Raw genomic sequence first — 288,358 nt, forward strand, 5'->3', positions numbered from 1 at the left:
TTAAGCCTAATGAGCAGCACATATTGTGGTGCCTAAATGTTCTGAATACATACGTCACCTTAGCAGCATAGCATACTTGATTCCACCACCACTCTTTTATGTTGTATGCATTTTCTCCAGGATAAGAGATTAACTTACAATAGCAAATATGTATAAAAAAAACACCCCCGAGTTTCTTTGGTCTTGTGTTCTTTCACACGGCCATGAGGGATGCTGGCAATACATGAATGCCAGGTGAGCATGCGTCGTAAACATTTGGCCAAAGATCTAGTGAAAAACTGGTTCACACTTAACAATCATGTGTTTCAGAGATCCAGGATCCCTCTGGTCCTGGACAACAACTATCCTAACCTTTCCTCCCCATTTCCAGCCCTGATGACAGTGACCAGATACTTATTATACAGCATTACCAAGTTTGGGTAAGCCTACTGACAATGAGCATGTTTCAAATAGGCTGTTCTTAAGCTCACTAACCCTTCACAGAGGAGAAATCTATATTTTCACATCAGTCTCGTCTCACCCACAATGGCAGTCCAGAACGGCCCAGCAAGGCATAGTTCTCCGCTGTGAAAGGTACAGTGAGCTAAAACGTGGTTGTAGCCCATCCTGCGTGTGAACCTAGCCATTGAACAGGTTATTTGGCCGTGTTCTTTCTCAGTAGAGGGGCTCCCAGACCTCAGTATACAGATTTAGGGGTTTCAAGCTAGGCATAGCTCTACCTCACTCATGAGGCCGAACAAGGCCGAAACACATGCCTGCGGTGGCTGTTGGTAGTCTTGTTCAGAGGAGACTTGCCTACAACCTTGGTGCTGGATTGCCCAAGTGGGTGGGATCAGACTGATAAGCAGATGGGCATTTCCTCTACGTGAAAGGTACAGTGAATTCAAACTTGGTTGCAGAGCCTGCAGATTTGGAACCTACCATAGAACAGGTTTTTTGGGCATGTTCGTTCTTGGTAGAGGGGTTGCCAGATATTTGTATAACTATTACACAACACATTTAATGTGCAGTATTAGTCCGATATTCTTAAGTAACCTGAAGGCTACCAGAGACATCAATTCAGCAAACTGGCAAGGATTGTGGAGGTGACATCACACACACACACCTGATATCATAACAGAATGCAGCATTGCATTACCCTTGACCCCAATTTCATTACAGTAATTGATGTCACAGGATCTTTAACCCTGGTGACATTACACAAGTTTAAAAAAAAAACCTTTAAAAAGTGATAGATTTATAAAATAATTAACTGTACTCAACATTGGAAGGATGACAGGGTAAGTCATTCGTGAAAGGATTGAAACCTGAAATGATGATCACAATTACTAGCTCCAGGAAAATGTTTTGTTTCCTAATGTATATATCTATGGATAAAATCTGCACTACTGCATGAACCGCTTGTGGTGGTGGCTTCCACTATACAAGCAGGTCTCATTTTGAAAAATTGAATGGGACTGGTCAAAACCAAATTCATTTATTGAAGGCAAATAGTGTTTTTCTCTGCACAATAAATCTCTTTTTGACATCTAAACGTGAGGGACAAAAGACTAGGGTTGCAGAGGTAGTACCATTGGTACCAAGAGGATTGCCAGGGGTGGCTACTTCTACTCGTGGCTCGCCTGTCTCGGGTGGATAGCTCAGGGGCAACACGCTGCCTTGGAAGCAAGACAACATGGAGCAACGGATGTTCGATCCCCGGTCCATTCTTAGAAAACTCCGGGTATTAAGCGTGTTATAAATAACCAATCATAAACCTAAATTGAGATCCATGTGTGCTAAAGCTAGCTTGCCACTGGTACGAGTATATCTTCTTGCACCTTACAGATATAAGATGCTGATATGTGGTGGCCATTCAAAGCTAATTTGTTTACATGGTTCAGGGTCTAAAGGGTCGTAGCAAAAGGCCTCTCCGAGAAGGCCTCATTGGCATGGATGGTCTTTTGTCCCAGGTCCTCTCTCCCACACCCTCCTCTGCTGCGCAGCCACCCCCGTTACCTGGCGACCACCTGCTGCCTGCCCCCGCACGCACATGTTGCTCTCCAGCGCAACATTCCTTGCGTCTCTTTAGGCCACGCCCCCTACAGACCTGCGTTCCTGAGGTGGCTTTATGAATGCAATCTTTTGAATGTAGGCCTTTAGAGTGTGCAGCCTACAGACCGGAAACAGTATAATAACTCTGTAAGATCCAGGCCTACCCATCCTACCATAAAGCAGAGCTTGCAGGGTGTGAGAAATCTACATTTAACACAATGGGCATCATTACAAGGTTGCTGGTCCGGTAACAACGGTACTGGTAAGCCTGCAAACTACGAGGTCTGCTCGCTGATGCCTGTCAGCCCGGCAGGTCTGACCTGCCAGGCGGAACGACACCCGCAAGCAGTCCTACATGGTAGCACCGTTATCAATGGTGCCGGTGCTACCGGCCTCCCCATTCCCATTGAGCCCTGCGGGGCTCAATGGGAATGGGGAACATTAATTACCAGCATCCAGCAATGGGCAATTACGGGGTCCGGCGGGGCCGGAATGCCCCGGTAATTGCCCATTGCCAGGTGCCGGTAATTTCATGACTCCGGTATTTACTGGCACGGCTACCACCTCAATCATAATGAGGCCCAATAACCTAATATTTAGCATCCCATACAAGATTTGTGTAGGATTAAATGACATTACAAATGCATATAATAAATATGTGGACAAAAGCAATTCCCTTTACCAGATTGTCCTATATACTGGCCTGCTCTTCTCAAATGATACTTCGTTATACCTGATAGAGCTCTTAACAGACTTCAATAGTTTTATCCTTAGGCTCACACATCTCAAGTCATTCTGTGTAGTAATAATTGTGGCTACATAAGTAATTAATACCCTTTCTCAGGACATGGTTGGATGAACTTTGTGAAAAATGACCCAGAGGGCTCCACGAATCTTTGTGGACTGATTCCCTTCTGAGAGACTAGTACTGGTTTTGGGCACCAACGAATGCTGGGATGAACTCACCCTGACCTCCAGTTCTCTCATCGTGATTCATTGTCCAATCCCGAGCCGCGGTCGAATGACAGGTTTATTTGGTGAGTTTTTCGAGACAATCACAGCCCTTCGGGCTGATTCATTGAGTGTGTTTGAGTTGTTCAGCCAATCAGAGCCATGGAATATCCTAAAGGAGGTTTGCCCCCTACAAAAGGTGCAGCTCAATTACTACTCCTTTCTGGGTTTTGTTAGGCTGCCAAGGAAGGAGCACACCAGGAAAACTCACACTTAGAGGGTAGAGCAAGCTTTTGAGGAGTTTGGGAGGATTATAGCTGTTCGGTGTTGGTCTTTTTTTTAATATGTGCCCCTTTGTTTCAATGTTTTTTTGCTGTGTTGATAGTGTCTTGTTAGTTTCCCCATATAATAAAGAGGACAAAATGTTTTTCTTTCCTCTTCTGCCTTTTTTCATTTAGTGTCCCTTTTTAAAATGCAAAAAAAGCTGAAAGAAAAGTTTCCTGCCCCTAATCCATGCCCAAAATAAACACATACCAAGAAAATTAATAGTTTGCCCTTGAATGATAGTTGTTGTCTCATCTCACCTGCTGTTGGCCTGCTAGTTGGTTGTTTAGTGCAATCGTAGGATGTTTCTACTTGTTAATTTGTAGTTGTGCTTTGGTCGTCTCTAATTTGTTATTTCGAATTGTTGGTTTCTTGGGATGCACTTACACATGGTTCTTAGTAATATTTGTCACTTGCCATTTGAGGTTCTTATGGCACAGAGATTGTGATAATGGGAGGGGAAAGGGGAGACGGTTGCAGAGGAGGCAGAGGAAGTCCGTTTATCAATATAGTGGGTGGATACTGCCTTCATGATGGATGAGGAGTGGGACCTTGTGCTGTTTGTGGGCATTGGTTTGTTGGCCCTGACCACAGAGCAATGCCTATCATTCAAGATGACAGGGGAGACTGATGAATTGGGGAGACTCAAGAGAAGGAGTAAGAGGAATGTAGGGCCATCAGTGGGGGCCTGGCTACTAGCACAGTAGTAGGGTGGTGCATGTCCTTACAGTTGCTAGGCCAGTGGAGGAGCAGGAGGGCCTTCAACTCCTGTGGGCGAGGGGCAGCTGCAGCAAGCATTCTAGAAGGGGAGTATGGGGTGTCTCCTCTCTTGGTGGGGAGCTCTAAGGAGTGGTCTCGTCCCAAAAGAGCAATGGTTCTGGTAAGGATGAGGAGAAGGTCCACCAGGGGCCAGATTACAGAACCTTTGCACCGGTGCAAGTGCAAAGTTTGCACGGTATTAGTACTAGAGCAAAGTTTGCCCTATTTTATAAAACACTGGGACATATTAAAAAAAACATTGCAGCTCGATAAGTGCAGTTTGGCATATTAAAAGCACCAGGGCTAAAAGAATGCCCTAGTGCTAAAATATAGAGCGGATGGGCCCCAGAGACGTTATTGGCCAAGGCGGCATGGCAAGGGCTGCCAGGGCTCTCAAAGAACAGACTAGCTAGTTGTGCGGGGATGGCCCTGACCGGGCTGCCCAGCTGTATCCTCAAAGGCCTGTCCCGTGACCAGCGAGGCAGGCCGTCATCACTAAAGTGAAGGTGAGCAGCCCACCCCCTGAGCATTGCAGAGGCCTTGGGAGCGGTGTTAAGTGTGCTATTCCCCTTTAGCAACTGGGACGTCAATGAAAATAAAAATGGCCTCCTGGAATGGCAGTGACAATACTTAAAAGATGCCACAGGCTGCAGTGGTGACATCAGGTTGGACCCCAGCCAAGGGGGCCCACACAGTGAATTTGAAAATGCTGAGGCACGCATCAGTGATTATGGGTGGCCCCCCAGCCAATGGGACCCACCCAGAATATTATTTAGACTGCGGTTGCGGCAGTGACTGTAGGTGTTCCCCATGTGTTTATGAGCCACTCGGGCAATTTGTGAAATGAAGGCTGCATGGTATGTGTGGTGGCCCCACATGGTGAACAGGGCCACCCTGAAGCATGAGGTGGGTCCCGGGCCAATTGTGAATTATCAGGGGCAACCCTGAAGTAGTAAGAAGGTCCAGAATCCGATCAGGAGCCAGCAGGGCACAGGCTGAGCTTGCAGCCAGACGACCATCAAGAACTACCAGACAAAAACCACTCAGGAACAGCTCTGTCCACAGCCACACCTCAGCCAGCCACCTGCACAGGGCCAGCACCCACGGACAGACTCCAAGGTACTCTGAGGGGGAGGCTGTCTGCAGCAGTCACCCCATTGTGACATAGTGTGTTTTGTGTTCATGTAGTATGTAAATATATGTATTTTATGTGTATAGATATCTAATTTTATGTAGGATAAATGCTAAGTAGGGGGAAATAGAGGGCTGGGGTATTAGGGATATGTTAGGTAGGGTGAAAATTAAGTAGGAGTAGGTTTTAAAAATGGCCATGGTTTCATTTAGGAGGTAGAGGGGAGGTACTCTGGCATGAGGTAGTGGGATAGGTTGACGGCCTCTCTGAGGTCACCTAGCCAGAGGGGGATCACCCACAGAGGTCATCCTCCGGCCTCTCACTCCATGTGGGTTGCTACCTGAAGTTAGGAAGGGGAATGATTGCTGCAGACTCACCCTAATGGTCCCTGAGAACCCTTTAAGGTAAGGTGAGGTTATGTGACCAGTCACAGCTTAGATGAGGCTCACACCAGAGGACTCCTAAGGTAAAGTTTTAAGATCTTAAGGTGTTTAATAAAGAGGGGTCCCCATCAGGGATGCCATTTAGGGGTAATCAGGGGTCACAGCTGTGACCACTGAGGTCTCCCTTGCTACCCCTAAAAAAAATATTTTTTTTTGTTTTTAATGAGAGGTCCTGGGCTGTGGCCAGTGCCATGTGGCTCTTTGCTTCTGGTGTGGCTAGTTTTCTTGTTCAGGCCTCTTAAAAAGAAGGAAAGAAACAAAAAAAGAACAGGGGTTTCACAAGTCTAACACTTTCAGCAGTGACCCTAAATAAGAAAGGATAGGAATACCAAATCATTTTTCTTTCTGGAATTCTATACAATAACTGCTAGACTCATTAACGGTTTAGTTCAAGCACACTTCAGGGGGTGTGTAACTGATTTAGTCTGTTCTTACACACCTCAACTCAGCCTTTTATCCTTCTGAGGTTGATAAATGATTACCAACACAGGTTGGCTGATATTGTATGTATAGGTGTTCTATATAAAACGTTTACGTTAACTTCTATATAATAACACATCATTATCATTACGCCATGTACGTCTGCTTGCATTCACAGTAATTTGGTACTATGGGCCTAAACACACTAATCTTAACGATACATATGGCGATCCATTCTTGATTTAAATGTATATCACATTATAGTGATATTGTAACAATTTTTCGTAGTGTACTTAGGAACAATGCTATATGATGCCACTTCCTGTTTTGTTAAGGGGTGAAAGGTCATGTTCCATCACTACCCGTGATATCACTTCGAGGTGGGGTCAAATTACATCACTTCCTGTGATGTCATGAGATGTCAAGGGTCATGTGATGTCACTTCCGCCACTCCTGGCATTTTGGTGAAATGACGTCACCGGTCCCCATTGGGATCCCTATGAAAATTCACTCTTGTGTCTATGTTCATTAGTCATCCAACAACTCTTTATGTATCCCATCTCCCGTTAACAGTGATTTTATTTTAGCAAGGGCAAGCCCCTCCATACCCAACGGGCTAGGGGATGGTGGTATTTGTTAGGTCAAATTTCACTTACTGCTATTTTACCTCTATATTTGTGGACACTGCAATTTTTTGCTTTTATTTCAACCTCCTTTCCTGACTTTCTGACAGTGAGGCACAGCATTCAGCTGCAATCCACTGGGCTTTCGCTCATCGTTATGGAGAAACTGACTTGTCCTTCAGGCAGTCAGTATGGAGAAAATGTGTTTCTCTTAGTCTTATGACTTTGTGTCAAAAATTAAGGTACTCTCCCGATCCCTCTCCTCACCTGAATCTTCTGATTCCCACTTAACCTCTTTGGATACCTTCTTCTTGCGATCCATCCTGGTCTTCTTTGGCTTCTTCTCCTTTTTTGTGTGCAAGTAAGGGCGAGCTCCCTCGGAGGCCACCTTGCCCTGTTAGGTATCAGGTCCAAGATGAACCCCAAGGAGCAAGCTCCCATATACTTCCAGGGAAAAAGCCTAGCAAGGCAGAAAAAACCCTGGGCAAGATGGAGATCAGGTATTTGTAGTAAGATAAATGCTTCTTAAGGTATTTCCTTCTTCTGAGATGAGGAATCGAAGTAGACCACAGAAGATCTTAGAGGTACAGTTGAAAAGTCTTTGTTACCGCTAGACGTACTGTAAATGTCCTTCTTCTTGGAGAAAGATAACTGCTTAGCAAGTGGACTGCCAAGGGTGTGAATACGAGATATGGCCAATAGCGGAGTAAATAAACAGGAATAGACAGAACAAGATACCGGAATTGAACGTATCAAGATAAGGACTGGTAGCAGTGAAAGAAAGGTAAGAGTCAGAGCGGGCAGCAAGAACAGATCGTACCGAGGTATGGACTAGTAGCAGCAAAGAAAGGAAGAAATCGGAATGTACTGAGGTACGGACCGATAGCAGCGAGAGAAAGGTAAGAGTCAGAGCGAGCAGCACGAATGGAACGTACCGAGGTACGGACCTGTAGCAGCAGAAGAAAGGGAGGAGTCGGAACGTACCGAGGTACGGACCGGTAGCAGCGAATGAAAGGTAAGAGTGAGAGCGAGCAGCAGAACGGAGCATGCCAAGATACGAACCAATAAAAGCTATAGAAAGTTAAGAATCAGAGCGAGCAGCAGAATAGAGCGTACCGAGGTACGAACCGGTAACAGCGATAGAAAGGTAAGAATCAGAGTGAGCAGTAGGATCGAAACGTACCGAAGTAAAGATTGGTATGGAAAAGGATACGTAATAGCTGAGGAGAATTATAAAGAGAGAGAGAATGATTGAAGACTAAAGGAATAAAAGCAGATAATCCAGGAACAGTACAAACTGGGAAGGCATTAGTAAGAGCGAGGTCCAAGACGGATACAACGCAAGGACGTATCTGGAAATGACCTCCTATAAACATCTGATGGCTTTCTTGGGAGAACAGTAGACCGCTACATGCGGTTCGAGTGCATAGAATAGCCCAATCTCCATCTGTGTTACCATGGACAGAACGTGACACTTTGTTGCCACTTTTGGCAACTGTACTTCAGTGTGCAAAGTACAATACTGTACCACGCACTGGGGTCCTTGCATTTTTGGGCCCTAGACAATCCTTAAGAACCGTAAGAAGGTATTGGTAACTGAACAATATGCCTCAGAGTAGACTGGTGGCAGCAGAAACCTTTCCATGTGTTTTTACATTTCTTTGCATGTCACATGTGTGGGTACCCAGGAAGTAGACTCGGACTGTCTGGTCACAATCCACACTACTGGTACCAGGATATCTGGTGTGCACAAGAGCATGAGAGCTTGAGGGCCACACTGGTCTCTGGCGTGAATGAGTAGGGCAGATCTCCTGATTGGCCAGCTGGGTGCACCTCAAGCTTTGGAGAAATCCTAGTTCACACTGCAGAGCCATCTCCTTGCCAAATTTCATTGACCCAGCTGCTTTGTGCTGCAAGAAAGTAGTGTATGTCAGAACGTGAGACTTTGGTGCCCGTGCATCACTGTGCGACAGTGGCGGTCGCTGCTGGGGACTTTTCCACCTTTCTTCAAGTGTCCTGAGACGATCTGCATCAGTGCTTTCTTTGTAATGCATTTGTGACGAGAGATCAAGCTCCAGTTGTAAACCGGACCCGTATCTGCACCCTCAGCGCCTGTGCACTTTAAAGCTCAACCAAGGAGGGGATTTCATACTCCAGGCGACCATCTCCAAGCCTGTCAAGTTTGGAATCGGAGTGAGCTAAGGGCGGTGAGTAATCATACCACTTACCGGTGGCTAAAGGTTCATTCAACCCGTTTTTACACACAAAGGATCCCTTGTGGTGCTTACCTTGGCTTGGGTGTCTCTTGCTTCCTAAAGCTGTCCGAAAGTTGGGGACAGCCCTGTTCTCCGAAGCAGATCCTCCTCTGACTCCTGGAACAGAATTTCCTCACTCCATAATCCTCTTGCTAACTTTTCCTTCCCCTTGATTATTGTCCTTTGTAAACTTTACGCATCACTGAGCGTTTTTACGGACAAACTTGACACTTAGCATAGGCTCCAATCTGCTTAGGGCTGGACTTTTTAAGTTAAGGATATTCATCTCTGGAGTTGGCCAATGTATTATATACTGTATTGACCGAAAAGTGATTGTACATATATTTGACATATTGAGTATTTAAGTAGTGATATAACTGAGTTTGGGCCTCATTACGACTCAGGCGGTAAGGGGTTTACGGCGGCGTAAACAGCGCCGACCCTTACCGCCTGATTCCGAGGTCCCTTAGCGCCATGAAGGTTTTAACACCTGCTTTTAGCAGGTGTTAAAATCCATGGCGCTAAGGGACCTTGATGTTAATTACGCCACCGTAATTTACGGTGACGTAATTAACGCCTTCCCCACTCCCATTATGCCCTATGGGGCAAAAATGGGAATGGGGAAGGGTAAATGGGGATTGGGGACTTACCGCCCCGCCAACCTCGGAATGGGGCGGTAAGTCTGCCAACCACCATGGCGTAAACGTAGTTTACGCCATGGTGGTAAAGGTACGACCCAGGCGGTAACTTACCGCCTGGGTCGTAATGAGGCCCTTTGTCATTATTCACTGTTTGTTCCGGCCTAATAAACTGTACTTTTGATATACTACTGTCTAGGGGTAATTCTTCTCGCTCTACTCTGTGTGCTCATCCAAGACATCATATCCCCCCCACAACTCCTGAGCCTTTGCCTTGTCTGAGCCTTTGCCTTGTCTGCTCTCCAAGCTACCTTGAATTGTCCATCTTTTTCTTTTAAAGAGTTTATTTATTTATTTGCAGTTTTAGTTTTATCACAAATGTTTTAGCAACATTTAGAATCTGTACAATACATTCCTTTTTCTTTTCTTTGTGGGGTCAGGACCATATCCTCTCGAATTATGAAGTCAGGTTATGGCCAGTTGCAGAGCACCCTCCAGACAGTTCCTGAAGTAATTAACAGTCGCAATCATCCTGGAGGGTTGTTCTCCTCTCAGCAACTTGCGCCACCAATCATCAGCTGACATCGATCTATAGCCTGCTAAGTGATGCCCAAAGTAGTGAGTCCTTTCCAAGGTATGACCTGAGCATGTGCTGAATAGATGTGGTAGTGTTTCTGTTGAGTTTTCTAAATTACAAAACCTGCAGGTTTTACCTTCCTCCCTTCCTTGAACTTTCGATCTCATTGATAACAGTTCCATTGTTCCGACGAGATTGAGTTGAAGCCTCATAAATACCAATCTTATGTTCGGGTCAGGACATTTCTTTAGGTACAGTTGGATCTCACCTTGTTTTCTCACTTCAGATGCAACAGTGTGGTGCAGCTTAGGTTTGTTGACCTCTTCCGGGGTGGTGATACATTCCTTTTCTCTGAGTTTTTTCTTTGTTTTCCCAGGGTTTGCCAATAGCTCATCGATTGAACTCTCTATTTCAATGAGTACATTCCTACACTCATCTTCCCAATTGGACAGGACTTTATTGTCACCTTTGGTCAGTTTGTATTTGATCCATTCAATCATCGGAGGTGGGTTAGCACTCATACATTTCCCAAATCTATTCAATGTTTTCCATTGGGCTGCCATTTTCAATGAGGACAGCCCCAGCTCTTTCCTAATAGTCTGTATCAGGATCGTTCTGGGGAGACATAGGATCCTCTTCTAAAAGATACCCTCTAGCAATACCCAATATTTTGTTGGTAGTACAAATAGGACATTTGAACAACAAGAAAGCACTGGAATTACCTTAACTTTGTAGAACTCTCTGATTGGAAGTAGCGAGTATCTACAATATTTCCTTTTTAAAATTAAGGCTTGATTCACAAGTGCAGTATCTTTCCTTCTTAATGATTCGATGGAGTGGGTCGCGACTATGCTGTTTGAGATCTAAATCGCTAGATAACTAAAGGATATTACCTTCACTATTTCTTTGTGACTTAGGTACCATTTACATTTCTTTTTCCTTGTTTCATGGACTTTTTTAGGGTAAGAATCTTCATCTTATCTATGTTGATTTCCAGATCGTTGTCCACGGTGTACTCTGCTAGTCTGTTCAGTTGTCTTTGCAGGCTGACCTCTGTGTACTCGAATAGAACCAAATCATCTACACACAGCAGGTACGTGATGTGATCTTCACCTTGCCACCTTTAGGGGGGAAACCTCTGATTTGATCCATGTATTTGACCAGATCTGCAATGTACATGTTGTAGAGAGGTGGTGCCAAGGAACATCCTTGCTTGACACCCCCTCCTTTAGGTATTTCATCACTAGGTAGCCAATTGGCATTGAGGCAGATTCTTATCATTGTATTTGTATGCAGTCCACGTAGTTGTTCTACCATGTCAATAAGGCGGTTCTTGTCAGCATGCTTTCTGCACAGACGATTTCAGTCACTGTCGAAGGCCTTTGAGAAATCTACAAATGTCAAGTTTAGTTTACTGCTGGATTTCATGATTTTTGATTGTAGTAGTGTAATTAAGAGAGCCAGGGGAGAATTCCCTAGTCCCCTAACAAAGCCTGCCTTGAACTTGTCATTTATCCCATTGTTCTGAGACCAATCCATCAATCTTTTGAGTAGTTGTATAAATTCCCCATTATGTCCAGCAAGGCTATTTGTCGGTAGATACTGGGGTCAGACCGGTCCCCCAATTTTGAAAATTGGAATTACATGGCCCGTTCTCCAGGATGACATAATTGTTCTTGTGGCTAGTACATTTGTCAGAACCAGGTCTTGCATTTTTGCCCATTGTTCCAAGTTTTCTTGTAATGTTGCATTGGATAACCCATCCGGTCACGGAGTTCGCAATGAGCTGAGTTTTTTAATCATGATAGCTAAGTCATCCATATCATACAGCAGGACCCAATGATCTGCAGTTTGTAGTGGAAGGTCTCGCAGTGACAGAGGTTCTTTGAACAGACATCCGAAAAATGTTATCCAGTTTGCTTCAGTCACTCCATTTAACTGGTGGAATTTTTGCCTCTGATTTGTTGGTCTAATCAGAGACCAGTTCTTGGCTGTTGATTTTTTAGCCAAGGACAGTAGCATATTTTCTGCATCATGTTGTAACAAGGCGCTTCTATGGTTAATTAGCCAGGTTTTGTAATTTGCCTTTATTCGCTTAGTTTCGCTCTCAGCTGTTCCAGTAGCAAGTTTCCTAGGGGCCTGCAGGGCATGTCTCTTCTCCTTGTACCTTTGGACTAACTCTTTGTCAAAAGTGTGCTGATCTGTTTTCCCTTGGTTGGCATGAGAGGGCCTTCTTTTTATGAGGTACATAGCAATAATGGGCGTATAATCAATAGGGGTTGTGACCCCCATTGTTTGTGCTGCTTTCAGCCTGTCTCCAAACACTGCAACAGTTTTTTCAACTGCCCTCGTATTCATCTTCAGCCTACCACCTTTATCAGTCACTATGACTTGGGTAGGTCGATGCTGCAGTGGCCATATGATGTTATCGAACCTGGTACATTTTAACTGGTTGTGGTCACTTCTGGTGGTAGTAGTAACCTCAAAGGAACTAATGTCTTTGATTAGGTCTCTTGAAGTAAAGACATAGGGCCTCATTACACGGATGGCGGAGCTAATAGCGCCATGGTTCATGCCGGTAAAATATCGGCACCGCCTTGGTGGAAAGGGGAATTACCGCCCCATTCCAAGGTCGGCAGGCGGTAATTCCCCCTTCCACCATTGCCCTTCCCCATTTTTGCCCCATAGGGCATAATGGGAATGAGGAAGGCGCTAATTACGGTACCGCAAATTGCGGTACCGTAATTAGCTCCCTGGGTCCCTTTGCGGGTTGGATTTTAATGCCTGCAAAAAGCAGGCGTTAAATTCCCCAACCCGCAAAGGGACCTCGTAGCAAGGCGGTAAGGATTTACCGGTACCGGTAAAATACCGGTACCGGTAAACCCTTACCGCCATCCGTGTAATGAGGCCCATAGTGCCTGATTTATAGAAGCATCTTATAATGGTGCAATTCCATTGGAAAATGCTCTGAGAATCAAGTGCATTGTCTAAAACAGAGGATTGAGAACCTCTTTTCCATGTTGGCTGGCACTTTTCTTTATCTTCATAGTGAACTTTTATGACATGAAGGTCCCGGCTTCTCATCAGGTCTGACCACAGCTCTACTATTTTAGAGCAGTCGTTGGTAGAATTACAACCCTCTTGTTGCCCATTTCCTTTTGCCGATTTATAAGTCGAGTTAAAATCACCACACAAGCCGACAGACAAAATATCTAGGTTGTATGCTTCATCGATGGAATCCGCCATCCCGATGGAATCTGACATCCCATCCAGCATTTCCATATTATCTAATTCAGTGGTACTCCAGTAGATGTTAATTAGTGTGAGATGGCTCTGGGTAGGTTTTCTTTGGTTGGAGCCAAGCTTCTGCTTTCGCAGGGTCGTTTGCTGAAGAAATGATCCTCTTTTTCTGTGCTCAATTACTTCATAATTGGCCATGCTGTTAATTAATGTTAAGAGGCCTGCGCTAGGTCTGCCTGTTTCCCCCCTGATGGCCGGGTTACATAGTGCAGTAAATCCGTCGAGGCTGGGCTCGGACCCTAGCCAAGTCTCTTGTAAACACAAAAAGTCATAGCGATCCCACTGAATCGCTCCCTCCTCCAGCAGATGGGAAAATCCTCTCATGTTCCAAGACACAAATGAAAGTTGGTTTTGTTGAATAGCCAGTGCGGTCTCTGCTACTGGGATGATCTTGACGCCAGAGCTGTTGGAAGCCAGGCCCAAGAGCCATCGTCTTCCTCGTCCTGTGTGGGGTTCATTTTATAGCTGATATTCCTGTTCTGTTCATTTCCTGACTCACGGATGATGGTCAGAGATAAATTAGGTTTCTGATGTTTTGAGGGCTGGTCAGTTCTGGCTACAGATTTTATGTTTGTTTCGGCTGAACCATTGACTTCTTTGTTTTGTTGAGGCATTTTCACGTCCCTGGTCCCTTGAGATGGATGCCTCTGTGCAATTATGCTTTTGTGGCGATTCCTGATTTTCAATAAGGCATCTGCGGGGCATGCTTCTGCTGCCCTCGGGCTAAGATCTGTCAAATTGAACCCCAGTGTAAGAACGTTTTCCACTGCTTTCAGAAGCAGATTTTTAACCATGATAGATCTCAGATGTAAATGCACTAGTTCCTTTCTATCCTCCCTTCTTAACTCTATGATAGCAAAATCATTTGTGGTGATTTGTCTTAATTGGGGGAAACAATGGCATAGTTGGCCCACAGAGTATCTGTTCAAGATGAAATCATCCCCGTCTTCCACCACTCTTTCCTACCTGAGGCATCGTGCGTAATTCTTTTTGAAATTTAGTTGGCCGGGCTTTGCTGTTAAGAAAAGCGTCTCGTGGGCGCTGAGTACCTGAACTTCCAGTTGATGGTTGTGGTGAAGTAGCCAGGCTGTCCGACTGATGGTTGCTGAATGTGTAACGCGAGGAACCAGCGCAACACCCACCTTGAATTCAAACAAGGTCAGTGGTGAACCAGCTCCCAACGCCACGGATGCGCACTTCCCTGATTAGCGTGACGTTGGGACAGTGCAAGCACTGACAGGGAAGGCGGGTCTTGACTGGATGGAAAATCCACAGCAGGATACAACAGCAAGGCTCCAGAAGTAGCAGTAGACCGATGAAGAGAACTGAAGTTGGCAGGTGCAGTGGAAGGATAAGTAGGCAGAGAAACTCCAGAGAAGGCAGGAGGCAAGGCACTGAACCAACAGGCAAGGAGGCAGGAGGGACTAGGAACCCTGGGGCAGAACAAAGAGAAGAACTGGAAGGCAGGATGGGAGCTGGGAAGATGATGGCCCAGGGAACCTACTGGCAAGAAAGGAATGAGGCAAGAAAACTCCCAGAGGCAGACAAGGAAAGGAAACACCAGCAGGGAAGGACAAGGAACAAGAGGCTGGAAAGGCTGACAAAGTGCTACTCAAGAGTAACACAGGCGAGGACGCGATCAGGAGACAAACCGCGTTGAGACGCGGTTTGTTCAAACAAACTGGCCCTTAATATAGGGCGGGCAGCACCCGGGAGGCTTGGAACGCAATCCGTGCCGTCCCCGGGTGCTGACGCGCCCAAAACGAGGCTAGGAAAGCAAGCTTGCAACTTCCCGAGCGCTCTGTGGACGGCGCATGCGCGGAGGGCGAAACACGGCCTTCCGCGCCTGCGCAAACCACGCGAACGGGAAAACCCGGAAGTGGCATGAGCCGCAGATGACAGAGGTCCCCCCAACCTGTATCGGGGGTAGATGCGCCAGGACGGGAAGCGCCGGGACCTGCAGATGCGCCCCGCACCCCAGGTAAGTGGCATGACACTATGTCCCCTCCCAGAAAGGCCAGGGGCCCCAGGTTTCCAAGGGAATCGGAGGTAGAAATCGCAAACCAGACGGGGAGCGTGCACATAACTGCATGGTTCCCAAGTGCGATCACAGGCAGGGTAACCCTTCCAGTCCACCAAGTACTGAAGTACTCCCCGTCGTATGCGCGAATCACAGATCTCCTGTACTTCAAATTCGGGCACTCCACGGACATCAACAGAGGCAGGACGGGAAAAAGATCGCTGGAATGTGTCAACCACGTAAGGCTTCAGAAGGGAGACATGGAAGATAGGATGAACCCCCCAGGACTGTGGCAACTGTAGGCGATATGCTACAGAGGACAAACGCTTAGTAACCTTGAATGGGCCAAAATAACGGGGAGCTAGTTTGGTAGGTAGATTACGCACTGGCAGATTCTTAGAGGACAACCAGACTAAATCTCCCACATGGAAAATTGGTTCAGGAGTGCACCCTTTATCAGCCTGTTGTTTCATGCGCACCTGTGCCTCTGCAAGAGTTCTGCGTGCCAACGAGTGTTGTTTTTGGATGGTGACGACCAGATGATCAGTAGATGGAACTGCACTGGGTGGTACAGGATGAAAAGGCACCAATATAGGATGTTGACCAAAAGAACAGTAAAACGGACTGAGTCCGGTAGCAGAATGTTCTGCATTGTTATAAGAGGCTTCAGCAAGAACCAGATGTGTTTTCCAATTGGTCTGAGTGGCATTAGCAAAGCACCGAAGGTAGTGCTCCAAAGTTTGGTTAGTTCTCTCAGTCTGGCCGTTAGTGTGTGGATGATAACCCGAACTCAAAGCTCTGTGAATGCCTAGATGATTACACAACTGACGCCAGAAAGAGGACAGAAACTGGGATCCACGATCGGATATGATCTTTTCAGGTAATCCATGTAGCCTGTAAATTTCCTGGAAGAACGCCAAAGCCATCTGGGATGCCGTAGGTATTCTGGGAAATGGGACAAAATGGGCAGTCTTGGTGAAACAGTCTACAACCACCATGATGCAGGTACATCCATCAGATGGAGGAAGGTCAACAATGAAATCTGCGGCAATGTTATGCCATGGGTAGGGAGGTATCTCTGTGGGATGAAGTAACCCCAATGGTCTTTTCCTTGGGGTCTTGGTCTGGGCACACACAGGACAGCTCTTGACATACCGCTCAATTTCTTCGGCCCAACCTGGCCACCAGAATTGCCTGAATATTAGTTCTTGGGTGGCCCTTATGCCACGATGTCCACCAACTCGGGAATCATGGAACCCGTGAAGTACAAGAGTCCGAAGAGAGACAGTGGGTATATATAATCTGTTCCGATAAAAAAGCAACCCATTGCGTTCAGTGATCTGTGGTCATTTCAAGAGGCTTGCCCGAGCTGGATCTGTTATGGTGTCCTGTACAATCGTCTGGAGATGAGGTGAGAGCATAAGTAGAAAATGCTTCGGAGAGATCAGTGGCTTGTCACTACAGTCGCTCTTAAAGTCTCCTTCCAAGGAACGGGATAAGGCATCAGCCTTCAAGTTCTGAACACAGGGAATGTAAGTTATGTGGAAGTCGTAGTGAGAGAAAAAGAAGGCCCATCGAGCTTGGCGAGAGGTACGGCACTGAAGAGAACGTAAATACTGTAAATTATGATGGTCAGTACGAACTTCCACCGAATGCCGTCCCCCGAGGAGATGATGCCTCCATTCTTCAAATGCTGCTTTTATGGCCAACAGCTCCTTCTCAATCACGGCATAGTTCCGTTCACTAGGAGTGAGTTTGTGGGAGAAATAAGCCACAGGATGTTCCATGCCGGATTCGGAATGCTTCTGCAGGAGAACAGCACCGACAGCGAAGTCGGAAGCGTCTGCTTCTACGATGTATGGTATCTCGTCATTGGGGTGACACAGAATGGGTGCTGTGCTGAAGGCTTTTTTCAAGGTGTCAAAGGCCATGGTGGCCTGCGAATCCCAAAGAAAAGGTACTTTGCTGCTGGTTAGTCGAGTTAAAGGAGTCGTTAGCTGTGAGAAATGGGGTATGAACTGCCGATAAAAATTGGCGAACCCTAAAAACCGTTGCAGGGACTTCAGATCGAGAGGTTGGTTCCAGTCCTGAATGGCTTGTACCTTAGCGGGATCTATGAAGATGCCTGATCCACTGATCACATAGCCCAAAAACTCCATGCTTTCCTTGTGAAAAGAGCACTTATCTGCTTTTGCGTACAGTTGATTCTGGGACAACCGTCGAAGGACCTCTCGGACGTGTTCCACATGTTGTTCCTGGGTAACAGAGAAAATGAGGATATCATCCAGATACACTCAAACCGAGATGCAAATCAGGTCACTAAAAATGTAGTCCATAAAGCGCTGGAAGACGGCCGGGGCATTACACAAACCGAATGGCATTACCCGATATTCGTAATGCCAAAATGGAGTCTTGAAGGCCGTCTTCCATTCATCGCCTTCCTTTATCCGGATCAGATGATAGGCTCCACGGAGATCTAACTTGGTGAAGACTTGAGCTGTTCGAAGTGATTCCATGATATTCCGGATCAAGGGCAGTGGGTATCTGTCTTTTCGCGTGATGTCGTTCATTTGGCGGTAATCTATACAAGGACGTAAAGTACCTTCCTTTTTCTTCACAAAGAATAAAGGAAAACCAGCAGGGGATTTCGAAGGTGCTATGTATCCCTTCTTGATGCAGTCATCCAGATATTCCTGTAAGACCTGTTTCTCGGTTAAGGACAAGGCGTACACCTTCCCATGAGGTATTACCGAACCTGGTATCAAATCTATGGAACAATCGAATGTTCTGTGAGGTGGTAAAGGTATATCCCCTGGCTCGGAAAAGACCATCCGAAAATCGTCATACACTTGAGGGATTGGGAACCATGAGCAAAGACCAGGTGGACTATTGCTTCTTGCAAGAGGTGTGGAGATGACGCTGTTCTGAGGCCTGCCAGGCAAGCGACAATTCCGGAGGCAATGAGCGGAAGCAAAAACCAAAGTGCGTGCTTCCCAATCGATAGTGGGATTGTGGCATAGCAGCCACGGTAAACCCAAAACTATCGAATATGAAGGTGATTTGATGACGTCCAGAGCGATTCTTTCACCATGTTCCTTGATCTGGATAAATAGACCCATGGTATGTTGACGTATTGGCCCCGAGGATAAAGGAGTCCCATCAATCACCTCCACGGGCAGAACATTCTTCCGGGAAAACAAAGGTATACCATGCCTTGCTGCGAAGGTTTCATCAATGTAATTACCAGAAGCTCCACAGTCCAATAGGCCGAGAGCTTCCACCTCTTTGTCTAACCATGTCAGTTTGATCTCCAAAACTAACAAGACAGCAGGTTGCATGGGCTGAAACAAGGAGGAGGGGCCGGAAAGGACTGAAAGTGAAGAGAGACCTGTCGTTGCTTATCTTATAGACGACAGGTCTTCTAGTTTTCCGACTTCCTTTGGGGGCGTAAAGGACAGGTACCCAAGTAATGCCCGGCGGCTCCACAGTACAAACATAATCTTAGACTTCTTCGGCATTTCCGTTCTGCTTCTGATAACGGTCCCCTCACAGCACCCAACTGCATGGGTTCTGGACCGGAGTCCGAAGACCCAGGAATCCCGGTAGACGTGTTTGCGGGTCTGGGAAACAACCTCTCAGCTCGACGTCTCTCTCCTCTTCGTTCTGCCAGTCTGTGATCAATCGGCAAAACTTGTTCCACGAGTTGCTGAAGGGTGTCGGGCTCAGGAATGTGTAATAATTCATCCTTGTATTCTTCTCTCAATCCCCGACGAAACAGAGTCTTTTGGGTTACTTCAGGCCACTGGGAATCGGTGGCCAATTGTCGGAAGCGACCAATATAGGCTATTATGTCCATGGCTCCTTGCTTGAGGTCCATCAATTGATTCTGTGCCGCAGAAGCCAGATTGGGTGATTGAAAAACCTCTAGGAACGCTTTTTCGAACGCTGCAAAGTCGTTGAGAATGGGACTATTGGCAGCCACCAAAGGCGCTGGCCAAGCAAGTGCGTTCCCAGTCAAATTACCCAGAATATACCCAATTTTGGCTTTGTCTGAGTTGAAATAGGAGGACCTGAAGAGAAAGTGTATTCTACAATGATCACAAAACTCGACCACACGTCTTGAATCTCCATCGAATTTGATAGGTGCGGTATGAGCCATTGCACCTTCGCCCTGAGATGTAGCCCCGGTACCTTGTGCCACCATCTGTCTTAGACCAATGTTCTCTTGATGGAGCGCAGTCATCTCGGCTCGAAGGGCCAGCATCTCTTCCCGAAGTTCCTGGACTTCATCCATCTCGGAGTCAGAAGGTAGGCGTCTCAATCTGTTAAGAAAAGCGTCTCGTGGGCGCTGAGTACCTGAACTTCCAGTTGATGGTCGTGGTGAAGTAGCCAGGCTGTCCGACTGATGGTTGCTGAATGTGTAACCCGAGGAACCAGCGCAACACCCACCTTGAATTCAAACAAGGTCAGTGGTGAACCAGCTCCCAACGCCACGGATGCGCAGTCGGGACAGTGCAAGCACTGACAGGGAAGGCGGGTCTTGACTGGATGGAAAATCCACAGCAGGATACAACAGCAAGGCTATAGAAGTAGCAGTAGACCGATGAAGAGAACTGAAGTTGGCAGGTGCAGTGGAAGGATAAGTAGGCAGAGAAACTCCAGAGAACGCAGGAGGCAAGGCACTGAACCAACAGGCAAGGAGGCAGGAGGGACTAGGAACCCTGGGGCAGAACAAGGAGAAGAACTGGAAGGCAGGATGGGAGCTGGGAAGATGATGGCCCAGGGAACCTACTGGCAAGAAAGGAATGAGGCAAGAAAACTCCCAGAGGCAGACAAGGAAAGGAAACACCAGCAGGGAAGGACAAGGAACAAGAGGCTGGAAAGGCTGACAAAGTGCTACTCAAGAGTAACACAGGCGAGGACGTGATCAGGAGACAAACCGCGTTGAGACGCGGTTTGTTCAAACAAACTGGCCCTTAATATAGGGCAGGCAGCACCCGGGAGGCTTGGAACGCAATCCGTGCTGTCCCCGGGTGCTGACGCACCCAAAACGAGGCTAGGAAAGCAAGCTTGCAACTTCCCAAGCGCTCTGTGGACGGCGCATGCGCGGAGGGCGAAACACGGCCTTCCGCGCCTACGCGAACCATGCGAACGGGAAAACCTGGAAGCGGCATGAGCCGCAGATGACCGACGCCCCCCAACCTGTATCGGGGGTAGATGCGTCAGGACGGGAAGCGCCGGGACCTGCAGATGCGCCACGCACCCCAGGTAAGTGGCATGACATTTGCTTTATCTTCATTGGTCTCCTTAACCATTGTGGGCAATACTTTTTTACCCTTTACCCTTCGTCCTTACTCTGGGGTCGGGGGGGTTTCAAGGTCTCTTTCCCTGGACCTGGGCAAGGGTGTCAAAGAGGTTTGCCCTTCTTGTTCTCTAAGTGTTGTGATTATGCATTCTCTTCTCTCAGCCTACGTGAGGAAAGGGGATGTCCAGACCCGGGTGCTGTTTGTCTCAGATGTTATAACAAGTGTCTGGTTTTACTTGGAAACCTGGGTCCATAAATGAGGCCATCTGGGACCCAGGTTTACCTTTCAATCCAACCATGCTTGGATCGCCATGCTAGGTTGAACACATTTCCCAAAGCAGCTCTGTCTCAACAGCATCACCTGCCAAGGCATTATCCCCCCCCACATGGATCAGGTTGAACTCAAGGGAGAACGTTACTCAGGAATCCATTGTGATGACTAGCCCACTTGTAGGCCTGCTTGAAGGAGTGGAGCATGGAGCTGACAAGAGACCTCAACAGCGACTCAAAGAGTGTAAGAAATGCCCCGTCTAGTGCTACAGCGTACATTTTGCAGTGGTGTTTAATGGCATTGAACTGTTCACATATTCTGTCCAGTTTTTGCAAAGTAGAGTTCCAATGAGTGTGCCACTAAGGTCTTTAGGTTTTGCAGTGGCAACTTGAGGAGCACCTGTAGTTGGCACAGACCATTATTGTCATGGCATGTCAAATTGAAATGGGATATGATCTTCTGGGCCATATCAACCAATTTGTTTCACATATTCACAATTGCTGAAAAAGCATTTGACCATGAGATGAAGGACATGTGCAAGGCAGCGGTTGTGCATTGTCCTGTAAATTAGTAAGGCAAAAAGGACATGTGTTCAAGTACCTGTTATAACAAACTACATGGCTGTAGGCACTGTACCTTCATCTCTTCCACCTTCGCATAGATATCAACACCTCTGTGGCTTCTGAAATTCTTGCATGCAAAACATTGTCTGGTGCCACACAGCATACACCTGCGGCTCCCTTTATGTACTGTGGGAACCATGTTCACTCTTAGAGTCAGGAAAGGCCACCCAGTTTTCTCTGGCAGCCATGCAGGCAATGCTTTAGCCTCAGGCCCATATTTCCATGGTGAAGTGGACGTTTTGTCCCATGACTACTGTAGTACCTACCCCACTGTAAACAATTCCTGTACTTCTTTGCAAGAGAAAAAAAAACATTATCCATGAACTGTCATGTCATCATTCATGTGATTGGCTTACACATCATCGAGAATACGAATTAGTGTAAAGAAAAGGTCAGCCTGTATGGTTCACAGTGGTCACAAATGGAGCTCCAGGCTCCTCTGTTAGAAGAAAGTTGGTGTGGGAAGGATGAAAAGTTCGATTGTGAAATGATTTCTCTTTATGTTAACCACAGAATGACACACTTTTGGATGGGACAGTAACAAAGACAATCATCAATGAAAACAAGTTGCCATCATTGAGAGAAACACACACTACTGTGAACCAACAAGCCCCTAAAACCTGCTGGATTGGATTGTGCTGAGACACGAGGATGTTCAGTTTTTCACTCTCTATGCCATACCAGAGGAGAAGCAGACATTTACATATCATGTACGTCCCACCTACAGGGATAGCCATTTTCAAAATGTTCCAATGAACAACCATCCTAAACAACCCAACAGACATGTGTATGGCTTGTTGCGCATCATCCGTGTGGTGTGGCACAGAGCAAGGGGTCCGGCTATGGATTACGCTTACTACTATAGCGTGAATGTCCAAGTGGTCCATCATATGCCAAATGTGTAAGCATCCCTTTCACTGAGAATAAACAAGGCTCAATACCCTGTTCTATGGCATGGTGCCCTTTTCAAAGAGTCTACAATCACATGTGTTTGAGCTCTGTTTCATGCTAGATAAGAATTATAATGTTGCATGGCTGGTTGGTTCCACCCACAAAGCCAGCCCAGCACTGAAATACCAGGCAAGTATATGTTGCATAACAGTGCCACCAGCTACACCAGGCTTGTGTTTCAGCCTTGATGGGCAAAATCAGTAAGGTGAAGCTAACGAGCAGCCCATCTATTGGCAGAGGGAGCAAGGAGTCCATGTCTGGAATATCATGTGTTTCAACATTTTCCAAATGGGTGAGAGCTCCTCTTCTATAAACAAGCAAAGCTCAATAATCTAGTTTCGGGATGGTTCCCACTCAAGAGGGCCGTTGACCACGCTTTACTCTCTGTACCATACCAAAGCAGAAATATTCATTTTCAAGTCACTCTATTCCCTAGATCGAGGACAGTGTGGCAATGAAGTGCCAGGTAATTATCCACAGTGGTATCTAATGGAACCCCAGAGATGTGTTTCTGTGTTGTTCAGCATAACACAAGGGGTGATGGCTGGAAGATTTTGAATTAATCTTAACCTCTGGCATTGCTCTGGGCAATACTCCCGGCCATGGTTTATCGCCTGTCAAGCCATTAGAGAAGGGGAAAGACCATATGGAAACCAGGCTTGTTCCCACCCCAAAAGGGGCAGTCCAGCCCGAAATGCTAGGTCACCTCCATTATGCACAAGACCACAAGCATCTCAAACATGATTTGGCCTTTTCGGGCCTCATCAGGAAGGAGTAGCTTGGGTCCCTAGGTCCAGCAGGCATGTGACCCACGCCTTGGCATACCCAAACCACTTGGGGTGACTTTGGCTGTGTTGTTCAGCATCATCAATAAAGTGTGTCTAAGGTGCACCATCTCTCTAGGCGCTAGGCAAAGAGACCAAGAGACCCATGTCTGGATTATCCTTACAAATCTAGGGTGAAACCCCAAGTGCTTCAACATTTACCAGAAGCATGAGAGTCTATCTACTGAGAATGAGCAGGCCCACAAGCCTGTTCTATTGGATAAAACGAATGGTGTTACCCACACCTTTTCTCTCTCTTTGCCATACAGGGCCCCTTCAGTGGAAGGTGCATGAATCCTGATGGTCAGCCATACATTGGAAAATGTCTTGCAAGAGGTACATCTTTTGCCCAGACTAGCTCCATTGCCCTTTTAATGGGAACATGATGGTGGTTGACCTACAGTGGGGGATTGCCATCACAGAAAGATGACTTAGAGCCAGAGTGTCTGTCCGATGTAGTTGGTGGAACATAACTGCTGCAGAAACTGAGAGAACGATGGTGAATGTAAACGTTTTGTGAAATGAGGGGGTTGGGCGTTAATCTTAGTGGTGAGCACGATGTCGTAATTTAAGCCTTTATTGATGACATACTAGCCTCTGTAGACTGACAAATAGATATCTCCATTAGTGAATACATATCTGAACAGGTATTCCTTTCCTTAAATTTCATTGGACTGCCTTTAAGCTTTCTTTGCAATATGTGTCACATATTTATTTGGTGCGCTTAACACACGATTACAATGAGCAGAGACTCTTGTGTTATCTAACTCCAAGAGGAAGGCCACAGAGCCTGCTATTGCCTCATGTGCAACTCATTCTTCTCCTAGTGTTGCAGTAGTGAACACTTCGCATTCTGTATATTTCCCCTGTTGTAATTATTAAAACCAGATATGAAATAATGAAACAAATAAGCAACTGCGACTAAAACACAGTTTGTTATATTGTGATCCATGTACGGGAAGGCTGTCAAGAGACCTCAAATGTTTGTTGGCTCTCATTTTCAAAGAAATTATTTGCACGCATTTGGAGTTTGCTCCACGAAAGGACCATGCAGCTCAGGCAACCAGTGAACCTCTTTCAGATATGACATTTTGTCCTCTCTACTTTCAAACTTCCTCAGGATGGACTAGAAATTGGAAATTGATGTTTGATCTAATGTAAAAAGATTCATGTTCTCTACTGTACTTTCCCAAACTGACAGGGTGCAGTAGCTGCTAAGCATGAGTGTCAACAAAACTGGTAAAATACCATGGAGGTCATTCTGAGTTGGGAGGTAAGGGATACCGGGCACCGGTAAGGAGACCGGTGCCGGTAATCCCTTAGCGCCCAATTCCGAGGTCCCTTAGCGGGAACCGTAAAGGACGTGTGGTCTGACCACACGCCCTTTACGGGTCCTGCTAAGGGACCAGGGAGCTAATAATGGGCCTGCTATTCGCGGGCCCGTTATTAGTGCCTTCCCCATTCCCATTGAGCCCTACAGGGGCTCAATGGGAATGGGGAATGGTTGGTTGAATGGGGATTTACCGGGTCCTCCAGGGTCGGAATGACCCGGTAAATCCCCATTCAACCAGACCGGACCCGGTATGGGAGGCAGCCATGGTGCTAATGGCACCATAGCTACCGCCCTACTCGGAATGACCCCCCCATGTCTCCCAATCCAATGCAATCCATGTATTTGTTAAGCACAAACAGTATGGTTGATATGTGCGTCACGCCCTAGAACATTTTAAATTGCTAAAGCATAATATATACAAAATCAGCTAGAAATTCATGAAATAGGGAGACCAATAACTCAGAAGAGAAAAGAAAATCATGAAACAGTTAATGGCACCATCAGTCAAATGCTAGCACAAACGCAAGGCCAAATTTGTCTCAAGAGCGTCCCAAAGAGGAGAATTGGGGCAAGGGAATGCGTCCAGCAACACCCTTACAGTGCAATCCACTGGGGTTAGAGAAAGTGGCACTCATATAGATGCAGTCTGCCCTGAATACTCCTCAGAGTCCAGAGGTACAGGTCACTGCAATTGAAGAGTGACCATCGGTAGCCTGGCAGTGAAGGAATATTTGGGCAATGCCTGCAGGTGAAAGAAGCCCAACTGCACCGTCAAAATATGACAGTGGTCGCTCTTTAATCCTTGCACATCTCCTGCATGGGGATACATTGACAAAACAAAGCGTTTATTTGCTTAAGTATCTGGAAGAACAATGCTTGGCATACTTTAAACATTTACCTGCCAAATGGTTGCAACAGTGAAGAAAAGCACACAATACCAGCCTATCCCACTGAAACTCCAACAGAGGTTGCTCTAATGAAACACTAACAGCTTTTACGCAAATGTGTTACACTTCTTTAATGCAGGTACCATTCATTAAAATGCATTGCTTCTTTGCAGGTAGTGACAAACTAGTGCGATCACTCATTTACCTCTGCAAACAGCCTGCCCCATCTACTTGTAAAATATAAACTCATCTTAAGATGTGTTCTAGGTCCCTTCTAGACCCCTGTCCGGTGGTCCCCCCCATTCAGTTCAGTGTTTATTATTGTATTCCAGTAGTTGAACATTTTGATTTTCCATTATAAACACGAGACTACAAGTTCCAGGAAGCAAAGGTGGCAACAGGCTCAGATAGTTGTGATTATTTATGAACAAAGAAAGTAGACCTGCAAATGTGGGCTGAGAAGCAGACTCCATCCACACTAGTGCTTGGACCTAACATCTGCATTGCTGCCATCTACTAGCACAACAAGGGAACTGTGGCTCAGGTTGAGAAGGACAACCAAAGCTGTATAATGCAAATTTTCTTCCAGAAGAGAACAGCCAAAGAAGATGCCCGCCTAGCACACAACTTTAACTATGCCCATGATTTCCCAGAGGACTGCAGGAACGTCTATGAGGCCCAGTTCATGGCTTTGCCCCCAGAGTCGCCACAGTTCTAAACCTACCGTCATTTAAAAATCCCTGTATTTCCTCCCAACTTTCCTGGCTTTCGAACCTGACTGCTCATGGCCGTTCGGGACCCAAGGGAATGCACAGAGAAGGGTATAATAGAAATGATTTGCTCTCCTTTCCTTTGCATGGTTTCAACATGTCCAGGCTCACAATGACACACGGGCAGTGCAGAAGGCTTAAAAGCCTGACGATCATTGAACAAAAGATATGCGCATGTCCCTAAACACAATGCACAAAGGTCAAGACTAGGGGCTCTGAGACTACTATGGCAGTGATTTGGCAAAGTATAATATCTTTGTAACATAACATAAAGAAAAAATGAAACTGAAATATTGCCATTCTGAAAACTAGAAACTGTGCTCATTTTCAGGGAGTTGCAAAAAAAGTCAAACTCGAATTCCTGACCTATAACTACACCATCCTGTTGTTATTAAAAGGAATTTCCAGTGAACAAGCTGTCAAGATCTAATTTTTTCTTGCCTGTGACTATGTTTTGGAGCACAATCACGACAGATTCACCCTCATTCTCTCCATTGGCTGCCTGGCTAGCAGAGGGGCCATTTACTGCTGATCTCTGTGTGCACAGACGTTCACGTTCTTGGCTTGCGGCCTGAAAGATTCCCTTCTGGCTCCCCGGTCCTGTGAGATCTCACGGTAAACGTTAATGCATAGTCATGTAAGATAACACAACCAAACAAGATAACATAACATAACCAAACAGAATGGTACCAAACTGCCACTGGATGCGGTAGGGCAGGCAGCTGGGGCTTGCCTCCCTAGCTAGCCTGTTTGTCACACATTCACTTCCACCTTTCAAATAATCTAATGAACACAGCTCACATAGGGAGGTTAGGCTTTATTTTCTCACTATAGATGACTGCCTATTATTATATTTTGATAGCCTACTCGGAAGTAGGGTGCCACTCTGTAGCACCATGAACTAAAATAAAGTCTACCATGCCATGACACAGAACAAACTCTTAATTTGTAACCTTTTTGAAATCAAAGTGGCAGGCTTTTTTTTAAATTTGTACAATACTAGTTTGACAATTTGATTCCATGACCGTCTGTAACCAACAACATTCAGCTTTATTCAAAGCCTATTCTTGACTAGGCCACCCCTGGCTTCAGGTTTGGCAGTCACGGAATTAACATTCTGGAGCTTGACCTGAAGTATAATGTATAAAGATGTCCCAGCAAATAAGCCACCAAACGCCCAGGATTGCTCGTGGACACTCTTGAGCCTATCATGCATGCAACTTTACATCGCCTACTAACTTACCATTCTCCAAATATGCCTCGGCAACACAACGCATTTATAAGAAAAGTACAGAACATATTCACCCCCTGTCTTTTCTTTGACTAAGGCACACCTAACAGGACGTGCACCCATGCTTTCCCCAAACATTCTCCCATCGCTGTATCCCTTCCTCCCCTCCCTGTGGGATGACCCTCATTTCTGGGCATTTACAAGTGCAACCCATTTATGATATACGCAAAGATGTGAAAAGGGATATCCATGTATCATAAATAGGTTGCGCTTATAAATGCGCCGAAATGAGAGCCATCCCCCTATGCCTGTTCGCAGCAGGCACAGGGGAGACGCAAATCATGGGCTTTTTTCTTGAAGTGTGACAGCATCATGTTTAAACCGTGGATGACACACTTTCATTTCCATCCCCCAAACACGGATGGAATTTATTTAAATTTTTCCTCGAGCGTTTAAAGGGGTCATCTCTGTTCAATGCGCTTCCAGCAACAACGTGGTGGCTGGAAGCCTGTCATATGTGAGGGGGCTGGACAGCGAATCTTTGCGCCACCCTCCAGGCCTTCCGGAAAAGTACAGGTCGCCCCTTTTTCTCAGATGCGCTCATTCAGATGCCATTTGAGAAAAGACCTGCTCCTATTTGGGGTGCGAGTGATGAGATGCGCAAAAAAGTTTTCAGAATCTGGCCCATATTAATATGACAATGTTTTCACAGTTGTAGTCATGAAAATACATTGCAGCGTATTGCCTTAGTGGATTGAAGTAAGGGAGAGGGGGACGCGCAGTCACTCACACTAAATGTTACTTCCAGTTGCCTAAGTTTGACTGGCGACATATAGTTATTTTGTTTATTAATTTGCATGGCGCACCGAACCTAAAGGTAACTGGGCACAACAGAGAACAGAATACATGGATACTTTAAGCTTAGTTACAGAGTAAGGCACAAGGGTACATTTTGCATTTTGCATTCTATTCTTTGTATAGAGCATGGGTGCACAACTGATTTTGACAGAGGGCCGAAAGTACCTTACATGATGGCTATAGTGGGCCGAAAAGTAAATGTGGGTGGGGCGGTGGGCGGCGGGCGTTAGGCGGGGCGTGGCAGAAGGCTTTTTCAACCTCCAATTTGTATTAAAGACATGGAAAAATAACACGTTTTTGAGGTGTAACGATTTTTATTTGTATTTCAAACTTACATTTTTTTACTACACATTTTCCATTGTTATAATGTATTTCTATTTAGTTATTTTATATCGTCTGTTTAATTAAATTATATATATTTTATTGACCCTTGATTGGACATTCCGTTATTTTGGACTGCTATAGTTTGCTGTTTGGGTTGCCCAAGAGGAGTATGACCTTCGTTGCGTCAGGTTTCCTCAAAAAGCAACGGATGTACATCTCCTAACTGTGCCTGTTTTAGCTTTATTATTGGGTTCACTCTTGGAGTGCAACACTATGCCCCATGGCCCCCACCTGCAACCAAACACTATGCCTCATATCCCTCACCCCCAACCAAACACTATGCCCCATGGCCCCCACCCCTCAACCAAACACTATGCCTCATATCCCTCACCCCCAACCAAACACTATGCCCCATGGCCCCCTCACCCCAACCAAACACTATGCCCCATGGCCCCCACCCCTCAAGCAAACACTATGCCCCATGACCCCCACCCCTCAAGCAAACACTATGCCCAAAGGCTCCCACCCCCAACCAAACACTATGCCCCATGGCTCCCACCCCTCAACCAAACACTATGCCCCATGGCCCTCACCCCCAACCAAACACTATGCCGCGTAGCCCCCACCCTTAACCAAACACTATGCCCCATGGCTCCCACTCCCAACCAAACACTATGCCTCATATCCCTCACCCCCAATCAAACACTATGCCCCATGACTCCCACCCCCAACCAAACACTATGCCCCATGGCTCCCACTCCCAACCAAACACTATGCCTCATATCCCTCACCCCCAACCAAACACTCTGCCCCATGGCCCCCTCACCCCAACCAAACACTATGCCCCATGGCCCCCACCCCTCAAGCAAACACTGTGCCCAGTGGCTCGCACCCCCAACCAAACACTATGCCCCATGGCCCCACCCCTCAACCAAACACTATGCCCCAAGGCCCCCACCCCTCAAGCAAACACTATGCCCAATGGCTCCCACCCCCAACCAAACACTATGCCCCATGGCTCCCACCCCCAACCAAACACAATGCCCCATGGCTCCCACCCCCAGCCAAACACTATGCCCCATATCCCTCAACCCCAACCAAACATTATGCCCCATGGCTCCAGCCCCCAACCAAACATTATGCCCCATGGCCCCCACCCCTCAGCCAAACACTATGCCCCATGGCTCCCACCCCCAACCAAACACTATGCACCATGGCTCCCACCCCTTAATCAAACACTATGCCCCATGGCCCCCACCCCTCAAGCAAACACTAGGCCCCATGGCTCCCACCCCCAACCAAACACTATGCCCCATGACTCCCACCCCCAACCAAACACTATGCCCCATGGCTCCCACCCTCAGCCAAATACTATGCCCCATATCCCTCACCCCCAACCAAACACTATGCCCCATGGCTCCCACCCCCAACCAAACACTATGCCCCAAGGCTCCCACCCCTCAAACTAACATTATGCCCCATGGCTCCCACCCCCAACCAAACACTATGCCCCATGGCTCCCACCCCTCAACCAAACACTATGCCCCATGGCCCCCACCCCTCAAGCAAACACTATGCCCCATGGCTCCCACCCCAACCACACGCTATGCCCCATGGCTCCCACCCCCAACCAAACACTATGCCCCATGGCTCCCACCCCTCAACCAATGTACCTTACATGCCACCTATAGAGGGCTGAAAAGTAAATGTGGGAGGGGCGGGGGCAGGGCAGGTCCCAACTCAGCACAGAAACTCTCAAGCATGCATCCATACAGACCCAAAGCCCCTACTCGCCAACTCAGCACACAAAATCTCAAGCATGCACCCATACAGACCCGTATCCCCAGCCCCCAACTCAGCAGACACACTCTCAAGCATGCACCCATACAGACCCGTTGCCCCCACCCACCAACTCAGCACACACACTCTCAAGCATGCACCCATACAGACCCGTAACCCCCACCCCCAACTCAGCACACAAACTCTCAAGCATGCACCCATACAGACGAGTACCCCCGACCCCCCAACTCAGCACATACACTCTCAAGCATGCACCCATAGAGACCCATACCCCCACCCCTCAACTCAGCACACAAACTCCCAAGCATGCACCCATACAGACCTGTACCCCCGAAACCCCAACTCAGCACACACACTCTCAAGCATGCACCCATACAGACCCGTACCCCCACCCCCAAACTCAGCACACAAACTCCAGCCATGCACCCATACAGACCCGTAACCCCCACCTCCCAACTCAGTACACAAACTCTCAAGCACGCACCCATACAGACCTGAACCTCCCAACCTCCCAACTCAGCACACACACACTCTCAAGCATGCAACCATACAGACCCGTACCCCCACCTCCAAATCAGCACACACACTCTCAAGCATGCACCCAAACAGACCTGTACCCTGACCCCCAACTCAGCACACAAACTCTCAAGCATGCACCCATACAGACCCGTACCCCCCACCCCTCAACTCAGCACACACACTCTCAAGCATGCACCCATACAGACCCGTACCCCCAACCCCCTTACTCAGCACACACACTCTCAAGCATGCACCCATACAGACCCGTACACCCCTCCCCCCCAACTCAACACACACACTCTCAAGCATGCACCCATAGAGACTCGTACCCCCCACCCCGCAAATCAGCACACACACTCTCAAGCATGCACTCATACAGACTCGTACCCACACCCCCAACTCAGCACACACACTCTCAAGCATGCACCCATACAGACTCGTACCCCCACCCCCAACTCAGCACACAAACTCTCAAGCATGCACCCTTACAGACCTGAGCCCCCCAACCTCCCAACTCAGCGCACAAACCCTCAAGCATGCACCCATACAGACCCAAACCCCCACCCCTGCATCGCAACATACACAACACTTACACGCCAAAACAAGCATTCAGGCAGACCTGACCCCCTCTCCACATCTCAACATACACCACACTCACACTTAAAAACAAACATTCATGCAGACCGAAACACCCCCCACCCCTGCATCTCAACATACACCACGCTCACACTTAAAAACATACATTCATTCAGACCCGACTCCCTCCACCCCAGCAGCTCAATATACACCACACAAACATACAAAAACAAACATTCATGCAGACCCGACAACCCCCAACCCTGCATCTCAACATACACCACACTCACACCTAAAAAACAAACATTCATGCAGACCCGACACCCCCTCCCCTGCATTTCAACATACACCACACTCACTCTTAAAAACAAACATTTATGCAGACCCGACATCCCCCCCATCCCCGCATCTCAACATACACCACACAAACATACAGGCAGAACAGGCCTGATACACAAACACAAACAAACAGACCACTTACCGGACATGCTGGAAGGCAGGCTAGCTGGAATGCTGGTGAGGTCTCTGGCACTATGGCTGGCGTGGGCGTGGCAAGTCTGAATGCCTTCCGGCATCAAGCTTTACTGGCCACGCCAGCCGTAGTGCTGGCCCTCCATTGATGCAGCACACAAGCACTACGTGGCTCGTAGGATCGACGTGGTGCATGTGTGCTGAGCCAATGAGGGCCAGTGTTTTGTCCAGCCCGGAAGAGTTTCAAAGACTTTTCTAATGGAGGGCGGCCGATGCTGCTTGCGGGCCGAACTCCATTAGGAAAGTCTTTGTGCCTCGCAGGCTGGACAAAACAGCATGGCGGGCCGCAACTGGCCCGCGGACCATATGTTGTGCACCCGTGGTTTAGAGTAAAGCTACATATGGCGCTGCACCCACGTAGGGTTTCACTGTGAGAGGAAGACCAGTTTATTATCAATTTATATGAGCTGTGCAGTTGTAATTTTGCAAGAAATTGCAGTCTACATATCGCCCAATGGAACAGGTGATGCAGGGGGTACTTCTTCGCCTCCCTGCCTGAAAGCTGAGAAGATGATGTGGGGGACGCAAGGGGCCATTACTCTGAACATCACCTTTTACGAGCAGTCTAGCCACATAGATAATTTGTAACTGCTTTCACATTAATTAGGCCTTCATTTTGGCATAATGAAACTGTAGGTCTAAGTGTGTGACAGCTAGACGCGTTGAAACCATACGTTCATGAATTGTATAAATGAGTACATTTGTGGTGCTTGTGCTGAATTGCAATGCATTTTCCAGAACCTAGAAGAGATAGATGTTTAACTTCTGACAGCTGCTGACAGTGTTGGTAATGGCTTGGCTGTGTTCTGAACATCTGCAATTAGTTGAATAAAAGATATTCTCTAAAAGGCATTGTGACAATCTGGACTTTAAAAGCATGGTGCTTTCCAATCTTACAGCGGCATTCATATATAATATGTATTCATTGAAAAAACATTGTTAAAGGAAGGTTAAGGTTAAGATGCACTAATAAAAACCTATGCAATTCAGTGAAAAATCTTTGTTAAAGGGACGATATGGTTATGAGTAAAATTGAGAAAAAAAATACAAATTCGCCACTTATGGTAAGCTAAGCAACCATAACTCGTACCACCACCGTGCTCTGCAAAAACGAACACCCAGGACATCAATGATGACATCACAAATGTCATTGATGACATCACTGATGACATTGCACATGAAATTAATTTTGATGAATAGTCCCTACAAGGGGTTGTGTTTATAATGTCGGTAACAAGATGTCAGGGGTGATTGGGAGACCTATCATGATCTACTTAATGTATTAACAAATGTACTCATCTAAACAAAGCATTGTATTGGAGTGTTGTTGTCAATACAGGAACCTAATCATTTATACAGCATGCAACATAGAAGTACAATATTTTTTATCTGGTAACTTTGGATAGTTGTTTTTGTTCACTGACAGTGAACATTTCTAAAATTCAAAAGTTGCTATATATCTAGACATTAACATTCTCATATGTTCTTAAAGTACTTTCCTCAGAGTTTGATCTCAGTCTCGGGAGGATAGCTCAGGGGCGATCCCCGTGTCCGTGCTTAGAAATCGCTTGGTATTAAGCATAATAAATAACCTATCGTAGCTCATGGTGCACATAAATTGGGCAATAAGCAGGCCTCAAACATCAGATTTCTATGCATTGTGGCTCTGCATATGTATTGATTGCACCAACACAAGTGTGTAGTAAGTCTTCTATTGTTAGCTATTAATTCCAAGTTTAAAGTTTATTATTTTTCTGGCCAATTTTACCAATAATACTGTACTCCTATGGTGCAGGCTGCACCCATGCCTATTTGTATGTATTATTAGGTTCCCGTATTAACAACAACACTCCACATTCATGCTTTTGTTTTGATGAGTATAATTTTACAAATACATTAAGTAGTTCATGAGAGGTATCCCGATCAACCCTGAGATCTTGCTACCAAAATTGTAAATACAACCCCTTGTAGGGACTTTGCTTCAAAATTAATTTCATGTGATATCGTCAGTGCTGTCATCAATGACATTTGTGATGTAATCTTGGTGGCTCGAGTTATGGTTGCTTAGCTTACCATAACTGTTGAATTTCTGGGGTTTTTCAGTTCTACTTGTAACCATAACGTCCCTTTAACAAAGTTTAACCAAGTTTTTTCACTGAATTTCATAGGTTCTTATTAGTGCAACTTAACCATAACGTCCCTCTAACAATGTTTTTTCACTGAATTTCATAGGTTCCTAGAGCAACATAACCATAGAATCCCTTTAACTAAGTTTATTCACTGGATTTCATAGGTTTTTACCAGTGCACCCTTAATTTGCTACAAGCTCCTTATATTATACTCACCCCCATTGTAGCAGTTCTAGAGTCTGCGGACAGTACGGAAGTCTGCAGACAGCAGGTAGCATTCACAATGTCCAGAAGCACAGGAGACAACAGAAAATGTTGTAACCTTCAACCAACAAACACATATACATAAAACAACATTACTTAATATTTACTACACCCAAATATACCTTTGTGTGCAAATAATTATTTGAAAATGTACAAATTATTTTTTTTTATGTAGCACACAATATAATGGAATACACCAAGCACAAACCATAACTGTACACCTCACATTACCACTTCAGTACAACTCTTCATACAGACTCACATACACTGGGCGCTCATTTCAAAACAACCTCTTAACAAATAGTAAGTACACTGTATTTATTTCTGTATTATTGCCATGCATTACGTAAAGATTTCTTATAAGCGAAAAGCACAATTCTTTTTAAATGCCAATTAAGAGTTTAATTGTCCGTGGACCATATACAAAATGGGGGTCTACGGACAGCGCAACATGATCGGACATTTGCGCTATCGCATGACGCACTTTAATTAGTCTGCACACAGTTTCTCTGTTTGCGGGCATCCAAGTGCATGCGTCCAGCAGTCTCACGCCGAATGGTGTCCTCTGACGGCCGTCAGCGCCGCGGACATCCTCCAACATCATAATGTGACTGCACCCATGCAGAGTGATGACGTGTCCACGAACAGTGTCCATCACTGCGGAACAGTTTGAAACAGGGTTTTTGCCCAATCTAGGATGTTTCAAGTTCAAAGTTTTCCCTTCCAGAATTCCTAGACTCAATCTTAATTGATATGGCAACTTTTTTACAACTTTCCAAGACCTATTTTCTCTTCTGTAGTCCGCGGACAGTCGCGCAGACCATGGACATCTCCTCTGAAGGGACCCACCTATTACTTCATTCATTCTCAATCTGGCTATCCAGGAGAGAACAGCTGACACCACCTGATTTGCAGAAAGGTACATGTGCATCAATGGCATCTGTTATGGCCATCCCTCCTCCTTGCCAGGGGCCACCACCACTACCACAACAACCTGGAGGGCATGGACAGGGGAACAGGTGCAGAGTTGCAGAGGAGGATGAAGAGGAAGGGCAAGATGAGGTAGAGGAAGTGCCCACCTCGAGAGCCCAAATTAATTCCTGGATGTCGTGTTTTTTTTACCACTGTTGGTGTGTACCAAAGGCTTGATCATCCAGGGTAAGATGCACTGAGTGCGGGGTCATACTTAGTCATGGAAAACCTGGCTTGCACTACTACGGGACCACCTAAAAGCACTACCAAACCAGATCCAACCACTCAGGTGCTCTGATAAAGGCTGTTCCTTTCTCAGGGAGAAGCAGTTTTGGCAGACTCTTCACCATCTTCTTTGACTGCTCCTGTCACCACATAGGCTACTCCTCTGATGCAGAGGATCCCGGTAGCCACCTCACAGGGCATACAGAATGCTGATGACTCTTAGCTTTTAACATTCACTGTACTATTTGTGTACTGCGACACACCGATTTGCAGGGGGATAGCAGTTTCATAGTGCTTTCGAGGCCACAGTCAAGGAGCACGAGAAACTCTGTCACCTACCTTAAATTTAAGGTTGGCCCAAAATCTTCCCCTGTCCACCTGCCCATCTCTGTGGTTGGTGCCCCTTCCCTCCCTTCCATCCCATCCCTCCCACACCTTACCATGCCTCTCCAGAAAGAAAAGAAAAGTTCCTTTAGGAGCCACCTTTCACAGTCAAAACATAGAACTGAAACAAAAATCACAGGACCCTTTGTGGCCTGCATAGTCCACGGACAGTGCGGTAGTCCGTGGACATCTGGGAAATTCCATGCGTGTGGTGGGAGAATTAGAATCAATTTAATTGTTTTTCTTTAAAAAATGGTGGCTCTTAAAAGAAACTTTTTTTCAATTTCTGGCTTTTCTTATTTTTTTGATTATGTGGTTTTATGTACTGAACTAAAAAATGTTCATCACTGAACCAAATATTTTTTTTTTTTTTACTTTAGCAAAAAATGCTTTTACTTTTCTGTTTTTCCTTTTTATGTCCTTCAACTACAAAAAACGACTTGAATCAGGGAGACTACTATAGTACACAGGTGAAATTAAATCCTGAATGCTTGCCTCCCTGGGACCCTGAAGAAATGGCAGAGAACTGATGGTTTGCCCAGCCCACAACCAGATTTCACAGACCGTTACAGTGTGGAAATGTGTGGGGAATAGTCCGACCCAGTTCTGAGGAAAATCAGAGCGGAGACACCAGAGAATGAGCATCAAGGAGCTGGACCGCCAACCTTCTGGGCCCGGTCAGAAAGCAGCCACGTGGAACAGCAGATAGATAGGGACAGCACATGGAGGAGAGGCGAAGCAAGGTGAACGGAGTGAAACCACTGAACGGATTTACTTTAATGAGACGCGGCCCCGACATTGCAAGCCGGAGGCTAGCCCAGCAAAACGGGCCGTAACGCTCCATAGGAGCATGAAGCTGCATGTGGAAATGAGCCAGAAGAGGTCAAAATGCTGTCCCTGTATGTTAAGCAAGGGGGAGGAGTGGCACCCGAACTGCCTTCAGGAGATAAGCCAACTGCCTCACCTCTGGGAGCATGGAAAGTGGCTCCAATATCCGCCACACACACAGCACCTGCTGAAGTCTGTTCCCCACCTGGCAGAGACAGGTAACGAGTGGGGTGAGGGCAGGGAGAAGAAGAGGAAGTAATCCCGGAAAGACGTGTCAGCCCCACCCCCGCACTGGGATGGAGAACATGTCCACTGTGTGATTGGGCCTCTCTGCCAATAGCCTCACTCACCTCCATAAAACAATAACTCACTGAGCAAAGCCTCAGACTGTCAGGTTTCATGTCCCTGTTATAAGTTCCCTGTCAGTGTTTCCTTTGATTAATTACTTGTTTTCAATGATAATTCTGTTTATGTCTAATATTCCCTTCATATTCCTTAACTATCATTTTATCAGAAGGAGAGTGTCCCAATCCAGCATGGTGGGAAAGAAGAAGGGAATCAATCAGGGATCTGATTGGTAGTCAAGATATTATCTGGTGATTGGATGTTTAGGAGACTTGGGAGCAGTTTCAAAGTTCTAAACTGCCTTTCATTGTCTTCCCTGAAGCAGGAAGGTCCTGTTTCCTTTAGTCTGTGTTTAGGTCAATCTTTTCAACTTGAAGATTAATAATTTGAACTTGAATTCATTTTGGAGAAGACTATCTTCGTGGGACAGGACAAGCAGACACATTGGTGGGAGCGCAGCGATCTAAAACTCTTGTGAAGATTGTGAAATACTTTATTACAAATATTTTTGAGAAGAATGTAATCTGACTCTATGAGCAGTATATTTAATTAGTTTAGGTATTTAGTTAGAAACTTATTTGGAACCTGCTCATCAGTGACTGTATTTAAATTGGAGTAAGAAGCTTTTTTCACACACAGCTATATAACAATTTAGTATTCTGGTATATGCGCTATTAGATTCATTTCTGGCATTCTGTTAGCAGTTTTAATGAAAGCGTTCCTTAATAGGAACAAGTGTATTAGGCAATTGCCTTTTGGTGGAATTTCTCTTGATATTTTCATGTTACGCGCTAGACGGTTTGCTTCGTTTTTTCCCGTCTTGCGCATTTAGTAAAGTTGAGATGTCAATGCGCATGCGCGAGTGACGGAGTTATCTAATTTCTTTGTTCCCATCATTGCGCATGTGTAAAACCAGAGACATTGCTTTTTTAAAGTATGCGCAAGTGACGGTGTGGTCAACTTTCATTGTTCCCATCATCGCGCATGTGTGAACCCATAAACATTGCTGTAAAATTATGTGCGTGTGACAGAAAGGTTTAAGGAAGTGTTCCCGTCAACGCGCATATGATTGATGTAAACACTGTTATTTCGCGCACGCGGGTTTGAGATCAGTGTGTTAGAATCTTATCACGCGTTTGCAACAGGACAGTGTTGTTCTTATAGAACTCATCATTCTGTTCAATCCTAGAAGAGAGTGTTTTGTTTCTCATTCATGTTTAAACATTTCTTAATGTGCACGTTCTTTAAATGAAATACATTTACTGAATCTTTAGTTTGATAAGTTGACAAGAAAGGATTTATATAATCCTGAAATGACATTTTTAATCTTTGGTCCGGCAAACTGAAGTTGAGTTTACTCTCAAGAAAACTTTGTAGCAACTATCCAGTGAGGGATAAAGGAAGTAAGGATTGAGGTTACAGCATTTGCATGAAAACAGAATTTAAGGAACTTAATATGCAATCTTGTTTCAAAACAATTTCATGAACTTTGCATTAGAGTCATGGATAACAAAGCCTTGGAATAATTATTTCAGAAGCATTCTTCATATTCTTTTAAATTGAAGAAGCAAATACTCAACTATCCTTTCAGACCTTCAGGAAGGCTTAACAGGCATTTCTTAAAACACTAAGGGGGAATTTAGGAGAAAAGTTATAAGTCTATGAGATGTTAATGTAATGTGTTTATATTTCCTACAGGTTCTCGACTACCAGAAGAGTTACCTGTGTCTTTTGTTATATTCTCCACTTCCCCCTTTCCCTTGAAGTTGTGGAGATTTCTGCTGTTTAATCCAGTAGTTGACTTCACGGCTTTGGGGGATTGTGGGGCTCAGCAGCTTCTGCAGACACAGGTACAGGACTTGACAGAATGAAAACCCAATAAATTGGGTCCGCCTGAGCTGCTGAGTCCATTGGAAATAATGGCTGATATAGGGGATTTGATTAAGGAGTTGAGGGATGAGCTTCGTATCTCCCATCAAGAAAATGAAAGAATTAGTAAAAAGGTTGATGAGTTGGGTGAGGCAGTGTCTCAAATGCAAGGGTCTCTTAGGCAACAAAGAGAAGAGTCAGAAGAATTAAGAGCTCAACCTCCAATTTTAACTAGGGAAGGTTCAGGGAATGGTCAGAGAGTTACAGGTGGAACAGAGTATTTGGGGGTGCCAGTACCTTTGGCTCCTCCAGAGCGATTTGGTGGAGATCCTAAAAAATTTCAAACATTTCTAACACAATGTGAACTCTATTTTCTATGTAGACCTGGGAGTTTTCCGACTGAAGAAGCAAGAGTAGCCTTTGTGTTATCATATCTCACTGGGGAGGCAGCAGCGTGGTCGGTTTTGTTAGTGAGTCAGGGAAATCCGATTTTGAAAAGGTTATGTCAGTTTCAAGATGAGTTTAAGAAGATGTTTGGAAGAAGACAGCTTTCCATGGAAGTTGAAGGGGAGTTGTTGGAATTAAGACAAGGGAATCGAGATTTGACTAGTTATATTACTCATTTTAAATCCTTGGTTTTGGAAAGTAGATGGCCTGAAGAAAAAAGAGCTACACTCTTTTATTGGGGTTTAAGAGATGATTTAAAAGATACACTGGCCACTATAGTAGATAGACCTACTTCATGTGAGGCTTTAATAGATTTAGTCTTGCAAGTAGATTTTAGACTTAGTGAAAGAAGGAGTGAGAGAAGAAAGGGCTTGGGAGAATTAAAGTTAGTTCAACGTGTGGAAAAAGTCAAGGATTTGTCTGGCAGAGAGGAAAGAGATAAAGCAGTTGTTCAAGGAGTTAGTAAGAGAGGTCCTTTGACTAAAGAAGAAAAAGAAAGAAGGAGACAAAATAACTTATGTCTATATTGTGGAAGAAGCGGGCATTTTTTGAGTAATTGTCCTTACACTCCCAAGAAATCAAGACCTTCTCGTTTTAGTTCTCCAGTAGCTGCCAACACTCTTCAAGCTGCAGTACCTCACATTACTATCAACATATCCTTGTATTTTGAGGGAATTCTTAAGGGTTCAGGTCCAGAAATGATTGACTCAAGGGCAACAGGTAATTTTATGGACAAAGGTTTGGCTAAATCATTAAAGATTCTTTTGGTGGAGAAAGAAAGGTTGGAACAAGTTAGAGCGGTTGATGGATCCTATTTAACTTCTGGTCCAATTACACATGAAACAGTTCCCTTAAATATGGTTAATGAAGAATCATGGGGAGGAAATAATTTTAGGAATGCCGTGGCTTACTTCTCACAATCCTTTAATTGATTGGGGAAGGAGAGTAGTGGAATTTAATTTGGAATTTTGTAAAGAGTATTGTCAAAAATGTGTAAAAATTGAAGTTGATGAAAGTGATGAAAGATTGAACATTTTGAGTTTAGCTGATTGTGGTGGAATGAGTCATTCAATTGGAGCAGTTATGGGGACACTCCCTGAATGTTATTCTGATTTTAAAATGAATTTGATGAGAAAGAAGCTGGAGAGTTACCACCACATCGGTCTTACAATTGCAAGACTGATTTAGAAGATGGAGCATTATTACTTAACAGTAGAGTATATGCTCTAACAGAGAAAGAAAATGAGTTTTTGAAAGAGTATTTACAGGAAAATTCTTGCCACGGTTTCATCAGGAATTCTCAATCTCCTGCTGCATCTCCTCTATTTTTTGTGCCTAAAAAGAATGGGGAGCTAAGAACATGTATAGATCATCGTTTATTGAATAAAGTTACTGTGAAGAATAAATATCCCTTATCACTGATTTCTGAAATGTTAGATCGTATTCAGGGAGCTAATAAAAATTCTAAATTGAATCTTAGAGGAGCTTACCATTTAGTCAGAGTTAGACAGGGTGATGAATGGAAAACTGCCTTTAAGACATGATTTGGCTTGTATGAATATCTGGTCATGAATTTTGGATTGTGTAACACTCCCGCAGCTTTCCAATTTTTTATTAATGACATTCTAAGAGAATTTTTGGAGATCTTTGTGATTGTTTATATAGATGATATCCTGATATTTTCTTCTAATTTAGAACAACATCAGAAACATGTTCGATTAGTTCTTGAGAAGTTGAGAAAAAATCATCTTTTTGCCAAACTTGAAAAAAGTCAATTTCATTCTGAGGTGATTGATTTTCTTGGGTTTGTGATCTCTCCTTCAGGTCTGGAAATGGATGTGATCTTTCCTTCAGGTCTGGAAATGGACAACAAAAAGGTTCAGGCAGTTAAAAATTGGCCCACCCCAACTAGAGTAAAGGAAGTCCAAAGTTTTCTTGGTTTCGCCAATTTTTATAGAAGATTTATCGAAGGTTTTTCTCAGATAATTCCACCAATCACAAGTTTACTAAAGAAAGGAGTTACATTTTCTTGGAGCAAAGAAGCTGAGAAAGCTTTTCAGGAATTAAAAGGTAAATTCATTTCAGGTCCTATATTATTACATCCGGATCCATCCAAACCATTCTTTGTGGAAGCTGATGCTCCCAATTTAGCCATGGGAGCAATCTTATCTCAGAGACATGAAAGCACAGGGCAGTTACATCCTGTAGCATTCTTTTCTAAAAATAATTCTGAAGCAGAAAAGAATTACACTATTATGGACCGTGAGTTATTATCAATTAAAGCTGCATTTGTTGAATGGAGACACTACTTAATGATTGCTAGACATGTGGTTACTGTTCTTACTGATCATAGGAATCTTCTTTTCTTGAAGTCTGCTAAAACTTTGACACCTAGACAGTTGCGTTGGTCTTTATTTTTTGCAGATTTTGATTTCATTGTAACATTCAGACCTGGAAAATTGAATGCTAAGGCGGGTGCCCTGTTTAGACAATTTCCGGGTAGTGAGCAGGAGACTGAAACTATTGTTAAGCCTATAATTTCTGAGGATCATTTTATTTCTGCAAATATTTCCATTTGTAATGAGTTTAAACAGGAGATTCAAAATGCCATGGATGAACAAGAAAGGGAAAATTGGGTTTGTCAAGACTCAGCATGATCAATTCATGACGGTTTACTTCACGGCTTTGAGGGATTGTGGGGGCTCAGCAGCTTCCGCAGACACAGGTACAGGACCTGACACAGCCAAAGCGGGGGTGAAAGGAACTCAGACAGAATTGTCTGGACCTGCATATGCTAGTGCACTGAGCCATTTACACCAGTACTCACACAGTGAAGAGAGGGGGAACAGGAGAGACACCCCCCTCCACACTTGAGAAGTGGGAACAACTCAACATTCACCAAATACAGGTGGTGATATAAGGGGACATGGGCCCAACGCGGTGTACTCCAGAGGCCCCCCTCCCTTCCACAGCAAGACACAGAGGTCGGGAGACAGTCCTATGCCCCTGTCCGAACAAAAGAACTAAGTGCACTTGCACATGTGAGCCGACAAACACCCTTGCTTCAGTAAGAAAGGCAAGCTACACTCGGAATGGCAACTGGGCAGTCGAGAGGCCGCCCCGGTTTGCACCACTCAAGGCGGCACCTAACATAATGGTGTGCCGCAACAAGAGAAAAGGAACGTAGAGAGAAAAAGTAGCACTAACAGACAGCGCACTGGCCATGACGTGATAACTCAACAGAGAAGACAGTGTAATACAGGAAATGCGGATAGGGCCAGTGCAAGCAATGATAAGCCCAAGGGCGCACAGTGTGCATGAAAGCAGGGTCTGGATTGGGGCAGGAGGCTCTCCAGGGCAACCCAGCCAGGGAACACTCCAGCTGCGCCTTACTACAGCAAAAACATTGAGAAAAGTAGCGGAAGGCTCAGCCCCTTCTCATCAACAGAGTGGCCCAGAGTGCCCATACATAAGCGCCAACATTCGATCGCTCAGTACAGCAAACAGCGAGTCACAGTCTGTGAATGTGCACCGACAACCGAAGGATCCCCTCCCGGAATGGGCGGTGTGGTACAGCGCTCAACCCTTCAGTGTGCTACAGTGAGGGCAAAGGAGAGTGCATTAATGAAAAAGGTGTAAGCAGCAGTGGGCAGAACACAAAAGAGGTGGGTGGCGCACTCCATGTAAAATAATTTGACCCACAACATCCCTCCCTTGGGGGGCAAAAAACAGCCTAGTGCATATGCAGAGCGAGATAAACCCATCCACAGATCAGAAGCTACAAGAGTTCATCCCAAGAAGCCCTTCTCATTCCCGGGGTGACCAAGATACCTCCACGAAAGCAGATGTGCACCTCCTGTTAGAAGAAATCTGCTCCCTTAGGAACAGTATGACAATGACAGTCAACACCCTTAAGGAGAGGGTACATAAAATCGAGGACAAAGTGGAGGCCCTGGAGAATTATCAGCAGTCCGCAGGCATCATAGAAATGAAAGCAGAAAGCAGGTTCCAAGACCTGGAACAAAGAAACCTAGACCTGTGGCCAAAAATAGACGACCTGGAAAGCAGAGAAAGAATGGCAAACATACAAATCCAAGGCCTAAAGGAAGCCTCCAACGAAACGAAGGGTAAAGGCTCTGTTTGGTTCACTCCTCCCTTCCCCCTTTCCCCTGAACTAGAATTTGAAAGGGTTCACCAAGCGGGTGGCCCTCCAGGCAGCCCACAATCAGTTCTGGCTAAGTACCACCAGCACAGGCACAAAGTGGAAATTGTACAGAATGCAAGGGAATGAGAGTACATAGACTATGAAGATTCCAGGGACAAAATTTACCAAGATTTGTCGGCCACTACACTCACCCAGAGAAGAGATTGTCGACCCGTAACCTCCTGGCTGCGAGAGCACAATATAAGATACAGATGGGGCTTTCCCTTTACGCTCTTGTTTGAGTACGCCAACAAAGATTATAGGGTGGGCTCAAGGGAGGAAGCGACCAGCATATTGCGATGATTGAAAGAAAAAGAAGGAACAGCTGAAGGCGAGCAAATGCATTCATCTTCAGAGTTGGCCAGGAGGCCGCTTGGACCCTGTCAAAAGAGGTGTCGATCAAAAGGCACAAGAAAATACAAGACACTAAATAACCCTTGAATGGGGAGAATGTATTGCAATAGAGACTCATTCAGAATGGGCCTCGTAGGGTCAGAAGGAACATTCCACCAGCATCGGGGAATAAGTGATATGACCATTTAACGAAAGAAAACATCCTGCTGCTGGAACGTCACTGCAGGGCCCCCCCCCCAGACCCATCACACACTGTTCGCCAGGCTGGCCGTTATATGGAGTGGTCAGTATGCTCTTACGTTTATTATCAGTTGATATGTTAAAGATTTATGTTAATCGGGTCCTCGGAAGGACACCCTTTGTGTGGCCCTATCTTTTTTCCTAGGGTGTCTCCAAAGTTAGGAGGAGGGCCTTTTTCGCAATGTGGGGGGGGAGCAGAGGAGTTTTGGTGTTCTAGTCATGGAAATGAGAAAGAGAGTGAGGGGTTGTATTATAAAAGGACTTGTCTGCACACACCAAAAAACAGAAAGACTAGAGGCCTCTGTGATTGGCCATCGGGCATACATTGTTTAGTGACATGGTCACGCCAAAAGTGCAGAAGCCTACAAGCATTGGGGACGGAGCAACATACTCAGCCAAACATGACGCACACACTACATAACATTGATGATGGCTGATACGATACAGATGAAGTCTTTAAAGGTCAAGGGTCTCAATTCGACACAGAAAAGGTATATGCTGGTAAAAGCTTTCCAACAAGCTAAATTGGACATCTTATTTGTCCAGGCAACCAAATTTAAATAGAAGGAGGAATTCACCCCGAGGCGCAGGCAATTGGGGGTGACATATGGGCTTCAGGCCAGAAAAGAAGGGAGGAGTGGGGATCCTATACCACCCCTCCCTAGAGCTACAGATCTCTCAAACACATAGAGATGTGGGTGGAAGAATTCTTATTGTACATGGGACCATCAGATCTAGGGAGATCACTTTGCACTATTGGATAGTGGGAAGATGGGATCCCTGATCTGTGGGGGTGATTTCAACTTGGTTATGAACCCAACATTGGACTGGAAATCCTATAGGGAAGGGGCAGTCCCTCCCCCGGGACAAGGGATCCCGCCAGAAATTAATAAGGGAATACTTTTTGATTGATTCCTGGAGAGCCCGGCACCCGCTACAAAACGCAAATACATTCTATTCTCCCCCACATAAAATGTTCTCTTGGATAGACACTATTTTTCTGGAAGGGGAATTCGAGCATCACATGAAGAGCACAACTATTGAGTTGGTGGGGTGGGCAGACCATGATATGGTTGTGGTGGGGTTAGATTTGGGTTAGACTTGGGTCCTAGTAGGAATGTAGACAGACGATGGATATGCAACAGCACACTCTTTAAGGACAGCCTTTTTAGAGAATCATTGGTTGAAGAGGGACAGGAATTTTTCAAAAGAAATTACCTGGGGATCTCCCGCGTACGACGGTATGGGAAGCAGCAAAAAGTCACAATTAGGAGCCTATTAATAGCACAAGGGGCAGCAGTTAAAAGAACCAAACTGCTTAGAGAAACACAGCTGAAGAGGGAAATAAGTGAGAAGGAATCTGCCCTGGAAGAAAAGGAAGGGGAGACAACTCACATTTTAGCTGACAATAGAGAACTCTGGCAGGAACTTAAGGAAGTCTGGCAGGGGAAGACCTTAGTATCTCTGTTTAACATATCTGAGGTGGGCTATGTAGAGGGGGACAAAGCCCACACCTTACTCGCTGCCAAACTGTGAAAGCAAAGGGCGGTGAGGGCGGTCTATAAGATAAAATCTCTGTCACGTGCCATTTTAGATAACCCAACGATATAACAGCCTGCTATGTTCAATTTTATGAGCAGCTATACACCTCAGATTGTGATGCCCGTCGAAAGCATGGCGGAATTCATGACCATAGTAATATTCCCCCAAATGCAGTCCTCAGACCGTGACGGGCTGAATGCCCCCATAACAACAGAAGAGGTGGACTTTGCCATCTCCAACCTTAAAGCAGGATTGGCTTCACCCTAGCCTATTACAAAAGGCTAAAGAGCTCCCTAACACCGTTCTTTTCCCTCTTGTTCAATGACATAATGACCACCGGACAGTCCCCGACTTCCTTCACGGAGGTTAGAATAATAATGATACCTAAAGAGGGGAGGGATAGACTTGAATGTGGCTCATTTAAGCCAATCTCATTACTGAAAGTATATGCAAAAATATACTCAAGCTCCCTGGCCAACAGGTTAAGCAGAGTTCTCCCGCTTCTGGTGCATAGTGATCAGTTGGGGTATGTAAGGGGACGGCAGGGCAAAGAAAATGTCTGCAAGACTTTAGACTTAATGCCATTGGTCGAGGCAGGTGATGTGGATCCCACCCTGATTTCAGGTGACACGGAAAAGGCTTTTGATCGGGTGGAGTGGCATTTCATGATCCAAGTCCTTTAAAAAGCCAGCCTAGGACCTGGTTGGGTACAGGGGGCGCAAGTGCTTTACAATAACACAAGAGCGAGAATCGTGGTCAACTGTGTGGCATCTCCCCCATTCATCATGACAAGGGGGACCAGGCAGGGATGTCCCCTCTCACTGCTGGTCTTTGCTGTAGTTATGGAACCCCCAGCCCAGATCATCCAAAATGATGATTCGATAATAGGCCTCAAAAAGCTGGACAAAGAATATAAATTGGCCTTGTTTGCCGATGATGTTCTGGTCTACATGATTCACCCGTCACGTTCCATCCCAGCGCTCCTGGCCAGGATGGAAGAATATGGTGCGCATCCGTGGTTCTGTATTAATGGCAACAAGACCATAGCCTTGTCACTGAAAGACGTGGGCACACACCCAGACTTGAGCCCAGCAAAATGGGGTCTAAAAGTCACAAGCAACAGTATACACTACCTAGAGATCACCATAACAAAGCAACTGAGCAACCTGTACCAAGCAAACTATAAATCGCTTTGGTCAACCATTAAGCGCGACACAGAATATTGGGCAAAATTAAAGCTTTCTTGGGCAGGAAGGTTCACAATTATAAAAATGTATGTTTTACCACGGCTTCTCTTTTTGTTTCAGTCACTGCCCATTACCCTCCCAGACTCCTTTCTCTCGAAGCCAGGAGCACCTTGTTAGCATTTTTATGTGAACGGAAAAGGCCCAGGATTGCACATAGCACACTGATTCTCCCTAAGGATAGGGGAGGTTTAGCATACCCAGACATTCAAGAATATTACAGAGCAGAACAGCTGTGAGTGCTCGTAGATCATATCTGGGAGTCCAAGAACAAACAGTAGGTTCACTTGGAAAATTGGGGGTTTGCCCTGGTCCCCCGGGAAAATGGCTCTGGGCCCCCTCAAATCCTTTCCACGCAAAGCGCTAGAGCACCCAGTTCTAGGAGTGTTATGGTCAATATGGAAAAAAAGGAACACAAACATGAGCGCAGTCACAGCCTGGCCTTCCCCCCTTAGTTGCATTTTGGCCCCCCTAATTAGGGACCTCGTCATAGACCTGATGCGCTTCCAGCAGCAATATGAACAGGGCTTAAAGATCAAGTCACTTCCATAACTGCAACTGAAGGGGGGTCCTCACAGACCTGCAGTGGAAAGCCCAGCTGCAACGCCCCCTCACCCCCTTCGGGAACATATTGAACACTCAATCAGGTTCTAAAGGGCTAATTGCTAAAATGTATCGGGCTCTTATGAAAATCAGTCATTTTCCAACCCGAAGCACTCAATTGAAATGACAAAGAGCTCTGGGGTGGGAAGACAATCAGGAAGGTTGGGCAGCAATATTTAGAGTAGTCTGGAGGTCATCAATAGCTGTCCAATAAAAAATGCACAATTGCAGGCTACTCATGCAGTGGCACCTAACTTCTCTGCGCATAGCAAAAATGTAGGACGTTATCAGTCCCTACTGGTGGCATGGGTGTGCACAGATCAGGACATACTGGCACCAGTGGTGGGATTAACCCAGCATACAAACATATTGGAAAGAGATCCTGGGCTGGATTCACGAGATAGTGGGTATCAATAGGGAACTCACCCCTCTCTTGGTGCTGTTTGGTGTTGAGTTAGTGGAGGGGCAAAACCTGGTTCTTCCCCACCTGCCCAGAAACTTGCTTTTAGCGACGCATTTGTGTTACTATAAAGTGGAAGGGAAGTGCGCTGCCTGCAAAAATGGACTGGCTGCGTAAAGCTAAAGAGATCTATGAGATGGAGAGCCTCACTGAAGCACTCTTGGAGTACCACACAAACATTGACACACAGTGGCTTCCCTTCCTTGAGTTTTGAGAACTGAACAACACAGCCCCATGAATCCCCAGCCAAGTGGACCACCACAAAATGTAACAGAATACCCCCACCCTAGGGGGCAGAATCCATGTCATACCTGAACATCAAAGACCCCAACTAATGCCTCAATGCATCTAGTTTAGTGTGCAGCCACAGAATGTGTGGGTCGTCGACATGTCCCCAACCAGATATTCCTTTTTCTTCAATGTAGGTGTGCGTACCATAGCCCCAAACAGACTTTCTCCATTGTCCAGGTGGGGGGAAAGGGAGATGGGGTTTCTTAAAAAAGTAAAATTCTTGGTCACGCGTTTGCCTCATATTGCAATGGAAACATGTAAGGTACTTGCTGTGCAAATGTTGATCATGATAAAAATATATAGTTAAAAAAAATATTGAATCCATATTTTATGTGTTCACAGAAACTGCTTCAATGCATTTTGAATGTTTTCAAGAAAAATCTGATTGCCCACCTCAGTCAGATGCACTCCATCGGTTCCATAAATGTTGATAATATCAAATTTAATATTTTCATTATGAAAAGATATCATGCCAACATCCCACAAAAAAGTACATACAACTTTCTTCACATTGCAGCTTGCTTTCTCAATTTGTGGACAAAATACATTGGAATGCGTTCACATTTGTCTCTGAGAGATCTGAGAAAAAAGAATTCTAGAATGTGGAAACAGTTTCATCAACTTTCTAAATGTATCTTTCATTGCAAACTGTAACGAAATTCCAGTAACATAGCCCAAAGTGTTGCTTCCACAGTGAACTACAATGATGTCTGGATGCTTCAGGTGAACCAAATTCTCACAAAACGAGAGAAATTCCGCCCACTTCATTTCTCAAACTCCATAACATTAAACTTGAAATTCATCTAATCCAAGATTCTCAGACAATCCAAGGTGCTCAGTATACACCTTCAGAAAATGGATCCAAGAGTCTCCCAGAATCCATACACTCTCCTTCCTCAAAGATATGAATAAGAGCGAAATAAATGTTGATTTGAAAGGAATGTTTTTGGCTACTATGCAGCTAAACCATACCATACAAGTAACTGAAAGAATACTACTACACTGATGCACTTACTTTGTAGAATGTGAATAGTAGTTTTCTTCAGGTTGTTGTCTTCCAGGAGGTTATTGTTGTTCACTGCAATTAAGAAAGAAGAGGATTAGTGGGTATATATGGTAACAGTGAAGTAATTTTAGTACAAGAAGACATTATTTATCAATGTAGGAGGAGTTGTTGGGAAGAAGAGTTAATAACATTGGAACTCATTACGAGTATGGTGGTAACCCTGCCGGTGCTGCAGATGGGTTGCCACCAGATTCTTAATAATTTTTCGGCACCTAGCTTCCTTGTGCCACCAGGACATTACAAGTCCTGTTGGCCTGGAAAGTCAAGTGTCGAAAAATGTTAGTCCCTATTCCCGTGGAGTCTATTAGGATTCTACGTGAATGGGGACATGGTAACACTGGCACTGTTGCTAATGGGGACGGTGGTCCTGTAATAAGTATGCATAACGGGGCTGAAGCAAGAAAGTGTGACATTTTTATACAATGCAAAATGGAAAATGCTCAGCGTTTAAAAAGCTGTCCTTTTTGGGAGGCTGTACATGAAGGTAAAAAATGGTTTTGTGGATTTAAAGCAGCACTGTGCATAATCTTTTTATTAAAAAAGCAACAAATTGAGATGGAAAGCATGTGTAGAATACTTTTAAGTGGCACATGTGTGAAGGTTTATTATGTTGTCAGTGCATGTGTACTTGCGAATGTGATGCATTCCAAGGTGTAGTTGCTTATTAAATGATGGTTCTTTTGTTTTGTATTGTGGGTGTTGTGGTTGCACTTTTTGCATTAGAAATGGTGCACTACAAGTCCCAGAATGCAGTGAAACCGAGGAGCCAATTAGCACATACAGATTAGAAAGGGGAATGTTAGCAAGTATACATGTGCTTCAAAGTTAAGAAAATTGTGCTCACTGTTATTTCAAAATGTTGCACAGATCGTTTCCAATTTTCTTTCATTTTTTTTAAACTTCACACAGTACTGTTTTAAATGTATACATGCATTTATTAGTTTGACTTGAAAAGGTGCATGTACTGTTAATATATTGAACTTTCACACAGGATCTGTCATTTAAAAATACTGTAGAAATGTTTTAAATGAGTTATTTTCTTTCACAAAAATGACACAGACAGTGCTGCCGAAATTTCTATTAGAAAACGCTCATTAAAAGAAAATATTGTAACCTCACAGCATTGTAAGTAACTGCCACTTAATGTCAGGAGGTAGGACAAAAGGAAGTATGATTGTTGACTTGGTTATTGCAGGGTAAGTGGTAGGAACCCTGTTTGTATGCATTTGTAAAAGAGTAGGAAATATAATTTTACAAATATACGCATTCCTGTACTTTGTGTTGGTATATGCAGATGTGGTTGAATCTGCAAATAGAAATCTTGGCGATTTTTATAGTAGTTTTGATGCAGGTGCTTGTGAGTAACCGTGAGTAACCGGAGACATACTCTCAGAGTTCAACAGTACATCTGAAGTGTTGAACTAAGATGACAGAGTTAGATGTAGAGTTTGTGGATGTGATTGGTGGGTGGGTCTGTGACTGCTTGAAAGTAGCCAATGAGGGAGTGCTAATAAGATTAAAGTGGAAAGGGAAGAAGGGCTGCTGTGTGTTACTGGGTCCGCGGACAGCATGGTAGTCTGCGGACAGGGTGTGCCACATCCAGGTCTTTTAAGGATGCCTGGAATGGAAAGGGGACTGTGGGGATTAGCCAATCAGGTGTTCCGGTTGTGGTTTATAGGAAGAGATGGTAGCAGTTATTTTCATTGCTTTGTGCAGGGAAGATGGCTGTGGTTGTTGAGATGAGAAGGCTTACTGTGTGGATGGTGGGAGATTCTTGGATGGTGAATCTGAAAAGGTAATCAGAAATGTGTGGCATTTCTACTAACATTGGATTGGAGGGAGTGGAGGTTTCATGGTATGGTGTGCTAGGCCAAAACTGGGAGGCTTTATTTGCATATTGCTAAACATGTCTCATTTCCAATGTCCAGATATCATTGTGGTCCGTTGTGGAAGAAATAGTTTGGTCTACATCAGTGCAATATCTTTGTAGGTTGCATTGAAATATATGCTAAAAGCACTAATGGAACTATTTCCACGTAGAAAGATAATCTTTTCACACATACTTCCAAGATGCAGGAAGGCAGCTTGTGAACAAAGGGGTATGTTAATTTTTGAGTGGCGTTGGGATGACATCCTTCCCAAAAGAGAACATTCTGCGTGATGGTGGACATCATTTTTTTCAGTGATGGCATGACTTTCACTGATTTTTGTAAGGCAATCTTTCTTCAAAACGTTAAAAATGCACTGACAAAGTCCCTGTGAAAATGATGTAGAGTGCATGTGAGTATGTGTAGAAACAAAAAAATGAAAAGCACCCAAAAATAATCAAAACTGAAAAAAAGGTTATTTTCAGAGCCACCAATAAAGCTTACATAACTTATATTGTGTTTAATTTCCCCCTTGAATTGGATGATCTGTCTGCGGTACCGCAGTAGTCCACCAATGGCATGTGCCTCATCTGGGTCTTTTGAGGATGCCAGGAATGGAAATTGGACTTTGCAGCTGAGGGGATTTGCCAATCCAGTTTCCTGGGAGAGACTGTGGCAGAAGCTTTGTTTGCTGAGAGGACTGTAGATGGCTATGACTATGGCTATGTATTTCAGGAGGCAGACTGTACGGATTTTGGGGCACTCATGGATCCATTGGCTGAAGATGTATGCAGAGCACTGTTGAGTGGCTGAAAATCTTGGATTTGATGATGTTCATGTGCAATGGTATGGAGTATGCGGCAAGAAGTGCATGGACTTGCTCCCATTTTGTGCAAATATGGTCACACTGCAACATCCGGACATTATCGTTGTTCATTGTGAAGGGAACAGTTTAGGGGACGTCATTGGAATTTCACTGCAGTTTGCAATGAAGATGACATTAGGCAAATTGAAGTAAGTGTTCCCAAATTCCAGACTGATTGTTTCTCATATTGCCCAGAGACAGATGTGGAGGCGCTCAAGTTCATTTGGTCCACAAATGGTGAAAGCGAGGTGCAATCTCAACAAGGCTGTGTGTGCATTTTTGGTAGAGGTTGGCATGGCATCTTTCCATAATGAAAATATTAAATTTGACATAGTCAATATTTTTCACAGAGATGGAGTACATCTTACCGATGCCGGCAATCAGCTTTTTCTGCAAAACATTAAAAATGCTTTGAAGCAGTTTTTGTAAATATAGAAAGCATTTTCCAGTAGGTGCAAAAAATACATGGAAACATGGTGAAAACAAGATGCCTACTTATTTTCAAGTTTAAAGAAATAGTTCAGTTTAATAGAATGTTGTTTAGTTTACTTTAAAAATTGAAATAAACTTTTAAAAACAAAATATACAAAACAAAATTATTTTCAGAATCACCACTTTCCCACGCAAAAGATTTAAATGTTTTTGATGCCACCACCTCACACATTTTTGGGTGTCCATGGACTACCGCGCTGTCCGCGGGCTCCATAAGCTGCATAGGGGCCTGTAACTTTTTGGGGTGCTTCTATTTTTCAACTGTGAAAGGTAGCTCCTAAAGGAACCATTTCATTTGTGTTTTATATTTGTTTTGGCTGGAGAGAGGAAGATGTTGTGTGGGGCTTAATCAGGTAGAGGACAGTGTTTTTCATGCTCCTTGACCTCGGCCTCAAAAGCACAACAAAACTCCTCCCCCCTACAGAGCGGTGTGTCACAGTACATGCACAGCACTGTCACCCTTGAAAGGTAAGGATTGGCTGTGTTATGGATGGCTTGTGAGTCTTCCGCTGGGATAGTCTTCCCTGCATCAGTATCTCTTTTGGTGACAGCAGCGGGTGCCCTTGTGATTGGACCTTAGGTGTCGTCACATGGAGGTGGTCCCATAGGAGTACAGAACTAGTTTTCCATAACTGAGTACAACCTATCACTCAGTGCATCGATCTGTGTCTGCCCAAGCCTTTAGTACACCCCCAACAGTGGTAAAAATCTGCCATACCCAGGATTCACGATGCGGGCTGGAGAGAGGGACCTCCAGTACCTCATCTTCATCTTCCTCTTGATCAACTTCTGTATCACCATGCCTGTTCCCCTCTCCAGGCCCTACAGGTGGTGGTGGTGGGGGAGCTGCAGTGGCCATAGAAGATGCTATTGTGGTCTCCAACAAGCACAGCAAAACCAGCAGGTGCTCTCTCCTGGACAATAATGGGTGGGTCCCTTTAGGGGGGCTGTCCGCGGACTGGGGCAACTGTCTGTGAACTATCGAGCCACAAATAGGGTTTAAGAAGTTGCCAGATCAACTAAAACTAAGCCTAGGAGGTAGAGATTCAACATGAAACACCCTAGATTGGCCAAAAATGCAGTTTTAAACCCATCCGGGGTATGGACACAGTCCGCGGTTACTTCCATCGTGCCGCGCAGGTGCGGTCACATGATGACATCCACGGACATTCGGGAACATGATGGATGTCCTGCAGACACATATTGGGTGGCATACGATGTACGCATGTGTGCCAGTGTCCGTAGAACAGGGGTGGAGTCCCCAAACTAATTAAAAGTGTGACACGTGTGAGCGGATATGTCTGGACAGGCGGTGTCCAGGGGTACAGTGAGATCAGGTGCGCATGTGTGCCAGTGTCGGCATGACAGGGGAGGAAGTCCCCGAACTCAAAAAAAGTGCGACACGTCCGGGCAGATAAGTCCAGAGAGGCGCAGTGTCCGGGGGCATGGTGAGATCAGGTGCTCATGTGAGCTAGTGTCTGCAGAGCAGACATGCCAGGACAGGCACAGTGTCTGGGGGCAATCCTGGAAAAGCTGGCCATCTCCCAGCTCAATCTTCACACTGAATATGTCGGTTGTCTCCATGACCATCAGTCTGGCTTCAGAGCTGCCAAAGCACGAAAACTGTTCTCCTGAATATCCGTGAAGACTTGCTCTCTAACCTTGATTCCAATGCCCCCTGTGTCATCATCTTACTTGATCTCTCTTCTGCCTTTGACACGGTCAACCATTCCATCCTGCTCAACCGTCTCTGTGATAACCTGGGTATCACTAATAAGGCCCTGGCCTGGCTAATCTCTTTCCTGTCTGATTGACCCTTCGAGGTCCAACTTGGGTCCTTCCTCTCCTCTAGCTCTACCTGTGGTGTTCCCCAGCAGTCCAATCTCTCTCCCTGGCTGTTCAATACCTGGCACTCCTTGCCCACTGCATTCCCGCTCTCTGCCCCAACTTTCAGTGCTTTGTGAATGACACTCAGCTCATTTTCAGGCACCCATCCGCCACCTCATCTCCTTATCTCATCTCTGACTGTCTGACGGCTATCCAGGAGTGGTGTGCCGTCAATGATCTCTGCCATTTAATGCCATTAAAACTGAGATTCTCCTCATCGACACACCTGCTCCCTCCTTTCCTATCACTCTCTGGCCGCCCTCTCTTAGCCCTCTTCCTGCTCCCACCTGTGAGACTAAAAACCTTGGGGTTATCTTCGACTACACGCTCTCCTTCTCTCCTCACATCTCTGACCTCTCTAAGAAGTCACACTATCAGCTGCACCTCCTCAGAGGTATTCTTCCTTTACTCTCCTTCCCCTTGAAGCTCACTGTCTCCAGAGCTCTGGTTCTCTCTAGGCTGGACTACTGCAAAAGCCTTTTTCTAAATATGCCTGCTTCTACCCTCCACCCTCTGTAACTCATCCAGAACAGGCCTGCGAGACTTGTCCTTGGCCTCAAGTCCAGGGATCGTATCTCTCCAGGACTGAAATTTCTGCACTGGCTCCCAGTGGCTATGAGGATTACGTTCAAAACCATCTGCATTGTCCACAAGGCCTTCTGGGGCTTGGTGCTTCAATACCTTCCACTCTCTCTTCCTAAATATCTTCCTTCTCGAGCTCTTCGCTCATCCGCCTCCAACACCCTCAGGTTCAGTGGCTTCTCCAAGCAACAAGTTGGTGGTAGATCTCTATCTTCGGCTGGAGCCTCCCTCTGGAACAGCCTCCCTGAAACTTGAGTAGAACCATCTCCAGTTCTGGAAGCACCTCAAGACCTTCCCCCTTGCTTCTGCTTTCTCTTCTCCTCTCCCCTGCTCCTCTTCCCTGCTGAACTCCTGACTGAAACTGCACTGGTCACCTGCTATCCTCTGATCTCGGGCCCAGGTCCCATTCCCTGCCAGTTTCTCACCTGCACTGCCTCCCGGGGCAACCCCTACTCTTTGGGGCTGTTTCTGTATCCCTACATTCCCCTACCAGCTCTTGACACTTGATGTCTCCACTTACCCCTGCACTTGCCACTATCTGGCAAAACTTTTTACCTATTGTTTTATTTATTTTATTTATATATATTTAACGTTCGATCCTATGTATTGCACTGCCCCCTCTCTCCTTCCCCCCACACTTTTCCCTTTCCCCCCCCGTACACTTGCACAATCTCAATATCACCTGGCCTGGTAATATCGTAGTCTTTGTCTTCCCTCTGCCCCCCCTCCCTTGCCTCGTCGCGCCTTGAAGCACTTGTGTATAGGCGCGTTATAAATGCCATATATCACCTCTATTTTTGATACATACAGCCCGGACAGTCGCACAGACCGCTGACTCAAAATTTGGGTTTTAAAAAAAAAAAAGGGATTTTCTACACAATGTTCATGAGGGGAGGAAAGGATTGAGGTTTCATCATAGCGTCTTTCATTTAGGAAATTTGATGGGGATGACTGGTTGGGACAGGATGAATAGGCACAGGTACAAGTCGGGCAATAATATCGAACATTTTCCTTCACATGATTTTTCACAAACGTCATCAACTGCATAACATTTTTATTTAGATCAAAATCCATTTTTGCTGATAAGTTCAACAGTTAATTCTGTGCATTTGGAGTTAGGGGTTGTCTGTGCCCATCTTCAGGTTTACTGAAATGTAATTCAGGCCTGCTTTCCGCATTCCCACTATGTACAGTTAAAAAGAAAACCATGTAACAGTGATATTTGAACAAATTACATCACCGTTTCTGCTTTAAAAAAATGCATTTTATACCATTTCAGCTGTTTTCTTCACTCATTTTGTTATTGGGGAAATGTTCCTCAACCATTGTGTTCTTGCCATTTCTGTTCAAAGAAAACAATATTGCTATTTCTTACAAGTTATGCATACATAATAAATTGTAATTTTACAGAAAGAAATGCAGTGTACTTACTGTTCTCTAAGGGTTTCTTCTGGAATACTGCCAGGTGCTTGTCAGTGTGTAAGCAAGGTTTCACTGAGGTGATACTATTAGGTGTACAGTTAAGCTTTGTGTGCATTCCATTATGTTGTGCACCCTATTAGAAAAACATACTTGTTGTTTTTCAAGTACAGAATTCCTTTAAGTATTTGTTTTTGGATGTAGTACATACATCTCTTATTGTTTCATGTATATGTCTTTGCCCGTTGCAGGATACAACAAAGGTAACCGCTGTGCTTTTGGGCAGTGTGAATAGTGTCCAATGTCCGCTGCCATTTGCATGGTCCACGGACTCTGCATCTATCACAATGGGGCAGAGGGGGTAAGTATGATGTAAGGAATATGTAGAAAAAATAAGTCCATCTTGGTAAAAAATCTATGAAATTCAGTGAAAAAACTTTGTTAAAGGGACGTTATAGTTAAGTTAAAATAATAAAAACCTGTCAAATTCAGTCAAACAACTTTGTTAAAGGGACATTTTGGTTAAGTTGCATTAATAAAAACATCAAATTTAGTGAAACAACTTTGTCAAAGAGACGTTACAGTTAAGTTGCACTAATATAAACCTAACAAATTCAATGGAAAACTTTGTCAAAGGGATATTATGGTAACAAGTAAAATCGAAAAACCCCAGAAATTTGCCAGTTATGGTATGGTAAGCAACCACAACTCGCGCCTCCACTGTGCACTGCTAAGACTAACACCCAGAACATTGAAGATGACTTCAAAAATGTCATTGATGACATCACTGATGACAGCACATATTAAATCATTTTGAGGAGAACCATCTCCGGTTCCGGACTCTCTCTTCCTAAATATCTTCTTTCCCGAGCCCTTCGCTCATCCGTCTCCAACTCCCTCAGGGTCAGCCGCTTCTCGAAGCAACGAGCTGGGGGTAGATCTCTCTCCGCGGTAGGAGCCTCCCTCTGGAGCAGCCTTCCTGCCTCCCTGAAACTTGAGGAGAACCATCTCCGGTTCCGGAAGCACCTCAAAACCTTCCTCTTTGCTTCTGCTTTCTCTCTCCCTCTCCCCTGCTAAATTCTTCACTAAATTCTGCACTGAATCTGAAACTTGGCCACTCTCACCGACCTCGGTCCTGGGCCCAGCCACTCTCCACTTGCACTGCCTCCCTGGCAACCCCTGCACTGCGGGACTGTCTCTGTATCCCTACAGCCCCCCCCCTTCCCAGCACTTGTCTGCACTTACCTTGCACTTGCCACCAGCTGGCCCTATTTATTTATTTATCTATTTATTTCTATTCTACTTACCTTGTACTGCACTTTTCCCTTCCCCTTACCCCTGCACTTGCGCGGTCTGAATGACACCTGGCCTAGTAGGATCGTTGTCTGTCCTCCCCCTGCTCCCCCCTCCTTGCCTCGTCGTGCCTTGAAACACTTGTGTATAGGCGCGTTACAAATGCCATATCATATCATATCATATCATTTTGATGAAAGTTGCCACAAGGGGCTGTGTTCATAATGTTGGTAATAAGATGTCAGGGGTGATCGGAAGAGACCTATCAAGAACTACTTAATCTATCAATGAATGTACTCATCTAAACAGAATGTTACATTGGAATGTTGTTGTTAATACAGGAACCTAATCATACATAAACATAGGCAATGGCTGCAGCATGTGCCATATAAGTACAATATTATAATCTTGTAATTTTGGATAGTAAAATAATGAATCCTACATTATCAGAGTTGAGAAATGTTAAACAAGTAATAACTAGCTAACACTTCAACACTTACTACACACTTGTGCTACTACAAACAATACATATGAAGACCCACAATGCATACAAAACTAAGGCATATACAGGGAAACTAAAGTAAGGAAGAAAGAAACAGAATTACCAGAAAATGTTAATAACTTTAAAGTTCATCTTCATGTACACAAATTAATTGTGTGTTTGGGGCATGCTTATTGACCATGTATGTGCAACATGAGCTGAGACCAAACCATAAGGAAAGTACTTTAAGAACATATGCCAATGTTAACATCTACATATATAGCACCTTTTACATTTTAATATTCGGACTGTGAGTGAAAAAAACCACCTGGCCTAGATATGTCAGCGAACAAAAACAAGTGGCCCAGGCATGTGATGTCATCAGTGATGTCCTCAATGACATTTGTGTTGTCATCTTTTATGTCCTGGGTGTTAGTCTTAGCAGTGCATGGTAGTGGCACGAGTTATGGTTGCTTACCTTACCATAACTGGTCAATTTCTGGGGGGTTTCGATTTTACTTGTAACCACAACATCCCTTTGACAAAGTTTTCCACTGAATTTGTTAGGTTTTTATTAGTGCAACTTAATTGTAACCTCTCTTTAACAAAGATTTTCTCAGATAGATAGAGAGATAGAGAGATAGAGAGATAGATAGATAGATAGATAGATAGATAGATAGATAGATAGATAGATAGATAGATAGATAGATAGATAGATAGATAGATAGATAGATAGATAGATAGATGTAAATGTAATGCAATGCAACAAAACCCTGAAATTCAGCAGACCATTAAGGCAGAAGCACCTAAACTTGCCGCCCCCTGTTGCACAGAATATGACCACAATGATGACATCAGAGATATTATTAAGTCATCATATGGCTGATGCCATCAGTGATGTAATCAGTGATGTCATATATGTTGTAATTCATAATGTCACCAGTGATGTCATCAGTGATTTTCCCTGAAGTTCAAAGGTGTTTATTACAATGTATTGCTCACCTTAATGTTCCTGCAACTAAAGTTTTTTCCCTGAATTTCAAAGGTTTTTTAAGAAAGTATTGCTCACCTTAGCATCCCTGCAACTAAAGTTTTCCCCTTAATTTCAAAGGTTTTGCCATAATGTATTGCTCATCTTAACGTTACAGCAACTAAAGTGCCGGTCCGATAGCACAGCGAGTAGAGCACTTGCTTTGACATCTGTGCAGAGCCTGCTGACGCAGGTTCGAATCCCGGCAGTGCCAAACTGAGCCTTTCATCCTTCCGAGGTTGATAAATGAGCTCCACACACCGTGGGTAATAATAAGCAGCGCTCAGATACCTGAGTGTTCGTAGCGCTATATAAATGCTAAAATATTATTATTAAAGTGGTTTCCCTTGAATTCAAAGGTGTTTTAAGAAAGTATTGCTCACCTTAGCGTCCTTGCAACTAAAGTGTTTTCCCTGAATATAGATACATACACCATTGAATATACAATTAGTATAATATATGCAGTCAAGAACTATAATAACTGAACCCAATAAAAGTATTCTAGGTGCTAAAAATTAGCTAAAGTGCAGGAGGTAGTAGCTGTTCGATACTAGAAAATAGAATCTTCTTAATAGAAAATGAAAAAGTAATGAAGAAAACATAAAAACATAGTTTTCAATCTAGTCTCTTAATTTTCCCAGAGAAAAAGTGTAGTTTTGAATGACCGTAGCTTGAAAACCGCTAACAGAGTTGGACCAAACAACACATAATTTAAGATCAAGCAAGCTCCTCCATACCAATTAATTCAACATGCCCCATGCCATACACGCAAAACTGGAAATGTAAAGACATATAATTAAACTGTTGTAATGGGGAGGAAACCCCATATGGGCATGCAGCGGACGAGTCAGGGGGAAAAGCAGTTTTGATCCTTACACACAAAATTCAATGCTTAACTTGTTTTAAAAAATGGTAATTTCTGACCTGGAAAGAATCAACTATTAGAAGACCACCCCCATTTAAAATCAAGAAATGCCAACTGGAAAATATCAAAATGTTAGCAAAAGATGAGGAACTGACTATTAAGCCCGCCGACAAGGAAGGAGCAATTGTGGTCATGGACACAGGGGACTACACATTCAAATGTCTGGCACTTCTCACCGATGAAAACACCTATACAAAATTGGATGGAGACCAAATACATAAGATCAATCACTTATTAAGAACACTATTGAAGAAGCGTTAGATCACAATTGGATCAATGAAAAAACAGGTGAATTTTGGACAAATCACCACCCTATTACACCCGTATTTTATGGTCTTTCGAAGATCCATAAGAATTTCACCAACCCTCCATTTGGGACTACAGTGGTTGGATCGGACAGCATCTTTGATCCTATGGCCATTTATGTGGATAGATCACTACAACAATTGGTTCAAGAGACTCTAACATATTTAAGAGACACGACAGACTTCTTGAATTGTATTCAAGACATCTCAGCCTTGAGCTTGGACTTTATTATCTATAGTATGGATGTGTGTAGTCTATACACGTCCATCCCTCGTGAGAAAGGGATAAGAGCAGTACAATGGCTGCTCTCTAATGCATTCACTACTACGGGCAAAACCAACTTAATTTTGAAACTTTTGGACCTTATAATTTTCAACAGTTACTTTAGATTCCAGGGCGAATACTATCTACAAACCACAGGAACGTCAATGGGCTCTTCTATGGCTTTGGTTTACACAAACACATTCATGTACAGATTCGAACATCAGCATGTATTGGACCACCCAGAATGGTCATGCAAGGTACTATTGTGGAAATGTTACATAGACAACATTTTTGGCATTTGGTGTGGCACCCGAGAAGAACTTGATTCCTTCTTTAGCTACATTTATACAGTACACAATAACATCAAGGTTACAATGGAAGTAGGAGCACCATATTCACACTTCCTGGATGTCAACATGGAAATCAAAGACAACTGGATCAGCACCACTGTCTACCACAAACCCACAGATGCAAATCATTTATTACACTTCACAAATTTTCATCCAAAATGTATTCTCAAAAGTTTGCCGTTTAGCCAAATCTTGAGACTTAAGCACATAATCTCGGATCCTGCAGGTTTGGACACGGAAAGTACTAAATTACTCAATAAATTCGAAGCAAGAGGTTATCCTGATCCAATCCTTGCGGAAGCTAAAGAAAGATCAGATATGATCAGTAAGGAACATTTGCTTACTCCAAGGTTAAAAACCAAAGAGACACCCCTCCTGTATATCACCAATTACTCAAGGCAGAGCTTTGAAGTGGGTACATTTATCAGAAAACACTGGAGTGCATTACAAAATGATCAAACACTCAAGGAGTTGTTCCGTAAAGCACCTATGTATGCCTTTAGATGCAGCCGCAACCTTAAAGACAAGCTTGTGAGAGCAGAGAGACCACCTAAAGAGAAACAAATGGTATTACAACCTAAAAAGAATGGAACATTCCCCTGTTTATGTTGCAGCCAATGCAACAATGTGTTGAAAGGGGACAGCATCACCCATCCACGCACAGGGAAGAAGCTCAAACTCTGTGGCTATGCAACCTGTATGTCTACAGGCATGATTTATGCTATCAAATGCCCATGTGGCAAACTATACGTGGGACAAACCACAAGATCTGTAAAAGAAAGACTCACTGAGCATAAATCAAACACTAGGTGCAAAGCATGAAATCACACCTTTCAAGGCATTTTATGGAAAACAACCATACTGTGGCTCAAGTAAAATTCCAGGTTCTAGAGGTGGTTAAAAAATCATATAGAGGTGGTAACTATCAAGCTATTCTATCACGTAGAGAAAAATACTGGATACATCTATTGGACACACTGCTTCCCAGGGGTCTCAACAAAGAGTTTTCTCTAAAATGTTTCATCTGAAGTGGTCTGAGCATTCACTCCAGTCTCTCTTAACCTTTCAACACTGTTTACTTCATTCATGTCTGTACATCAATTATCATCACCAGCATATTGTCTAGGTTTATGCAAATTATGTAAACTGGTATGTATTGTATAAACATCATCAGCATAATGATTGATATGACCCGCATGTATTTTGGCCCTGTTACAGACCAATCCAGAGAGAAACAATATTATTGCAAGCCATGTGCACCATAATTATGTAACCACAAAGCGGGTATCTTTTACCATTGCAATCATGACCTATTTTGGATTTCCACATTGATGAATATGCTGTACATGAGTATTGTCATCTACCAATGTACCAACCCCATTGGGCATCCCTTAAACTACCAAAGTATCTAACTAAAAATCTCATCCATGCTAGAAACTGTATAATTCTAAAAAAATGTTGACCCTGTATTAAAGTAATACGTTACTTTGTACACGACAATTTAATGTCTTGTGAGATGCATATTTATAACCCATAACAGCGGTGTACTATCATCCATGTATTTTCTGATTTGTAAATCCAAAGCCATTATGAACTAAGCATAATGATCTCTTCTTTTTTTTTACTGGTTTACCACGGTTTATTACATATGTTTCCCCTGACCTTTGCACAGCCAATGTGTCTAATCATACCTATTCATTAAGTTGATTTCGGTATATACTGTCAGTTCCAATATGTATGCCACAGTTGACATACAAAATCAAAGTGAAATGCCTATTATAACTTTACATGGGAGTCTGTCGTCCATTTCCATGGACTTTGAACTCGGCAAGCTGTATGCACTGTCAGCTATGGTCTCAAGCTCCTGACACAGCAACTCTCTCCTAGCAACAGTCTCCATTAGGCACTTTGAAGACCTGCCCCCATTAGTATCTTTACCTCGTTGCAAACTCCGCATTTCTGATCCACGGCGTGACGGGAGCAGATCTTCTATGCTGATTTCATGTTCGCCTCAGGAATCTTTTCCAAAGTAAGCCTCTTTTTAGACACACGCTGCTTTTAGAAAAGCTGCTTTTTACAAATCACGCTGACCTAATAGCATGATGATTTATCACTACATTTTGACCATTTCCAGCCTCGAGATTTTGTTATTCACCTATATCCAGAGCTGCATCTTATGTAGCATGTTGCCATCATCTTCAAATTCCTGGGCTCTACCCTATATAGGTTGCCATCCCAACCACAAGGGTGAGTCATTATTTCTCAATTTTTCTACATATTCCCTATTTTAACTTTTCTACACGAATAACATGCCCTCTACCCTGACTTGCAGGGCGCAGATTTGTTGAACAGAAGAACCCTGTCTTGTGAGATGTGTGATCCTGTTTTTACACTGGACATAGTGTAACAGTGAACTTTCCTTTATTTTAATGAAATACTTAATGCAGATGCACTAAGGGACCGCATGGTCATTGTGAGTGCATTCTTTTTTCATTTTTTTTGTTTTCTCTATCCCCTTTTTTTGTTCCTCCGACTTTCCAATGACTTTCATTGCTGTTCTATTCAACCAGAGTTGGGTGCATTTATTTGTAAACTTCCTGTGTTTCTTACCACAGAGATCAGTATAGATCAGTTTCCTAGTGGCTTCGGATATATATACATACACACTGTAACAATGAAATGTAATTGTGTTACTACGCTTGTGACGTGTGGTTTTTGTTGCACTTGCTATATGGTTACACAATTCTGAAAATCCTTTCTTATCTCTCGTTTACATCTTCTGTTTTCAGTTCAATAATACTGTTTTTGGCTCATAAAGAAGAGAATTTTCATCTTGAAACGCGTCAGCCACCCCCACTGAACTGAACCTTCTCTGCTATATGCATTTTGCAATAAAACTATTTTTTTCTATATGAACCACAGGCAATTTTGTTTTATTGTTTGAACTTGCTGATTAATAGAAAGCCTTTATCCAATATTCTAGAAATCTACTTGAATCAATATTTAACCGTCTCAGTGACCGGGCTACAAAGGTGTGCAGGGGACAGGAGGGTTCCGTTTTGGATCCTCTTTTCTCTGAGTCAGGGGGAAACCCACACCCCAAAAAATGATGGAAGAGTCCAGTGATGTGGCAAATGTACTTTTTTATACCTGCCTTTCCCTGATAACCTTAGCATACTGTGCACTTGCTTTCCTGGTTTTCAGGCTTGGCTCTTTTGCTAGCTCAGCAAGATAGGGTCTCTCTCTCTATACACTTGTGTATAGGCGCGTTACAAATGCCATATCATATCATATCATATCAGTCTTTGGGCTCCTTGATGTCTCCCATTCACTTAATGTGGCGGCGTCATCCATTTTGGTTTACTTGGCCACTCAGTTTAGTTGCGTTCTGCATTAAGCAAACTGTATGTGTATTCTCGTGCGTCTTGCATTTCAGCATAGGAAGAGAGTATATGTGTTCTAACCTAGTGGATGCAAGCATGTTCTTCATGTCTAAGTGCAATTTGACCTAGTGTTGGATGTGTATGTGCTTCATGTCTAAAGCACCTATTTGTGTTGGCTTCAAACGTGATGTCATTTGTTTCTTTTATAATGACGGCTTGTCTGGTTGCTCCATCACAAGCAGGTTTATTGCCTCTGTGATGTCATCTGGGTACGGTCTGTAGGACTGCCTCAGGGAGAAACGTCTCTCACATCAGTGGCCCTGTGATGGTAAGGGGGTAGATGCCACGAATGAGGTATACCATTAATTTCTGTAACGTCGAAATGGGAGAAGGGTTGTCACAATGATGGATATGTTAATTTGCCTCTCTTCATTCCCCCCTGGTCAAGTCATCGACCACACTAACTGGAGGCCCTTCCCCACTGATGGGCATCTTGGGGGTCCACATCTTTGCTAACCCACTCAAGTTGTTGTGGTACTACACATGTTCATCCACACTCCAGGTCATATAGAAGCACTCCCCGTCTGGAATGCACCACACCCATCGTCTCACATAATTGCAGGGATCCCAGGACAAAATAATTTTGTACCTGGAGGAAAGAGGGGACATTGTTTCAGGTGTGACTTCAGCACTTCAAAAGTTTGGGTGTTCCCATCTGTCTTAGTATCCACGTCTACTAATATTTTCATTCCTATTTTTTTCTGGGTCGTTCTATTGCGTTGTACTATTGCTATTATAATGACACAGAACCCAAATAATACTAACACTAGTGCAACTCAGACTGTTCACAATCCAGGACGGTATCCAGGAAAAGACGTGTGCCCGTCAATCATCATCTGCTCCCACTGAGTTCATTTTGTCCTCGATCTTAGCATGCAGGTCTGACAGCAATGTTATTGCTTCTGTGAGGGTCCTATTTTCCTCATCATGGGCAGGTTTTTAAGTACAACAAGATGGCCCAATCTTTGTGCAGACGCCGGTCTCCATTGCCATATCTAATCGGAAGGGTCATAAGCCTTACTGCTCGGAGCTCTTCTTTTATGGCGTTGAACGGTCGAGTTGATTGTCTGCAACAGCTCCCAAAGCATAATTTGCAACAACTTGGCATTCATGTTCATCTGTATTCCAGGAAAAACAGAGGCAAAGAACAGCCTATGCTCCTCTGGTATTGCATCAAGTGCCTTTTGCATTTTCTTGGAGATATAGTTTTCTCTATACTCAGTTCAGCTCCACAGACCTTTCCTCTGGTGAACGGCCTTTTTGGGGAACCCATCTAGCTTTATGTATTTCTATGGTACTACTAAGGGTGGTGTGTTCAGTAGTACTAGGGAACTTCGGGTGCAACAGCATGTAAGCTTTGGAACCACAGGCCAAATCGTGGTCCATGAGTACTGCTGTGCTTACTCTCATGTCAGATATCTTTGAAATGTGTTTGCATCCTCTTTTCTCTCCAACCTTCACTGGACCATCATTCTGGTAACATAGTGACGTGTTCTTGAGGGGTAATATGGCTAGAGGACTTTCCTTGTTTTCCACCCACAAGAGCAACTTTGAATACTCTGCTCAATCCCTGAGACCCTCATCAATTTATTTCTGCACACTTGCACTGTAACAGTCCTTGGACCCATTATTCTCCCATGAGTACCTGACCATTGTGAGGAAGATGAGGGTTCCCTCACTTCTTTTTCCCCAGGAACCTCCTCTCAGGTGGCATGGGAAAGGCTGAGGGAGGATCACCTGGGTGGAGGGAGCTTGGGGAGTGGGGAGAGGACATCCTTAGATGAGACAGGGTATCCCCCTTTACCTTTTCACAATGAAACCTCTATCCCTAAAGCCTTTGTGGGGTATGGTCAACCCTTTCCCTTTTCCTCCTTTAAAACTGTCCCCCAGAAACAGCACCTTAGTACTGGGACAAGGAAGAGACCAACTAGGAGGACAAATCCTCATTTTACTGATACACACACACATTAGAGACAAAACTGCGTTATAAATGCTCATTTTATTAAATCAGACAGTTCCAAACATCACTCTGGTACTGAGACAAAGAAGATGGCTATGGAGCCATTCCAGTGAAGAACCAGGCATTTTCACCTAATGGAGTTTTCCATAGTCAGGCAACAGAACTCAATGACCCACACCTGGGGTCAATTAACACACCTAATGGATACAGAAATGCCTGTTGCATTGACAGAAGTGAAACAGGCTGGAAGAAAGGAAGCTGGAGACCCAGGTGCCTCAGTGCTGTGCAGGAGAAAGTGACGCCATGGCCGTGATCGGCTATGCGAGGGTCTGCCAGTCCTGTAACCCTACAGAGCGGGTCTGCGTTGCAGAAGCTGTGGAACTCCTACTGACCCCAGCCACTGCTGCGGGAAGCCAGGAGAGTGAGCAGTGCTCTCTGTGGAAGCAACGAGGGAGAGTTGGAGTCTAGGGAAGCAGAAAAGCTGAAGAAGCCTTTTGCAAAGGACGCCGGGCAGAAGGACGCTTAAGTGTGCCACCAGTGAGTGTAGAGCAGATACACAGTCATACCGGGATGCTTCAGTAATTAATAACAAAGTCCTTTGCGAATGCCGAACAAACTGAAAGTAATTAAAAGTACTTTTGAATGCCAGAGTAAGTACTTTGAAGATACTGAGTGAACTGAAACTGATTGAAAGCACTTTGAATACCGCACAGAGAAGAAACCAAATTGAATACTCATGAATGGAATGAAAGAAAAGTGTTACATGAGACAGACATCAAGGAATGCATTGTATTAAAGAAGTATTGACAAATAATACCAAGAAGGGTATGAAAGTGACAAAGCAAGTATTGGCCCAAAGTTAAGAGGGGTCCATGAAACAAGTATTGCCAAAGTCAAGAGAATACCAAAAAAGGTATGAAAATAAGAAACCAAGTATTGGCCCATAGTTAAGAGGGTCCTATGAAACAAGTATGGAAAAGGTAAAGAGAATACCAAGATGAGTGTGATAATCAGAGACCAAGTATTGCCCCAAATCTAGGAGGGGCCCACAAAACAAATATTGCCAAAGTCGAATACCAGGCACACACCCCCTCATACTGTAAACATAGGTTTCCTGGCCATTCTCATGTTCATGGTGCCTGCAAATCCAAGTTCCATGGGGGCACAACAAGTTGGATTTATGCGTGGTGCAAGTAGCACTTATCTCATAGTGCAGTGGTAAGGTAGGAGGCCAGAGATTCCTGGTTCTCCTAAGATGGCTCTTAGATGAGCCATAGAACCTAAGTGTGTGTTGCGGTCCTGTTGCTGGGAGTGTCTGGCTAGACAAGCCACACCCAGACAGGGATCCATGCCTCACATTATTCTGCCCTTGCTGGCAGCATGACGCGTATCAGCGCTCCAAACCTGAAAAAGAGGAACAGCACAGTTAGCAAGTATTCGCGAAACCTGAACCCAACCCCCACGCTTACCTTTGGAGTCACCTGGCTTGCCTGGAACTGCTGCATCATCGCTTTCACTCAGTCCGGCTTCTTCGCTCCTCCTCTGCTCTCGGCTCCGGACCTGCTATCAGCTGTTCCAACACCTCACTCCGGACCGAATAGAACACTGTGCCATTCTGCCCCGGGTCCACTGGAAACTGCTCCCATCCTCTGTCGAACTCCGACTCCTGCAAGGGGAAAAGACACAATCTCAGCAGGCAAGTCACGAGCCCCCTCACTATTGCGCGCAGAGCACACATCAACCCTGCTTCACCTCATTTACTTCAAGCACACAGTAAACCCTGTGATCAGCAGACTGCATGCTTAATACAACAAACTAAATGCAAGAAGCAGGCATACTGTTACTTTAGCGGTGAAAAAGACTGTTTTCACACGTGCATCCAGACTACTCAAGGAAGCATTCCCGCTGTGTCCATCAACAGCAGCCACTCTGCTTCTTTTATTACATGGACTGTCACAGCCATTCTGCTTCTATTACTTGAACTTACCTGCACTTACCTGAAAGTAACATACTGCAGCACTGCAACGCTAACAGAAAGACAGCTGAGTTGCACCTCTGAGCCGCAGCCGGTCTGGGTTTGAGTTTCAGTGAAGCAACTGAAGCACATTATATTGCTGCAAGATTTTGGCACCCCTGCAAGTGGTAGCAGGAGAGAGAGCCCGCCAATTCTAATTAACAGGTGAGCAGAACACCAGAGGAACACAAAACCAAGGGGGGAATCAGGGAAGAGGGGAGGAGTGCAAGTGCAGGAGTTAACATCTGTCCCCTCACACTAGGTGCAGCCACATAGACAACATAGATCCACGCCCCAGCTGCAACACCAGTCCCGAGGCACCTGGCGCTCCCGCAGAGGCAAGATAAGCATAACAGTGGACCGTGTGGTCCGACAACTGCGCCTAGATTGAGTGCACTACATGGAAGAATCCAATGAAAATATGTCTAAAGAAACGTACGTATTGCAACACCCTTATATGGGAAATTGAAGATAAGAAACAGAACTGTCTAAGCAAGCTCTTACAAGGTATTGATCTTAAAGCAACTAGAAAGTGTCCTAAGGAACTGTATTCTTTTGAAAGCTGGAAGATGTAGACTCTTGGGAAAGAGAACCCCGAACTGGGAACTGTCCCAAGGAACTTTGTTTCTTTTTGAAAGCGGAACATTTGAACACTTGGGGAAGGGAACTCCAGTATTTTGTGAACTATTTGGATTTGGGGAAGGGGAAGCTGATCCTAAGCCAAGAGCTGGAAGAAGGTCTGAACTTTCTTTTGAGCACTATGTTTTTTATGCTGACATCCCTAAACTTTGTATACAGTTACTTGTGAGGGTAAGTATAGGTTTTGGACACAGACATACATTTGATTTGGACATCCTGACACAGACTATGCTTAGTTTCGTTTAGGTAGGCAAATCCCACCTTAGCATAAGGCATGTTAGGCCTTACTCCATCCTACTTTTTAGGTTAAATAAAACTTTTGAAACTGAATTTGCATCTGTTGTCTGTGTCTACTCCATGATGCCTTCACACCATATACTAGTAATTGGTGTCTCCACCACCATCCAAGCATTACTCCTAGCTCTCTTCTTCCACTTTTAGGGCATTGCAACTCTTTTTGTGTTACTAGCCTAACCCCTCCTCTCTTTGGGCCTTCCAGTATATGTTGTGCCATTTTGTCTGTGCTTCAATCATCTTCCATCATTTTCTGTGTTTATATATAGCTAGCCTCATATTGAATGGTCCTTTTGTGACATCCATCTTAGTGTAGCCCACCTCCCTTACAACTGGCCCCTAGTTGTGCACAGCACCAGGTCCATTAGGCACTGTGCTCTAGTTTCAGGGATTTCAGTGGCTACAAAACTCCTGGAGGTACTCATGGCATAGGGAATGAGAGAACAAACATAGCAGCTCTATCTCGAAGCCTCTCTGCTTAAATGGGTCATTTGCTGGTACCACATATTATTGGTGATGTGGGCCGAATTAGTCATTTAGGCATTTATATGTTAAAAGTTGTTGGTGACACTGTGAGCCTCTTTATCTCTTGGGTGGTACTGGCAAAGGGTGGACCATTACTTCAGTTGGTAAGGCGATAAGTGTCACATTGGCACATACTGTATCAGGTGTGTAATACATTACTGCTTTTCGTAGTTCTAGGAGGGTAAAGAGATAGGGACAGCAGAATGCCAAAAATGTAACCAAAATTGCCCTAGAGGTATAGTCCATGTATTGCAAGTGTGCATGCCCATTTCTCTGTCTATATGCTAGAACACTATGCTTAGCAAAATATACAGCATTGTGTATCATCAGCATCTTCTTTTCCTTCTGCTTTCACCCTTATTTTTTAAATGCTAAAATTTCTACAAAAAGAACTCGATCAAAATCACCAACAAAATATGCTTGAAGATGAACTGTGTCTTGGGATAGCCAAGCAATGCAGCAAAGGGGACCTAGCTTTTCTTTAGTGCTCAGTAGCTATTTGCAACATAGGGAAGAAATGCATCGATAAAAAGCTAGTCTTGTCAAAAAATGTAATCTTTTCTTTTACACTGCATGTAAACATTTTCCTCCAAGGATGTAGTTTACACATGCATGGTGATAGCTTATGTATGTAAAGAAAGACATTGTGCCTATACTAATTCTCTATTATTGCTAATATATTTCTTGTCATGGACCGTGTCTGCACTCCTCGTTCCTCATCTTCTTTTTGCGCTGCTTCATCTGGGACATGGGGCAGGGCAGTCTCACTTTCATAACGCTTGACATCTCCTACGCGGAACCAGGGATCTCTTCCCTATTTGTTTAACAGCAGTGGGAGTATTGTTATAGATAACAAAGGGGCCATCAAAGCATGGCCTGTGCTATGTCTGGTTGAAATTTCTCCGTAGCACAGTGTCAATAGGTTATAAGGGAGGGGAATAAGCAGTTCTTGTGTGGTTGATGAGACGTTGTCTACCTTGTTCTTCTTCAACCTCCCCTGCCATGCTCAAAGCTGTTGAGAGCTAAAGGAAACACTTGCTGTCATAGCTGGAAGGTATGTGTGCATTTCATTTCCCAAAACAACAGCAGCATTCTGGGCATCAGTTACTGGGAGGAGCAAGTGGGATCCGTACATGCCATCCTGTCACCAGCTCATGAGTAGTTAAGTTGTGATCAGAGCCGGGCTGATTGCTTAATGCAAAAAGTGCTTGCGGTAGAAAATGGAGCCATTCCTTTTTCAGTATCATCTTTAGTTTAGCTATATTTTACTTGAGCAAACCATTGAGGTGTTCACAAATCCCATTCAATTGCGGGTGATAAGCACAGGAGAATGTATGCTTGATCACCAAAAGAGTTGTGATAGGCTCACAAACTTTGCACACACCCCATCGTGGGAATACCTCACGTACAAGGAATTTGGTAGCACAGGTGGAGTCGGGTGGGTGCACAGACTGGCGTTGACCCAGCAGGAGAAAGGGCATATAACTAGTAACATGTACATGTAGCCTTTGTGAATCATGTCAACATAGACAATGTGCAAATGTTGAAAGGCCCCAGTGGCTCGGGATTGCTCCTTTCACTACTCGCAACATATGTCCTGCTGAAATTAATTGACAAATAACACAATTAAAAACAAAGGCAGCAACATGCTGTGCCAAATTGGCAGTGAACCAGTCTTCTGCAATCTGCGCTGCAAGACTCTCTTTACTGGTATGAGTCGGGTGATGGAGTTGCTCCAATGCTGTCTGTAATAATGCAAAGGGCATAACCAGCTTATTGGTGCTTTCTTGGCACCATAAGGCATCTGTGGGGGATACTGAACACCTTCTCTTTCTCTAAGTTCTTGCTCTTCTGGTGAGGGTCTTCCCTGTAATTCTATTATTTGGGTAATGGACAGTGAATTAAAACCTTCCTTTAGTATCATGTTGTGTGTTTGCATGCATTTATTGGGTAGAGTGTCGAATTCAGTGGTTTCAGTAAAATATGCTGCTGTTTTGGCCTCTGCATCTGAGGCTTCATTGCCACAGGAGATAATGTCCTCCCCCGCATATGGACTGTGCGCTTCACCATGGCAATGGCCGCTGGGAATTGTAGTGTGTCTATGAGCCTGCCCAATAGGAGTGTGTGCTGTACCGGTGTGCCGTCAGCACGTAGGAAGCCCTGCGTTTTCCAACATGACAGTCCTGCATGCATTGTTGATGTCACATAGGCTGAGTTGGAATACACTGTGATTTCCTCCTCCTCAAGTGATTCGAGTGCTACAATAAGCTCCACTAACTCTGCTGCTCGTGCGAAAAATGTCAGGGCAATCTTGTGCTTGCCACTACCTTAAAGAACCCACTCTGTCTCACCTTCAATACTGCCATCCCAGTTTGTCTTTCCCCTGAAGTCTGGTCAGTTGTCGAGGACCTGTCCATAAAGAGTACTTGTCCCCATCCGAGGGCATTTTCTCTAACATGATATGATATGATAAGTTATTTATAACGCGCTTAATACCCAGAGGTTTCTAAGCACGGACCCGAGGATCGAACCTGTGTTGCTACATGTCGTCTTGCTCCCAAGGCAAGCATGTTGCCGCTGAGCTATTGGACTGTGAAAATAGATACAATTCTTCATTGTAGTATGGTATGGTATGGTATTGTTTATTTGTAAAGTGCCTATACACAAAGCAAGTGTTTCAAAACACCTAAGGAGGGAGGGAACAAGGGGAAAAAACAAAAGTCATTCAGACGCCTTCATTTTCTGAACAATAAAGGTCTGCAGGGGCAGAGTGGGTCCATGGAACAGCTGCCTATAATACAATTAATGGTGTAGATAACAGCAAAAAGGCCTGATGACGATTCTGCAGTTTTTCTAAGTGAATTGAGGTACCACCATGCAAGGACGGGATACAAGGGAAAAAAGACAATGTTCAAGACATGTTGCATCCGGATCAGGCAGGTGCCCAGGCAGTTGCAGGAGAGGGGAGGGGGGGCAAGTGCAGGTTGGGGGAGGGGACCAAGTGCACTCAGTCAGTCAGAAGCTGGGGTAGGTGCTGAGAGATGCCACTCTCATGGGTCATTGACCAAGTGCAGTAGCGATGAGGCAAGTGCAATGCCCGGAGGCAAGGGCAAGAGGACTGATGAGGGTGCCAGGGACCTCTGAGACTCTGAGGTACACCAGGTGGCCAGTCAGGAGGCTGCGCAGAAAAGGAGGGAGAGAGGGAAAGAGCAGAGAGAACGGTTAGCAGGGTAGAGGGAGAGAGAAGGAAGAGGAGAAGGGTAATGTCTTAAGGGGTTTCTGGAACTTATGGAGGTCAGGCTCACGACGGAGTGGGCAGGGAGGCTATTCCAGGGGCAGGCACCTGCAGAGGATAAATCTCTGTTTGGAGAACCGGCTCACTCTCCGACGGTTGGACGTAGATGAGTGGAGGGCTCAGGAAGGACATTATTTAGGTAGGCAACGTTGCAGATAGGTAGATCACAGGCCCCAGAAATCCTTGTGGACAATGCAGAGGGTCTTGAACTTGATCCTTGCAGCCACGAGGAGCCAGTGTAGGGATTTCAATGCTGGAGAGATGCAGTCCCTGGGCTTGAGGCCAAGGATAAGTCTTGCGGTACTGTTCTGGAAGAGTTGCAGAGGTCGCACAGCAGAGGCAGGGAGGTTGAGAAAGAGGCTGTTGCAGTAGTCTAGCATTGAGAGAACCAGGGCTCTGGAGACAGTGAGCCACTGGGGGAAGGTAAGAAAAGGAAGAGTACCTCTGAGGAGGTGTAGCTGGTAGTTGGACTTTTTAGAGATGTCCGAAATATCAGTGGAGAAAGAGAGAGTGGAGTCGAAGATGACCCCAAGGTTTTTTGCTTCGATGGTGGGTGTGGGCGCAGGGCCATGGGAGGCCGGCTCGAGTGAGAGTGGTAAAGCAGGAGCAGGAATCCCAATGCGAACAATCTCAGTCTTACTGACGTTGAGGCAGAGGTCATTTGCAGCACTTCATTGGAGGGTGCACAAGGGAGTAATTAAGAGAAGTTGGGAACACTCCAGTGGCAAAAGAAAGAATTGCAGAGATCAACGAAGGCTGGTGCGAGAGTGTCAATGTTGTCCTTACTGGTTTTGGAGCGGCAGGGGTCCACCTGTTTGGATGAAGCGTTCATAGACCTGAATTGTCTGATGACCTCATCAGGGTGACAGAAGTGAGAGAAGAGAGGAGAAGTGGTGGAGGAGCCAAGGGAGGCTCCAAAGGTGTTGGTAAATGGAGGAGAGAGAGGAAAGGATGTCTTCGGTTTTTGTGGTGAAGTGTGCAGTCAGGGCTGAGCAATGGCCCTGGGTGGGTGTGACAGAAGCGGAGCCTGCTCTAGGATTGGCCAGCTCCTTACAGACTTTGAAAAGTTTGCCCGTGATGTTTGATGCTGCGGAGATGCAGGCTTTTATGAAGACTCTTTTCTTGGTGTGGATGCAGAGTCGATATTCCCTTTGAAGGATGCAGCAGGCCAGTTTGTCAGAGGATCCACCTGATGAATTCCATTTCCGCTCAGCTGCCTGAAACTTGCCTTTAAGGGCAGTCAGATCGGAGTCGTACCAAGAGTTGCACTTTTTGGAAGGCTTCAGTCGCACCCTCATGACAGGGGCAAGAATATCAAGGGTGTTAGAGATAGAGAGTTTGGAGTTAGCAAGGGCTGTGTCAGAGTGGGAGTCAGGGTGAGAGTCAGCCACAGGAGTAGGATGTGAAGAGTTAGTGTAAGCAAAGGCAGCTGCAGTCACTATTTTCATGGGTCTGGTGACGTTTTTGACCGAGGGTCACACCACACTGGGTGTGCCAATGCAAGAGGAGGGGAGAGCTTCAAGTGTGATGAGCAAAGAGGGCGGTCCGTCCAAGAGATAAAGGTAGTGAGAGGTATAGAGAGAGGGATGTCAATAGAGATTAAAGCATCCAAAGTGTGGCCTGCAGTGTGCATGGAGCCAGAGGGTAAAATAGAGAGGGAGAGAGAATCACATAGGTTGCAGATAGGTCCTTAGGAGTCACGAGAGTCCATATGGGTCTTGAGATCACCCAGCAGGAGGAGTTGATAGGAGGAGGAAAGTAGCGAGGAGCCCAGGTAGGTTCATTCTGAGAGGAAGCGAGTTGACTGTCCTGGTGACCGCTAGAAAGTGGCCATAAGTAGAGAAGATTTAGGGGAGAGTGAGAGCTTGCAGACTAGGCACTTGAAGGAGGAGTAGGCCTGAGTAGGGATGGTGGACTCCGGTATCCATTCTGGGAAGATCAAGGCCACTCCTCTTCCTGTCTTCTTGGGCCTCGACACAGAGAAGATCTTGCATCATTCAGGGAGGAGTGCGTCAAATCTTGTGAAAGAGCTGTCCTTGAACCATCTCTCCGTGATGACAAGTACATCAAGATCCACGAGCTCAAGGAGGTTGCAGATGTCAGAGTGTTTGACAGCAGAGCGAGAGTTAAGCATGGCAATATGGAGCAGCTTGCACTCTTTTAGTGTGTTCCGCGGGGGGCGCAGGGGACGGTAGTCCCGCCGAGGGTGGCAGAGGAGCTAGAGGGATAGTGTAGGGTGGCGGTGGAGCCAAGGCCGACAATGGAGGCAGGACAGTGAGGAAAGGAGGGGGAGCTTGTGCAGAGGAGGAGGAGGGCACAGTAGGCAAGGGAGCCTGTGCAGAGGAGGAGAAAGACACAACAGACAAGGGAGCCTGTGCGGAGGAGGAGGAAGGCACAGCAGACAGGGTAGACTGTGCAAAAAAGGTGGAAGGCCCAGTAGGCAAGGGGTAGAGGTAAGGTTTGACAGGCAAGGTAGGAGCCTGTCAAAGAGGAGAGAGTTGGGTTGAGGACCCTGAACCATGATGGTTCCATTCTGATAGGCATTAATGATGACCCTGGAAATGGAGAAGAGGTTGAGGAGGACCTCCCAGTGGTGCCACCGTTAATGGGAGAAGAGGCAATAGGAGAGAGAAAGGTAACCATGTGTATAGTCCACAGGTCGGGTGAGGGAACGACAAAGAGGATATCTGTGAGAGTCTCTCTGACGGAAGCTGTGATATAGGAGTCTGCAATAGGAAGGCCTGGGATGGAGCCCAGTATGTTCCTTTTAAGTTTCTTCTGGCCAGATTTAGTGATTGGAGAGGGATAGGAAATAGAGAAGCAGTTAGAGAAGATAGGAGAGATAGATAGAGACATAGCTAGCTGTATTAGTGAGTAGGACACTTACCAGGCTGTTGTAATGAGGCACAAGGAGGGGTGGAGGGGTTGTGGGGAAAACACAGGGGGCGGGGGACAGTGGCTATTTTGTGAGGCACAGAGGACACGGTAGGACGTTAATGCAGAATGTACTCGCAGCAAACGCTATTTATAAAGGTAGTAAGGTAACAGTCGTGCTCCTAGCGAAAAGAGATTTAAAAACAAATGGTAACAGCAAGTACGCAGCCGTGTTCAATTTTAGCTAAAGCTGAATGAAACCCAATGCAGCATGTGCACACAGCCAAGTTCAATATCAGGCACAGCAGAATGAAACACAGTAAAGCATGGTGCAAGGGTAACAGAAGCACCCAAATTCGAATTTAGCAGCACACCCCAAAAACATTTTTAAATGCAGCACACTGAATGCAGATGGTGCACAGGGAAACAGAAGCACCCAAATTCTAATTAAGCAGCACATCCCAAAAACATTTTTAAATGCAGCAACACTGAATGCAGATGGTGCATAGGGAAACAGAAGCACCCAAATTCAAATTGAGCAACACACTCCAAAAACGTTTTTAAATGCAGCAATACTGAATGCAGATGGGATGCTGTCCAAAGGTTGCATCAACTTGTTGCCATGCTCAAACTGCTGAACTTGCATGCACCGACTGAGGGGAAGTCTCAGTTTCTGTGCACTGCATGGTCTCTTGACTACAAAATGTATGTCCCCATTGGGTCTTCCTTCCACAGACATAACTGTCCCCAATGCCAAGAGGTCAACACAACGCACACAGGGGTTCTCACTGGGTTATGAACGGTGGTGCATCCGCTCAAGTCAAGCGGTCTGCCCCCACCAGCAACTGCAGCAGGGACCTCAATGCCCACTCCAGCCCAGCTCTCCAGGCAGGGTAGGGCCAGCGTGAGTTGAGGTGCTCATATAATTTCATAATGAAGCTATGCCATACTCCGCCTCAATGGGCTTCCAGCTCCAGGTGCACCAGTCCCTTGTCTGGACAGGCTGTTGGTCTGACCTCTCTGCAGTCTGTCCTTCAGTGCACACCAGGGTGCACCCTCAATGCTGCACACACTCTGTTCGCTGTGCTCCTCACTAACTTAATGGTTACCCTGCACTCTCGTCGGCCTCAATATAATGTCCCAATCCTCCTTTACGTCCCTGCTCCCTCATCCTCATCAAAAAGTGTATGATTTCTCATTGTTTCCCCCATTTCCTCAACTCATCTTTCCCAGTTCCTCTCTCTTTCCTGCTTTTGTTCTTTATGTTCTTCCTCAATCTTGCATTGACATTCTCGGATGAGCCTTTTGAAGAGGGAGACATGAATGTGGCCCTTGTTGCATCAGTCCCACCCTTATCTCGACATTACAGAAATGAAATATGTACATCATTCCTGACCCCCTTTTCCCAATCACTGATGTAGCGCAGATGTGAGAAAAAAATTTCACTCAGCCATTTAGACCCTATCCTGATGACGTTATTGAAGAGATACATCTGCAATCGATGGACCAAGTAGACTGACTGTAACCACGCAGAAGGCTGATGACATCACGACTAAGACTATGACATAGATGCGTTAGACCTGAAGCACCACATATGCCTTCCTGCATGAAGCTATGCAGACAATGCAGGGGCACTGTCAGGAAGATTCAGTGCAGCTGCTGACTGTATTGGCAGAAGAGGGGTATAAGGTGGACAAGGCAAAATTTCAGTATTGCCAGAGAGAGCTCTTATATATTGGGCAGTTAATATCTCAAGAGGAGAGGAAGGTTATCCCTGAAAAGGCAGAGGCGATCTTCATAACACCGCCACGCAAGACTGTGAGGAAAATGCAGAAATTCAGAAATTCTTAGGTCTTTACAATTATTGCAGGGCCTGGGTATTTGACTACAGCACGTACACTAGAACTCTTTTAAACAGGCTCAAGGAGGCCCGGTGGGGGATGGTAAACTAACATGGACAGGCATGATGACAGAAGCATTCGAAGAACTAAAAGGGGCAATATACACAGCTCCAGTATTAAAGTGCAGAATTGCAGAAGTGCAGAATTGTGTCTGTTTTCACACAACAATGTGATAACGGCATTGCTCACACAGAAAACTACCCTAGAGCACAAAGAGATAACTTACTGCAGTGAGCATTTAGATCCAGTGATGAGAGGTAATTATCATTTTGATAAGCATTGGTTGCTGCTGCCTTTGCAATAGAGAAATCCGCAAGTGTTATAATGGTCTGTATCACCATGAAGTGCGTGGAGCATTCCCCTTTTTTTCATTCTTGAAATTCCTAAGAGCACATTGACCACACAGAGAGCATTCGGACATGAGGTGATTATCTCCAATCCGGCGATAAAAGTAGTGAGGTGCAGAATTGTAAACCCAGTGACATTTATAGCAGAACAAGTAGAAGAGGGAGACTATGTGCATGACTGAAACACGTACAAAGTATATTATGACAACAGTCCTAGAGCAAGGGAGAACGCCCTGAGGGAAGGTGAGGTACTTTTTATTGATGGGTCCTCAACTATTGACCAGATGACAGGAAAGAGACATACTGGGATGGCAGTTGTAAAGTTAAAACCGAGTGGGACAGTTGAAGTAGTTGCGAGCTCCAGATTACCCTAGCAATTTTCAGCACACGCAGCAGAACTGGTCACACTCCTAATAGCATTAGAAGCGCATGAGGACGAGGACATCACAGTATACTCCAACTATTTGACATCAACATTTCATGCAGGACTGTCACACTGGAAAAGACAGGGCTTTCGATGTACTGACAGTTATGCCAGTACAGCATGCACCCCTATTGGACAGGCTCAAAGATGGGCTGAAGCTCCAATCAGCCATTGCGGCAGTGAAAAGCCAAGCCCAAACAAAGGGGGAGGATGGGTTTTCCCATGGCAGCGAAACAGCTGACACAGAAGCAAAGCAAGCAGCATTCTTTTAGAAATAAATGAGTTTGCCACTCCACCTAATAACGCAATTTGTGAGCGGTCAGCATGATATTGCGAGAAGGGTAAAGTTCATAGCCCTTTACCCAAATAGTAAAATTTCAGGAACAAGCACCAGCAGAAGAGAAAGAGTTGTGAATAAGGAGAAGGTGTTTGATATCCCCACAGATGTGATGTGCTGAAAGGAGAGCACCAGAAAGCCGGTTATTCCCATTGAGTTATTGCAGATTGTGCTCACGCAGCTGTACAACCCGACCCACCTTAGCAAAGATGTTCTTGCAGCACATATAGAAGAAGACTGGTTTTGTCCCAATTTGGTAGAATATATTGTTGCCTTTATGCATAACTGCTTTGTCTATCAGAAATTCTCTGCAGGTCAAATGTTGCTCATAGTGCGAGAAAGAATATCATGCCCTAATGGGCCCTTCCATAGATTACGTGGAAATTATTTAAAATTTTAATGGCTACAGGTATAATATGCCGATTTTCTCACTGGATCAAAGCTGGTCCATGCTCACACCCCGATGCCCTCTGTGTGGCAAGATTCCCCATCAGAGAGGTTTTCCCATGGGTGGGGGCGTGCAAGGTCCTACGATCAGACAATGAACTTCACTTCATAAATGAAGTGTTTGAGCACATCACAGCCTTGCTGGGGATAAAGCACAAACTTTCCTCCACTTATCACCTGCAAGCAAACAGGATAGGTGAAGGCCTCAGTGAATAGCTCAAAGAAAAATTCTGAAAATAAAAATTACATTGAAAAATGGGTGGCTACATTACCTTCCCCTAGTATTTTTCTCATTGAGCAATCAGCCTGCATCTGACCACCATTTAGCTCATCATGAGGTGGTGACAGGACAATACATGCACCTCCCACTAGAGCACTGAGAGATTCCCATAATGTTGCCACTATTCTTGGTAATGTAATGCATGAATACCTTGCTTTGAAGATGGCAAATGCTTCTTTTATCTCTCAACAGCTGAAGTCGTGGCTGGGGAAGTTGGAGAAGATTATTGAAGATAACACACCAGTAGAAAAACCTAAGCTGCTCAAACAACCACTTCTTTATCCAGGGGACCAGGTCCTGCTGCGAAATGTCATTAGGGTGTGGCACAAGCCACGATTTGACTGTCCCTTTACTGTAGAGCAAGCAACAGATAAGGCTGTTAAGTAAGTAGGAAAGAAAACGTGGCATTACCCGGGAGATGTCAAGCCCTGCCCATGTGAGATCTCGTAGCCCAACACTTAGATGATAAACAGAGAGAAGAAGAAGGTGAAGAAGCGGAGCAGCAACAGATTCAGACATGTTCAAAGACCGCTGTAATCTTGTGAGATTCCCACGGTCTTCTCCTGTGAACCAAACATTTTCTACCTGTAACTGGTGCCCCAACCCAACATTAAATCCCCAACTTCATATGATGTCTTCTTTTTCATTCCAAACCTCTTGCCTGATGTGATTGCTCTTGCTACTACTGCTTCCTTTTATATAGTGCCTAAGGCCAGGCCATCTAAGCGCTGTGGTTCAAAACAATCAGTGTTTCCATTGGAGTGACTACATAAACAGAAAAGTTTGAGTCTCTTTCTGAAGTCGAGAACGTTATTAGACTCTGTAAGGTCGTGGGGGAGTGCATTCCAAAGTTTGATGGCATCCTTTTTCCTCATCCAAATATCGTTTTGAGTTCGTCAATTTGCGGCTTCTCACAGTAATATCACAGGAATCACTCACATCGAGAAAAAGAAAAGGTTGATTTAATTTCTGAAAAGCCTCTCAGCCTTTCTTCTGCAAAGCACAAAGCTGATATATATAAGGTTTAAAGGAGCAGGGGGTGCTCCCTGTCTCTGTCAAATATTTTAAAATCTACTGGATGGATTTACCACAAACCAGTCAAAGGAACTATGTCTATGCTTTGTGCCCAAATTGTTTCTTATTTTGTCCAAATCTGCCCAGCAGGGTTACTTCAAGGGAACGAATGGTGCAATATGGCAAGTGGACATTCCTGGAGGTCATGGCTAATGGCCTTTAAAAAATATTATGATATAACAAAACCCTAGAAATTCCCTGAAAAAAACCTTAGTTACGGTGCAGTTAAGTTGAGCAGATTTAACAAAAAAATAAACCTTGAAATAAAGTATATGTGGGAAGTCATGACCAGCTTCACTTGGTGCGTTCCCGTTGAAAATCCCATGAGTGACTACATATTATAAGAGAACGGATTCACAATGACATACACAATGGCATTATGGGGGACATCAAAGATTTAAGCTGGTCAACACTTGTCACGTCCTCTGAATTTCAAGGATTTTGTTCCATCAAATCTGTGCAAATTAACTGCACCTTAAATAAGTTTTCTTCAGTGAATATGTACAAATATGTATAGATTTCTTTTTTTTATTTTTTTTTCATTTTTTAAAGTGTGGACATAGCTCGAGATCAGTGGTGAGCTGTAAAGTGTGCTGGTCATCAGTGTTTGGGCTGGCATTTCTAACAGTAAAGCAGTACTGTGACTTGTGGTCGGCGCATTCAATGTGATTAGTTGTCAGTCAGGTGTTGATGAAAAAGCCAGTATTAGAGACATTTGTGAAACTGGAGAATTGTGTGGAAATTCCCAGCCAAAACCAGGATCAAGTTCCAGATGGTGGGTGTGTGCATGACAAGAGAAGGACTGTTTGCTGGACCTCTCTTTGACGACGAGTTGTGATTCAAGCCGGATGGTTGATTTGCTGCTTGAGGAGCATGTGGAGCTTAGGAATGTGTATGTATACTTTAGATACATACACATTCCCTGATGATCCTTTTCCAGTCCCTCCTCTAGCTCCATTCACACGTGGCTTTGTGGCAACCCTGTTCAATAATTCTAATCTCATTCTTCTCCATTTCTTTTCTCTTTTCCTTTGTTGAGTTTATTTATTTGTTAAAGTATTTATTGTGCTTTTGCCTAGCTTCCTGCTAACGTTTCTTCTTTCTTAACATGACTCCCAAATGTTCATGTGTTTTTCTCTTCTCTTCCTCCTTCATTTTATTAATGTTATCTGCCCAACTTGCAGTCTATCCTATGTGTTCTGCTTGATAAGCTCTGTTATAGCATTTCCTTCACCCTATCCACGACCTTAATTGTTTTCTGTCTTCGATTTTCCATGTTCCCTTTTCAGTTTCATTTTTCATTCTTCTTCCTCGTTTATTGTATTCTTTAAAACGTGTCCCTTAGTCTTCCAACTCTCTCTCTCTCCCTCCTCCTCAATTTCTCTCAAGCACTGCTGGCCTCTCCAAAAAGCTCCCATTGACACTGTCAGATCTTAAAACTTCTCTCTCTCTCTCTCTCTCTCTCACTCGCTCTCCCTCCCTCTCATTCTCCCCTCTCTCCTCTCTCTCTCTCTCCCTCTCCCTCTTCGTCTCCCTCTCCCTCACCCTCTCTCTCTCTCTCTCTCTCTCTCTCTCTCTCTCTCTCTTTCTTTCTCTCTCTATCTACTATGAGTTTACAGTTTCCACCAAAGGTGGCCATGTATTTAGATCTTTCCCTCCCAGTAGTTACTTTCACAAAGACAACACAGATGCTTTCCAGAACAAGATGGGCAGCACTAGTGCTTGCTGGTAGACAATTAATCCAAGATGACTGACCCTTTAGTTCTGGTTATTTCTGTTATGCTTCTGTGTGTGCCCTCCTCACTATTAAATGCTCACCTGTCCTCGATCTGCAGTGCTGCAAGCTAGTGTGTGTTGATCTGCACCAGATATGGGCACATCTTCCTTTATGTTTTATTATCATTGTTTAATTGTGATTTGGTTACCTGAATCAACATTACACAAATGTACAAACTAAACATAAATAAAAAGAAACAAATATAAGGAACAGATGGAAAAAAAGAAAAATGAACAGAAAGGTAATCCATAGTATAATTTCTAAAACACAACAAATAAACACTTACTATAACAAAGTAATAGCGCAATAGTATGTTTAAAACAAGTTAAAATAAATCAACCTACATACATGCATATAAAATCACAATGAATTTCTCTCTTAATTCCTAAAAGCTATTATACAGGAAAAGAATCCATATTTACCACTGCAGAGTTTTAAATCTAGTTAGATTCATGATCTTCAATACTGCTATAGTGAGTGGGATCTCTTGTCCACTCAACAACCTGTCCCAAACATTCTCCTCCAAAAATAAATTCTCATTATGCACAAGTCTACCAAATAATAGTGCTATGGACCTGTGTAGCAGAGTGTATTTTCAAATGCTTTCTTGTTTGAACTACCTCCTCCTTATTACCAAGTTCACAGTGCGTTGTAATCGCACCCCCTTGCGGCCATACATTCACAATTTCACCAGTTTTGATGAGATTTAGGCAAAGCCCCAAAAAAAGTCCCTCCAATATGCATTTGGAAATCTTTTTGCTATAATGGTAATGATCCCAGAGGCTTATCACATCTAGATAGACTATTATAAAGCTCAAAGCCCTTAATCGCTTGTTTGTTTGAATCCAGTCCTCATCCAACAGAATCTTCTTAACTAATCAAGGATTATGTTTCAAGTTATTCTTGTTTAAGAGTATGCGCCCGGTTGCCCCTGGGCCTGTTTTTTTGCGCTTTATAAATAAAATAAAATCAAATCAAATCAAATCAAATTCTCAGACATGCGAATACTCCCAAAAATCAATAAAGCTCGATCTCTCTGGCTAGACACCGGCCATCTTCATGGGTAAGGTCACAGAGGATATCCAGGCCCCCGAAACAGTAGTGTCAGCTCTTTATTTGGTGCCATCTTCCACAAATTATGATGTCTGTCTTTCCCACAAAAATGTTTGTTTTGCAGAGTGGAATTTCTAGTTCTTCATATATGTATGTTTCTTTCTTTTCGGAACAGGATGTTTGGAATTCTGATGCTCTGATGGATTGCCATCTGGTGAGGGTGTGAAAGCTTTGGCCTTTTTAATTTTCATTAAATAATACAATGATCTTGGTCATTCTGGTTCTGAAAGGGAGGCCTGCCAAACAAAACTGCCTTTCATACAAACTCCATCCAAAAGCATAATGCATATGTGGGCCTTTGCTGCACTAGTCTCCAGTTATTTTCAGCTACTACGGTCCACTCGCACAGAGCAGGTTAAAATGTCACATGTACATATCTTACAGATGCTGTGACCCAATGCCACTGCAGACAGAGGTAACATTTTAATATGTGCACCTGTGGCCTACAATGGAACCATTTTTGCCTTATTTGTATTGTGGCAGAGTGATCTCTAAGAATAAGTCATACCTGATTATGATGTGTTGACTAATAAGAGCACACAACTATTAAAGCCACACCAATTTGAATCATGCAAGTGTCAACCCTGTGAGCCCAGGTCAGTGATGTCAAGTTGATCTATATATTCATGGCTGGCCTGGCTGTCTCCACTGCTTCCAGTGAGACAATAGCCAGGATGCCGTCTCCCTTTGATTTCCTGGGAGGAAGGGTAACATTTTACCTCAGGTTGCAGGGCTCGTACCAGGAGATTTATTGGGAACCATGTTTCAAAGGGGCACTCACATGTCAAAGGTCAGCCTCACACTGGGGTGCTGCACTACAGAGAGCCTTTAAAGCAAGTGGGAATGGGAAAGGGACAGAGTTAGAGTAGCCAGAGGTGGAAAGGTGGACCAGAGAAGGAGTTACACATCTTGCTTTTCTGTTGTGGCTATCGCACTCCATGTCCTCTCGATTTCCTGCAGGACAAAGCACTATAGGTCTGATGCAGTAAAGCAAGGGTCACTTGTTACAGCAACAGGGATTGACCCCCTTACAGCAGGCTTCCTTTTGTCCAATCCTCAGTGATGATTTGCCATTATAATTAAGTAGTCTCCCACTCCTTCCTTGATTCATATTTGGACTTTCAAATAGACAAGATGAATTCACTGAACCTCTATTAGGAGTACAATCCATTCCAAAGTCCTCAAACTGCGAGGTGAATATAGAGCACATAAAATGCAGAGAGGAGATCTGTCCCTTAACAATCCCCAGGGAACAGTGGGTGTGACTGCTATTAGACCGACAACAGGACGTTTCATCGCTATAGATTTGGTCACAGCCAAATCCATTGCATTTATTTGAGCTGCATTTTACAGCAAATGAGTGTGAGGGGTGGCTAAGGGTAATAAATAACGTGGGGGACTAAGGGAGGCAAGGGGGGTTATCCCTCTGCATATATTTGCGCCAAAATGGTTCAAAAGAAAAAAAGAAATTAGATGGATTTGACTGTGACCAAATCCACACAATGAAATCACATAGAACTGTTGGGGAAAGGCTCAACTGTTGGCTGCACTAGAACCAAGACCCTGTCACTGTAGGGGAAGTAATCCCTGCAAATGCCAGCTAAGCTCCATGGACTGAGAGTGCAAAGCAAAAAGGACCCACCTTGTCCTTAAGCCCCTCAATGGTGACTCAGAGCACCCAGGAAGCCCAAGGGTAGCTGGAATCCTGTTTCGCTGCTTTGAACCATCTTCTAGCCACTTTGACTGCATTAGACACCTTCAAATCAAGTTAGTGCAGCTTTGGTGGATTATGACTTCAAACTGTTTTCCTGTGCAGCTTTGGTGGATTATGACTTCAAACTGTTTTCCTGCATCTTCGAACCTGCTCCACAACGCTTTGCACAAGCAGTGCTCATTTCCACCTTGACTAGAACACTGGCTAAGAGCTGCAGAAGCTTTTGACTCACCACAACTTTGAGCACCATATCGAAACAACAGTACTTCACTTTGACCCTACTCAAACACCAACTTGAGCCGCTGGAAGCCATCATGTCATTAACTGACTCAACCCAGCGGTAACATCGTTTTAAACCAAATCGACCACTGATCCAAACCTGTAGGACCTTTCAAACCCCATTGTCTCAAATGACACCTCGAATCGCACCGAGTCCTTTCTCGAATTAGACTTGACCATGCCTTGCTGTCTGGATCAACACCGATTGCCACATCTCAAGCCACGTTTTATCACAAGGAAAGCACAGAACAATCTGGTTTAACACTGCCAACCCATCCGAGATCAAAGAATTAGGTACTGTGAAGAGGTCCTGTTCGATTATTTTATTGAAAAACATCTTCTTTGAGCAACGACATTGCTGCAATGTCTTGCTTGAACACCACTTCTCAAGTTCCCTGAGTGTCATACAGTACTATCTGCCTCGTCTGTGCTCTTTCTTACAGAGGCTGATTTTTACTTTTGTTTTTCGGGAATTTGCATTTTATGGTTTAATTATAGGTACATATATTTTCATAGAACCTTAATTGGACATTCATTTTATTTTGTTGTTTGGGTTGCTATTGTTACCAGTTTACACCGCTCCGGAGAGCATAGCCTGCCCTGTGCCGACATTACCACAAGAGGCAAAGGAGCTAAATCTGTAGGAGTGTGTCGGTTTTGTCGCTGTGATGGGAATCACTGCTGGCTTACTAGCAGTATGGGGCCGAGAAGGCCATTACTCATCCCTGTACTCTTGAAGAACAGTAGTCATTTTGTCACAGATGCTCCCCGCACCTCTTCGACATGACTTTAGCTCTGTTTCTTGACTCTTCCTGGCATAGCCACTGCTTAGTTCCCAGTGGCACTGCTAAAGACCACCCTAAAATGATGTGGCAAATTCAATGATTACTTCTGACTAAAGGCAGGCAGCATGAATTACTCAGTCGTTTCAGGTAGGAGGATCTGAGGAGGGGTCTTCCTGTCTGCTGACTGGCCAAAAATATCCTTCCTGTATGAAAGGACATCTCTGGATATGTCAAGCTCTTACTTTTTGCAATCTCTGGAGAAAAATTCCTGTCCTGGCAGAATTTCATCACATTTGATTTATGTAATGTGCTGTCTTTTGCAATCAAGCAGTAGGAGCCAGCAGTGCGGAGCTTTTTTGACAGTGATTTAATCAAAAGGAACAGAAACAGGTCCTGGAAGCAAACGCCAGAAGAAAGACTTAATACTCGAAATCATGTGTCCTAACCTTTTTCGCAGCAACGTCTTGAGTGTCTAAATAATGCTCTTTTAAAAAAAATATTTGTCATTTTGAAACAAATACCACTGTACAATGCAAAGTCCCAGTTCTCACTGGGACAGCGAGGTTTCGCCTTCACTTCCTTGTTCTATTTCCACGCAATGACATTTGAACACACACTTATTTTTGTTTGTTTTTGCTGATGTTGCTCTGACTTTATAAAATTGTTCACTGATCGGCGGCATGGCAAGGAGTTCCTTCATGGATAACATGATCAGCAGTACTGAAAATATGCCGACCGTAAGCGTTTCTCTATTACTTGTCCATCACCCATGTCAATTGTGCTATCGCTGCTCTCGGTGGTGTAATTAAAGCTGAATATCAAAATCAGCAAAGGCTTGGGATACGCACGTAAAAAAGAAGCAAAGGAGGCAGCATTTGTTGTGAGAAATATTGATTTCTCCCACAAACCGATGAGAAAGATCTTCACAGTACTACAATCGGTTCAGTTAATATGCCATGCGTCTGCAGTACTGAAAAATACCTTAATGCTACAGTCTTGAGGAGATAGGCGTATCTCTGTGCTAGGACCTAAACTCTGGAATAGCCTGCCTTTCTCCCTACGTTCCCTAAACACTCTTATGGTTTTTCGTAAACACCTAAAAACGCATCTTTTCACTTAGTTCTCGATTCTCTAAAACTCTGCTACTGCTACAAAGTACATCTGCTGGTCCACTTCCGGCCAGATGTATATCTGTTCTGTCGTTACCTCTGAAAAGCGCTCTGTTATGTATCTGTAATGGTACATACCTCTGTAAGGCACTCTGTTGCTTCTCAAAGATAGTTCTGTGCTCAATAAACACAATAATAATAATAATATGAATAATAATGATAATAATAATAATGATGCAGTCGCTCTTCCCTGTACACTTCCCAGTGCTTTGCGCATCACAAATACTTAAAAAAATAGAGGGCCTAATTTACAAAAATGTTTTCAATGGGACTTTCCCATGTTAAAAGATTTTTGTAAATCAGGCCCACAGTCCTCCGAGCCAGTCTGCCCATGTGTTCTTACATGTGCAGGCAGCAAGCAAAATAGTATTATGCTATTAATGAATAAACACAGACAAAATACTGACTTCGCAATCGCTTCCTTTTCAACCTTGGTTAAACAGTCACAAACTCCTAAGGCTTGTATAAGGGAAGGGTCCGTGGATATTGCCTATGACAAAAGTTTAAAATATCTCTAAACAACTTGGAATTTACACCTAGGGATTAAGATGACATTTCCTTTGTAATAAGAAAAATTAAAACCAAGAGGTTGGAAATAGGTTATCAGATGAACGGCCAACAATTGGAGTAGAAAGCCTATGCAAGAAAGAATGTTAAAAATAGCCTTGAACTGTGTATGCTGCCTCAATATGTTGAACATTTTCCCTTCCGAAAAGAGGTGAGATTATATGAGATTGAAATTTAATGTACGGCCTACATTGGAATGTATTGGTGCGTGAAGAGAACTCGATTCCCAAGAATGTGCAGGTTATGCATATTGCAAAACTATAAAACATTTGCTTCTCTTTTGGTCTATATTTAAATCTGCTCTATTTATTTAAATTTGTACTGCCCAGGAAGTAAAGGCAATGAAGATATGTGGAATATGATTGTTAAAGGCAATTAATATTAATAGTTTTTTGGGGGGGAGAATGTGGGATATTGTAATGGTTTATTGAGAGGCCACCCTCAACATGGGAGGTTTCTTCCCTCCCCAATCAAGGTGTCACACAACAAACTGCTTAATGTCAGTTCTTTATCAGCCCTCTTTCCGATCCATCTCATACCCCTTGGATCCCACCCTCTGAGCTACCAATGAGCCAAGAACCACGCTGGTGTACAGGAAATATATTTGTATTTATTTGGAATACAGGTAATAGAGATCACACTAAAATGGCACACAACACCTTCTTTGTGGCTCACAATTAAACCTCTTGTTACAGAAATAAATCACACAAGTTGGTTCGGAAAAACACAAATCATAGTTCTTTACTTTCTACAGATTTCACTTCCAGAAATAATCAATACTGGTCAATGAACAAAAGCAATTTACATATGTAGTGCTGTGCCATTTCGATTTTTCTGCATGCTAAAAAGGCTAGCAATTTGGTTTACATGGTGGTACAAATGCATATGGCAATTATGACTTCACCCACACTTTTGCTTTAAAATAAACACATGGTGATTTAGCGGTTTGTTTTTCAGACCCCCCACACTTAAAGGCCTTTGTTGGGGAAGCTGGACAGAAAGAATGGGATGTACACTTAATGGCCTATGTTGGGGAGCTGGACCAGTAGGATTAGTCAATTAAATTACAGTATATAATTTTTAGCGCACACTGGGAATGAGCTATGTTAATTTCGAATTTTAACAAAAATCACCCTGTGGTGTTCCGCCAAGGGGAATTAATTGAATTGATATTTTTTGTTACCTACACTAAAGAGCTACACAGTTTTGTCCCCCACCCACTAAAAAGGGAAAGGAGTTTAGGCCAGCATACTCCCACACCTTTTGGTTTCAAATGGCTCAATACTACTTACATTTAAAACCTCTCTTTAAAGTTCAGGAAAAAACAGCTGCATTTCATGGCCAACTTGGAGGATAGGGCAGAGGACTGGTCACTCTACTCTCAAGGATGGTCCCCAGCTCTTCACCATAGGGCCAGGTCAGCTTTTTTAGGCCTCCCCAACAATCTCCTTTGGTGTTTCCCTGGGGTTGTCAGATGGTAATTTTCAGCAGTTCTCTCACTTCTCTCAGAGTGCATCCACTTTATATACCAGTGATGACACCATCAAGATCTCAATATTGGGCAGTGCCCTAAAAGACTTCTCACAACCAGCATTGGACAGTTACCCTTCTCTCTCCTCCCAAATCCAGCTCCTCTCTATGGATTTATTTAGGAGTATGGAACAGAGAAACAGAACAGTATGTATCCCCAAGGCCTAGAACCGGGGAAATAAGGAAGGAAACAGTAATATTTTTGAGGTCATATTAATTCAACACATTTTTTATTTCTTTTAGTTATAGAAAATGAAAAATTAATCATACAATCATATAAGGAACAAAGTAAAAAAAAAAAGGAACTACCCCACTATTGACATTAAAATAAAATAGAATGATCATACAGAAACCTAATATGTCAATTGTAATCAAGCATACCAGTCATACACATCAACAAAACTCCACACCTAATGATAACATTATTCAAAAGAAACACATAATTTACAATGTAATAGTTGTTGAACAAATCTTGTGTTCAAAAGTCTGGATTCCCAGTCAATTTTTAGAACCCTGCAATCAACCAGTCCCAACCAGTTTCGACATATAAGTGTTCAAAAATGTCTTCATCAGGGGAAATCAAAACACTAAAACTGCAAAGATGGAAAAAATAAACCATTTTAAAGGGCAGAGTTCATTCTTCATATTCATTACAAAAAACAATTTAAATCAAAAAGTATATCCAACAGGTCATGGTTTACATCTTATGACAAGCCTACAGGAAAATATAAGCCTTTATTTCCCACACACCACAGTGTACTGATGCAAAACAAACAAGAGGGCCCCCTCATGTCCATATCCAACTATTGCATTTCTCAGAACCACCAACGGGGCAAAAATCTGTTAAAAACCGAGCAGCACCAGGGCATGGATTCTACTCTCTCAGAGACTATTTTGCAAGGTAAGGCTCAGACAGCCACAAGTGGAGCCTGAATCGAAAAGACTGGACACAACAGAGAGAAATCCAATCTCTAAGATGTCACAGCTAGAGAAGGCACAAGGTGGGCACTCCCACCAAAGGTTGTGTCATTTTGTGTCACACTGTGGACAAAACAACTGTTCCTATTATCAATCTAAATTACATAGGCAGCCAACATAGATCAGTCTGAATAACAGGGAAGAGTTAATTGAGTAAAATAGGATTGAGGCTTACCAATGAAGGGAATTTCATCAAGCTCGATCAAAAAGCCAACTACCAATATATATAATTTCTTCCTAAAGGAAGAGCTGCTACCCATGATCTAAGGGATAGGAAGACGGAAGGGCAGTAAGTCAAGAGAAGCAACATTGCATGGCTAGGACTGCACATACGTAGGGCCCAACAGGGAAAGTTAGTTTGGGCCGCCGTCCCCTTATATGTGTGATCCTCAAGTGCATTGTTAGTTTGGAATGCGTACACAGCATAGCGACTTCAAAGTGGATTGGCCCCCCGGCGCCTTGCTCCACGATCCAAATGCTGCAACAGACAGATCTGTCACATGATGGATGGAAAAAGGAAGTGGCCATCACGTGACCATATTGGCCCATGATGTAATTACATATGCATTGGCCGTGTTGGAAGGTTAGTGATAAAGAACAAATTAAACGCGGAATGCTGCCAGATTGCAAACATGGGCAGAACAGGGGAAAGCCTGCCAAATAATACATTTAGCCCTCAAGTGTATTTAAACCAAATTAAATGTTTTTTTAAGTTAAACATCCATAGTTGCTTTTTGAATGTGAGATTCCAGGTCATCTCCTCACTTTTAATTCCCCGTCCCTGTCAACACAAAACCATGTCAGCTCATCAGTGGAAGGCCCCATTCACAATAGTGAGCTGCTAAGGGGGCAAGTACATTTTTTGTCCGTACCTTAGATATCTTGGATGTTCAGAAATTCTCAAATGCACTTGTGGACTGGTCTTCCATATGTAGATTTTTTCACATAGGCAAGTGATCGCATGAATTAAATTAGAGCTTTTACATGTTGTAAATGATCGGAAATGCCATGTGTGATTCGCCATATCGAACGATTGTATTTATTTTCAGACTGTACATGCGATACAGGAATTGCAAGGAAAATGTCCAATCACAGGTCTATTTATAACATCCACACTATGGTTTTTTTGAGGCACATTCCTGGATGCTCGAACTAGCTGTTGTTTCAAGCATTTGACTTTTTGATAGGTGAAATTAGGTTTTTCCAAGTAGTTTTCACCTGTCTGCCAGTTTTTTTAGAATTGAGTTTTGATCTCATGTGCTTGTCTTGTAAGGAGCACATGGTATTAATAGTGAAGACTGACACAAATGGTGTTTATTGAACAGTACGGGTTAGAAAAACACATATCTGGCTCTATATCTAAAGATGGGAGAATACTCATCCATAAACTAATAAATACAACAGTCCTCGTGATGTCTGTCAAAACAAAGTGGCCTAAACTAACAAAACCTATTGCTTGCCCTTAAACTACTACAACAAACATGTGCTGAGAAAATATGTATCTAAAAGAAAACAGTGTCCAAAAATAATACATCAGAATGACTGAGTATTAAGGTTCCCTTCTCCAGGTTTTCAGCACAGGACAAACTGGCATACTTGGGCTCTAGAACACACTCTGGATTCTTGGGCGTGAGGATGCAGTCAGGGCCTTTCACAGCAAAGTCTCTTATTCACATAAGAAGTCTTTGGGTAGCAGTAAGCCTTGGATGTATACAAAACAAAGTTCCCTTTCTCTTGGGTAAAAGGTTCACAATCTTAAAGATTCACAAACTTTGTGGTTTTGCAGAGGAAGAATTGAGCAACATTTCATGTGCGGAATGAAGATTGCACGTGCGGAGAGCACTAAAGAAACTGCAAGCCGTTTTATAATTGTACAGATGCTGAAACGCAAGTAGACTAAGTAATCATAAGGCTGGCTACATGTAGTGAATAGACTGCAGATGGTGCCACCAATTTATAAATGTATATAGAATCTGGATGTTCCATGTCATGTTTTAGCAAACTACAACTCCATGAACAGAAGGGCTGAAAGTGTGGTGTAGTAGAAGAAAACAGCTGACGATAAGGGAAGATTCGAGAAAGGTTGTCTGGCCCAGTGTCAAGGGTGGGGAAGCCAAGAAACTGTTTATCTAGTTGAGAAGATACAATGAACATGAGTAGCGAGGCAAGCTCCTGTTGAGATATAATGGAAAAACACTAGAAGTGCCAGGTTTTATTCATTTAATAGTGTTAAATACGAAAGAAAGAGCTCAAACAAGGTCTTCTGTCACGTGGTCTAGATGAAAATAGACTTTGGGAAAGCTACACCGAGACCTGTAGATAAATTCTCGGGTGCAGTGATGCTTTGCAAGGCTGTGTTGAAAGACAATTCGAATGGCAGACAGCAGGAGTGATGATGGATGATGGGCTAATTGGGTGGGGAGGCATGGTCAAGTCCAACCCACAAGCACCTGGGGTACCTGTTACACCCCGACCTTCGCCGCATCACACTCCCCGGTGTCTGCCCTGTGCCTCTTCAGTCTCCCGCGTTAACAAGGACAGTTGGGGAGCTATATGTAAGGCCAGGAAGAGGGACAAGAAAGTGGTTGCTCTTCATAAGGAGCTACGGCGCCGTCATGCACCTTTTTTCTCACGGTGTTAAGTTGTGTGTCCCTAGGACGAGGCGTACCTGTATCTCCAGGAGTCTTGCGTGCCGAGGTAGCCAGGTCGTGGTAGATGTAGACTGGTAGCCGATGAAGTAGGTGACGCAAAGAACCGACCCCGGACCCGTCCTGTAATAGAGGATTGAACTGGGGCCAGCTCCTGACGCCACGGATGACACTTCCCAATATTAACGTGGCGCCAGAACAGTGCAAGCACTGATCGGGAAGGTCGTAGATGTTACTGGCAAATACTGGCAAAGGATCCAAAACAGCTTTCCAGGATGGTGTAGGTTCGAGGTAGCCAGTACAGGTAAGCCGAATGTACAAGGTACCAAAATGTGATTAGCAGCAAGTCCAAGGTACCAAGGTAGGAGGAAGTACAGGGATCCAAGGAAGCCGGAGAAGCGGGCCAGGACCACAGGAACCCCAGCACAGGCGGGCAACTCAGGCAATAGAAGGAGCAGGAGGGAACCAGGAGGAAGGGACCAGATAACACAGGAGAACAGGAATGGGGAGGGAAGAAGGCAGCCTGATCAGAAGAGGAAAAGGAAGGACCCAACCCAGGACCAGGATCAAGACCCAAAACCCCAGAATCAGGAAGCGAAGCGGAAGGGAACCAACCGCGTTGAGACGCGATGAAGAACTGAATCGGATCGCTTAAGTAGCGGTCCTGTGTGAAACCGAGGCTTGGACCGCGCTGCAATGCGCATGCGCGAATGGATGCCGCTGCGCGAACGAGTCTTGGAACGCAAACTCGCTCGAACAGTTACGCGAACGGCACCCGTGCCCTACACGGGTCAGGACAGAGTAACTCCGCCGGGGAAATGTGCCCAGAGCGGTGCGACGTCTCCACAGCCTGAGACGTGGGTACAACTGCCAGGAACCAGCACGCCCCCTAGAGCCTCGTCGCCCCGCACAAGTAGGTGTTCTAACACTATGCTCCCCACCAGAAAGACCCGGGGCACCCGGTTTCCAGGGATTCCTACGAAAAAATTCCCGCAGTAAGCGGGGGGCATGAACGTTATCACAAGGCTCCCAAGTACGATCACAAGCAGGGTAACCCTTCCAGTCCACCAAAAATTGAAGCCTACCCCGGAAGAAACGGGAGTCACAAATCTCCTGCACCTCAAACTCCTGAGTACCCCTAACATCTATAGCCGCAGGTCGGGAATGTGAACGACCGTACGGATCAGACCGGAATGGCTTAAAGAGGGACACGTGAAAGACGGGGTGAATCCGCCAGGACTGCGGCAGATCCAACTTGAATGCCACAGAGGAAATCCGTCTGATCACCCGGAAGGGCCCCAGAAAACGGGGTGCTAATTTAGTCGGGAGATTGTGCACTGGTAAATTCTTAGAAGAGAGCCACACCATGTCTCCAACCTGGAATGCTGGCTCACAACTCCTTCTCCTGTCCGCCTGTGCCTTCATACTCTCACATGCCTTAGCGAGGGCTCCCGTGACCTGGATCTGATTCTTCTGTATGTCTGCAACCATCTGATCCGCAGAAGGAACCGTACTGGAAGGTACAGGATGAAATGGAATCAACTTGGGATGAAGACCTGAGGAACAGTAAAAAGGACTCATTCCAGTGGCAGAGTGTTTAGAGTTGTTATAAACCACCTCCGCTAGGTCCAGATGTTTTGCCCAGTTGGATTGAGAAGCATTAGAAAAACAGCGTAAGTATTGCTCCAAAGTCTGATTAGTTCGCTCCGTCAGGCCATTGGATTGGGGATGATAGCCGGAACTGAGAGCACGCTGGATTCCCAAGTGATGACAAAGCTGCTTCCAAAAGGCAGAAATGAACTGAGATCCACGATCTGAAATAATCTTCTCTGGAAGTCCATGCAAGCGATAAATGGAATGAAAAAAGGCCTGGGCCATACTACCGGCTGAAGGCACCCTTAGGAATGGAATGAAATGGGCTAACTTAGAAAAACAATCGATGACCACCATAATGCAAGTATATCCTTCCGAGGGAGGAAGGTCCACAATAAAATCGGTGGCAATAGTATGCCAAGGATATGGTGCTCTCTCGGTGGGTTGTAGAAGTCCAATAGGTCTCTTTCGTGGTATCTTGACCTGAGCACACACTGGGCAACATTCCACATACTCTCTTGTCTGCCTAGCCCATCCTGGCCACCAAAATTGACGAGAAATCAGTTCCTGAGTGGATCGAATGCCGCGATGCCCCCCAATCCTAGAATCGTGTAAAGCTTGCAGGACGGCAGTCCGAAGTACCTCCGTGGGAAGATATAACCGTTTGTGAAAGAAGAGTAGACCACCGTTCTCCCTTATGAGAGGGTGTTGTAGAAGTGAGGAATACTTGGGATCCTTTAAAGTGTCCTGTAGGATGGTATCCAAGCATTGAGATGTAACCAACAAGAAGTGTTTAGAAGGAAGTATTTGTTGAGCTCGATGATCTAGTTCAACGTCGTTCTCTAGAGAGCGAGAGAGGGCGTCAGCCTTCAGGTTGCGTGACTGAGGAATGTAAGAAATCGTGAAATCAAATTGGGAAAAGAACAAGGCCCAACGAGCCAAACGAGAAGTACGACACTGTAGGGAGCCTAGGTACTGTAGGTTCCGGTGATCAGTGCGTACTTCTACTGAGAATCTTCCCCCCAGAAGATGGTGACGCCATTCCTCAAATGCAACCTTTATGGCCAAAAGCTCCTTTTCAATGATTGCATAATTTCGTTCACTGGATGTCAACTTCCGGGAATAATAGGCAACAGGAACCTCCAACCCTGTCCGTGGATCGTCTTGAAGTAGGACAGCCCCAACAGCAAAATCGGAAGCATCTGCCTCCACAATGAATGGCCTGTTCTCATCAGGATGATGTAAAATCGGGGAAGTACTGTATGCCTCCTTAAGTTTCTTGAAAGCACAGGTCGCTACTGAATTCCATATGAATGGAGTCTTGTTGCTAGTCAAATCTGACAAGGGAGCGGTTACTTCAGAATAGGCAGGTATGAAGCGCCGGTAGAAGTTGGCGAATCCTAAGAAACGCTGAAGAGATTTCAAATCATAAGGCTGTCTCCATTCCTGAATCGCCCGTACCTTAGCAGGATCCATGTGTATTCCGGTTTCACTAATGACATATCCAAGAAATTCGATACTACTCTGATGAAAGTGACATTTCTCGGCCTTGGCATATAAGTGATTCTGGTGTAACCGCCCAAGGACCTCCTTCACATGACGTAGATGTTCCTCCTTCTCTTTGGAGAATATCAATATATCATCGAGATATACCCATACGGTTACTCCAATCAAATCCGAGAATATGTCGTCCATAAGGCGTTGAAAAACGGCCAGAGCGTTGCACAAACCAAACGGCATTACACGATACTCAAAATGCCCTGCTGGGGTTTTAAAGGCCGTCTTCCATTCATCGCCGGGTTTGATACGTACTAAATGGTATGCCCCTCGGAGATCTAGTTTGGAAAATATTCGGGCATTCCGTAAAGATTCCATAATGTTGCGTATCAAAGGCAACGGATATCGATCCTTTCGTGTGATGTCATTTAACTGTCTATAATCCACACAGGGCCGTAAAGTGCCCTCCTTCTTTTTCACAAAGAACAAAGGGAATCCCGCAGGTGACTTAGAAGGTGTTATATAACCCTTCTGAAGGCAGTCATCCAAGTATTCTTGCAGAACCTCCTTTTCATGGGGTGATAAGGAATACAATTTGCCATGGCGAATTACTGCATTGGGCAGTAGTTCTATGGCACAATCAAAGACTCTGTGAGGTGGCAAAGGAATGGTACCGGGTTCAGAAAAGACCTCATGATACTTATTGTAGTCGGAAGGTACCGAAGACAAGGTACACACTTGGAGCAGTCCTGATCCTTCCGTCTGAGTGGCAATGGTGGAAGAGCTGGTACTAGGTCCGAAGGTACAACACTCCCGACCACATCGATTGGAAGCGAAGGTCAAGGTACGGGAAGCCCAGTCAATAATGGGGTTATGATGTAATAGCCACGGTAACCCCAGAATTATCGGGTATGAGGGTGACTTAATCACATCAAGAGAAATCAATTCACGGTGTTCCACAATCTGTAGCTGTAATATTCCGGTATGTTGGCGAACCGGACCGGAGGCCAAAGGGGTTCCATCAATTACCTCCACCAGAGTAACACAACCCTTATCAAGCAGGGGAATCCCATTCTTCTTGGAAAATTCAAAGTCCACATAATTACCTGAAGCTCCGCAATCCAGAAGACCCAATACGGTCACTGATTTATTCTGCCAAGTAACCCTGATCTGGAGAGCCATAAGGGCCACCGGAGTCATGGGTGGATGGGTCGTCACAGGAATAGGAAGGACTGAAGAGATCGAAGGGCCTGTCGCTGCCTTCCTCCATCGCGACAGGCCTATTAGTTTTCCGACTTCTTGATTGGTCGTAATGAACAAGTACTGAGAAAATGTCCGGCAGTCCCACAATACAAACAAAGGCGGAGATCTCTCCTGCGTTTCTTCTCGGCCTCCGATAATGGTCCTCTTAGTGCCCCTAGCTGCATTGGTTCTAGGCCCATCTCCGGACTGGCAGGTATGCCTCCAGCCTGAGGAAGAGATCTGGGAAGGAACCTCTCTAGCCGACGTCTCTCGCCTCTTCGTTCAGCCAGGCGATGGTCAATTCGTAGGACCTGCTCCTGGAGTAACTGCAGAGTCTCAGGTTCGGGTATGTGAAGTAACTCGTCCTTGTATTCTTCTCTTAGCCCACGTCTGAACAGAGTCCTTTGCGTTACTTCGGGCCATTGAGAGTCCGTAGCCAATTGACGGAACCGGCTTATATAAGTGATCATATCGCTGGATCCCTGTCTTAAATCCATCAACTGGTTCTGTGCCGTAGCCGCCAAATTGGGAGACTGAAAAACCTCCAAAAATGCTTTCTCGAATGCCACAAAATCATTAAGAATGGGGCTGTTAGCAGACACCAAGGGAGAAGCCCAAGCCAAGGCACTTCCCGTTAGATTTCCCAAGATGTAGCCAATCTTAGCCCTTTCTTGTGTGAAATGTGATGCCCGGAACAAAAAATGTATCCTGCAATGGTTGCAGAATTCTGCCACACGCCTAGGATCACCATCGAACTTCATGGGTGCAGTAGTAGCCATTGGTGTCTCCACCTGTGGATTAGCAGGGGTGCCTTGCATGACCATCTGGCGGAGATTGAGATTCTCCTGACGTAATGCCGCCATTTCAGCTCTTAAGGCTCTGACCTCGTCATGGATATCCTGGGATTCCTCCATCTCTGTCTCAGAACTGAGGGTAAGGCGTCTCAATCTGTTAAGTTGTGTGTCCCTAGGACGAGGCGTACCTGTATCTCCAGGAGTCTTGCGTGCCGAGGTAGCCAGGTCGTGGTAGATGTAGACTGGTAGCCGATGAAGTAGGTGACGCAAAGAACCGACCCCGGACCCGTCCTGTAATACAGGATTGAACTGGGGCCAGCTCCTGACGCCACGGATGACACTTCCCAATATTAACGTGGCGCCAGAACAGTGCAAGCACTGATCGGGAAGGTCGTAGATGTTACTGGCAAATACTGGCAAAGGATCCAAAACAGCTTTCCAGGATGGTGTAGGTTCGAGGTAGCCAGTACAGGTAAGCCGAATGTACAAGGTACCAAAATGTGATTAGCAGCAAGTCCAAGGTACCAAGGTAGGAGGAAGTACAGGGATCCAAGGAAGCCGGAGAAGCGGGCCAGGACCACAGGAACCCCAGCACAGGCGGGCAACTCAGGCAATAGAAGGAGCAGGAGGGAACCAGGAGGAAGGGACCAGATAACACAGGAGAACAGGAATGGGGAGGGAAGAAGGCAGCCTGATCAGAAGAGGAAAAGGAAGGACCCAACCCAGGACCAGGATCAAGACCCAAAACCCCAGAATCAGGAAGCGAAGCGGAAGGGAACCAACCGCGTTGAGACGCGATGAAGAACTGAATCGGATCGCTTAAGTAGCGGTCCTGTGTGAAACCGAGGCTTGGACCGCGCTGCAATGCGCATGCGCGAATGGATGCCGCTGCGCGAACGAGTCTTGGAACGCAAACTCGCTCGAACAGTTACGCGAACGGCACCCGTGCCCTACACGGGTCAGGACAGAGTAACTCCGCCGGGGAAATGTGCCCAGAGCGGTGCGACGTCTCCACAGCCTGAGACGTGGGTACAACTGCCAGGAACCAGCACGCCCCCTAGAGCCTCGTCGCCCCGCACAAGTAGGTGTTCTAACACACGGTGGCAGCTGCCATGGAGAATAGCTGCAACAAACTACATTTCCCAGAAAACCTGCCATGGGTTGTAGTTCCCGGAATTAATACTGGAGCCTCATTTTCGATTATATCCCGCCTCCTTGTTGTATTTAAACCAAAGCGGTTTTCAGAACGCCGCTTCTGTTTATAGTTACAACCGGCATTTTCTGAAGTGCTACTTTCTGCACCTTAATTCCGGAAGTCTCCTGTTTTCTCCGTGTACCGACCTTGCCTGCACACAGACTTCTAATTCCTGATCCTGTCTTGGTTTTGTTTGCAGACTGTCCGTGTACCAGACCCCTTGCCTGCTCCTGGACTCCTGGATTGTGATTTTGTTGTGTTTGCTGACCGTCCATGTACCAGACCCCTTGCTTGCTCCTGGACCCCTGGTTTAAGACTTTGCTACTGCTACTTCCTGTATGAATACCATCTCTCACTTGGCCACGGACTCTTGAACCCATTCCTCACAGTGCTTGCGTTCTTCTGGGGAATAACACTGGTAAGAACAATTCTTAATTTTGGAATCCAGTCTTTATCGAACTGTTACCTCATCTTTGGATAACATTGCTTAATTTCTAAAGTGCATTTTGGAACGATTTGCTGTGGTGCACCATCCCGAAACCAGTGCGACCCTCGTTCCGTCTGGGGATAGCTACCCTACTAACTTCCTTTTTTTTGTTTTATACTTTCGTTGTTGCCCAGGATTCTTTGCACTACTCTTACCTCCACCAGTGGTAAAGTATATTTCCTTGATTAGCATCATTGGGCAGTTTTCACATTTAGCTAGTATCTAAAGTCTTTTCTGCTTTATAGGTTGCTGCAGGTCCTTTTTTGTGGCTTAAGGGGAACTCACTCAGGTACTTTATTAAGGGTAATAGTCTTGGGGAAAGCCAGGGTTGAATCGGATAGAATATTCATCTCTTGTCTTTTTTTTACAGCTGGGTCCGTGGCGGTGTGTTCTCCCCGCTCTTTTGATTGATCGGTCCCCTTGTATGTTTAGTTCAGCAGGTGGTCATATCAGTTTAAAGAGTTCATTCCCTCACAGAGAGGAGGCTCGGGTGGAGGCTCCAACCCGAGCTCTTCAAGCAAATCCCCAGCACAAGAGGACCGGTCTGTTTTTACACACTCCCCATACCGGTGAGTAACAGTACCAGCTTGCGTGCTGCTAGCATGTGGAATATTCCAGAAGGGTACAAGCATGCCAACCAATCGTAGAGGGCCACATAGCAAAGAGCCCTATAGTTGGAAAGCCAATGAAACGTTGTGTATTTCATGACAGCGAACATTACTTGCACTATGGGTGGGCATAGCTGTCCACCTGATCTTAGAGACCCAATCACAATTCTATCCCCCATGGAAAGTATACCAAGATGCTCCCCTTAAGCCTATCACAACCTCAAGTAAGTTTTGTTATTTTGCCACGTAGTATGACGTCAATTATGACGAATTTTTACTATATAAATGTAATTTTTTAGGTAATGCTTTGAGAAATCGAAAGAGAGATTTGAGCGGACGTCCGTTGATGTCTATTGTACTCCCTGTTTTAGACCATTGCAATTAAATCAATTATGTTTTGCCAACTTCCTGATTCGGTCTTATTATTGGTGTAAGAATAAGGGGCCTACGGATTTACATGGTAGCAGAGGGAGGATGGCTAAAGTGCCCATTGACCAGTAGGTTTCCAGTGCTTTGGTTGATCGGACACCCTCCGCCATCTAGACGGAAGAACGCAAAGTTTCCTGTGGAGAGCTGCAGATATAGAAAACTTGCAACAAGAACTATACAGGTGGGACGGGTCCCTCTTTGATGAAATCCCTCCTGGTTTCCACAGGCGCTGAACGGACTGAAGGCGACACTGGTCTATTGGAGGGGTGGGGGATGATACTGAAATCCTTGAGCTGAAGAGCGAATGGTGAGTAGATTGAGGGGAATGGCAAAATAAGGGAATGGGATTGTGGTAATGTAGAAAAGTAACAGGGGGTTTGTTTAGTATATAACGAGGAGCGTTTAAACGAGGAACGTTTTATAGAGCCCAGTTTCCTACCTCAAGGCAAGTCTAGAAGGAGTCATTTCAAAACCCCAAGAGGGTAAATAGGTGACACATAAACAGGTTTATGATAGGGAATGACTCAAACTCCAATCATGGTATTTTAGGGGCTAGGAGAAAACAAGTACCGTGGTGTATATGTGAAATGTTGACTAGTCTGTCTGTTTGTGTATTTTGTAATTGAAAAGAGGTTTCAAAGAGCGACGAGAATAAACTGCAAGGTTAAAGAGGAGACAAAAAGATTTTATTTACTTTAGGTCATTATCGGCACCGACTGAAAAGATAGATTGAGATAATTGAGAAGTAGAGGCTTTGAGCAGCAAAGGTTGGAGCACGCACATATTTGTTGTTTTTATAAAACATATCTGTGTAACTAACTGTAAGTATTGACAGTCAATTGAGACTTGTCACAATGGGGGATGTTACTCCACAGATGCATCTGTGAAAAATGTTGTTGCCATAACACACGCCTGAGCTCAAACAGTGTAGTGCAGAGTGGGTAAAGGGCACAGCAGACACAATATTCATGCCATGGCCACAAGGTTCGCTGTCAAAAGTGGTTTTGCAAAAAATGCCCACATAACTGCACACTGCACACACAGGGAAGAAATTTATAGAAGAGGTTAGATATTTTAGAACTCTGGAAGATGTACCAGGAGGAGTGGGAGGATCCACCTACTGAGGATTGGATGCTTAATCAGTGTAAGGAGGAAGGTGCTGAGCCTTCTCCTCCCCTTACCTCACCTGAAGTAAACGGCGATAGTACAGAAGATATAGGATTTTATCAGTTGAAGGAACTAAAAGCAGTGACGGAGTATACAAATCCGAAATACAAACCACCTGCTTATAATAGTGATGATAGTCCAGAGGAGACTAGGAGTAGAGAAGAGGCCTTTATGGTCGTAAAAAACATTGAAGAAAAGAGAGAACATCTGAATATATCAACAGAAATAGAATGAGAGATTAAGAGACGGAAAGGGGAAAAGGATAACGCTGATGAGGTAACGCTTGTGCAGAATGAATGGATGGGTGGACAGATATTGCTCAAGCTAGATTGGAAAAGTATTGAGGAAGTTAGGCAAATGATAATAGGCAGAAAGCAATCAATGAACGACATAGGCACGAAATGAAGAGAGAAGAGGAGGAAGCACAGGAATTAAGGGATAAAAGAATACAAAGATGAAAGGAATAAGAAGAAAGCAGAGTGACTAAAAGAAGGGAAGAGAAAAGACAAAAGAGGAAAGAGTTTGATGGGAAGCGAGAAAGCGAAGAGAAATAGATGAAGAAACGGAGCAAAAAAGGAGATGACATTCAGAAACAGTTAATGGAACAGAGTCCAGTACTGCCATGGGGCAATATAAAGGAGTTCCTCCTGTCACAGGGAGCAATGTCAGGACCATCTAGGGTGTTTTGACATAGGGAGCATCGGGGAGAGGATTGAGAAATCCTATCAAGACTTAAGAGAAAGTAGCAAATTGGGAAGCCGAGGGAAGGGAGAACAGTAGCTGGCCAACCAATCATGAAGCGAAGAAAGAGACCCGTTCAGTCTCGAGCATAGAGCCTTGTCCTTAGACAGTCTGACTTTGGAAAAAGGTGAAAGAGAAGAGGGCCATACTAGTTGGGGACTAGATATGTCAGACGAAGAGAGAGAAACCTTCTGTGGGGAGGAGGGAGGAAGTGCATGTAGTCCCGAGGGATGTCTGCAGACAGACAAGGAAGTGAGATGGTCTGATCCAGAGCAGCCAAGGATAGGATGCCAGATCCTATAGTGTATCCAGAGCGACATAAAGGATGATCGCATAGCAAGAAGGGAGAGTCACCCCATATGTGAGCAGGCTAAGGTCATTGCCAGGCAGAAGGTTACCAGGAACCATTGTCCCCACTATGGATAGGCAGATGAGGTGAGCCGATTGTGGAGTTGGGTTAATGCAGTTCTTTTTATTGGAGAAGTGAGGTGCCAGACCACAGTATATTCCTTGGCCACAAATGGATAAGAATCATTTAAGATGCAAACTTCTGAGTTTAACTGCAGGTGCGGGGAAATGGATTTATGAGCTAGAGAAAATTACAGGGGGAAACACATGAGCAATAGGGGACATTAAGGGTTTCCTAGCAGCCATTCTTGGGGAATGGGCTGATGACATTTGGAAGAGAGCAGGATACTCAAGTGTCACAGCACAGAACACAGCGCACGATGGAACACCATTTAACAATTGTAGAGCTGATGTCTGGAGAGTGCTCAGGGTACAGTATCCAGATATGTCAGATATGCATGCAATTATGCCATGTAAAATGAAAGATGACGGGGATCCGCTTCCTTACATTTAAAGTATTCAGGAACGGTGCACTATTGAAATGCTTGAACCATGGGGAAAGACAGTTGCAGTATTCTACCACATTTTGTGTCAAGGATTGCCAGAACTGGTACAGAAACAGCTCAAGAAACTAGTGGGAATGTAAGCGAAACCATGTGCAGAAATACAGTTGACCATAATGCATCATTGCCGGCTGTTACAAGAGAAACATAAGAAAAAGGAAGATGCTTGAAAACGTGAGGAAGCCAAGTTAGTTCAGAAGAAATTGTCAAAATATACCATAGGAGGGGCGGCATTGACAAGCAGAGAAACATTGGGAATGGAACAAGCAGTGGGTGCATCACAGGTGAATAATCAACACCAAATGGATCAAGGTAGGAATGGGTTTATGCCGCGAGGCAGAGGAATATGCTACAGGGGAAGGGGTGGTTTCCAGAATAACCAAGGCGAGTTTCAGAATATGCAAAATGATAATCAGAATGTGGAAGGAGGGTTCAACCAAGGGGGGCTAGTTAGAAGAGCTCCTCCTGTATGTTGAACATGTGTGATGACAGGGCACATTGCACGCACATGTGGAAGTCAAGGCTATGTACAGAATGGGCAATTCTCAAGATGGGGGACAGTTTATCCTCCAGCATATAGCATGCAATTTAGGTATGGGTTTGCCGAAGATCAGACAGTGTATCAAGCACAAGCACCGCAAATGAAACAGGCATTGCACCCACAGCAAGCACCATTGAATCCACCGCAAGGGCAGTCACAGCATGCACCCATGCATATACAGCAGAATTCAAACATGGGACAGTTATTGACACCTAGAGTAGGGGTGTCACTGTGGTGTGAGGAAGTCCTTTTACGGTTACGGGGATAAGCATGAACCCACAATAGGACAGCTCACAGGGCGACTTGATGTGTTCAGTACTATCAGTGACACCAGAGCCTCAAGAGGAACCAAGGGATGATGTGAGGCAAATATTTTTCTCTTTTAGCAGACACTTGGGATACTTGTTCATATATACGAGAGGGAAAATGCCAAATGTCGAGAAATTACATGAATGCGCAAGTTTTCTCTTGAGCTACGAGTCAAGTACCTTTTACTGATAAATTACCAGTCTCCATAGGAGAGTGTGACATGTTGGTTCCATTATTGTATTCAAGGCAGACACCGGTTAACATTCTAGGATGAGATTAAATGACAAAATTAAATCTGATGATTTCTTTTACCAATGAAGGCATAGTGTGTTCTACTCCAGGGATACATTCTATGAACTTGGGCAAATGTATTTTGGCGTTTACAGGTCAAATGGCCCTGGGAGGAATGCCATTAGAGCCAGAGGTCTTTCTTTATGGGCTACGCATTTTGTTGGCATGGCTACCCTGCTTAGTGGGAAAGATTATGAGAATACCTGATGAGTTTTTGTTCAGGCCACAGATACCTATGGACGAAGAGGGGGGACATACTATTCCCCTAGAGTTAAATGCAGCCATAGTGAGAGGGGAATTGGCCATGCTCGAAGGAACAGAGGATGAGCGCATGCCATGGAGAACAGTAATTGCCATTGGGGAGGTTATAGATTGACTGACTTCACTGACGAGGATATGTTTAGAGGTGATCTATCAGATGATGAAGTAATATATGAGATGAGTATTATATATTGGATCAGAATAGAGAAAAGAGAAATCCCACATTGAATGGTGATAGTGCGGCAGCGCCCAGCATTTTCTGATGAAGACTTTGAAAAAGTAGCAAATTCTTTGTGCACTCCAGGCCCCTATGACGTAGGAGTATTGAAGGGGATTGAGGCGGTTAGGATTAATGCATAAGCCAGGAGCAATTTTACCTCAAGCAAGACAGTACCCAATGTTTTGATAGACAGATGAGGGTATTTTAAAGACTACATCATCCCTGTTGGAAAAAGATATTTTAGTGACGTCAGAGTCACTGTGTACATGAGACTGATTAACCAGATTTAGAGGCAGAGTTTCCTTTAGTTCCGAATCCGGAGGACGATACTATGTAGTATCCCAGCAGTAGCACAGTATTTTACAGTGATTGACTTGAAAAATGTGTTTCTCTCAATCCCATTGCATAAGGACTCCCAAGGCCTTACGTCATTCACGTTCGCCAAACTAAACTGAAGAGCACTAGTTTGCCCCAGGGGTGCTGTGAGTCTCCATTGATCTTTAATAGAGTCCTACAGGTGGAACTAGGCAATATTGATTTGAAAAGTGTTGTGCTGCAGTACATAGATGATATTTTGGTTTGTAGCATGATAGAAGATGCGTGCAGGCAAGATTCGATTCAGTTATTGACTATTCTAGCAGACAAGGGATATAAAGTGGATTAGGAGAAGTTGCAATATTGTCAAGAAGAGTTGTTGTGAATAGGCCAGTTAATATCACATGAGGGGAAAAGGGTCCCACCTGAAAGAGCTGAGGCGATCATGAAAACAGCAAAACCGCACATGATAAAAGAAATGCAGACACTTTTGGGATTATGCAACTTTGTTAGAAAATGGGTATTTGAGTACAGTTCATACACAAGACCTGTTTTACAGGCTCTGAAAAAGGCACAAGTGAATAAGAATAGAATAGAATGGACTGATGAAATGGAGGAAGGGTTTGAAGAATTGAAGAAAGTAATTTGTAGAGCTCCAGTTTTAGGAATTCCCAACTATGAGGAGGAATTCTTTTTGTTTTCACATATGAATGGGACAGTCATGACAGCGGTTCTGATACAGAGGACTACTTTGGGGTACAAACCCCTGGCATAATACAGTAGGATTTTAGATCCAGTTATGAGAGGGCACTTTCCTTGCAAACTGTCGCTGGCAGCAGCCGCATTCGCAATAGAGAAGTCTACTAGTATTGTGATGCAGTGTTCTATGACATTGTTGAGCATGCTTTGTTGGAGAAACCTAAGGGTACATTGACATCTCGGAGAGCTTCTGAGTTTGAGGTAGTTATATCGAATCCAGAAATCAAAATAGTTAGGGGTAAAATAGTGAACCCTGTCACGGTTGTAGCTGAAGCTGTGGCAGAGGGTGATCATGTGTATGATTGCGCGAACTATGAGGAGTTCTATGACGACATCCCACGCGTAAAGGAAAATGCGTTAGCAAGGGGAGAGATTCTCTTCATTGATGGGTCTTTGAAAATCAATCAAACTAGTGGGGAAATGCGTTATGGTTAAGCTGTTGAAAGACACAGAGACAGTAGTGAATTTCAAGTGGTAGAAAGAGCAGGATTACCGTCTCACTTTTCAGCGCAAGCAACAGAAATGGTGGTGCGTATTGTCATGCTCGAGAAACATGCAGGTCAGGAAGTAACGATGTACAGTGACTCCGCCTATGTGACGTTCAATGTGCAGGCAAGGCTAGCACATTGGAAAAGGAGGGGCAACCTCCGAGAGGACGGCACTCCAGTGAAACATGCAGCATTATTGGGCAGGCTTATCAAGGCACTACAACTCCCAGTAGCCATTGCAATAGTTAAATGCACAGTACATGCTAAGCAAACTGACTTTATCTCTCGCAGAAACGAAGCCGCAGACGAAGAAGCCAAAAGGGTTGCATATTCACCAGATATTTCAAGTTTTGATACTCCAGGTGTAAAGGAAAAAGTAGTCACAATTATGATTTTAAATGAAGGGTTTAATCATTTATCAAGAACACAGTTGATGGAGGTTCAAGGGGGTGCACCACAGGATGAGCAAGAATTGTGGAAACGGAGGGGGTGTTCTTTACCCGACTCTGAAGCATTGTGGCAACAGGACAGCATTGGAAAGCTGGTGATGCCTGCTTCCTTGTCACGGGTAGCGCTTGAGAAGCTGCACTATCCTGCGCATGTAACTCGGGAAAGCCTTGCACCAGCTATTGCGGAGGACTGGTTCACACCAAACCTGTAAGAACATGTTGCATTTTATGTAGTAAATTGCATTGTATGTCAAATGTTTACTTCTGAGCATACCATACACTGCGAATGATCAGAGGAGTGATTCCTTGACTGAATGGTCCTTTCCAGCATTTACATATTGACTATGTTGATATGCTGCAAGTATGTAGTGGAAACAGGTATATGATATCGGTGGTGTGTCCCTTTTCTAGGTGGATAGAAGCAGGTACTTGTACACACCCTGATGCCACTTGTGCAGTGAAGTTTTTAGTCTGAGAATTCTTCCCCAGATGGGGAGTATGTGAGGTGCTGTATCCAACAATGGGCCCCTTGTTGTTAATGAAGTATTTGAACAGATTATCCTGTTGCTTCATATAAAACACAAGTTGTCTTCTGCTTATCACCCACAAGCAAACAGATAATGTGAGAGACTCAACGGTCTCCTTAAAGAGAGAATTGCAAAATTGAAATTGACATTGAAGAAGGGATGGCTGTATTGCCTGCCCCTTGCATTATATGCATTAAGGAATCAGCCTGGGTCGGACTGCCACCGAACACCCCACGGGTTAGTGACAGGGAGGTGAATTAGAATGCTTTTGTCTCCTCCATCGAGGAGCAGAAGTGATGCCCAGAAGACTACAGAAATGTTAGGAAATGTGTTACGTTCTTATTTGACATGTATGACCGCTAGTATCTCTGTCATTTCAGATCAACTCAAGCATAAGGGGGGGGGTCGGTGTCAGGACACAGATGCAGACCATTCAGCTACCAGACTTTAAGAACTACTTCCTGTACCTAAACTATTTGGTAGGGATTCAGTCCTATTTCGTAACTTCACAAGGAAGGGGCACGAGCCCCGTTTTACTGGTCCCTACATTGTTGAGAACAATACTCCCTTGAAAGTAAAATTCCAAGAGAGGTGCACCTCGATCCACTTAAGTGATGTTAAGTCTAACGCTGGTGAGACCAACTACCCCCAACCATTGATTTGGAAGCAAGACAAGAAGAAGAAGTTCAGCATGTGCAGACTCGATCGATGATGAGGAAGAAGGACGCCAAGGTTACCAATTAAATAAATGCAAGTTTGCATTTGGACTGTGGCTCAACCCGGACACACTTCATAGATATTGTAGCAGGAATGCAAAACTAAGTTCTTGAGTGACAGGAATCTTTGAATTGAAATTTAGAAAAGTATTGATGTTCTAAAAATGCCAAATTTGGAGTTTGAGTTTGACAAATGGAAACCTGAGCAGTTTCCAGATTCATTCCTCACTGAGTTTCTCTTTGGTTAATTCAGATGGTCCTGTCAGATGTTCATGCCCATAGACTACTTCTCGCTGTCTTTGTTTACATACTTCGAGGAGCTTATCCTGCTCTTGTTGGGCATTGTACTAATATACGTGTTTTTCTGCAAGATCCTAAAAATGGCCCTATAATTAGGAGCCTGCTTATGGCAATATTTGAATAGATCCTGCAGTTACCTGATCATTTAACAAAGCTGCCTGATTAAAACTTTTTTTTTCCTTCCTTAAAGCAGTACGCAGGTGCAATGAGGACTGTCAAGAATGGTACAGTTTTGGAAAGTCAGCAAACTCAATGACGTATGGAGAATCGTAAATGGTGGGGATGAATGTATTGGTGCATAATATATGCGTGCTCAGCATTTATTATTGTTTTCCTAATTTTGCTAATCCATACTGTCTACTTCATCAGTCCAAGTAAGGTAGAAGTCCCTTCGATTTTTCCCAATACAGTGACTTATGCAGAATTATCTGTTACAGAAAGACCAAGGCCATTTGTGATTATCCCTACACCAGTCACTCATTTCTCTGAAAAGTCTTCCTATGATTCCCCCTGTAGGAAGGACCTATATTGATGTACTTCGTGAGCATTATGCAAGCACCCACCTTGAAAAAGGGAGACGCAGGAGAAGCTCGAGGGAAGATGATTATGGGTTAAATAATTATCTAGATGGTACAGCACATTTGGGAATAGAATGTGGTATCAGCAAATGAAAAAGGTGATAGAAAGGACATCCAAGGAGAGTTGCTATATTTGTGCTTTCATACCTTATGCCATGGGGAATTCCAAGATATTCATAGCTATAGAAGTAGCAGCCCAAAAAGCTCACTGCCTGACGCACCTTGCACTCTGCCATAGAAGAGGTAAGTTCAAGGGTCAAACAGCATCCTTGGTATGGGTGACCGAGAAGACAGCACCATAAGAAGATGATTATGTGCAAGATTTGTAGACAAGAGATAGATCCCACACCAGAGATCATGTGACAAGATATGAACAGCCTGAATGAATGGAGCAGGAATCCCATGCGAAATGAACAAAAATATCAACAGTGTTTTCTCCAGCTGGATGGGAGGAAGGCCTGATTGTGTGTAAGGCGCCATCACTTACAGGATACTATGAGCCAGTTATAGATACTGCAGAGAATGAATGCAAGCATCACCAGCCAAAGAATGCAAAGTTGCTGACACGGGTCAATGACAAAGGAACACCGTTGCAGATAGTGCCTCTGGCTAGTGCAGAGCTATGCTTCATAAACCATGCACAAGAAAGGTTGGAATTAATCAGCAGTGCAGCTGAATTTTCAATGTACCAGGAATGAAGTATGGAACAGTAGTGTTAATGGACCACTACTGGGCCTGGAGATCCAGAGCATATATGAAGTTGCCCAAGGACTATGGAGGGCTGTGTTCTATAGGGATTGTCCATTTTCCAGCATTGGTGATTCCAAAGAGTGACCTGAACATTGAGGAGTTCCCAAAAGCAGATGCTCATGTGAGAAAGAGGAGATCAGTTGAATTTCTCAATCGAACAAAAAGGGAGAACTACTTTTCAGCTAAATCAATAGAAGCCTTTGTTTCTATTCCATATGAACACAGATTGTTCAGTCAGACTTTGGCAGTATTCACGACAATCTTCATGCCAGGCATCCAGACGATGGTGGATGCCAAATGGTTGCAGATTACCAGATGGGAGCTCCTGCAGACGATCTATACTACCATAAAGGGATTCAATGCTATCAAGGAAGAACTGAGAGCCATAAGACTGATGACCCTGCAGAATAGATATGTCCTTGACATGATTACAGATATGGATGGAGGTGTTTGTCCCACAATCGGAGAATCATGTTGCACATTCATACCTTCTCACGATGATGAGATTAGGACCTTCACAGAGGCCATAACAATGCTGACAAACGTACACATCAAAATGGAAGATCAAGTTGAAGATTTGCATCAATCTTCTCATGGGTTCCACAACGGATGGCGAATATTTTCAAGTTCCTCGGAGCATTGCTAGAGATGATCATGTTTGGATTCTGTGTGATCAGAATAATAATCACACAGTGCAAGAAGACAGTAAATAAAGCAGTAGGAATGAAGATCATGATCAATGTTGAGTCAGGGTTTGGACCCAAAGAGCTGACAGATGAAGAAATTAGAAAGTATATACAAGTAAGAATTCTGGTACCTGGGGGAACGAAGTTCCTGTATCCAAGAAATCACAAGAAGTATGTGAGAAGATGGATCTACTGCAGCCTGAATGGACAATGTAGTCACATGACCTGGAGTGTTGATGACCATGTAATATCAGCAGGATCTCTGAAAGGAGTAATGAAGATATGGACTCCGAAGAAGCACTTATTCAGATGAGGATGTCTAGATGTGAAAACTGATGGGAAAGTGGTCAATGAATCAACCAGAGGGGGGAAGTGTAGAGGAGGAGCCAATGACTCTACCAGAAGTCCCACCCCCATTCTTCCTATAGGTTGGAAGCCGGAAATTGCGACATGCACAATGCCAACAATGGTCCCTATGCTGCAAAATATCCTCGTAAACAAGGTATCCATTGAGAAAGCCCTATATGATGTATCTGCGGAGAACTGACACGTTTTTAAAGGAGGTTCCGAAAGAAGTGTGAAGATGAATGAAAGAGAAGACTGGTGATGTCACATGAAGCAGAAATGACTCACCCAGAAGAGATGCCAATGAAGAGGGTATATAGACCTTATAGAATCTGATGGCGTAGTGAAGAATTGAGCAACATTTCATGTGCGAATGAAGACTGCACATGCGGCGAGCACTGAAGAAACTTCAAGCCATTTTATATTTGTACAGATACTGAAACGCAACTAGACTAAGTAATCATAAGGCTGGCTATACGTAGTAAATAGACTGCAGGTGGTGCCGCCAATATATACATTTATATAGAATCTGGATGTTCCACATCATGCTTTAGCCAACTAGGACCCCATGAACAGAAAGGCTGAAAGTGTGGCACAGTAGAAGAAAATAGCTGACGGTGAGGGGAGATTTGAGGTTGTCTGTCCCAGTGTCAAGGGTTGGGGCACCCAAGAAACTGGTTATTTATACGAGAAGATACAATGAACGTGAGAGGCGAGGCGAGCTCCTGTTGAGGTGTATTGAAAAAACACTAGAAGTGCCAGGTTATATTCATTTAATAATCTTAAATATGAAAGAAAGAGCTCAAACATGGTCTCCTGTCACATGTTCTAGATGAAAATGGACTTCGGGCAAGCTACACAGAGAGTTGAAGATAAGAACATGCTCACACTCCCTTCTATTCTCAGGCGCAGTGATACTTTGCAAGTCAGAGTTCAAAGACAATTTGAATGGCAGACAACAGGAGTGATGATGGATGATGGGCTAATTGGGTGGGGAAGCATGGTCATGTCCAACCCACAAGCCCCTAGGGTACCAGCTTGCGTGCTGCTGGCGAATGGAATATTCCAGAGGGGTACAAGCGTGCTAAACAATCGTAGACAGTCACAAAGCAAAGAGCCATATAGTTTTAAAGCCAATGAAACGTTGTGTATTTCATGACGGCGAAAATGACTTGAATTAGGGGTGGGCATAGCTGTCCACCTGATTTTAGAGACCCAATAACAATCCAATCCCCCCATAGAAAGTATACCTAGATGTTGCCCTTAAGCCTATCACAACCTCAAGTAAGTTTTGTTATTTTGCCATGTAGTATGAAGTCAATGATGATGACTTTTTACTATATAAATGTAATTTTTTATTAAATGCTTTGAGAACTCGCTCAAGAGATGTCTGTTGTACTCCCTGTTTTAGAGAATTGTAATTAAAACAGTTATGTTTTGCCACTTCCTGAGTCGGTCTTATTATTGGTGTAAGAGTAAAAGCTGCATCCCATCTATCCCACATAACACTACCTCACTTAAGGGGCATATGGGTTCAGTTTCACAGTTCAAAAAAGGACTCCCTCTGCTGGGAGCAGACCATACAATTCACAGATTCTCCTACATTCACAGGTCTCCTCAGCCGTGCTCGGACCAGTTGTTCACACTCCTTTTCCAGGTTGAAGCAATCAAAGGCAAATACCCTGTATGGCCACTCCAAGTACTTATTCTTTTTCCCCTTTCGGTGTCTTTTGTCAACAAATCAAAACACAGTTCAATCTTTCTCTATGGATCGGTTTGAACAGAGTCGTTCGACTGGGCACTTTCACTGTGCCGAACACTGTATCACTCGCCGTCTATTCAGTTCATTACTTCAGCATGCTCCATTAGTCAAATTACATTTGCTCTCGACACTGTTTTGCTGCTTGCAACCTCCCCTTCAACAGAGACCAACCTGGCACAGTATTCTTTAACTGACCAGCAGTGTTGACTTCTGGGTCGCGCCTTTTGATCTGGGACCCAAGGACAATACTACAGCAGTTGCTTCACCTCACTCATGCGGGAGGGTCGGAGGGTGTCTTGAACACACAAAATAGGATTCACCAGCTTCTCTCTCCCTCTCAGGGTTTCCCTCAGTTGGCCTTGGACCTCTCTTTTAGTTTCACATGGATCTCCCTCAGTCAGGCTCAGACCCCGCTTTGGCAAAATGACTCTCAGGGTCTCTCTCAGTCAGGCACAGACCCCTCTCAAAGCTCACAGATGGGTCTCCCTCAGTTAGGCTAGGACCCCCCTTAAAGTTCACAGATGGGTCTCCCCCAGCCGGACTCAGACCCCTCTCAATTTTCCAAAATAAATGTCTCTGGACTTCCAGTCCCAGAATGCACTTTTTCAAATTTTACTCCCACTTTGCTAGCTCCTTGAAAATGGTTTTCTCACATTTTGGGAGTGGCAAGAGCACAAGGTCTCGCCCGAGGGTGGTCCTCCACCAGCCCCCAAGGACCCACAGCTGTGGTAATCCTCCCTCGCTCATCCACCCCCAGGGTTGGGATCCAAGAGCGATGGCCCTCCCCTGGCCACCTGACTCAGGGATAGCTGGGAATAGCATGGGAGAAACGCCTCAGGTTTCTCACAGTCTACAAAATGTAAGAACACAGATCGCCCTTGCTTTGTCCACTTTGTTAGAATTATCAACTTAAAGTGCCTCCCGATTGGCATATCGTGGTCTCTATCTGCAGCGGTTCACCAATTTCTTTGGGTCCACTGGCATTTAATCTTTTATATAATATCTCTGAGTGTTGGTGAAAGATTAACATCCATGCAATTTCTTCTAAATCTAAGGAACATCCCATACAGTAGATTATTGATAAAACTTGATGGATGTTGACTGGAGAAATGAAGGGTAGTGTTGGGTTCAGCAGATTTCCAAAATAATTCCATCTCTAAAACACCTCCTCTATGGAAAATTCATAAATCCAAAAACTGGATGGATGCAGAGTTCGACTCATATGTGAAACGTCAATCAGAGTCCAAAGTGTTAAGCCATCCCATGAATTCTGAACAGACATTTGTGATGTCATCTTTGATGCCATGAGTGTTAATCTTAGCAGTGCACAGTGGTACTGCGAGTTATGGTTGCTCAGTTTACCATAACTGGCAAATTTCAGGTTTTTTTTTGGTTTTTAGTGGCGCAACTTAACCATAAAGTCCGTTTAACAACGTTTTTTCATTTAATTTCATAGGTTTTTTATTAGTGCAACTTAACCATAACGTCCCTACACTTCTCTATATAAACCAATTAATAGCCATTACTTTATGTGTACTTAACAATTTCTTTTTTTTAACAGACCACACAGACATTAAAAATAATATAGAAACAGAGACCTTAGAAAATCATCTGCAGCAAATGGAGCAAAAAATAGATCGATTAAAAGAACATATATTATTGTCCCAAGGGTTCGTGTTTTTAAGCATACGTGGATCAATCGTACAAACATATCCTATGCACCTTACCGTACTTTTCCTCTTTTTTACACATGAAAAATCAGGCACCAGGGTGCAGCAATCTTGTGATAATAGTATCCGTTTCCTTATCCCCAAGGTGGACTTCCCTGGCGGCACTACTTCATATGCCCCACCCCTGAAGCTGACATTACCAAACCTAGTGATATTCTCTGCCTATCTCCAGGATGTTACTTTGCAGCGTAGACAAACGCGCCCAGTTATCACCGACGTGTTACCGTTAGTTGACGCAGAACCCAGAATATCAACACACATCATCTCACAATGCAGCGCGCCCCAATTTTGAATATAACACTATACTTTTAAAAGAAATAGCACAACTGTAAAATTTGTAAAGTACTTTTATTTCACAATAAACGCTCCAAGAATATCCGGAGATTGCCATATTCAAGCGAATGGGTAATATTTTTCTTTGTTCGTGATCCACAAATGTTTATCGTGAGTCACCCGGTGTTCCTTTTGAGTATAGGAAGCGCATTGGGCGCACTGTGAATCGCAAGGCTTGGGCATCAGCTTGGCGCCAGGCCACCGTAAATAATGTCAGGTTGCTCCTTATCGCTTGTACCGTGTAAGGGCATATTGGCCCATTATGATCGTCCCAAAAGATCGTCATACAGCCATTGACATGCATCTGAAGCTGCCGATTAAAGAACCCGTCAGTTGGTATCTGGAATCGATGACAATCGCAGAAAGGCAGGATGTAGCTATTTGAAAAACATAACAGAAATGTGTCTCAGTAGCCGATCTTTATTACAAATTATCATTTTACCCATTAATTCGGCCCGTGTTAAAACCAAGGATGAACACACATGTGAAACAATTTACTTCAGAGGTTAGTGTTGTGAAGTATGTGTAGCGCGAAATGAGATGCGAAGGCTAACACTACAATCAGGGAGCAAGCTAAGTGCAAGAAGAACACATTGACGAAATTTGTATTAAATATTAGCATTGCCGTGTTTCTGGAATGTGGGGGAACCCATTAGTGGACTACACGCATCTCGATACGGAACTACCTATGTGGGCGAGACAAAGGCCACTACACACACGCAAACCAACATCATAGTAAACTAAAATAGCCAGTAGTGCGCCCACTGTTCATTATGTCCGTGGACATCGCGAACACATCACAGCCTTCTCCCGTCTAAAGAAATACAGCATTTGACCCATCTCTTACTCCCCACCCTCTCCAAGCACTCATACACACCAACTCACTCCCCAAAATTGGATTTATGCTCACTTCCAGTGCATGTCCGCGCATCCAATATGGCGGGTGCATCGAAACAATTTGACGCACCTCACGCCTCATCCCAGCTAATCAGAGAACACATCAAGTGTCCATGGACATGACGCAAGCCAATCATCCAATCGGTGTCCTGTCCGCGGATCACACATTTTTTTGCCTTATGTTTTGGTTGTTTAAATAAAAACTACTGGATGTATTTATACCAAATTGACAAAAGCACGCTTTCGGGACCAAGCTGCCGCTCCTGCCGCTCCTGCCACAGATTTGGTGAAAATCTGTCCAGTGGTTTGGGCTGTAGGCGCGACAGAAATTGAAAAAAGAAATGTTGGGACCCCCCCCATATAACTTTGCCCCCCTTCACCAAACCTCACCAAACTTTGCAAAAAAGATTCAGAGTGGGCCATATACTTTTTTTTTCCAAAGTTTGGTGAGGATTCGTCCAGGGGGACCGAAGTTATAAGCTGCCCAAAAAGTGCTCTTCCTATGGGTTTAGCAACTTAACCATAACTAGGCAGCCGCTACTGCGGGCTGTGTAATATATATATATATATATATATATATATATGAGAGAAACTTTATACTGATGTACAAAGTGAGCGGTGTGCACTCCAGAAAGCAGTCCAGTGAGGAATATCCACGTATGACATTGAGCCACAAGATACCAGTAGTTGCTGGGCGAAAAAAATACTCCTTTATTTAATTAAATGTCATAGATGGACAAAGAAAACACACAAAAACGACGTGTTTTGCGGTAAACACAACGCTTGGTCAGGTTTGGGGTTTAAACAGAGAAGTAGAACTTTTATACTGGCATACTCTCTATGGTTGCGGCGTGTAGAGAGGTGTACAGCTGTAAGCTGCCTGCAAATAACATCTGCCATCTTTAAACGTTATGTATAACAAGATAAAACATTCCAAATTCGTGTTCATACTTGCAATCAGGTATTTAGGCAGCATTCCACATATCTCGACAATATTTAAGGCCGTACAACAGAAATGTCATTCCCAGATTCAATGTGACAGTATGAGAAAAATAATAATAATCATAATAATAATGATGATATTGGGGTCGGGACAGCAACTCCCATATTGGGTATGCTTAATCTCACATATCCGTGTGTACTGCCAGATATATATCTGAAAAAAGGAGGGGAAAAAACGCACTCACAGCAAGCCAACAAACATCTCCAAAAGAAAGAGTAAACTCACATCATAATAGATACGGGTTTATTGGTGTAAAAAATGACAAAATATGATAGCAACAAACGAACAGAGGCAGGACTCCATGGGGCAAATCCTGCGATACAACGCTTTTCGCGCTACACTGAGCGCTTGATCACGTATGGGGAACTGGACTAAAACACCATACATAACACAATATGTAGTCCTTCTGCTATTTCGTCCGATCTCACATCTGACTGTTACATAGTGTGGTGTGCACGGCAGCCATCGTTGCACGGACTGAAATATACATGGTGTGATTCATGGTCACGTACAGTGAGGACTGATGGAAGTTGAAAAATTGCGTGCAAAGTGCATACAAGTGGTTGAAAATATGTTACAACTACATATAGGCAGGATAAATGAAATTACAAATATCCAAAATTAAACACAGAAGTGCTGCACACACAGATCACACTAATTACAAATCATATAAATATGTTTGTAGGTCTGTGGCGCAAATACATCCATAGTGGTGCAACGTCTGACAAAGTACATAACATAAACAGCACATTACGGGTAGGCGGGCAAAAGCCAATGTTGTAGCAAATAAAGTACATGTAATGATATAGACACTTAAAAATGTTGACATTCAAAATTCAATCAGTCCCGGCATGGCAATGATCATGACCATGCCCTATTGCCCTATATGCTAAAGCGAGAGTACATACAGAGTCGAAAAACTCTAAAGTTGAATGGCAGCTGCATTGATATATGTGACAGCAATGGTACTTGTTGGAACTTTAGTACAGGATCAGAGCTAAAATACTGAAATATCTTTGATACATGATATATAGTGCAAATGCAATCAGGCTTGACAATTCCGGGACTCGCGACCATAGTGACGAGTATGGCAGCATATCCACCGAATCTGAACCCATGTCGACTTCAACGCCATATCATGGTGATGAACTCACATATCCATGATACATAGTATAAAGTGCAAATGTAATCAAAGTAAGCAACTCAAGGGATAAAGTGCAACCAAATTTGCAAATATCGGTATAGCACCATAACATCAGGGCCTCTCATTATGACAACCTTAGTGACATCCAGGTAATATACCACCCGTACCTGTGTATATATCAACTGCAGCACCATAACATGGTGATAGACATATAGATCCAGGATATATTGTTTAAAGTGCAGATGCAATCAGGGTAAGCAAATTAAAGGATAAAGTGGCCACAGTGGCAAATATAGCAGCATAATATCAAACCGTATGATCATGAGAGCCTAAGTAACATAAAATACAAATGCAGTCAAAGTTGATAAAAACTCAAGTGTGCAATAAAAACACAATAGCATGGAGGACCTCCTATTGGCTCAACTAGAGAGCAGGGCATATTAGATATATATATGCAGTCAAACATACTAAAATGACGGCAGTACAATGATGGCATAAAGGCGAGGTTAATATTAAATCAATGATTCTAAGGTCCATGAAAAGATACATATACCTGGGTGACCACTGGTCTTCGATCACTACAGCATAGTAGTTAATAGTACAGCTATTGCACCACAATTCCCTAGAAAAAAACGTGCTTGAGTCAGACATTGATGTGCAAGAATTATAACCAGAGAGTAGAAGACAAAGGACTACAAATGCAAGGTCAGAAAAAGTATGACCAGAAAACAACAGAAACAGGTGATAGTTCCACAAAAGTCTTGGACAAAAATAGACAAAGAATAAAAAGAAAGTTTTGAGCCAGAAAGAAAGCAGGATGTTAGGCATTCTAATTCAGGCCCAGGCCAAGGACACTCATCCTATAAGTAGATTGTGAACATGCAAGTAAGAGGAGAATAAGGACTATAGTACTAAAAGGGTAGAGAGAACACAGAAAATGTAGGTACCCAAGAACTTATGTAGCTCCTCATCCTCGTTGTGACCATTGGGATGCTTGGTATCGAAATCTAAGATGAACCTTGTTTACAATTGTCTCAACCTCAGAACACGATCTCCACCTCTCTGATGGATAGGCACATGTGCCACCGCAAAGAAAGTTAATAGATGAAAGTTATTCTCATGTTCCTGCTTAAAACGCTTCGCCATTGGGTATGCGGGATCAGAATTTTTAATGGCTCTGAGGTGCTGTAGGATTCTTAATTTAAGTTTACATGTCGTACTCCCAGCATACCATTTCAAGCAGGGACATGAGAGAACATAAACAACAAACGTGGTATCACAATTGATCAAATATCTGATCTCCTGATTAGGTTTAGTAACCGGATGTATAAATGATTTCAACATGGTGGCATGTGCACAAACTTTACATTACATATATTTAGTGAATCCTATCAGAGAGCCAAGTTGTTATAGGAGGGCTCTTGTCCAGTGGAGGGAAATCCATGGGGTTCCCTGTTTTCCTTGCTGGCTTCGACACCCTAGGCCCAAATCGGTAGGTTGCCCACATGAACAAAATGGCCAGTGGCGAAAGGCTTGGGGTCACCAGTGGGTTACCCTTTTCCATTTGCGCCCCCGGTAGGTGCACCCACACATGTGAGGTACCGTTTTCATCGGGACACGTGTGGAGATGCGGGAAGGTAGGCCACGTGTTGTTGGCAAAGTGTTTCGGTGGGTGGCCAGAGCGAAATGTCTGAGAATTGTGTGCATTTCAGCCAATTTCAGTGACATTTCCCTGTGTCGACTCACCAAAACACATCGCCAACAACAGATGTCATACCTTCTCGCGTTCCCACAGGTGTCCCGATGAAAAAGGTAGCTCACATGTTTGGGTGCACCTACCTAGGGGCACAAAAGGAAAAGGGTAACCCACTGGTAACCTCAAGCCTTTAGCCACAGGACAATTTGTTCATGTGGACAACATACAGATTTGGGCCTAGGGTGTCGAAGCCAGCAAGGAAAACAGGGAACCCCATGCATTTCCCAAAAGAAGACACCTGTGGGAATGCGGAGAGGTCTGACTTGCGCGAAGCGGGACAGAATTTATTACCAAGAACCCCAGACAAACTGAACATTGTGTTTTTTCCCCACACAATATTCCACTTTGTCAGGGATTGTGGCTAATAAAAACTGGGGCAATTTCTGCAAGGCAGACCTCTGTGGATTCCCACGGGTGTCCTCTTTTGGGAAATGCATGGGTTCATTGTTTCCCTTGCTGGCTTGGACACCCTAGGCCCAAATCTGTAGGTTGCCCACAAGAACAAAATGGGCAGTGGTGAAATCCTTGGGGTTACCAGTGAGTTACCCTTTTCCTTTTGCCCCCCCCCGGTAGGTGCACCCACACATGTGAGGTACCTTGTTTGTCGGGACATGTGTGCGGATGCGGGAAGGTAGGCCATGTGTTGTTGGTGGTGTGTTTAGGTGGGTGGCCAGAGCGAAATCTCTGAGAATTGTCTTCATTTCCAGCCAATTTCAGAGACATTTCCCTGTGTCCACTCACCGAAACAGGTCGCCAACAACAGATATCATATCTTCTCGCGTTCCCACAGGTGTCCTGATGAAAAAGGTACCTTACATGTATGGGTGCACCTACCGGGGGCGCAAAAGCAAAAAGGGTAACCCGCTGGTAACCCCAAGCCTTTCGCCAAACCACAATTTGTTCATGTGGGCAACCTACAGATTTGGGCCTAGGGTGTCGAAGCCAGCAAGGAAAACAGGGAACCCCATGCATTTCCCCAAAGAGGACACCCGTGAAAATGCGCAGAGGTCTGACTTGCGCGAAGCGGCCCAGAATTTATTACCCAAAACCCCAAAGTGAACATTGTGTTTTTCAACCACCAAATATCACACTTTGTCTGGGATTGTAGCTAATAAAGTGGGGCAATTTGCGCAAGGCAGACCTCTGTGGATTCCCACGGGTGTCCTCTTTTGGGAAATGCATGGGGTTCCCTGTTTTCCTTGCTGGCTTCGACACCCTAAGCCCAAATCTGTAGGTTGCCCACATGAACAAAACGGGCAGTGGTGAAAGGCTTGGGGAAACCAGTGGGTTACCCTTTTCCTTTTGCGCCCCCGGTAGGTGCACCCGCACATGTGAGGTACCGTTTTCATCGGGACACATGTGGGGACGCGGGAAGGTAGGCCACGTGTTGTTGCCGGTGTGTTTCGGTAGGTGGCCAGAGCGAAATGTCTGAGAACTGTCAGCATTTCCAGCCAATTTCAGAGACATTTCCCTGTGTCCACTCACCGAAACACGTTGCCAACAACATATATCATACCTTCTCGCTTCCCCACAGGTGTCCCGACGAAAAAGGTACCTCACATGTGTGGGTGCACCTACCGGGCCGCAAAAGGAAAAGGGTAACCCGCTGGTAACCCCAAGCCTTTCGCCACAGCACAATTTGTTCATGTGGGCAACCTACAGATTTGGGCCTAGGGTGTCGAAGCCAGCAAGGAAAACAGGGAACCCCATGCATTTCCCAAAAGAGGACACCCGTGGTAATGCACAGAGATCTGACTAGCGCGAAGCGGCCCAGAATTTATTACCCAGAACCCCAGACAAAGTGAACATTGTGTTTTTTCCCCACCAAATATCCCAATTTGTCGGGGATTGTGGCTAATAAAAACTGGGGCAATTTGCACAAGGCAGACCTCTGTGGATTCCCACGGGTGTCCCCTTTTGGGAAATGCATGGGGTTCCCTGTTTTCCTTGCTGGCTTCGACACCCTAGGCCCAAATCTGTATGGTGTGCCGGTCGGCAGAGAGTCTGAAATTCCGGTCTGAAAACAGACTTGCGGTACTTGTGTTTTAGCCTTTCCCCTTGGCGCCCAGGTAGGTGCACCCACACATGTGAGGTACCGTTTTCATCGGGACACCTGTGGGAACGCAGGACGGTAGGCCATGTGTTGTTGGGGGTGTGTCTCGATGGGTGAGCCGAGCGAAATGTGCAGAGAATGCGTTTTTTTCCCACATTTCGGACTTTGCGGGGGTGTCTGGGTACTAAATTCTGGGGCGGTTTGCCCAAATCGTACCTCTGCGGATTCCCATGGGTGTCCTCTTTTCAGAAATGCATGGGGTTCCCTGTTTTCCTAGGTGGCTTGGACACCTGAGGCCCATATCTGTATGTTGTGCCGGTCGGCAGAAAGTCTGAAATTCCGGTCTGAAAACAGACTTGGGGTTACTTGTGTTTTAGGCTTTCCCCTTGGTGTCCAGGTAGGTGCACCCACACATGTGAGGTACCGTTTTCATTGGGACACGTGTGGGAACGCGGGACGGTAGGCCATGTGTTGTTGGGCCCGTGTTTCAATGGGTGAGCCGAGCGAAATGCGTGGTAAATGCGTTTTTTTTCCCACTTTTCGGACTTTTCAGGGGTGTCTGGGTACTAAATTCAGGGTTGATTTACCCAAATCGTACCTCTGCAGATTCCCACGGGTGTCCTCTTTTTGGAAATGCATGGGGTTCCCTGTTTTCCTTGGTGGCTTGGACACCCGAGGCCCATATCTGTATGGTGTGCGGTCGGCAGACCCGTTTCAGCTTTTCTCTTTGCTCACAGGCATCACAAGATTGATACTTTCCTGGACCATCTGCTTGAAACCTGGAAAGACCTCAGGTTTGGCAATTTCAACGGTATCCTCCAGTTGGGTGGAGAGATCTCTTTTGATGTTGTTTACCTGGACAGTAGGATCCAGGGATTCGAGGAAGTGGTCCTTGACTCCGAATACTACCTCCTACTTCCTGATGGTACCGGTTCAACTCTTGCATTCCGTAGGGGCAGGAAGAGTACACCATGAAATTCCCCCCATACATAGTATACATCTTTTTTGGAGGAATACTCTCGCTGATGTCGAAACAGTCCTTTGGGATTGGTCCCATGATTTCATTACCTAAATCAATAGAACAATGTTGTGCATCAACCACCATTCCAATAAAGATTTCTGCACCCAAAGTGATGCTTCGAGGGTCGCTGTTATCCACCAATATCCAAATGGTGTTGTGTTCTAGGTCTACTAGAGGTGTCAGATTTAAATACAAACCTTGCTGCTGGAGATGGGAATTTGAATTTATACAGGCTTCCTGATGTCTGAGGGTCTGTACTCGCTTAATTTTGAGGGGAATATTGAATTGTCGCACCTGTCCTGGGAAGGTAACCTCTTCTCACAACCGTATAAGGCAGCAATTGAGCTGACTGGAATGTTTTTTCGGTGTTGTCAAAGCCCATGGGCTTACCCCCAAGTTGGGACTAGGCTTTATGATTAATTTGGTCTAAATTGATTGCAAATCGATTGAGAATGTCACTGCCTAAAGAAAAGGTGGAAGGGACATCTCTCACGACCCAACAATTATGATCTATGCTTGTGTTGCCAATAGAAATGTACAGCATACACCTGTTAGGCAGGAGATGTTTGGAATTTGGGGTTTCCAGAACTACTTCCCATTTCCCAAACAATGTAAACCAGTGGAGCACTGCCACATGAGCAAAGAACCATCCGCTTTCCTAATAAGGAGGACATATTTAAAAGCAACTGACAATACAAAGCTTCCTGCCTTCAAGAATCTAGGTATTATTTCAGACCCATATTTATGCAGTGGCACAAAGACAGATGCAATGATCAAAGGACCTAACTTATACCACGCTACCCTTTAGAATTCGCAAGGATTATTTATAAGATTGCCAGTGGCCCACTGAATATGTAAATCAGAACTGATTGTAAGGAATGACAATCAACTACTCTAACAACATAACAACAATGGGATACTGATGCATTTTACTAATACAGGCAAAGGTTTACCAACTGGTAAAAATTCAGATTAACCTAGGTTGCTAACATCCGAAAAGTATAGTACACTGGGACACTAATGCATGTTACTAGTGCATGAAAAAGTGTATGAAGTGGTAAAAATTCAGATTAACCAAGGTTACTAACATCTGAAAAGTGGGTATCAACAATACCAGGATATTCAGAGAACTAATGGAATGTTACACACAATTGTTTCTAAAACACAATTGCCTATGATTTGGAACAGGGTAATTTGCTTGATATGATATGGCATTTATAATGTTCCTATACACAAGTGTTACTGTTGTATACTTATTGCTACTCCTTGATAAAGCCTTCAATGGGGTGAAACATTAGAACATACCACCATTTGGTTAATGTTGGCTTAGGAAGATTTAGAAACAAACTAGGACACCCTATGATTGTACCATAGGACCATAAGGCAATTTCAATTAAGAATAAAGAAATCCATTTGGTCATTCAGGCTTGCTTTGATTTCTTTTTGTCATGATACACAATATACCAACTAGTACACAGTCCGATTTTTACCTTTTGACTGAATAGGTCGATATCAGTCGTAGTTAGGTTAGTTCAGGTACATATGGCAATTATAAACTGAATTAATGCACGTGAACAATGTAGAAAGACGCACAAATGTACCATTCACCCTATTTTTTCAATTTAAATGTGAGTATGGTCTGATCTTTTGGGAGTTATCTGAATAATCCTTCACTGATGAAGCTCCTTCCATTATTCAGGCATACTCTGGTGAGCACCAGCTACTCCCCCTCATTTAACTGAATGGGGAAAAACAACTGTTCGCCCTTTTTCTGAATGTCCGTAAGACATTGAGCAGGTTCTTCCTGATCTGGTTTCATGGGACTCAAGGTTTCTGCTGATTTTGGACTGCTGCAACATTTTAGGATGTTCCCTTCCAGTGTGGATTGCCACTTAAAACTGGGCGGAAGGTTGATTTTTAAGAATGGAGAAGGGTTCCCTTCACCAGTTTGTTCTCCTACAGAGATGACAGTGATGTCTGGGACCTGATTATTCTTAAAATGGAATTCTACTTTCTTAGAAAGTTGATCAATTAAATGACAGGTACCATTCAAGTTTACATATTTAGTACTCATTTGTAATATTATATGCCGGTTAGTGTGAGTACTGAGGACCTTGTTTACACAGTCAATCAGAGGTGATGGCCTCCTTAGGAGATTATTCCCCAGTAAACAAGGTATGCCCTCTGTAGTCACGACTATCACTTGATGTTTCAGCTGAATTCCAGCCCAATTTCCAGATCTGCAGTCCCTGCAACAGAAATGTCATTCCTGTCAAAATTTTTGAGTTGTCCAGGAAGTGGTGTGATGGGAATTTGGTGGCCCACCCTCTGTCCTGAGTTTAGCTGGTCATAGGCCATTTTGGACAGAAGGGTGGCTTGGGATCTACCAGTATCCACCAGGGCTGATATTTCACATTGAACCTGCAGCCTTACCAGTGCTTAACATCTGCCTTCTTTCTCCTCCAGTGTGCAAAGAAAGTGTGAGTTATTTGCCAGCCCGGTGCTCATTTTCTAAAAATTGAACTCAGACACTGTATGATCTTGGGCCATTTTTCTCTCAGAGTTTGGGAATCTGAAAATAAATCTTTGCAACTAACAATGGGTGGTTTTGGGGAATACTCTTTCTACCCCCGATTCTTTGCTGTCCCCCTTTTAACTGGAGGCAGTTCTCAGAAACTGTTTGAGGAAAGGACACCCCTCAGTTTCAATTCTGTCTGGTTCACCTTTTTGAGATTGAATAGTTTTTTGTTTTTGGTCAGTCTCCAGGCTTAGCCTGCCCCACTCAGGGTCTTTTGGGACCCATTTTTCTTTGGTAGAGATGCCCCCACCCTTGAAAGAGAATGTCTGCTTCCCTGAATCCTCCAGGGAATCTTCTCTTTCAAAGGGGATAATCTTAAGCTCCTCCAACAAGTGGGTTCTTCTTTGGCCTCTTCAACTTATCCTTTTCTCTTTGGGTTCTAACATTTTGGGGGTAGAAGAGTCACTTTCAGGCTGAGAGATTTTTAGGGGTTTTGTTTGGGTGAGAAAGGAAGCTTCCTCTAAGGCTTGGGTGAGAAAGGAAGCTTCCTCTAAGGCTTGGCATCTCCCCTCCACCCCAGCCCCCTCCTCAGGAACCTGTAGTTTGTCAGACATTTTCTGCCGTAATTTCCCGCGGGCATCAAACCTGGGTGTTGGGGCATTCTGGGAAGCAGGGTTAGTTTGAGAGTTGGACAGAGCCCTTAGCATGCACCCCAGGTTGCCGGTCAGTTGCTGGACCTGACGCTCCAGCTGCAAGACCTTTTCTGGGTTGTAGGGAGGTCTAAAGTCATACAGCTGCTGTTCCCGAAAAGGGTAACTGTCTCTTCTCCCGGAGAATCTCCAGTACTGGAAATTTCCCCCAGAATTGTCCAGCCTGAATCTCCCTTCTCCAGAGTTCAGGGATCTATTGTCCTGGAACCGGGGAGAAAGAGGACGATTATTTTGAAAGTTCTGGTTCGGGGGATATCTGGGGAAAATGTTCAGGTTGGGAGGTGGATTGATAATTCTCTCCTGAGGGAAGTTTGGCGGGAAGTTTCCCGGGGCAGTACTTACCTGATTGATTGAACCCCCTTGGGCCAGAGGAGTGCATACATACCACAGGATTAGTTTGGTACTCTTGTACCTATGGCTTACATTGGTGGCAGGTTCAGAAGGGTCATTGGTCTGAGGTCCTGCCTGACTACCCTTCCATTGGACTGGATCCGAGGGTCTCCTCTGCCTTTCTTTCTGCTTGTTGGCAGAAGGAGTATTTTTAGGCCCCCATCTCCAGATCCAATGGAGGGTTCGTTTTTACATCTGCTACTTTCGCAGCTGCAGCGGTGTTAGATGGTTTTGTGTTTTTGGGAGTGTTTTTACTCTCAGTGGGCTTCTGGACCGCATAGATCCTGGTGGCCTGTTCAATCACCCAATCCAGGGCCCTGTGCTTGTGAAAATCACACACCAACTGAGTCATTATGTATCTGGGGAGCACATGGAAATATGTAGTTATGGAATCCCTACTATTTGTGTTCACCAGCCTGGAATTCTGATCAAATGCTCGCTTTAACTCCTGCACAAACTCCCAGGTGCCTGGTACTTGACACCCCACTGCAAATTATTTTCCGCCCCAGAGGCCTCTAGTGGAATCCTTGTATGGAAATAAATGTCAAAATGGCTGCCTTATAGGTGGACCATTTATAATGATTCTGGTCCTCCAGTCCCAACAAGAAACTGGAGAACTCAGGAGAGAACATCCATTTCACAAACTCCATACAATTTACGTCATGTTTAATTCCAAATGAAGATATCATTTGTTCACACAATTCTAAATGTTCCCACACCGAATACTTATAATTTGTTATGGTATGGTGTCATGTAGCTCTTTCTGTGCCTCATTTAGAATCTCAGTTTGATTCCGTGCACAGGCCTCACTCTTTTTGTACTCGCTCTTCCACTAACCACAAGTGAACAGATGAACAGCTTAGAAAGAAAATGTCTCCTGGCATCATCTAATTCAATTGCACTCATTTTTAAAAATGACATTTTTGCATACAAAAAAATCTTGAATTACCCTATTCTCGCTTAATTTTCACTCACAATACCAAATCCAAAAACAATTCTTACTCACCCTTAATTCTTCACCCAAACATCTCCCTGGAACTCAGGGATCAAGTCCTTGCTGCACTTTAGGAAATCAAAAATGACTTTCCCTCCACCTTAATGCATTTACATCAAAATGAATAGACTGTCACAATGCACTTGTCATGAGTCAAAAATAGCCAGCCAAATCCTGGCCATGAGCGCCCAATTTGTAACAGTTTATTGAGAGACCACCTTTAACATGGGGAGTTCCTTCCCTACCCAATCAAGGTCTCACACAACAAATTGCTTAATGTTAGTTCTTTGTTCAACCCTATTTCTGATCCATCTCATACCCCTTAGATCCCAATTAAACTTCCTCTTACTCAAATAAATCACACCAGTTGGTTGGGAAAAATACAAATCAGAGTCCTTTACTTTATACAGATTCCATTTTTAGAAATAATCAATACTGGTCAATAATCAAAATTAATTTACATATGTAGTGCTGTGCAATTTCGATTTTCCTAGCAAAGGGTTTAGATAGAAGTGCACACCTATGGTAAGTAAGTTTAGTAAAGAAATTCGAGGATTATTTTAAATACATTTTTAGGTGCGGGGGAGGAACTGGGGTCATGGCACAAGACCCCGACAATAAACAGTAAAAAGAAAAAGGATTCAACTTGGGAACCCTCCCGTCCCCTGCACACTTTCAAATGTTTGGATTAATCCAATACAGTTGTTCAAATTGAGTTATAGGCATTGTACATATTTTTGTTTCTAACAAATATGGTCAGACACAGAAGTGTGAGATAAACAAATATATATTTATAGCCAAGCTATATTTTTTTCAGCAAGAATTATAGTTCAGAGAGACATTATTTACAGTGCATAGAAACAAAATAGAATCAATAGATGAAGCTCAAATTGAGGAAAAATTGAGTCCACATTAAATAGCGACGTGTTTCGAGGAAGTTCTCCTCTTCTTCATAAGGCCAAACTTGGACTCTTAATGTAAAAGGAAAAACACAAATTCAGTAAAGAAAATATTGTAGGCACAATTCATAGATTGTTCATAACATATTCAATTTTACAATTTAGAAAATTTGGTGACGTTAGTTGTAACATGTCATAATATGCGTTGTAATACATGCAACATTATAGAGAGACTGAAGGTCAATTAATACACCTCTTCCTGTAAAATAGACAGTAAAATGTACATCATATTATAGTTCAGTGGAATGATCCCTCTAATGGGAGCTATCAAGTGGAAGGTGAAACATAAGATAAAGTGAATATATAGGGAAGAAAAGCTAGTAGTTCCTAAGCTCTATCGATCTAGTGGGGAAGAAATGCGAAAGTCGTTACCTTTGTGCGTAGAAAGTGTCGGAAACAAAGAATCCGACGAAGCAGGAAAAATAAGTAAACAGACTGTCTTCGTGTATCAGTTAGTTCCTAGAGACACGGCCAATTCCCAAAAAGATACTAGAAATCTGTAAATAACAGAGCCTGATCAATGTCAAGCTCATTGTATAAAAGTAACGGACATTAGTATGAAATATATAAAAATCGAATAACATAACTAGCCAGAATGTGGATGGCGGTAAATAATCAATAGAAGAGCCCACGTAAAGAGTGGACCTCAAATATCCCGCTGTTGTGTATTGGATTAATCCAAACATTTCAAAGTGTGCAGGGGACGGGAGGGTTCCCAGGTTGCATCCTCTTTCTTTTTACAATTTCGATTTTCCTGTCTGCTTAAAAGTCTAGCAGTTTCATTTACAGATTTGTACAAATGCATATGGCAATTATAATTTCACCCACACTTTAGCTTTAAAATAAATGTCTATGTATGATTATGATGTATCCAAGTTTGTTATCTGTATCACCTTGTAACCTCTGTACTCAAGCTTCGCATATTCCTGTAACTGCTGCGCCCTGATACCTGTGGGTCTGGAGCGCATTACAAATGATCAAACAAACAAACAACCCCTCTCCACTTAAAGTCCTGTGTTAGGAGAAGTTGGACAGTAAAAATTGGGATGATTTAATAATTTGGGATTTTCAGTCCCCGTCTATCCCCCTTAAAGGCCTTTGTTGGGGCAGCTGGCCAGAAAGATTGGGATGATTTTAGGAATTTTTAATTTTCAGCCTCCCTCCACTTAAAAGCCTATGTTGGGGAAGCTGGACCAATAGCATCACCCAATTACATTACAGTCTATAGTGCTCAGCGCACACTGGGAATTAACTTTGTTAATTTAGAATTTTAACAAAAATCACCCTGTGGTTTTCCGCCAAGGGGAATTCATTGAATTGATATTTTCAGTTAACTAAGGTAAGTATCTACACAGTTTTGCCCCCCCCACCCCTGCCCACTAAAAAGGGAAAGGATTTAAGGCCAGCAGACTCCCCCACCTTTTGGTTTCAAATGGCTCAATTCCACTTACATTTAAAACCTCGGTTTAAAGTTCAGGAAAGCCAACTGCATTTATTTATTTATTGTTCACTTGTTAGGCACTTATACAGGAAGCAAATACTGCCTCAAAGTGCGCACAGGGCAACGGGGGGTGGGGGTGCAGAGGATGAAAGTCAATGTAATTACAAATGTTAAATAATTAAATACAGAGATATAAGAAGAGACAATGGGGGGGGAGACAAACTTACTTTGCCATGTGAGTGTTCAGAACGTTCAAGTGCAGAGGGGAGAGGGGCATGGCATAGGTGATGTGGTGCTCACGGAGAGCAGCAGGTGAAGTGCTACGAAGAAAGGTACGTGCAACCTCCAGTGGAGGAGGGTAAGCCAAGGCAAGTGCAGCTAGCTAGGATGAGAAGATGTGGGAGGTCAGGGCCCTGAGGATACATAAGGGCCCTGCACATCAATCAAACTACTGTACGATTAGCATGGGAGAGAGGGAGGGAAGGAAGAGGTAAAGAGGAAGCTCTTGGAGCTTTTCTGGAACTTAAGGAGGTCCTGCTCAAGATGAAGAGTGAGGGGGAGGCTGTTCCAAAGAAGGGAGCCCGCAGAGGAAAGAGACCGACCACCTGCCCACTGTTTAGCAAACCGCTTTACACACAGGAGTTGGTGCCAGAGGAATGCATGTGTCTGGAGGGGGAATATTTACTCAGAGGAAGTTGCAAGTAGAATGGTCCCTGGCCCCAGACAGCCTTGCAGAGGATGCTGAGGGATTTAAATTTAATATGTGCTGAGATCGGGAGCCAGTGAAGACTTTGAAGGGCAGGAGAGATGCGGTCTGTGAGCTTGAGGCCAAGGATAAGTCTTGTTGCCCTATTCTGGATTTGTTGGATGGGTTGTGGAGTGGAAGAAGGTAGATTAAGGAACAGGAGGCTATTGAAATAGTCAAGCCTAGAGAGAACCAGAGCCCAGGTAACATTGAGTCTCTGGTGGAAGTTGAGGAAAGGTAGAATTCCTTTCAGAAGGAAAAGCTGAAATTAGGACTTCTTGCCAATGTCCTGAGTACTTGGGACAAATGAGAGAGTGAGGAGTTGAAGATGACTCAAAGGTTTCTGGCTTCTGAAGAGGGAGCAGGGGGATAGCCCAACGAAGAAGGGAAGAAGTCATGTGCCGGGGTCCCAATAGGGACTCTGTTTTGCTGGAATTGAGGCCGAGCTAATTGGAGGTATACCAAGCCTGGATGGCTAAGAGTCAGTCAGGGATGATTGAGGGTGCATGGGTTTCTGTAGGAAGTTTGAAGAAGAGTTGTGTTGTGTGCTGACAGCATAGCACTGGAAGTTGCGGGAGAAAGAGGAAATGAGGTGTGCAGCCGAGTAAGGTAGACACTAAATAGCCAAGGTGAAACAATGGTGCCCTGGGGGATGCCACAGGTGAAGATGGAAGTAGGGGAGGAGAAGGTGCCCAGTATGACTTTGGAAGAGCAGTCAGTTAGGAAGGAGGTCAGCTAGAGCAGTGCCTGCTCCGAGGTATCAAGGGTGTCATGGAACCTTTTTATGAGGATAGAGTGGTTCACTGTGTCAAATGCAGAAGAGAGATCATGGAGGATGAGGACAGCAGGGGAGTTGGAGTTGAGCGATGCAAGAAGTTCTTCACGGGTGTTCAGAAGAGCAGTTTCCATGACTCTGGATGCTCGGAATCCAGATTGATGATCGTGGAGACCGCCAACAAGTTCAGTGTGGAGGTAAACTCTGGGCAGGCCAACTTCTCAAGCAGCTTCCCCAGGAAAGGGGTGATGGAGATGGTGCGATAGTTGGCTTGGCAGGAAGGGTCTACTGATCGTTTCTTAAGGAGGGGAGCACAAGGGAGTGCTTGAGGGAGGATGGAAAAGAACCAGTAAGCAAATGAGTGGTTACAAAGATCAGCAAGAGCAGGGGTGAGAGAGGAAATGTTGTCCTTGATGGTTCTCGATAAGCAAGGGGCAATTTGTTTGGAAGAGACCTTCATGGAATTGACAACTCTGGGGACTTCTTCTGGAGAGACAGAGGTGAGGGGGGAAAAGGAGGAAGGAGGAGGGTGAGTGGTCGGGGAGGCAGGGGAATGGGAGGGTTTGGAAGAGTGCATGACAAGGCTGTTCAGTATGTCATGGGTTTTGGAGGTGAAGTGAGTGGCAAATGCATTGCAGAGGGCCTGGGAAGGAACTGGGGCAAATGATACTGTGGATGGGTTGGCAAGTTCTCTGCAAATTTTGAAGAGTTCAGCCATGTTGTTGGACGTAGCAGATACTCATGCCTGAATGTGGGCCCTTTTGCTGGCACTCTTGGAGCACAGGGCCGGGGTCTGGCCACTTCACACTCAAGGATGGTCCCCAGCTCTTCACCATAAGGCTCAGTCAGCTTTTTAGGCCTCCCCAGCACTAGTCATCAACACTCAGATGCAATCTCAAGCGTCTCCTTTGGTTTCCTTGCAGCTGTCAGATGGTAATGTTCAGCAGTTCCTTCCCTTCTCTCAGAGTGCATCCACTATATATAACAGTGATGACACCATCAAGATCTCAGTATTGGGCAGTGCACTGCAAGAGTTCTTGCAACCAGGATTGGACAGTTACCCGTCACTCTCCTTCCAAATTCAGCGTCTCTCTACAGATTGGTTTAGGAGTCTGGAACAGCCATACCATTTGAAATCCCCTTTTGTACCCATGTCAACTTTTTTGCAAGAATTAGTTTTGTGACAAAGTTTGTGATTTACTAGTAACTGCCATAATGAATATATATTTTCTGATTCAGCTAATTATGGGGAATGAAATAAAATGACAGCCGGGTCTGCACCATTTTGCAAGGGTGTTTGGCAATTTTCGGTCAGCCATTATACCAAAAGCATAATTGTTAGGAACATGCAATTTACTCCCCACATGTCTACTTTTACTCTCAACATTTTGGTTAACTCTCAAATTTAGAACACGTTCAAAGCAGAAAGGAATACCTTTTAGCTGGTCATTAGAATTGCCTAAGTCGCAGGTGGATGAATTTTATTTCAACAAATTGCCTGGAAATTATCTAACAAATTCAACATAGATGTAGGGAGTGCAACTTGTGGTTTCAGAGATAATGCAACCAGTGTGACAGTCAATTCAAACTAAGGGGTCATCTTCATATGTGCAAATATGAGCTTCCCTTCCTCCAGGCCATTTGCCCCTCATGGCCCGCCTGTGACCAGAGTTTTTGATTTTTGATTAGCCTCTTTATTGTTTGAAGTTTATTGTTTGAAGTTGGTAGCTGCTGGTCGTAAACACTTGGGAGGCCTGGTATACACAGAGATTTCCCACCCCCCATTCAATTCATGCACTGGCTAGAACATTTGGCCTGCACAGAACTACCTTCAAAGACAGCAGTTCTTGGGACCCTTAGTTTTCAACACCCTTCAGGGAGGCCACATTTTATTGCAGTTGTAAACAGTTGACTTGCACAAACCAGCCGTGCAGTGCGGGAATCCATTTGCAAATTGTGCCCATAGACCACCACATGTCCTTGAATGAAAGGAACTCACATATTGCATTTTCTAACATCAGCCTTTATTCTTTGACATACTGTGCGTTTTTCTGATAAGGGTTCACTTTGCTTTTGCATCAATGGAGTTCTTCTTTCTTCTAACAGAGTACTGTTTTGTTTTTTTAAAGATGACAGCAGAAAGTACAGGGATGTTTCTTTCAGTCATTAGTAAATATGCGGAAGTGGTGTGTAAGTGGTGTTGTCAGTGTGAGACCCTTCTGCTACTGTGCGATGCCTTGTAGCATCAGTGGAACATTTGCAGCCGAACTTTCAGGACGTCCTGCGTGCTGCGTTGGCTCTGCTCCTGGGAAGCGGTTCCCTTAAGGATTAGGAGGAGTAGCCCGTGGAAAATCTGACACCCATCACTCAAAAGCACCTACTTCTGTGTCAGCGGAGCAGAAGTGGTGCGTAAGTGGTGTTGTCGGTGTGAGACCCTTCTGCCACTGTGCAGTGCCTTGTAGCATCAGTGAAACGTTTGCCGCCCGACTTTCAGGACGTCCCGCGTGCTGCCTTGGCCCTGCTCCTGGGAAGCAGTTCCCTGAAAGATTAGGAGGAGGAGCCCGTGGAAAATCCGACACCCACCAGTCAAAAGCACCTACTGCAGTGTCAGCGTAAGTGGTGCGTAAGAGGTGTTGTCGGTGTGAGACCCTTCTGCTACTGTGTGGTGCCTTGTAGCATCAGTGGAACGTTTGCAGCTCGACATTCAGGACATCCCACGTACTGCCTTGGCTCTGCTCCTGGGAAGCGGTTCCCTTAAGGATTAGGAGGAGGATCCCATGGATAATCCGACACCCACCACTCAAAAGCACCTACTTCTGCGCGAGCGGAGCGTAAGTGGTGCGTAAGTGGTGTTGTCGGTGTTGCTAGTGACACCAGTGAAGGCGTGCCCATAATAACTCAAGACAGCAACCTTATATTATAGTGCTTTCTGAAAGAGGAGCTGCACTACAAGGGTAATGGAACGTGTGCTGAGTGACTCATCAGACTTGGGTGCCGAAACAAGGATCATAACCAGACAGCATGTAAGGCAGTGCATCGCTTACAGCCCGGCTCCCCAGTCCCTGTCATTACCCCTGAAGCCACAAAGAAGTAAAATCATTTTGCCCCTCAGACAGTCATGCCTTTCCTTCTCTAATAAAGCCCAGGGCTCAATTGAGAAGGAGCGAGTGCTGGAATGTCTGGTGGAGAAGGCTGTCATCCCTCATATGGTTATCCTGGAAAGCCGAAAAAAAAGACTTACCGACTCCGCACCCACTCCTAATGCATGGTCCTAGGGAGAAATCAGCAGAAAGGGGGGAAGAATCGGGTGTTCAACTGCATTCTACGCCACTCGACTCTGCGAAGGAGATAGTTGCTGCCACCGGTAAATCCTCCCAGTCACAAGAACCAGGCGTGACAGACCACTCCCATAATCTGCCTGTGAATAAGGAAGGCTTGATGGCTGCCACTACTCATTGGTCCCAGGATCTGGAAAGTTTGCCTTGCGGGGTGGCAAGCCCAATCAGCAGATCTCCAGATCAAATAAAGGCATCCACTGCTGTTTTGGCAGGGATGGGCAAGGACACTCCTCAGGAAATGCATTTAGCCCCGTCTATCCAATCAGCCACCTTAGACTCGACACAGCCTATGGCCATTTTTCTTTTCCCACAGGTACAATGATAATGATAATAATAATTATGTCTTATTTATATAGCGCCTTAATCCAAAGCGCTTTACAGAGCACATATTTACATACAATATCACCCAAGCCGAAATTGGAACTCATTTATCAACCTCTGAAGGATGAAAGGCTGAGTTGGCCTTGTTGGGATTCGAACCTGCGACCTGGACATCACGCTCAGATCGCAGCAGCGAGCGCTCAACCCGTTGAGCTATACCACTGAGGTACAAGCACAAACACCTCTGTCCACAGCCAAGGATGGTGAGTTAGAGAAGGAAAATGACGTCCGGCTCATGGTAGCCGTAGAATCCGGCACTTCCACACGAGATGACTCTAAAGTAGCTGAGCCCGATCAATTAACTATGAGTCGGTTGAAAGTAAATAAGCAGCGGGATCGGGAAGGCTCTATTGAAGGGAGCAATACAGACACCCATTGGCTCGACGACCTAAGTAAAATTGAAATCCCAGACTGGCAAGATGAGGCCATCTGGGAAGAATCGTTTGTCCTGCCAAAGACGCCCCAATTAAGGACGTGATAAGGGAAGTCGAAATGGTAACGGAGGAAACAACGGATAACCATACTCGGCCCGAAATTAACAGTATTCAGGGGACCTCCAAGGATTCCATCATTGATAATGGGGGCCTGTTTCCGGCTGACTCCCCAGGCCTAACTCCCCCCATTGGGCAGTCGGATACAGGACGGCCTCATCAAAGCAATATAAGCCTGGCGAATAAACTTATTCAAGACATTTCAAATCTTACAGGCAAAATTGCAAGTGAAAAAAAGAGACGTCTATCCTTCATAAAGGAAAAACTAGCAGCGCTTGATGGCTTGATGAAGACATCCCCATGGTCACTCTCCCTTTTCACCGAAATAGGTTTGGGGAAGGTGATGTGCATCTTGGCACCAAAAAACAGGTAGATGTTTTAAGTGGGTCTGTCTCCCTAGAGGGAAAACACCAGAAGCAGATGATGATGGATGAGCCCTCTCTCAGGAAAATAAGTGACTTATGCAGCAAGGGCAGAATGGACGACTTTGTCCATACTCAGAATGTCGTCATGGCGGCCCTAAACATCGCAATTGCTCAGTTTCTCAAGTTATACGAGACGATTAATGACTCGCTGCAATCAGTCTACTCATTGAACTTGAATCATTGCTAGCCCCCCTAGCAAAGCCACAAAAAAAATGAAAAAACAAGCAACCAAACGTAAAGCTAATGGCTCCAGAGCCTTTCTAAGAAACATACAAACTCCTCTCCGTGAAGAACCGATACATCTAGCAAAGAAACCGAGGAGACAAATGAAATTAAGTCAAATACCCTTAGACCGTGTCTCATCAGAAAAGTCCCCGGACGAAAGGATCGATCTTGATCCAGAGAGCGAAGGGGATCTGGAATCCACTGCCTGCTTGAGCAACCTCATTGAAATAATCGAAAATAATCGAGATGAGGAATCAGTGGATAACATCAGCATGTCCAACTGGCATGCTATAGACAAACAAACAAAACCATTGGACAAAAAGGAAAGAACACCGACAGAAAGAAAGAAACAGGATAAGAACGAGAAAATGGTTAAAGAACCAAAGATGCATTCACAAGGTAAAAGATCAACGAGGAAGGAGGGAAAACTGGTGGATCTTCTTAATCAAATTGGAGGATAAAAGAAGACCGAGACCTAAAACCCAAGTCGAATCATCAAGGTTGCATACTTTGAATAACAAAGAGCACCAAAGGAACATAAAAATTCCGGACCTCTTAACATCCCTGGAAGAATAAAGAAAATGAAGATGTCAGCACCTAGTAGAGGAACCAAGAGCGACCAGGATGACTGAAAATGAATGACATAGGTCTTTGAAAAAAGATCCATACCCCAGGAAACTCGATCAGACTCTGCAAAAGGAAAAAATCTCTAATTCTGCAAATTAAAATTAGAAGGGATCATGAAAGACAGCAGGAGGATTCTTTTGAATAGAAAAAGACGCTAATCCTGTTCAATCAGTTGCTATCGTCAGGGAAGCTTTCACCTGACGATATAGTGATTGTTGAATTTCATGATGAAAGAAGGACAGACATGATCTTATTACATCTTAGATCGAAGAAACTAAAAGACTTGGTAGTACAAACAAAGGACCAGCTGTTGGATCTAGGCTTTAGGGTTAGTGACCCGGAGGGCTTGGTCACAAGAAGCCAGGCCAATGATTCCTCACGGCCCAGAAAGGAGTGAACTGGGCCTAAATGGAATTCAGAAGAATCCAAGCTGCTTAAATGCCAGCAAAAGAAATGATCAAATTTACAGTCCAGCAACAACCATCGTTCATAGGAATCCCGTAGAGACAGCCACTCCAAACAACGGAGAAAAGAGCACCAGAAACCTATTGACAGTGTACTGTCAAAGCTAAGCTTTACTGTCGATAACTCTAGACTGACGGATACAAAATCAGGAAGAGGGGACACAAAACCATTATACCGAGAAAATGGGCCACAGCTCGATAATGTCCGGAATGAAAAAAAGAAGCAATAGAGCCGTCAGGAAGGAGCCGAAAGAAGAACACTCCTAGCTTCATGGAATACTAGGGGTTTCGGCCATCTATTTTCAGGAGAAAGTAATTTGCTGGTGGAGTTTGAGATAATCTGTATCCAGGAATCTTGGTTAAGATCCATTCTAATCTGTGAGGGATATCAAGCATTCATTAATCCCGCCAGAAAAGGACATTTGGGTAGACCTTGTGCAGGTCTCCTGACCCTAGTTAAAGGGGATATTGACTTTCAGGTACTGGACCACCAGATTCCAAATCCATACAACACCCAGGTATTAAAATTGGTGAAAAATAGGGGTCCTCACGAAATCAAGCTCCTCTTAATCAATACGTATTAATTACTGTGATACAGTGAAATATCTATCAGACATCATGGAACCCATTGACAACTCTATGCTGGAAGACAACAACCAAATGATCCTTATTTGCGGCGATCTGAACATAAAGCTCATGGACAAAAAGGGCCTGCTGAAAAGAACATCACATTTGGAAAGTAAAGCAAAATGATGGATCAGTGAAATGAGCATTAGGTATATGACAATGTTAAATGGCCAGACTCTAGGGGATTTACCAGGAACCAATACATCGTTCTGCAACCCTCACAACGCATGATTATACTTTTGTTTTGTGGCAGAAAACACTTTAAAGTGGAATAAAACGTTCACAGTCAAGAACCAGAAGAACAGTGGCCATGCGCTGTTAGAAGTTGAATTTCTGTGGAAGGCCAAAGAGGTGAAGCAACAGATCACCACCAACTAGAATTAGCGTGGGGCAGGAACAGACTAAGAATAAAAGCCCAGGCAATCCCCAAATTAGTGGACCATTTAGCTAATAACATCAGAACTAATAAACCTGCAGTGGAATACAGATGGCTACTCGAGGAGTTTGAAGTAAAGAGGGACAGGAAAAAAATAATACCATCTTAAGGAAACACACATACTATATAGACCTAGTAAAGAGAAGAAAGAAATATTGAGCTGATCTCCTAAATCTACAACAAAGTAACTTGCCAGATAAAGAGGAATTACTAAGGAAATGTAAACAGTCATATAAGAACTGGGTGAAGTCCTCAAAGATCTGGAGAGCTCAGGCCAATGCAGAGCAAATGCTTGCAGCAATTAGAATATCAAATTCAGGATTCCTTTGGGAAATAATAAATAAAGGAGAAGATTTTCAATTGGCCTTAACCATCAATCAAGTTTCTAAAGACATATGGGTGAAATATTATGCGTCCCTCTTTGAAGAAAATGAAGCCACCAATTGCTGCCAAAAGACGCATAAAGCATCCCTCTGGCTCATTGAAATCGACCGGGAAGAAGTGCTATCGAGGGTCAAGAAACTGAGTTCTTCAAGAGCGGCCGGCCCGGATGGCTTTTCAAATAATATGCTGAAAGAAAATGGGGAAGCCTGGACCGACTTTATCTTGACACACTTCCATCAGATAATCAAAACTCGAACTATACTGCAAACTTGGAAGGAGGCCCTGAAAGTGCCTATCTTCAAGAAAGGAGATCGCACAAATGCCAGAAACTATAGGCCCATTCCACTCCTAGACTCCATCGGCAAGCTATTTTCTTTGATTCTATTAAGAGACCATAAAACCTGGGCCATAAAGATAGGTGTCTTGGATAAACACCAGACTGCTTTCATGACTGGCGTTGGTACATCTCTGAATTTGTTTCTCTTAAACATACTAAAGCACCGAGCATTGGAAACAAAAGGGAACCTTTATCTAGGATTCATCGACCTTGAACAGGCCTTCGATGGAGTCAGTAGAGAACTCCTGTGGGCAAAGCAAAAAAAAATGGCACTGCCCAGAAAATCTATAAGATGCCATCCAGGCTCTTTAATCAAACACAACAATACAAATAATCACCTCAAAGGGAAGTGACATAACGAAGAAGATCCGTACTTTTAAAGGCATCAAAAAAGGCTGTGCCTTGGCTCCCTTCCTCTTTGTCTTGTATTTGGCAGACACGAAAGAGTCCCAGGAGAAAATAAGAGCTATCCTCCCGACCCTAGAAGACGCCGAGCTACCCTGGACCCCATATGCAAATGAGGTTGTTTTTATAGACCAAACTTCAATAGGTTTTCAGAGACGAATTGCGGAATTTAAGATCTATCTGGACAATAACAGCATGAAGATTAACATAAAAAATCAATGGTCCTGATCATGCAATCTGCTCGAGGTGGAAAGAAAAAAAAGAACTCTTTCGTCTGGACAACTGAAAATCAGGCCCTGGAAATAGTAGATTCGACAACATACCTGGGGGTCAGAATAAATAAATAAAAACATCAATGAACAGGCCCAATACAATCTTATCAGGAAGAGACTATTCAAACTGACAAATAAAGGTAGAGCCCTACATCGGAAATACTCCATACTACCAATCATTACATTTTACAAACAAAAGGTTGTGCCTGTGTTGACCTATGGAGCAGAGGCTCTGTTAAACCTATCATGGGAAATCTGGGGAAAAATCAAAGCCTACCTTTGGTGGAAAATGATCAGGCTCCCAAACTGTTTTCCAGTCGCAACAATTAGACATGAACTAAGACTTCAATCGTTGCCCTCGATAGTACTATGGAAGTCAATCTCCTTCTATCAAAAGTGCACATTAGACAGCCCTTCAATCCCTTTTGAGATTCTGGCAAACACAGAGGCAAAGAAGGTTGACAAGTTCCTGCAGATCTGGAAGGAGAAATGTCAAACCATATTAACGAACCACAACATCAAAATAGAAACACTTAAAGGGAATCCTGGTAAGACCAAGAGAACCCTTCGAGAGAAAGACTAGACTGAAACGGATTGGTTGAAGGGACTAAATAAACACTGACACAATATCATCTGGGAATGGAAAAACATTGAACTGTCTGCCTCCGTACCTGATAAGATTCCCTTCATCCCGATATAGGGATCTACTGATGCGCTGTCGGCTCAACCTCTTGCCATCCAGGGAAGTCCATCTCTTAAGAAAACAGATTACAGCTCAAAATGCTAGTTGTCTCTTCTGTTCAAACTCTGAAATCCTGGCGACAACTAGACATTTTACTTTGTCCTGCCCGAAACTGTCACCTTTAAGGAGAAAATATTTTGGTTTTCTATGGCCCAACCGGATCCATCTCTAGAGGAGGAATGGTGGGAAAGACTTATTACAGCAGATAAAATTGGCTGGACACAAGACGCCCTCAAATTGGTAGAACTGATCTTCTTTTCATTGACAATTGATGGTGATGAACTGTGTTATTAATAGGATCCATAATGAAATGAATGAATGTTAAAGGTTGACATTTTCTTAACCAATGAAACAATACAAAATTAAAAAAATTGTAAATATACTTTTAATTATCTTTTTATGCTGAAAAGCGGGTCTGAATTGTCACAGTGCACAATCTTTTGATGGGTGACAGTTTCAGTGAAAAATGCTGCATTTATTTCTTAGCCAGCAATGTGATGTGTTTTTCCAATCTGCATTCAGATAACATTTTTGTTTTAGCTTTCTCTGGATTTTCACTGCAGAAGGACACCCACATAGACTGCCTGAATAGGCCCATTTTAATCCTGCAGGTTTCTGAATGCTGTCAGTTGGTTTGGGGTCTTTGATTACACCCCACGGTATTATCAGAAATATTGCAAGAGAGCTGTTTGGTTTCATAGACATTTGACAATGTTCATAATCTTTAACTATGCACACTGAATATAAAAGAAAATCCAAAACGCTAGCATTCACTTCCCCTTGTTAAATCAGTGAATTTTCATTCATGGAGGACTGTAGTACTTAGTGAAATTTCAGCAAATCTGAAAAACGAGCCTACACGTGTTTATGCCTTTACGGTGTTGTTTCGTTGGGGCGTGTGTGTACATAAAACAAACTGTTTCCTATGAAAGCGAAGTATGATGAACACCTGTGTCACAGCTGGTCTTATCTGAAAAGAACTACTGGGGTATGCTTAGCTCTTCTCATTGATCCAGCTGTGCAGCCCACAATTCCCAGCTGTGTGCGAATGAGCATATTCGCTCTTCCAGGAAAACTCGAAGTCAAAAAGTACACCACATATCCCTCTCAACCCATACATAAAGGATGAACTCTGGATCTGTTTGGACGCTCTTGATATTCTTGCCATTGATTCCTGCTAAATGAGATGCCACATTAAGCTAAATTGCTATAGCATCACTTCTGCAATCCAGTTTTCCAGTAACAGCACTCATTCCACAGAATGTTTGACCCTCCCCGCGTCTCTCCTATGTGTGCCACAAAGCAAAATGGCTCAATGCTCTACATCCAAGACGGTGGGTTTACAATGCAATATCATAGCAACGATGTTTTAGGTACATTCTCGAACATGCCAACTGTTTCTCGAGTTATGCGAAAAGCATGCAAGGTTGAGGCTAGCAAATGCTTGCTTAGGTTTGTGAGAGTAGTTATTGTTGACAGTTTGGTGTGATTATGACATTGCTAACGTGTGTACTGTTTAGGCAAGGCTTTGTGTAGTCCTCGAATTTCACCTTCGGTTATTCTTTTGTCTGACCCACCTAGCTGCACTTTATTATTTTAATGGATATCAGGGTTGCTTTATATCACATATACCTGTACCTAACCCTTTTTTTTAACACTACCTTAAGAAGGGAAGTTTTTTTATGTCTTTTCAATCTGGGTCCATTTTACATATTGTTTTGCATCCAACCGTAGAGACCTGGCACGCGTGGTTAGTTGCAGCAGCAGTGTTGATGATATTGTGCTCCTTCATTTATTGCGTTTATTTTTTAGCCTTGCACCAATGAGGACCTATCACCTCCCATGAACTGCCAGTCTAGCACGTAGGTGCTCTCTGATGGCTAAAGTGTTTTTTTTTTCTAAAATATACATTATTTTTTTTAAAACAATGTTAAGTTTAGTCGTTGACCCTTGTTCATTTGTAATCTTAAATTCGACACTTGATTTTTTGGTCCCTATTCAAAATATACACTGTGCAACCAGCATTCTGTTTTGAATTTTTAAAGCATAAAGCTCTTTCTATTCTTTGAGCATTTCGTAAAGACTCCATCTGGCTAAAAGGGGTTTCTTCTTTTCTCTGGGTATTTGCAAGAGTATCAATTACATATTCTTAATGTGAGAAGTGAACAAAATGAAAAAGGAACTTCAAATATGAACCTCACGAATTGTCCTGACCAGGGGCACCGACTTCTACTTTTCCCGGGGGCCGGGGAGGTGCTAGCCCCCCCCACCCTACACACCCCCAAAAAAAGTCCCATTGAAGTATATGGACTCTTGCGCAGATGGCCATTCCCGGTGCACAGATGGCCTTTCGCAGGGTCTGGGCGGTGGTGGGGATGGGAGCATGGGACCCAGAGCACCCCCGTACTGGGCGCACCAGGTCATGGCCATTTGCAATATCGGCCCAGGGCCCATACGCAATCCACACTTTATAAACAACCCTTCATCTCCTTGAGCTGGCTCTGTCACATTTAGTTCTATGTCCCCATCACTGAGTGGCCCAGAGGGAAACTAGCTACACCTCTGGAATCTCTCCCCGGTGTGGTGTTAGAAGCCAACCACACTGCCAATGTGCAATGGTTTAGATGCACAGATGGTGAAGTATGGTGATGTGCCTAGATGTGTTAAAGCCCAGGTACGCTTGCATCTACTGGCTTCATAACCACAGCATTGGTTGTGAAGTGCTTTCTGCAAATGCCTCTGAAAAGGGAGCTGCAGGGAATCGGGAGTTCAAAATCGTGCCTCACCCAGTGTGCTCTTTAAATTGGCCTTAATTTCTTATGTTATTTGTTTGTTTTGGTTTTTGCTTCCAGAACCAGTAAACAACAGTAAGGCAATATAGGGTTGAAGCATATGTACACTTGGGGAGGCAATCTGCCTCATTTTTGGTAGCCAAGGAATCTGGCACAACAGCACTGGATGACGTGACGTAGTGTGTCCAGGGATCAAGTGTCCACTGCTTGATGACCAATTCTTTTTTTCAAACTGGTTTTTAGTGGCCTACAGTTAAAACAAAATACCAATAATGGGCTGAACTCACTATTATATTTACTTCTAGAATCGTTTAGGCTCGTGGCTTGGTAACCAAGGGCATCTGTCCGTGTGCTTAGGTTTCAGTTCTATCTGCTTGCACGGAGATAGTTTCCATTTCTTTCTTTGAATTGTTTGGGGATACACATCCCCTGTATTGCTCTAAATAAAACGTGGCCTTCGTCTGCATTTCATAGAGAAAGCCTGGGTTTCTGTTTTGTTTGTGGTTAGCCAGGACCGCGGGGAGTGCACTGTGAACTTTCCAGGTTATATTAAAGATTGTTTACGCTTCTAAGTGCTTCATAGTCACAGCATTGACTGTAAAGTAGTTGGAACCCTCACCTCTGGACAAGAAGTAGCCGGGAATATGAGTTTGAATCTTGCTTTTCCTGATGCCTTTTCTTCAATTGACATTAATAATTGTGTTGCTTTTCCGTTCTTATGCACAAACGGTATCAAAACGTGTGTAGGCTTGGTAGCACATGGCCACAGGCATCTCCACTGTGTGAGCAAAGATGCTAGATAACTGAAGGTAGTCTGTCCAGGGGTCAAGCTGTCCAAGTTTACTATCCCCTGAATGACAATTGCTTGGGCTTTTTGGCATGCTTTTTTTTTTTTTTAAATGGCCTCCAGCAGGGGTTCTGAGTTGGAATCTCACCTCCTACAATGGCTTTTTTAAATTAACTTGATTTATCATTAGGCCCACAAACCGCTAAATAACAGAGACAGGTCATATAGGGGAACATGACTGGCCGGGGTAAAATGTAGGAGCAGTGGTGACCGCCCCTAACACTCTCCCTCGAGTTCCACGCTTAGGTTGTTTAAGGCTAGGCCAGGCACCATACCGTGCATAATGGGTCAATGTGTGTGTTGTCTCAGGTCATGTCATCACTGCTGTACATCTTTCTCACGTGTGTTCTAACACTCAGTGGGGCAGCCGGCTATTACGTAACGATGTAGTATTACCTTTTTCGAGGTCTGGTAAATGTGTGCCACTTCTCTCTTGCAAATGTGCTTATTTGCAACTTTTGAATGGCCCATTTCCGACTCCTTGGACCGTTGAGCCTAATTACGAAGGCAGCTAACTAATGGCTGCTTGTCAATGACAACCTTTGCGTAAAGTAAACCTTTGAGTAAAGTAAACCTATGATACGAGTGTAAATCTAGTAATATCTCCTAATGCACTTTCATTCTCTCAGTCAGCTCTTGCAAACCCTGCACAATGACTGGGTTCTTGGTGAAGTTATCCTCTAGACCCAAAGCCACTTAACAGCAGTACTGTCCATGCTTCTGTGGTGAGGTCCCTGGTGGAATGATGTGCTACTAAAAACCTATTAATCATGTTGATGCAGACTAAGGTACAAACAGCGCTGTAGCGCAATATGTGTACCTTTTCGCAGTTCTTTTGTTCCAGTTGAGGACAGCATGCCTGCCTGGCCATCTTCTCAGCCCATACAGTAAACAGCTTTATTTAGTAACAGAAGAGTATAGTGAGGAATAGTGCACCCTCACAACACTAGTATAGGGTTTGCCCCTTTGTAGATATGCCTTCTTTATCTGGCTATATTGCAGAATGATCAAACCTGCTGGCAGTGTGGACTGCATGCTGCCCTTGTGCAGCTGCCTCTGAGGCACACAGCCGGCCTGCTTATATTCGAAGTGCAAACATCCATTTGCCGCCAATCTGCACTCACTTCGATGAGCAAAACCCTCATTCTATGACTCTGACAAGACTGTGCTTATTGTGGAAACAACAGTAGCTGTGTGGTCTTTAAATAAAGTGGTTTGGGGGTTGTGAGGGTGCATGGTGTGGGGCTCAGGCTTTGGCCGCACTGTAGTCTAGATTTCCAGGCGTAGCCATTCAGCCATGGATGTCTTGTACAGTTCACCAGGGTTTGCAATTGCATCACAACCAAGTGAATTTGAAGTTTAGTAGTATAACGTCAATTTTCTTCATCTGCCCATTGTGATATAGTCAGTCAGTCAACACAACTTTATTCGGATATGCATATCCATAAAAGCAACAACAATCACACATTACAAAAACATACATATGTATATTCACTGAAAACACGTTCTTAAAGGGATGTTGTGGTTAAGATGCATAAATTAAAACCTATGAAATTCAGTGAAAAAAACGTTGTTAAAGGGGCGTTATGGCTACAAATAAAATCGAAAAACCCAAGAAATTCACCAGTTATGGTAAACTATGTAATCATAACTTGTGCCACCACCATGCACTGCTAACACTAACAGCCGGATATCAAAGAGGACATCACAAAAGGCATCATCAATGACATCAGTGATGACATCACATATCTAGGGTGGTTGTTTTTGTTCGGTGACAGAATTAATTTTAAGCTGAGGACTTCATGTGATTATACTGTATTGATACCATGATACACATACTATGGATGTAGAGCTTGACCATGTGCTATATTCTGAAGCTTTTTCCCTAGGGGTTACTCTGAGGTCCTAATGCACATTCATAGAACAAGAAGCAGGTCCTATGTAGATAATACATTGCTCAAGAATGTATTATGCTTTGACTTATCATTGTACATCCTAAACATAACATCTTAAGAATGCTTTAGTTCTATGATCCATACTACAATCATTGTTTCTCTTTTTATTTAATATTTGATTGCGAACAGATATTTTTCAACCAGAAACATTACTTTTCTAAATAGTAAACTAACAGGTTGCTGGACCCTAATTCATGGGTGTCACCATAAATTTAGCCTGAAGCATGTGTTACATTTCACGGCTACTTGCATGCTTTAGGATTGGCACACTCATTGATCACACACCATATGACCATTATATTCCAGTATCTATACTGGCAAGGATTTTGTGAGGTGTTGTGCAATCACCCCAATGGTATCAGGTCACCCATCAACAATGTTAAATCACTGAGGACATGCAACATGGGCTAAACATGCACTATATGAATATCTGAAGCACAAATGTTTGATACTTGATGTTGTGACAATTAGCTAATGAGATTACCCATTGTCTGTTTCCTCTTCTCCACCCCGATTACCTACGGTTCCTGAGTATGTAACTATTTCTATAATGAATGCATATTGTTTAACTAAACATGGAATGTATATTTTGTATAATGTAATTGTGCGGAATTCTAAAGCCTTGAGGACGACCATGTGTGGAAACATGTTTCAGCTGTTATCGAGTACATCAATAAATGGCACCATTATATTGACTTTGACTTTAGAAATCTTATATTGACTTTGGAAATCTTTGAATGACTTATTAATATTTCATATACTCTTAGGGTGTACCGCAAGTCGTCAGCTCAATCATTGTAAATATTGCATTGTTGTGCAGCATTAATATCATATGTGATGTCATCAGTGATGTCATTGGTGATGTCACCCTTGATGTCCTGGGTGCTAGTGTTAGCCATGCATGGCGGTGGCATGAGCTATTGTTGCATAGCTTACCATAACTGGTGAATTTCTGGGGTTTTCGATTTTACTTGTAACCATAACGTCCCTTTAACAAAGTATTTTCCCTGAATTTCATAGGTTTTTATTAGTGCATCTTAACCGTAACATCCCTTAACAAAGCTTTTCCAGTGAATTTCATAGGTTTTTATGAGTGAAAATGCTTTATGATGTTACATCACTGTTATTAATAATTCCTCTTTTAACATATATGAAAGAACTATAAACCTCCTCTAACAAACATATTTTGTGCAACACATAATGATGTGTGTTGTTGTCAGCAGTGCACGCTGGGAATGCAATTCATGGTTGAATTGCCTAGGGCATAAGGCACAACCATTTCCCCAGCCCCACCAACCACCCCCGTTATCCACTGCACCTACCCTGGATCCTAGTACAGTGTCCACTATATGCTCATAATGTGACCAATCGGCAGTGCTCAAGGCATGCAGCTACAGCCATTCTCTACAATCCATCGTGCATGGACTTTGGCCATGTCGCATTCCCCAATGAGCAAACCAGAGTAGACATTTGTCCTTGCTTAGGGCCAGGCCCACTGCCCAGGCAGCAACGTTTTTTCGTTATATTTTGTACTTACATTTTGGCACCCAAGCTACTCCTCACTGATGAGCCCCAACAAGGGCGAAACATGTTTGGAGATGCTTGTGGTCTCGTGCAGAAGGGTTGTGACCTAGCAGTTCGGGCTGGACTGCCCCTTTTAGGGTGGGGCCAAGCCTGATTTGAATATGGTCTTTCCCCTTCTGTAATGGCTTGGCAGGCGAAGAACGGTGATCTGGAGGGTTTCCCAGAGCAACGCCAGTGGTTAAGATTCATTCTAAACCTTCCAGCCATCACCTCTTTGTTTTTGCTTTGTCAGCCCAAGTGGGACAGGTATGCCCACACGTGGGTCCCGTGCCTGCTGGGCCTAGAGACCCAAGCTACTCCTTACTGATGAGCCCCAACAAGGGCGAAACATGTTTGGGGATGCTTGTGGTCTCGTGCAGACGGGATGTGACCTAGCAGTTTGGGCTGGACTGCCCCTTTTGGGGTGGGGCCAAGCTTGATTTGCATATGGTCTTTCCCCTTCTGTAATGGCTTAGCAGGCGAAGAACGGTGGTCTGGAGGGTTGCCCAGAGCGACGCCAGTGGTTAAGATTCATTCTAAACCTTCCAGCCATCACCTCTTTGTTTTTGCTTTGTCACCCCGAGTGGGACGGGTATGCCCAGATGTGGGTCCTGTGCCTGCTGGGCCTAGATACCCAAGCTACTCCTCACTGATGAGCCCCAACAAGGGCGAAACATGTTTGGGGATGCTTGTGGTCTCGTGCAGAAGGGATGTGACCTAGCAGTTCGGGCTGGACTGCCCCTTTTGGGGTGGGGCCAAGCCTGATTAGCATATGGTCTTTCCCCTTCTGTAATGGCTTGGAAGGCGAAGAACGGTGGTCTGGAGGGTTGCCCAGAGCTACGCCAGTGGTTAAGATTCATTCTAAACCTTCCAGCCATCACCACTTTGTTTTTGCTTACATTTTGGCACTTTCAAAAAAGTAAAACACAGGACAGATTTTCAAAGGCATGGATTCAGGTCCTTGCTGATGCTCCTCACGCAAGTTTGCTGCAATCTCGTCCAGCACTTCGGACTGCAGCCGCAAGCAGACTTTTGTTCCCATTTAAACATAGGGCTTCGGCCATGCCACATGCCCCAATAAGTAAATCAGAGCAGGCATTCGCCCTTGCCGAGGGCCCGGCCCACTCTCCAGGCACCAAAGTTATGTCACTATTTTTTGTACTTACATTCTGACACTTTGGAAAAAAATAAAACACAAGGCAGATTTGCAAAAGCATGCTTTCAGGTCCTTGCTGATGTTCCTTGCGCAGGTTTGTTGCGATCCAGTATAGCACTCCAGGCTGTAGCCGAATATTGTTTCCCATTCAAAACATAGGGCTTCATCCATGCAACATGCTCCGCCAAAAAGCAAATCTGCCCAGGCACCAAAGTTGTATCACTATGTGTTGTAGATACATTTAGATACTTTGGAAAAATAAAACTCAGGAAAGATTTGCAAAACCATGCTTTAAGGTCCTCGGTGATGCTCCAAGGGCATGTATTTTGCAATCCCATACAGCACTTTGGGCTGTAGCCTCGAACAGAATTTTTCTTCCCATTCAACCTATCCTGATTTTGAAAGACTTTACCACATAGCCGGTCCCTGGTGGCCATGCCCACTTTAACCCCATTGCCGGTCCCGCGTGTCATGGTCAGTAGCCAGATTGTCCAGGTCATGATCATGACCTGGACAATCTGACCACTGACCTTGGCCACAGGCTATACCTCAGTCACCAAAGATATATCACTTTTTTTTGTACCTACATTATACAACTTTCCACAAAACAAAAACAGGCACATTTGCGAAACCATGCTTTCGGATCCTAACCAAAGCTCTGTGCATGAGTTTGCTGCAAATCCGTGTCAAAATGTACATACAACAATTAGTCATATAATCCTCCACTTGTCAAAATCCATTCAACCTTTGCACAAACATTCAACGTTGGGTCTTTAATCTTTGTGCAACATTTTGTACAGATTTGTCAAACAGCATCAAAGTTTTAACCCACCTAATGTTGAGAACCCCCTCTAATTTTGCCCCCTCTTGACAAAATCTCAACAAACTTTGTAAAACCATTGAAATTTGGTACTACAATAATTTTGCAAACTTTTGTGTAGATTCTTCAAATGGCACCAAATGTATATGCCTTTAAAATATTTTGGGGCCAACCCGCTAATTTTGCCTCCTCTTTGAGAAACAGCACCAAACTGTGCAGTACTATTCGGGGTCATGTCGTAAATGATATTGCAGAATTTCATGCAGTTTCATTGAGTAGCGCCAAAATTATAAGCCATCCAATAACAGCTTTTCACTAACCCTATAATGCTAAAAAATGCATCTATGTCCTCAAACGTTTGTCAAGTTCGTGAACATCCCAGCAATGTCCCCGAACATCTGGGATGTTCGCAGACTTCATCGAAGAAAAAACACCAGATTTTTTATATATCCCATACAATCCCTTTAACCATTCACCTCCCCAGAGATTGTTTAATTAGTTTGACAAGTGTAATGTTGTGTTTTATAAATATGTTTTTACCGCGTTGTTCACAGACTACGGGCACAGCCTGGGAATCCAACATGGCACCCGTTTCAAATGTTTTGACGCACCTCACCTTTTTAATTGACCAATCAACGTGCACGCTTGACGTCTGTGAATGTTAACCTGCTCTCTGATTGGTCCAGAGGTGACCGTGGATTCCGAATCAGGAAATGAGTCTGCGGACCGGATGCAGATATCACTACTTTTGTTTGACCTACTTTTTGGCTAGTTGACAACAAACTACTAGACAGATTTACACCAAATTTGCAAAAGTGCACTTTCAGGACCTAGCTGCCGCTCTTCAAGTAAGTTTGGTGCAAATCCGTCCAGCAGTTCGGGCTGGAGGTGTGAGCACATTTTTTTCCATTATGTTTAGGAGGATTTCAAAAGTCTTTGGGACCCCCCAATAACTTTGCCTCACAGACAGAATGAGAAAGGGTTTTGAAGTAACAACCATAACTAGGTCCCATTGTTTCTAATGAGATGGCCCATGGTCCCTGCTGACTTCTCCTGTGCACAACCCAGAGAGATTTCAAGTGAGTAAATGTATCCAACAGAACAAACCATTGGTGGGGATCTGTTTGAATTAATATCTTACTCTTCTTATCAGTAGATCCCTAGCGTTTCGTATTAATTAATACTTTAATGAATTCCCCACATAGACAACCGACACTGGGGAGATCTTGGGGAAATTCAAAATGTTCAACATCTTTCCAAGTGTGAATGCTGATACAGTCATTTAAGTATTTGTAGATCACCTGCTATCCTTTTGCCAACCCCCAACTATCCTCTAAAGGTGAGGGGTGCATTACAAAAATATATTCCCAAGTGTTCAACATTCCCTGACCCTGCCTTAAAGCAGAGGGGTTCCCAGCGGTAAACTGAATCTCTGGATCTGTGTTGTGCAGAACAGTGTCTCCAGGGTTAAGTACATGGATAATAACTGATTTAAAAGCACACACTCACTACAGAGAGTAAGGAACTCCAAATTGAAGTGGGACATTTTCACTAAATAGTGTCAAAGGAAAGAGTTTCTTCCTCTGTAGAGAAGAGTCTGTTATTAAAAGTCTGTGTGCTAGAACATTGCTAGAAATAGAAAGAGTGCAGCAAGGTCAGAAATAAAGAGCCCTGCACATGTCTTTTCTTTTGCGCAGTAGAAAAGTGATACATTTTATTTAAATTAGATCCCATTCAAAGTATATTGTAAAGCACAATTGTATTGTCAGATTCTACAGTGCTCCATTCATTATCCTTACATTAGGGGTATTCTTATGGGTGAACCAAGCCTCTGAAGTATTTCTTAGAACTGTGTGTTTTTACATGTGACCAGGTGGGACTAGAAGACAACAAATGAAAATTGTACATGTGTTTTTGAGATTCTGGGCCTCATTACGAGTCTGGCGGTAACCGAGACGGAAAAACTAGCAGGTTACCGCCAGACTCGTATTACTATTCTGCCTCCGTGATTCCTGGAATTACCGGGGCATTATGACCCCGGTGACCTGGGAATTCCGTAGGCGGAATAGTGTAAGTCCCCATTCCCATGGGGATGGGGACAATGGAAACACCGGTTCCGTCTATGACGGAGACAGTGTTTCCATTTCCACCTGCAGGCGGGTAATGTTAAACCCACCAGGTCAGACCTGGCGGGAGTGACACCTCCCACCCGCAGGACTTGGAATCAGCCGGTCCGGAAAGAACGGTGGTGGCGGTTTAACCACCACTGTTCTTTCCAGACCGGCTGACTCATAATGAGGCCCTCGGTGTTGAGTTTCTTTTTTGAAAGACAAACTGGTGTTTTCAACGTGTGTGTTATGTTGAATTTAGACAGGCAGCAAAGGTTTTGTGCCACAGAGTAAGGTGGCGTACCTTTTGATAATTATTTAATTCAGCAGAATTTTGTCTATTGATTAAAGGAAAATAAATGATATTCTTTCTGCACATCGGCTTAGCTCATGGCTAGCCTATTGCAAAAGGAGTGAGGGAGTCTTGCGGTGTCATATGAATCCAATGCAGAGTTAGTTAAGAATCTAAGTCTTGCTCAATTGGTGTGGTGCTCTTGGTTGGAGTGTGGGGTGAACTCCCTGCATTCATTTGTGCCCCATAAATATATCCTATAGGAAAATGCAAGTTACACGGCTCTGACCATTTCACTCAAAGATAAATAACCATCCCCAGTGCCATGGGAAGGCAGCAATGAAAGCAAGTAATGAAATGTAGCATTTGTAGCTGGATGTCAGACACAACTCCACTGCCTTCTGAGGTGAGGCTGATTGAAGATTTGATGAGGTACTGGCTTTCACTTGAAAAAAACAAAAATACACACTCCATTGTTCTGCCACGTACCTTAATATGGCATGATGTGGTGCAACACTGGAGAAAAACAAAAACAGATGTACACGCTACTTTCTACTTCCTAATATTCATTATGTCGATGCAAAAAGGATTGTTCTGTTAGCAACATCAGCCAAAAATGTGATAGGTGAAAGTTTTTGAAATAATCGTAAGCGCTCAGAGCGCTCTGTTGGCTACATGAACACAGTACACTAAGCGACAATCTCTTAAAATAGTTCCTGCAAATCCACTCTTTTCGCCAGGCTAACCTGATATTGCAAAAGCAAACACTTTCTATTCAGGATGTGGCATCAACTACCAACCGCAATAAGAGACTGTTTGCCAAACATTCATTGACACATGCAGGCAGGCGGGGGCTGAATTCTTCAAATGACATTCCCTGGAGTCACATCTTTCGTGATGCTTGGCTGCCTTGGGAATGGTTGCAATGCAGCTCATCTGAATGTGTGCCATCGGCTTCATGGGATGTAATGACATGTGCAGCCATTTTCTCTTTTATCATTCACAATTGCAATGTCGGAAAGAATGTAATGAGAAAGCCACACATTCAAAGCTAACAACCCACGAGGATTTCAAAAAGTGAAAAATAAACTAGTTGTTTTCACTTTGGCCATCTGCTTTTTGCTAATTATAGCAATCACCATGTGATTTACAAAGATTTGCTCACAAATATCCCAGCGATGATCCAGGCATCTGCATATTTGCACCAATGTTGTGCTTTGTGAATCATGTCTAATGCATCTGGTGCAAATCATCATTTCTGTTTGGCATGTTTTTCTTTATTCCAGTGCAAATCTTTGAAAAATTAGGACTGAGAGTTACTAATACAAAACAAATGATTTGATATGCTCAACAAATGCAACTTTCCGAAAATCAGTACATAGTTGGCAAGCCCACAGCAAGCCACGGGCATACGCCTTAGGTGACGTCTTAGGGGCCATGATGTTTCATGCTCTTTTCCAGGGATGCAGACATAGAGAAGAGAACATAGTTAGAGAGAGTATCAGCCTATTCAACAAGCAGAGTGAAGCATTTGCACCAGATCTTTGTTGCGCAGTACATCTGACACAATCCGCGTTCACATGCTGTCCCTGAATGTGCTGTTTAACTAATAGGCTCAATCCACTGCATCTTTTCAATACCTGAGTGATATAACAGAAGACCTTGCACAATTATTTCACACCGGATCATTTCACGTCACCTCTGCACCGAGATACCGGTCTCCTTGAGGCCCTGCGTGTGAGGTGTGTGAAATACAAATCTACAAATATAAAATACAAAATATGGCAGAGAATGCAAGGGCACATTCAAATGCCACAAGACGCCCAAAGTATCAACCATGTTTCGATCCTTGAGAGACAATTGCTGAGTTGCTGTTTTTTTCGGGTTGAGGAGTGCCTCATTTTGTAGACAATTTGAGTTTTGTGTGCATAATGAATGCATTCAAAACTATGCTTCCATTTATTGGGTTCTGCAAAGGGGAAAGAAGCCGCGGGTACTGTGGAATGGTCACATGGGTGGTCTGGTGTGCGTCTCTGTTCCCCTTTCAAGAGCGACCCACGATCATTCCTGCGTTTTCAAACTTGAGTTCACTTGCATGTCACGTTTGACTCCCAAAGCAAGCATGTGCTTCCCTGCATGACATAGCTTCATGTCTCTCTTTCCAACAGCGCCACGAGGCATGAAACATGTCTTTTGTTCTCCAATTTCCAGAATAAGACCACTGGAAACAGAAGGGAAGATGAACATGCGCCACTTCCCTGCTAGTAGGGCCTCTAGGCACGGTTCATGGCCCTGTAAGGGATGGCAGCAGCATGCCCTCCTACCCAACGCCCTCACTAATGACCTCCTGGGGGAATCTCAAACGTTTCCGAACAAGGCATCAAATCACCTCATTTATCCCAGAACTAGTTCACCCGGGTGTAGTCCAGAATCATTTCTATGGGTTGTGCAATCAAAGGTCAATCTTCCTATGCTAAATGTGGACCCTATCTTGTGAAAAATGTCACAAGGAACACATTTGCTATGAATTTTAAAATGATACATAAGTAAATGGAAATATAATGCAAACAGAGGTACTGGGCACAGATATTCTGCTTCAACACCATAGCTTCTACATAGGCTCCAGCTCTATCTTTAATTCATCATGGGGTATGTTTTGGATATCTTTGAAAACAGTAGCCATCTGTAAGCACATCTTGGCATACCTATGTGCTGCATACATGCTCCTGATACTTCAGTTTATAGACACATCGTAACAATATATTTTTTTCCAGATAACTAACTTGCATGATCATGACATGTGTTAAGTCTTCGCCTTAGACCTGGGTGTCATCTGGCACTTTGCAAGTTGAAATGCCCTGACCAGGTTCACTCAACCACTCAGTCCTTCACCGTTTTGATGTGGATAAATTGAGTAGAATTAAAATGAGTAATAAAAACACTGTTAGTAGAGTGCTTAGAAGAATACCTCCAACCACTTGTGGAGCTCATTGCCCCTTTTTCCTACAACTTGCAAATGTTTGGTGTGGACACATGGGTAGTCTTCCAGCTGGAAGGCAATCACACTGTTTGCCGCTCTATCGCATCTTGCCTCTCGTGTATCCAGTACTGATGTATGTCAACAGCCTCTGCCTTAATGCAGTGAAAACTGAAATCTTATACTGAGGTTCAGCTATCCCTCCTTCTCTATCCTTTTCCTGCTTACAGTCTTTGAGCTTTCTGGAGATCCTCGTACCTGGGGGATACTTTGGATAGCTCACTCTCCTTTGTCCTGCAGGTCCAAGAGCTTTCTTAGCTATCTAGGAAATTGCACTTCGAGCTGCTCTACTTCACCAGTTGCAGGTCAAAATAAATCAAGGCCAGATGTATGCATAGATTGAAGCCATAAGATTGCGATGACGACTCTGTGCATGCGATATGAAAAAGGTGGTATGCAGTTTGGGTTATTTTATCTTGTGGCCCAATTCAGTATCTGACGGTATGTCTGTCTGATGAGGTTACATTAGATACAGAGCTGATTCAGGTGGATATTAGGTGGTTATGATGATGCAAGCGCTATGGATCTCAGGAAGTTGCTTTCCATGCAGACCCTCACTTCTGATGTTGGGCTAAAAACTTTGGGATAGGACGTTGAAAATGCTTAAAGTTCGGGATTCGTATTCCCAACATATCCCACTGGCAGTAGTTCTTTGCAGGGACAGAGGTGAGCTTCAGAATGTGAGGGCATGGGAAACTGTGGGAATGGCCACTTGGGGGGATGTTTTCCAAGAAGGGATGCTGATGGGGTTTCCGGATAACATGAGAGAATATGGCTTACATTCCTGTTGCATATTAATTACTGAGACTTGCTAGGAAGAAGTGAGGAAATGCTTGCCTTGTTATATGAGATGGAAAACGGCTGGCCTACGGTGTCATGGGCATACGAGAGAGTGCTAGAGGGTATGAGTGCGGGTACGCATGCGGGTGAAACACATGTTGAATCAGGACGTGGGCACTGATGCCGACGATGCTGACTGGGATAGGTCTTTAGTATATGTGAGGCGGGTTTCAAGGAATATGAGGCAGAGATTGATACAGTAGCAAATTCTGCACAGGACACACATGACTCCTGAGAAGGTGGCAAGATTTAACAGAATGGTGCATCCGGCCTGCCCCTCGTGTGGTACCGAGCCAGCAAATCTTATGCATATATTCTGGCTATGCTCAGTGACACAAGGTGATTGGAAACGTATTAAGTTACAATTGGAAGGGGTGGGCATAATGACATTATAATTATCCCTGGAGGCCAGTCTGCTGGGTATCTACCCTCGCCCGAAGAAAAGCAAACATGTGACAAAATTGGTGGACATGGCCTGTGGATTGGCGAAACGCAGGATTGCCATGGCATGAAAGAGGGTAGAAGGGCTGACTTTCTTAACGTGGTGGGAGGACATGAAAAGATAGTGTATGGCTGAAACTATGATGTGGTATCGGCTGATGAAAAGGGGATCACATGAGGTTAATGATAATATGGTGGTTTGGAACGCTTTGATACAGGCCTGATTTCACCCCTCGGATGACAGACCCTCCCCCCTGAAGGGATCGACCTTGATCGGGGAAATGATGATTTTCCTTTTTACTGAGAGATATTAGGAAAGGTAGAGATAAAAAGGATCAGCAGGTTGGGATGGTCACTAGGGATTATTGGAAGGTGTGAGTTTGGATGTCTGTGGGGGAAGGAGAGATGTGTCGACGGATGCACATTTGGAGAATCTGACAAGCTGGTGTAATGTTTCTTGTTTGTGTTGAGAGTTAGATTTGTCTTTTCAGTGTACATTGAAACATGTTTAATTTCAATGTTTGGATGCAATAATCAAAATGTATAATGTATAATAAAGTAAAAAGATTTTTTTTAAATAGATTGAAGCCTAGGCGCCGCATTATGGGTGTTTTGAAATCACTGCACTTGCTCCTGGTAGAAGTCAGGATCTTCTTCAAAGTTCTCTGCACCATCCACCAGGCCTAGTGGTGAACTTCTCCTGGGTATCTCCAGCATAAGGTGACCAGGTATGGCCGCACACCATGCTCTTCAGATCAGCCTCCTCCAGGTCCCTGGCCATCTGGAACCAAAGAGAAAGAAGGTCAGTGGCCGGATGCTGGGCGCTGCTGAGGTTAGTCACTGCAATGATCTCTCAACCACCCTCAAAGTGAAAGAAAACCACCTTTTCTTCAGAAACGCTCCCAGGATTATTCTTTATAAAACATCCTTAGACCTGTAGGATGTGCCTCCAGTCTGCCCTGCCTACCCTTAAAGTGCCCTATGGTTGATAGGGATCGTATCCCTCCAGGACTGAAATCTCTGTACTGGGTCTCAGTGGCTGCGAGGATTACGTCCAAAACTCTATGCATTGTCCACAAGGCCTTCTGGGGCACATGGCCTCAATACCTTCAACTCTCTCTTCCTAAATATCTTCCTTCTCGAGCTCTTCGCTCATCCGCCTCCAACACCCTCAGGGTCAGTCGCTTCTCCAAGCAACACGTTGGTGGTAGATCTCTTTCGTCGGCTGGGGCCTCCCTCTGGAACAGCCTCCCTGCCTCCCTTAAACTTGAGGAGAACCATCTCCGGTTCCGGAAGCATCTCAAAACATTCCTCTTTGCCTCCGCTTTCTCTCCCCCTCTCCCCTACTAAAATTACTGAAACTGCACTAAATCCGCAACTGGGCCACTCACCGATCTCGGTCCTTGGCCCAGCCACTCTCCCCTGCACTGACTCCCTGGCAACCCCTGCACTGCGGAACTGTTCTCTGCATCCCTACAGCCCCCCTTCCAAGCACTTGTCTGCACTTACCTTGCACTTGCCACCAGCTGGCCTTTAGTATTTATCTTGTTATTCTACTAACCCTGTATTGCACTTTCTCCTCTCCCTTTCACTTGAGCAAACTGAATGACTTGCACTTTTCCCTTCCCCTCTACCCTTGCACTTGCGCAAACTAAATGACACCTGGCCTAGTAGGATCGTTGTCTGTCTCCCCTTGTTCCCCCCCCTGCCTCGTCGAGCCTTGAAACACTTGTGTATAGGCGCGTTACAAATGCCATATCATATCATATCATAACACAATGCCACACATATTGGCTTTGTCATGTTGTTTTGTTCCCCATGGTTCCTTCAAGTGCTGATATCTTGATGTGTCAAACAGTGCGTGGAAATAGACCTACTTTTATGGGTACACCTTCACATTATGAACTAAGTATTCCTATACATATTTAAATTCATAGAAAAAACTTTGTTAAAGGTACATTATGGTTAAGTTGCAATAATAAAAACCTATGAAATTGAGTGAAAATACTTTGTAAAGGGGACGTTATGGCTAAGTAGCACTAATAAAAACCTATTAAATTCATTGAAAAAACTTTATTAAAGGGACATTATGGTTTCAAGTAGAACCCCAGATATTAGCCAGTTATGGTAAGCTAAGCAACCAGAACACACGCCACAATCGTGCACTGCTAATACTAGCACCCAGGACATCAAAGATGACAACACAAATGTCATTGATGACTTCACTGATGGCATCACATATCTGGGCCACTTGTTTTTGTTCACTGACATATCTAAGCCAGGCGGTTTTGTTCACCGACAGTCAAAATATGAACATTGAAAAGGTTCTATATATTTAGGGGGTTAACCTTCTTGAATGTTCTTAAAGGCCTTTTCTTATTGCTTGGTCTCAGCTCATGGTGCTCCTATATATATATATATATGTATATATATATATATGTATATATATATATATATATATATATATATATATATATATATATATATATATATATATACATATATATATATATAAGCAGGCCTCAAATACAATATTCCTTTGTACACGTGATGATAAACCTTTATGTTATTGACATTTTCTGGTGATGTTGTTTCTTCTTCCTTACTTTAGTTTCCCTGTATGTGCCTCTGATTTGTATGCATTGTGGGTCTTCATATGTATTATTTGTATTAACACAGGTATGTAGTAATTCTTAAATAATTAGTATTTATTCCATGTTTAACATTACTCAAAACTCTGATAAGGTAGAATTCATTATTTTACTATCCAAAATTACCAGATAACAAATATTGTACTTCTCTGGTGCATGCTGCAGCCACTGCCTATCTGTATGTATGATTGGTTTCCTGTGTTAACAACATTCCAATATAATGTTTTGTTTAGATGAGTACACAAAGTAGTTCATTCATTATAGGTCTCCCGATCACCCCTGACAGCTTGTTACCAACATTATAAGCACAACCCCTTGTAGGGACTTTTCATCAAAATTAATTTCATATGTGATGTTGATGTCATCAATGACATTTGTGATGTCATCTGTGATGTCCTGGGTGTTAATCTATGCAGTGCACGGTGGTGGCGCGAGTTATGGTTGCTTAGCTTACCATAACTGGAGAATTTCTGGGGCTTTTCGGTTTTACTTGTAACCATAACGTCCTTTTAACAAAGTTTTTTCACTGAATTTCATAGGTTTTTTATTAGTGCAACTTAACCACAATGTCCCGTTAACAAAGTTTTTTCACTGAATTTCATAGGTTTTTAATGTGCAACTTAACCATAAGGCCCATCTAACAATGTTTTTTTCTGTGAATTTCATAGGTTTTCATGAATTAAAATGTTTCATGACGTTACATTACTGTATAAAAGTTATTAACAATTCCTCTTTTAACATATATCAAAGAACTGTAAACCTACTTTACGAAACATATTTTTTGCAATGTATACTGATGTGTGTCGTTATCAGCAGTGCATGCTGGGGATGCAAGCCATTGTTGAATTGCCCTGGGCATGAGGCTCGCCCATGATCCCAGACCCACCAAATCACCCGTTATCCACTGCACCTACCCTGCATCCTAGTTGAGTGTCCACTATACCCTCATAATGTGACCAATGGCCAGTGCACATGGCTTGCATGTATGGCCAGTCTCCACAATCCATGGGGGATGGGCTTCGGCCATGCTATATTCCCCAATAGGCACAACAGAGTAGACATTTGTCCTTGCCCAGGCAGCAAAGTTATATCACTATTTTTTGTGCTTACTTTTTGACACTTTCAAAAAAGTAAAACACAGAACAGATTTGCAAAAGCATGCTTTCAGGTCCTTGCTGATGCTTCTAGCACAAGTTTGCTGCAATCCCGTCCAGTACTTCGGGGTGCAGCCGCAACCAGAATTTTTTTTTCATTTAAAACTAGGGCTTTGGCCATGTCGCATGACCCAAAAAGTAAATCAGGGTAGGCATTTGTCCTTGCCGAGGGCCAGGCTCACTGTCCATGCAACAAAGTTAAATCACAATTTTTTGTACTTACATTCTGACACATTGGAAAAATAAAACACAAGACAGATTTGCAAAGCATGCTTTCAGGTCCTTACTCATGCTCCTCACGCAGGTTTGTTGTAATCCAGTCCAGCACTTCAGGCTGTTGCAGCAAGCAGAATATCTTTTCCCATTCAAACCTAGGGCTTCGGCCATGCTGCATGCCCCAATAAGCAAATCAGAGTACATATTTGTCCTTGCTCAGAGCCAGGCCCACTGCTCAGACACTAAAGTTGTATCCCAATTTTTTGAACTTACATTTTGACACTTCAGAAAAAATAAAACACAGACAGTTTTGCAAAACCATGCTTTGAGGTCCTTGTTGATGCTCCTCGCAAATATTTGCTGCACTCCTGTCCAGCACTTCAGACTGTAGCCAAAAGCAGAATTCTTTTTCCCATTCAAACCTATCCCGATTTAAAAAAACTTTACCACATACCAGGTCCCTGGTGGCCATGCCCACTTTAATCCCATTACCGGTCCCTCGTGGTCACGGCCAGTAGCCAGATTGCCACTGCCCATGGCCACAGGCTATACCTCAGACACCAAAGGTATATCACTATTTTGTGTACCAACATTATGTCACTTTTCAAAAAATAAAAAAATTAAAACTCAGATACATTTGCAAAACCATGCTTTCGGGTCCTTGCCAACGCTCCTTGCATGAGTTTGCTGCAAACCTGTCCATGTTTTATTTTTTGAAAAGTGTCAAAATGTACGTACAGAAAATAGTCATGTAACTTAGCCCCCACTTCACAAAATACATTCAGACTTTGCACAAACTTTCAGAGTTGGGTTTATAATCTATCTGAAAACTTGTGTGCCGATTCGTCAAACCGAAACAAAGTTATAAGCCATCTAAAAATGTTGCGACACCCTCTAATTCTGCCCCCTCTTGACAAAATCCCACCAAACATTCCAATCTGGGTGTTAAATCTTGTTGCAATCTTTTGTGCGGATTAGTCAAATAGCATCAAATGTATAAGCCTTTCAAATATTTTGGGACCCGCCCTCTAATTTTGCCCCCTCTTGGCAAAACAGCACCAACCTTTGCATAACCATTCAGGGTCAGGTCTAAAATGATATTGCAAAATTTCATGTAGTTTCATTGACTGGCACCAACATAATCCATCCAAAAACTGTTTTTCACAGACCCTGTAATGCAGAAATATGCATGGATGTCCCTGAACATCTGAGAAGAATAAACACCTGATTTTTGGCTTTTTATGGCCATTTCCCATCCCATGCTCATTACCCTCACCTCCCCAGAGATAGTTTCATTTGTTTGACAAGAGCAATGTTGTGTTTTTAATGTTTTTACCGCGATGTCCACGGACTACGGGTGCTGTTCGAGAATCCAACATGGTATCCATTTCAAAAGTATTGATGAACCTCACGTTTTTAACTGACCAATCAGCGGGCATGTACAATATCCACGAACGTCACGCTGCTCTCTGATTGGTCCAGAGGAGTCTGCAGACCCCGAATCAGGAAGAGAGTCCACGGACCGGACCCAGATATCACACAGTTTTTGTTACCTAGTTTTTGGCCATTTTTTTAAAAACTACTGGACGGATTTACTCCAAATTTACAAAAAGCATGCTTACCATCACGCAAATTTGGTGAAAATCCGTTCAGTAGTTTTTTTAATCCGTACAGCGATTTGGGCTGTAGGCGCAAGCAAATTTCTTTTATCATTGTGTCTACGAGGATTTCCACACATTTTGAGACCCACCCATTACTTTGCCCACCTTGGACGAAACTGCACCAAACCTCACAAAATCATTCTGAGGGGGGGCGTATACTATTTTGCAAAGTTTGGTGAGGATTCATCCTAGGGGGTAAAGTTATAAGCCGTTCAGAAAGTGTTCTTTCTATGAGTTGAGCAACTGAACCATAACTACAGGGCCCTGTAATAAACGATGGCCCTATTCAACAAAACTCTGATTTCAATGACAATCTATTGTGTGAAACAAAATCGTTAGTTTCTTCACAAGAGTCGTGGCGGACCAAGTATCCTGTTCCTCATTTCTGCATGGAGGTTTGCAGCTTCAAAGCTGTTATTTCACCTCTCAGTAAAATGGAAACAGGAAGTAAAACCCGCAGCACAGCGTGTTTCCTTCCTATTCCAGAGATTGCAGGACATCCGTGTCCCCAGTTTACAGATCCTCTGGCTGCTGCTGCCTCTTTCTGTCTATGCGATGTGCAGCAAAGGCCACCACCTGCTCCCTCGGTCAAATCCTGACTGAGTGCGAAGCAGCAGAAGGGCCCTCAGGGGAGGCCATGACAGAGCTGGTGACAGGGGTCAGCCGCCTGCGCTGGTTTATGTGTGTGTTCTATGCAGTGCGAGGTACACACCGGGGGTACACAGTTGAAGCCCTTCCACCTGCACCACCTTCTGTCACCGTAGACAGCGACATGTTTTGAATGCGGATTGGCGGAGCTATGCCTTTTCTATGGCCTTTCGGACCTTGAATACAAAGGTTAACGGCAGCAGATGGCAGGGAAAGTCATTTGAATGAAGGGCAGACAGGTCATTGGCCTACATGATTCTTGGCTGCACAGGAAGATGTCAGTGGAATGATCAATAAAGGAACGGAGGCCTAAGCCTCGCGTAATTCCTCTTACATACACGGTTTTCCCTTTTTTTAAAACACGGTTCTGCGCGGTGTTGAGCAAGCTCTGGCAAAATCAAATGCTATTTTTTTTTTTGCCGGCGGTTGTCTTTTTTTAATACAAATTATTAACAAGCAATGCAAATAAACCAAGTCAGGACAAGTGCGACAGATACTTATTTTATGGCCTCTGTGAGAAAAAAAAAATAATGTTGGCGGGGCACCACGAAATGCTAGAACTCCTCACATTTCCTCTTTAAAGAAGTCGTCTTTCCCCATATAAAAGGGCCTTGTTCCCTCCACCCCCCTCCACGCGCCCCTGCCCTGGGACATCATCCCCCCCTGCTCTAGGGGGACCGCCATTAGGTCAGTTACATTCCTATCAATCTGTGCGTATATTTAGCCTCCAAAGCCCTGGGCCATCCATGTACTATAATAGGTTCCCTGCTTAATGGTCCTACTTGAGTCGGCAAGATAGAATAGAAGGATGCGTCATTCCCGCCACAAATTCCGTCTACGATTTACAGATCATACTCAGACGTCCATAGGCCAAGTTACAGGTGTTGCTTAATTTTAACAGTGCAATTTGTTTTCAACAGAATGTGAGGTTCCAGTAGCCACTCTGCTCACATAGATCCGACTCGTGCACCGCGGCGTTACACATGCACAGAAATAGTGGCGTTGAGAAACAATGGCAATGCTACTTCTCCGATTCCAAGGCTCTCTTGCATTGCAATTTTACTTAATGAACCTATAAAGAATGTGCGTGAAATGCTTCGGGATTATCAAAGGGCATTGCCCATCTTTAGGGTGCTTGAAATAGATGAAAGAAGGACTGCATTGTGCATCACCAACGAGCTAGACATTGGCCCATTTATTTTATTTTTTAAAGTTTCATTCGGTGAGCTAAGTGCACAGTAGCTTAAAGTTCCCTTTCTTTCTCAAAACAAAAGAAATCCGTTTAACAAACGAAATTTGAAGGAAATTAAGCATGAAATAGGAACCAATATGTGTATTTTGGCCAGTTCACATTATGTTTAAGCTGTTTAAGCAGGAAATATTTGTATTTTAATAAAAATATGCACTGTGAGCAGCTGCATAAATTGCCTTTAGGCAACGTTGTCATCATGGCAAACTCTATCTAAGAAAACAAATATTCAGGTCAACACATGGGTGTTATTTTTTGGGAGGTGATTCCGCTGACGGGCTTGGCCACAGGGTTACTTCACTGCCACAAGTAAAATGTTGCTAAATATCTATAACCATATATCCAACCTCGACTCTAACACCCCTTGCGTTCTTATCCTACTTGATCTCTCTTCTGCCTTTGACACTGTAAATCATGCCATCCTTCTCAACCGTCTCCGTGACAACCTGGGTATCTCTGGTCTGGCTCTGGCGTGGCTGACTTCTTTTCTCTCCGACCGACCCTCCCAGGTCCAACTTGGGTCCTTCCTCTCTGACATCCTTTTCTCTACCTGTGTTGTCTCCCAGGGATCTAACCTCTCTCCCTGGCTGTTCAACCAATACCTGGCACTCCTTGCCCACCTCATCGCCACTCTCTGTCCCAACTTTCGGTGCTATGCTGATGACACCCAGCTCATTTTCAGGCTACCCTCGGCCGCCTCCTCCTCCTCTCCTTCCCTCATCTCTGACTGGCTGCCTGCCATCCAGGATTGTTGTGCCGCCAACGACCTCTGCCTTAATACCAGTAAAACTGAGATTCTACTCATCGGCACACCCACTCCCTCCTTCCCTGCAGCTCTCTGGCCGCCTCCCTTGGCCCTCCTCCCACTCCCACCTGCAAGGCAAAAAACCTTGGGGTCATCTTCGTCTCTGCACTCACCTTCTCCCCTTACATCTCTGACGTCTCTAAGAGGTCACACTACCAGTTGCACCTCCTTCGAGGTATTCTTCCTTTCCGGTCCTTCCCCCAGAAGCTCACTGTCTCCAGAGCCCTTGTCCTCTCCAAGCTGGACTACTGTAACAGCCTCTTTCTAAATCTTCCTGCCTCCACTCTCCGCCCTCTGCAATTTATCCAGAACAGGACTTCAAGACTTGTCCTTGGCCTCAAGCCCAGGGATCGTATCTCTCCCGGACTGAAATCTCTCCACTGGCTCCCAGTCGCTGCAAGGATTAAATTCAAAACCCTCTGCATTGTACACAAGGCATTCTGGGGCCAAAATACCTTCAACTCTCTCTTCCTAAATACCTTCCTTCTCGAGCTCTTCGCTCATCTGCCTCCAACTCCCTCAGGGTCAGTCGCTTCTCCAAGCAATGAGTTAGTGGCAGATCACTCTCTACGGCAAGGGCCTCTCTCTGGAACAGCCTTCCTGCCTCCCTTAAGCTCGAGGAGAACCACCTCCGGTTCCGGAAACACCTCAAAACCTTCCTCTTTGCTTCTGCTTTCTCTCCTCCCCTCCGTTGCTGAACTCCTGACTGAAATTGCACTGGTTACCTGGCCACCCTTCTGATCTCTGGCCCAGGCCCTGTCACCTGCCCACCTGCACTGCCTCCCTGGCAACCCCTGCACTTGGGGACTGTTTTTCTGTATCCCTTCAGTCCCCTTTCCAGCACTTTGTCCGCACTTCCTTGCACTTGCCTGTTGTTTGTTTAATGTGTTTTTTATTTATTTATCTTATTTATTCCACTTCCCATGTACTGCACTTTCCTCTCTCCCTTTTCCCCCTTGCACTCTTCCTTTTTCCCCCATTCCCATGCACTTGCGCGATCTGAATGACACCTGGCCTAGTAAGATCGTTCTATCCTCCCTTTGTTCCCCCCCTTGCCTCGTCGCGCCTTGAAACATTTGTGTATAGGCGCGTTATAAATGCCATATCATATCATATCATATATCAAGGAATCATCATGTACCTTCCTTTGGGTTATTATATCACGTTATGGAAACCTCTGAAACTTAGACATTAGCTGTAAGATTCTTTCTTATATGATTGATTGTTTATTTGTATAACGCCGCCTCTAACCAATGTGTTTCAAAGAGCTTCAAGGAGGGAGGAACATGGGAGAATACAAGTACATTCTTACAAGTCCTTGAAACAGTTTAGAATGTGAAAAATAACTATCAAATCATAAAAGATAGTACAAATGCATGGAACAATAAGGGAGAGGAGAGGGAGGAAGGAGGGAGACAAAACTAGCAGTAACATTACTATGCCTGACGACAATTGTTCCAGTGCAAGAGTGACAATAGGAGGGGGAATGAGGGGGGAGGAGTTAGGGGAGAGGAGAGAAGGGGAGAGGAGAGGAAAAAAACATATGACTATCCATTACAGGTTGAAGACTGTTCAAGATAATGCTGGGGCGGGAGGGGGAGGAGAAAACAGAAGGGAAAAGGGGGGAAAGACAAGCTGTTATCAGTGGTCAAGGGACTGATGATAAGAGTAAGTGCTAAGAAAAGTTTAGAGGTGTAGGGGGTGTAGTGGGGGGAAGACGGCTGCAAAGACAGGCTCTACAAATTACTATGCCTGACGGCAATTGGGGTAGTGCTGGAAAAAGACAGACAGAGGGAAAGGAGGGAAGGAGGGAAGGAGGGGAGGATAGGGTGGTGGAGAGGGAGGAGATAAGGAGAGGTGGGCCACAGGGTGTAAATGCAGGCAGAGGAGAGGGGGGGAAAGAGACCAATCACAGGGGGCAAAGGGAAATTAAGAGGGGGCAGTAAGAGGGGATGGGACTAGGTAATCGGGGGCAGGGGAGACAAGGGGAGACAAGGGGACACTGGCGGGGGGCAGGGGAGACATGGCGACAATGGCAGGGGGCAGGGAGATATGGGGACACTGGCGCGGGGCAGGGGAGACAATGGAACACTGGCAGGGCAGGGGAGACATGAGGACACTGGTGGGCGGAGGGGGGTGAGAGGGCACACTCAAGGGACCAAGAAAGGGGTGGCTAGAGGTGCACCGTGATGGACCGGGGTAGACAGTGCCTTTGTTGTGGGCCTTAGATGTCCGGGCCGGCTCCCGCCTCTGAGTTGCTACCATTGGCTTAAGGGCCAAAGGCAGCCAATGGGGCGAGGGGGGTAGAGGCTGGCCCAAGAGTCAGGAATCAGGAATTCAGATGCAAACATGGAACAGCCATCTTGGAATGGCCGCTAACAATCAGGCAAACAATGTAAAAACACACGTGGCAGATGGAGTCCAAGGTGGCCAGTGTGCAGAGCGCAGTAATGCTGGCCTCAATAGTCAAAGGTAAAGCACACAATTCTGGCACATAATTAAATAGCCCAGAAAAGGTTCACACACCAGCATCAGAATAAAGTGTCCCAAAATATTACCGGCCTTACCCCTGAGCAAAGCTCAGCATCACAATGTCGTCCGGCACGGAGGAGGTTGCTGGGGGGCAGAGGGAAAATCCATCAGGGTGAGAAGAGGGAAGGTGAATGGCCTTTTTAGTTCCTTATAGCCTAATAAATGGGATGATTTCCACCTGCTTACAAAAGATATGTTCAACTTTGGTTTGGTAAACTTGCATTGCCACTTCTCGTTTCCTTCCCGAAACATTTACTGAGTTCTATCAGCCGTATATTGTTCAGTCTCCTCAGAACAATCACCTTTTCAAGGGTTTGCCGCTTTTCAATCATGGTGGTAAAAAGTATTGCCCAGCACCTCGCTCTTACGTTTGGTATCATCCAGGGCTATGCACTACCTGTACCACTCCTCTCTATGACATTATCAATTTGTGACATAACCCTTTGTACTAGTGCCTTTTACCACTGCCCATTGTTTAGCTGCTGCGTAGAGCTTCCAATGAATTCTGCCAGATATTCATACATAGTTAGAGGTAGGAGATACTGCAAATACAATATTGCACTGTCATGGGATTGCCATCCTACTGTTGCTGGTACAACATCCTTTCATCGCAGGATTTTTTTTGCGGGGGGTTTACGGCAAAAAAATTGATTTACCAAAGAACTGAACTAATATTTAGGGGGGGTTAGAAAACTATATATATGGGGTGTGAGTGTTCGAGAATAGCCAAAAAATTAAAGTGGAACGCGGGCTTAGGGGGAACCCCCCAAAAAAACATTTGATGAGTTTTTTTTGTTAAAAAATCCACAGTAAAAACCATTGCGAAAAAACACCCTGCAATGAAATTACATGGAACCCTGTTGCTTTCCCGCGACACCTCCCAACCTCTTTTCTCTCATTGTCAATATGCTTCTCTTCACCTTCCCCCAGACACTACTCATCTTTATGTGAGATGATGGGGTATCCAGCTTTATGGGGAAGTTTGAAGAATCTGCACTCCACCTTTTATCTTGCAAGCTTCTCATCTCATCAAGATCCCCATGAAGAATTACTTCCAGGGCCCATCATCATTCTGAAATTAAAGCTAGGTAGCCACCTCAACACCAGATGAAAGGGCGGTTGTAGGGACTTATATTTGGCCAGTTGTGGACACTGGTGTAGATGTCTGGGGGAAACAACCAGGGATTCAGGGACGCTGTTTGTTCATTGACAGGCATTGCCCTGATGGACAAAATTCCAAGCAAGTTCCAATGAGCTTGGCAACCAAGAAAGTTAGAATGACGTTTGAGAGGTTACTCAGTCTTACAACCAAAACACAAAGCTGACTGAAGTGAAGACCTGGGGCTTCCACCTTGCAAGCAGCCTTTTCTCTGAACCTAAATTTCTATCCTCCTATAGGCCTTAGCGCTCCACTTATGGTAATCAGTGGAGTCTCCAAACTGCCCTTCCCTCATCCGCCAATTCCCATATCCTTGCTGCACAATGTTGCTATTTGAGAGATTGAGAAAGAGAGAGAGAGAGAGAGAGAGAGAGAGAGAGAGAGAGAGAGAGGGAGAGAGAGTGAGAGAGAGAGAGAGAGAGAGAGAATGAAAGTTGTAAAGTGAGAAAGAGAAACAACATTGTCTGTATTGGCCAGTGGTAGAAGTGCAGGGAGGAGAGCAGGCTGTTTTCCCTTCCTAAGGCTTTTCATGTTTTGCTACAAGTAAATAAATAAATACATTCCATTGGTTTGTTATAAATTGATATGTCAGTGGGCCTCATTACACGGATGGCGGTAAGGATTTACTGGTACCGGTATTTTACCGGTACCGGTAAATCCTTACCGCCTTACTACGAGGTCCCTTTGCGGGTTGGGGAATTCAACGCCTGCTTTTTGCAGGCGTTAAAAACCAACCCGCAAAGGGACCCAGGGAGCTAATAACGGTACCGCAATTTGCAGTACCGTAATTAGCGCCTTCCCCATTCCCATTATGCCCTATGGGGCAAAAATGGGAATGGGGAAGGGCAATGGTGGAAGGGGGAATTACCGCTCCGCCAACCTTGGAATGGGGCGGTAACTCCCCTTTCCGCCAAGGCGGTGCCGGTATTTTACCGTCATGAACCATGGCGCTAATAGCGCCATGGTTCTCCGCCATCCGTGTAATGAGGCCCAGTGTCATGCTTGCTAGGCCATGTTATGCCTTCCTATATGTGGCTTGATGACTTGCTCTCCACGCTAATCTGGTCACCAATCTAATTCTTCCTCATCATATATTGTTCTCTGAGGTGCTCCAAAGTAATTCTGCCTGTTAGGATTTGCTCCCATGTGTGTCATTGCAATTGTGCTGGTGTCTGTTTGACTGTGACACAATCACGACTGCTCTGCAAGAGTACAGGGAGTAATAATGGTCCTCAAAAGGCATAGAAGGGCAGAGAAAGGAGGCTTAAAAGTCACTAGGGTCCTTTAGACAGAGCAGGAGGTGAAGACCTCTTCAGATACCTTTATTTTCTTGCCTGTGGGGCTCAGCAGGGTCGATGCAAGCTTCTAGTTGTGCTCTCCCAAAGGTGAGAAGGTTCTATGCGGCGAGGCGAGTTGATGGCCATCCTTGCGTCCTGGTTCTCATCGATCTCTCAGCAGTATTGAGTGCAGTAGACCACCAATCACTTAATGGCATTCTACATTGCTGCGTGGGGATCACCAAGATTGTACTGTGCTAGTTCAAATCCTACCTTGCTAACCACCAGCAATCACTTATGGAGTACAGCAAAGATCCATCTGTTATCTTCAACTTTTAAAGGGAACCTCGCGGATCCCTCCTTGCTCCACACAACATCCCTATTCACCAATTCAAAGATTACACGCAGCTCTATCTAAATATATCCTCTATCAAAGACATCCACAGGCTTAAGGCCCACCTCGATTGATCCAGTGAATTGTTGCTGCTGACCAACAATATCAAAAACCCTGACATCCAGACCTGGCATTGAACCTCGAGGGCTTCACACCCCCAGCTGACCACCTGAGCCAAGTCCTTGGGATTGACATCAACAGGAACATCGTATTCAAGCAGCACATGTCAAGGAAGACACAAACAGCTTGGTACCAGCTTTCCATTCTGCAGAAAATCAAGCCGTTCATCCCAGAAAACCACTTCAGATCCTCTCACACCTGGATTGTTTCAATGCCCTTCATGGAGGTCTTCTGGGGTCTACCCTGGCAGCCCTAGATGTGTCCTACCTGGTGCATGTCTCATCAAAGTGCTCAGCAAATGTGACCACATCATCCCAATCCTTATCTAAAATTAAATTGCATTGGCTCCGGCTGCAAGCATGTATCATCTCCAAACCCTATTGCATCATCTACAAGGTTGCCACCCTAAAGTCCCCATCAACCTCACTGTGAAACGCTGTACCTCCAGAGGCTTACAATCCATGAGAAGTAAGGACATATGCAGACTTGAACTCCTCCAGTGCAGGACCAAGAGAACCAGAAGACAGGCATTCTTTGTCTACGCTCTGAGAATTTGGAACCCCCTCTCCATCAACACTACACTAGTCCCATAAATTCCATCCTTCCAGGAAGAAGCCTAGGCCCAGAAACCCTCCACTCCCTTCCTATCCTGAGACTGGGTGATCCATTTTCAACTGTTTCCTCCCCTAGTTGCTTGTAGATCCCTTGCTTCATAATTGCCTGTCCTCCCCTCCGCTGTTGTTAGCTCCTGCTCTCTTGTATCTCTACTCCCCGCAATGTGTCCTCTCCTCTATGACTTGTACAGCACTCTGCTGCTTCAGAAAGCATGGTCCACACTCAAGAAATAAATAATGATAATAATAATAATAATAATAATAATAATAATAGTACATAATTGTGTCTTTTTACACAATGGGTCGAGTCCATGTCTTCTAGTGAGTCGCCGGTTGATTTGGTGGTGAGGTGATGCTTTTTCTGGGTAGAGACAGCATTTGAGGCGGTGAAGCCGATGGCTTCCAGCAGGTCGAGCCAGCACTCGAGTCGGATGGAAACAATGCATCCTTTGGATCAAATTGACATTGAGACGCAGTGATTTGTTTGCTTCCACAGAGTTGTGCTGGAGATCTGCTCGAGTTGAGGCAATCTGCGTCAATGGGTTAAGTTGGCATCTGGATGCCATAGGCAGCACCACAGGTCCTGCAGCAGCTCGAAGTTAGTCGAGCATGGTTTAGCCGGTTTGAGGTTTCGGACCGATTTCTGGGCTTTGCAGTTACTGAGAGACCCAGTCAGGTACCAGGGGCGAGTAGGTCCTTCTTTCTGCCCTTCTCAACCAGATAGGTTTGTAGAGGGCACTTGCAGGGTTGTTTTCACCCCCAGTGGTAGGGTCTTGGGAACCAGTGCCTCAGCTGCATCAAACCTTGCCCATACACTAGTTTCACCCCCCTTAGGATGGGAAGTGAGAAGTGTTTCCTCCTGGCAGAGGACTTTAGAGTAGACTGTACTCCCAAACAGGTCCCAGTCAATACTTTGTCTCTCAAAAACCAACTCCCAAACAGATCCCAGTCAATACTTCTCTCAAAGGCCAAAGACGAACCAACGAACTAACTTTATATAGGCAACATGCTATAGTGGATTGGTCCAGAGGATGCTTGTTGTCAAGGGTTCAATCCTGGCTGCTGTGACAAGTATCCTTTGACAGGTCATATCATAAGCAGAGCCCCCTCTGTAGTTTGATCCTCTCGACTGGACCACTTTATTCCGCCCCATCTGTCCTCTGTCTACCTACATCAAAAGGTACTCATTAGTCAGCATGCTGGTGCGAGAGACCATTGCCATGACAGGAATGTATGTGAAGCACCAGTTCCAAGAGAGCTCTCGGGAATGGTTCTTGTTCCTTTGTGGAAGGTGTCAACTTTCCTCAGTGTGATCCAAGAAGGGTTCCTGCACTGGGTGCCTCATGATTATAGTGGGTACACCCAGGAGACAACTAATAATCACCCAGCCTTGTTAAGAATGAATCACTCCTCACCAACCTAATAATAATATAACACCCAGTGCTTGAGGCTTGTGACAAATTGACTTCTGCCCTGCAGGAGTAAAATGATGAGTGGAAGCTAAAACATCCACTCAGCCCTCACACTCTACAGACCAAGAGCCAACACAATCATAAAGGTAAACCAGGCACAGTCAAGAGATATACCTCCTTCGCCTTTTGTGGTAACATGGGCAGAGGGAAGGCTATACTCTTAAGAGGGATGTGAATGTGGTTTGGTACCCACCCAATTAGCGAAATCTAACAGTCCAAAATAAAGGAATGTCCAATCAAGGTTCTATAAAAATATATCTTTTAATTAGACACACCATGTACAATACGAACTAACTAGAAAACACTGTAAAAACCCACCCCTGTAGAAGAACATAGGAATTGCACAGATAGAATAGATGCAGCACACTTGGTGATGAGACAAGGGGAGAAAGGCATTCAAAAGACCACAATGTTCAAAAGGATATTTCTTCACTTGCAAAAAGGGATAAAAATGACCTATCCTGTCTCTAGGGCACAAAGATGGACCAGGGTAGCAGATATCAGTGAAATACCTTATAAAAATGTCTTAGGGGTTTCAACAGCATCAAACCAGTGTTCTCCATGTCGACACTGTGTCCGCTCATGTCCCAGATGTATCAGTCGTGATGGTCCAGAGGCAAGCTGGTGTCGAGGCGGTGGTGAACAGAAGTGGCGATATGGTCTCGAAGTGTCTACTCAGGTTGTATACTAATTGACCTTTTCACAATTGACCTCGGGAGAATTGACCTCGGGAGAATTGACCTAATTTAGAAGGTCAATTAGGACATATATGCGGGGGGAAACCCCCCCGCTGCCCCCCACCAAATCCGAAAACCCCTGCAACCCCCCACCCAATCCCCTTATATTATTTAAAATCCAAAAACAACCCAATACATACATAAAATAACTAAAATAATATAAAGGTCAATTGTGCAGAAGGTCAATTAGGACCACTATAATTAGATCAATTGTGCAAAAGGTCAATTGTAAAAGGTCAATTTGGATAATACCTCTACTCAAGCTGTGCGGGTCGGGTGGTTACCAGATCTGTTTCGGCAGTCGAGGATCGATGGTAATCGAGCTGGTACCATGATGCGCAGGCAAGTCAGTTCGATGTGAAGGCTCGGAGGTTGCGGTTTGGAGAACACCAGAGTCAGGTTGTTCGACTCACTTTAGTGGCTGTGAGGAAGCTGATGTTTTGCAGGATGACTTGAGCAAGGCAGCAGTACTTCGTAGTTTGAGTTTGAGACAGCGAACCATGAATTTTTGCAGCCATGGTCGAACAGCGGATGATGTCGAACAGTGAATGACAATGGATGAATGCCAAAGGGCAGCATCGACAGGTCCTGCTGGATTGCTCGGTGTTGAGGGGGTCAAATCAAAGCTGTTTGGCACAGGCCATTGTCGACAACAAGGATCTCTGCGTTCTGGCTTCTAGATGCTGTGATTCCCACTCCAGGGTCTTGAGGGCCAATAGCAGTCCATTTCTCGGGCTCCCAAAAAAGGCGGCCTGCAGCATGGTGAGGGCCTAGGCACATGGTGTCTGGCAGAGAGACAGGCGTATGGTCCAGTAACAGTGTTCACCACCAATGGTCCCTGGGGGTTGCTAGGGGCAGAGCCTTTGGAACATCTGTATCCACCTCACAACTGGAGGACTTTAGAGAGGACTGCTTTCCAAACAGGGTCCAACAAAATATTGAGGGTGGTTCAAGAAGAGTATAGATGATTCAAAGAAGTGGTGAGGGGCCCCTTCTTTGATAGGCAAAGGTCACCAGGTGATTGGACTAAAATTAGCCTGCCTTAGGGGTCCAATCCCTTCTCTTGAAATGTGTGGACCTTTTCCTTACATGTCACACCCAACATGCTTGGTTCCAGATTAAGGGGAGGGAACAGGAAATAGAAAGAGAGGCAGACAGAATCAAGATCGAAGATTGCTCCCAAAACTGTACAGATATCTGGTTACTAACCGCACCTCATTCCCATCTCAATAGGATCAAAGGTCTTTAGAAATACAGCATTCTGGTGTGCGGCCTGTCTCTATGTGAATGGGTGTGTCTCCTGGTTTCTACTCCCAGGCCAGTATCCTGTGGAGTGGTTGTCCCTAGGAGAAGGTGGTTGCCTGGTTTTACAAAGGAACAAAGAAAGGCATCCCACCTAGCTACTTTCCTGCCAGTAGGGCATGGTCCAGCCTGTCTGGGGAATACACATAACCCTTCCACAGTTGAACTCAGGCCAGAGGACTAAGACATGTGCAATATCAATTTAATGTGGCTGGGATAAGTCTGAGAGATGCTGTCCACCATACCCTAACGCAGGTATGGCTGATATTTACAGTTCTATGCCCCGCCAGGACAACCTCTTCAGGGTTATCTATTTTTTAGAACAGGGGTGCATATTTTAAATGCAGCCCCTGCACTGCAGACACTTTGGTATCACTATAGCTGTCAAGCGGGCACCTATGGCTTCTGCACTTGCTCTGTGCCGCTGGTAGAGCCAGTACTTTGAAACAGGATACTGATGCAGCAAGGTACAAGTACCCACTATGCTTTTTGAATGGAGCTCATTAAAGGGGAATATGATTAGTAGATTTCCCTTGCAGCAATTGAATTATGCAAATCATTGTATTATTTAATAAAAATCAAAAAAGCCAGAGCTTTCACAACCTTGCCAGATGGCAATACATCCCAAGGCTGTATACATGTGTAATCTGAGGAGCCACAAAATCATTACCACAATTGGTTTGTATACCAGGCTGGCTGTGTAATGCATAATTATGATATTATGAACAAGGGGTTCAGATGGTTAAAAAGCCACATCTGTCTTTTGGAACTTTGCGATACAGCAGCTGTGTTTAGGAATGCACTCATGGCATTTGAACCTGAGCTGCTGCCACAATAGGGCAGCTGCTGGAAATGTCAGAAGACTGTCCCAGCAAGGTACTGCGAGAAACCAGGGGAGATTCTCACTCCTATTCTCAGGTGGCCAGGGAAAGACCATCACTTTTAGATCAAGACCCTGGTGGTGGAGAAGCAAGGGAGGATCACCTTGGTAGAGGTCCTCAGAGATTGGGAGTGGGGTACCCACAGGAGAGACATGGTAACCCCCTTTCCCTAAATATGATCAACCTAACCCCCCCCCCTGACATGTAAGGGTTACTACAAGACCACTCCTCTTATCTCCCCACATTCAACATTTGAAAGTACTGAGACGGGTAAGAGGAGACTAAGAGTAATGAAGACTACACCTTCAAGTTACCACTCTGCTACTGAGACAAGGAAGATGCCTTCCAAGTATGATGAGACTCAGGCATGTCCCCTTAATTATGGTCAGGCAAGTCTTATTAGGAATCCACACCTGCAGCCTATGAAGGGGCTACAGGTGTATAAAGAGTGACCAGTGAAGAGTGAAAGTGAGCAGCAGAGAGCCTGTGTAGGAGAGACCAGGAGACCCTTGAAGAGGCCGCTTTGGTGGGACCTGAAGTGTAACCAGGACACCAGCCGATATCACTGAGGTGTGGTGGCCTCAGTGATGGAGACTAAGCACCAGCCGAGAAGTCAGAAGAAGCAGCAGGAGCCGCCAGAGCAAGACGCTGCAGACCAGTGAGTGCTGGGGAAAGACAGCCTGAAGCAAGGGGCGCTCTGAGTGTGCTGCGTACAACTAATGAAGCCCTGTATGAATGAATGCTTCAAAGCAAGATGAGTTACATACTGAATGCTGGACTGAATGGAAGTTTTGCAACAGTGCTAACCTATACATATTGAATACCGAAGTGAAAGGAAGTTGAAAACAACATTAAAACCATACTTATTGAATACCGAACTGAACAGAAGTTTTACCAGTGTTAGACAATGCATATTAAACACCAAACTGAACAGAAGTTTAAAACAGTGCTAACTCATGCAGTTTGAATACTGAATTGACTGAAAACATGAAATGTAAGCACATATTGAAAATTAACCTGAAATGTAAACTTTACAACTAAGCAAACAGTTAATAAAGGCTAAAAAGGAAAAATACCCATATGAAAGCAACCTATCGGGAAGAAGTGAACTTTTGTTTAAATGAATACAAGGCCCGAGACAGGCAAGTGGTGTGTGACACGTTGTGTCAAAGCCAAGAGGCTAATCAGGAGAAGCCAGAGAATTCTAAATGCTGCACAGAAAGCCAGGAGGCCAACAAGGAGAAACTAAGGGAACGTGATTATGTATGCAGGGATCCTGGTTGCGTGACCTGTGATGGGTGGACAATGTGGTCTGCGCCTAGACCAGTCAGCCCTACATGGCGAAAGATAAAGACACTGTGAAATCAACTAAGAAGGAGCACTGTGAGTGAGCTGGTGACGCAAACCAGAAGGAGGGTCAGTTGACCCCGAATAAAGTTGAACTTTAAAAGGCTGAACTACATTGGTTGCTACATTGAAGTCTTGGTGAGGGGAACCCTGAATTTTGATGAACTACAAATACTGTCTTGGGGCAGGACCTCAAGACCATTTTTGTGTGAGCTGTGTTACTTTTACCTTGGGGAAGGGAGCCCTGAGGAGTTTGTGGGACTTTCTTGAACTTGGGGCAAGGGGAGATGAGGAATAAACTGAGAGCTGGAAGAAGCTCAGAACTTGGTGTTAAACACCATTTCTTTGACTATTGATATCCCTACACACTGTACAAGGCAGCTATACGTTTTGGACACAGACAGACTTTTCAGTTGAACTCTTTGATTAAGACTTTCTTTAGTTCCGTTCAGGTAGGGAAATCCCACTTTAGCATAGGTCAAGTTAGGTAGTCCTTCTACAATCCTGACATTTAAGTAATAAATATTTTTTGTCTGAACTTTAAGGGCCTCATTACGAGGTATGCCGGTAGCCATGCCACTATTGGCGGCATGGCTGCCGGCAAAACCGCATCCGTGTCCTCGGAATGAGGACTTACCGGACCATTCCGAGTTCGGATGTCCCGGTAATTCCTCACTCGAGGACACAGACATGGTTCATCCGCATTCCCATTTCAGCCCCCATAGGGCTGAATGGGAATGGGAGAGGGAGAAAACAACGGGCCATTACGAGATGGCCCGTTGTTTGCTCCCTCTTCCCCTCGCGGGACCCGGTATGCACGCCTCGTTTTCGCAGGTGTGCTTAACGTGTCCCGCGAGGGGACCTCGTAATGTGGCAGAACGGGTTGAACGGCGCCGCAGCCTTTTACGCCGCCGTTTAACCCGTTCCGCCAGGGTCGTAATGAGGCCCTAAGTCTTTTGTGTGTATCTTGCATCATGATACCAAGAAAGTTATGGTGGGTTCAAAAAATAACTTTCACCTGAAATGTTAAATTAGGAAAGTCACCATAATGTTCTTGGAGTTGTGAAAAAAAGGCCAAATGCTCCAACCACAAGGCTGTCAGGACTATACTGCACTGATGACCCCTAATAAGGGTGAAACCAGGTATGTAGTTGTCCTGGCAGACTTGCAAATGTCTGTCTTGGGTTGGTCACGCTATGTATAAAGTTGCACTGCCCTCTTAGACCAAGACAATTTCCTGGAGAAAAAGGTTTGCATTTGAGCTCATTTGCATACTCGCAATGCCTTGCTGTTGTTGCTCAGAACTGGAGGTGAACTTCCAGTGATGGCTACTAGGTGGCGTTGTGGAATGTATGACTTGGCTCAAATGGACTTTCCTACCTTCACATTTCAGGTGAAAGAGCTTTTTTCAAACTTTTTTAAACCCAGCAAAGGTTTCTTGGTCTTAAATATGGTGTTTTATATATATATATATATATATATATATATATATATATATATATATATATATATATATATATATATATATATATATGTGTTTCAATACATTTTTTTTTAGTTAAAGGTCAGTTAAGGTGTGAAACTTAACACAACAAAGCCCCTAAAATTCAGTGCATTGGGGAACTCAGGACCAGCTTAACTCAGCGCGTTCCCGTTCCAAAGCCTAGGAGCACATATATATTATAAGAGAAAGGATTCACCATAACATGCAAAATAGCATTATGGGGGATATAGCATTAGAGCAATATCAACAGGAACGCCCCAAGCTAAACCAGTCCTGAATTCCCTAATGCGCTAAATTTCAGGGGTTTGTTGCATTACGTTTCTCAACTTAACTGATATTTAACTATAGATTTTTCATTACATTTGAAGGGGGTTGTTATTCTATAGATTTTTGCCACACCACTGGTCATCGACTTTGCCCATATTTTAGAACACTACCAGATAACTAGCCATGGCCTGAATGACCAGTGATTTTTCACCTCCGACTGCACTCTATCTGTTAAAATTACTAAAAACATTTTTTATAACGTTTCTGCCATTGCCGCATGAATAATTATAATTATTTTTATTTTTTTTATTTTATTAACGTGCTTGGTTTATTACAAACCTTTCACATAATAATTACATACATAATGAAAAAAAGTGTAAAAACTAAATATTTAGTAAAAATGCAAGACAGCAAGCATAAAAGCCAAATGCACGGGAGCATCAACATCCAGTACAAGCTCAAGACTTTAAATTGTATAAAAATAATACAGAGCCTCTAGATCAGTGATCACCAACGTGTAGCTCGCGAGCAACATGTTGCTCTCCGGACCCTAAAATGTTGCTCGCCAGTTGTTCTGGGTCATTGTGTGGAGGCTAAGAAGATGGACATTCAGGGATGAGACAACAATGGCAGTGTACCCTGAGCCAGAACTGTACAGGAAGGCTAGCCAATCAGCCTACTCTATTTGACAGGCATGACATACTGTTAGTTGTTGAAGCTTTAGCTGTGGATGCATCAGCAGAGTGGTCTGAGTGGTGGGGCAGGCCAGGTGGGTGCAGGGAACATGGGGGGTGGCTACAGAAATGAATCCCTTGGGGCTTCAGATGACAGTCCCCAGTGATTGAAGAGAACCTGAAGCACAGAAACTAAGCTGGCCTGGCCATCCATCTGAATACCCATTGTACTGCTCTGTAATCAGAAGTCAAAATGCCTACCCACTGAATCGAACCTTATTCAGACAATTTCTATTTTAGCACTCTAGAAGTTCTATGCCACTTGGAGCTCTGGTACACTATGAGGTGCATCGCTGGCTGGATAAAGAATACAATCTAAAAAGATAATGTTGCTGCCAACTGAGCCTTCTCCTGCTGCACTCAGGTAGACAGCAAAGGGGTTCGTCGTCGAATAGTACGAATATAAGTAAGAAAATAAGTGACTTGAATGCCCAACTGTCAAGGAAGTTCCAATAAGCTTCTTCTGTACATGTATGATTTGCATTTGTTGCCAAAATGCAATTCTTTGGTCCAAAGTGTTCCACAATAATTGCATAATCTTTGTGAAGACATTCTCATCTTCTTATTCTTCTTTCCAGTATGTAAGTGCATTATTGGGAAAAATAATCAAACCAAATGCCTGTGTTTGTGTTCTGCTGACAATTGCCAACTTCTGTGCCTTTATACAGCTGGTGCCCAAATATTGGGCAAATAAGCGACATGCATGCTCGAACTTTCCTTCTTAAACAATTTTCTTATGCCAGTTTCTTTACATGTGAAGTTTGTGTTTGCTGGCCCTATGCATTAAAATTGGCACAAATGTTACATACTACTTGTATTGCAGTGCCTGATGGGAAAATTCACATTGAATGATGCTTTGCTTATATGGCATTTGACTAATGGGTTGCTAAGGGGAATGAACTACAAATTGTGCACAATTAATTGGTGTAGCTACCTATTGCAATTCACTTACGTTACTGAAAATAATTTCTTAGTGACATAGAAATTATTTTTACTTTAGTATAGTGTTTCTTGCTAGATTCATCCTGCTTCTAAATTCTTTAAGAATGGATATTACCCAATGTAATGTACTGAATTCATCAACCTCGAGCGATGAATGGCTAAGTCCACCCTGCCACAGGTATGAACATGCGAAATGCAAGCTGACCCCATGTCAAGAGAGTGCACTTAACCAGTGAGATATACAACCACAGACATATGTGTACAATATGAAGGAAGAATCCCACCCCTTCTGTAAAGTGGTCTTCAAAAGTTCCAATTTGTGAACAATGTTACTTGCCCACTAGCATGCTTAAGAATGCACCACTTACAACTATATTTCCCAGGGGATTGCTTGGGCAAAGAGTACCCAAATCCATCAGAAATAGTTTTTTTATTCCTAATCACTTGTCTTAAATGTAACAGACCTTGAGTGCTTTAAAAAGCACTATTTTCCGCTAGATTTCTTAAGTGGATAACTCTCCCCTCACACAAAGCCTGGTTGAAATGTTCTTTAAATTCTACCATATTATGTCCAGTGTTACTCATCCTGTGCTCCTAAAAATACACAATTTGCCCCTAAAGATCCTGACAATCCCTTTGGAGGGATAGATGGGGCAGCACCAAAATAAGCCTTTATATTTTGGAGTAAATGCTACTGTTAAAACGTGCTTAAAAAACATTTACCATTAAATCGCTTGAACATTTCCTGGGAGAGAACTCCAAGCACTCAAATATTTTGTTACATCCTGCAATGTTTTGGAATAATTTTCCTGGACTAGTGCCTAGAAATGCACGGTTGCCACTTAATTTACCAATTTAATGTCAAATGATGTTTAAGGCCATTATGAATTACGTGGACCAGGCTTAAACCTGGATGAGATTACTGTTAATTACTAATAATTAACAGTGCTAGTAGCATTATTGAGCTTAGTACAGTTATGATGTGTTCCAATCATTTTGCCACTGACTCAATGTCGATAAATTACATCAAAGTGCTGAAGTTGCTCACCATTTCATCTGACACTCAAATGTTGCTCATTGCTAACAAAAGGTTGGGGACCCCTGCTCTAGATCATCATTTTACCTTAAGCCTGCATTACCTATTAAAATTTAATCTGATTGAAGGGCAATCTTTCAAGCGCCATCTGACAAGAATTCCACTATCAGTTTCTTCCCTTTGGGCAGCCAATAAAGTTATTATACTGTACTAGCCCTCTACTCAACATTAGTCTATTCCACATTCAACAGTTAGCAACTGAATGATGCATCTGTAAACTTTATTAGGGCAAAGACCTGTGCAAACTCTTCTCCGTCTAACAGTCTCCTCTACCACTCCTCCACAAACTATGATTTTTTTCCCACTACAAATTTACACAAAAATTGAGTTCTCATACTCATAAACCCGGGTCAGGAGAAAACAAAATGTGTATGGTTTCTATTGCCTTGCCATCTAGGCAATGTCTACACCAAGCCGCACAGAATTGGGTAGTATCGGCCACTTTTACTCCCTAAAAATAGGCAAATGCTGGCAAAAAATGTAAATGGTTAGTAAAAATACTGCCAACAAAAAATAGGAAACTGACATGTAGGGGCCTTGTGCCCTGCTTTCACCCACATAGCTCCATTGATATGTTTGGAACATTAATTTACATCGTACCACTGGAAGAAACTACTATTATTAGTGCATGATCAGAAGAAGTAAGCCCGTATTTTTTAATATGTATGAACAACTGGGTGCAAAGGAATCATTATTACAAAAACATATACATTTTCCAGTTAAAATATATATTTTGCTCGCTTATAAAATTTCCCATTGGAATTGGAGTTTCATTTTTATGCTTTAAACAATCATTTTACTCCCATCTTTAAAAAATAGGCAGTAAAACCCTTCCACTTCAAAATCCCATCTAGAGAACTATCTACACCCCTTAGTTTCTCTACCTCTCTTCTCACGAGTCATGAACACTTTGTTAGTTGTGTACAAATTCATGCAGAAGCGTAAAAATTAAGTTTGGTGGTAGCAGCTAGGAAATGTGCTCTGGTATTTAGGTACCACATTTTAAGCCTTTACTTCATGATTTGTTAAATTAAATACCTTGTATTCTTTCCTTTCCTCTTGCGTCGTAATCCAATCTCGATGCCATCATTAAATTGTGACTGCATCAGGGTTAGCTGTTAAAATGTCCTCTGTAGTTTCCAATATATTTTAAATAGCTCTACAATCCTCTACCCATTGGTCATTTACCCACTCCCGGCTACTGCCCTTAAAAAGATGGAAATGTATGGGAGCATTTTTCATTATGCATATCCGAAAAAGACTTAGAGTCTTTCAAACTATTATAGCGTACAAGGACAGGAGCCCCAATTTGTGCCTAATTACCTGTATTGGTACTCCTTTCAGCAACGATAACACTCTTTTTTAAAAAAGTGCTTTGAAAACTGCCCATGTTTCCCATGGTAGGATAAATGATGTTTCCGCTCCATAGGCTAATACCGGTTCTACCTTCTGCTTATATAAAATCAGAACCGGAATGATCGTAAATCTCCTGTATTTTCAGTTTAAGGCCACTCCATGGGCAGCTAAGTCTTTCATCGTTGCCCTCAATTTCTTCAGTTGTGAGTTATCATTCAAGCTTGAGTTTAAGCAAATACCCAAATATGGATGAGTGCACTCATATTATTTGTTCATTGTTCAAGGTCCACTTGAATGAAGCTTTACATTTGCCTCTCAAGGATCTCATACACATAAATCTGAATTTATTAGCATTAATTGCCAACCCATTCACTTTGACATAGTCCTGTAAGCGTTTCAGCTGGTCAAGACCATATCGTCGCGTACAGCATGCACCCTATTTTTTCTCCATTGATTTTAGACAGGAAGGCTGTTTCACCCCCCAAGGAGCTGCTCAAATCCAACAAAAATAAAATGAATTCGGCCGGGGCTAAAGGGCAGCCCTGTTTCAAACCAATGTAAGTCCCTATCTATTTTGTTAAGTGACCCACTCGATTTAATCAAACTCGCTGGCTAGTTGAAGTTTACAGAGCCTGTATATCCTCAAGCAAGTCCACTGAGCAAACCCAGGCTGACATTTTCTTCCACAATAGGCCCCTATCGACACTATTGAAGGCTTGCGCCAGATCAATAAATGCTAAAGAAACTTTCACGTTAGATGTAATCGCTCTCGTTTTCAAGATGTTTAAGATGAATAGTTTTAACTCCGTCCCCACCCCTTTAACAAAGCCAGTTTGCCGAATATCATATAATTTCTCCTTCTCCACTGACTTTGTCAGACTCTTCAGGATAAGCGAGGCAAATAGTTTACCCAATAGATCCAAACGGGCGATAGGGTTTGCTGTTTTCAGTGGGGTTTCTTTGTTTTTTACTTCTGGGTTGTTTTTCCGGTGTTTTCAAAAACTGACAGATTCTGTGTTTATCAGTGTTTTCCAGTGTGCCCCCTTCAAACAATCACAGATTACTGTTTTTCCAGTGTAAACACAAAAATATTCTTTTATTGTTTCATTGCATGCATAAGTAGGCTACTATCTCTCACAACCAGCTGCAAGAATAACATAAGCCCAGGTACTTTTGCGCCAATAGTGAAAATCAAAAGCTGGCACCCACGAATATATGCACAGTAAGTGAACATATATCTTAAAGTGTAATATACAAACATAGTTCAATTGACCTTTCCTTTAGAAAAGCATGTGCAAGACAAAATAGCATTGGACTTTTTAAAAAAAGTAATGAACCCTATAAAAATAACCTGAGAGGAAATGTTCCAATAAATATGCTGCCAAATTACAAAAGGTTTTCTCCTTATAACCACAGCAATCTGTAGTGAAATATTCCATGGAAAACAAAATCCCAATACAAGACAAGTACTTGTGGTCTTGTGGGTTAAGTGCCTGCACTGGGAAAAAGACAACCTGAGTAAACTCCTGGTAGCCAGATACTTGAGCAAGCTCGCCAACCTAAAATAAAAACAAGGGGTTGCTTCTGCCCTTTGAAAAAAAGTTATGCTGTCCACCCACGTGTCCTTTACTTGTGCCCTGAAAAGCAGCCACAATTTGGGGAGAATAACTGCACCAGTGTCCAGGATTGACACCTCTCTTGCCATATCATAGGCAAATACTAATGACTCATGACTTTCACCAATACTCTGCTTTATAAAGATAACTTGAAAGTAGACATACCATAGTGTCGTTCAAATGTATAAATCCTTATAGAACCATGTTAGGCAAAACGTGTACAGTTGTGGCATTATTTCCCCCCCCCCATCCTGACTGGGAAACTACAAATATCCGAATTCATGGCGCTTTCATGAACCTGGAAACGGAGCGTTGTCAGAAATCTCATGGAGCTTTTTCCACGTACTCGAGTTTGCTTGACTCTCAGTGCCTGCAGCACAGTGTTTTCACCTGGAGGACGTCTTAAAGTGCAACACCAGCTTGCCTGGACCTGTGAAACAAACGAAGGTATTCCTTGTAGTTTGGCTCCACCTCTCAACAAACACGTCTTGTTGCAAACTGTAATACCCCACGTCACAGCGCACCCGGCAAGTACTACAAGTACTGTTTGCTGTGCCGGCAGTCTGCGCTTTCATGAACCTGGAAACGGAGAATTGTCAGAAATCTCACTGAGCTTTTTCCACAGACTCGAGTTTGCTTGACTCTCAGTGCCTGCAGCACAGTGTTTTCACCTGGAGGTCGTCTTAAAGTGCAACACCAGCTTGCCTGGACCTGTGAAACAAACGAAGGTGACTGCTTTTGTGCACGTTGTGTCCAGTGACTCTTGTGCACGTTGTGTACAGTGACTAGCAAACGCAGTGCTTACATGTACTACAGTCCTCTCCCTTAATATTATATTAATTATTTATTTTTCTTCTTTTTTTTTTCTCTTTTGTTCATTCAAGGTATTCCTTGTAGTTTGGCTCCACCTCTCAACAAGCACGTCTTGTTGCAAACTATAATACCCCACGTCACAGCGCATCCGCGCGCGCACCCGGCAAGTACTACAAGTACTGTTTGCTGTTCGCGGGTCGCCGGGTCTTGGTCTTAGGTACTAATATCTTATTTATTTATTTTATTCTAATTTTTTTATTTTTTATTTTATGTTTCTGCTTTGAACCTAAATTGAAATCTTATTTAATTATTTATATTTAATTGTGCAACTTGATGTTTATTTGAATGTTTGCATACACTTTGACTACTAGCATGCCGCCCATTTTAGCGAACAGAGCAAAATTGGGTGATTCGGCCCGGGAGATTGCCATGAGAAAAGCTTTGCTTCAACCCCGACTTACGAGTCTGTTACCAAGGGTTGGGCGCATTACTACTCAGCGCTCACACTCAGTTTCAGATAATGCTTGATTGTGTCCAAGGGAGGGAATAACAACTGAGGATGAGGCAAAAATTGGTAATCCATCCACCACGGCCCAATTGGATCCTACAGGCTTGTGCGCGGCAGCTCAGCCATCTGACCCCATAATTTCGGATCCCATACACACAGCACCCATTGATATCTCATCTCGAGAACCTAGTTTGCATGGTGCCCCCACTGATAACACACTAATAGCGGCTTGCTCTGCCGGAGACCTACGATCTGTTGTAGCCCTCTTCCCTGGGGACACTATGCCACAACCTGTTTCATGTTCCGTTCTGGCCCAACAAATATTGAGACAAGCGTACACCCACCTGACCATGATTGGCGAAATAGAGGAAGAAGACATTGAATTCATGAACCTTTCCAATCGCACTGATAAGTGCTCCGAAGAAGTCTTATATGTTTGTTCAAATACTGGTGACTTAATTCAATTAGAACAAGATATTAATAGCCATTTTAGTACAAATGGCGAAATCTTGTCACCTGTGCTATCCCATAATGACACACCAGCAATAGAACCAATGGTCTCCCCTATTATGGCTGTGACTCCTTCACCCGAATCAGTTGAAGAAGTAGTCTCCTTTATGGCTCCCACCCCGAGACAGCCACGGTTTGAGCAGGGGGCTCGAGTCTCTGACTTCTTTTTGAACCCCGCACATAGGGAGAGATATTCATTTCTGGAGGCCCCAGCCCTGAATAACACACTAACAGCCATGAACACTGCTCTGTTAGCAATGGCAAAGTTATATGAAGGGCTGGACATAAAAATCTCTAACCAGGCTGTCTGTTTAGAACAATTGCTTCTATTACATTCAAAATCCGTAACTCAAACTAATACATCTTCTCAAACTCATGAATCATTGACCCCTAAACTTACATACTCAGCCTACACGCAAACACGTGACAATGATCACTCTGGCCTTGCCGGCTCTGTGCAAAAACCAGCTAATATTTCTAAAGTGCCGGCGTCAGAACAATCGGACATCACAGTGGCAAAATCTAATCACACTGCCATTACCCTTAAGACTTCTGAGGTCCTAGTGACCGTCGCTGTGCCAGACCCAGCCCTTTCTGTGGCTGCATCTGTGCCCGTGGCTGTCTCTAACACAAAGGAAACACAGATCTCTGATATTCCAGCCTCAAAAAATATGTTTGAGGTCTTTAGCACATCCTCTGTTAAATCTAGCATGTCATGGCCAAGCAAAAAGAGGAAAGTGCACCCTGCTAAAACTAAGCCATCGGTCCCAAAACCAATAGTGGGGCAAAAAAGGAAAAATTGTGTAGATTCGTCAACGGATTCGATGCATATATCTACACCTGAACCTGGTTTTCAGATTCCAGAAGCAGTTCCAATGGCTGTGGCGACAGTGCCACATAAACCATTGGATGATTTAGTGCAGATGGTCGAATGCAGCAATGAACAGCGAGTCCCTCAGTCAAAAAGCCCCGAACCACCTTCCTTAATGTCCTTAGTGGTCGCGGCAGCCGCTCTGGCCGAGTCCTTGAACCAAACCTCTATTGCCCAGACCGCCCCCATCTTGGTAGCAATCCAGACCCAGCTACAGAAATCTATTGATTCATATATGAAACTATTACCAAATAATTTCTCACAGATAGGTAGGCAGGAACAGCCTGATTCTTTACAAGTAACGACAATAGCTAATCAGGCTAAAGTTCAAGATTTACAATCGGCTATCTTACAAGTGCCACAATCACATGATCACTCAATACAGAACACGGTGGTCACTGAGGCTCCTACAAAAGATGATTGTTTTACAAAGAATTTACAGGGCGAAATTAAAGCTTCAGTTGAGGCATATCTGATGCGAAATTCCCACACTAATTTACAGCCGAAGTCTGCCCACCCACCTCAAGTCCCTGCCTTTGCCCTTCCCCCTAATCAAACCTTACTTTCACGACACGAGATACGGGAAGAGATTTAAAGCTTCCATTGAAGCCTTTATGCACCAGTCAAATCAACCTAACTTATATAAAGCACCAGAACAAGGGTTCCCCTTACTCATACCTCTACTTCAGGGGCCCCAAGCTACGGTTATCACTCATCAAGACAGAAGGGCACGGTCTCCGGCAAGGTTACCAATGCAGGCAAAAGAAAGACCTGCTCAGACCAAGGCAAAACAAAAGATACTGCACCATCGCTTCATAATCAAATGTCGTGAGGCTCCATATAAGTCTTATGATTTAAATCGGTCCAGTATTCTTAACATATGTGCAGAGATTCCAGCTTTATCAGCCATTTCATCATTGGATATTGAGCAAATTGAGTTTATAAACCATATGGATTTGTCTGTTGCACGCTTGTACATTCGATCATCATTGGTAGCTGAGACTTTGTGGCAGGCCAGAATGGTGTTATTCGATTTAGGTTTCAGTCTCACCCAAGAATTATTGCCTGGTCCGGCCACATTACAGGGTCCTAGCTCACGTATATTCACCTCAGCTTGTAATATTACTTCTTATCAAAACCCACCGGACCAGACAAGGTCTGCATAACTATGCTCTGGTGTCAAAGTCCTGAATTTGATTTCCAGGAATACACGAGGGCACAACCACCTCAATTTTACAACAGTTGGGGGATTGGTTGATATGGATGTAGTTGCCCTCCAGGAAACCTGGCTCGTCCTACCACCGATTTGGGACTCACACACCATTCTGTTTACACCAGCAGAAAAAGGCGTCCTTGGCAGACCCAAAGGTGGGCTCATCATAGCAGTTAAAAAGAATTGTGGCCTGAATTCGATCATTCATAAGTCTCCCTCTCTATCGTTTCAAGTGGTGATACTATTTAATTATTATCAAAAAATAGCAATTGTTAATGTCTACTGGTGCAGTGACACACTGAATTCAGACGATTGTTTTAAGCAATTTGTGGAAATATTGGATGCTCTGTCCCTAGAGAGCTATTTATCGTGTATTTTGATATTGGGCAATCTCAATTTGCACCTCATCTCAGAGGGGAATTCCACCCCAACAGGAGATGAATTGAAATGGTCTTCTATTATGGCTGAGTGCAACTTTCTGATGTTAAATGGCAATGTGACGGGCGATTGCCCTGCCCAGACCACTTGGCAAAGAGGAGATCAGCATGCCATAATGGATTACATCTATATTAATGCGAAAGCCTTTAATTCTGTTCAAAAGTTGGAGGTTATTCATACAAGTGTAAGTGATCACCATAAATTGAAATTGTCACTGCAAATTGGTTATATCCAACCGACACAATGGCTGAACCCAAATGTAACTGATGTTGTCGTGAATAATGGGAGAAATAGACTGTCTTGGAATATAGAGAAGTTGAGAATCTTAGATTCTAATCTAAAGACTATGTACCAGAGAGAAGATCTTCTGGTCTATGACTATACAAATGCCATGCAGATGTTTACTCGAGTAGTTACTGGTAGTGGGCTAATTGAGCAACGGCATACCCATGCCTATGATTCGGAAATAGTCCATCGTAAATCTGATTTAAGACAAGAAATTCGGCAATTGCGGAAATCAGAGAAAATTGACATGGCCGAAAAAATTAGATCAGCCAAGCAAAACTATAAAAAATGGCTCAGATTAAGAAGAGCCAAGCTTTACGAACTGAATGGGAAATCTATGCTTAAACAACTTATCTTGAAATCCACAGCTGGCATATGGGCCCTTCTCAATCAAACATCAGAGACTCCTCAATTTGTAGACCAGGTAAACTCGATTTCCTCTGAGGCATGGCAGATGTATTTTCATAAACTCTATCTTTCTCCCTTTCCTGACATACGATTAAACCTCCATTCGTTCACAGCCTCCGGAGCATTTACAGTTGATATTGACGACATCAAACTTTGTATTAAAAAACTGAGCTCTTCTCGGGCAACAGGTCCAGATGGGCTGCAAAATATGATGTTAAAAATGCACGTAGATGAATGGGCGAGGATTCTTTACCGTATCTTTAATCAGGTGCTGAAGGGTGGCGTTATCCCCGAGACCTGGAAAAAATCCACTATTCTCCCGATATATAAAAAAGGCAATCATGGGAACCCCAGGTCCTACAGGCCAATAGCGCTCTTGGACTGTCCGGGTAAATTATTTGCCCGGCTGCTCTTAAAAACATTTAATACCTGGTTACAGGATAGTAAATTGAGAGATCCATTTCGAACAGGCTTTTTGCAAGGGGTAGGTACTGGTATAAATATTATTACTTTATCAAGCCTCATTTAGAAAGCCTATCAACAGAAACAGCCCTTGTATCTCGCCTTTATTGATTTTCAAATGGCATTTGATGCCGTTCCAAGAGAACAGCTTAATAAGAAATTGGCTGATGCTAACTGTCCATGGCATATTTTGAAATGGATAATCCAATTACACACCAATACTTCAATCCAGGTTAGACTTACTAACTGCGGTTTATTAACCTCCCCAATACCAACCGCCAGAGGCCTAAAACAAGGCGGTTTATTAGCTTCAACTTCTTTCTTTCAGATATCTATCGAAGTTTTACAACACTGATCTCTGACTCTCCAAACATCATGGGTGTACAGATACAATGGCTATTGTATGCCGATGACATGGTACTATTGTCACATACCCCAAAAGGGTTGCGACTCCTTTTAGGTGCCCTGGATGGTTATACAAAAGTAAATGGCATAACAATCAACATTGCGACGACAAAGGTCATTCAATTTGGTACCAAGAAACAAAGTCGTGCCCATTTACATTGGCCTCTTCAAAATTGTAAGATCACCAGCACTAATATCTATGTGTACCTGGGTATAACTGTTTCCAACTTGTGTGCCTCTGATCAATATAATCAACAAGGACTCCATAAACTTCAAACGTGCATTTCACAAGCCCGGATCATCAAGGCAAGATACTGTAAATTTTCTTTACTACCAATTCTCACATATTTCAAATTGAAAGTAGTGCCTGTCATTCTGTACGGTGCAGAGACCCGGTTTATCATGTCATACTCTTACTGGGCCATTAGGGAAGGTCGGTTTTGGAGGCAAGTTCTGAACTTGCCAACCTCACAACCACTTCCACTTTTAAGATATGAGCTGGGCTTAATTTCTCTTTACGCAGCTTACAAATGGCGCCTGTGTGCCTTGTACCGCAAGTGTCTCATGAACAAAGCCACAACAGGGATAATTAATATCATTGCCATATATCTATTGAGCTCTATGGACGTCTTTCCAAAAACATGGCGCCAAAAAATCCACTCAATTCTAGCAGAAGCCCAGATTGATCCAATCTTGCTAATGGAAAATCCAAACAAAGCAAGAACAAAGATCTGGGAAGGTGACTGGATTTATACACGTCTTGCATGTTCCAACTATAAACATTTAGAGGCTTTTCCATTTGAATTAAAGCGTTATAACACAGTGGCTGAATATATGGTGAGGTCCCCTAGTTCCAACCACAGAAATGGCTTTATGAGATTTAGACTAAATCTGTGGCTGACTAATGATGTGATGAATATACGGAATAATGCTGCTATCCCTCTGCTTTGCCGGTTTTGTAAACAACAAGCAGAAACCCTTATGCACCTGTGTGCAGAATGTGATAAACTAGCATCAGTACGGGTTGTTCATTTCAAGCCTTTATTTAGGGACCAACAGATTTTGACTCCAAAAGAGCTATGGGTCTTAATCTTCCATACTAATAGAAAGGCTGTAAGATATGCAGTTGTCAATTATTTGCATCAGTTAAAAATACCAATGTATGCAGTGCCAAGAAAATGATGATCGTTTCACATGCGTTATAACTTGTGTTGCAAATCACTGTTGAACTTTTTTTTAAATGAGAGATATATATTTTTTTTCCTTTTTTTAAATATTACTATTGCATACAATGTTTTACTTATTTTGAATTGATTTGTAAATGTGAATTCCTGTAATTTTGTATAAGTTGAAAGGTTGCGAATTTTTTTTCACGACCAAAACAACTATAAATAAATAATAAAAACAAAATTACAAATATCCGAATGTAATTCAGCAAAAGGCAAAAGAAAAGATCCCTTAAGCGTAATACTTTCAAGGACTGACAGTAGCATGGTTCAATAAAACATAATGTGGATGCTGTGTGTTTTCTTAGTGTGCTATGAGATATTTAAAACTAAGAAAACACTTGCCCTCTGGGACTGTGGACTTTGTCCCATCCATGCAGACGCTTACCCACAAGACCACAAGCACTTGTTTCATATTGGGATTTTGTTGTCTAGGGAATAATTAATGATAGATTGCTGGGTTTAAACGGTGAGCAACTTTTATACTTTGCCTGCACATTTATTGGAACATTTCCTCTCTCAGTTTATTTTTCTTGTGTTGATTACTTTTTTTAAAAGCCCAATGCTATTTTGTCTTGTGCACTTTCTTCTAAGGGAAAGGTTAATTGAACTACATTTGTATATTTTAAGATATATGTTCACTTGCGTGCATATATTCATGGGTGCCAGCTTTTAATTTTCGCTACGGGGCAAAAGGACCTAAGCATATGTTATTCATGCAGCCAGTCATTTCTTTCCCTTTTCCGTGCTGCTTAAATGCGGTTAGTTGGGTTCATTTGATCTATCGCAACAGTCACCAAGATCCCAGCCATAAAACAAGAAGCTTGTAGCACGCTGCTTAATCAAAGTTTGTGATCCATTGCAAATAATTTGATCTCACTGCACATTGACTAAAAACATTGTGAGTTCTTAAAGTCTGCAATCTTTTATACATAACAATACCACTGGAAATACTACCAAAGGAAAGCTTCACAAGTAGTGATTTGATGTATATTTAGCTGTTTAATGTTTTAAACAATGTACTCATTGTTATGAACTATTCTGAAATGCTAATATCACATATGTGGAAATGTAAGAGTGGTCTAAATGAGGGCAGATACGTAGAAATATCTTAAGTCTGATGCCTTCACTTAAATTATCATTCATGTCATATATGATGTCATCAGTGATGTCATAGATGATGTCATTAGTGGTGTCACCAGTTATGCCATCAATGATGGCATCTGTGATGTCCTCATTTTGGTCATAGGCTGCGCAACAGGGGGCACGAAGGTAAGGTGGCTTTAGCTGAATTTTAGGGGTTTTGTTGCGTTAAGTTTTGACCATAACGTCCCTGCAACTAAAGTTTTTTCCTTGAATATATATATATATATATATATGTGTATATAGTGTATATATATATATATATATATATATATATATATATATATATATATATATATATATATATATATATGTATGTATATATATATATATATATATATATATATATATATATATATAACAAAAGCTTATTCTAGTTTGTCTCACACGTACAAGCTGCATTTGCATTTCTCCATGCTCCTTACCCACAGATAGCTCCTCTTTTCTTGTGGCCCTCATGACAGCTTGCCTTTTAGAGTGCAATACTTTCAAGGGCTGACAGTAGCATGGCTTTAAAAAAAAGAATGCAGATGCCGTGTCTTTTCTTAGTGTGTAATGAGATATTTAAAACTAAGAAAACACATGCATCTGGGACTGTGGACTTGTGGACTGTCTGCCATCTATGCAGGAGTAACCCTGATTAGCTTCAAAGCGAGGAAGGGGCCACCCCCTCAGGCCATGTTGCTTTAAGTGGTCTTGTAACGTGTGCTAATTTATTAGGCAACATGGCCTGAGAGAGCCAGCCCCTTAGTGTATGGACTACAGATAGCTGCGTCTATGTGTAGTTTTATAGACACAAACATAAATATGCTTGTTTGCTGCCCCAGGCACACACCAAGTGCCCCTCATCTGTGCCAGCTCCCCCACTCCCCTGATGGCCTCCTCACCTCCCCTGCCGTCTCCCATCCCCCTATGACACACAGTGTTTCTGTGACTCAGTTTGCTTTGAGATGTTGGATATCCACGGCTTTACCCCAGGTTATAGCTGAGGGTATGGGAAAACTGTTTGAGCCTCATGTTGCAGACTTAGGGCCTCATTACACGGATGGCGGTAAGGATTTACCGGTACCGGTAAAATACCGGTACCGGTAAATCCTTACCGCCTTACTACGAGGTCCCTTTGCGGGTTGGGGGATTTAACGCCTGCTTTTTGCAGGCGTCAAAAACCAACCCGCAAAGGGACCCAGGGAGCTAATTACGGTACCGCAATGCCCTATGGGGCAAAAATGTGAATGGGGAAGGGCAATGGTGGAAGGGGGAATTACCGCCCCGCCAACCTTGGAATGGGGCGGTAATTCCCCTTTCCGCCAAGGCAGTGCCGGTATTTTACCGGCATGAACCATGGCGCTAATAGCGCCATGGTTCTCTGCCATCTGTGTAATGAGGCCCTTAGTCCCTAGCTCCCGCTACAACTGCTAGATTTCACCTGGGGTCCTCTTGCCTCCCCCACATCTACCCTGATGGCATTTGCACATGTTGTGCCATGCAAATGGATTTTTGCTGCGTTTCATTCTCCAATACCCTCAATTATAACCTGGAATATAACCACGACTATCTCTTGCATTAGTGATACCACACCTAGCCTAATGGTGATGGTCATACCAGAGAATTGGGGCACAAAAACATCAGGGCTCCACATTACTATATATACTGTCAACCACTGATAGGGTTCTTGCCACTACCTGGCCTCTTGCTTAATCAGTAGTAAGAGTTATTTCAATTGTTGATTCATATATTCAGTGTTCAGTGTACAGTTTGATTGAATAAAAAAAAAACTGATATGTAACGTCTAATGTTGTTGTCATCTTTAACATAAGAAATAGCATGCGGATTCTTGCTCCTGTGTACTAAAACTCTAGCAGTGCACAAAATAAGGACACTATCATAAACAGTTCATTATCAGTTAATGGCTGTAAAGTGTTAACAAGAAAATAATTCGAAAAGCTAGCCACGGCTTTAAGTGCTGGGCAGCAACTGGCATTTTGCCCTGTTCTGGCTTAAGAAGCAGGGATTGTGAAGTCCCTACCCAACTGTAATAGCTGATTACCGAGTGAGAGTGATATCATTTTCTTATTAGATGTCAGTAGTGATGTCCCACCTAGCCTGTAATGAGATTATGTCCATGCTTTTATGCTGGTAATGAAGCTGCCATGTTATATGCGTGTTAATGCCTATACACTGCCGTGATAAATGGATGCGTAATGGCACTTGCTCTATACATCATATTATATTGTACAGCATATAAACGGCACATTGTTTCTACCGCTAAATCACTGCGCTATTGTTGCGTACACCATGTTGCACTGAATGCGCATAGCAAGATCCGTGAACGTGTTCCAACTTGCTCGGCACAGATGCCTTTGTTTGGCTGAGCACCTACAAGGTTTATAGATAAACATTGCACAACGCGCAATTCTCATCGAAAGCTTTATATATGCGTATACGAGCTGCGACTAAAAGAAATGAGAAATATTTTCTCTGACCGAAAGCATTTTATCAAAATCAGAGAGTATTGCAAATTAAACGAATGAATCAATCATGCTTTCAAATGCAGCTGGCGCTCTTTCCCTTCAAGCCCTGCCCCAATGCCACCCGACAATTTATCATAAACTGGACGCTTTTTTTGTTTGCTTTGGAGAAGCGGGAGCTGATGTCTTGGTCAGCCCCGGCCAGAAATTTAGCCGTGGTTTGAACACCTGGAGGATATGCCATCTGCTTCCATTACCTGTTTGCTTTGCAGGTACTGACTTGACGTGGGTTGAGCTATGGGGGCCACTGTGCGCCAGTGCCTTCAGCAGTGAGCCGTCCATTAAGGGAGCGGTTCTTTGTTTATGTCCTCAGGCCTGTCCGAGGCTACAGAAAAGCTTTTAAAACACAAAGAGAGTCGGAGAGTCTGCTTCCCACCCCCACCTCTGAGCCTGACTCCCGCGGGAACATGGAAAAACAAACAACTTCAAACCGGGACAGCTGTTGGGAAAGGAAGCCTTGGGCATGATTCAATTTGCAGGATGGGGGCGATGTTATCAGCTCCCACAAAGCAGAAAAGGACGGTCTTTACAGCAAAGCGTTGATAATGTCGCGTAAAAGCGAGATAGAAGGCAGATGCCTTGTGAAAGCGTTGCTACATACATTTCCCTTCCTGTCCAACGTTATTGGCTCACACAAACCAGGAACCAGTTGTTCCTCTAACTTTGTGTATGTTCAGCCCACAGGGGCAGTACATAATTACGAATTGGAGTTACACATTGGCAGTGTTACAACTCAAATCTAAATGCAATAGATTCATGCAAGTGAGCTTAAATTACTCTTAGTCGTTCATGTTTTCAACCACTGTATTTGGAGGAAAGCAATTGATCTTTCTTGAGAAAAAAATATATATGAGCAATGAATGGAGTCCCCAGTCTGCAACTCCCCTCATGAGCTGATTTCCCCATCTATGTTGACATACTTCTAAACTCATGTCACACGTGGAATCACTTCACTAATGGTAAATGCTTTTCTCACCCATAGACTTCAATGGGCTTTAATCTGCTACAACAAAATCATGTTTTCACCTGCCCTGGAGACTCAAAATGTTGAGGAGGTATATGTTGCACTTTTTTACAATGTATCTGAGAGAGAGAGAGAGAGAGAGAGAGAGAGAGAGAGAGAGAAGATTTAAGATTTGACAGTGACAAAGGGAGCTGTTTGGAGAGGTCAGCGGTGCTCTAGGAGGGCGAGGAGGAGACCAGGTCGCTTTGCCTTGTTAGGCCTTTTCCGTGTTTTGCAGTGACTCCTATTTCTTTGTTATGACTTTCATGCCTGGCCATGCCTTTTTAAGCCCTACTCTGACATGTTATGATTTCTTGCTGAGGTTTCAAATTCATCTGCGCCCTTTACTAGCCTTCCCATCAGGTCTGCACTGACTGCTTCATGCGCTACCACACTCAAATTCTACGTTCCAACACACAATATACATTCCAACGAATCCTCGACACATGGAAATTGAACACCCCTCCCAATAGACAGCAAACAACAGTAAACTACACCGCACAACCAATTCACACACCACAGCCCAGGCCAATGCTTTCTAAGACCACAGGCACAGAAAGCTACCTCTGGATGCAAATGCCTCTATGATCCGAACACAGAACACCTAGAGAGAGAGACTTGAACGTAGGGCTCAGAGTGCTTCTGGTATTCGTGCACCAACACAACAGCTTTTTCCCTACTTCCTTTAACGCAGGGCATCGCAACTCTTTCAGATCCACCACAGCTCGTGGAGACCATGCAAGTGTGACCGGTTAAGAAAGTGTCCGTATAAGTCCTTCTCCAATTTCTCTTTTCTTGAGCATGTAATAAACCATGTGTAGTGAGTAAAAGTGTAAACAGGAAGGGATTTCAGAGTTTCAGGCGAAGACAGGCATCTAATAGTGCCCTCTCACATGGCCATTTTCCGGTGAGGGCAAAATGGGTGAACTGGGAGCTCAGACTGCAACGTTTGAAGCAGGTAAAATAGAAGCTAATGTGAGAGGGTTTGCTCTGGTTTGGTCTTCACAGGACGTGTACAGTGACAACACAAGAAGTTACAAAGGGCAGCCCTACTGCACCAAAGCACATCAGTCACCCGTCAGCATTCCTACCATATGGTAGTGCTTCTGATTTGTTTTGCTCCTGGGGTCTTTAGTCACACCACAGGAGAAAGAGTTTAGAGAAAACCAAACAGGACAAAGAGGGAAAAATAAAAAAAACATACATGTGGATTATGAGAATTAATTAAATCTTTTACAATGCACTTAGCGAGTGGACCGGAGTTCGAATCTGTGCTTCTCTGCTCCAAGAGCTATCCTCCTGACCAGGAAGGATGAAAATAACTGTGTGAGATTACAAGCTGGACATGCACGCAGAAATAGAAAGAGTAGCAGATGAGGGGATGGATTTAGGAAAGATAATTGGCAATACAAATATAGAAAAGGACCTGCATGAGTAAAAGCAGAAAAAGTAGAAGAATGTGTGAGAGGGCTTGAAAGAGAAAGGGGTGCATGAGGAGAATAGAAATAAAAGTAAAAGTTTGTTCAACAGTATACCTGTAGGACCTCAGTGGTATTCCTGCAGGAACTAAGCCTAAATTTAGCACAATCCCTGTAGGATATCAATGGGATAATAGCAGGACCTAAGTTGGGGAACTGCTGGTGTTTACTGCCACCCTCACTCTATGCATCCCAAAAAGCCAAAAGAGTACTGCCAACACCATCCTGAATCGGAAGAAGAGCCTGAAATGGCCATGAACCCAATTAGAACCTAACCGACCTATTCAATAACTGAACACTCTCAACAATCCAAAGACGATAAGGAGTACCACCACAAAACCACCCAAAGATGCAAACCAGAACACATCAATTGACTACAAAGATAAAACTACACTGCAACCTAATCAACGCCAGATCTATTTCCAAACACCAACGACCTACTCTGCAACGGGGGAATTGACATCCTATTCATCACAGAAACCTGGCTATCTGAAAACTACAAAGTCAGACTACACAGCTGCCTACCTGATACTTAAAATGCAAAAAGGCTGACAGAAGAGCATTACAATAATCAAGGCGGGAGAAAATAATGGCTCGAGCAATTGTAGAGCAATTGGCTTCAGAAACAAAAGGCTTAATGTTCCTCAAGAGTTTCAGGTAATAGTGGCAGTTCTTTGATACATAGTTGGTCTGACTCTCAACACTGAGGGGTGAATCAAAGAAAACCCCTAAGGACTTAACTTTACCCACTATTGGGATGGAGCATTCCTTACTCCTGAAACAAGAGTATTCATTCCCCAGTTTAGATCTTGCCAGGGAGATGCTGAAAAGCAAAAGTCCCATTTTTATTCTGTTCAAGTGACGGACCCTGAAGACCCTCGCACATGGAAGCAAGGCACACTCACCATACACAAACTGATATGCCAGACACAAGGTTCAATTCCCAAAATCTAGGGTTTATTGCAAAGCAAATAGTCTCAGTCGGCTGACTGGATCTCATGTCTCGCAACGTGTGTTACCCAGACCTCGTGAGATGCAAGAGAGAGAGGATTCTCCAACAGCAACATATATACATAAAGACCATCATACAATCAGTTTGTGACACATCAAAACCGCCCATAATGTATCTTCCTGAGCAGGGGTTCGGTAATTGACAATTATGACAATTATGACGAGTATGACACCTTCTAAGACATTGATTTAGTAACAGTTGAAATTTGCAAAGGCGCAGACAGGATTCTTTGTTATAGAGAACATAATGATTTTGTTCTATGAGCAAACTGTATTCGTAGGAGAGGCACATTTCAAAGCATGCTATCTTCTAGTTTCTATTCGTGAGCTAGGGGTCAGCTTGATCTGAGAGGGCCCAGAAAGGGGGGCCATGAGGAGAATGTAATTCATGCCACTAATGGCCTGTTTTGTACAGTTTCCGCAGTTTCAGCGAGACCAGCTGGCACCTGGCTTGGTGATTAAATGCCTCTTTGCTCGCCTACAAGGACTTGTAAGGGAGGAAAACAGTGTATTTCTGTCTGGGCTGGTCTCTCAACATGTAACTTGTGGCCTCGCTCTGTGCAGGAGCAGAATGGAATTAAATTCATTTTTGCAAAGCATTTCAACAGAAAAGCAAGAGAAAGCAAAAATGGCAAAATGGCAGATTCTGTAGCAATTAAAATGGATTCTCTATGGTTATGCAGACTGTTCTGGCGATGCTGGGCATATGATGCGGTTGGATTTCGGCCAATCATAATATACCGTCTATGCTATGGTAGGGTATTTTCTAGACTAACAAACCCTCCTCTTGGCCGTAAGCCAAACGCATCACTCATACATTGCATCTTCCTCTGACCATGTATCTAATTGTGAACTATGCATACTACTGTAATCGTGATCATCAATATTAATGGACATAAACTCTTTCATAGTCTGTGTTTCGTTATTTTCATTCATATCCATTTTGGGATTTCTTTTTTCTGTTATCATGTGTATGCATTCATCACTTATTTCAGTGCAAATAATGGGCAGGCAGTGTATGCAACCACAACATGTTAGGAAGATTTAAAGTACCGCTGCTAAAATTGCAACTAGTTTCTATCCCCATGAGCGTAGTAGCTCCCAAAACCAGGAACTCATATTCAGTTCCCAACCACCTGTCGGGGGATGAAGGTCAGAGCTCAGAATGTGTAACTTCTTTATTGCCTCAAAAATCATTGGGAGGAGTCACTTACAAATACGCAGCACGCTGACCCCACAATTTTACAAACAACTCCTCGGTCGGCCAAAACTATATCAAGAGCCATCCTATTCTGAAGTGTCATTAATCTAATTGCCTTCTCTTCTAGGGTCATATTATACAATATATCAGTCGTTCCATTTATCGTTTTTTCTAAAATTCTTGACAATCTTCTTATATTGTACGAGTTTATGGCTTGGCCCCAATATGGTATAAATGATTTTGCTATGTCTCCCGCAATAAATCCTGCTTCATCATCCCGCCGGGGTCTTGCCCTTGATAATTTCGATATATCTGAAGTTCTAGAAAGGAATACCCTGGGAAGAGGATCCCTAAATAACATGTTCCACCCCAATTTCTAGGTAACCAGGGATAAGCTTTTGCTCCACATACAAAATAGACAGGGTCACCTACATATATCAGTTCTTCTTCTCTCTCGAGTACTGCAACATTCATGCATCTATCAAATGTCCCTACTGAATAGGAACCTTTCCTTTGTAAGCAAAATGGAACAGTGCGGGGACTGTAATTTATTGTATACAAGGGGGGCACTACATCTTTGTTCCCTACTGGGTTCATGTGAAACGTGATTCCAGATGACTTATAAGGCACATACAGTCTGTTTACTGGCCTTACCACCACAGGTTTTATCACTCTTGCTCTGTTAAATATGGAACAACCTACAGGCTCCATTACCACTTTCTCAAATTCATCTATGTTTGTCCTATCTAATTGACCTGCGTCACTCTTATTCCACTTTCCATAAAAGAGTGCACTTAGTGATGCATAGCATGCTGCATTGAGGGGTAATGGCTGTACATACCAACATATTCCTTTTCCGCCAGGCTGGGGTAAATGGGTGCAGACCCAGCAGTTAGTCTTGTTCAGGATTGAGTGAGTCATATTCATAATTAAAAGCAATGTGTTATTACCATAACCTTCCCTGTGTCTCTCTTCTATTGGAGGGAGAGTATAAGATAGTACATGGACTGGACTGTCTGTGACAGATGCTTTCATGGCAGGCAAAAGAGAACTCAATGGATGCACGCTCTCCAAATACCATAATACTGGGATAGTGATACATAGAATACTCAGAAGTGTTATAATCATCAGCATTAATTTCTTACAGTAACTCTTTCTACATTTCTCTATAGTCTCTATATCTATTACATCATCAGCGTTGGTGCAGGAAGGGGCAGAAGCAAGTATGGGCATTGTGCATGATTCTTCTTCTCCAACAATGTTTGTCGTGAATACTTCTCACAGCAGAGCTCATTAAAACACCAATATGTTTGAAAGGGTTAACAAAGTGTTTAAGCCAGTTCTCGGCAGCCTCAATTGCTAAACGTGTGGCAAGATTATCGTGCTTTTGCACATTGCTCAAAAGACTTCAGAGCAAACATCAATTGCCTTTGTACCATAAGCGCCCCGCTTGTTCGCACTGGGTGATCGACAAATGGATTTTTATTTTCAAAGATAGCAACGAGAAGCCCCGTTCCAGAGCTCCCAGATTGGTACAGCCCCCACACTCCACTTCCCTAGGCCTCTGATTCCCAATTCATCTGTGACGGGAATAGAGGCAACAACAACACACGAAGATCAGATCACTTTCGATTTTTGAGAACGTAGGTTGTACCTCATCGCTCCAGGTACGGTGTGATCAATGAACAGTGCAGATGCACTTCCAGATGCAGGCTCAGTGTCAGCCTGTGGTGCAACAAGTGACAATGCAGGCTTTATGTCAGCCTGTGGTGATTTAGATTCAGCTGGGCTTTCTGGTTGTCTGGATCAGGCAGTTCTTTCAGGTACTGTAACCTTTAATTTCTGTACTATTCGTGCCAGTAACGCTAACATATTTGACGATGGCTTTTTGACAGCTTTTCTGTCCTTATCCTTATCCTCTTTTATTAAATTTTCCCAAGTAGGACCCAAACTTTCATGATCATCTACATTCCTAATTTGCTTCCATGTATCAGCTGGGAGAATTACGGGGAACAATAGGTCAATATCGCTCATATAAAAAATGGACGATTTCAAATAGGATTCAATTTCTTTATAGAACCCTGCCGGATTCTTTCTTATATCAGGGATTGTTTGTTTTATATTATTCACCTCTTGTCTAGAAAAAGGGACATGTACATATTGTGCTGTATAATGTGCTTATGTTACTTGTGCTGGAGCTCCATTAACACCAGGGATTTCTGTTTTTAGCACAAAAGTGGGAGGGACTTCTCTCATTGGAAATATCGCACTGTCCCTCCCTCCTTCCTCTCTCTTATTAAGCACTATAGCTAGATCAAGGGATAGAGCTGTCTTCCCAGTTTCAGATACACACGCTCTCTTATATACTGTCATTAATTCAGAGGGGCAGCAGTCATTTTTCTCAACATACTTATCTTGTAAATATTCAACCATTACTTGCAATACTTTCCTTTGAATTTCTATCGTATATAGTTCAAACGTATCATACACCTCCATTATAGGAATACTAGCATCCGTAATCCATCTAAGCGCTTCTCGTGTACATATTTTCATTTCTTCCCTAACAGGTTTTGATGGCGGGAAAAATCGCCGCTGTACATATGTTGCCAACTCTTGTCTCCCTCTTTTTACCTATTTGTACCGAAACCCAGGAACAGAAAACATTTCTGAATATACTTCATCAAGTTCATCTTTGAACTGAAATAGCCTGTCCATGTGTTCCTTCATCTCAGAATAACTTTCCCTTAAACGTGAAAAGGCATTCAAATCTCGCAACTTCTGCGGCGGTACCATACCAGTTAATTGCTTCCACCTCTCCATAAGATATTCTCCCAGCATTCCAACAGTACCTGTTTTTCGCCGAGCTTCTTATAATCATACATTGAACTCAGCGTTGATCCCTCATCATTGCCTTCAATGTACATTTACTAACCGCACTACGGGTTATTCTAGTGCTTCCTTTCTGGGCAGGCCCCGCTTTTCCAGCTCTGCCTTCTCTGATAGCTGCTGATTCAAGCTCGGTAGGTGGAGGGGGAAATAGGATCACGTATTCGAGAGGGGCTGGCGCAGATGGAACAACTGGAAGGGGGGTGGCGGCTGGGGCTGAGAAATGTGGGGGGGCTGAGGCTGAGCAATGGTCACTGGTGCAATTGTGTCAATTTTACTTTTAGGGCAAACATGCCTTTTCCCATTTAGAATCTTATTGATTAGTTCATCTGATGCATGCAACTCTTGTGGATATATTTTTTGTATGCCTAATTGAAGGCTCCTATCCCCCCTTCTGATATCCTCATCCCACTGCTTTTCTTCCTGTTCTAGTGCTGTGTCTGCATTCGATTTGTGCCTACGCGCATGTTTTTCTCTACTTCGTAAACAGAGATTGGCTTCCTTTCTCCAGTCTCTAATGACGTCAAATATTGCAGGGCGTGCTTTCTTGCACAGCAATACTGATTCCAAATGCTCTATTCGCGGCATCTCAAAACTACCATCTTTGGGCCATTGCAAATCTTCTACGTGTCTGGTTTGCCTATGCCAAATTTCAATTAACATTATTGGCCCTACTCCATACTTCACATACATCTCAAATGCTGGCGACCCTAAGGGTGGCGCAGCTTGGCCAGTTTCCAAAGATTGTCTACCGCAGTGGAAAAATCCCACTAGACAGGAAGACAATTTCCCAGTCATGTTTGATCTTACTCGTACCTTACACTGGGCGTTTGATCTTCCAAGAGCAACTCTTAACCAATATCAGGGCTGTTTAAGAATCAGGGCACGACTCACCTGATCAATCAACTTGTCTCTCAAGACGCAATTCGTCCATATACAGATGCAACCAAGGATCGTCGTGACTGCGTATCTGGCTCAATCTGCCTCGTTTCGGGACCCTCGCCTTCTTGCTCTCTGGCTGGACACGTCGATCAGGGACCGGTTGTGTACAGATCTGCAAAGGAGACTCTCATCACTTTCAGAGGGGCGCCCCGAACACCTCTCGATCCCGGCTCGACGGCCTCGCCCTCGATTCTTTTTTTTTCCGCCTTCTTCAAATTTCAACGTACACAATGGAGAAAATGGGGGAGGGTCCCTATTCGGGCGCCATTTTTATTGTTTTCTGATGCAAAAATAAACATTTACACAATTATTTCTCCCGACTTCCCTCCCCCCTCCCCGGAAGAGTGGATCCTCATCAGTTTTCAGTTCTGGAACATTTACGTACTGAACATGTCTGATATTTTAATGTTATGTGGACACCATTGATCCATGTAGTCTGATTTCAGATATTCTAGGACTTGTCCCCATTCCTTCATGAACGTGTTGTTTTGATCCTGGAGATGGTGCGTAATCTTTTCCATGGTCATTTGGGACCATACCTTTTGCAGCCAGGTGAATACCAGTGGCGGGATTCGTTTCTTCCAACCCTGAGCTATCATTGCCCAAGCCGCAATGACTAAACCCATGAAGCTCCTCCATTGTGCTTTGTGGAGTCTCTTGGCCTGTGGGTCTTTAAATCTGCACAACCACACTCTTTCCCCCATTTGGTCTGCCTCTGGGAACACTTTCTGGATTTCCAGTCGCACTTCCTTCCAGAAGCCCTGTACTCCCTGGCAGTCCCACCAGATATGCCTCCAAGTTCCTGCGTCCGGGCACCCCCTCCAGCAGCGATCCGACGTTGCCAGGTACATTGATTTGAGCATCTCTGGGGTGTAGTTCCATTGTGTGGTTATTTTCAACCACATTTCTCTGGTTTGGACTGCCCTGGTGAGTTTTGGGATGCCCGCCCAGAGTTCTTCCCATTGCTGCCTGGTTATTTCTTTCCCCAGCGTGGCTTCCCATCTCCTCATGTATGCCCATTTTATTTCCTCTCCTTGTGTGTTAATGTGGGTATATAGGGTTGACACCAGTTTTTTGTCTCCTGGGTTGGAAATTATGTACTTTTCAAATGGTGTAAGCTCCCTTGTGGCCGCCTGGAAGATCTCTGATGTACTTAGCCAGTGTTTTAATTGCTCGTATCTATAGCGGTCGGTCTCTGTTAGTTTCCACATATTTTTGCATTCCTCGAACGATCGTATTTCATTATCCTGGATAATTACGCCTATTTTCTTGCATCCAGCTGTTTCTCATTTTTCAAAGGTGCCGGATTCCTGTCCCGGGGGGAACTGAGGGTTTCGGCAGATTGGCGTGAAGGGGTGCCAGTGGGGTGGTCATGATTCCCTTCCTGGTTTGGTCGTCCCATGCGTTGAGGGTGGCTTTCATGACCTCACTAACTCTGAGGTTCTGGTGTCTGTATTGTTTATGTTTCCATAGTAAGTCCTCCAGGGGGGCCCTGGCCACTGCCCTGTCTTGTGTTGCCCAGATCGTCTGTTGGTCCTCCCCCAACCATTCCTTGAGGATCCAGAGTTGGGCTGCCTGATAATATTTTTTGAAGTGGGGGAGGGACATTCCGCCTGCCTTGGTAGGTGCCGTGAGAGTGGCTCTGGAGATCCTCGGGGGTTTCCTGTTCCACACGTATTGCGATATGGCTTTGGAGAGTGCTTTGAAGAAGGAGTTAGGGACTGGTACTGGGAGGGCATGGAAGTGGTAGAGCACCCTGGGGAGTATATTCATTTTTACTGCTTGAATTCTGCCCCACCATGAGATCCTAAGCGGGGACCATCTTTCTAGATCCTGCCAGACTTTAGCCAGGAGATGTGTGTAGTTGTTCTTATATATCATGTCTACTCTGTGTGTTAGCGTCACCCCCAGGTATTTGATACCCTCTTCCACTATTTTTAGACTTAGCATGCCTGCAACTGTTTCTGTTGTCTCCTTGTCTCCGGCAAGGAGCATAATCTCTGATTTATTCTTGTTAATCTTCAGGCCTGAGATCACCCCAAATTCCTCCAATATTTCTATGGATCTTGTCAGGGAGTTCACAGGGTCTTCCAGGGCCAATAGCATGTCGTCTGCGTATGCAAAAACTTTATGTTGCCTGCCCGCCATCTCGATCCCTCTTACCCCCACCGTTTCCCTTATCTTGATTAGGAGAGGCTCCAAAAATATGGCATATAGCAGAGGTGATAGAGGGCATCCCTGTTTCGTACCCCTCGTGATCTCCACCCTCCCCGTGACCTCCACGTTTATTGCTATTCTTATCGATGGAGAGTTGTAGTTGGCCTTAACCATATTTATAAACTGCTCTCCGAACCCCATATGCTTCAACGTTTTAAGGAGGTAGGACCATTCAACCCGGTCAAAGGCCTTCTCAGCGTCTAGTGAGAGTAGGATTGCTGGTGTGTGGGTGATGCCTATTTTTTCTATAAGGTGGATGACTCTTCTTAGATTGTCGTGTGTTTGCCTACCTGGGATGAAGCCTGATTGATCTGTGTTTATTAGGGTCGGGAGGAGTGGTGATAGTCTGGCAGCCAGTACTCTAGTGTAGATTTTGGCATCTAGGTTTATTAGGGCTATCGAGCGATATGAGGCCGGGAGAGTGGGATCTTTACCTTTTTTGTGGAACACAATGACTTTTGCCTCATTCATGGAGAAAGTGACGTTCCCACTGTCCTTGAATGTATTTAGAAGCCTTGTCAGGAATGGAACTAGAGTGTTCGCATATTTTTTGTAAAATTGGGCCATGAAGCCATCCGTGCCTGGTGGCTTTGACTTGGGGAGGCCCGCTATTGCCCTGTGGACCTCTTCCTCTGTAATCCTTGATTCTAAATCTAAAGCCTGTTTGTCTTCTTCTGGTATTGTCTGAATGGGAATAGATTGCAGGAACTTGTCTTGTTTCTTTTCGTCCGGGTGCTCCGTTGCATATAGATCTTGGTAGAACGCCTTAAAGGCCCCCCCCCTATGTCCTTTGAGTTTGTATGAGGTATGCCTTGCACATCCTTGACGTTCAAGATCGTCATTGCTTTCTGTTTTTCTCTAAGTTGTCTTGCTAGATATTTGTACGCTTTGTTGGCCTTGATGTAGTGTCGTTGTTTTAAATATAGTAGGGATCTCTCTGCTTTTTTGTTGCGGAGCATCTCTAGTTGACCATGCACGTGTTTCATTGCTTTCTTGAGGGTTCTTGTGGGACGGAGTGTTAGCTCCTCCTGTATGTCTGTTAGTTTCTTTTCGAGCGTTCTTTCCCATTCTTGATGTTGTTTGTCTTTGGCTGCCTTTTGTGCTATGACATGTCCCGTGGTTACAGCCTTAAAGGCTTCCCATACTGTTCCCAGTGGAACTTCTCCATTGTCGTTTAGGTCAAAGTATTCCCTGATTTTGTCCCTTAGATCCTCTCCCTGCACCTGGTCCGTTAGAATGTCGGACGGCATTCTCCATCTCCAGAGACCTCTTCCCCTTCCGGGGGCCTGTACATCGAGCCATAGCGGGGCGTGATCTGACAACGCTATCGCTCCCTTTTTGATATCCAGGATCCTACCCATCAGTCCCACCGACACCCAGAAATAGTCAATCCTTGACATCGTGTTGTGCACGTGCGAGTGGTAGGTGAATCCTGCATCTTGTCCCCTTATTTCCCTCCAGGCGTCTCGTAGTGCCATCTGTTCCATCCTTTGCTTTAATCGTTTGGAAGGGGTCCCATGTGCCTGCGTTCCCCCCGCACTCCTATCTATGTGAAGTTGCCAGGCCAAGTTCAAGTCTCCCCCCAGGATTATCTCTCCCTTCGCAAATTCCTCCAGTTTCCCCAGAGTGTCCCGGAGAAATCCATCCTGCCCAGTGTTCGGCGAGTATATTGCCGCTTGGGTGAGTCTATAGCCTTCTAAGGAGATATTAACAAATGCGAACCTCCCTTCCCTGTCTACTCGAGTGTCTATGATGTTTGCCATCAGACCCCCTTTCGCAGCAATGAGTACGCCTACTCTTTTGTCCCCAGCATTCGCCTGCGCCCAGATCGTATATCCTCTGAGGTGTACTTTCATTTTGTCCTGTGCCTTAATGTGTGTCTCCTGGATGAGCAAAATGTCCGCCTTTTCCCTTCTCACCAGGGCCTCCATTTTTCTCCTTTTCACCGGTGAGTTCAGCCCCCTTACATTTTGTGAGAAAATTCTGAGCTTCCCCATCTCTTCTACTCTGCTGGTACAATTATCGTTCCCGTATACTGTGATCCCTTCCCTCTTCCGGATTGTCCCCCACCCTGCTCCCCCCCCCAACTTCCCAGCTCCCCCCCAACTATTAACTTGAATTCAACTTCGATCCCGAGGAGGGCCCAGGCACCTATGGTTGCTAGGGCGTTGTGCCTATCGCTCCCTGCCCTCTCATAGCTCGAGATTAACTGTGCGGGGGGTCCTAAACCCCGCTTCATCCTCTACCTAGGTACTTCCCTCCCATTCCCCCGCCGGGCCTCTTCTACTTGGTAATCCGAGGTTTTCTAGTTAATCTTCTTCCGCCCTCTCCCTTCAGGGGGGGGGCGAGCCGGTGGCCCTGTTTGATCATCTCTAGTGGTCTCCTGCTGGTTTTCCTGTTTTCCCCCAGCCATTTGGTTTCTTCTTTTGTCTCACCACCTCCCATCCTCTCAACCTTTTGTGGGTCTCCCCTTTCGTCCTGCTATCCCCTGTGTCCGTCTCCTCCATCTGCTTGTCCATTATATTGAGCCCTTCCTCGCAAGTATTCACCCTTCTCTGCTTGCCCTCCCACTCGAATATTAGGCCGAATGGGAACGTCCATTTGTATCTGATTTCTTTCGCCACCAATTCCTTCACCAATGGGGCCATTTCCCTTCTTTTTAGGAGTGTTGCTGAGGCGAGATCTTGGTACAACTGTATTTCCACTCCATTCATCCTAATGTGGTCAAGCTGCCTCGCTTTCCTTAGGATCAGTTCCTTTTGTGGGTAAGACGTGAGTGCTGCTAATACGTCCCTGGGTCTCTCCCCTGGGGCGCCAGTTCTTCTCGGACCCACCCTGTGGACTCTCTCTAACCCGATGTTCTCTGATTCTTGTTCTTTGATTATATCTCTGAACACCTCTTGTATCGCTGTTTTAAAGTCTTTGTCCGTCACCGATTCGGGAACATTCTTTATACAGATGTTGGATCTGCGGGAACGGTTCTCCAGGTCTTCACACTGGATTTCCAGGTTATGGGTTAGCCGGATCAGATGTTCTTGTGTTTCGCTGTTCTGTTTCGTTTCCTCTTCTATGTTTTGTATGATTCTCTCTACTGTGTCTGTCCTTTCCTCCAGCTTGGCCACTTCTATTTTCAAGTCCTGTACTGCCTGCTTCATCTCGTTTTTCATGGAGGCAAATTGGTCCTGGACTGTGGACATAAACTTGTCCTGGAGCTCTGCAAACCAGGCCTTCATATCATCCTTTGTCGGGGGGAGAGCGCTCTGGTTTGGGAGATACGTGTCGGAAGGGAGTTCTTCTTCTGCCCTGTCTCTTGGGACTGCCTGGGCGTCCGAGGACCACATTTGTAGCAGACTTGTGCCCTGTTTGTGAGATTGCGGTGTGGGTTGAGAGGGGGCCCCTTTCCCCTTTGCTCGTGACATCCTCCTTGATTGTAAGGGGTGACTGGTGGCGGTGTTGGAAGGGCTATGTTTGGTCCCCCACAGGGCTGCCGGAATTTTCTTATCGGGGGGAATGTTCTTGCCACCCCTATGTCCTCCTTGAGTGTGGGGGTGCCCTGAGTTATATTGGGGTCTTATTCCCCCTCCAGTGTCGTTATGCGGAGATGGGGCGGGGCACTCCTCCACGCCCGGGCTGGCGTCTTGTGTATTTGCCCCCGCCTGATCGTGGCCTTATGTGCCGGGGATAGTATAAGGAGGGGGGGGGCGCTTGTGCGGGCGCGCTCTCCTCTGCTTCTTGATCTCCTCTCCTATGTCAGCAATGCCCGCCGTGTCGTGGCCGTGGGTGCTTGGATGGTACCTCCTCTCATTCTCGTTCTTCGCCGCCGGAGTGCCGATCCCTGTGTGCCTCGCTGCTGCCGATCCGGCTGCTCGTGCTCTTCTCCCCCGTCTGTGCCGTGCCGCCCACCGCACCTCGCGCGGATGGCGTCCCGGCGGAGGTGCAGGGATTCTTCTTGGTGCCGGGCCGGGTCCCGTTCCTCTTTTCTCTGTGTCGGGATAGTAGGCGGCCCTCTCCCTGGGACTCTGTTCTTTCACGGGTCCGCCACTGCGTGGCCTCCTCCGCTAGGCTGCCGAAGAGTCCCTCGGTGGGGGAGGGGCGGTTGCTTCTTTCGGCGGTGAGATCGCCGGGGGGTGTGTTGCCGGGGCTGTCTCCGATCGCCACCTTGTCCCCTGTCTCTTGGGTGTTGCGGCTGTGATTCCAGTGCGGAAACCGTCGGAAAAGCTCGTTTGAAGTGCTTTTTTGTTTAGGCCCAGCGGGAGCGCGTTCTAGACGAGACCTCCACTGCCGGCGGCCATCTTGGATCTCACCTCGGGCGCCATTTTTTGACGGGCCCTGAAGACCCTCACACATGGAAACAAGGCAAAATCACCATACACGAACTGATACGCCAGACACAAGGTTCAATTCCCAAAATCTAGGGTTTATTGCAAAGCAAATAGTCTCAGTCGGCCGACTGGATCTCACGTCTCGCAACGTGTGTTACCCAGACCTCGTGAGATGCAAGAGAGAGAGCATTCTCCAACAGCGACATATATACATAAAGACCATGATACAATCAGTTTGTGACACATCAAAACCGCCCATAATGTATCTTCCTTAGCAGGGGTTCGGTAATTGACAATTATGACGAGTATGACACCTTCTAAAACATTGATTTAGCAACAGTTGCAATTTGCAAAGGCGCAGAGAGGATTCTGTGTTATAGAGAACATAATGCTCTTGTTCTGTGAGCAAACTGTGTTTGTAGGAGAGGCACATTCCAAAGCATGCTATCTTCTAGTTTCTATTTGTGAGCTAGGGGTCAGCTTGATCTGAGAGGGCCCAGAAAGGGGGGCCGTGAGGAGAATATAATTCATGCCACTAACGGCATGTTTTCTACAGTTTCCGCAGTTTCAGTGAGACCAGCTGGCACCTGGCTTGGCGATTAAATGCCTCTCTGTTCACCTTCAAGGACTTGTGAGGGAGGAAAACAGTGTAATTCTGTCTGGACTGGTCTCTCAACATGTAACTTGTGGCCTCGCTCTGTGCAGGTGCAGAATGGAATTAAATTCATTTTTGCAAAACGTTTCAACAGAAAAGCAAGAGAAAGCAAAGATGGCAAAATGGCGGATTCTGTAGCAATTAAAATGGGCGCTCTATGGTTATGCAGACGAGTCTGTTCTGGCAATGCTGGGCATATGATGCGGTTGGATTTTGGCCAATCATAATATACCATCTATGCTATGGTTGGGTATTTTCCAGATTAACACAAGCACAACCAATTCTCTGTCATCCAGTGCTCTGTGACCTCTTAGATGGATTCAGATTCAATGAGTCGATGTTATGATACCCACTGATTTCCAGGATCAATTGAGTGTCATCTGCATAGTTTGTAAAAGAGATCAATAGGGTCTCAAGCAGAATACAGATGGGTCTGACATATAAGTTAAAAAGCGTGGGTGAAATGCAGGCTCCCTGTGAGACACCACAGACAATGTGAGCTGGTTTGGAAGAAGCAATTTCCCAACATACTGAAGATTGTCTATCAGAGAGAAAGGATTTGATCCAGCTGGTAGATTGAGGGGCATAGTTCCCTAGATTGTATAAAGTGTGAATCCAGCAGTCGTGATCCAGCAGATCGAAAGCTGCAGTTAGATCGAGGAGGAGCAGGAGTCTTGTTTTCCCCTGGTCCACCATCTCAAGCATGTTAGTTTGTACATCAATCACGGTGTTCTCAGTACTATGATCAACTCTAAAACCGGATTGTTTACAATAAACAATGGAAGAAGATAACAGGTGGGCCTGCAAATGGTTGGTGGCAACCTTGTCCAGAATTTCTAACAAGAAATTGGAATTAGTGATGTGCCTGAGATTTTTTGCATCTTTGGGATCTAGGCCAGCTTTCTTCATGAAAGGGGTAATGGTGACTAATGACTTCAGGAACTGAGCTGTAATCAAAAGAGAAAGAGATGTTCACCAATCTAGTGAAGAATGGTGTAAAGATACATTTATTATCCAGGATTAGTTTTGTGGGATGATGTTCTCTCGGCAGGAGGTTGGGTACATGGAGGACAGATATCTTTCCATCTCGGGATTCGTGTCATGTTTATATGAGTATTTTGGTTGTCCTTCTCTATCTCTGGCCATGGGTATTTGTGTACATTGAGGACCAAAACTAATACTTAGTTCATATTCAGTTTTGTCTTGGACAGCCTTGAGCTTGTTCACAAAGGTTTGCTGAATATCTACACAGTCCTGATCTGATGGACAGATAGGGGGGTTAATACTTTTGGGCTTTCGAAAGTTTTCAAAATTTCAAAACTTTTTTTAGAGTTATTATTTGCCCCAGGATTTCTTCATTGAAGACATTTTTCTTGACAATGATGATTTTAATTTTATAATCCCACTCAACTACTTTCCATTTGTTTTGTTGGATGCTTCAGGGAATCTTAACCAAGCTAGTTCCATACTCCTTTTCTGTTGTTTCAATACAGAAAATTCCGAGGTATACTACATTTTGTGGTTAGTATTTTCCCTCACCAGTTTCCTCTTGATGGGGGCAGTTTTATACTGAGTTTTAGTCATGCCGTTGTTAAAAGTCTTAACAGTTACCCAATTTAGCAGTGGGTTCGTTGTACTCTACTTTAAATTTGATTCTCAGAAGTGCTTCTTCTAGAAGAGCTGCTTCATTATCCCATGGATCATGAAGCCATCTATTGAAGTCTCCTACAAGTAGTATAAATCAATTTTGGCCCATTTGTTGTATGAAGCAGCTGAGTCAGGTCGTCATTGAAATTAGCCATTTCCCCTGGTGGGCGGTAGACTATGACAAGATTAAAGCAGCTGCACGCTGTTGGGGAAAGTTTTAAATCTAGCGCCTCACAATTTTCGCATGTACTTGGTCTTTCAAAGAACTGATAAAGCTTCTTGATAATGGCAGCCACTCAACCCCCATGGCACTGGGCTCGGCCCCCACTCATAATAAAGTATCCCTCTGGTATAACCATATTAATCTTAGGACCACTTGCTTCAGTGAGCCATGTTTCTGCGAGGCACAGAATGTCGAGATTGTGGGTGATCAGATAATCATGGATATCAAGTGCATGTTTATTTAATGGCCTCATGTTTAGAAGTGCAATCTTTAAATCCACACGATTGATCAGCTGGGAGGAAGCTGAAGTGTGTGAGCTGTCAGATGGCAATTGAGTTCGCTTATTACTGTTGTTAGGTTGTGGATTCTGATTCGCTTGTGTCAAGGGTTCTATAGGACATCCATTTTATCAGCAAAGTCACCTAACTTAATGAATTTTTCAGTGACTGGCAGTGGTACCTTTCGGGGAGTATAGTAGGGCAAGGAGACATTTGGAGGTACCATGGCATTAGTAGTAAACATGGCAATTTCCCCTGCTGTTACATGTTCGTTACTAGTCGTGTTGTCAAGTCTTTTAGAGACATACTGCAAAACAATGTTCTCCCTATGCAATTTTTTCGGTTGCGAGAAGCAGGGAGAGCTCTGGATGGAGTCCCATTGCACTGAAAGGTAAGACTTGTGGGGTAACCAATTAACTATTTCCTAACGGTTGGATGTACACCAGCTGCCGAAAGAAGAAAGAGAGGGTTAATGTAAGCGCTTAAGGAGCCTGTATAGCCGACGTTTTAGCTGACCTGGAAAAGTAAAGGGTTAATTTCCAATAAGGACTTACCCTCCGAGCAAGGGGTATTCCAGACAGGATAGCATCTAATGGCAGCGTTAGCACATATGGTGCGGCCGGCGAAGAACAGCTTGGATATGAAGCGCCAGCGATGAAGCCCCTGATGTTTCACTACATGTGGCATAGGGAGAGCTGGGAGTTATAGTTCAAAGCAGAACGTTATCTCCGAAAACGTAGTTCAATACCATGAGAGGGCTTTTTCTCTCTGCCCCTCAAAAGTAATAAGTATGTATAAAGGCAAGAAGTAGGCACACACAATTCTCAACAATAATGCAATATGAGGGTTGCTGGAAACGCACTAACAAGAGAAAACCCAATACAATATGCACGGATAAATCAATGATGTAGATACATGAAGCTAAGACTACCGCCACAGCCTTATATAGACCGGCGAAGACTGTGAGGAAAAGCTGGGGATTCAGGGAGTACATTGAAATGGGTCAACCAATGGGGGACTGGGGAGCATCATCAAACAAACCCAAAACGCAATCATTAATATGCTGACACAAGGAAACGGGCATTGAAAAAAGGAGTTTAAATCGAAATGAATTCCAAAATCATGCATAACTAATTAAGAAATGTTTGCAAACACAATACATAAAATACAAATTAAATTATTCAAAAAGAACATGAAGAAATCGAGAAGAGATAATTGACAACGATTTCTGTATACAAGGAATAACCACATCAATCCACCAAGAGAAGATATGGCACAGTAAGTTGCCTGGGTTTGTTTTCGTAAGCAACCCGATAGCAGAGGTTTACGACCTGAGTCTGCCACTGAAACAAGTCTCCTGTGGTTGGGTTCAGAGTTCCTTTTGGTTTACACTGAGATTGAAGATATCACATGGTCATTTGCTGCAACCAACTTGTACAGTTAGAACTGAGAGAGTGAATGCATGGGTTTAATCTGATTGATACTTTTATAAAATATTCAAAATGTGTAACCGCCATCAGGTTCAGTTTATAACATCAGCTGCATGGGATATCCATGCTACATGAACTATCTCCTGAATTTTGCCCATTTCCATTAGACCTCTAAGCCACCTATGGTGTGATGTTGGCAGTCCTTTGGTAAAAATATATTCCAGGTGATAGGACAGCAGAAGACAGGACACCACCTCACGGAACAGCCCAAAAAGAAACCTGGGCCCCTGCAAATGTGCTGAATGTCAGGAAATCACATGGGGATATTGATATAGCAGCATTTTCATGAAACAAAATCTAGAGCTAGGGCCTCATTACGACCCTGCCGGTCCGGAAAGAATGGTGGTGGTAAAACCACCACCACGTTCTTTCCGGACCAGCTGATTAAGAGTCCTGCATGCGGGAGGTGTCACTCCCGCCAGGTCCGACCTGGCGGGTTTAACACACACCCCCCTGCAGGCAGAAATGGAAACACCGGCTCCATCATAGACGGAACCAGTGTTTCCATTGTCCCCATCCACATGGAGTTCTATGGGACTCGGTGGAAATGGGGACTTACACAATTCCGCCTCCGGAATTTCCAGACGGAGGCGGAATAGTAATACGAGTCCGGCGGTAACCTGCCGGTTTTTACGGCTCGGTTACCGTCAGACTCGTAATGAGGCCTTTTGTTTGAATACTTTAATGACAACAACTGCCAAATTTGGCCCTCCACTGCACACTAATGCAAAAAAAGCAATGTCCCTTTTCAATTCGTGTCTAAATGGTGTCAAAGGGTGCAATACATAATGACATCATTAATGTAAAACGTTACCTAATAAAAATATTCTGACGGATTCAAGAAATACAGTAAATGTATAGGACAGGGGAACACACATTGATACGAATGCTGCAAGTTAACTTGTTATTATCAGAATGGTTAAACACAATTTAGAATCTCATTATTGATAGGTTTATCTTAAATGTATTGAATGTAGTTTTCCATCATAAGGAACGAAAATGTAAACAATACTTTCATTAATGTAACGCCTCCATCCTTGCAATGAATTTTTTGGTGAGCCAAAATTGTCTGAATAACCTAGCCAGGAAATGTTGAATGGATAAGGGAAAAAACTACATATAAACTTGAAATGGCCAGATCTGCCCTAAGCTTGAAAAAAGCAACCTTTCCCGTTTCCTCAAAAAAAACAAATCAAGCCTCCCAGCCCTGCCATTGTGATAAAATAACAGCAGCATTAACAGGAGACAGTTGGGAAAAGGAAGAACGGGAAGAAGAAATAAAAGGAAGAAGCGACTAGATGGATGGGACATAGCTCCATAGATCTGGGGGAACAATACTTAGGGGTGCAAATGCAGTGGACGGGCGTTCTCCCTCTCTACGCTTGGTTGGGTGGGCGACCGACCTTCAGGAATGTCACCCTGCTATGCGAGTGCTCCCATGCTCGTTTTACTCCAGTGGTCTTACCAGTGAGAAACATGATTGCATCACCCTCAAAAAGGACCAGAGGCCTGATTCAGAAAACCTTTTCACAGCACAAATACATTCACAGCCACAGAAGTGTGCAAACTGCGGTTGCAGCAGATTCACAAAGCAGTGAAAATGACCTTTTCAACGAGTGGAAATGGGAACGTGTATGCGCAGCTTCAGTGGGTGGCAAGTCAGTGCGCTTCTAGTAACACACACCAACAATGAATAATGGTTCACTCTTGAGGAGTGTCAACGGCTGAAGAAACCAACGGGGATAAATACTGCAATCTGATTTTTTTTTAAAACAGCAAACCAACTGCTTCTGGAGCAATTTGCCCCTATTCCAATCTGCTTAATGTTAGATTTGGGACGTGGTGGGCAAACCTACAAGAACAAAGTCACATTTAATTAAATCTGTTCCCCTTAACGTGGTTAAATTCCACCTAAATTTGACAACACTTTTAGGTAAAAACGTGTTTTATTCTACTTTATGCATTTCCATCTTAATTTTCGCCTACAGGGATTTTTTCCTGGTGATTTGCTTTTTGGTGTGACTCAGGTCCACTTGCCTGAGCGAAATGCAGATGACCCAAATTGCTCATGGCGCATGTTGAATAACCCTGCATGCCTAGATAGCTGGTGTTCCCAGCCTCAAGTTACCCACTCAAATGGATTGCTTTGTGAATGGGCTACAGTAGTTTTCCTGTAGGAGACCTGGCTCATTGATATGTTTTTATTATTCTGCATTTCATACTAATAATTGTTTTCAATTTCTGTAGGTACAGTAAAGGTGGAAAGCAAGCAGACACAGCAGTAGATGCTTTAGTATTTGTGAACATGCATAATGAATGCTTAGTCCTCTGCAACCAGATTGGGAATATACATCCACATAATCGTGTACATATCCACAAAAAAGCAAAACCCTGAAATCAAAGTATGGACCTGTCTCTTACCTACTTCGCTGTCTCAGGTGTGCTCCTGGCCAGGGTGATGGATCCAGGATTTTACAAATGGTCCTATAGCATTTAAACATTGGAGCTTAAAGGATGGGGTGATGTGTGGGGAAGAGAGGAAACCATGGATGGGGGAGGTGGAAGAGATTTTCTAAACAAAATGGGGCATTTTGCTGTATTTTAACAACACCCTTCGCTTATCAGAAGAGTTACACCAGGTAAAGTATACTTATGGTAGCAATGCTTGAGATCCAACATATTCTTGAAAAAGCACATGCTGTGAATGAACTGCACTTTCTAGGTCCATTTTAAGCTACGGTAGGATTGGGGTATTGACTGCTGGCTTGCCTGACCACAATCCAACTTGGACAGCTGCTTTCAGTTATCTCCATCTTTGCAAGCCAGAACCACTACAGCTTTGGGAGAGTGGTTATGAAAGGAAAAGGGCACTTTCATATAATGATTGCACAAGAAGATCCCATCTGCATGAATTGTACCAGCTTATGCTTCTCTTCAAAGTCAAAATCAAGCCTTCATCTACACCCTACATGTCCACGCTCTGGCCATCCCCCACTAGAACTGTTCCAATGACCAGGTCTCTCTGGGAGCTGTGCAACATGTTGTGGGATGTCTCATCGTGTGTCTAAGAACCTTCAACCAAGCCACCCCCATTCTTAAGAATCTGCACTTCCTCCCGTTCAAGAATGCATCATCTTCAAGACATCATGAATCAGAAGATGTGACAAACACAAGGTCAATCTATCTGAATGTGAAACACGCCCTCTCCAGAGAGAAACAAACACACCAGAATCCACAACATTGCCAAACTGGAAATAAGGACCTGCCAAAGGAAAACATATAGAGAAATGGAATTTTGAAGCTACACACTCTGTCTCTGGAACAAGTTATCTTGCCAATCCCTGAACACTCCACTCACCACCCCCCTTCTGCTCATTCAGAACTGCTCCCTGTCAAAGGAATTCCCTCACCTGCTTCCCCCACCCATTCCAGCGACCACTGCTACCCCAGCACTATACCCGTCATCTCCTGGAGTATCGACTATGTACAGTTCTCTGCTTCTCAACAAGTCACACAGCAGTTAGATTTGCTCTTTACATACACACTTTTCATACATTCACCACAAAGGCATGAGCAGAAGTAGTCACCAACACAGAAAGATTGTTTGCTCCCCGCACCTATGCCCTCCTACAACCTTCCTCTCAAAGTACCAGAACATCTCCCTAGAGCACTGACAGGCCCTACTGGTGCCTCTAAAGAGCCAGTAGGATAGGGTGACTCTTTTATCTGATGGCTGCCCCTTTTTGTTCCTGATTCTTTTGTTTATGAATCACTTTTCCCCTCTACCAGGTTTGATCAGTATCCACCCACCCCTTGAGTAAAGCTATTATTGGCGGTCCCCCACAAATGCAAGAACTGTTTATATTGTCTTTTGAGAGGCCAATGTCCGAAAGCCTCTCTAGGAGAATGGTTATTTATTTGAGTCTTCCCTGTTAGTCTTGTGGCTAGGCAGGTGGCAGCTGCCTTTGTGAAAAAGGGCTCCATCATGTGGAGCTATTTTGACTATCTGGGCTCCTTTCTGATGACCCACACCTGGAGGTACTTAAAAGAAAGGGATTCCTTTTAGGTATTCTATTTTTATTCTTCTTGCCCTCTCTGTTGCCTTCAATGATGTCAATCATTCTGATCTTCTATCAACACTATGTCATGTAGGCATCAGGGACCAGGCTCTCACTTGGTTTGCTTCTTGTCTTGCCCCCAGACACTTCCGGGTATCTCAAAACAGCCTTTACTCCACAATCAACCCTGTTGCGGTTGGTGCTCCCCAATGACCAGGCCTGGGTCCACTTCTCTTCACTCTTTATATCTCTACTCTTGGCACCTTGTTCTCCTCCTTTGACTTCGCCTATCAACTATTCTCTGGTGACACTCAGATCATCTCCTTTCCCTCGTTATCTGATGAGTTACTGTAAAAAATGTCTAACTTTCTCTCTGCCATCAAATACTGAATGGGAGCTCACTCACTCAAGCTCAACTCCACTAAGACCGAAATTCTCCACTTCCCATCCAAACAGGCTATCTCTTCCTCTCCCCCTCACTCACTCAAGCTAAACTCCACTAAGCCTGAAATTCTCTTCTTCCCATCCAAACTGGCTATCTCTTCCTCTCCCCCTCACTCACTGAAGCTCAACTCCACTAAGGCTGAAGTTATCTTCTTCCCATCAAACAGGCTATGTCTTCCTCTCCCCTTCTTCTATTCTTCTCTCCTGACTATTTTCCCTACTCTGCTTCGGCTCACAACCTTGGTGTCATCTTCGACCCATCTCCCAACTCGGCCGGACTTAAAATAAAAAAAATAAGACATCTTCTTCCCCTCAACACTGGTGAGCACCTCAAGTACTCTCTCGATCTGAGTAATGTGCCAGTGTTCTCTATAGCCTTCCAAACTATGTTTTTTTCACCTCTTCACAAATACCTCAACTTTCCCCCGCTTCACCTCTGCCTCCGCAGTGGTCCTCAGTTAGGCTGGTTATCTATGAGAAAGAGGGCAAAGTATCAACTCATTCCTATCATCTTCAAAACCATAAACAGACTTGCCCCACCCCACTCAGCAGATTATCTCATTCCCTACTCTCCACCTTGCTCCCTGTGTATCATACTTGGCTATCCTCCTTGCCACCTCTCATGCCCCTCGTGCTCCCTCTTGTTTCCGCTCTCTTACTTTCCTCCCTCCCTTACCCTGAAATTAATGCTCTTCCTCACCCCCTCTGCAATACTGCGACTCTCTATTTAAATCCAACCTCCCAACTCTCCTCCTTTCTGAAGAACCATGTGCATAGCATGCTACACCACCACATCTCCCTGTTCTCCTCTGCCTCTCTCTATGACAACCCCACAGTACTTATCCCCAACCCCTTCATTTTAAAACATAGCAAATCCTCCACTATCACATTCCTATTTCATGCTCTACTGTCCTTGTCCTTGATTCATGTCACTACCTCCCCTGCATCATCTGGTCTGCTATCCATATGCTCTCACCCATTGTTAGGTGCACTGGTCCTCTGCTCTGTAAATCAATGTTGTTAGGGAGAATTCTCTGTTAAGGCTAATTTCCCAAACCCAGTGAGTCCCCCAGCAGCTTTGCTGGATTTTTGGGGTTTATTTTTTTTCTCCTGCTAAGAGTGAGACTCTTTTTCTCCCACTCTTACGCATGATTTGAAAATGTCCTTTGACTATGTAATGTGTTTTATGGGCTATGGGGTCTTTTACTCCATAGGGCTTGGAGTTTTGGAATGTGTGTTACACAGCACCCTCAGTGCAGTAACACAGGGGTGTCATAGTGACCCCCAAACATAGACTCCATACCCTGGGACTGACTACCGTCTCCCAGGGCATGTAAAGTCACCATTGGCTTTACTAGTCTCAAATTGTGAACAGTACCAGTACAAACCATCATATTGTGGAAGTACTGGTAGGGGTAATTCGATTGCCCCTGGGTCTGTTTTCCAAGGGGGCACTGTCATGTCCCCCCTTGTTGAGTTTCTGGCTGGTGGCAGTGGATACCACGCAAAATATTCCACCGGAATATTTCGTATGGGATTTTCCCATTCATTTTAAACGCACCACTTTTTGGTGCAATGTTAAAGATACCGCCGGGTTATTTATTTAATATTTATTCCTCGGTTGGGTCTTTTTGCCAGGACTCGGTTTTAAAAATGGCGTTTGTGTTCGCCTCTGAAACTCTAACCCAAGTGGAGCCCTTTGTTCCACTTTTTGGCGGGCTTCTTCACAGAAGCCCTCCAAATGGTGCCCCTCTGTCTGGGGTCAACAGGATGTGTGGGAGGGGGATTAGGCAACCTGGACTGAGTTGCCTTGGCAACTCAAGTCGCACTCTTGTGTGATTGGCCCAGTGGTGAGCCGCCCGGCTCACCACTTAGCATGTTTGAGTATTTGTATTTGTATTTGCATTTGTTTTATTTATAACGCGCAGACCATCAGGCCCGGAGGCATCAGGGCGCAATTTGTACAAGGTTACAGATATGCATATATACAGAGATAACATTACATAATTTACAAAAAAATAGGTGACTTAACAAGGATTCTATCTACATATATTACAGTGGTTTCAGTGCTGCTAAGTAATAGCAGAGGTCAGCAGGTCAGGGTATGTAAGACAAAGGCGCTACGAAGGACTTAAAGCTGGTCGAAAAGCGAAGATCTAGTTTTGGCTTTGAATGTGTTAAAAGAGTCTTCAGCTCTGATTGTAGCAGGGAGGGAGTTCCATAGCTTGGAAGCTAGGACAGGGAAGCTTGAGCCCCCTGCTTTTTGCAGTTTAAATCTAGGGATCGCTAGACAGTGGGACTGGGCAGTTCTTAGTCGTCGGGAGGTCGAGTAGCGCGACAGTCGACTGCCGAGGTAGATAGGGGCCTTATTAGCCAGGCATTTGTGCGTAAGGGCGAGTGTTTTAAGTGAAACTCTCTGCTTGACAGGTAGCCACTTTAAATTAGTTCTAGATTCTGTGATATGGTGGTTGCGGGGAATGTTTAGGGCAGCACGAATGGCATTGTTTTGGGTAGTTTGGAGTTTATTCAGGTTCTCTTGGCTAGTGCATAGGTAAAGAGCACTGCAGTAATCAATTCTTGCCATAATGAGGGTTCTAGCTAATGTGACACTGTTGGAGGTGGTAAGAAATGGTCTGCAGGCTTGAATGAGTTTGCATGTGTATGCAGAAGCAGATCTGACAGCATTTGTTTGTCGGGTTAATGATAGGGTAGCGTCAAGGTAGAAACCTAACGTTTGAGACTCGAATGTTGTTACCGTCTATAGTGAATGACTGATAGGACGATTCTAGTCTGCTCAGGCGTTGTGCAGTGCCCAAGATCAGGAGCTCCGTCTTGTCGTCATTTAGGCACAAGTGGTGTTGGGCCATCCAAGCTTGGATGACCAGGTAGACGTCGTTAAGGGCCTTGGTGTCAGCTAGATAATCACCTGTGATGGGAATGAGTATCTGGGTGTCATCTAGTGTCTAGTGGCAGCTAGGCTGATGAATGGGGATTTTGCTGCATAAAAGCAGGGCTTTGGGGACTGGAACTTCAGAAGTCGCCACAGGACCTAAAGAATCCGAAGAGGAGAGAAGCTGAGCCATCTGCAACGACGACACCACCGGTGGAGCCCTGCTGTACGAACTCACCACTTCCCCGACGACAGAGGAGATCTTCTTCCAAGAGAGTCTTCTTCCCTTTGAGCTGGTGGGACCAACCAGTTTGCCTTTTTTGCCTTCCTGGATCATCTTGTGGTCGAATCGCTTGTGCCAAGCACCTCGGTGGCCGGATAGCCACGCTTCACCACTACCGTGAATAAAAGGCTGCTGACTTGTGGGTTGCCAACAGGGCTACTCACAAGGATTCTGGGGTCATTCAGAAGAAGGATGAGGGGAAGCAGCCACAAAAAGGGAACCAAGAGACTTCTAATACATCCCAACCCAAAGAGGGCCCCAAACCACAAAATAACCAGGGTAAGTCCCAAGGGAAGCCTAATAGGGCTAGTGAGTCCTCTGGTGTACAACCAGAAAGAAGTCAGCAGAAGCCCCCATTCCAGAGAGCATTTGGAACATGCTATCTCTGTGGGGCAACTGACCATATCAAAGGATATCCAAAATGTAAGGGTAGACCTACAGGGATCAGCACAGTCTCCTTAGCCTTCACTCCTGAGGAGGAAGTCCAAATGGCTAGTGCTCACTTTGAAGTTTTTGCTGAAGAACCTTTGGGTCTTCAAGCAAGTGTAACAGTAGAGTCCATGGGTCTGGTTAACAATCAGAATAGGAGGGTGTATGACTCCATAACAGAAAATTCTAAAGTTTATTATATGGACAGTGTTCTTGTCAATGGCCAGGATATTCCTGCCAGGCGAGACTCTGGGGCCAGCAGAACAGTAGTGGATGAAAGCTTTTTCAGGCCTGAGGATGTTGCTAAGGCACCCAAAGGTCCCACTAAGATGTATGGAGGCCCTGTCCAAATGGTTCCAATTCTACCAGCCCTCATTCAGTGCAATAACATGACAGTGAGGGTTCCTGTCAGTGTTCAGACTGAGGTGCCTGGGAGAGTCCTGTTGGGAAATGATCTAAGAACTCTAGGAGTAGTATCCAGTATCCCCAGGCCTCCCACTATGGAGACCCAGAACCAAACCAAATTGGCTAGAGAGGCCACCTTAAGGAACTCCTCTAAGCCTGTGGGAACCTCTACAGAAAACCCCACTACAAGCCCTGATGTTGGTAAGTTGACCTCTGACCCAGGCAAATTTCAGGCTAAAATGTTAGGGAAATGGGAGCACGAACCAAGCTCCATCATTGTTCCCTCAGTTTTAGAGTCTGTGACTCCCCCTGCTTCTGAGGAAGAGGTGGATAGACCAACTGGACCCCTACCTAGGCCTAAGAGAACTGGTAATTCTCAGTGCTGGTGGAAAACCAGAAAAGAAAAGTCTAATGTCAAAAACCTTCACACTGTTGGACCTTCTACTGAAGACTCCAACTCAAACCCTAGTCTTGGGAGTGAAGCTCCTAAAATAGGTAAGGTTATATCTAAGAGGAAGGAGAAGCATGTACCTTGCTTATCTCCACCCCCTCCAACCAAGAGGCCTAAGACCCAACCTTCTCCCAACAGAGAGGTGGTGAGGACCTCTGGAGGCCCCTCTAGATCTAAGGGAATCCTTTATTAGGACCCCTTGAAAAAGCCTATTACAGGTTCAGAAGTTGTACCAACTTCCGAGGGACTGGTCAACCAGATCCCCTATAGTTTTAAAAAGAGTGATGTTCCTCAAAGGGTTTGTAGGTCATATAGCTTACAAAGGAAAACCTTTGATTTTACCATAGAACCTAGGTCAGGGTGTCACCAGGACTAGAGGTATGAGATTCATCCAGGAGTGGATTAAATCCTCCTGTCCCTTAGTCTGGGGGGGGAACGAGTGTTAGTGAGAATTCTCTGTTAAGGCTAATTTCCCAAACATAGTGAGTCCCCCAGCAGCTTTGCTGGATTTTTGGGGTTTATTTTTTTTCTCCTGCTAAGAGTGAGACTCTTTTTCTCCCACTCTTAGGCATGATTTGAGAATGTCCTTTGACTATGTAATGTGTTGTATGGGCTATGGGGTCTTTTACTCCATAGGGCTTCATGGGTTTTTGGTATGTGTGTTACACAGCACCCTCAGTGCAGTAACACAGGGGTGTCATAGTGACCCCCAAACATAGACTCCATACCTTGGGACTGACTACTGTCTCCCAGGGCATGTAAAGTCACCATTGGCTTTACTAGTCTCAAATTGTGAACAGAACCAGTACAAACTATCATATTGTGGAAGTACTGGTAGGGGTAATTCGATTGCCCCTGGGTCTGTTTTCCAAGGGGGCACTGTCCAGTCCCCCCTTGTCGAGTTTCTGGCTGGTGGCAGTGGATACCACTCGAAATATTCCACTGGAATATTTCCTATGGGATTTTCCCATTCATTTTAAACGCACCACTTTTTGGTGCAATGTTAAAGATACCGCTGGGTTATTTATTTAATATTTATTCCCGGTTGGGTCTTTTTGCCAGGACTCGGTTTTAAAAATGGCGTTTGTGTTCGCCTCTGAAACTCTAACCAAAGTCGATCCCTTTGTTCCACTTTTTGGCTCGCTTCTCCACAGAAGCCCTCCAAATGGTGCCACTCTGTCTGGGGTCAACAGGATGTGTGGGAGGGGGATTAGGCACCCTTGACTGAGTTGCCTTGGAAACTCAAGTCACACTCTTGTATGATTGGCCCAGTGGTGAGTCGCCCGGCTCACCACTTAGCATGTTTGAGTGACAGCTAGGCTGATGAATGGGGGGTTTGCTGCATAAAAGCAGGGCTTTGGGTACTGGAACTTCAGAAGTCGCCACAGGACCTAAAGAATCGGAAGAGGGGAGAAGCTGAGCCATCTACAACGACCACACCACCGGTGGAGCCCTGCTGTACGAACTCACCACTTCCCCGATGACAGAGGAGATCTTCTTCCAAGAGAGTCTTCTTCCCTTTGAGCTGGTGGGACCAACCAGTTTGCCTTTTTTGCCTTCCTGGATCGTCTTGTGGTCGAATCGCTTGTGCCAAGCACCTCGGTGGCCGGATAGCCACGCTTCACCACTACCGTGAATAAAAGGGTTGTACGTTTTAACCAGGAAACTCTGCGGCTGGTTTCTTCCCTGGCAGTGCAACGGCCTCCAGCTTTCCTCCACGTTGAGATCTTCTTTTCCCCTGGACGAAGCCCTGACTTGCACCCGCTGCCAGGAACAACTGCCCCCGCTGGAGCTTTCTCACCATTTCAGGTACTGCGTCCCGCCTGGTCCCCCTTGCAACAGACTGTCCAAGGTGTCCCGTAAATCCTTGACTCTCTATCCTGGGGTGACCTCGGACCTGCTAACTTTACCTTTCTGACTTGATCCAACCTCTTTTGACTTTTCTGCAAAGACTTTGGGTGCATTTACACTGTGTGATCTTGGGCACATTCCGCCTTGCTCTCTCCAAGAGTGGGCCTGGCCTATGAACTTTTTGCTATACAGTAGACCCTGCCTTTCTTGACTTGCTGTGGTTTCTTAAAAGTGTTGGTACTGTGTTATTTTCCTATTCTGCCTTTTCTCTCCCTTTTTAAACAAATTATTGGAGTGCCATCTACGGTTACGCGCTCACCTCTGTTTTGCTAAATAAGTGGTGTCTTAACCTAGACTTGTCGAATAATTAACTAGGGAGGTGTATATACTTATAGTGACTGTGTTTGAACTTGCTTGACATATTAGTGCCAGTGTATTTTTTACAAGTGTGTTTTTAAATAAATCATTATATACTTGTATACCAAAGCTCTGGTCAGTGTTTGCTTGTGCTACTGTATTTCTAGCCCTATTGTGTATACTCTACATACTGCTAACTCTTCTTAAGAGAAGTCTGACTGCTCAGCCACAGTTACCTGGTAAATCTGGGTGGTGCAGACTGCTACCAATTGGGTTTACGGGTTGCTCCTGTAGTCCTAAACATTTTGCAGTGGTCCCTAAGGGAACTGCACAGGTTTCTGCCTAACAAATGTTAACAAGTTTTGTGGAAGAAAATGCATTGTTTGCCCTGTAAGTTTCATTAAATAAATAACATAAAAGTTCTCCTTGAAGTCGTGAAAATAAAAAATACGATTGTTTTTGTTCTCCTTGAAGTCGTAAAAGGCCACATGACTACACTGCACACCTTTGTGTGTGGGGGGCATGGGGCGTGGCCACATATTACCACAGGAAGCCTGTCTGCCTGAGCTGGGGCTGTAGCAGCCTGAGCCAGATCTAAATGGCCTGTGCAGATGCCTTTCGAGAGAACATGTGGATTTGGTGCTTTGTGTGAAGCTCCTTCTGAATGCTTCGGTGATGCCTGAGTTGGTGGCCAGGCGTTGCTGCCTGGCAAATGTTTGACCGGCAAATGTTTGAATGTAGCTGAGTGTGTGAAGGAGACCAATGTCACCCTTGGCCTCCTATGTGGAGTCGAAAGAAGATCCCTTACCAACACACCTTGTCTTGAGGCTGGAACACAACCCTGCACAAGTGGAATTCCTGCTTTTGAAGGAATGTGACTCAAGATCTGCAGCAGCATCTTAAGTGCTCCAAGGTTTCCAACAGCAAAGCTCTACATCCAGAGCAACCAAGAAGGGTGGGACTGTGACACTCCCTCATCCTCCTGATCTTGTGGGGACAGCTGGTCACCTCACCTGCCCAAGCACCGCATCCTGCATGAAGCTCCATCCCATGCATCATTTGCCTGTCCAAAAAGAGGGAGCCTCTTTCCTGCATATAATCCAGTGATCCTCCCTGACTGCTAGACATAATTGTCCTCATTTTCACTCACCTGGCAAGTGCACTGGTTCCACATCTGGGAAGCTCCATTGGTTTGTTCTGCACATTATTGCATGATTGCATCGCCGGACCAGCAAAATGAAGACTCAGAGGTCCCTGTCTCAAGTGATGCTGAGGATGAGTCATGAATAATTCTATTTTCCTGAGGGCACCTGATCTTAATCCCCTCATTGGAATCGTGGAACATTGGGAGTGCAACTGTTGGTAATTATGACAAAGATCAGAACTTGTACGCAAAGCGTTTGTCCAATTGACTGTCGCTGACCTGTATTTTAGCCCTTTATGAAAAGATAAGAAAGAACTTACTCATATTTTAAAAGTTCTCTTCATCTTCTTAAAAATATTTTTCAGAACATCTAAGAATATTTAAAGACTATGAACAAGTATTGCTTGGTTTACATATTTATCTCAAAAAGTTTACCTTTGATGATATCCCTCTTACGCCTGATCTTTTTAAGTAATATATTTGGCTGAGAATATATTGTGTGAACCTTGTTTTACTGTGCATCTTTTAAAAGTGTTTACTGGGCCTCTTTTTCAGAACCACAACTCCCAGAACACACCTGTGAGCCACTAAGAAAATCCAACCAGAGGCAGAAGAACAGAATCATGAACAGGAAAGGAATGGGCTTGAATTCTTGATGTCAAAAAGAGATGTGACAACCAACACCCAATCTCCAAACCCCAGGAGAATGATGGAGCAGCGGAAAATGAACTGGGAGTGAGGAGAAATTGCAGGGGAACAAGCGAGACATACAAAACATCCCCAAACCAAATTGGCAACAAACCTCACCAGCTGCTGAAGGAAGCGAGGTGGAAAGTGATCAGCATGAGCACCTGACTTTTTCCCTGCAAAAAGGATGTTGAAAAGTGGGCGGGGCATACATGTGTGTTTTAAAGCTTTGCACTTGTGTAACCCAGTCCCTAGGGAAAAACAGGCACAGATTGTACCACAAAGTCAGTTGAGGGCTGGAACTACTGGAAGGAGAGCCAGAACAAGGTAAAGAGCATTATGAAATCAGAAGGAATGGTGGGCAGAGAGTGAGTTGCATGGGTGATGTCAGGAGGTCTGGAGGTGGACTGAAAGACCAGAGGAATATACAGACGGCAAAGCAGAGTGATGAAGAGTTGGTGGCAGAGGTCGAGTAAAGTACAGATGAGGAATTGATTTTGAGAGTTTTACAAGTTGTATGTAGTGTAGTTTGAGAAGAGGGTTGTGTAACAGGTGAGTGAGAGAAAAAATCTAGAGAGAGGGGGAGACAGTGCAGAGGGCATTAGCGAGAGAGTAGGGGTGATAGGTTGAATTGTGGGAGGGTTTGGAGAGAGTGCAAGGTGTTAGTAGAATTAGTGGTGGGCGCAGACTGAAGCCGGTAAGGGGGAGGAACTTAGAAGGCATAGGTGGAGAGAGTGTGGTAGGATTAGTGCAAAGAGCTGTAGATAGAGCAGATGGCTGTGAAGAGAGGTGGGGAGCGATTAAAGTGTGAACAGTAGAGGAGATCGGAGTGTAAAATTAGTAGGGAATGGTGAGTAGGGCACCCCATCCTTAGAAGGTGTGCAGTGCACTATATACCTGGCCAGTGAGCAGGGCACTATATCCCTGAGTATAGAGTACAGCGGAGTGGGGAAACAAGAGTACAGTAGGGAGAGGAGAGTATTATAAAGTGGAGAATAGAGTAGGGCGATGGGAGTAGAGAAGAGAGGGGCGAGGTGACAGGAAAGGATGGATTGAAAACAGAAAAGCAGAGAGAGAGTAGGTAAGACTGGAGGGAGTGAGTGAGGACAGAAGAAGGAGACAGACATAGAGAGAAAGTGAGAAATTCAAGAGAGTGGATTAGAAGGATTAGTAATATTAGGGAAAGGAGAGAAAGGGCGGGAGAGACTGGACCAGAGTGTCTGGCATTTGCACACCCGAAACACCAGTTCCTGGTGCGACATCTGAGAGCTTGTTAGGTTACAGCACTCCTAGAAGAACCCGAGAGTGAGCTGAATAGATACGGCATTTGCCTTTAGGCCCTCACTCATAGATAGAATGTTAGATAGTAGCTGTGACTGATCTCTATTCGGCAAACCTTGGTATAGGGAAGCCTGGCCTAGGGAGGTGGGACGCCAAAGTGAGGCAAGAGAGGGGTGGCAGTTAGTGTTCCACAGTTCAACCTGCTGTCATAAGCACCTTGAATTGCTTGAAATACAACAACACCTTAAATTGCATGAAATACTGCAAAATCTTGAATTGCATGAAATACTGACACATCTTGAATTGCTTAAAATACTGACAATAAACACATCTGGATATCATCATAGCCCTGTGTAACACTCCACAGATGGTCTTTCCCATGTATCTCTTTCTCTCCAGCACACAGATTATTTCACTCCTATTCGTGTCTTTGCCCTATAAAACATTACGTTTTCCTTCTATTCCTTCTTGTCACATTACACATTGTATGTCAAAGATATTCCTTCATGAATTATGCATCATTACTGCTAGTCATGCATTTCCTCAAACCCAACCTTCATTATCTCCTCCTATTCTTTGTCCCATTTAGTTCCCACTTCTTTCCCTTCACATCAGATTCACACACAGACGTGTTTGCCTCGTGGCCACAATATAAATTGCCAGCGCTTACACCGAGACAGTCTTTCCTCGCACCTGCAACTTGACCTGCACACTTCATTAGCCAGAAGGATTCTTTTTTGAAACTTTTCACAAAACCAGCACATGTCATTTTTTCAAAAACGTGTCTGGACAGGCGAGCATGTGAAAATCCGAGGTTGCCGCCCCGCCACACCCCACAATAATTTGACACGACACCAGGTCACAGCTTTGTATCAGCTGCATGCTATGCTAATGATGTGCTGTTTATATAGCACTTTCACCAAAGCACTTTACAGAGAACATATTTACATACAACATCCCTGAACGAAAGTTGGCACTCATATATCGACTTCAGAAGGATGGAAGGCTGCATTGGCTTTGTCGGGACTTGAACCTGCACCCTGCAGATTACAGGAAAGAGCGCCCAACCCGGTGAGCTATCTGATCAACTCCTTGTATATCAATAGCTATAGCCTGATGGACCCATTAAGTTGTTAATCCCTTATCTGTTCTTGTGGTTGACTTCAAACCCCAACTTTCAATTGGTTTACCCCAAAACAGAAGGGGAAAAAAAGGTTGAATGCACGCTTAGTGCTCATTTGGCCTGGTATAAAAGATCAAAAACCATAATCCCGAACAAGGGGAGTGCGGGTTCCAGGGGTGTTCCCTGCTCCCCTAGTTAGGTTTTATGGGCTGCAGGGGTTGCAGGGGTGTCCCCCGCATACATTTGATGCCCAGCGGGGACAAACAACCGAAATCCGAAAAGCTCGAATTACAAAATGCAAACACGTGGGTTTTGCAATTTTGCACTTCGAGCTTTTTGTATTCCTTTTTTTAACGTAGATCCCTTTCAACCAGGATGCTTTAATAACATGGACTAATTTTAGAGTGGCCAATCGCCCTGTATTTTTGAAGAAGTGTCCTAATTGTATTCCTTGTGTCACACAAACCACCAACAACCTGGTGGACAAAAAAGTCACAGCATGGTCTGGTTCAGGATCAGTTGTGCAGACCTTCCTAGCACAGACTGGAAGAGCTCTGTTTTTCATTGGTATGATTTTATTTCAGTCACTGGGCTGCAAGTGGGCCCTTTGTGGACTTTTTCAAATAGCTTCTTACCATGTTGTTTTGTTTCAGGAGAGCATTGAAATGGGAGATATTGGTGCTAGATGGCCACAGACCCAGTAGAGAGTCTGTCATTGGGAAATTACATGGTGCATAGTGTTGCATAGTGCTGCATGTATAATGAATAAATGCTAGAAGCAAATGATCCTTTCATGCATTTTCTTTCAGTCCATTCAGTCCATGCCATTGTCTTGAGAATGTATGTTTAGAAGCCAAAAGCGTTGTTTAGTCTCAAATTACATTGCCTGCTGCTACTGTGAGTTTCCCCTCAGGATCCGAAAAAATTAAGTTGTAACAAAATGTATTTTAGTCAACATGTTTACATAATGCATAAAAAAGGTCTGATAGTCCCTCTACCGAGAATGAAGATGACCCAATAACCTGTTCTATGGGAAGGTGCTCACTCGGCAGGGTGTACAGCCACGTTTAAGTTCACTGTACCTTTCACAGAGGAGAAATATCTATGTTCATATCAGTCTTTGTCCCACCCAAAAGGGCAGTCCAGCACTGAAATGCTAGACAATTCTCCTCTGAACAAGAGTACCAACAGCAGCTCCAGACACGTTTTTCGGCCTAGTCGGGCCTCCTCGGTGAGGCAAAGCTGTGCCTCTCTAAGCACAGCAAGCAAAGGGTCCACGTTTGGGTTACCCTGGGTTACTTAGGGTGAAACCACAAGTTTTACATAATTACAAAGGAGTGCGGGAGCCCCTCTACTGAGACGAACATGGGTCAAATACTGTGTTCTATAGAATTTCCTCCACTCAGGAGCGTCTACAACCACGTTTTAGCTCACTTCACCCTTCACAGAGGAGAAATATCCATTTGCATATCAGGGTTGGACTGCCCTTGTGGATGGGACAAAAACTGATTTGCAAATGGATAATTCGCCTCTGTGAAAGGAAGCAAGCTTAAACGTGGTTCTAGACCCTCCCGAGTGGGCACCTTCCCATAGAACAGGTTATTTGTCTGTGTTCATTCTCGGTAGAGGGGCTCCCAGATATTTTTTGCTTTTTTAGGAACTTTCGCTATTTTTGCTTGTGCTTCCAAAGGTGTGACAGGGGCGCCTTTCTAGGGGTCTTAGTGACTCTGATGCTAGTGATTCAGCCCGTAATTGCCTTGGGTCCGAAGGTGGTGTTAGTATGATGCTAGTATTACACTCCCAGGCTGCATGCATGGTCTTCCAGGTGGTCTTTATTTGGCTCTTGATTGAGACTTACACTGAACCTGACTTATTAAGGGTGGGATGAAGGTGCAAAACAAAACAAAATATGAGACTGGTGATATGCAATTTCAAAGGGTCAAATAAAGCAATTGAATGGGAGAAAGCCTTGCCATACTTGAACAATCTGAGATGTCACATGACTCTACTGCAAGAAACACACTCGGAGAAGAAGGAGGCTGAAAAGCTGCAGTGAGGATGGGTGGGCCAGCCCTCCTTCTCCACCTACAGCTTTCATTCCCAATGGGTCTTTGGACTAGTCCACAAAAATGCACCATTAAAAGTCCCTAATTCTAAATGGGACAAAGAGTGGCAGATTGTATCAATAATTGTTAGGACACATAACTGAAGGTATGAAATACACATGCACCGACCAAAAGATGGCAAATTCTGTCCTTAGCTTGCCCAACAAGTCCAGGCTCACGATGGAGATGCTGCTCTCTTCCGGTTGACTTTAGTAGTGTACTTGATCCAGATCATAACAAGAGTGGAAGAGGCGGAATCCTTAGGGAGCGAGATGAGTCGAGGTGGCCCGTGACCTCACTGGTGAGGTGTGATGTCTGGTGATATTACATTAACTTTCTGCTCATTTTGTCCGAGGAAAATTGAAATGGTGATGCATTTTTTGTTTTTTCCCCAAATTATAAATTAATAAGGAAACATCTGTTCGTCCTACTTTTGGAAACCAGTGAAATGTAGTCCATGGCTGCCAGCATTGCTGTCTTTATTATTGCTGGCCTCTCCTATGGTTGGATGGATTTTAAACCAATTTATTATGAGGGCTAGGTGAAAAAGAACGACGAGTTTGCTTTATGTTGACAATTTGCATGACGATTATGGGTGTAGGGGTTGTATTTTCCTTTGTTTTATGCTTTTATGGCTCTTATTGTGACATCTGAACACTTGAGCATTTGATGGGCAGGGATTATAACTTTCACTCCCCAGTCCCCAAAACAAACTCTAAAAATGACCTCTTTCTGACCTCCAGTAGGGTGACGAAGCTGCTCAGAAACAAACAATGATAACATTATTGTATCTGGCCACACCCTCATTCACATTACTCTCAGGTTAGATTACATGAACAAAACAGTGTTTCCATTGGACATTTAACATGTCCATATTACAGCACTGCAGCACTGAAGAGGCAGATAGTGGAAGAGCTTTCGTCCAAGTCAACCACAATGGTGCGGTTGGTGGACCTTTCCGTATCGGGGGGGGGGGGGCGAGAGGGGCTCAAGTACAGTATGAGAGGCTAGCCATGCATGTCAGTAGTGCACACAACGTGTGAAATAAGTTAGATATCCTGGACAAGGAGCTGCAGATACTTGACACCAGCCACAGAGCCTGCAAGTCAGACGAAGTGTTTCTTAAACTAGCTAGGAGGAAGTATTAAGGGAATAAGAGGAAGTCAGACAAAACAAAATATGTCTGTTCAAGCTAAAATAAAATACAAAAACGCCTGTGGAAAAGGACAGAAGCATGGCTGCTGTTAAGGCACATACCTAGACTGTTGCAGCGTGTGTCCAACATAAAAGGTAGTGAGAATATTGGAGACTCTCTGACCTGTGACCCAGAGCTGGTGAGCTCTAAATTCAGGGATTTGTACAAACACATTTACACTTCTGAAGATAGTGTGGACTGTGCATAGTGTGTAGATTATGTAAGTAAGCTGCCTTTACCCACTTAACAGATGAGGTGGTATAAACGCAGTACAGAGAATTGTCCACAGAAGAATTAATAATCACGATTAATAGCTTGAAAATCAATCAGGAAGTCACTTAACCTGGGTGGCTCACTTTTGGAATTGCACAGAAAAATGCTGGAGGACGGTATTGGACTGGTCATGAGAATTCTGAAGATGTCAGTGCATATGGATTCACCTGCCACATTCTCAATAATTATAAAGAAGAAAGATGGATTGCCCAAATGGGGAGCTACCATTCGCTTAGCCTGATAAATATAGACTACAAGATTCTGGCTAAGGCACTGGTGAGATGATTGGGGGAAGTTTTAGGATTGCAGGCTAATACACTAAACCTGTTTTGTTTCTGTTGAAGCATGATTGAATTCATGTTTTGAACTAGACAATACTACCCAGCGTTTGGTAGACTTTGTTCTGCTTTGATCTAGGCATCATTCAATTAATGTTTTGAGCTAGATATTACCCAGCATTTGGTTTTATATTAGGATAAATTACCAATATGATCTAGCTTTGTTGAAAAGTAACATATAATTGAAGGAAGATGATCTGATTCTGTCCACAATTTTTGGAGTTTCATTTTGTGCCTCTGTTCCTGGCAGCCATTTCCACTTGCCTGCCTGGCTGTAATCCAGAAGCATCCTGCAAAGAAACCACTTTAAAAGCAGTATTATGGGCTGGTTGATGCTCAGTGAATAGATTTACATTGATTTCAATCTGTATTTAGCCTTTTGTGGAGGGAATTGTGTGATTTTGGAATAGTTTTCTGTCTGATTTGTGCTTTTCCGTGGGGTTCATTGTGTGTGTTTAGTGGACTCCCACCCCATTTTCTGAACTGGTGTGCATCTAGGCTGTGCAGTCCCTGTGGTTTAGTCCTTTGTTTGTTGCTGGCTCGCATCCTCTCCTCACCCTCCCCCTTGTAATTGGCTTGAACAGACAGATGTGTCTTTGATCATTTCAATCTCGCTGGTCCGTGCCACACCTGTGACTGGAAGAGCAGTATTTCAAAGGCCCTTCCAGGGCAGCCTTACAGGGCAGTCCTCGGCTAAGTCCCCCAAAGCAAAGAGCAGCTCCTACAGAAGCAGCTCCAGATGGTGTCTGCCGGTTTCAGCAGGAGAAACAGGAAGCAGGCAACTGTCAACCAGCAGTGACAGGCAAAGTAGGCATGGTGGGAAAGGTGGGTTCAGCAAGCACTGCACCCACCAACCTCTCTCCTATTTTAGCATCCCCATCACACACTCGCTGGAGGTCAGCATGATGTACCACTCTACTTTTGTCAACTGTCAACCCGTGTATATCCGCCTAGCCATCTCTCACATCTAGATGACCTGTACCCTAACTGTACAAACCACCCCAGAAAGAACTGTGGGCATTGATTAGCCTGCACCACATCTAGACAGGATTGTGAATGTTGGCTTGCCTCACATCTAGACAGGATTGTGAACAGTAGCCTATGCCACATTTAGAAATAATTGTGAATATCAGCTTGCATCACACCTAGACAGGATTGTGAATGTTGGCTTATGTCACTTCTAAACAGGATTGTGAATATTACCCAGTGCCGCATCTAGATAGAAATGTGGAGATATTGACGGCCACATCTAGAAAGAATTTGGAAATTAGCATGCATCACATCTAGATAGTGAGGCCACTAACCAACCCACTAACAATCTCACCCTTCTGTATACACCTCTCAAACTCTACCAAACACAACCACACCCCTAAAGCACAGCAAACGGTGCCAACTTCACTACAACGCAACAACAAAAGAAATCACACATAGCCCCGCACAACATAACACAATGGCTACCAAACAAAAAGCACACCTAAGCTCAGTGAACAGTGCTAACCGAACTGAAGCTGCCAACTGCACATCACTGTTCTCTTGCACTTTTCCCGCTCGGTGCCACTAACTTGGGTCACATATAGACAGGATTGTAAATGGTACCCAGTGCCACATTTAGATATAATTGTGAATATTAGCTTGCGTCACATCTGGACAGGATTGTGAATACTATCTTCCGTCAAATCTAGATAGGATTGTGAATATTAGCCAGCGCCACATTTAGATAGAATTGTGAAAGTTAGCTTGCAGCACATATAGACAGGATTGTGAATAGTAGTCCATGCCATATTTAGATAGAATTGCGAATATCAGCTTGCATCACATCTAGACATGATTGTGAATGTTAGCCAGTGTCACATTTAGATATAATTGTGAATATTAGCTTGTGTCACATATAGACAGAATTGTAAATGTTACCCAGTGCCACATTTAGATATAATTGTGAATATTAGCTTGCATCGAATCTAGACAGAATTGTGAATATTACCCAGTGCTGCATCTAGAAAGAAATGTGGAGATATTGACAGCCACATCCAGGAAGAATTCGGAAATTAGCATGCATCACATCTAGATAGAGAGGCCACTAAACAACCCATTAATAATCTCAGCCTTCTGTATACACCTCCCAAACTCTAACCAAACACAACCACACCCCTAAAGCACAGCAAACTGCACCAACTCCACTACAAAGCAACAACAAAACAAATCACACATAGCCTTGCACAACAGAACACAATAGCTACCAAACGAAAAGCACACCAAAGCTCAGTGAACGGTGCTAACCGAACTGAAGCTGCCAGCAGCACATCACTGCTCTCTTGCACTTTTCCCGCGCGGTCCCACTAACTCACCCCACCGCCTTTCCTTTTCAGATCTGCAAGAGAATCGGGGGACCACTCCAGTGTTGATTGTGCATGGTACAAATGTCATTTAACATTAACATATATGAAGCTATAAAAATCAGAAGATGGGTGTGCTGTTGTACAGTGCACAAGATGGCTGTGTTTTCCTGAAGCTTCCCGCCCGCCTACTGCTGTAGTCCCTACAGCACACGCTGAAACTTTTTACAAAGCCACAAAAAACACGGCGAACACCCGTACATCCCTGCAGAGCACCATGGTGAGAACCTGGAATGCTGACATACGGCGGGATCCCAAGATGGCCCGAGACAGATCTCTGCAACTCGGCTGCACCGGTGGACATGGGACATGCATCCGCCTTGAGGACCAGGGTGTGGCAGTGCCTGGACATGTCGGTGTGACAACCCACGCTGTGCCAAAACCATGCACCGGCTCTGGATTCCTCCACCCAGCGGCCCCTTTTCCCCTACTGTGGCTGCCTCAGATTTATGTATGCACTAACAAAAATACACTTTACATGTTTGCATACTACAGCCTGCCCCTACCTCGTGTGAGAACACAAGTACATTTTTATATACCATTTAATTTGATAGTGTACACTGCATTTACTTGTGTGTATGTTTTGTCTCTGTGGTGTTATGCTTGTTTTGTGTATGAACTTCTGCCATTATTGGTTTTTAATATATATTGCATGTTTTATACTTGTGGATAGTACACATGTACATTTTGTTCTCTTTCCACACTTTTTCCACACTATATTTGCCAATATTGTTTACCCCTTTGTTTTTTTCTGAGTACGCTTGAGATACTGGGGAGGGGATAGGACAGCACATTTAAATTTAAACTTGTCCATCCCGGTGTTCACTCTATTTTGTTAGTGCATACTTAGTGGCTGCTTGCCCACAGGAACATTATTTAGTGAGATAGTCCCCACATTGTCGCAGAGTCCTCAAGATTTTGTCACAGTTCAACATGTCCGACGACAGACTATTTGTTTTTAGTAATGACTATGCCGCTGCACTTATGGCAGTCACCTAATCTTGAGTGAAAGTGAGGTTGGCTATAATAGTCAAATGCCTAATGATTGTGACGAAGTAGTCCAACTACGAAAAAGGCTTATTCAAGCTGAACTTCACTGAGCTATCATGCTCGAGTACCTCAAAACTAAATCTCTCCCGCAAGAGCTCATTTTCCTAAATGAACCAAGCATTTCTTGACAATGATGCATCCAGGGTACAATGGAGCTACATTGGTCATCGATTTGGTAGAGATTTGTTCATTCTAATTAAAGACCATGCCAAGGAAACAGTAAAAAAAAATAGAAATTGACCTGAAAAATATAGAAGATATAAAAAAACGAGTTTCTTTGGATAATTATTAAAAAGAGGATTGAAGAGATAGAAAAGGAGATGAAAGAATTTAAGCAAAATAACACATTTGAACGAATCCAGAGATTTAAAAAGTATTTGGCTAAATGTAGTCACGAAAAAGTCTTTCCATACATCAAAGATGGGTACTGTAATACCTCCCTCTATCAGACAACAGGTCCAAATAATAAAAATGGAAGGGTAAGTTTCAGGGCCACATCATACAGTACAAGTGAAGATATCAATGAGCCAGAAGAAACTGGGGCTGGCACCGCAACAAACAGCCCTTACAATAGAGGTAGAGGTCAATTTAACAGACGGTCAGGGAGAGGAAGTAGAAATACGACTACTAGCCCTTTTTTTATACCACGGCTAAAACAGAGTAGCATGGGAGGATGATCACAGGCAAACGAGGAGCGCAAATCTCTCATAGTGTATATTTCCAGGTAAACGCTATCCCCTTTAGAAGAACAAGTTCTAAATGAGGGGTTAGGTTTTGTGTTCACCGAAGAACACAGCCCTTTTGAATTTAGAGGTGAATTCTATACATGCATGAGGAATATTCATATTAGAGAATTCTTTGACAAGGCTGAGTATCGCCTGTCCATCAATTGCACTGGCTTGTGTGAACCTTCCACATTCTATCCACTGGCTAATACACACTCTCCTGAATCCCTAGTGTTTGAAAATAAGATGATGGCAGACATTGCATGACTCGAGTCTTCTGAACAACAAGTCTTCCAAAACTTAAGTCATATTGAAAGGGCAGCCATTAAATCATTGGCTACAAATAACACCATACTGATCTGAAAAGCGGATGAAGGAGGGGGCATTGTGATCCTTAACAAAGATTACTATATCAAAGAATGTCTCTGCCAACTGAACAACGTAGAGTGCTACATAAGACTTCTTCAAGATCCTACTAAGGCATTGCTAAAAAACATTGATTTAAAGGTTACAAAAGCAGAACAAAGAGGGTGGATTAGCAAACAAGAGGCAGCGTTTCTAGTTAATGAGAAGTCGACCGACCCTACTTTCTATTGTTTGCCCAAAAGGCACAAAACTTTACTAAACCCCCCCAGGACGCCCAATTGTGGCAGGGATTTGTTTAGTGCTAGAGCTACGATCTAAGTTTGCAGACCATTACCTTAAAGGTTTTGTGAGTAAGATGACATACTATGTTAAAGACACTACTGACTCCAACAAAACATTTGAGAACATCGAATTTGAGCCAACACAGAACTTGTAGATAGGACTAGACATAGGGCCTCATTACGAGTTTGGAGGTAGCCATGCCGTTTTTAGCGACATGATTACCCCCAAACTCGGGTCCGTGTCCCGAAAAATGGCAATTACCGGGCCATTCTGACCTTTGCGGGCCCGGTAATTCCCATTCGCGGGACCTGGACCCGGTACGTCCTCATTCCCATTTGAGCCCCCATAGGGCTCAATGGGAATGGGGAGGATGCTAACAACGATCCTGTTAATGACGGGACCGTTGTTAGCATCCTGTTCTGCTAGCAGGTGCCGCTCTACACGTCTGGTCTGACCAGGCGTAAAGGGCGGCGCCGCAAGCAGAACTCGTAATGAGGCGGTGAGACAACAAGGGCGCCAGTAGCACTACCAGCGTCGTTATTGCCTTACTGCCAGGGTCGTAATGAGGCCCATAGTCTTGTTGTACACCAACATCCCTCTACAAGCTACCCTAGAAGCGATAGAAGAGGCTTTGCTTGGCAGAATTGATGATAAACCAGTGCCTTATTAATTTGTGATGTGGTGTATAGAAATAGCACTCACTAAATCTATTTTGAATTTATGGGTAGTTTTTATCAACTGATTCAAGGGAAAGCCATGGGGGCAATTATGGCACAGAGTTTGGAAAATGTGTACATTGAGACATTTAAAAAGGGCAAGATATATTCTGACTCTAACCCTTATAGAAAAAACATCAAATTGTGGACCTGCTATAGTGATAATATCTTGGTTATCTGGGAAGGATCAATGGAGATGGCTACATGTTTTTTTGAGTGGGTAAATACCCAGAATCGCCACTTGAAATCTACTAAGACAACAGGCAGCGAGTCCTCTAATTATCTCGAAATTACCATCTTCCATGATGACTGGCACTTACTAGTTAAACCGACCACAAACCTAATGATCGCAATTCATTGTTGGACTACACGTGTCATCATATAAAGCACTTGTGGGATAATTTGCCTTTTGGGCAATTTCTCAGTTTGAAAAGAAACAGTAGCAAAAAAGAGGCTTTTGAAAAAAGGCCACGATCTTGTCAAAAAACTACGGAAGCTTGGTTATCCTAAGAAACTAGTCAAGAAAGCCACTAAGAGGGCTTACAATAACCACAGAGAAGCTCTCCTAGAGACTAAACCACCTAAGGCAACGGAGAACCGGTTGGTGTGTGTCTCTACATTTTCAAATCACAGTTTGACCATAAGAAACATTATCAACAAACATTGGAATGTGTTCGAAAGACCTGATTAGCACCTCCAACAACCTTTTTTTCCTTATAAGAAGATTGGCTCAATAGCGAACTGTGTTAGTAAAAGTAAACTTCATAGCAAAATCCCAGAGATGCCTACCCTTATGTCTACCTGGCAGACTGACCCCATTGTGTGACATTACATGTGTGGGTCCTGTGTAGTCTGTAAAATAAATAAGAAATCAAAAAGTGTAGATTTAGGCACCAATAGTATATGGAAACAAAATTGCTTCTCGAACTGTAACACTGGTCATGTTATTCATTCAATAACATTTCCATGTGGCCTAATGTATGTAGGCAAAACTAACAGGAGAATCAAGACTAGGATTATAGAACATAGGAGCTGGCCAAAAAACAAGATCGAACAAGCACCTATGGTAAAACATTACTTGCCTAAAAAGCACGATTGGGAAGAATTTGAGTGGACCATACTTCAAGCCATCAAGGGACCTAATCAACAAGTGAGAGAAGATAAACTCTTCAGACGTGAACAAGAGTTAATTTTTCTGACCAATAGCGACACAGTGGGACTTAACGAAGCCCTGGAGAGCCACAAAATTAAATAAGGATCCACCCCTTTGACTGGCTAAGCCACTGGTAGTGGAATGTATGGCTCCAAACCATCTTTTGCACCAGACCGTTTGCACTCAAGTATGCAGGTACACTGTAGGACGCCTGTAGGGTGACTACTAGTGGTCTATTGGGAGCATCCTCCTCCTCCCTTTACCTTGGGATTTATTTGTTAGGAGCAGATAAGGCTAGATTTCTCAGAGGGGTAGTTGGAGCCTGTTGCATTATATACAAAAACATGTTTTTCCACTTTTACCTAAAGACCCTTTCATATCTGTTTTAACTCTAAATGTTCGGTTTCCCAGATAAGGATGCTAAGGATAATATTCCGAGTAATTGTCCCATTTTTTATGAACACTTTTAAGAAATATTAGTTGTGGCCCAGGCCTTCCGTGTTGGCATGTAATGTACATTTTGACACAATACAGATGACTGTGTATGCCGACCCAGGCTGCACCAAGATGGTGGACGCTGTGCGACTCTACACACTCTAACCTATTTAGGGCCCGGATTCCTATGGCAACGGGAATAACATTCTGAATCGGAGGAGAGAGACATCTTGAACACTGCAGCGCGCACTGACAACAGAACGAGGCGGTAAGCAGTTAGGATACCGTACTACTACTGCACTCTTATTAGATGGATTTTTATGGGTTATTCGCCATATCTACGAGTAGACATGGTCCCGCTTAAAATTAGGTACAAGCGACACGCTTTATTTTAGAATTGACGGTTTCCTAGCAACCAAACATGGCGACTTCTATGTGCTTGGTGATCTAGTTCCTCGGCCATTTTTAGGGCTAATATGAGTGGTTTACCTTTGAACATCATGTTTTGATGAGGTACTATCTAGTGAGAGTGAGAGTAAGAGGGCTTTTCACTCCTCTCGTCCGGTTTTACATGGCATACGCAACTTGGCGCCTGCAAAATCAGGTTTTTCTGCAGATTGAGGTATTGAAGAGAAGCCTGGGCTCCTGCCATTTGACCAACTTATGTTTGTTTGAGAGGTGAAACAAGTGAGTCGTGTTCATTGGGTTTGCTGCCCTACCATCTGTTGCACTGTGTGCATTTACATTCCGATATTCCATTTGTGTTTTACGCTTTAGTGACTGCTATTCAGGAGTGACCTGCCTTCCTTTTGGGACTCTACCGTGGAAGACCCCTGACATTTGGACCAGGTGAGCGTTACTCACGTCTGTGTGATTTATTCATTTTGCATTTTGAACTGATGGATGTGTTTGAGGACCCACAGCTGGGAACTTGATAGTTCTAAAACACCATTTTGTGTTTTCTCACAGATCTTCACAGTATACCCATTAATCACAGACAAACCTTCCTATGAACTCATCTTGAGAACTACCCCACACCCTTTCGGAGGTAGCTTTTGGGCATATCTAGTTTGAGGTCCCTCCGACCTAGGATGAAATTGTAACTTTAGAATCTATGGCTATTTTTGTCTTTCTTTTTGGCATTCTATAGTGTGGACGACGTCACGTGTCTGAAAGAGACATATGTTCGAGCCACATCCAGAGTATATAAAGGGTTTCTGATTATAAACCCCCTGCTTTATAAGTGACCCAAATTAACAGCTTGTGGGGAGTGTTCGTCATTTTAGGATTGTGAACAGAAACATGTCTTTGGCCTCTGCTATAGGCAAAGGCAGATGCAAAACGCAGTTACTATATGGAGTCAAAATAACTCAATAAGATCTAATATTAAATTCTAGACTGTGTGACACTTTCCAGGTTTGCATACTAAAACCTGCCCCTACCTCGTGAGAACACTAGTCACTTTTTGTATACCCTACACAATTAATTTGATAGTGTACACAGCATTTATTTGGGTGTGTGTTTTGTCTCTGTGATTCTATGCTTGTATTTCGTATGAACTTCTGCCATTATTGGTTTTTAATATGTATTAAATACAGATTTTGTATGTTTTTCTACATGTGGATTGTTCCCCTTGTTTATAGCAGAGATGTACATTTGTTCTCTTCCCACACTATATTTGCAGATACTCCCTACCTCTTTTGTCTTGTTCTGAGTAAGAACATAAGATGCTCTTGTCATCAGTTCTAGAAGATTGTATGCATTGGCACAAGGATTATCCCCCAAGGTGGTGATATGGCACTGTCGTCATGCAACATAATACACGATGATCTTACTTAAGAAGGAATAACCCCTATTTAATTAATTGTAAGTCAGATTTCACACGCAGACACCTTTTTAATACACATTTACAGCAAGTGGTTCACTTTTTCTCAATGTTGACATCACTTTCATGGACAACTGCTCTTGCATTTGTTTATCCACTTTTCCCATTTGTATGTTAATTTTGCTTCGTGGGACTTACAACTGGTGTTTTTTTCTTTGGGAGAATTAGATTCAAATGAAAATGTTAAGAAGTTTGAGTGCTGCATGTGTAATTCTTTGTGAATCCCCATGCATGTGCAATTTACAGGTGACCAAAGGTGAAATATATGCATACTGTCCTTCAGGCACACAACTGCAGTTCTGTGACAATCAAGTTATTTCCATTCAGCATCCAATACCTCTTCTATAGGACTTTCCCATAGTTGTGGCACTAAAAAAAGTGAAACAACTAGGCCTCGTAGGCATTTTTGTGGACATGTGCAGCTCAAATCAAGCCATCAAGATGGAGCAGCAGGTCACATGTACCATAGATGCAATGGTGGACAAAGTGACAGCTAAAACATTTACCTCAAAGTTCAATTTGGAAATTAAAAACCAATAACCCATCTATATATGTAAAACAAAACATATATTTATTTGTTTGTTTGTTCCTCATACAAGTCCACACTGTCCCACCAATCTGCACCAGATTTTGTATAGTTAGCTATTAGGACCCATCGGACGCCACTGGCTACATTGCATGTGTGCACCCCACCTCGTTCCCTGAATTTCAGCATCTACACACATGAGACGGTTACCTGGAAATGGCAAAACATGAGGGTGGTCATATAAGGACCAGATAGAGTGCATTTTAAGCGTCTGGATGCGAGGAACAAAACTTAAAGTTCCTGGACCTTAACACCCATGTTTCAAGGTCCTAGGATGGACCGTTTCCAAGATATTTGCACCGCAACACATGAAACATCAATTTGGTTGTAGAAGGACCAGAAAAAGCTTTATGCATCCCGATGCCAGGAACAAAACATAGAGGAAAACCATGTTTCAAGGCCCTAGGATGCACCATTTCCAAGATAGCTGCACCGCAACACACAGCACCACACCAGGGTGAGGCAAAAGGTGGAGAGAGCGCACAGAAGGTCCCATTATGCTGCAGCACGCCAACTCTCACCTCCCCTCCAAGTCTGCTATGGGGTATGTAATCCAGCCACAAGCATTCATCTCAGTGCACAGTTCAAAGCACATCAAATGAAAAGCGACTTGGGACAGCGAACTACAGGATCATTGATTTACATAAGCAATTCACAACAGGAACTCACAGGATCATTCTCAACACTTGATGAGAGTGTCATCATGTCTGTCTACAGAACCCATGCAGAGTACGGGCATTTGTGCACTGCAATGTATGAAATTAGCGAAACATCAATGTGGTCATAGAAGTACCAGACTTTTCTCATTTTAAGCATCTCGACTCCAGGAACACAACTCAAAGTTCACCTTGAAAACCATGTTTCAAGGCCCTAGCAGTCACTGTTTCTGACATATGTGCACTGCAACGCACAAAATCGGTGAAACATCAATGTGGTCGTACAAGGACCAGACAAAGCTCTGTTTTAAGCATCTTGACGACAGGAACAAAACTTGAAGGCCTCAAAAACCATGTTTCAATACCCTAGGATGCACCGTTTCGGAAATATCTGCACTGCAATGCACTGCACCACGCCGGGGTGAGGCGACAGGTGGGGGGAGCGCACAGAAGGTCCCATCATGTTGTGGCATGCCAACTCTCACCTCCCCTCAACGTCTGCTCTGGATTATGTAAGCCATCCACAAGCGCAAATTCTCAGTGCAGTTAACTTCAGAGTGCAAAGCACATCAAACGATAAGTGAAACAGGGACATACAGGACTATTGATTTTCATAAGCGACTCACAACATGGCCATACAGGCTCATTATCTGTCAACAATTGATGAGACTGTCATCATGTCTGTCTACAGAACCCGTGCGAAGTACAGATACTTTTTGCTAGTTCTATATAAGGAGCCTAGAGCAAGAACAATGCTCTACACTGATGTTGTTCTCAGAAGGTACAAGAGACTCAGCTTTAAGATATCATCCATCACAGAAGTGTTCCAGAAAACAATAAGCGGTGCACTAACTGGATGATAGGGTGTTTGAACCTCAGCAATGAGATCCTAGTGTATTTTTGCACACAAGAGGAACACCAAAAAGCTGCACGGAACAGACTGCCAGATTGCAGGCTGGTGCTACAATGTGTGGCAAAGCATACACATAACACACGGGACAGATTAAGATTCAACACATTTATTTAAAGAAAATGGGTTAGGTTGCATGATTCGCTGAAAGGCCTAAGGGTTGGACTACAACTCAAAAGGGACAACAGTTTCAAAAAGTGTTAGGATGGATTTACTCAAAGAGTGAAAGGTCCTATCTAAAGGACTTCCAGTTTGATAGAGAAAATGCCGATCTCATTTGTTGGCTCAAAACACAACAGACTTAGGTATATAGCACCCAACTTACTTCTTGGCTACTAAATTCCAGAGAGACAGCAACTAGCATCTTGTTTGACAAACTCCTACCAGCAAGTCTTTCCTCACGCCTTATTAAGGGTATTACATGAGACACACTCTACCAGAAAGTACTCCTCACTCTTGTTTAAGGTTTAACCTTATTCACATTCCTACTAGCATGTTTATACTTGGTAGTATCCCTGAGGCAAAGGATGCTAGTACCTTTTCGGTCTCACTTGACTTACATGAATGCTCTTTGGGAAGGAAAGAAAGCCCTTCCTTCCTGCATTCCCTCTGCTGACTGCATGATATATGGACTTCATGATGCACAAGGGTTTTGAAAGGACTCGTGAGGATCCCTCCATATAGGGCATCTGGGTAGCACATAACTTACCTTGTGAGCATCCCTGGCCCTCAATGCCCATCACATGGCCACAGGCGGGATATTTTCAATGGTATTTGTCACAAATTACAGAAATGCATGCTTTTCATAGAAAATTAGAAACTCTTTCGATATTTTCTAGACAAAGATGAGATCATGGTTAGCTCGCAAAAGATTAATTACGGCATGACTACACTTACACCACTGTCAGTATTAGAAGAATTAGACCTTCTCTAGCAGTTGATGCTCCAAGAGGAATGTTCTTGTAACTTACACAATTACTACCAAATTAGTCATTGGAAAGTAGATGTGCAGACATGCGCTCCTAGATACTGTGGCGGCCCTTGCCCAAACTGATGACAAATGATGAAGCAGAACAGTGCTTCCCCAATATACCCGGAGCAAATGTATTTTCCTGAGTAGATATTCCCATGGAATTATTTTCCTGGTACCCTTCAGAATTGACATCAATAGAAGTTTAAGTGGCATGTAATACCAAAGTTTATGTGAAGATAGTAGCAGAACTGGCAATGCCAAAGGCACAGAACCTTGAATATGAGATGGAGATAGAACAGGGTAGATGATTCCAAATCCTCGTCATAGCAATAGAGGTAGGACGATAACAAAACTGAACACATCCAAACGACCACCAGTATCCAACTTCCAAATCCGCTTGAGCAGCCTTAGTAACCATTCCAAAAAAAGTGTCCATGTCAGGTGAGGCATTCCTACACACATGCTCATAACTAATCATACAGATGAGTTTTGGAAAGAGAGTGGCCTTAATGCAACAAGGGGGATAGGGATAGGGTATGCGTGGTGCGGGCAAAGGCCAGGCTACAAGGAAAACTGTTTCTCTGTGATAGGCATAATGAGGGATTAACCCATAATAATATGGGTCATTTACCAGGCCATACAAATTATTAACCTACCACCGCAGATACACTATCATGAGAGATTGGAACCACTCATGGTGGATCAAACCTTCTCGTCATTGTGGATGACTTTCCATGACACCTGAAAGTGAAAATAGTAAGATCCACTCTGCCAGAGGAGGTGTTCCCCAAGCTGGAAAAAGTGACTGCAACCCACAGCATTACTGGACTAATCATAATAGTCAATGGGACATTCTAAGGGAATTCCAGGAATAAACGGATCAGCTTGGAAAACAATGAAAAATCATAATGCAATGCTGGCCCCCATAGAGCAGAGATAGAGCAGAGACGCCAAGTTGTTCATGAGGACTTATAGGCAATCAGATCAGTAGTTATGAGAACACAAGGACATCCAAAAGGGATTGTACTGTATCCAGAGGAAGAAACAGAAAACCAGTCATCCACAGTATGCTACCAATCCACTCTCCAAACTACATAGCTGTCACCTCCAGCATCCAACCAGGTATGAACAAAGCACATGTGGAAATAAGGCATAGGAAGAAAAAACACAGGAGAACAAAGCGTCATGCCAGAGAAGAGGATGTCTTTGTGGAAATCAGTAGTGAGCCAATTTCCGTGAGACAAGCACACATTTAAAACAGTCCTCTGGCAGTAAAAGGGGGAAATAATCACAGCCTAAAGACCCAGAAGACAATTCATTAGACACTATATTTTGAAGAAACTAAAAGGACAACACTGGCAAGAAAAGTAGCAAACATTTAAAGGTACAAGCAGCAATCATGATCAAAGGCCAGACATACAAAGGGCCTGATTAGCAGACACATTTTATAATGGTGCAATACCATTGGAAAACATTCTGTGAAACAGGCCAAGAGAGAGGTCAACAGTGATGAGGAGAGACAGAGATATCAGTGCATCCATAAAGAGAAACCAGAAGTGAGCAGTGGAATAGGCAACATGTTACAACTGATGCAGCTGAATTCCGATTCCCTCAGAGCTGAAAGACTGTAGGGCCTGTTACCAGCACTCGGTCTGTCGGAATTACAAGCAGATTCCGAGTGCCAATAAGGGTAGGTTAATCTCCATTCCATGGAGTCCATAGGGGGATTGCAGGTATTACCGGCACCGGTGACAACGGTGCTGGTAATGCTGTTTTATTTTTCTGGTGGGGTACCTGACTTACCTCCAGCTCTTGGATGGCGGTAAATCAGGCTCCCCACTGGCAAACTTGGAGTATGCCGATCCAGTAAACGGAATTATCGGCACATTAATTCCAGACCAGCATACTTGTATTGAGGCCCTATATGACTTAAGGGAATGATAGATAGAGGGCCCTCTTGTAGTTAGCTGTTCCATGGTAGAGGTTTAGGGGACAGAAGCATCTTCTAAGGGAAACTATGTTGATAGGGACTGTGTGTGTGAGATTTTGTTTTTTGAGTTGACCTGACACCCTTTGAAGCTCCCAAGATAATCACCTGCACGCATCAGCGGTGATAAGCCCTTTACAAAGTAGCCATATCGAATTTTCAACCACTCAAATTTTGGGTGGCTGGAAGTCACTCCCGACATACCTGCAAAGACACGGTCATGACCTTGCAGGGCAAGTAGTCATGTTTTATTAACACATCCACAGACATTGCAGACATAGAAATAGTATTTGTCCTATTTCTAACATTGGTGGGAGCACCCATCCCAGTCTGCCCTAAAATTAGAGAAAGTACAATAGTCACTCATTTTCCATTTCTACAATGATGCACCCAACTTGAAAATGGAAAAGTATATTTTTGCCTAAGTTAGGCCGCATTAGCATGCATGCACAGATGATAAGACGGAGTAGATGTTCTCGGACAAGATAAAGGGCTGTTGGGTTTGCAATATTCAGCAGTCTCCATATGTTTAGTGAGGTTTCCTGTAAATTCCCGCTGGCCACTTTTTTCGAATATTTAGCATTCCTACTGGCGATGTATTTAAGTCATTTCCCCATAGTAAAAATGTCACTTGTTTACATACCAGCTCATTACATATTTCTCCCACTTCTAAGCAAAGACATAATCATTCTTATTATTATCTAATTCAGTGGTTCTCAAAGTATCAACCCAGAAGATGTTAAGGGTTTAGTCATTCTTTCTGGGAGTAGAGGCTGTGCTCTGCAGGCGGAATACGGATTTCTAAGGTAGCTCTTAACTCACAAATAATATAACAAATCTCGTGAGGTATAAATATTGTTGTCTCTGCTGGTCAGTGCCCCCAGACATACAAAACATCACAATGAGTACAAGCCAGGAATGTCCTACCATTGGAGGACGTTGACAGGGTGGGGGAACATGGACACAGTTCTTTCTAGAGAATCATTTGCATCACACCTTGAACGTGTGCCACAGGCTCTTTGCAAACATGTGATCTTAATGGCCTTTGCCTCACCAAGTCAAACCATCAGAGTAGAGTCACATAAGGGGAACTTGATGCCCTAAGAGGCCCAGGCAGGAAGCTGTTCCAGTCCAGTTTAGCAACTGTATCACGCTACATAACCACGTCTGACCACTGCCCCATCATAAAAAATAGACTCAAAGATGGTCTTACATAGACTCAAGTAAAACAACATGGAATGGTTTGGAACATTAAAGAAGTGAAGTTTATATAGGATAGGCAAGAAAAGGACACTCAACTGCTCTTACAATTTTCGTTATAGAGGGTTCTCTGGCAGAATTGTTTATTTTTCCAAACAGCCTCATAGTGACCCACGTGTTTAGATATAGGCAGTACTTGGATTGGCGTGATCTCATTCTGATAAAAAAAAAAAAAACAACATGCAGTTTACAGGCTTCAGCCTCAAAGCACTGTTAGCGTTAACACATATTGTCAGAAGCACCCGTTTACCCTCAACACTTCACCCCACCCACTCATTATCAATCATCTTTCCCCACACACTCAATCATCTGCCGTCATCTCTCGTCCCTACTCCCTCCTGCCCTCCCCCATCGTCTTCTAATCTCCCCTCACACACCCATCTCATAATTCCACCGGCCTCCCCATCCTCCACCCGGCCTCTCCCTCTCATACAGCTTCCCATCTAGCTTCTCTCATTTCACTTTCAACCTCACCCTTCCACCTCATCTCCACCCTCATACCTTTCCTATCCCAATCGCCTCACTATATTTGTTGTTCTGCATACAGCATGTCAACAGACTACAATACATAGCACATAATGCATATATCTCAAGACTCCCATGCCACCTACCACACGGTGATCTTAGCAAACATGGGATTCAGCCCACAAGGAACCCATCACTCAGGGAAACCAGTACTGATGGTATGCAGCACACACTGCTCCTAGGAATAAAGCACAACTGCAATTCCCAATTCCATCTATGTATAACAAAAGGACAGCACCCAAGTCACACAATGCTATGTACACATCAAAACACACTTGCCAAACAGTGCACATAAGACAGTAAAACATAAACCATCATATGCAAACATGACAAGCATAGAACGCTAAACACACACAACACTAGAATCACATAAAACACACAGTACACTCCTCACAACCAATCAATTCCAACAAATAATACACATACCACACACATAGAAATCTGCACCATGCAGCTACCTCAGAAAGAGCAATCTACAGCACAACACACATTCCACATGAATACTTATCAAGAACCTCACATTACACCCAGCACACAATCACTGTCCAACACATGTAAACAAAACACAGGTCCATTTACAGACAACACAAGAAGCATACCACAATGCTCACCCCTCACAGAACACCTTGCACAAGATCATACAACATCCAGTAGCACAAAACAACAATCAGCCCACACTACACACATACTGAAACGCACACAACATACAAACGACACATCGCACCACGTCCATACTCACATTCCACCACAATATTCACAAACCACACTATGCTAATCCCAACCTACATCATTCACATATCACACTAAACAAACTCCTCTGCACCCTGCAAATTCCACAGCAACACATAGCTCTATTCATACACACTGCACCCAGCATACACTCAACCAAATACACACAGCACATTTCACACTACAATAATCACAAACCACATTACCACACAAACTCCATACGGACATGCAAGCTCCACATCAACATGCACACTCCTGGAGCCCCACAAATTGCACAGAAGCATGCATACTCCACAAGACCATTTACACACCAAATCCAATGTCCAACTTGTCCTAGAGGTTAACCGGCAGAGCAACCAGGATTCTAGCCCACTGTCATGGCCACTTCTTACTAAAAACAGTCTTGAAGATGAAAGGGAGAGCTGAAATGTTTTTGACCCCCCCTTCCAGGATCATCCCATGCCCACTCTCAATGTTGACTGAGGAGATCAATAGCTCCATAACGTTGTTTAGATGAGAAGTGTGCTATGCACATTCCTACCTCACGTAATCTAACATAACGTGAACATTCAAATAGACCTTTGTTGTTTATAATATATTATATATGTATGTGTCATGGGGAATGTCTTTTGCCAGTTATGCCAGATATTTCACTCGTTGTCAGGCCTGTGGCTTTGAACAGGAGTTATGCATGCATACAATTCTGAATCACGGCTGACCTCATTCTTTTGTACATGATATGCAAGAAGCACCCCTGCAACAGGAAGACAGGTGCTACTTTATCACCACATATAACATTAGCAGGTAAGATGGCTCTGTGTGTCAGTGAATCTGCTTCAGCAACCTGTGTGCAACATGCAGGCTGTAGCTTTCATTCCTATCAGGTTACTCCCTATTTGCCGTCCTTTAGAGGATTGCAGAATGAGTACCACGGAGATGCATCTGTTATTTAAAGCACGACAAAACCACACAAATGTAACAATCATTGGTACATGAAAACAAGATATTAGGCCTCATTACGAGGCAGGCGCTCGCGTAATGAAGGGTGCTGGTACAGGACTGGCACCGTTCATTACAGGATTCCTGATTACGATGTCCCCTAGCGGGACCCAGAACAGACGTAAAACCAGACGTCCTTTCCGGGGACCAAGTAACGGGCCCGTTCTTAGCTCCATCCCCATTCCCATTTAGCCCAATGGGGGCTCAAATGGGAATGGGGAATGGTTCTGTGCATGAGGAACTACAGGGGTCTCCATGGTCGGAATGACCCGGTAATTCCTCATTCACAGAACCCGGTACTGGAACCCGGTATGGAGGCAGCCATGCCCTTATAAAGGGCATGGCTGCCTCCATACTAGTAATGAGGCCCATTGTAAGAGTTTGGGGGAGAGATGCTATTTTTCTTGCAAACACATAAACAGAGCGCTTCTTTGCAAGGTACAGCTGCTAAACACAAAAAACAAAAAGGAACTAAAACGATTTTAAAATTTAACCTTTATAATGCTATAAAGAAGCAGCAAAGAACACAACTTATGCAGAACTGAGACGTAAAACAATGCAATTTTAACTGGATGGCCACATGGAATTATGTCTCTTCGGATTTTGAGAGTGGTTCCTTCAAACATACTATAAAGTGTCTATTGCATTATATGTATCGTTGTGAGTAAATTGACACACACAATTTGAAACCCCTTTTCGAGGAGAAGGTGGAGCAGAGTCCAGGGCAGGCACCTTTGCGGTGGAGTCTGTGAATGCATGCCATGCACTGCCCAGAATCTTTGGGTGCATTAAAAGTGTCCGTGGGGGTATTTCATCTGATATCCCTAGGGGGCAGCCGCTAAGGGCACCGGTCTCATACCAGTATACTGTGGGAATGGAATCCGTGAAAGGGTGGAAATGGTCATCTATGTTGGCTGTGCATCCTAAACCCAGAATAGGCCACTTGAATAAAAATAAAAAATAAAAACTGAACACATTACTCATAGGGCAGCTGAAGTAGAATAGTGATTTATTGAAGATCTTCAAAATGATGTACAGTATGTACCACCTCTAGGCAATATGGAGCGGAGTTTGCCGTATCATTCACTTGCCAAAACCGAAAAAAGCTGGTCCGTCTTCTGCAGGAATACTGTTAGTCCGGTCATAGCTCTTGAGTGAAGTGATGGGGTCTGACATGAGAGCAGCCGGTACTTTGCAAGTTCGAATCGTGCAGCAGGTCTGACTTAGCCGTTCAGCCTTCCACAGGGGCTAAACCAAGCACCATGTGCTTGGTTAGTAATAAGGCTCGTTATAAAATCGCTCAGAAGCTGGGTGAACTTTGCATAAAGCATTCCATAAAAACGCACATTATTATTAACCAGGGTTGTGTCAAAAGATGTACCAGTAATTCGTGGTGGTCTGCGGGAATGGTGGGAGGGAGGGATCAGTGTACCCCCACCAATACACAGTCTGATGTTATAGTCAGTGTCCAGACTGTGCGGCGTCCATAATCTTGCATCCATTGGACTCACTACAGCGTTGAATGCAGCACTAGAATACTATCCATAAAAAATTTTTTAAAAAAAAGAATACTATCCATCTGGCTATGGACTTGGCATTCACTTAGAAGAATCCTCTCAGTTCTGGAAGACCCAGAGTTCCACGCGTGACTTCCAGCTTGACTGACCATGACACCAGCTGATAACACACAAGACAGCAGGGGGTGCGAAGAACTTAAAAAGCTGAAATCCCCAGGGCTGGCATGTATGCAGCTGCTGTATAGCATACACAGCTTGCTGGATTTCAGTAAATGAAAAGTCTGCATTGGGTGGGTTGCTGCAGTGGGAAGGAAGCCGCGGTCTGGGCTTGGGTATTAGGACAGTCAAGGGAGGTTCTAGGTCAGTGTGGTGGTGCAGCAGAGTGTGTAACATGAGCTTTATGGAATAAAAGTGTGGCGGCATGATGGTCCTGAGGTTTTCTGTATGACTATGCGAAGTGAAGAGGTGCTCTCCACTGGTGATAGCTTCAGAGGAACCTTGAACTAAATAGATACCATAGCCACAGCCTCAATCTGATTGAGGTACTCAGACATTCCCTCTTTGAGGGCCCTCTTCCTCTCACACGTGGAAGAACAACAGGTCAGATGGCTGACATGCCAGACCTTAATGCTCAGCATTCGAGCACACCACTAGGTAACAACAATACCCCTTTAAAGCATATGCAGATTTGGAGTGGGTTAGTCCATAGCAGTGGTCCCCAAGCCTAGACCCCAAGACTAATTGGCTACATTTTTTTATGATTACTACCCAAAATACATTCATGTGCAGTGGGGGTAATGTTTCAGGTCTGGTGGACAACTAAAAATGGAGACCTAAAAGCAGCCGTACAGTTTAACTGTGATATTTATAGATTTTAAAGATTTTATGTAGCTTGTTAGGTGGGATTGCGGAGAAGGTTGGAATTTGCATGGCTGCCTGCTTTTCCATCTCCACATGACAAAAGTGGCTGCATTGGCATGTATTTTCATGCTTGTGGAAATGCAATGGATTCTTGGGGAATTTGCCTAAAGTCACCACCTGGTAAAAGCAGTCAGATTACATGAGAATCCATTGTAAATGCCTTATACAATATGGCTTTCACCCCCACTGTGGAAGGTGGACTTGGCCGGTAACGGCCCGCTAGCCTGAGCCTAGGTAGGCCTGAGGGAAGCAAGGGCCTCGGCGAGGGCTGGGGCCGTTACCAGCCGTGTTCACCCCCACAGATGGGGTGAAATCCATTTGCATCCCGGTGCTTATCCGTGGTGCAAATTTTCTTTTCCCCCCTCGGGAGTTTCCTGTTGCTTGCGCAGCCAATCTCCAGAGGGAAAGAAAATAAAAAGAGATGGCCACTGCCATAGGGAAAAGGGACAAAGTCCCTTTTCTATTTCTATGGTGGCGGCCCTGAGCTCTGGGACCAGAGCACAAAGCTCCGGTCCAGCACGTAAGTGGGGAGGGAGTGCAGAAGTGGTAAGGATTGTTTTTTGGTGGGGAGGGACAAAGGGGAGGAAACAAGGCAAGGACCTCCCTGTTGCCTGCCCACATAAAAAAAGGCACCACCTGGGGAAGGACGTCTGGTGGCTGGAAGCTGCGGACGGAGAATGTGTATTCTCACCCGCTGTTCCAGCCACCTGATTGGCTAAGCACGTTTCCCCAGGTGCAAATTCTCAATTACAAGACGTATTTACGCTTTTCCCACACACACACTGGAAAAGCAAAGTGTAAAGGTGATATTGCCTTTGTTTCACTCTTTACTTTTCCACTCAGTGGTGTAAAAGTAAAGCAAATTGCACAGAAGGGATCTTTTGCACTTAAGTGCAAATGAAAGTGGTGCCCTTCATGCAATTCACAGATTAAATGAAAAGGAACTTCAGTGCTGCTAACATCCTCATGTTGTAAGAAACCTGAATTGCTCTACGGGGACCACCAACATTAGCACTTAGGTGCTGCTGGGCCTTGCAATTTTAATCATTCACAAGACGGAGGGGACAAAGAAGGAGTAAAGCATTACAAGGGTTAAAAACATTATGCAAATGCAGAAAGTGGATAACCAACCGGAAGCCTATTCACTGAGAAAGAACAATTGAGGGAGGTGGTTTTAGGCCCTCTAGGCTGTAAATCAGGAGGTAAGTAAAGGTCCCCCAAAATAGCCCTAGACACAATATGTATTTTGGGTTATGTGGGTAGATAAGGTAGATGAACTTTGGGTCACCTGTCCTCTGCAATGGCTGACAAGGTTTCAGGGGATATCGGGCTTAATGAAGTGGATTGGGGAGAAAGCAGTGGATTACTATACCTTATAGACCAAGGGAGGGATCATTATCTCAGGATTATCTCACGCCTTGAAACACTTGTGTATAGGAGCGTTATAAATGCCTTATCATATCGTAATGACAGTCCCGCAAGGTGGTTCTGTGTGAGTTCTTCGAATTGTTTTCATCGAAGTAGAAATCATCGCATTTCTTTTTCTACTTGAAGATTTTGCGGCCAATATATGACCTCCCTCAATCCCCCTTATCCCCCTAAATTAATTTTTCACCTAAGGCCCCCCCCCAAATATATTTGCGGCAACATCCTTTGTAAAACAGTCTATGATTTCTCCCTCGATGAAATCTACTGTGGCTTGAACTCCCTATCCGGCCCTGGGCAAATCCGAGAGCCATATGCAGGAGAAGGGCCATTGTCGCTTTCGATAATGACCCCTCCCGAGGTTTATATGGCTTTTAGCACACAGTGGTAATATAGGTTTTTGGGGTTATGGTCTTGAAGTAAATCATGTTTAATAAAGAATACATGGGGGCTAATCCCCAAATTTGGGAGAACTGGGCCCTGCTGCTCTTGCAGGTAAAGTGCCCAGAAAATGCAAACATTAGACATACAGTTGCTTTTGGCCTTTCCCTATAGGAAGGAGATACCGAAAAGGTAGAGGCCTAAATGTAGCGCTGCATAAAGCTTTCGATTCAGCTCAACCGCAGTTGTCAAACTGAATTCCTGTGAGGTAGTTCCCTAGAGGTAGGTCCCTATGGGGAGGTAGGTCCCTAAGGACGTCTTCTTCGATGTTGTTGTGACCCTGGTGACCCTAGACCATATGATATATCTGGCATTGCCCCAAATACCTAAGGGCCCGGTTCACTCTCATTGCCTCCTCCTGCGTCAAGGAAAAAATACACAAATCCAGACGCAGCGTATCGTTTTTCGCAGAATTGCCATTTACCATGACGGCGGTGAAATATAGACTTGCTGGTTTATTGGCTGTCACCGACTTAAAAATCCAAAACCTGAAAGCTTACTTTTTTCGCGGTTTGCGGCGATCTTGCACTGCGCAACTATGTGAAGGTTTGCTAGCCCTTCGGGATTGTAAAGTCAATCCTTGTTTAAGTGACAGAGAACAGTGCTGCACTGTGTACTCGAAATCCACCCTGCACATAACCAGCGGGAGTGACCCGTGCACTTGGTTCGGGATCTTTCAGTTTTATTTCATATTTAGACAAAACAGTCGTAATGAGTAGCCTGAAGAGGGATCCGCCATTTTAGAGACAGGATGTAACTGCTTCCCCTTCTAGCTTGTAGACACGAAGCAAAAGTGGAAATTACCAAAAATTAGTGTTGGCTCAAAAAAGCACTGCACTATACCATAAAGAGCGCATCAGACGGCTAAATAGGGCATTACTGCATTGTGCAGTAAGTGGCACGTATGCTTTGTGCCATGCACAGTACACATAACTGGTGGTGAAAGCTGCAAAATAAGAGTTTGTTGATATGGTTGCAAGAGAACACAAAAATCATAATTGCACAATACTGATTTTAGTGGCCACTATGCCATTATGTTTCCGCAATGACAAACATAGCTAATCTCTGTAGTTTTCACCCACCACAGAGTTGTTTAGAGAAGCTCTCTCTGATGCACTGAACTCAAAGCCATTTAAAAAGTTACTTTTGCTCGGCCGCATTCCTGTAACCCTGAATTAAGCCTTCTTCCTCTCTGATTGTTGCGCTTCGATGTCTGTGGGCTGTAGTGCGCTCTACAAATTCAAAAAATAAAATAGTATGGCAGGTTCCAGTGGATGAAGCTGGCCGGAGCATGGGCGGGGTTTGTGGGTTAGGAGTCCATGCCAGCCAGATTCAAGGGGCCATAATATAGTAATCATCCCCGAGTCGAGGGGGTACATGGCCGGTAACGTCCCACCTTCACTCGGGCCTCAGCGAGGTCTGTGGCCCGTTACCAGCCATGTGCGCACCCTTGACGAGGGGGGGTGATAGATATTCGCGTCCAAGGTAAAAACTCAGTAGATTGGCTGTTCGCGTATTGCGTGATGCCAATCTTGTAGAAAAAAATAAAAGATGGCCACTGCCATGGGAAAATGGACTTAGTCCCTTTCCCATTTCTATGGCAGTGGCCATGGGCGGGAGGAGAGCCGGGACCCGAGACCAAAGCCCTGGTCCAGCAGGTAGGTGCGGAGGGTCAGAGCAGGTGGGGAAAAGGTATGTTTTGTTTTGGGGATGGGAGGTAGGGTAGGGAGGCAACAGAGGCTCCATGTTGCCTACCCAACCTCAAGATGGCACCACCTGGGGAAGGGCCTTGCGTTCCTGAAAAGAGGGGAGGTACGCAGTGTGCTCTCGCCCACTCTTCCAGCCACCTGATTGGCTTGAGCACCCTTCCCCAGGTGCAAATAGTCTATGGCTCTGGTATGAGCTCCTCTTGCGGGTCCCATCCACCTGACATGGATGCATGGAGGTTCACTGGAGTTAAAGCCTGAGGTGCAGGAGCATGTTAAGGGTCAGAGGCGCTGCCTCTGGACTTCAGCGCTGCCTCTGGACTTCAGCGCTGCTCCTGGGGTGATGGAACTATAATTCAGTGTTAACCTCTACCATCCTCCAAAAGATAACTGATTTAAGATGGTGCTGTCTCCAGCAAGGGGTGGTCTGCACTCCCCATGTGAAGGATGTAGAGAATGGTATGGGCCAGTGTGCCCAAGTGAATAGAATGAAGGAGGGTTTTCAGTGTAATTTGGGCCATGGAACAGAACTCAGAGTAGAGGCAATTGTGGTTCCCAGATGCTGTAGAGGAAGTGACTGAGCCAGAGGCAGATCAGATGCACCTGAGGAACAAGTTTAGAACAAGTGATGGAGACGTCCTGGCATCGGACCAGAGCAGGTGGGGAAAAGGTATGTTTTGTTTTGGGGATGGGAGGTAGGGTAGGGAGGCAACAGAGGCTCCATGTTGCCTACCCAACCTCAAGATGGCACCACCTGGGGAAGGGCCTTGCGTTCCTGAAAAGAGGGGAGGTACGCAGTGTGCTCTCGCCCACTCTTCCAGCCACCTGATTGGCTTGAGCACCCTTCCCCAGGTGCAAATAGTCTATGGCTCTGGTATGAGCTCCTCTTGCGGGTCCCATCCACCTGACATGGATGCATGGAGGTTCACTGGAGTTAAAGCCTGAGGTGCAGGAGCACGTTAAGGGTCATAGGGGCTGCCTCTGGACTTCAGCGCTGCCTCTGGACTTCAGCGCTGCCTCTGGACTTCAGCGCTGCTCCTGGGGTGATGGAACTATAATTCAGTGTTAACCTCTACCATCCTCCAAAAGATAACTGATTTAAGATGGTGCTGTCTCCAGCAAGGGGTGGTCTGCACTCCCCATGTGAAGGATGTAGAGAATGGTATGGGCCAGTGTGCCCAAGTGAATAGAATGAAGGAGGGTTTTCAGTGTAATTTGGGCCATGGAACAGAACTCAGAGTAGAGGCAATTGTGGTTCCCAGATGCTGTAGAGGAAGTGACTGAGCCAGAGGCAGATCAGATGCACCTGAGGAACAAGTTTAGAACAAGTGATGGAGACGTCCTGGCATCGGACCTCTTTTGTGGATAGGGAACTCCAACAGGGCTCGAAAGAGAGGTTGTGAAATCATTACAAAAGGAAAGAGAAACGAGCAGCCATTGTTTCATTCTGCAGCACAAGGAAGTGGTAAATTTGCGGAGGGATGAGACTACTGATTGCAAAGGGGGGCTCTCGAGTGACACTGACTGAAGGTGGGGAGCAGCATTATGGACTGCAAAGGAAGGCTGATGCTGTTGAAGTGAAAATGACCTCTTTGGAAAACACTTTCACATTCCTGATCCCAATGACTGCACCGGCAGAGCATTAGACGGGTGTATTGGAGAAGGTGTTTTTTTTAATTTGTGGGGATAAAAAGCCCAGACAGTCCTAACCTGGTAACAGGCGGAGAGCAAGGCTCGGGCAGGAGATCTGCAAATCCTAGGGATACCATCAGGAGTAAGTGACAGTCAGTGAGATCATCTGGGTTATTCTGGCCACTGCATTGGATGGTGATCTGATAACACCCCCCACCGAAGAGGTGAGGAAGTCCTATCGATACTCAAGCACCCCAAAATGGGATTCGCAGTATTTTTGCCACTGATTCACAAAGGGCCCCGTACTGGAAGCTGATGCGCCAGATCAGGGGGTCTCACAAGCCTGGAGATTGCCTACTAGCAGATGCAGAAAAATGTTCCCCAGTGTGTCATCCATCAGTGCCTTGGAGAGGCTCTGTCATGGGAGGGCGGGGTGATGTCCCGATTCAAGCTGGTCCTGAAAGACAAGATTTGCTGTCATGCCATTCATAGACTACTGCAATGTCATCCATGATGGGTTCCAAGAACATCTCTGCAACAATCTTCAAAGGCTTCAAAATCAGGTAGCCAGATTGGGCTTGAGTGTCTGGAAATCTGATCATGTAAAACATCATTGAAAGTACACCACTCAATCCCATTTCACATGTAGGACACTTTGTGCCTTGTGGAAGGATTGGACTACCCTCAGCACCTACACGGGTAAGCTGATCAGGGCCTGCAGCCCTTTCTTGTCCTCTAATAGCTGCCTCACGTTGGCCAGGGCTCTCATACAGTCCAAACTGGACTACTGTAACAGTCTATACCTAGGCACAAACCAATCCATAATTAATAAACTACAGGTACCCCAAAATAACGCGCTACGAGCAGCATTAAACATCCCCAGGCGAGAGCACATCTCAACCACCAGAATATTGTGCAAATGGCTCTCCATACAACAAAAAATCGACCTAAAAACCATCTGTCTCACATACAAAGCTTTAAACCATCTAGCCCCTTGAAATTTGTTGCCAGAATGACTAGATTCTCTAACACATTATGCCTAACGGTGCCCAGATTCACCTTAAAAAGTTTCACGGTCCTTGCCGCCCAACTTTGGAACACCTTACCACTCAACATCAAATCTATCGAGTCCTTTCAGTCATTTAGGAAACAGGTCATTAGTTGGTTACTGAACAAAAACTAGCATTTGCCATCTTCTCTCTACTATGTGTGATGATATTGCCTATACCGTAATTGTGCTTTTTACTTACAAACTGTATAAATGTATAACTGTAAACTGTATATAATGTACTATCTAACCGTATACCGAAGCGCCCTTTTACCTCTGGGTCCGTAGCGCTATATAAATAAATAAACAAACAAAACAAACAAACAGACACCGCACTATTCAGCAAGTCCTGCACAACTGGCCAATCAACAATCATCCAAGCAGCTCAAACTTGGAGAGGGCACCTTGGGAGCACATGACACTCTGACAAACTGAGCTCTTTATGCTACCTTGCACTTAGGGCTGTCTAGGCATTGAGTGAGGAATAGTGGACAGGGGCCCCTCTCTTACTTTCAGTGAAAGGCTAACTTGCTGAAAAATGTTGGTGTTCTGCTTGTATCACCCAGTGCCCGGAAGTGACCTTAAGTCAACATGCAGTATCCTAGAAAACATGACAAAAATTCAAATTAATAAATAGACTACAATATGCACATATCATATTTCCCCTGAAAAGATTACATAGCACATCTCAGAAGTCAAAATGCATATCAAGTACTTGAGGTTTTACAAGGGACAATTGTTGCACGCCTTATAGTTGAAGTATCAATCCACCTTACTGTAACTTGTTCTTAAGGCAGAAGAGGGAGGATTCTTTTTGTTTGTAATGTGGCTTTTTTTTTTACTAATAGAGGAAGTGAAGGATGTGGTGTAACTGAATGGTAAGATAAGAACAATACTTATAAACTGAAGGAGCAGAGTCCAAGTTTCAACCATACCGGAAATGCTAACGCTAATGCAACCTGCACTGTAGCTTATTATGCTGACATGTATTGATCAAATGATTTGTAGCAACAAAGCACCAACGCCACTGTACACTTACTTTATGCTACGTAAATGCACCAACCCCACATACTTACTTTACGCTATGTACAAGAACAATGGCGTTTACAAGAAAAATTGCGTTTACGAGAAGAATTGTGTTTTGTTTCTGAACACCTGTTTATGATCTATTGTTATGTTCAGATTCTTTTGTATTGTACAAACTCTCCAGCATTGGGATTTCACAGCATCCACACTTGTCAGAGAGATAGTGTTATGAGCCCCTGCACGGAATACTCAGACTGCAGTCTGTGGGGAGAATGCAGAAGGGAAAAGAGAGTCAAAAAGGGTCAAGGTGGGTTTCTGGATGGAAGTATATAGAGAATATTGGGAAGATACAAGCAGGGTAGAGGGAACAAAACAATGTTTGTGGGTAATTGAATGCACACTGATCCACACAATGGCTCGATTGGAGCGTGAAGAAGTTAGGGATGCAGAGTGAAATGTGTATAGGTTTTTCAATGGCTTTTTGTAGATCGAATCTCAGATAACTATCAGCATTGGGACGAGTGTGTGATGGGCTTGTGATGTGCTCAAGCTGATCCTTGTAGCATATAGGTTAATGTGCTTGGGTTTACATATACTGACATGAAACTAAATCCAGGAATAATATTTCATGGTATTGGCCCAGCCAGTCTGCCATGGGTACAGGTGTTTTTATCAAATGATAAAACAAAGAATGAATTTGAACGAAGAAAAAACATCTAAAAAAGTGATTTTTCTATGTTTTTTTTTGTTTTTTAAATACTTTCTCCCACCCCTAAAACTACTATTCTCAATCCCAACCACATATATATAGTTTTCTAACATTCATAATTTTGTTTCCGATGTTTTGGGTTCTTTAAAAATGCATTCTTTGTTTTCTATTTGATAACATCCCTACATACTGTCTGCCATGAGTAGCAGAGTCAAGAGTAGACTATGTAAAAGGTGAACGCAGAAGGAGGGAGATTGAGGAAAAGCAGAGAAGAGAATGGTAGAATTCTGACCTATTGATTACAAAAGTGCTTACCTTATCTCATGTGATTAAGACATATCCTAATCGAGTTGTTGTAGGATTATGTCAATGAAGTTTTCTAAGAGGAATATTGTATCTACATTAATGAGTGTGTTAAGCCTAGCAATAGGCTTATTGTATAAATAGCAGGAGGCATACTCCATCTACATCTAATCCCAAATAATGCTGAGTCAAAGAGTTATTGATTGATCCTGTCAATTAATCCCTACAAGAGTACTATCTAGATATGTTGTGTTCTATTTATAGTTGGATTACATAGTTCTAACTGCTTTCAGAGCAGATGTAGTAGTCTACACTACACCACAATTCTGGGGTTGTGTTTTGTACCAACTGAAAACGTTTCCATGCGCCTGGCTATTATTACAATTCAAACAATTGTCGCAGTTGGTGTGGGGCAGATAAGGGGCTTTTGACCCCAACCCCTTGTGAAAACAGTTAAAGATATTGCTCTACACTTCAGGAACTGTGCCACGCTAAATAATGGTGAAAAAGTTGATATTTATTGTATTGCCCTTTATAGATAACACGTGTTTCGACACACCAGTGTCTTTTTCAAATCAGGGCTATTAGCAAAGCTATATTCCAAATCAAGATTTTCCAATTAAGTGAAACAAAAAATCACGGGATGAATCCCCCTCCGAGTTGCACAAATCTTTTGTCGGCTTGAGTCTGAGTCTACACTACGCCTGCTAAAAAAAATGGAAGTAGGAAGTAGATTATCTGCATTGTATTCCCAGAGCAGCACAGCCATCATCTAAGAGCAGAATGTGTCCACTACAACTCAGGAATCCACATAGTTTGCTGGAATGGCGCAATGACTGCTCGGGCTGCAGCCTCAGGCTATATCCTTAGCAGGAAAGCTGCTTACTGGAAGACACGATAACCTGGAAGTATCTGCATGTTCACCAACCTATCCCTAGAATAGAAATACCTGTTTCTGGATTATCGAGGCTAAGTGTCCCTTGAGTTCTGTTCTTTGGGAACACCAGTGCTTACTTTGTTGGCTTGCAGTCTGAAACGTCTCTCTCTGACCTTCAGTGCTGTGATGTGGCCTTACCTTGTCATGAAGTGCTATACCGTTCACATAAATAGTTTACGTATAGGGCCAGACATAACATATCTACTTTTTAATTTTGTCCATTTCCTTCCTCTTTACTAACATGTATTTGTAATATGTTCTACTCTTGAAAAAGGCTGTCTTCTGCGTTGTCCTGGCAGCCCCAGAATTATTATTCATGAATGTACATATTGTACCACAAATGTACTAAGCATGTATTGAAAGCCTAAATATCTACCAAGAGTGTACAAGCACATTCTCAAGCCCCTCACTCACCCAGCCCTACATGATCTCGATTTTATTATATTTGAAACTGTCTTGGAATCCCAGTGTGTATATTAGTTCAACACATACTCTGCTGTGTCATCTCTCTCTAGGAGATAGTCCATATATGATGGACAAACACACATCCATACAAATACACACATTTAGCCCTGCCTAACTCTGTCTCTCTGTTTACAAACCGCTTTCCTGCCCTCTTACTTCACCTTTGCTAATGCTGCTCTTCTCACGTTTTATTAGGCGGTTACATTCAAATCAGGGAGTTCCTTTCCCCCTTAGCAAGGTGGCGTGTACCCATACAGTTTCAATTTTAGTGAGGCCTCCAACCCATCTTGCACCAACCCAACAAATACCCTGTATGCCACCAATGGCTAGCAACCAGGCCGTGTATAGTAAGAATATATGTATTTATTTAAGGTTTGACAAAACGGAATAGCAACCAAAAACCTCAACCACCAATACTATGGTGGGACTACACCATATCACATCTCCAAATTGCTTTCTGTGTTTAAAACAACACAGTTAGAATTTTGAAATATGCAGTCACAACTTACATCAGATTTATTTGCAAATTAACCAACAGAAAACATTCACAATACAATTAAAAAAATCGTTTTGACGTTATTTTGAGAAAGGCAATGTCTGAGAAAGAAACTCAGTGGGAACATTGTTTTGGTTTTAATTGTAGAAAGGCAATGTTTTGAGAAAGAAACTCAATGGGAACATCGTTTTGGTTTCATTTTTAGAAAGGCAATATTTGGGGAAATCATTTTTAGACTTATATTTGAAAGGCAAGGTTGGGAAAAACTCAATGACAAAATCGTTTTTCAACACGAACCAATGAGATATAAATAAATGCTAGTGGGGTATCTAGATTGAGAGTGCGCTGAGACTGGCCACGTAATTCAATATTCTTAACAAAATAGTGTAAATAAGTCTGCTGCGATTAGAGTGGAACTTAAAGGCTACCCCAGCCAATGACCATTAAAATAATAGAACAACTGGGTTTAATATCAGAGACAGTTACAATCTTCAATATGAAACACATTTAATGTGTGCCATTTATTGGTACCAGTGCAAAGTCGGATATTTGAGATTCTCATAAAACTAGAAATACTGCCTAATGTATGCCATTTATTGGTACCAGTGCAAAGTCAGACATTTGAGATTCTCATAAAACTAGAAATGCAGCTGACACGGGTATCAACCTTGTAGGTCTTCCTCAGGGCAAAGTATCTTCATGAAATTACCTTCATTTGATTTATCTGAGAATTTTATTCTCAGATAAATCAAAAATGATGTTTCATAAATCTAGACCATGAAAGCAACAAGAGGTGAGAGGACATGGGAGACAAAAAAGGAGACATGACATAAAATGTAGTATTAGAAAATATATAGATGTATGTAGTTATCTGAAAAATGAGCATAGATGCCATGTTGTCTGCCCGCAAACCATCTGGATCGCCGCTCGACCCTTGCCCAGCCACAACCCTCAAAGAAATGTTCGCATCCACCTGCGCAGGAGAACATGCAAGATCCATCATAAATGCCTTCCTCTCCTCTGATATCTTTCCCGACGCATTCAAAACGGTTCACGTCAAACCTCTAATAAAAAAAACCTTGCTCGACCCTCTCGAACCCAAAAAATATCGCCCCATCACAAACACCAGGTTCCTTGCCAAACTCATTGAACAAACTGCCTACTCCCAACTAAATGCCTTTGTCGAAGCCAACAATCTCCTAGAGCCCACCCAACCAGGTTTCAGAGCCCGTCACGGAACTGAAACCACCCTAACCTCGATCTGGGATGACCTTAAGATGACGGCAGACTCTGGCGGATGCGCCGCGCTAATCCTTCTCGACCTATCTGCCGCCTTTGACAGTATTAATCACTCAATCCTCCTAGACCGCCTCCACTCCCTAGGAATTCGTGGAACCGCTCTTAAATGGATTGCTTCATTCCTCAAAGATAGGTACCGAATAACGATACTCTCCACCTATACCTCCCAAGCCCGACCAGTCGACACGGGAGTCCCACAAGGAGCAGGCCTATCTGCCCTCCTATTCAATCTCTACCTGACCACCCTCCCACCGATAATCCGTTCACACAACATCCTGTGCTGCAACTACGCCGACGACACTCAGCTAATTCTAAAACTCCTGAACTCAAAACTCAATCTCCGACCGGACCTGGCCTCCTGCCTCCTTGACATAGAACTCTGGATGACCCAAAACCACATCCTGTTAAACCCCTCCAAAACGGAAATCATGGTATGTGGCAACTCCGAACTCCTTCCGCACCCACTACCATGGCCATCCGCCATGGGCAACTCACCGACTGCCTCCAAATCAGTGAAAAATCTTGGATGCACCCTTGACTCTGACCTAACTCTCTCGCGCCAAGTCAATGTAACGCTCACCTGATTCCCGCAGAGGCGCCGGTCTTGACTGGGTGAATGCCGTATCTTCAAAGGTGATGTGTAACACACGGTTGGCTCTTTGGGCTGGACCTCTGTGCACTGTATGTCTGACTCGAAGAGTAAGATGTCTGCAGATAGAAAATATGGGATTAATGAACTGGGGTTATTGGGTGCCTCTCTCCTCTTCCCTTTCTCTTCTCCTGTAGAACCCCAAAGGTTAACGCCCTCACCTTAGGTAAGTGAACGCCGAGCTCTCCGTCTGCCTCGGGCAGGGTGCCGTAACCAGTTTCTTCACTGGATAAGGGTGCAGGCCTCTTGACCTCAGAGGACTGCTGTCCGTCGTTAACTGCACGAACGGTAAGTTCTGGGCACTTCAAATGTCTTAAAAGTCTTTTGTAATGATATCTCTTGTTTTGCAGGGTTCCGGCGATGGCGGATGGCGGGCTGATGAGAGTTGAGGATCGAACCCGCGTGAGGAATAGAAGCGCCTGGAAGCACGTAAGTAAGCGCTTGTAGCCTGCTTCACGATGCGCACTAACTGTCCCTTTTATCTTGCAGGTAAAAGTTCGGAGCTTTAGAGAAGCTGAAGGGTGCTGGGATACCCACTGGATTCGGCGTGGGAAGGAGTAATGGCACGTGAGTAATAAAGTTGCCCAATGTCTTTAAACGCACCTTCTTTTGTCTTTCAGATGCGGGATGCAGCGCCGAAGGCCTCCGGAGCGTGCGAAGAGCAGGTAAGCTTTTGTCTTTCAGATGCCGGAATGCAGTGCGAAGACCTCCGGAGCATGCGAAGAGTAGGTAAGCCTTTGTCTTTCAGATGTCGGAATGCAGCGCGAGGCGTTGGTGACAGCCGATGGACCAGGTAAGAGATGCGCTGCCACTGAAGACCGTAGTGCTAACCTGTTCTTTCTTTGTCTTTACAGGTGCTGCTGAAGACAGGATTCCAGGATGGTAAGCCTTTGTTCCCTTAGGCCCAGGATCAGAAGCAGAAGACACGATGAGCGTTCTGCTGCAGAGAATGCAGAATAACGCAAAGCAAGATTCATCCATCGGGTGTGGTTTAAATAGCCTCCTGTAGTGCTTAGGTGTCTCCTTCCACAGCCACGCCCAGGTAAGAAAAGAGTTCCTGCTTTCCAGAAGAGTTCCAGTGTTCTGAACCTAGGGAGTGGCTCCTGCCCCACCCAACAGGAAAAGTAGTCCCAAACAGAAGAGGATCAGGGGTTCAACTGGCAGGGATGTAAGCAGCATGGTCTGCTGGAGGTAAGTCCACCCAAGCATTATGAGCCCGGCGCTTCCAGCGCTGGGACTGGGCATCTTTATGAGCCTGGTGCCACTGGCGCCAGGACAGGGTCCAAAAGGTCCCAATTGGGACTGGCTGGCACTCGGAACCGGGGTTATGGTTCTGCTTCCAAGGGAGTCGGGCAAGTCCTGATCTTTTGGAAGCAGAGATCATGACAGCACCCCCCCTCAAGCCCCCTCCCAAACCGGGCTTCTCCGGGGGTTTGGGCTTGTTAGGAAATGTTCGATGAAATCTTTTGATTAGACGAGGCGCGTGGACATATTCTGCAGGTTCCCAGGATCTTTCTTGGGGACCGTAGCCTTTCCAGTCAATCAGGTAAAATAGTTTAGATTTGGAGATCTTGGAATCCAGGATGCTTTTGACTTCAAACTCGAGTTCTCCATAAACTAGAATAGGTTTTGGAGATGTAGTTTGTCGGGTTTGAGGTTGCACGGGTTTTAATAGAGAGACGTGGAAGACCGGATGTATCTTCATGTGAGGGGGCAAGTCCAACTTGACCGCTACTGGATTTCCTATGGTAGTGATGGAATAGGGACCAAGGTATCTTGGGTTGAATGTGCGTGGTCCTTTTAGAGGTAGATATTTGGTGGATAACCAGACTTGATCTACTACTTTATATTGGGGGGCTTCCTTCCGATGTTGGTCTGCTCCTTTCTTGTATTGTTCTTTAGCCCTTTGAAGGTGAGAAACGGCTTCCTTAAAGGCTTGGGTGATTGTAGAATGCAGGTGGTCTACTGCTGGTGTTCCAAGATCTTGGAGTGGATCCAACTCCGAGGTTCGAGGGTGACTACCGTATAAAAGAAAAAACGGGGTCTTCCCAGTTCCCGAGTGGACAGAGTTATTGTAGGCATATTCGGCTATCCAAAGGATATCTTTCCAAGTTTTTTCAGTTTGTTGTAGCATGCAGCGCAAATACTGTTCCAGAGTTTGATTGGTCCTCTCGGTTTGTCCGTCGGTTTGAGGGTGGTGGCTGGTCGAAAGTCTCACATCACTTTGAGCCGACCGACAGCAACTTCGCCAAAAATGAGAAATAAATTGACTACCTCGATCCGAAATTAGAACTGAAGGAAAACCGTGTAGTCGGACGATGTTTTCGAGAAATTCTCGGGCCAGAGTTGCTGCTGTTGGTAAGCCTTTGAGTGGAATGAAATGCGCCATCTTGGAGAATAGGTCCACGATTACTAGGATCGTATTGTATCCGGAGCATCGAGGTAGATCGGTGATGAAGTCCATAGAAAGCGTATGCCAAGGGCGAGGCGGGATGTCAATAGGGCGTAAGAGGCCGGCTGGTTTTTCCTTTTGACTCTTGTTTTGGGCGCATACTCCACAGGACATTATAAAGTCTCTGATATCTTTTTTCCAAGGCGGCCACCAGAAGTAGCGCTTGATCTTTTCCGAGGTCTTGGTCATACCGGGATGTCCTTCCATTAAAGAATCGTGATAACAAGAGATTACCTTTTTCTGTAAATCTGTGCTGGGCAGGTATAACCGTTCTTGGAAATATAATAGGTTGTCCTTCACCGTAAAGTCCTTTCCCTCCAGATGCCAATTCTGTATGTCTGCTGGAGTTACCAGTAGCCTGGCTTTATCCTTAACTTCCTCTATGGATTGTGTGGCGATTACACCTAGAATTCTTTGTTCGGGAATGATAGGTACAGGTTTAGGATTGATCAAATGTTCTTCCACTCCCATCCGAGAAAGGGCATCAGCTTTACCGTTTTTTGTACCAGGTCGATAGGTAATTATGAAGTCAAACTCGGCAAAGAATAGTGCCCAACGGAGTTGCCTAGTGGATTGGGCTTTTGCGGTTTTCAAATATTGCAGGTTTCGGTGATCTGTAATCACAGTAACGGTGTGTCGGGCCCCCAGAAGATAATGCCGCCAAGCCTTAAAGGCGAACTTGATAGCTAGAAGTTCCTTATCAGTAATAGTGTAATTGATTTCAGGAGGCGAGAATTTGCGGGACCAAAATGCCACGGGATGCAACTGATTGGTTACTGGGTCCTTTTGTGATAGAACTGCCCCCATGGCAAGGCTCGAAGCATCAGTTTCAACGATGTAGGGGAGTTCTGGGCAAGGATGTTTTAAGATCGGTGCAGAGATAAATCTAGTCTTCAAATTCTGGAAGCTTGTTCCGCCTCGGTAGACCATTCAAAACGTTTGTTTTTCTTTAACAAGGCGGTGATGGGCTGGACTATTCGAGAGAATTCGGGGATAAACCTGCGGTAAAAGTTAGCGAAGCCTAACATGCTTTGAACACCTTTTACGGAGGATGGCGATGGCCATTTGAGAATTGCATCGACCTTCTTTGAATCCATACGCACTCCGCTAGGTGATAATATGAATCCCAAGAATTCAACTTCAGTCACTTTGAAAACACATTTTTCCAACTTAGCGAAAAGTTTGTGTTGACGCAATCTTTCGAGGACCATTTTCACGTGTTTCCGATGTTCAGTTTCCGATGAAGAATAAACGAGGATGTCGTCAATGTAAAGAACAACACACACATTTATGAGCTCTCTGAGGACATCGTTCATAAAATATTGAAAGGCGGCCGGGGCATTGCAAAGTCCGAAGGGCATGACCTGATATTCAAATAGCCCATACTTGGTGCAGAAGGCCGTCTTCCATTCATCGCCCTCTTTTACTCGTACCAAGTGGTAGGCTCCTCTAAGATCCAGCTTTGTATATATGCATGCTTTTCTGACTTGGTCCAGGAGTTCAGGGATCAAAGGTAACGGATATCTATTCTTAACGGTGATCTGGTTCAGGGCGCGATAATCTATACAAGTTCTAAGGTCCCCTTCTTTTTTTGGAACGAAGAACAAAGCTGAGGAAGCAGGGGACTTGGAAGGACGAATAAACCCATTCGCTAGGTATTGATCCAGGTATTGTCGGAGGTGAAGATTCTCAGGCTCGATGAGGGCATAAATTCTACTACAAGGAGGAGTAGATCCAGGTATCAGGTCTATCTGGCAGTCATAAGACCTATGAGGAGGTAGAGAGTTAGCCTGATCCTTCCGGAAAACATCTTGGAATTCTAGGTATTCAGGAGGTAACTGGGGAGCCTCCGAGGAAATTGCTGCCAGTGCAACACCAGGTCGAGGGTGACAAGTAGAGACACATTCTGGAAACTGAACCGTTCTTGCTCGCCAATCGATCTGAGGATTGTGCTTCTCTAACCAAGGAATTCCTAGAATAATCTGGAACTGAGGGGCCTTGATCACATCGAACACGATCTTCTCATGGTGTCCATCTTGACTTACTAGCGTCACTTCTTGGGTGGTATGCGTTACTGGTCCGGAGGCTATCTCCGTACCATCCACCGTAGTAATGACGTCCTTTACAGTCTTTGGACAAAGAGTCAGATTCATCCTCAAAACCATTTCATGATCCACATAATTGCCGATGGCACCGCTGTCGACGTAAGCTTCAATCGCATGTAATCGATCCGGATGTTCAGGGCTAATGAGGACCATAGGTATCACGAAATGCGAGGTCACGGAACTGGTTTTAACGCTCGGCAGGAGGACCTCTATTCTTGTCGGGCGAGGTCGTTTCCCTGCTCAGAGTTTGTGACCCTGGTAACTGCAGCTCCTACTGCCTTCTTGGCTGGTTTCACCGGACAGTCTCGAAGAAAGTGCCCCGAGTTTCTGCAATAGAGGCATAATTGCAGCTGTTTTCTCCTTTCCCGCTCCTTTTGTTTTAGTGGTCCTTTCAGGCCCCCTATTTGCATGGGTTCCCCGGAGTCTACTCCTTTGGTAGGAGTTGGTGGTTTGGAAAATACTCGAGCATCAAACTTGGAACGATCGGCCTTCCTGTTCTGCAGTCTGTGGTCAATTTGAACGACTAAGTCAATATAGTCCGAACAGTCTTGCGGGGGATTCACTACTTGGGCTAACACATCTTTGAGCTCTCCACGTAGACCTCTATAAAACAGCGTAATCCTTTTGTCCTCAGGCCATCGAGTTTCCACTATCAGTCTGTTGAAAGACGCAATATAAGCCAAAAGGTCTTGATTACCCTGTCGCAATGAAAGGAGCTCATTGTCCAAGGCCTGCCCGTGTGAATGTCTTGCAAACAGTTTTTCCATACTGAGCTGAAAAGCTTGAAAATCATGGAGAACCGGATCATCTTGATTAACTAGAGGGATCGACCAGTCTGCCGCATTGCCACTAAGGTACGAAAGCACGAAAGCTACCTTAGCTTGATCAGTTGGAAAGGCTGCTGGCCGGCATAAGAAGTGCAACCGGCACTGATTAATAAATACTGCAAACCTCTTTGGGTCACCAGAAAATCGTTCGGGCGGAGCCAGAGGTACATTCCCAGGTAGGTTGATCTGCACTGGGTTCGTAGAGGATGTTGAAGGAAGATTTGCCCCTGATGCGGGTAACGGAGTTTGTCCGGCTTGTGACTGTAGCAATTGTCTAGCGAGATCGTCTGTTCGCTCCTTGGAAATAATCAGTTCCCTTCTTAGAGCATTCGTTTCCTGACGGGCTGCATGCACTTCTGCTCTTAGTTCCCCAAGTAACTGGGCTAGCTGGTCGGTATCCGAGGTTTCCATAGCGCCTGGGTGGGAGTTTTGCGGTAGGCTTTGCGTTCTGTAACGCTCACCTGATTCCCGCAGAGGCGCCGGTCTTGACTGGGTGAATGCCGTATCTTCAAAGGTGATGTGTAACACACGGTTGGCTCTTTGGGCTGGACCTCTGTGCACTGTATGTCTGACTCGAAGAGTAAGATGTCTGCAGATAGAAAATATGGGATTAATGAACTGGGGTTATTGGGTGCCTCTCTCCTCTTCCCTTTCTCTTCTCCTGTAGAACCCCAAAGGTTAACGCCCTCACCTTAGGTAAGTGAACGCCGAGCTCTCCATCTGCCTCGGCAGGGTGCCGTAACCAGTTTCTTCACTGGATAAGGGTGCAGGCCTCTTGACCTCAGAGGACTGCTGTCCATCGTTAACTGCACGAACGGTAAGTTCTGGGCACTTCAAATGTCTTAAAAGTCTTTTGTAATGATATCTCTTGTTTTGCAGGGTTCCGGCGATGGCGGATGGCGGATGGCGGGCTGATGAGAGTTGAGGATCGAACCCGCATGAGGAATAGAAGCGCCTGGAAGCACGTAAGTAAGCGCTTGTAGCCTGCTTCACGATGCGCACTAACTGTCCCTTTTATCTTGCAGGTACAAGTTCGGAGCTTTAGAGAAGCTGAAGGGTGCTGGAATACCCACTGGATTCGGCGTGGGAAGGAGTAATGGCACGTGAGTAATAAAGTTGCCCAATGTCTTTAAACGCACCTTCTTTTGTCTTTCAGATGCGGGATGCAGCGCCGAAGGCCTCCGGAGCGTGCGAAGAGCTGGTAAGCTTTTGTCTTTCAGATGCCGGAATGCAGTGCGAAGACCTCCGGAGCATGCGAAGAGTAGGTAAGCCTTTGTCTTTCAGATGTCGGAATGCAGCGCGAGGCGTTGGTGACAGCCGATGGACCAGGTAAGAGATGCGCTGCCACTGAAGACCGTAGTGCTAACCTGTTCTTTCTTTGTCTTTACAGGTGCTGCTGGAGACAGGATTCCAGGATGGTAAGCCTTTGTTCCCTTAGGCCCAGGATCAGAAGCAGAAGACACGATGAGCGTTCTGCTGCAGAGAATGCAGAATAACGCAAAGCAAGATTCATCCATCGGGTGTGGTTTAAATAGCCTCCTGTAGTGCTTAGGTGTCTCCTTCCACAGCCACGCCCAGGTAAGAAAAGAGTTCCTGCTTTCCAGAAGAGTTCCAGTGTTCTGAACCTAGGGAGTGGCTCCTGCCCCACCCAACAGCAAAAGTAGTCCCAAACAGAAGAGGATCAGGGGTTCAACTGGCAGGTAAGTAAGCAGCATGGTCTGCTGCAGGTAAGTCCACCCAAGCATTATGAGCCCGGCGCTTCCAGCGCTGGGACTGGGCATCTTTATGAGCCTGGTGCCACTGGCGCCAGGACAGGGTCCAAAAGGTCCCAATTGGGACTGGCTGGCACTCGGAACCGGGGTTATGGGTCTGCTTCCAAGGGAGTCGGGCAAGTCCTGATCTTTTGGAAGCAGAGATCATGACAACAACGTCTCAAAGTCCTGCCACTACCATCTTAAAACCCTTAGACGCGTCTTTCCATATCTCTCCTTTTCCAACAGACTTTCTGCCGTCCAATCAATCGTTATATCAAGACTGGACTACGCAAACCCCCTATACCTCGGAATCCACGCATACCAACTGAATAAACTCCAAAGGGCACAAAAGGCGGCAGCCAAATTACTACTTGCGCTTGGCCCAAGAGATCACGTCTCCCCAGCCCTTAAGACGCTTCACTGGCTTCCAGTAGCCCGAAGGGTGACTTTCAAAACCTTATGCATCTCCCATCAAGCACTGCATAAAACTGGACCTGAATATCTTCAAGACAAACTAAAACCCTATCAACCCCCACGCAGCCTAAGATCGAGTTCAGCCGGCCTCCTAGTCATACCGAAGACAAACTCAGTCAGGCTAGGCGGAGCATCATTCTCAGCCTTGGCCCCCACGCTATGGAATTCACTCCCACCCCACATCCGTCTAACTGAGGATTTAACGTCTTTCCGCAAACTGCTGAAAACCTGGCTCTTCCCATAAAACCAACCCACACCATACCATCCCAAAACAGACTAACAACAACTCAATGACATCAATCCAACAAACTACCGATGCGAGAAATTGACAACTAATAACCCTTACTTTAAACTAGAAGGACAAACAGAATTAAATGAATAAAGTAGATCAATGCAGTATAAGGGTTAATAAGAGTAAATCATATGAAAACAGTAAAGAAAGTTTAACTGCTGAAATGGACAGATTGCATGTGGCGTAAACAAAGCGAATGGCTGGGATGATATAGCTAGAATTGATGAAGCCAATGGAACAGATGAATGTGCTGAGTCGAAGAATGCATGAGTGAAAGAACAGACAGCTATATAGCGAATGAAGGTGGAAATCAAAATAATAAGTAAACCGGATGAGTGTATAGAATGGATGAACACTTTGAACGTATGAGTGTGTAGAGCTGACGGGTATGTAGTGCGAACGAGCGTGTAACACGGATGAGTGCGCAATATAGATGAGTGTGAAGAATAGATGACCGTAAACCGAATGAGTGTGTAGAACAGATGAGTATGTGGAACGTATGAGTTTGTAGAGCATGTGACAGCTCCAGGTCATAGTCTGCAGGTTTCTGCAAGAAAGGCAAGTAAAGCGCATGATTGAGTGGATAGCGGATGAACTCGGAAGTGCAAAGCGGATGATTGTATGGAGCGGATGACTGTATGGAGCGAACGAGTGTATAGAGCGGACGAGTGTATAGAGCGGAGGAGAGTACGGATCGGAGGAGTGTATGGAGCCGAGGAGTGTATGGAGCGGAAGAGTGTATGGAGCGGAGGGGTGTATGGAGTGGAGGGGTGTATGGAGCAGAGAGGTGTATGGAGAGGATGAGAGGGCAGAGCTGTTGAAGACATAGAACAGACGAGTGTGCGAGATTGAATATATAGAATAGGATATCGCTGTTGGATGCATGAAAAGCACGAGTGCTTAAAGCGGATGAGTGCGGAGAGGGGATGTGTCCGTGGAGCAGAGGAGTTTGTGGAGCAGATGAGTATGTTGGAGCGGATGAGTGCGTTGGAGGGGGTGTGTGCCCAGAGGGGGTGTGTGCCCAGAGGGGGTGTGTGTGCAGAGGGGGTGTGTGCGCAGAGGGGGGGCGTGCGCAGAGGGGATGCGTGAGCAGAGGGGATGCATGCGCAGAGGGGATGTGTGCGTAGAAGGAGTGAGTGCGTAACGCGGATGAGTGCGTACATTTCAGAGAAGCGACTAGAGCGCAAGAATGCGCAAACCGGGTGAATGTGCAGAACGGACGAGCGAATACAGGATGAGTGTGTAGAACAGATGAGAATATGGAGCGGATGAGTAAGTAGAGCCAACGAGTCTGGATAGCTGATGAATGCGGAAGTGCGAAGTGGCGAAGTGGCGAATGTATGGAGTGAATGAGTGTAGGAAGCGAATGAGGGTATCGACCGGATGAGTGTAGGGAGTGGATGAGTGTAGGGAGTGGATGAGTGTAGGGAGTGGATGAGTGTAGGGAATGGATGAGTGTAGGGAGTGGATGAGTGTAGGGAGTGGATGAGTGTAGGGAGTGGATCAGTGTATGAAACGGATGAGTGCATGGAGCAGATGAGTGTATGGAGCGGACGAGTGTTTGGAACGGACGGTGGAATGGAACGCATGGGTGTATGGAGCGGATGAGTATATGGAGCGAATGAGTGCATGGAGCGGATGAGTGCATGGAGCGGAGGAGTGTATGGAGCGGAGGAGTGTATGGAGCGGAGGGGTGTATGGAGCGGATGGGTGTATGGAGCGGATGAGTGTATGGAGCGGATGGGTGTATGGAGCGGATAGGTGTATGGAACGGATGGATGTATGAGTGGATGGATGCATGGAACGGACGGGTGTATGGAGCGGTTAGGTGTTTGGAGCCAGCAGATCGGTGTATGGAGAGATTAGATGTATGCAGTCAGCAGATCGGTGTATGGAGAGGTTAGGTGTATGAAGCCGAGGGGAGTATGGAGCTGATAGGCGTATGGAACGGATGAATATATGAAGTGGATGTATATTCAGAGTAATGAAGGTATGCAGCCAGCAGATTGGTGTACGGAGAAGCTGAGTGTATGAAGCCGAATGGAGTATGGAGCGGATAGGGGCATCGAACAGATGAATATATGAAGTGGATGTATACTTAGAGTAAATGAAGGTATAGGACAGATGAGTGTAGAGATGAATATATAGAACAAGATATTACTGCTGGATGCGTGAAAATCACGAGTGATTAAAACGGATGAGTGCAGAGAGGATGAGTGCGTAGAACGGTTAAGTGCATGGAGCGGGTGAGTCCGTAGAGGGGGTGAGTCCGTAGAGGTGGTGAGTCCATAGAGGGGGTGAGTCCGTAGAGGGGGTGAGTCCGTAGAAGGGGTGAGTGCATAGAGGGGTGAGTGCGTAGAGGGGGTGAGTGCGTAAAGGGGATAAGTGCGTAAAACAGGTAAACACATAGCACGTGTGAGGGCATAAAGCGGATGAGTACCTGGAGCGATCAAGTGCCCAGAGTGAACTGACGTGTCACGTAGAGCCAACGAGCACGTAGAACGAACGAGCACTGACGCATCCAGTACTGATGAGTGCGTAGAATGGATGAGTATGTTGAGCTACTGAATGCGTAGAGCATGAAGCAAGAGTGCATGGCTTGGGCAGTCAAAGTGCATGCGTGAGGCAGACAAGAGGGCATGCGTGGTGCGGACAAGTGGACAGTCGTGTGGCAGACAAGAGCGCATGCGGGGAGCAGACTAGACCGCGCAGGGTGGACCAGAGTGTATTTGGACCTGACTGGGGTGCATAGAATGGATAGCTGTCCACGGTACGGACTGGAATGCATAAATATTGCGCGACGTATATAGTATGGTTTAGAATGCAAAGAACGTTTGAAAGAGCATATAACTCATCATATCACACCACCATGCTTACTCTCTCCTTACATCACCACTCAACTAGAACACAGAGATACTATGACACCATTCGGTATAACTGTTCTCATATCAACATCCGCCGCTCACCCCACATCATTCTAAGTTGACACTGCTGGTCTCACACCCCCCAGCCGGGCATTCTCCTCAGGCCTAATGCAGCCGCAGCCGTTCTGGATGAAACCTGCCTGAACTAACACATTCTCCTGACCTCTCAACCACCAAACCTAACGCTAAGAAGCAGCTACTACACGTATATCGCACGAGCTGCACACATACCCGGTGCTCACATGCACCTTTTGACTCTCTCTACTCTCTCTACTGATTTGAACTTCGGTTCCCAAGGGCGTTCAACCTACCAGCACCTTCAGACCTTACCAATGGTATATAAGGCGCTATATAAATGCAAAATAACATAACATAACATAACATAACATAACATAACATGTTGTTAGATTTTCAGAACCCAAAAAAGTGAAACCCACCTGTCATTTTTGGATGATGTATTTTATTTTGTCCTCCTTCAGCTTCCATAACCCATATCTCCCAACTTCTGGTCCTATCAGCAGCCAGTGGGCGTCTTGATGAGGGGTGAAGGGCGAGTGCTAGCCAATCCTTACCATGGGAATTATGATAATGTAGGAGTGTCATCAGCCCCATAAGAGGTCAATAATGCATCAGAACAGAGCCTTTTCACTTTATTCCTGGAGGTAGTCTACTGCCAGACTCTTGCGAGGAACAACTGGCGGAGAGGCCTCAATCCTTGCATTGGAGAAAGTGACAGGGAAATATAGGAGCAGAGGAAGTCTGGGTGCAGTAGAAAATCCTTGACTGAAGCCCTTGACCAGATCTGTGCTGTCCTCAGAGGAGCCCTGCTGTTTCCATGGATGCCACATAACCAAGGCCTCCCATGTAAGCAAATATATCCTAAAGCCATCGAAAGTGTGGGGAAAACTGACAGCCTTAATCTCCATCTCGCATAGCAGGTAGGGAGGGTGGTACTGGGAAGACCCTTGGCACATTTTATTAAATCCAATTAAAATGAATTCCACTATACAAAATCACCTTATCCATTTAAATTGAATTCTGTTAGGAACAGCCCGCCTTAATCCTTTCCATAACCTTTTGGGGAGGGGGGAAGCTGTGTAGATCCTTAGCACATTGAATTGAAGTTAAATCAATTAATTCCCATATAGAAAATCAGGGGATGAGTGTTGTTAGAGTTTGAAACTAACAATGTTCATGCCCAGTGTGTTAGAGGCGGTATAGACAATCAAGACTTGGGTGACTGTTATTAAACCTCTGACTTCTGTCCAGAAGGGGGGTCCTGAATCCCAAGAGAAGTATTCCTAAAATGCTAACCTTCAAGTGAATAGGGAGGGGGTAAAATGACATTTCCCCTTCATTCCCTTGCATCCAAAAACAAAATATACAAACCCTGCATTTCCTTGGAGAACAAATTGTGCAAAACACATTTTCCCATTCATTCCCATTCATTCCACAGCAAGAAGTACCAAGCTTTATATCTCATTGGAATAATAGAACAACAGTTCCACAAGTACGCGCTGTACACTGGGTATAATATAAGAGACAGTTACAATCTTCAATTTGAAACAGATTTAATGTGTGCCATTTATTAGTACCAGTGCAAAGTCAGGAAATAAATTTCCTCATTGGAGCATGTCTGCTCTTCTCCTGTCCTGAGGGAATGGAACTCTGGTCTGCACTCCACTCTTTTTGGATGTTGGGGTTTGATCCTCGAACCCCTCCCTTTCTAGGCTCTCCTACCTCCAAGCTGTGAAGGTAACAAGTTATTGAATCTGCCAAGAGTAAAAGATGGATTAAGTATTTTATAGGATACTTTTTTCCCCAGTAAATAGGAATACAAATTGACAACAAACAACAGTTTATACATTGTACCAAATGTTAACTTTGATTTCACTTGGCATACATAATTCAACAACATTAACTTTCTCTAATTTTGGAACATTCCATGTAAGTTTGAATTGTTTTAACCCCTGTAAATGTGTGATATTGTCACGCTTCGTCCCCGGAAGCGTTGGCATCAGTGGAGGCTAGGAGGAATTGTGCGCACTAACTGGCTGCAGTGATCTAGTGTACACCCAAGATGGCCACCACTTGTTTATAGGCGGTAACTTCCAGATACGCTTCGCGTTGTATCCGTCTAAGGACCCTCGCTGCTCGTACGCCCCGTTCGTACGAGCGTAAATTGTGCTATCCCAATTTTTTTTTTTCCTTCGCCTTCTTTTTGACTCGCTACTCTTCCGTTTTTGCCTTGCATTCTTTTTCCTTGTCAGCCTCCCCCCGTTTCTCTGTCTTTACTTTCCGTGCTTTTCTTGTTCTTTCCTATTTTGTTTTCCACGGATTAATGTCTCTCGTTACTTCTAGGTTTATTAACTTACCGTGTCTGTCCGTTCTCTGGACTTTTTTCCCTGGTTGCAGCTCTTTTCTGTAGCATTCGTTTTCACATTTAAATAGGTGTTTTTCTTTTCACATCCTTTCTGCTATCATTTTACCTGGGTATTTCTCACTTCGGTCTCTGGTCTCAGAACGCTTCGGTTTTGTCAGTATCTCACGGAGACCAATCCTCGCACAACGTTCACTTGTTGCATCTCCTTTCTGATCTCACTTACCTTTCTATTTCTATTATTTCTCTTACCTGTACTCATTTCTTCATCTTCTAATACTCCTTCAGTCTGCGGTGACTCTGTTGCTTGGACACCGCACTGTTGATACAAGTTCAACCGGAATTTGCTTGAATAACTGAGGTCTATCCTGATCAATTCCGACCAGATACCATAGAATTTACTCTTACTACTGGTATCAAGGGTGATACTTGAAGGACCCTCTCTGCAGGGTAATAAAGACTTTCTCCTAGTATCCTGGTTCTTGGAGATTGTTGCTACCAAAGACACCACCTCAACAGTCTACATTGTACAGCCATCTCAGCAGGGTTTTTTCTGCCACATCGGCTTTTTTCCTGGACATTTTGGGGGCTTGCTCCTTGGGGTTCCTCCTGAACCTGTGTTTCGATAGGTCAGGGTGGCCTCCGAGGGTGCTCGTCCTTATTTGCATGAGAAAAAAGAGAAAAAGAAGAAGGAGATTACAGGAACCCAAAAGAAAAAGGCACCAGACGTCCTACAGGAAGATTCAGGTGAGGAGGTGGAACGGGGTGGTATAACGGAATTTGACAGTATACAACGCCTATCCACAACCATGGCTTCCCTGGAACAATACCAGGAATTGGCTAATGCCATTCATGGACTTCGTCTGGAAGTACAGGCCCTTAAGGATCAACATGCTATTTTGACTCAATAAGTTGCTCTTCAAGAAGACACCCGAGGTGACCTTCCTGCTCTTCCATTTCCCTTTGGGAAGTATGACGGCCACCCAAAGAAGATAAAGGAATTTCTGGATGCCTGTCAAGTGTATTTTTCCTTTCGTCCTAAGACCTACAAAACAGATAGATCCAAGGTTGGCTTTGTGATTGCCAATCTAATAGGGAACGCACTTGCTTGGGCAACCCCTATGGTCACTAATGCTGATCCATCAATGTCTTATTATTTACAGTTTGTTCAAAACTTCAAGAGCCGCTTTGACCGTCCTGAGGTTCAATTCTCTTCATATGAGGCAATGGTGGACATCAGACAAGGAACACAGGATGTACAGACCTATGTCTCACAATTTCAACATTACTCTGCACAATCAGGGTGGCCGATTCGGCACAACAGACACTATTTACGCAGAGATTTGCACAATGAAATAAAAGATGAGTTGGCAAGAATGCCCAGACCTAACACGTTTCAAGAACTTGCTACAGCAGCACTACAGATTGAATTTCGCTGCAATGAAAGGAAGAAGGAACGAAGAAGAGGAAGAAATTACTCCCCGTTACCTTCCTTCTTACCCAATCTGAGGGATCGTGGCTCCACTGAAGAACCTATGCAGATAGGATCTGCGAGAGGACCATTGTCCTCTGAGGAAAGAAGAAGACGCAGAGAAAAGGGTCTCTGTGCCCATTGTGGTTCAGCTAAACACCAAATAAATAATTGCTCAGATCTTCTTAAACGTCAGGGAAACAAACAACCCTGAACCTATGCAGGGGAGGTATCGGGGAGTTGTGCATCAAACCCTGTGGCTACACCAAACCAGTAGAAGTGGAGGAAGACAATCCTCTCATGGTGTTCACTATACAGTTGCAAATTTCCTCTCATAAGAGCCTCAATACTCATGCCCTGTTGGACGGTGGGGCCGCAGGAAACTTTATGGATGTTACCTGGGTCACGAACAACCAGATTTCACTCAGAAAGAAGGAGAAGCCCATTCCTGTGGAAGGAGTAGATGGTACTCCTTTATCATCCGGGCCCATAACTATGGAGACTCTCCCCATTCAGGTGATGTTGGGTAGTTATATTGTACATCTCAGGTTTGACATCATTAGAGCCGCCCACTTCCCCGTAATACTTGCAATACCATGGCTAAGACGTCATAATCCCATAATAGATTGGAGATCCAACACGCTTCGTTTCGCATCCACCTACTGTACACAGTTTTGTCTCACTGACTCTGAGAAGGTGTCTCAGACAAGTGAACAAATCTCATCTATCACGGTATCTGTGTCTCTAGTTCCCAGACATTATCAGGAATACCCGGAGGATAGACTCCCTCGGCTGTTACCTCCCCATAGACCTGAAGACTGAGGTATTGAACTCCAAGAAGGTGCTCAAATTCCGTTTGGATGGATGTTTCCCCTCTCAGTCCCAGAGAAGCAGGCACTCAAGGAGTATTTGGAAGCAAATCTAAATAATGGACTTATTAAAGCGTCTAAATCTCCAAGAGGTGCATCCTTGTTTTTTGTCTCCAAAAAGGGTCTTCTGAACTACACCCTCGTATAGATTACAGAGGTCTCAATGCCTTGACCATCAGAGATTGATACACTATGCCACTCATAAGGGACATTCTTGAAGCAGTTCATGGTTCTCGATACTTCACCAAGTTGGACTTACGTGGAGCTTACCACTTACTGCGAATCAAGAAGGGCGATGAATGGAAGACCGCTTTTCGAATGCCATTAGGTCTCCACAAATACAGGGTCATTCCTTTCGAACTTGTCAATGCCCCTGCTATTTTCCAAAGGTTTGTGGATAAAATATTCGCTGACCTCTTATTTTTGTCCATGGTTGTGTACTAGGATGACATTTTGATGTTCTCCACTACTCTTGAAGAACATCATAAACAGGTTAAAGAGGTGTTGAGTAGGTTACAAGCCAACCAATTGTATGACAAATCGGAGAAATGCATAGTTGAGGCCACCCAAGTCTCCTACTTAGGATTCATATTAACATCCGAAGGTGTGCAAAGGGATCCGAACAAGGTCAAGGCTATCTTAGACTGGAAAGAACCTACAACAGTGAAGGAGGTTCCGAGGTTTTCGGGACTGGCAAATTTCTATAGGCGCTTAATATATAATTTCTCTGAGGTTATCCTGCTCATAACCTCCTTACTTAAGAAGGGTGTTCCATTCTTGTTTTCCACCTCTGCACAAGAAGCCTTCCTAAGACTTAAACGGTTATTTACCACAGCTCCTATACATATACAGCCAGATCAGACTCAACCCTTCATTCTAGAGGCAGATGCTTCAGGAGGCGCCATTGGTGCAGTGTTAATTCAAGAAAAGGGGGGTATAGAACATCCCATCGCTTACTACTCACGCACCCTGACCATCAGTGAAAGGAATTATTCTGTCCTGGAAAGAAAACTTTTAGCCATTCCTCAAGCTTGCAAGGAATGGCGACATCTTCTGCAAGGTGGCACTCATCCTTTTCTGGTCCGAACTGACCATCGCAATCTCTGGGTCCTCCAACAGATGGAGTGCAAGAGCTCTAGTCACGCCAGATGGGCATACTATTTCTTGCATTTTGATTTCAACATTACTTACATTCCCGGTTCTAAAAATGTTGTGGCAGACTCATTATCCAGGAGCCTAGGTGATTGGTCTGGCAAATATATTGACAACGAACCTCTCTTACCTAATCCCAAGTTTCTGGATGCTGTAATACCATTTTTAAAGAATGTGTTTGATGCCATCGAGAGAATGAGGAAGGAAGGTCTTCCAGAAGAGTTGACCTCCCTTGGTAATGGTTTAATGGTTCATCAGGAAGCACTCTTCTTACCTACTCCTGCATTACAAGCGCAGGCACTACAATGGTGCCATGACAGCCCCATGTCTGCACACAAAGGACAAAACGCTACTTTGGAATTACTCTCCAGACAATTCTGGTGGCCTCATATGAATAAGGATGCCAAGTTGTATGTCAAGTCTTGTCCCATTTGTGCCTCGAGTAAGGTATCCAGGAAAAGACCGCTTGGTCTACTTCAACAGAAGGAATTACCACCTAGGCCTTGGGAACAGATATCGATGGATTTCATTGTGGACTTACCTGTTTCCAATCACCATACTACCATAATGGTGACAGTGGATACCTACAATAAATTAAAACATTTTTCTGCTTTAACCGGAGTTCCCTCGGCATCAGAGACGGCCAGGATTTTTCTCAGAGATGTGGTTAGATTGCATGGGTTACCTCAGACCATTACATCTGACCAAGGGGTACAATTCACTTCCAAGTTCTGGGCTTCTCTTTGCGAGCAGACAAGCATACATTGGGCTCTTTCCTCAGGGTATCACCCTTAGACGAATGGCCAAACTGAACGATTAAATGCCACATTGGAGCAGTACCTTAGCTGTTTTTGTATTATCGAACAGGATGACTGGGCAGATTATCTTCCCATGGAGGAATTCTAATATTTTTCTGTACATATCGGTACAACCCTCAACACTTGCCTTGGGGTGAATTCTCCACCACCAACTCTCCTTCGGTGGATAGCCTGTTAACGTCCCTTGGTCTGGCTCACAAGAATGCCCTTAAATCCCTCGAGGAAAGTCGCCGATCTTACAAGGATCAGGCGGATCGATTACGTGGACCTAATCCTGACTGGACGCCAGGTACCTTGGTGTGGTTGTCGACCAAATTTCTGCCTCGTTGGGTTCACAGGGGAAAGTTCTCTCCTAGATACATTGGGCCATTCCAGATTATATCCAAGGTTAATCCTATGGCCTTCAAACTGAAACTACCTCCATCTCTCAAGAGGGTTCATCCATTCTTTCATACGTCTCTTCTCAAGATCTATGTCAAAGACCCTTTTAAAAGAACCATACCTGGAGTGAAACAACCAAGTGTACAAGAACCTGATGAATATGAGGTGGACAGGTTGGTGGATTCCAGATATAGAAGAGGTGACATCCAATATCTTGTACATTGGAAAGGCTATACTTCTTCCGAGAGGACGTGGGAACCAGCTCGCAACATTCACTCTCCCCGCCTTCTCCGGCTGTTTCATGCCTTGTACCCCGCAAATCCGGGTGGTGCTGGCTTAAGGAGGGGGCATACTGTCATGCTTCATCCCTGGAAGCATTGGCATCAGTGGAGGCTGGGAGGAATTGTGCGCACTAACCAGCTGCAGTGGTCTAGTGTACATCCAAGATGGCCACTACTTGTTTATAGGCGGTTACTTCTGGATACGCTTCGCGTTGTATCCGCCTAAGGACCCTCGCTGCTCATACTAGTGTATATTGTGCTATCCCAATATTTTCCTTCACCTTCTTTTTGACTCACTACTCTTCCATTTTTGCCTTGCATTCTATTTCCTTGTCAGCCTCCCCCCCTGTTTCTCTGTCTTTACTTTCCGTGCTATTCTTGTTCTTTCCTATTTTCGTTTTCCGCGGATTAACGCCTCTCGTTACTTCCGGGTTTATTAACTTACCGCGTCTGTCCGTTCTCTGGACTTTCTTCCCTGGTTGCAGCTCTTTTCTGTAGCATTCCTTTTCACATTTAAATAGGTGTTTTTCTTTTCACATCCTTTCTGCTATCATTTTACCTGGGTATTTCTCGCTTTGGTCTCCGGTCTCCGAATGCTTCGGTTTCGTCAGTATCTCACAGAGACGGCTCCTCGCACACCGTTCACTTGTTGGATCTGCTTTCCGATCTCGCTTACCTTTCTATTTCTATTATTTCTCTTACCTGTCCTCATTTCTTCGTCTTCTAATACTCCTTCAGTCTGCGGTGACTGTGTTGCTTGGACGCCACACTGTTGTTACAAGTTCAACCAGAAGTTGCCGGAATGACTGAGGTATATCCTGATCAATTCCGACCAGATACCACAGAATTTCCTCTTACTACTGGTATCAAGGGTGATACTTGAAGGACTCTCTCTGCAGGGTAATAAAGATTTTTTCCTAGTATCCTGGTTTTTGGAGATTGCTGCTACCAAAGACACCACCTCAACAGTCTACATTGTACGGCCATCTAAGCAGGGATTTTTCTGCCACATCGGCTTTTTCCCAGGACATTTTGGGGGCTTGCTCCTTGGGGTTCCTCCTGAACCTGTGTTTCGATAGGTCAGGGTGGCCTCCGAGGGAGCTCATACTTATTTGCACGAGAAAAAAGAGAAAAAGAAGAAGAAGGAGATTAAAGGAACCCGAAAGAAAAAGGCACCAGACGTCCTACAGGAAGATTCAGGTGAGGAGGTGGAACGGGGTGGTATAACGGAATCTGACAGATATTCTCGATCGGGGTTTCCCTTCTTTCCTTTCAATCTTCAGATGGTCCTTGGGCTCTATGTTCTTTGGGTTCTTCAATCAGTGATAGCGCCTGTCTGGGATGACAGCTCTTCAACTGATTGATATGGACCCATTTGTCTTCTGTATGTTCTCCTTTGGGGATGCAGATCTTATAGGTGACAGGTGATATTTTATTGTCAATTTCAAATGCACCACACCAAGATGGCACGAACTTCGGCTCCTCGTTCTGGTTCCTTTGGAAATTGTACAGGTAGACCCTGTCTCCTATTTCATGCTCCTTCTTGGTAGTTTTTAAGTCATAGTGGGCTTTCATTGCTTCTGCCTACTTTTCTAAATTGTGCTGAGCGTAAGCAAAAGCGTGCTGAAGGTGTTTCTGTAAATTTTCAATCTACTCATTGGTAATGCACACATTGATCAGGGTCTGCTCTACAGTTTTGTAGAGCAGATGCTGAGGTAGAACCATATTTCATCCGTTCATGCGCTCAAATGGAGAAATGTTGGTTGCAGAAGACGGCGTGGACCTAATGGCCATTAGGACAAGCAGTAATCAAATGTCCCACCTAGGTCTGGAGTCTGCCACAAACTTCTTCAAGATTCCCACAATTGTTTTATTGCATCTCTCAAATCCCACGCTTGATGCTGGACGGCAGGCAATGTGGAGTTTTCTCTTTACCCCTAGTAGCTTTCACAATGTGGTCATCACCTCGCTGGTAAAATTACTCCCTCAGTCTGACTCAATCCTTTCAGGAAGGCCAAAATAAGAGAAGATGTGATTGATCATTAGTGCAGTGGCTGTCTCTGCCTTACAATTCAGGGCAGGAAGACATTCTACCCACTGGTAAACAAGCATGTTATGGTCAGCATGTTCTTGTTTCCTCTAGAGGAGCAAATCACTGGCCCGATGAAATCGACTTGCAAATTCGACCAAGGCAGTGTCATTCCCCTTTTCGGTAGGGGAGCTCTGTGTGTGAGAGAACTTGGCTGAAACTGAGCACTCAAGAGACACCCCTTTAAGTAGATGTTGAGGTTCAGGCCCATCTGTGGCCAATATGCAATCTTGTGCAAGATCTTTAATGTAGTAGGAAGCCCCCTATGACCGGTAGTGAGCGGGTCATGGTGTGACTTAACATCAGGCTTCGGAAAGGGGTAGGTACCACCCACTGGTCACATCCAGATATGGATCTCTGTACCTACAAACCGTCTTGGAATCAGAATATTTGGGAAAACTTCATAAACACCCAGAGATCCTCCTTCCTGATATAATCATATTGTGTCAGAAGAAAATTCACGGGGTCTTCAATATGTTGATAACATTTCACAGTAATTGGGTCCTCTTTTTGTGCATTAATCAAATCTGCATTTGGGTTTTCTTTACTCCAATGAGCAGTTGAGAGTTCATTGTTGGCATGGATTTGGGACCTGGTCACAGCAACAGCCAAGATTTCCTCCAACAGGGATTTGGTTTCTATGAGATCCCTGTGAATGGCTCTGTTTTTGGCCAACTGGTCAGCTAAGACATTTCCAGTTTTGCTGGTCCCTCTGACCTTTTTCCAATAGATGGTCATTTCATTAGAGCTCACTAGATCATCAATTGACTGGAATAATTTCCCATGCTTGAGCGGTTTGTTATTCGCACACAGCATACCTTTATTTTTCCAATTAATCAGGTGTTGCAGGAGCCCATTCCTGACATAATCTGAATCAGTGATTATGACCAGTTCTTTGAGTTGGTGTTACACGGCACTGCCGATAGCTTGATGTACCGGCATCACCTTTTCTACCAGACTATTTTGGGGACCTATTTTGTACCCAGAAAAGGGTTCTGGGGCAAAATTCACCCAAGCATTCCCATTGCAAGCCACTAATACCTTTTCCCCATTATTTTCAACATGGTAGGAGCACCCATCCACATAAACTATCAGTATCCCCTGACACGTGTCTTCCTCATAGACTTTGTGCGGGAAGTAAGGTATGCCTCCACATTGTCATTGGTCTTTAGACTTTTGTCCTTGAGACAGTTTCCTTGAGCACAGTCATGCAAGTCAGCCAAATCTCGCGCTAGAGGACCCAAGAGAGCAGTAACTTAGCTTACAGTGCCCTCTTGTGTCATGTTGCACGAAAGCCGCAACATGATAAAAGAAACT

This window comes from Ambystoma mexicanum, chromosome 7q (assembly GCF_040938575.1).
Source record: "Ambystoma mexicanum isolate Mex_15411 chromosome 7q, UKY_AmexF1_1, whole genome shotgun sequence".
NCBI classification, from domain to species: domain Eukaryota; kingdom Metazoa; phylum Chordata; class Amphibia; order Caudata; family Ambystomatidae; genus Ambystoma; species Ambystoma mexicanum.